Below are 270,323 nucleotides of genomic sequence, written 5' to 3' on the forward strand. Positions count from 1 at the left end.
ATCTAAGTGCAAAATGTTATTTCCCCAAATAAGGGTGAATGATTCCCCCTTTCCCCCTTTTCGGTTCTCGAGATACACGTCTGCAAGCATCGCCACGTATAGAGGCATTGACGTCACAATGGTACATGAATACGTTTACTTAGTAAACGCTTACACCAATGGACTATATGTTAATTAGGCGTATCTGTGTACAATCATGACGTCACGATTTCGCTGTTCCTGTTATTGTCAGTCTCCAGACAAAAATCATGCATTTGCTAAAAATTGGGAAAAAAGTCTGTGTGGCTGTTGACTTCAAGACAGTGAAAGTAGCGCGTGAGTCCTGCAAGGCCAGGCTGAGTAGTGTTCAACTCTCTCTGTTGTGTAAGCTCTGTCGATGGCGATGCCAGGAACAAACCCACTTGACGGGTGTCGGGTCTCGCTACGCTCGCGTGGCCGAGTGTACATCTGGGGCCATGAGCTGAGGGTCTGGCGCAATCCTTGTGACGTAAGACGACACCGGCATTGGCGTGGCCACAACGACTACATGCACAATGCATGAGTCTGGTTGCCCGTGGTTACGTAACAACAAGCGAGAAAGGGACTCTCAGACAGACAGAAGGACGGTGCAACATGCGATGAGTCGAAATGGATCGTGCCTGTGTCCTGGCTTGTTTATGACTTTCATGATGTATAAATAGATAAATAAATCTTAGTCCACTAGTATATCGAAATAGTTAAGTATAGGTAATGTCTTTATTGTGACAATCATGGTTGTGTAAAATATAATAATCTGAAGGCTTGTTGTGAAGTGCGCTCACGCAAAAGTCAAGCCTCAAGCTGGAGGTCGAAATGTCCCACGAAATGGAGGACAAAGGTTCGCGGTTATTGCTCTTGGCAAAGCCAATGAGTCATGGATGGAGGCCTTAAAAGTGCGCAAATAAAAGTGAGATCTCAGAGGAGATTGAAAGTGAATACACAGATTACTGTCAGAACGAAGAAAAAGCGGATGCACGAACACTCCCAGACAAAGATAAACAGCTGTAAACTTGTGAACCGTTGTAAAAACTTATAATTTGATGTAAGAAATGTAAGTACGTGAGCTGCTTGCAAACAGGCAGGTGAGAGCCGCAGATTGTGGTTTAACAAAGATAAAAATTGTGTTTCAGTGTTCATGTGGTGTACAATTTTGGAGTTGTACAATTTATTTGGTGTGAAAGCTGCAAACTGTTGGACATGTTGTCAACTGTTATAAAAGTTTTCCAAACTGTGAACGCACCTTTCTTGACAAAATCATAAAACAGCGAAAATAGATCAACTTTGTTTACACCCTGAGCACGTGATCAACTCTTGCAGCGAGCAACCCGAGGGCTGGATGACGCCATGACCACGGTGGTTGGACACATGGGACACTGCACGCGAATTGTCGATGGCTGGATGTCATGTGACGCGTGACACGTGATCTAGGCTGTACGCAGTGACCTGCCAGACGACGACCCCTCCCCCACCACCCACTTTCCCCTCCCACAATGACACGTCAGCATTCGCCCCCGCATGCGTGGTCACCCGGATGTAGCAGAGGGGATGGTCAGGGTAAAGGTTAGTCAAACTGTGGTCTGTAACACCTTGGCAAGGTGACGGGGGAGGGGACTAACAAAAGCAACAAAACTAGTAGATACGTAGGAAAGATTGCAGATAACAGCAACGACAAACGACGACAGCTTGCGAGTCTGTCACTCAAGTGGGGGAGGTCATTGCACGCACGAGCAAACACACTTCGTCCCAGTTTGGCTGACATGCATGACACGCACACTCTCTCTCACTCCCACACATCCTCTCACAATTTTTTATTCACATTTTAAAATCATTTAAAAAAAAAAAAGAGATCGGAAACACAAAAATGTTTTCCGGGAATGCTGAGGGGAATGAAGTTAGTGCAAGCAGTCGACAGTTGTTTTGAATAGTGTGACGTAGGAAGTCACCTGTCGTGGTAACTGCCGGCGCCAAGATGTTTCACACGAGTTAATGTATTTACCCTACCCTGGCAGTAAAGGGTGTACAATAATGGTCCAAGTGTACCAAACCCACTTATACCCTCTCAACCCCTGTTTCATAAGGTCGACACCACACCCTTGTGGTCACAATGGGAGATAACCCTTGTACGCATATTTTGCCGATTGCGTGTGTGAGATTACGAGGGTGGTCATGCAGGTCTACATTAGGTCTACCAATGGAAGGATTTGTAAGTAAGCTTTTATATCGAGATCACCTAAGATCACCATCGCCTGATGAACTCTGAGCATACTTATGTTTCGTGGTGTGGAGAAAAAAAAAAAACAACAGTAAAGGTACGGGTAGTCTACTGCAATACGGGTGCCCACAGGGGTGAGGTGGGGATGGATATTTCACACCGAGCGAGAAATATAAATATTAGACTGTATCACGGTGAGGCAGCAGCCTGCTAACAGATGTCACAAGCAGAGAAAGATGCACGGTTGTTAGGGAGGAGGGAGGAGAGGGAGAGAGAAAGATGAAAGAAATGTACTCCTGTCCTCCTTTGATCGTGTCAACCTGAAGTGTTATATACCACATCAATCTCGAAACCAGATTTATGTAATGGTGGGGTAGTCGTTGGCCACACGGGGTAGGTGGTACTGTAGGGGGAAGTACCACCATTCCCCTGTAGGACCGTTTCTTGGAAAAGTCGCCCTGCTCCACTCCCAGTAGCTTCATTCTACTTACTCTGCCCCCAAACTTTCATTGGCAGACCTACCCGGTGAGGTCGACGAGCAGCGACTGGTCTCTTATCAATAAACTTCTGGTTACAAGGCAGCCGACACCTGTCTCTCAGCACCTGTCGGCAGGTAGACAAGAAACACTTTATCTCCGGGCTGCCAGACCGTTGACATCGTGACCAGCCATATATACATGCACCTCCATATCTTATATACATACACCTCCATATCTTATCACACATTTACAGTCAAGCCAGCTGGGTGAGTGCTCCAGGGTAGACGATGGGGGTTGGGAGGAGAAGGGGAGGGTTGAAACAAAAATTTGTGGGGCACTGTACCTCCTGATGTCGGTCAAAAAAGTCATGAAAAAAAATGATGATGTCACGTGATGCTGTGTGCAGTCAGGCGGGGAAGATGCTCGGTGTCGAGGTTGGATGCGTTATGCAAACCGTCGATGTTATCTCTACTCCGGTTATCATGGAGGTTGTATCGCCGAAAGGAATGATCACACATTGTCGTCGTAAAAACAATAAAGCTGATCGTATGGGCGATAATAACAAAGGAGATGTAATTGATACTAGAAATAGATGTTAATATTACATGGAGAGCTATTATTAGCTATGGCCTTTGTTGTTGTTGTTGTTTATTTTTTCTTTGCTGCTTTTCGCTTTGCAATACTTGATTTATTTTAAGAACGGAGAGAGCGGCTCGTGGAGCTTAGAGTTTGTGGTCTCCATACGAGCTAAGAAGATTGAAGAAAAGAACAGACAAAGAGCTAAGAAGATTGAAGAAAAGAACAGACAAAAAAAACAAAAAAATGGAAAGGAAAGAACAAAACAAAATATTTAAAAAAAAACAACATAAAACAGAAACAGAAAAAGGGGGACACTTATCTCGCACTGAAACACATACAAATGTACACACACACATACGCATGAACTCAAACACATACAGATGTACACACACACACGCAGAGGCATACTCTCACATGCACACACACGTCCACTGACAGACAGAACGAATGCATGAGCGCGCGCACGTATTTATGGTGCAGGGAGGAAAGTTTGACACCTCCAGGGGGGTGTGCCCTCCATTACCCGGATTCTCTTTGTGTGTGAACAATAAAGCTGTGTCCTCGTCTCTCATCTGTGATTCAGGATGGTAACTGCAGGAGGGACTGGTTCGTCGGGTAAGTCACAAACATGAACGTGTTGTCCGTCCGTGTGTTGTGTATCTATTAACCCCCGCCTCCCCCTTCCCCCCCCACACACTTATAACCTCATCCCCCAACACAGAAACGAACACACACACTAACCAGACAGTTGCTGTGTCTGTATACATCATTGTCACTCTAGTCAGATTTTTTTCCCCCGAGACTGTCTTTTAGTCCTCCCGTGACCTTGTCCCACGTGACACCTCGACAAGGCCTTCACTTGACCTCACGACCCCCCTTTTCTCTGCCCCAGCTCACCCCCTGTACGTGTGAGAAACCATGGACTTGTCTAGGTTGGCGGTGAAACCGTTAGTCACGTTCCTCCCTGTTGTCCCGATGGACCACTCCAGTCTAGTTTGTCCCTCGGACCGTGTCTCGGTCACAGCCTTGTGCCAACCACCTGCTAAGGGATTCGAACTGTTTCACTGCGGGACTAAAAGAGTCTTTTCCCCCGTAACGGCCGGTGTCTAGCCTTGTAAGCGGCTCATCTTGTCTCTCCTTCCGCCGTCATACGAGTCATACGGACCGCCGCTAGACGGCGCTGTCGTCGTTTCGGACAGACTGACACTAAATTGTCTAAAGCCCTCCGTGTCAACACGTCCACTATATTTTTCTTTTGATCTCTCGTGTATATTTTTGTAAATGGAGAGTCTTTTGTTTTTGACATTTGCTTCGGTATTGTTTATGAAGATTCCAAGGAATTCTTTGAGTTGTATATCAGCCACACAATAGCCGTTGCTGTGGCGACAGTTTACAAGTTTGTGGTGATAAAGTTTTGCTGGCAGCAAAGAGACTACAGTCACTACACAAAGTTCATTTAGTCCTCCTCCACTCTCTTCACTGCCAGCAAAACCTCATCACCACAAGCTTGTAAATTGTTGTCCACAGCCAGTTCCTTGTGTGGCCCTTAAATTTACCTTTTTATTATGATACACGCAATACAAATTTATCTGGCTATGAAAAAAACTTCCATTATTTATTTAATTTCCAATTCCGACTTTCGATTTGTGTGAGCCTTTCCCCCATTTGTTATGTAAATCAATAAAAAACAAAAAAGGTGTGTTGGGTTGTTTCTAGCAGCAAACGTTTTAAAAATTGTAATAAAGTTTGGGGTTGTATTGGAACTTAACTGTAGTGTAATGATGTGTGTCCTTAAAGTGGGTGGGTAATAATAAAAAATAACAACACTCTTGTTTCTCTGAGACCTTGTCTCATTTGTATTGTCAGAGAAAGTTTACGGAGCGGTTGCGTGTATGAAGTGGACGGGCAATAATAATAATAATGGATAGAGCGCGTTTAACAGTGAGCTCAATGTTGTTATTAAAAGCAAATACAGTCATACGGCTGAAAACTACAAACTCAAAAGAGGTTGTGTGGAAGGGAGAGATGATGGAAAAAAGAATTAACTACTGAGGTATTCAGGAAACAGGAGGATCTGAAGGTGAGTCTTGCACAAAGGTAGTCATGGTGTGACACTATAGGACTACTTGACTACACAGTCTAGTGTGCGAGATTGTCTTTCTTATCACAGAGTTCTCACCTTTGTGGTGACATGACCTGCTCACCTGAGTAAAGAGTGAAATATGGCTGAGATAGTTTATTTACTCTCCTACAGTCATGATTAACACGGGGACTGCTTTTGTTTGGTGATGTCTGTTTGGCTGGTAGTCCTCCGTCCGTTAAGTTAGAACTAGACAAGTGTGAGGACACGTGGACTTCTACTACACTGCGTGTGCACACACATTGCCACTGTCTGATATAAGATTATAATTTAAATTACATAATTACAGTCAAAAATAAGTACATGTTTCTCATTTATATATTACAAAATATACAGAACTATAAATATATTTAATAAATTTTTGCTCATTCCAGTCACTTCGTAATTCTTACAACGCCTCTGTTACGCATGCGCCATCTTAATTACGAGAAAAAGCGAAAAGGCAGCATGAGAATTAAAAAAGCAACAAACAAACAAACAAACAAACAAACAAACAAACAAACAAACAAGGAAGGAAGGGTATAGAGTTGTACACTTTTCCTAACGTTCGCTGTGTATATTATGTTACTAAACAAACTGTAGACATTGTCAGTCGAGAGCTTGCTGGTACGCTGTTATATACTGGAAAAATACTGATTACAATTAATAATTAAAGCAAGGGCCTGGAAAGGTTGTGCGACTCGTGCTGGCCGTCTGCTGCCTGTAGGATGTACAGTCCCTGTCACAGTCCCTTGGTGTCGGACAGCTGAAGGACTGGTTTGACCGCCGCCTTCTGGAGCTGAATGTTGGGGAAACAGAGGACATGGAGTCTGTAGCAGAGAATGTGATGGAGGAGATGTCAGGGCTAATGCTAATGCAGTCGTGACATTAGCTAAGTGCCCTCTGGGATTGTAAGTACAAAACAATTGACATAACCTAGCAAAGTGTCCAAGCTGGCTGTAGTGTTCTCTGTGTATCAGTCTGCGGAACTTCTCTCGGCTTCAGGATGGAGGAGTGAAAGGGGAAGGTGGCAGGCGTCACCGTCCATCCTAGGGGTCTGCCCCCTACTCTAGGCTGACCCTAGGGGTCTACCCCCCTGCCCCCTACTCTCTGCCCCCTTGCACACCCCAGTTTGCACTTCCTCACTGGTTCGTTTGTCACTTCAAATGTCGCACCTTAAGACGTCTTCACGCCCCAGTAGATGGCGCTCTCCTGGAAGAAAGGTGTCATGCAAATGTCCTACTATGAAAATGGTATGTTCCCTAAAATCCCTCATCACTACTGAAAAAAGAACAAAACAAACTAACCAAAAAACAAAACAAAACAAAACAAAACAAAAGCAAAAAAAAAAACAAACAAAAAAAAAAAAAAAAAAAAAAAAAACAAACAACAACACCAAGACATCCTTGCTCCCCCTCCGTGATTGCGTCTTAGTGGATTGCCTGGCTCACCTAATGGCAGAACCTGCCCTGTATTTCACAAACTGGATCATGTGGGTAGGAGGAGTGGAAAAGCTCGATAAGCTGCCAGACGTTGTGAATTGTCGCCTCCTGTCGCCATTCTCAGATAACGGTCTTCCCATCCCGCCAGCCAATACCTGATTGTATGAACACACCAGTGGTCGCTACTCCTGTCCCTCCACAGTTTAGCTTTTACACACCATGTGAAACTCTGTCGCTACTTTCAGGTCTTATCTTACCTGCGATGTCGAGAGAAAACGATTGTCGAGCGACAGGAGGTGGAATGAGTCTGTGACGTGAAGAATGTGACGTAAAGTGACGACACAGCCTCCCACTCCGCGGCCATGACACTTTATGTGGTTGTGATTGATTTCCGTAACGTTTTACACGCGGTGTTCGAAATTTTAGCGTTCCATGCCCGCTGCCCATAAGATTTTATCGCCAGGATATTTTATCGACTGTATCGAGAGTGAGGGACCATGAACCCTGCTTGAGTGACTTCCATTGTCTGTGTCCAACGAACGAGTGGCACTGCGACCAAGCGACCGGTTCTACCATGAGGCGAACTAGGAAGTTGCCTAGCAGGATGTGGATCGCAGAGATAAACAATGTTTGTTTGTTGTTTGTTTTTGTTTTTTTGTTTTTGTACGCGACGGCTGATGCTATGATATTGTGTATATATGACTGCTCTGATGTTTAGGCTCGCCGAGACTAACGGAGAGCTTCACAAGAGGCTAAGCGTTGGTCTCGGCAGACAGACATCAGTCCATCTATACACATCCATGGCGAAGTTTACTGAGCGGTCTCGACACCGAGGTGTGATGGTCATGGAGTGTGTTAGGTATAATTTCTTCCGGTAGATGTTAAACAGGACTGGGGATGGAGGACAGGCCTGACTCATACCAACCGTCGAGAGAAAGAACTTACCCACGTGGTTAGGACAAGGTAAAGCAGTGAGAGAGAGAGGAGAGGGACATACAAAAAACTGGCCCCGAGAAAAATAAGTGTTCTCTAACACCTCTTCCCCAGAGATCTTCAAAGAAGTTAGGATAAGACCTTCACCTCTTACGTGACTGGTCGTTTATTCATGTAAATGACAGTTGTTTTAAAGTCAGATCTTGATTTTACACTTGTAAATGTAGTCATTCAATTACCAGACGGCCTTCTTTATGTCGGGAACATGTTGTGGCGTTCAAAGACTGGAGCGATCACCTGATGACTTTCTCCCTCTGTCTCTCTCATGTCTTTCCTTCCTTCGTCTTTTCTTGAGTTTCACAAGTGTTCAGAAGGACTGTGTTCAGAGAGGAAGGTACTATGAACGGTATGAGAGTCAGAGAAGTTCTTGTACAACTAATTGTCTCGAATAAGATCTCTATATCAATCATAGTTATCTACCTATTCATCAACAAATATTGAAGTAATGACAGCTGAACTATTTTTCTCAAATGATTATTTAAGTATTTTATGTAGGCTTAATCTAGGATTACCAGACGATAGAGACTGATTATTAATTCTATAGTTATAGTAGTTTGGTACTTTGGAGCTTGGAGGGGTGTGGTGGGTACGACGGGGCGCAGTAATCGTCGGGACTACACTAACTCCAGTATTGTGACAACTACTAGCAAAACACCACAACAAATATATAATTTAATATATAATATATAATACTGCTTGCTCCCGCTGTCTGCACGTTCTCACAGTTCTGAGCTAGGACCTTTAAAGGTTTCAACATTCTCCTTCCTCACGGTCTATTTGTTTGCTTGCGCAAGCGTGTTTTTACTGTTAGCCCACCCACCCCACCCACCCACTTACCCAGGAAGGCACTAAATCTGGTGACCCCACATAAACAGGAGGTCAGGCAAGGTGGGTGACACAAGGTGAGGAAGAAGTGCTGGGTTGGCGGATTCTTGAGGCAGCAGTCAGGCGTTTCCTGGTGACTGTCGCTTTAGCAGGTCACTTTACCGCCATCTCCTTCTCCCCTTTCGTGCTATTTCTTTCCTCAGCCCTTTTAAAAAAAAAAAAAAAAAAAAAAAGGAGAACCACCCCCCTCCAAAAAAAAAAAAAAAAAAAAAATATCGAGGACAAGTTTCGACATAGAGGAAGCAAGTTTTTTTTCTCTTCCAAAAGATTGAAGACATGTCCTGCTTGTCGAAGTCTTTCCGCGTCTCCAGTTCCTGTACACAGCAAAGGCGATGTGTAGCTGTCAGTCATCTGCATCCCAACCAGACAGGAAGCTGTGGACATAAGTAGTTAGCTCTTGGTCTTAGTACAGTGACTTCTCCGACAGACACATGCAGTAGGACTGGTCACGTGGGCAGTAGGTCTTTATCCCTACAGCACGTGCTCGCCGCCTCATTAGGAGTGTGAAGTGTGAAGTGAGAAGCCATCAACGAGCGATACTGGAATCAACGATCTACCCTGTACCAAAGTCATCAACGAACACCAGGAGACCCTCCATATCGTGAGAAACAATTGTGTACAAAGCTAAATGATGGATGAAAGCATGAAGGTGTGTAGTGTGCCGGGTGTGTTAGTTAAGGGTAGGAGCTGACTCGTTATTTGGATTAGCAGCAACGACATTTACAGGGAACTCGGAGAACTAGCCGAGGGGATTGTTTCAATGTTTAACCGCACCATGTAAATATTTGTAAACTCTCGACCACATTGTGTATTTTACACTAACCCTGCTCTAAGCTGCTTGTGGAGGACGTGCGCTGGAGGCTCGGAGTCAACGCGGCAACAGCTAGCTAACAATTTAGCTAACTTAAAGGTTATTGCGCATGCGCACTTCATTACAGTAAATCCTTTCGTGGATGACACTGAGCTTTCTTGGTCAGTGTCTAGTACCCAATAAGGTGTGTTGACGTTTTGATCGTCTTGAAAGTAATTATGGTTTGGGTTGCAGACATCCCCGTTACTTCAACCCTCGCCAAGACGGTGGAGGATCTGGTCTCTTTGGAGGACTTTCACTTGCGGTTTAGCTACTTGCAGTGAGAGAATTCACATCACATGGCCAGCCATCTCATTTTCGTGCGTGGTGTTCAGCTCAACACAATGGTTTGAGTTTAAATCAACCCTTGCCATGTATTTCGTTCAAGGTCTGAGTGAGAGGTCAGACGAGGGTATTGGCTCAGATGTAATGTATCGCATGCATCCATGCGCGTAGCACCATTGAGTGCCAGTCATGCATGCAAACGCCGGTACGCAATTATCTTGAAAAAGAAAATTTTGCTTTTCGTCTTGTTAACTCTAGTGTGCGAAAAACGGCAGGAGTAGTCACTCTTGCTGAACAATCTTTCCAACTACAACTTGTTTACGATTAAAAAAAAAGGATTTTCCCTATTAACTCTTTGCAGATAATAGTTTCTTGTTTATTAAAAAAATAATAGACGTAGATTTAATTTTTTTTAAGTATTAAGTAATTTCAACAAACAATTCCTATTCAAGAACAAGACCATACACATTGACGTGAGAGACACCTTCACGTGTGTATGTGATTTTTGTGAACTGTTTGTTCTTTGAAAGATAGTCTACCACCTAACATCAGTCCACTGTTATTACAATGCTGCTTTGTACAGACACATTCTCTGCAGCCTGATTCTCAAACATCCGGAGATGTGATGGCTGCCAGCGTGCATTGCGTCACCATGGCGACGCGCGTGGCAACTATAGAGGGAATCGATATTCCCTTTGACTTCAGACCTGGGTCAGCTCGTCCTCAGGTGAAAATTACTTACCTGTACGTGCTTGTTTACGTCGATCAGTTGAAACTATTTTCTAACCCGTGAATTAAATTGTTATATATGTATATGGTGTGTTTTGGACACGTCATCGAGAAACTACCCGCAAGATGACTTCATGGGTAGATGACAAATGCCAGCAAATGGTTTTGACCCGTATTGACGGATGTCGGACAAGTGTTTTGCCAAACAAATCTTTTGAGACATTAGGGTGGCAAATACAGACAGGGTAGCCCGTGAGCATGTCTGGGTGTGTGAAAGGGTTAAAGCAAAAAAAAAAAAAAAAAGAGTCTTGAGCACCAAAATAAAACGAGGTTACCAGGTTGCAAGGGTCGAGAAATGTAGTTTCGCGTACAACTATGTATGTCGGCAGGAAGATGATCCGCCAGCCATTACTTTGTGGTTTGTAGATGGGTATCTTTCACCTGTCGCTTTCTTTATGTTCTTATTCAACGGTCTTTATAGACCTCTTGCTGCTAGAGAGACATTTCCAGCGGTGTAGGAGGTTGATGTGTCTCCGGGTGAGTGACTTTGTGAAGACTAACAGCTTGGAGTCCCCCCCAAAAAATTGTTTTGGACTCGTAATGCAGTCAGGCGTATCTAGAACACATTTCTAGCATTCAGCAAGCTAAACCACGCTTTGATTTCATCTTTTGGCTTTGCTTGTGTTAATAAAAAAAAATAATAATAATAATAAGAAGAATGGCTTCTGCGTACGCAAAAAAGTGCGTACAGTACGCATTAAAAGTTCGGAGGACCCCTTCAATTTTTGTCAATGGGGTCCCATTCAAATTAGGGCGAAGAACAGGGACCCCTTAAAAATCTGAAGAAGGGGTCCCTGGGACCCCAAAGAATTTAGCCTTAGCAGAAGCCCTGAATGATGATGATGATGATGATGATAATGATAATAATAATAATAATAATTGGCGTGTGATGTATAAAGCTCACGATCAGTCTCATCAAGGAGCATGCTCTCGGACAAGGACAGAAGACAAAGAGCAGAAGGAGAAACAATCGTGCACTCAACCAATAAAAGACAGGGAGGCAAAAAGGAATCAAGGGACAAACAGTAAGGATTGAGAGTTGCAGAAATTTTCTGAGGAATACAAATAGGAGGACTAGTCAACAGGCGAAAGAAAGGGTAAAGGGGACGAGAGGTTCATGTGGATTGGTGTAAAGATGTGATGCTCATAAAATAAATGTTTAAAGGATCGCTGGTGGATGTGGAGGGGGAGAGAGTTGCACTGTTTGGCAGCGCAGTAAATAAAAATTCAGTAACCGTATGTGTTGTGATCGTGCCATGGATAGACAGACAGGGTCATCAGACGAAGAACGGCGTTGTCTGGATGGGGTGTTGGCGACAAAAATTTCAGAGAAGTCCTGTGCTACCCACTATCTAAAACTCTTACTTCGGCAAGAGCATGCAACTGCGAAAACGACTTTATCAGAACTTTATTTGGATTTAAACCGCTGTTTATTCATGTCAAGGAAGTTGAAGTCGTGTAACTCCTAGAAGAGGCTTTCAGTGTTAAGCCACGTATACACACTTGATCCCTCTATCTGGCACTAAGAAAACTGCTAAATGCTGATGTTGCTATAGGATACCGATCTACATGAAAGGCCCTAATAAACAACAACAACACTGACTTTCTCGACCTTTGCCTTTTGTTGTTGTTATTGTTGTTGTTTCGATTACAGGAATCAATCTAGAACAAGTTTGTGTTGCCTGCACTAGCGGAGCCCTTGCGAAACGAGTGCTGACTGACGGCGATAACCGTCAGTCATTAAATATTTCTTGATTGACATTTGACCCCAGCCGGCTACTGCAGGCTCCTGCTAAACAGGTTCGCGCGCTCACCATGACAACGATTGGGCCGCAGACCGTGCCATCCGGGGTGGAATCGATACGTCTTGCCTGGGCGGGTGCCAGGTACCCTCACGAGTCCGATGCTATGATCGTCTCCTTGACTCCTCCACCGCAGCCTAGGAATAAAGGAATAAAGGCTTTTGTTTGAGGCGCTTTCATCTACACCAGTCCTCCGTCTGCTGCTCTGTCTTTGTAACAGTTTCTCCTGGTGTTGTCACTACTTTCATTCCAGAGGACGTGGGTGGGGGAGACAGAAAAGGGTAGAAGATAGATTTGTCGGTGGGGGTACGTTTATACTTTGTCAAAAAAAACAAAACAACAAAACAAACAAAAAAAAAAAACAAAAACAAACAAACCAAACCAACCAAACAAAGCAAACAACCAACCAGCTAACCTACCAACCAAGCAACCAACAAACCAGCCAACAAGCCAACAAGCCAACCAACCAACCAAACAACCAACCAACCAACCAAACAACCAACCAACCAAACAAACAACCAACCAACCAAACAACCAACCAAACAAACAAACAACCAACCAACCAAACAAACAAAAGGTTACCAAGGATTCAAATTTCAGGTTCGATGTTATTTATCGATATGTGAAGTCTGTTTACACGGTCGACTGCTCCATCGCCACGGATGACGGCTCAGAGTTACAATTGTTGTCCTCACTATTTCCTCCCTCTCTCTCTCCCCTCTGTTTGTCTGTCTGTCATATCTTTATGTTCTTTAGCCCCATGGCTAAACAGTTTTACCTTCTCAAGTTATAAAACCTTACTTGTCATACCCTTATTTTTGTTACATTATTCTAGCCTTTAGGGCGACATTTTCATATCCTGCACACCTTGCACGCTTTACTTCCCATGAAAAAAAACCCTCGTGGCTCCTTTCAGTCTGTTCATCTCACTGTTCTTTATGTTTCCTGCGCCGTTTGATATTGCTTTTTTAATTTTATCTTTCCATCCGACTCTTATTTTTATGTGTGCCTCTTGCACCACAGGTGAGGCTGAGGCAATTTTTTAGGACAAGGTGTGCTCAGTCATGCGAACATCGCTAAATTATTTACGTTTCTATCTACCCGCACAATCTGTGTTGTTGGAGTTGGTTTCATGCAAATCTTACAACAGTTCCTTCTCTCTTTCCCCAAACCCTAGTAAACTTCTCTCGTAAAAATTTCCCTTTTCCTGTGGGATTTTTGAAGTCACTAGTCTCAGGTGATGTCGACTATTCAGCCCACCTTGCCAGACTACTACAACTACAACTGTTATTAGTGCACACTACCACAACAACAACCAGCCCCAAGTTTTTAATAAGCAAACTAATAACCTAATCTTTGTGATAATAACATTAAATATAAACACGAGGTGTCATAGTTTGTAAGGTTTTAAAAATTTGCCTTGTGGCCTATGTAGGTAAACATTTCTTGCATACCACCCGAGTTTCCCTTGCTTTTGTGAGTACTCCTTTACAAATAGGTAAGTGTCGTCACGTGACCTCATTCAGGTCGCTGGTGGTCGAGGTGTTGGAGACCTCACTTTCTTGTTGCCCCTGTCCTCTCCCTCACTGCCTAACATTTCCAAACTTGCTATGGAGTCAGATAATAATTCCCAACAACTGGGGTGGGGAAAGTTTGCTTTGTCAAACGGGAATCGAACCGGCATCTCTCGAATCGGAAGCCACTCTGCTGTCAGCTTCCCCTATGACCTTTCTTGTTGTTCAAACCCTTGCAGTTACTAAAACACTGTCGTACAGTGGAAGATGAGATCACATGCATAGCAGCTGAGCAAGTAGAAGCTTGAGACTAAATTCTTTTTACTCAGAAGGTATTTTTGATATTATTACATCCTCCAGTTTCCTGCAAAGTGCCGGTTGTCGGTACCCTAAGAAATAAAATAGAAATAAAGTACAAAAATTGTGACTTTAATGCGTGAATTTTTCAATGATTATTTCGTGGGACTTATGCATTTAGTTGGCATTGAATTGTTCCTAATGCCTGCTGGACACACGACTGACATTCGCTCTCAGGTAAGGTGAGCATAAAAATCATTTATTAAATTTATCAGAAACCATTTTTCATTTGAGCCGTTCAATTTAATTAACATAATCTCAACTGACCAATTATCCACATCACACGGATAATTAATCATGTCAGAGGAAGCTGTTTCCGACCAGCCGAAAAAGAGAGAATAAGGGGATGCAGTACTACTCATTAATTCTTAATTACAAACATTGATTAAATGTTGTCAAACGACTCCTATTTCCACAACTGCCGGACTGAACTCCGTTTTCGGTCACCGAACACATCCTCCACACACATTAACACACACCCTCAGATTATTTAAACTGTGAGACATGCATCCTCATCCCCGTGTCCCACACCACGAGAGGCTCTAAACACTTGTAAATGAAACCTCGGCGATGTTTGCTCACAGTCACGTGGTCGCCGTCATCTGTCAAGGACCCACGATAGTGTTTGCTCCAACAAACATGATCGTTGGCATCAGTTGGGTGTCGAGGACAGTGTTATCGGATACAAGGTGCCTCCCGATAAAACAGTTCGTGTTACCATGGTGACTCACAACACAGGCAATGTCAATGTCAACCTCTGTAACAAATACCTGACAACATGTAAACATACATGTGTTGGTATACGTGTATGAATTGGCATATATGTGTTTATGTAGTGGTTCTGTGGGTGGGGTGGGAGTCCGGGGTGTCGCTGTCTGATTCTCGTCAACATTTGTCTACATTCGATCATCATTGCTAGTTCACATCCAGTCTCAGCGAACTGATAAACAAAGTAACAGATGCATTTATTTTTTTCCCAATTGACATGACACAAGGCAATCAGTGAAACAACCCACACTTGAAAAAACCGGAATTAATTGCATACTACCCTCGTGAAATGTATTTGCATATGTAAATGACAAGAAAAATACAGAAGTAACGATGGTCATCAAACAACAATGAAACACCGGTGTGCTGCGAGTAAACAAAAATACAATGAGCCAAACATTTGTCTACTCGAGATGTGCAACTGTAAGTGCCTGTACCCCACCACCACCTACCCCTATTCACATTACTACAAGGAATCCCGCTTTGCTTTCGACATCAACTAGTACACAGTCACGTGATAGACTGAAGTCTTTTCCCCAAAAAATTAGAAAAAATATGTATTCAGCATTTTGGGGGTTTATTACCCACTGACTTATTTATTTATGAAAACACTACAACAGCAGCGTTAATATGGAGATGGTGGTGTTAAGAAACTAAAGAATGATGAAAAAGAATTATGCAATACCCATCATTGACAAAAACAGATTATTATAATTAAACCAAACGAAATGTGTAGAAAACGCCCACAATAACATGCATAGAAAATATTCAAGACAACACACGTCTCTAGTTCCCAGTCACAACAAAAAGAGTATCACATACAATTGCAAGATATACATCTATAAAAAAATATATATATATATTGCTTAGAATTCCTTTCAGCAGATTAAACCAACTATAGTATTACGAGGGATTGTTTGCCGAGGGTCAAATCAGTCAAATCAGATGTAGCACGTGGAGTGTAGATGTTGAGAAGATGAGGTCATTGCTAAGTTGTTTGTAACCTCATCTCGCTCCTTACACCTCGTAGAAAGTAAAATTCTCGTAAAACTGTTTATATTGACGACGTGGACGTGTGAGATATATTGGCATCAGGCTACACCTGGTCCTCGTGCCCATCATATAACTATCGACAGAGTAGTCAGCTCGCAGTAAAGCACACACCTCACACGTGTTGACGCCACAGCTGTGACGTGAAACTACAGGTACAGGTGAGACGGCAGTCACGTGAGGTCGCCCCTCCTTCCCCTTCACGACCCACGACGAATGTGAAGAAACTTTAGGTCTGGTGCTAGTTACCTTACAAACCTTCTGTGGACACATTGACAATACCACGAGGGTCATAGTGATCATTATTGGGGCTGCCTGTAGTCTTGAACCTAAGGGCCCGTTCTTGTCTACACGTCACGTGATGCGGCTTTCAAAGTTTCCCTCATTCAACCCTCGTGTCTGGACTTCTCTCTCTCTCTCACACACAATCACGCATCTCTGGTTAATCGTGAAAAAAAAAAGACTTCTCAGATGATCGAGAAACATGTTCTCCTGGACAGGTCGTCTGTCACACAGTTAAATTCCTAATCATATAGGTTCTTGTAAACCTGATAAACACGTGATTTATTTCGTGACGACAGTTATAACGGAATGCTTCACTGGCATCAAACGTGAGATATGTTATTTACAAAAAAGTGGAATGTTGCATCATGTACACTTTAAACAATATCCTAGGTGTGTGGGAACACCTACACCCTTTGTGCATTCAAAGCGCCATGTTGGAACTGGGTAACTATAGCAACCCCAGGCTCCATACACGGGCCCACAGTTACAACAATGTTACTATCAGCAGTTTGAAGGAAAATAGTTGAGAGGACGTTTGGCGTGAAAAGACACACGGAGTGAGAGAATGTCACAGGCACTCACTTTGTATATTTGGAAAACAAAAGTTAATTAGTAACGATCTTTAAAAAATAAAGTTCTGGACAGTGAGATCTGAAAACAAAGTTTGGAAGGAAGGAGAGAGAGAGTCTGCGCGTGCTGCCATCAAGCTGTTTACAAACGGTTGTTACCATCACACAAAGTCCTGTCACCTTATCAGCAGCCACTCAACGGGTGCTGGGAGGTAGAGGGTGGGGTGTGCCCTAGAAAACCGACTTGGGGTCAGGGGATCGGCGCATTATCTTGAGTCAAATCCACGCGAACCTCTCCCGACACCCACCATCCCCAAACGATCGTCGTAATCACACTCCTTCACGTGCTTGACCTCTTTCATTGGTTGACCTCTCCACGGGGTCATAACAAGCAGATCCGGTTTCTGCTCGCGGTCCTGGTCTGAGCTTTGTGGAGTGAGGGTGGCTTGCAAGGGAAGACGATGTCTCCAAGACTTTTGAGTTTCGTAATGACAACGTGTATCTTTGTCCACTCCGCCATCTTTCAGTCGTGGAGATGATGTCGAGTAATCACAGGCTCCGCGGCTACATGTAGATATGGTAAGAGTGTGTGAGCAATATACACTGATATGTGAGATTCTTGGCAGAATATCTTGCGCACAAGGACCGGGATCGTTTTCATTAATTCATTTCTCTTCATTTAACATGTTCCGTCGATTGGTTAAAGTTTAGAACATACAGACTCATACACACGATTTCACTCTCGTCCCCGGTGTTCAAAACAAACAAACAAACAAACAAACACACACACACACACGCGCCTGAATAACCACGTACACACAGACAAACGTTGTATGAGCTTTCTGTCGTCCTCTTTTTTTTCTATGCATTCACGCACCGACACCAACTACTGGATTTCAACGACAGCGACAGGATGATCGAATCCCTTTTACAACGGTATCCACCCAGGGTACATGTAGTCCTCTCGCTTGAGGTCGAACTGTCGTGCAACGTACGTGTTGGGTTTAATGTAGTCTTTCATGTACGCCACGATACCCTTATTGAGGTACCCCGCCCACCACGAGTAGGATCCAAAGGTTGTGATGATGTGATCCGTGGAGGCCAGGATCATCAAGTCGACAGGCGGCGAGTGCGGGTCCAGAAACACGATCTTCAGGTTCTTGGGGAAGTTGTCCTTGCACCACTGCATGTTCTCGCTGGACACGACGAAGACGCTGTCAGTGAAGAGGCGGAGGAAGTGGGTGGTGGAGGCGTTGATGAACTCCGGGGTGGCCATGGGATACCCAAGCCCGACGTTGCGGTTGCTCTCAAAGTCGCCGCGCCGGATGTGGACGCCGATGAGGGTGGCGTTGGCATGCTCCTTTCGGATGTTCTGTACCACGTTGTTGGCTTCCTTGGTGATGTCATCGTTGAAGATGAGCGCCCGTCGCACCTCCTCCTTGTGCCGCTCGAAGTAGCGCCACGACTGCAGGTAGATGCCCACCCAGTAGTCGTGGTTGGGGTCCAGCTTCATCAGACGATCGTCGAACTTGTTGGCGCTGGCTTCGTTCGCCGACTTGGCGCTCGAGCACCGCTTCCCCAGTTCTGCCTGCAGGCCAGGTTCGTACTTGGGTGACGTCTTGAGGATGCTCAACAGGCCGAAATTGCCAGGAAAGACTGGCTTCCGGTTCAGGTAGAAGGCGATGCCTAGCGTGCTGGCGAACTGGAACAGCTCGTTGCCCAGCCGGCCCGTGAAGCCATGGCAAGCAAGCTTCTGGGACTGATTCGTTGCCGCACCCTTTTCTGACGTAATCACCGTCCTCTGTGACGTCACGACCAGCGACAGAGGCACGCTGAAAGAAGAGTTGGATGATGGCGATGAAGAGGGCTTGCTGGAGACAGGGCTGGATGACGACAGAACCCGTATGAGAGTCTGGATGGATGTGAAGGCGTCAGACGTTTTTAGTGACGTCAGAAGCTGCGAGAGCGTCGTCTGCGAGATAGATGAACTTGACTGAGTGGACGATGACTTCAGCGATGGCTCCGTGACGTTGTCCACGTGAGCGAGGGTGGAAGCTGATTGGTTCTGGTTATCTACAGGCCGAAACGGCGACAATATGGCAAAGGAGCTTTGTGGGAACCAGAGAAACAACATGTAGAGGAAGACGAAGGAGACAGCACAATAAACCAAAAGCTCTGCAACAGAAGAATATAATAATAATAATAATAATAATAATAATAATAATAATAATAATACTTGATGATATATATGTATAGATAGCATAATTGCAATGGCAAGAGCGCAATATTATATCTCATTAGAGGGATCATAATGCCTGATGGTTAGTACTCTTGAATGTGAATCATTTCGAGACCTGCCAACCCACCAGCCACCTCACTGATTTACAAGGGGAGGTAAATGAAGTAAAATAATGATAAGTAACCGTCCTCTGTAGTGAATCGAAACCTCCGGGCGTATCTAAACGTATGGGTATAGTCTGCGCATGCGCATGAAGCGAAACTTCACTACCGCCTGGTAGTTTTACTTGAAATAAAAGTAAAGGATGAAACATTACAGGACATACAAAATAAAATGGCATTGCAAAAGCAAAATTATACAACTCTTAATATGCTTTGATCTGGTTTTTGATAAATAAACATCTGATGGATTAGTAAATATTTTCTTGGTTTATTTAATCAAAAACCAGCTCAAAGCATATTTGTGAGTTGCATAATTTTGCTTTTGCAATGCCATTTTATTTCGTAATGTTTTGTAATGCTTCATCCTTTACTTTTATTTCAAGTAAACTACCAGGCGGTAGTGAAGTTTCGCTTCGTGCGCATGCGCAGACTATACCCATACGTTTAGATACGCCCGGAGGTTTCGATTCGCTACACCTCCACTCACTCCGTCCTACAGAAGTCAATCAGTAACGTTCACTTCCCCTTATGGCAACCACTCTAAGCACCTCCTTACTTTTTCACTCTCCGCTTTCTCTCTTTCACACGCACTAGTCATACTAAAAAAAATTGGGTGTCGCAGCATACGTCACTCACTGTGACATTCATACGACGCCAGCAGAGAATCATTTTCTATTCATCACTCAAACTGACAAACAGCAAGAGCTCGAGGTCAGAGATAGAGAGAAAGTACTTCTACGATCAAAGAAAGACACGAAGGCAGGCGGCACCCCACCCCTACTCACTCTGGCTTCTGGACAGTACGGGTGGGCAGGCAAACGTGTTTATTAAGTGTTGACGTAGTTGTTCCAGTGACGTATAGCGGAGTGCGTGCCAGGTGATAAGATTACTACCTGGCACCTGATCAAGCCACGCCCTTCAGTACTTTAGCCAAGTCATCTACACCTCTATTTATTTTTTTATTTTGCTTTACTTGCGCTCCTTACAGTGGGCAATGATTTACAGATATATTTTGAAGATATACATTTCATATTTAATTAAACTTAACTTCTACATGCCCTTGATTGTTCCCATGGCACCTGCACCATGACAACGGGTGCCGGATGACAGTTCTCAGACAAGTTCTGGCAAGGAATGCACGAATGCCAGAGACTGATATCCACCCCACCTCTTCCGATCCCTCCTTCCACTCGTGTTATAAACGGTAACAACTGCTCTGTCACGTGTCGTTAAACTTGACGTGAACTGAGTCACGATGGCGATAAAATCGGTCTTTGGCTTAATGTCACCAGTTTCAAAATCCGTTTTTAACATATTAACAAAAGGAAGGTCTTAAAATTCACTTTCAAACTGATGGATGAAAAGCCGCCGCTGCTGTATATCTGCCACACCGGAACTATTTAAAGCGGATTTGTAACTTTGTATTACTACGCGCCTGTCTTCAGCTGTGTTTAATGTTTTCCCAATTCGATTTGGACAGGATTTTTCTACCACTAGATAATGTCCCCGAATGATTATTATATTTTGAACACGAGTAAATATTTGTCACCGTGTTTAGGTGCAGCGCAAACAGTTTCAGGAACGTGACTAACGCACTCCTCGTCCTCCTCGTCCTGCTCTTATCGCCCCCGCCTCACTACAATATCCTCCGCTCTCTTCACCAGCACACAGATGGATTGTAGGGGTAGCAATATATTAAATCCCCTTCACACCAATCCTCTTTTTTAGAAAAAGGTAATCACAAACCTATAGTTAAGAAAAACAATGATCCTAGACCTTTTCTCCCCCTGCCCGCACCTGCTCGAGTCTGAGTGAATATATTATTGTTATATGTCCATCAGCGTTTACTTCCTTGCTAAGGTAAGCGAGAGATATTTGTGTAAGCCGAGCATTTTTAATCGGCTATCAACAAACTCCAATTAAGGAAAAAAAAAGATATAAAAAATAATAAAAGTAAGCAGTCATTTTTTAAATATTTCGTAGTGCTCCGTAGAAGATGAATTATCAAGCTGACCAATCAACAAACAAACCAACGACAGAACTAGGACATGAACATAAAGAAATAAAAGTAATGGAAGTAGTATTCTAACAGCTTCATTACATTGTACTCTCGTGTTTTCTCGCGTGATCTGGAATTTACAGAAAAATGTTTCAGGCACCAACAGACCGCTGCTTGCGTCCTGCTAAATGTCTGTCGACAGTCCCTAGGTAGCCTTTGCCGAGGGTAAATTTTTTTGATGACACCCAGACTAAAAAAATGAACTGTTATGTGGACAGAGATGAAACATCTGCTAACATGAGGCTGGCAGGTTCCCATCCCATGTTGTTCCGTCCACGTGTTGCCCTGTGTGAGTGAACTGTTTACATCGCCGCGCGGCGCTGTGTCGCACTCCACCTCTGCAGCTGGAGTGTAATGAAAACAAAGACAGAGATGAACTCAAACAGGTCTGAGATAAATACAGACTGGCATTAAACATTTGTAACTGTCTCAACCCGCCAAAAGAGCTTTGGTCTTCTATACTGTCATCAGTCGTGACGATGGCGGCAAAGCTGTCTGATGCAAGATTCATATAAACAAAGTAGTCGGACATAATTATATTTAATACCGGATTGTTTCAAATATGTTTTGTACAGCCCTAGTTTGCGACAGGTAGCACACAGGTTTCTGACGCAGCTAGCTTTCATCATCCGACCAGCAGGTGGCGCTTCGTATGGATGTCAGGCACGCCCTCTTTTGCAAGTCTGTGTCATCGTGGGAGGGTGTTTGACCCCAAAAGGCCCTCGTTTGGTTGGTCAGTGCTAGAAGCTGAGCTTGCTAAACATTTTGTTGATGACTAGGTGTGGCATTCTCTGACACACACACACTTCACATCACTCTCCATACACATCCACAATTCCTCTTTCTCCATCTTTCATTTCTCTGTCTCACACGGTTCCTCTCACTCTCTCATACACACACTGTCACACATAATCAAACTCTCTCAAACACACACACTCTCACACACAGAGGAAGAATGTACACAACTTCCATGTCTCACAGCTTCTAAATATGCTTCCTAAGTATATTTTCAAATGTATCTTAGACACGTCTAAACATGAAATCATAGAAACTACCAAACACACTTCTTAAAAAAATTAAAAATTAAAACACTGAAATCCTTCTTAAAGTGTGCTCTTCTAATTCTTAAGTTAAAAAACAAACTTTAGTAAACTAGATGTTTGACCCGCTATGGTAATGGAGGGTCTTGAGAGCTTGTAAACCTCAGGGGATGGACAGAGTGTCGCAATGGAGTCGTTGCCCTCAGCCTTTACTCTCGATACCTCCGTCACCCGACATGGTCGTGCACTCAACACACTTACACTACACTGCTACCAAAGATAATACACTTTGCAGCATACGTTCACCAATACTCCACTCAAGCAATTTTAGTGTAACAAAGAACATTACTATTAAATCAAGAGCTTTGTACAACAAGTTACAGAAAAAATAATTTCTAGTTTTCTAGGACTCCCGTTTACAGTTCCTTCTGGCTGCTCCAAGTCACGTGAGTCACGGTCTAGTTACCTTAATTACCACGTACACCACTCGTCCCATTTACATGTTAACACACGAATGTGTCTGGCGACAAGGAGGGCCTCCCTGTTTCTAGGTGTATGGAGTCCGTTGGGATCCTTGTCGGTCGTTGCTGCCTTCACACGAAGACTGAGACACGAGACACTACTGTGTCACCATGTGTCTCTCCGTCACCTCTAGGGTGTAGCTACCGTCTAATGAGGGGGACCAACACTTATCCTCAGCCCCGAACCCTGCTGTTTGCGATCAAACAGTTACAGGTGCCATGAAGTGTCGAGCTCTCTATTACAGACCGCGCATGCGCACTTGTGACCAAGGCGGTGCTGGAGGAGTCACGATTGCAAGACTACCTCTCCGCTCAGTGTCTGTTATCAACCTTCCTCCATTGTGAGACAGCGATTTCTCGACCGTCATGATTTTAAATCCTCGTCCTCGGGGATCATCGGCTCTCACGATTGGCCAAGAATGTTACACACTCTCTTCCAACAATTCTGTTACCTAGCTACGAGATGGCAAGGCTCTGACAAATGAGGCTCAACATAGCTTGGTCCTGTTCTGTCCATTGCAAGTATCATATCTGCGCGATTACACATCTGATGTTGGGCCCCGGATGTCTTAGCAAGCAGGAAACGACCACTCCAAGTAGTAACGGACTTTGGCTTTATGCGCATGCGCAGACTACACTAAGGGGTTTAGGTACCAAGTACCAAGTACCAAGTGTCTTGTTCACAACTTGTGTCCGGCTTGGTGACACTCAACTCGAACGTTATTGTCCACGCTAAGTACATCCCAATCTTGAACTAACGGATACATTCAGACCCGCGGTCACTGTTGGTATATAATTCCTGAGAGATCATCCCCTGTAGAGATAACGGCAGCTCAACAGTCCGACACAATACGACGATCGCTTGTATTTAATACCTAACCTATCATGCGCACATCCGTTCAACCGCGCGTCCGCTCGACTGTGAGTGGAGCAGAAGTGAAGCCCCGACTCTATAGCCCTATCCCCAGGAATCTCATGACAGACATTACCTGTGTTGATTGAATTTGGATCAAGAACCTTTGTCAACGGCACGAACGTTTGTTTACAGACAGGTCTTAGTATGTACCTGTCATACTGAGGGGAGCACGGCGCCACCTGCTAACCTGTCAACGACAACTGGTCCGAGTTCACATTCCGTTTTCCTTACGTGCTTTGGAGAATTATTTTTTGCAATTATTTTTTTAGCAGTTTGAGAGAGTACGGGTGGTGTTTGCTTGAAATGCTGTCTTCTGTATACTGCTTTGTGGGGTGGGCGATGAAGGAGCACGTGACCACAGGTGAGTGCATAGCAAGACGTGGGTGGGGCGTCTACAGACTGGCGGAGACAGTACTTCCAAGAAATACAAAAATCCAGCCCAGCATGTCAAAAATTTAATTTCAATGTAGAAGCTCAGGGCATGCTGTATGCTAAATAAACACACGGACTCTCACACTAATATCAACGCTTCAACCAGGGAATGTGTTGATAATAGGTTTTGAAGAAGACAAACAGTCGATGAAAGCTTTGTGACAGATTTCACAACTAAAGTAAACAATATGAAGGGTTTGAGTAGTTGTAATCTCTTGTTATCATGAGAGCGGAAGTCACAGAGGACATTGCAGCACGCTCACCTGTTTCGACCTCACATTTTACAGAACATGTGAAGAAAATGACAAAGTGGACAAAAGTGACGACGAGGAGGAATTTGTGTTTTAAGTTGATCCAACAAGTAAGGATGTCTACTGGCAAAGCAGCAAGCTCTATAAACAGATGTTACATGCAAAGAAAAGAAAAAGAAGTATTTCCATGACGAGATCTGAACCCAGAACACCCAATCATCACTGCATTTGTGACAGGCGCGACCCTGCGCCACCAGACCAAAGTGAAAAGCGAATCACTGTGCAACGAAACGAAAGTTTTTGTTTGTCTCCTCGCGGCTAACCTATCCCATGATGTACGTTCACGTTTACAATTAAGCAGAAAAGGTGATGCAGCAGTTATGGTGTTGATGAAGATGAATACGACTGCTCTCTGAACCAAAAAATCCCAGAGCATCGCCGGGAAAATTCTAGAATAAATAAAAAGATGTGGACATTTTTAAAATAGATCACACAATGGAAGGAAAAATATGGAGATAAATAAACTCGAGTAAACAGCGTAGCAGACACAGCTAACAGATCCTGAGATACCAGGAATAACAACCCAACTTAGTATAGACATGTACACAGCTGCTTGGCATATCCACACTAAGCGAAGGTGTGAAACTTGTGTCAAACAACACCACCCACCTCTGATTAAACATCACACTTAGAGGTCACGTGACCTCCGGTTTAGTTTCTTTTTGTCCCTTCTCTTGATATTATAAACTTGCATGTAGACACATAACAAATATTAATACAAACTGATAAAATCTCTTTCCCCTAGAAGCTGCCATTTGTCATCAGTGCGAGCTGACAGAAGCGAAACCACGGTTTGAACTGTTTTATTTAACGATTTGTTACAAAAAAATAATTCGAAAATTGTGTTGTTCACTGAGCTGAGGATATAAAGTGGCTTTAACTAAGCTTTCTACCCGTTTTTTGGATGAGTGGTAAGTGAGCTGTGAAAAGTCACTTTTTGAGGGTTGAACGAGGGTTAAATATTTTTGTTTGTATTTGTTTAGAAATAAATGAATACAGACCTTATACAGTCCGAATAGTGGTGTTTCTCTGCGCGCATTTGACTGGCATGCACAGATAAATTAAGTTGTGTACAAGTGTTGTGACAGTGACTGGGTAAAGGAGGATGTTGAAACCGCGCTTACCTGGTTACGCAATCAACAAATCTCGTCCAGGTGTCAGGGCTCAGACTTGAAAATAAATTGTCATCATCAGGGGGGTGAATTAACTCCACTGCCTAAAGTCAAAAGAGCAGAGGCGTGTGTACTGGTAACCGTGATGGAAGGTATTCAGGTGACACAAAAAAAGCCAGTAAATCACATACTTAACGACATACATCACCCACTCAAAGAGTTTACTGATGATCTGCTCGTAGCGAGGATGAGATTCGGATGAACTAGATTTTACGGTTAACAGATGAAACTACAGAGAACATAGTTTACATTATCCCACTACCGGACGTATCAAGACTACGTTCACTTTGTCAGCATGCATTCGAAAATCCGGGAGTGGGGAAAGATTTTCTTTTAACCAGTTTACATGTGTGTGTCTGAACACGTGGGAGTAAGGAGTGAGTGCAAGGACCTTGCGAATATATACATATGTATTGTTCGTTTCAGTGAGTTTCTTCCTGTGAAATATTTATTTTTCTCGTGGGTGAGTGACATAACTTGCCTCAGTTTTAGCATTTACGCATAAACGCTGCTTAAGTAGCGAAGGGGGGTTCACCCCTCCTTGAATAATGAGGTAACTGCGTCTGTCCCCGTTCAAAACTAATTTGCAACGACACTGCCCCGAGGTGTCCAGACGCCGAGAATGTTGATTTACTCCAGTGCAATGTATCATAACAGCGGTTACATGGGGGTGGGGAGGATGAGGGGGAGAGGAACACGGTGACCTCTGTGTGTGTGTCGAGCGCGCGAGATTGCCCTGCGGCAGAGAGTAGACGGACGAGATAGAGACGCAGCAGCCGCGTCCTGTTGAGCATCATGTCGCCACCAAAGGGCTTGGCCTCGTCAGCCACCTGTTTCCTGTTTTCCAAACGTCAACAAAATTGTTATCTCCTGAAGCAATAATCAGTGTGTGTGAGAGAGAGATGAATGTCTGTATACAATATGGAATGTAGAGCACGCTGATGTTATGAACGGTGTCGTAATACACGTTCGTGGTCCTATCCTTGCAAACCTTGCTTCAAGGCCCCTTGTAAACGTCCTCAAAGCTCGCAAACCCCTTAGCAGTACAGTGCAAAGTGAAAATAGCCCCTCAGCCATGAGCAGTGGCGTGTTGCATAGCACGTAGCGAATCGAGCGAAGCTAGCCTAGCGAATCTAGGGGTTAGCGAAAGCTAGCGGTCCCTGTGCAACGCAGTGTAGCCGGAAGCCAGAGTTTCAAGATGGCCGACTTACGGCGAGGTTTGAGTGAAGTCTTTGTTTTACAAGCTACACCCCGCCATGCTGTGGCCAAACCGTCGCAAATAAATATCGAGCTTGCGGCCCACCTGTCCACTGAAAGTAAATCAGGACAATAATGAAAATTCCAATGCCCACATGATCGGTTTCGTCGAAGTCATCGTTCCAGGATACTCGACATACCAGTTCAAATCTCACTTCGAATGTTGCCGGACGCCTTTGATGTAAGTTAACGTAATAAAATAAAGTAAAATGTAATAAACTTAATGAAATATAAATAAAAATGCCAAAATCAATTTTAAGGAATGTGAACGTCCAAGATATATATATGCATAAATGTATCCACTACACATATCTATAATAATGCTCTCACACACAATAAACACAAACTTTCATAGAGATCTTTTGTGAAATTTTTCAGGCTCTCCAGGCTTGGATTGAGCCTCATCTGCCACAGCAACGTGGTTCAACAATAGAACAAAGCTGCTTGCCACTTGTGGTTACTGGCACAAAATCACCCTCCAGAATATATTCACCTATATTTGCCATACCACGTCTATAGCAAAGCATCCATCATCAGTGTCTGCTTTTCTCTTCCACCAACATTTATTATTTCATTATATAATTTGAATATTTTGCATAAATATTCTTGCATTTGTATCAACACCCATAATTTCTTTCCCCATGCAAATTGAGGTCTACATGTCTTTGTGTCACCATCATTAATAAGTTGTCCACCATGTGCATATATTATCTATGTGCATTTATATTTATGATTGGTGTGATTTTGCAGTTGTGCTTATATGTTGTCTACATACTGAAGTTGACACAGCAGCAGCAAAGTATTGTCATACACCATATGGCTGCATGTATTTTTTCATCACTGTGTACAGTTCTCTCCCAGCAACCTTTATTATTTCCATTGCATAATTTGAATTTTTTATACATATCTCTTGCATTTGCATCACCACTATGATTTGTTTTTATTCGTGTAAATTGAGGAGTGTGCGTGTGTTTAATTCCTGTCACCATCCTTAATAATTTGCTTTGTCACCAGATGCATGTCATGTTCTGTGCTTTTCAAATGAGTGTCACTTTTCGTGTTTAGCTTTGATGCAACACTTTTCCAGTTATAATTTCTCATTTGATTATCATGTAATGTGTTTATCATATAATAAATTTTCATTTGATTTTACTAATTCATGGTAGAAACAAGTGTGCTTCATTGTGTACATGATTATCAGGTAAATCAGGATTTTTTGGTTTTTAACAGTCACAGTGAAAAAAAAAAGCCATTTGTAAGGGCGTGTAAGTTTTTTTTATTTAGTACTAAAATCAAGACAGTGACAATATCCTTTATTCAGTAGGGTCGTACTAATAACCGATACTGGGAGAGGTGTGGAGTCTCCTGAGACATTCCTTGCTGTTCTTGCTTCTTTGTAGGGGTGGCACATTGCTGGGTATTGGAGATCTCGGAGAGAGTGTTTACTGAAAAATAAATATTAATGAATTATGACCAATATATGGGCATGGAAAACCCAAATATGTCTAGCCTGTATGCCCATGATAACTGCTCTTGCTGGAACAGTGCATGAATACAAAAAGTTCCTAACTGAGCTTTTTACATATCTAGACTCATCTCTTTGTGGCAGAACAGACTTTTGTCACTACCCTCCCCAAATACCTGTAGGAAAAGAAGCATTAAACAATTAATACTTGAACTGTCAAATGTTTTACTAAATATGGCTATACTAAAATTATGCTTTACTTGCTTATTTATATTATAAATGGTTCACTCACCTTTTACACTCCCCAGTGATGATGATGTCAGTGGTGGGATGAACAAAGGGTCTGCTTCCAAGATTTCAGCCATTCTGGAATAGAAATTCCATCGTGATCTTCCCTGGCCCGTTTTCTTGTTGAAATCTAATATAGCTTTGTACCTGTTGGGATACAAGTACCAAACATGCTTACATATCATTATGTATCCAGACTAATTTCACACAGCTACCAAAAAATCTCTACTAAAGCTTGGTTGATACTGGTGGGGTCTTGTTTACAGGTTAAATGAATGAATTGTGGTAACAAATAAATAAGAACTTGCACAACCTTAAAAACCTGCGATGTTTTGTTTCTCAGATCTATGGAAAAATGTTGCACTCTAAGACAGAAAGCCAATGATTTTGTAGGAACTCACCATATTTTCATATTGCTCCATTTTTTTCTCAAGTGCTGCTGGAGCAAAGTGGCATCCTGAGGCTGCCATTTCCGAAGCAATCCTCTTCCATACCTCTATTTTCAAGTTGGAATTGCAAATTGTTCCTTATGTTCGGCATAAGTGTCCATGAGGAAAAGTATGCCCCTTTGGTCCATTGATTTCCCACATTCATTTCTGTTAAAATATGAAATCAATTAATCAGGAATAAAAACAGGAAAATAAAAACCAGAATAACATAGTGATATGTTTAGTAAATGCAACAGTATCAGATTCAAACTTAAAGCTTTGATTCTAAACATCAAAGAATAGGGTAGTTGTACTATTTTATTCTGTTGGAAGGATAGTTCAATAATGTGCACAATATTTTCATAGCTGGGTTATTTGTGAAAAGCCGGTACACGCGGAGACTGCAGATTGGAGGATACTGTCGGGGCTACAAGTTGTTATAAAATTACTCTCGCTAAACATGTGAATATTTTGTCAACCTTGATAATAGGGTATTTTAAATAGCAATCGTTAAAAGACACCACTTTGTACACGGCCTTAATCGTAAAGCTCGTACTCGGCAAACGCCAATCCGACTACACATTGTCTAAAATTGCTCCCGCTACACAAATAAATATATGTTTCCACATAAATAATAGAGTATTTTTATTACTTATCATTAAAAGATACTTACCACTTTGTTTCCGGTCCAATACTCCTTTTTAACGGGAGCATCAAAGAAACTCTCATCTGCAAACTTGAAAGCGACAACAATGTCGGCCATTTTGAATAGCAAGCGTAGGACCTCCAAAGGCCGCTAGCTTTGCTACGCTAGGGGTCTAGGTTCGCTAGCTTGTAGGGGCGCGCTCTTTACACTTCCGGCTAGATTGGCTAGCTTCGCTCGATTCGCTACGCCTATGCAACACGTCTCAGGGCTTCTGCTTACGCAAAAAATTGCGTACAGTACCCATTTAAGGTCCTCCAATTTTCGTCAATGTGGTCCTCTTCAAATTTGGGCCAAGAACAGGGACCCCTTAAAAATCTGAAGAAGGGGTCCCTGGGACCCTAAAGAATTTAGCCTTAGCAGAAGCCCTGATGAGGGAATTTCAAAACGCGAGGGGCGTGACCGTGACGAGGCTGGTTATTAGTCCGCGTTACTTTAGTTTGGTGTGTGATGACTAAGACGGTACCTGTCAGGGATGTAGAGCATGTCCTTTGATATCGCTATACAAAATTCCCCGTAAATCTTCCCCGCGAACACTTGTCCCCCCTAACCCTTTCTCGCCATATTTACCTCCCACCCCTACACGTACTCTCTACGCATCCAGCCCCATCATGCATGCCTGCGACCTTGTTCCCCACCCTCTCACCCTCACACAGAGGTCAGGCGTGTATTAATTACAACACAGCCTGGCGCCGTCCCCCTACACACCCTCCTGACCTCTGACCTAGGGGCGACCTGTATTCACTGGCAAAGTGTTCGTCAACAATGTCGTCGTGAGAGGGGGGGGGGGCGGTCTGTGCTCAGGCCTCGTCTCGCCTCGTCGCCGCTGCACGCGTTCACATGACGAGAAGTGTCTTTACATTAATTGTTGTTATATCTCCTGGCTCTGGGCCCGGTACAGCAGTGGTTAGAACACTCGGTAGTCGCTACGTTCGAGTTTGGAGAGCATGCATGAGCAGCTCCCACTTTGAGGTATTTTACAATGAGTAGGTCCAACAACGATGTTCTGACATCAGTACACAATCCTGTTGTCTACAAGTAGATACATGTATCAAATAAAGTCTAATTTATTTACCATTACTAGGAAATGTACGATATTTCGCAGAATAATTCAGTTGTCCAAGGGGTAGGGTAAGCCCATACTTTGTCACCAGACTGTCACTTTGAGCGATCAGCGGCTACCTGTCCTTCATGTATGTTTGGTTGAATCAAGTGAGACAGTTCAATAGAGGATACCAGATAAAGATTTCTATTATAAAGATTTCTACACAGATCTCTAACCCTGGGTAGTTTGTGTTAATTATTCCATGGCATGGAGTATGACATTTTCCTTCTTCCGTCTTTTTCTATACATCATACCGGAGGTACCAGTCGTAATGCCAAGCCTTGTACCCAGGAGAACAAACCATGTACCCAAGTACCTGGGTCGACAAGGCTTGGGGCTTGAAAGCTTTGCAAGTCGACTTACTGGACAGAAACTCTAGACGGGTACCCTCCCGTGCTGTCTATTCATGTCGTTTTAATGCCGGGTGCACAACGACGTGGCTGTGACTGGTGTTCAGTGCTCACCTTCTCGCGGGGACACCAGCTACCCGCACTCCGCGCTTCTCATGTGCAGGGTGTTTACGGGTGTGTACAGTGTCGTTAAACTGAATGCAAGTTTCGGGTTGAAAGACGTTTTTGTCACAAACCTACTTTGGGTCCTAGAGTTGGGTAACTGCTCAGTGACGGACGTCTGCTGTCATGGGCACATAATTAAAAAAAAAAAAAGACAATGTGAAAGAAAAAGGGGACAAGGGAAACTGCCGGAAAATACTCAAACTGTTCTGTATTTTTTTATCTACATAAAATACATATTCCTGAATTTCGTTCACCCCTTCGTCGCGTGCGTGCGTATGTGCACGACCACTTAAAAATAAAAGGTTCTGTAAAAACTTTTAGAATTTTGCTTTCCTGGTTGCTTTTCACATATGTGATATCATAATCTTTTTACTTTCAAAGTTTTCAGAAACTTTCCTGTGCTCGTTGACGACTGGCGAGGCACATGACGATTAAGTGAATGATATCGGCGAAGTGAGTGACTACGTGACGACGGTGGAAGCATGAGTGTTACAACAAACCCCAGCTTTCAAATGCTTTTTTTTTTCCAGGAGCTGTAGTCAGAAGCAGTGGGCTGAAGGTGATCGTCTGTCACCCCCATGCTACATTCCTTCCATCCAAACATTCAGTTTTGTGGAAAGTGCGTCATAAAGCGGTAAAAACGAGTGAAAGGAAACCTCTCGTCTCTCTCACATCCTCCCTCGCTCCCCTACATTCGAGCCTTTGTCGTTGTGATCAACCCTAGCTTGAATAAGATAGTTTTCAATATAAAATAGTGTATATTATAAGGAGAAAAACCCGCTCTGCCACTAGTGTTCCTACATTACTAAGCCTCTGTGCTGAAAGGCTTGAACCATAAATGTAGACATCACAAACCTCACCATACTACCTCCGCGAGGGTTAGCTGGAGGGTAAAGGTAGAGTGTGGGACAAATTCACACTGCCTGTAAATAAATCCTTTTAACATTTTTATATACAGTCCTTCTAAGACAGGGTGGCGAACGTTCGGCTCAGCCAAGGCAACCGGAGTCAAGACTGGATGTACGGCAGTAAATATACAAGGTTTTTTTTCACAACAAGACGTTGATATCAAGTCGATAATAACAATAACGTAAATTTTAAGGTACAAAGACCACCCATGACAAGACAGACACCTATGTTTTTTTGTTGGTTGTTCGAGGCCTATGAACGATTCTGGAGATTTATGTTTGCACCCGACCTTCACCTGAAGTCGATGGTGGACCACATCCGGGTTGATCTGACTGTGGATACGTGTTGTGTTGTTGTGTTATTTGACCGTGTCGTGTCATACAATATTAAACTTCAGGTCCACAAATATCCAAGGTTATCCCTTCATGGATTTCCAAAGAATGAGAAAATAAAAATCTTTAGCTGATAAAAATTCGTTTGGGTTTATTTGCACCTGCGCTTGTTTATTTGTGTCTATCATGTATATTGACACTTTGCAAATGCCATGAACTCTCAGGAGGAAGAGGTATGTGTATAGCAGGCCTACAATAATGTTGTTAACGGACTCAGACCTTCCCCCTACCCAACACACATTGCGAAACACCACGACACCAAGAACAGTTGCTCTACTCAGCACCGACAAGTTTGTTACTGTACCTTCATCTCCTCCAATATTCCAGAGAATACCAACTTACTCGTCAGCATCCTCGAGAGCTGTTGTAGTAGAACACGCTCAATATGTGATTAAGTTTAGCAAGTGTTGACATTCATCTACACACAAACAAAGTGCCATTCGTACATATCTGACAATCTGGATCCGGTTAAGAGGGCCTATTACTCGAAACAGAGGTCGAAGGTCGTCTGTGTGAGAACAGTTTCAAGATATAGGGTTGATAAGTGTTTTGAGGGCTTATCACACTCGCCCGGCAGAAACCGGACATGCAACGAAAACGAGGAAGAATGAAGGATGTTTGGCGACAGGGAAAACAATGCGAAGACTTTCCCAGAAGAAAGCTGATAAAACGAGGATCGAAGCCTGGGGTGTCCTCGCTCGATTCCTGTTTTGTTTTAATTGCTGTCACATGTTACTGCCACAAATCTCTCATTCAACAGGAGTAAAAGGCAAACATCAGGCGCAAGTGCTCAAAACTCTTAGCACGTGCTGGGCGCGTGAGCGGATGTTGCTGTGCAGCCCGCCAGGTGGCGCCCGATAGAGGGAGGAGGAGAAGGAGGATTGAGCTTCACATCTCACTCTCACAAGCACACGTACACAGTCCTCTCATGCGCCGCCAGGTGGTACACCTTCTCTCCCTACCCATCCACCCGTACTCCTACTGTGCTACTGTGTGTCTTCGCGTTTATAACCTTTGACCCCGGACACAACTCCAGCAGGACACCACGTGACGTGTGACGCACGACCCTGTATCAAAGTGATTAAGAGGGGACGTGGGGTGCTACTGCGACTCGTGTTGTCTACATTCCGACTACATCTTCCCCCACCCCTGGGATTATAGCTAATAACAAAATGAAACTGGGGTCACTGACTTTAAGGGAGCGAGTTCGATTCCCGGTCTTTTAGTTTTATGATTACTCTTTTTGGGGGAAACGGTAGGGAAAGTATTAGTCCTTTTATAAATTTATAATTGTCAACAACAATAATAATACGATTTTGAGGACAACCTGTTGATCACCATGGTTTCCATACACAGTAATACATTTCTTGACTTTTGTCTGATCATACTGGACACATGGAAGATATTTGCCCGGGTGGGATCTGCTCACAGCATTCTCTCCCTTTGTGTCCACACCGTGTCGCTACTGTTACACTACCTTCACGCCACCACATGATGGGGTAGCTGCCAGGATGATGGATATCACCGTGCACACACACCCTGACACACACAGTTGCGGTCGTCTGCATACCAACGTGTCTCCGGCCCTTGTTGACACCTGTCTCAGACCTTCCCAGTTACTACACAGGGTGTCTGCCGAGCGAAAGTGTCACAGTGGAAAGTTTAAGAGGGGAAAAAATGAATAAATACATAAACAGTGATGATGACTAACAATGGTGTATAGTTGAATCCGTTAAAGGTTGGGGAAATTAAATATTACCTATACAAAGTGAAAGTTTGAAAATTGTAATGTGAGAAGAAAGTATAAAAATAAGCGAGTGGAAGTTGGAATTAAAAAAAAAATTGAAAGTGGGACTGGGGCATCGCTCAGGCTATTGTGATTCCCACTAAGCCTCCTGCCTCGGGAGTGTTGCATCAGTTTGCCGTGCATCACAAACAACACACCTGTTGCTCTGCTCATTCAGATACAAATCATTTCCCTGCCGCATTCACACCCAGCATCTGCTCACCTCTCTCCCACGTGGTGGGTATCAGATACCCCACATCTACACACCTCGTGTATCGGTGTCATGCCTGCTGTCGTGTCCTTCCCTCTCTACAGTCTACACCACAGTCAACTACAACAACAGGTGATCTACAGCCCGACATTACATTCTCCGTCTCTTTGACAGTGGTGGAAATACCCCGAAAACCCCGGCAATGCACAGGTGGGGTGACAATAAATATATTTTATTGCCTTTTCTGTCAAGCCGATCATTACATTCCAGGTACAGTCCAAGGATTTACATTTTAAAAATAAATTCGTACTTTACATCCCAACAATATATTTTGATATTGACCGGAAGTACCTGCTTAGTTCCTTGAAGTTTAAAATGAACAAATGTCTAAAATTAATTGGGGTAAAATTTACGGTTACGCTAGTAGGGAGGAAAAGAGAAGGGGAAAAGGGGAATGTGTGTGTGTGTGAGAGAGAGATACAGAGAGTATAACTGTTTTTATGTCGGAATGAGCGCACAGGAGGGTGTGTGAAACACAGAACATTATGTTACAACATGATGCGGGAAAATACTGTCAGAAAATACTGACAACGTGGAATAGTTCCCCAGGAAACGATTGTGTGTGTGTGTGTGTGTTGGGTATATATACCCCATTAGCAATCAAACTTTATATCAAAATGTGACTCATGCCGCAAGGGTTTGAAAAGAAAGAAAAATGCAATAAAACATGCGGTACCCTGGAGAGAACCCAACAAACACACTGAGCACATAGCTTTCATCAAAGATACACTCCCACCATTTTACTGTTTTGTTCTTTTTTCTGTTCGTACATAAACAGAAAGATCGATCAGAAAAAAAGAAAAACAAAACAACCTGTCACTTTCTCTCCAACGACTAAAACTGCGCACTTACGGGTACATTTCGACCTTTTCTATTCACTCAACTGTTACCCCAAGCACATTTTACATAACAATGTTCACACGACCTTTTTATTTTTCAAGGCAAGGGACTCCAGACTGCGTCTAGCCACCCGAGAACAGGCAGTGAAAGAACGGGTTCCTCTCCCACCTTTGTCAGGGTTGACAGGACTGACACGGTTGAAAGAACGGCGTACAAACGACAACACACTGACATGACAGCCGTCCATATTTCATCTTCACTGCCAGGAATGAGAGATAAACACTCTTCCCTCCTCAACGCCCTTACTCACCCCAACCCACAAAGCTGGAGTGGACAAGGGCGTTGTCTTGAGTTGAATAAATGAACAAGCCTATTAAACCACTTTTGTATGAAAAACACAGTTCTACTCACGCACAAAATGCAGTCTCTTTAGAAGCATCCTAATGCAAGGGGACGTTTGGGTTCCCACGTTGTCGTCTGCGTCTACAGCGATGAGAAGCTGCGCACTCGAAGCACCACCCCTGTATCCCTCCCGGTCACGGTGAGAGGACAGACTCCGTCATCAACTGCGTCCAGGTGTTCCCTGCTGCTAAGTCCACCAGGCACGACAAACATTCTGTCCACGAGATGACAGCCACAACCGCCCGGCTACATGAGGACCGTGGGACTGACCGGCAGTCGCGCACACACGCACCCAGGAACCAGTCGCACGCTTGTAGTTTTTTTTTGAGAGCAGTGTGTGTCGGAGTGCTGTCCCCTGGTGTGCGTGCGCTGCTGGCGGTGGTGTGGAGGTGGTGGCCGGTCATTAGACACTGTGAGCCAGCTCCAGCGCGCGCTCTGCTCTAATTTCCGTCACCAGACACCGAGGGCGAGATGGCAGAGATGTCCATCATCGTCATAAGGTTAGTCACTCGCGTGCTCGTGTGCTCCACAAGGCAGCAGCAGGAGGACTTGAAAATCTCTCCCACTTGTTTAATTATAAGATGTTTTTTTAAACATATTTATATATTGGAGCTACAGAAGTGTTTATATTTGATTGTCAATCGTTTTGAGCCAACCTTTGATGACGGGCAAAAGCGCTCTATAAATTATTATTAAAGTTTATTATACTGCAGACCAATTCCACCATATTCTAGTCTGTGAATACTCGAAGAATACAAAATCCTAAATTTTATTTTAATCATGCCGATGCAATGAAATTTCACGCATAGCACCCATTTCAGATGTCACATGAGGTCAGTCAAAAGTGCCCGTGTGGCCGTGTCTGACAAAAGCTCCACTCAAAACCTTAAGTTAAATCATCTTTAATAATAATATAAAAAAATTCTTTTAAACAGCATAAATGGTTTAAGGGAAATGTAGCACCATAAGAAGGGCAAATTTTAAAACTTGCGATCAGAGAGCGTGAGAATAAAATTTAAACGAAGTGATTGAAACTAATTTTCTCTTCTGGCAAGTTTTTAGTGTTCAGAGAGAGCGAGAAAGCGCCTTCTGAGAAGGGAGATAAGCCAAGTCGTCACATAATATAAAATTGTCAGATTATTTCCCCTTAAACGAGAAAAATGTAACTGTGTTGCATACAGCGCTGAGCAAATAAGATTTCTATTTAAAAGTGATTGATAACACGAGAAAGGTCCGGTTCGAGCTATGCTGCGTCTCCAGGCAAAAGACAATCTCTAAAATGTCAGGTAGTTACAACACACTGAACAATTAATTTCTATGCTCCTGTCATGAATTACAGCCCCAAACCTAACTTTTCTCGCATTTTGCAAGTTATGTTCAGTGAATATAAAGGCCAGCCTACCTGACGTTCCTTGTAAGTTGGTAGGAGAAGTTCAAAAAAAGAGGAATAAAGACAGGAGTTGTGATAGCTCCATTCTCACTAGTCTTGTGTTGTCAGTGTGTGTGTGATTATCTATATTTCCAAAAGCAAATTTAATAATATAGTAAAATAATATAGTCCGGTTTATCATGCAATCATTTATGCAAACAGAAAAGATAAATAGATTTTTAAACATTTTTAATACAGTTTATCAGAGCACACGTGCAGATGGGATTCAATCATGTGATAGACTTTTATGTCATGCTCAGCTGTCACTATTAAAGTTAATGATTATAGTTATGTTGGACTTATTGAACATTGCCAGTCGCCTTCAGACTAGGTTGGATTACTAATCACACATCAAGTTTCATGACATCTGTCTCATGTCAAGCCAGCATTACAACTATATTTTATAGTTGACACAAGACATTAACAACTGAGGGATAAAGAGAAGCTTAATGTGATGTGTTTTACAGGCTCCTGATTATCCGCTTTATCAGCATTTCAAAACTATTAGTTACCTGTAGTTTTCTCTGCCTTTTAGGCAAACAACTGACTTGTTTGACACAACAACCCAACTGGGAAGCCAGATGTGAAACTGGTCCAAACCACTCGAGAGGCTGTTTACACAGGCTGCTATGGAAAGGGATCAAAACTGTATTCAGAATAAAAAGACTGTGTGTCAATGTCTGAACACGACTATACTGAGCATGTTGACACATGAACACATGCTGACCAAACCATATGTTCACAGTTTGCAGATTCCCCAGCTGGTGCAGACACTCCAGCAAGTGTGGCACGTACTGGAGACTGCAGGTCAGTGGACTGGACTTACTGCTCGTTGTCGCGTGTAGCGACGAATCCAGCCGCTCCCAGCGCCGAACAAACCAACACGCACACGAAACGACGCTACAAATATATATTTAATGAAAACAAAAAAAAAAAAAAAATGAACCCCCCAAAAAAAAACCACAAACGCCTCCCAACCGGACGCCAACCGACCCCACCCACAACTCCAGACAGTTCCGTTCCCGCAACAGAAGCCCCGTGACACCAAGCTCAGGTTCCTCAGCGGCAACAGCCACCACCGTTCCTTCAACGGTGTCACTAACAAGTCTCCGTCTCTTCGACGGTAATCACACAGTCAAACTTTTCTCCACGGTACGATAATCATCACACAGTTTAAACTTCCTCCATGATGGTTCTCCTCCTCTCTCTGTCCTCTCCGATCAAAAAAAAAAAAAACAAAAAAAAAAAACGTCACCAAACAAATTACGTCAAACTTTATTGACGCAACAGGCTGAGCCAGCACGCGACACGTGACACTCGTGAAGACAGTTAAAGTCACTTTATTTGTGAAAGTTTGTAGTTGAGGGAAGAGCTGTCAACAAGACAAATAACACAAGGCAGTGAGCACAAGGTATATTTTCAGACTTTGCTAGAATCAGTTCAAATCCTGGCATGGATTTCGAACCGAGATGTTGCGTGTTCCCTTCATTGACGAAAATTTCCCTTGAGTATTTTTCTAAAGCGTTTATAGTGTTTGGAAATACGGTCTGTCATCGCTCGCGCCACTTAATTGTTGCCGTCTCCATCTTGGTTTATTTACCTCTTAGTAAGGAAGATAACTCTAGCAAACAGCGGAACCTTTCAAACGTCATCGATGACTCCAGTCACGTGATCCATCAGGTCCCAACTTGACTACAGGCTCCATGGTTTTTGTCTGTCCTCGCGAAGTGGTTGACTTGTCCAGCGTCCTGCGAAGTGTAGACTAATGTGACAGACGTCAGGAAGACCTTAATGAACATGAATGAACATCAATAAGTAAGTAAATAGAAAGACAAAAGTAAGGTCAGTGTCTGTTCTCTCGCGCAAAGTCGGTGACTAATTAAGGAGAAATTTAATGCTGGACGCTGATTGGTCCACACATCAGAAAGAGGTCAGGTGAAACTGGAGCCACTAGGGTATTGCGATGTAAATAAAACCGAGCATGAAACCGCTCACTCGGGTGTGTAAAGTTGAAAGCCCACAGAAGCACGTATAGACGAGAAAGACTGCTGCGTCTGTGTCGGGAACTCATCCAGACCTCCACACGCATGCATGACTAATCAGGTAAAGTATAGTCTCTTGGTGGCATTGTGTAGGAACAAGATTATTGTGTCTGTCAGTGGATTCAATGACGTGTCGACTCATACTCAGCCTACAACTGTCGGACATGAATAGCCTTTGTGTCTACTTAATACCACTGTGGCGAGGGCACTTGACAGACGACCACTTCACTCCACTCACTGAGAATCTAACGGCAGGAGTAAATAACATGATGGCAATGTTGAACAGCATTTGAACATTCTGTATGAGCATCATGTGCCTTTACACACACACACCAGCACAAACAAACAAACAAACAAACAAACAAACAAACAAAAAAACAAACAAATTTATTCAAAAACTTAGCCACAAGCACGAACAGAGGGATACACGCTTGCATACAAACCAAACTCTCTCACACACACCTGTAAACGTTTGTAACGTCTTCTCTCCCTCCCACTGCGCCATGTCTGAAGGCGGATCCTGTTTACTGTTAGGACCCCGCACAACACATTTCTAATGAGAAACACTTTAAGGACTGAGATCGACTCGACAACAAAGTTCTGTAGAAACACAGTTCACAGTCACACTTTACAGAGGTAAAGTTTCTAAGTAAGATAACTCTGTTTAAGCCAAACATACAAACAAACAAACATAGCAAAGAATTAAGTTTTGAGAAAAAAGTTTGTAAATTTACTTCTTTATAAGCATGTCCTGTAAGTGGCCCAAGGCTACAAGAGCGGCCTTGACTGTGGAAGATTGGGATATTGTCTTCCGTTGTACAAACCTCTACAAAACCGTTATCAGCTGAGGTACAGATAGAGGTGTGTGCGTGTGTGTGTTAGCAAGTTTTAGAAAAAAGAGAAAGAAAAAAAATATTTACATTTACTGGTTTGAATGTCGCATGCAGCCATGTGCTCTACATGTAAAAAATTAAAACAGCAGCTATCATTACACAAAAATCCTGTCCTTCATTGATTATCTCATCTGATATCTTATTAGCTGCTGTTCCAGGTCACTTCTCTCTCCAGAAAGCGGATCAGTCAGGGTTGTGCTCACTGAGGTGGAGACATCAATGCTGTACCTCGATCACGTGACACCGCGCGCGGGTGAGCATTAAAGAGAACAATGGTCAGCATCCTGTTTGGATCGTCACGATGGGCAACCGGATCGCAGCTGTCGGCAACTTACCCCCCGCCTCCCCCCACAGAATACCCGGGTGGTGACAATCAATTGGAAAAAACATACACGCAGTACACACACACACGTATTGTCTTTCATCCGCACGCACGCCCACCAGCAGACATAAGCACCGTGCGTCACTAGGCAGCCACCGAGCGATGGTAGACTCGAGGCTATCGTCAGCTACAATGACCCCAGTTGAGCCTACAATGACCCTAGGAGCCTCGAGTTTCATCGGCAGCGAGTGCTACCCTCGACTCTCTGTCTGAACATACGACACGATGTTTATGTCATCGCTCGTGGCACTGCATTTGTGACAATACCGTGGACAGCAGCAGAAGAAGATGTGATCGTCAACATCAACTCTAGGAAACATATGCGACACTAGTAGCGACACTAAACCGGAAGTGACTATCGGGAGCTCTCATCACGCTTTTATTTCCTGGAGTAAAGGAGGAAAAGTGGATGAAAAGAGGTCGAGGACTTGAGTGCAACCTATTTATTCTTCAAAATCTTGAATTTACCATACAATGATGACGTGGGACACTCGTTTGTTGAGTCTTGTTACTGTCCACAGGAAAACTCACGAGGCTCGACTACAGTCGAGTGAACGAGGCGACGAGACCGGTGGTGTGGAGACGTCGAGTGTTTAGGGAGGCGTGAAGCCGTCTCGCACCAAAGGCAGGAAATCACGTGGTCGTCGACAGTCACAACGGTTGCTACATGACCTAATTAATGTGCAGCGTTCCGATCAGGACTGTGTCGTGAAGCATGCCGACACCGTAGACCCTTCGACTCGGCGATGACGACTGTCACCAGATCTCGCAGCCGCCGGGCGCGCACGAGACTTGCAGGTCCTAAATGTCCGAGGAGACTCGTTGTGTGTAAGTGCGAACCTTTCTCCCAGCTTCATTGGTTATTCTTGTAAATAATGAATATTTCCAGAGGCTATTGATCCGGGTATGTTTGAAACTGTAAGAGAGTTCGAGGGTGAGTTAGTGCTATTTCGTGACTTCCAAGGTAGGTGTAGATTCACCTCCTGATCTTTAGTCGTTGGAGAGTACGGTGGGGTGTGAGAGACTATGCTTTCTTCGGGGCTAGTATTTTTTTTTTTTTTTTTGAGGGAGCGGGGTTGTTAGCGGATTCCCACACCTACAGAATCAGGTATTTGTTCACATCTGGATCGACTGTGCGGGAGAAGGGGGGGGGGAGGCTCACTGCGCCACGTAAGTGAGCAATGTTTACAGTTTCCTTCATCATCGGGGTCATAATCTTGCAGATGGATTATTTTCCCGCGTGTTTCTGAAATCAACTTCTTCTTCTACCTCAACTTCTACGCTTTCGTCACATGCAATAATTTTGTAGGAATACAAATTTTACACAAACGCATTTATCTCCTCTGACTTTCAGCAGGGCTGGCTGTCTACAGCACCTTCTCCCTGGCGGCGCTCTGGTACGTGGCCTTCACCGTGGACAGACCTACCTCGGACATTTCTCACCTGGACGAATCTCACCTGCCTGAAGGTACGATTGAGGACGCGCCGCCGGTGCCTCACATGTCCAGCCTGTCCCACCTTGCCTCAGACCAGCAAATATCGCAAGGATCAGGGACAACCGTGACATCATCCTTCGACAACTCATCCACGACCTCTGCTGGACCTGCACCTATCTGCACCGACCGCCTCATCTGCCATCACTTCGAGGAGCGTCTGGGCAACTGCCTCTTTCAGTACGCCAGTCTCCTGGGGGTGTCCTGGGCCCTCAACCGCACGGCAGTGTTTTCCGGCAAGCCAGAGATGGACCAGGTCCTGCAGACGCCGCCCATGCGCCTCGATGGCCACCCGGACCTCGAGAAAAGATGCTCCGCGGCCAAAACCGTCTTCGAGAAATCCTGCTACAAGTTCGACGCAGATCTGCTGAAGCTGGACCCGTGTGTCGACTACCGCCTGGGCAGCTACCTGCAGTCGTGGCGCTACTTCGACCAGTTTCAAACGAGGATCCGCGAAGCTTTGACGTTCAGCCAATCCGTTCGCGCGGAAGCTCAAGGCATCGTCGACGCGATCCGAGCTCAGTATAGTAACTCGACGCTGATTGGTCTGCACGTTAGAAGGGGCGACTTCGAGAAGCCAATACACATGCGCGTGGGGTATCCCATGGCAGGACCAGACTATTTAAACAGATCAGTGTCGTATTTCCAGACTCGCCATGCGGACAGTGTGTTCGTGGTGGCCAGTGAGAACGTCAACTGGTGCCAGGCCAACATGCCCGCCGGTGCTCGGGTTGTCTTTCTTGACGTGCACCAGCCGGAAGTTGACCTTTGCGTACTAAGTCTCACTGATCACGTCATCATAACTTTCGGCAGCTTTTCCTGGTGGGCAGGCTATCTTAATCCGGGTACTACAGTGTACATGAAAGATTTTATTAAGCCTGGTACTCAACTCGGTAAACTTTTCAATTTGAATGGTGAGGACTATGTGTACCCGGGATGGATTCCTTTATAGTGTGCGTTTTGGGAGCGAGATCTGATCACTGATCTGGCGTTTAAGGGACATTTCTTTCCTTTTTTTTTTTTTTTTTTTTGTTATTCTAAACCGCAATACGAAGAATGCAATATCATATCCTTTTCATAATGTTTCTCTAAAACAATTTATAAATGGTTTGTCTACTACATTTATAAACAATGATCATCAATGTTTACATTTAAAATATCAGTTTATCTATATCATATCTACCTGACGTTCGACATAAACATTTTCAACATCCTCATTTCACATTCTCTGTTTTATTGACGTGATACTCGCGTTGTCAACAAGATACTCAGGCAAGGATCCTACTTATGGCTGCTGTTCTTTGATATTTTATTCGGTCGTGGTTTTTTCAATCCGCTTATTCTCCTTGTGTTACACAAAATTATTTATAATATCTTTGTATAGAGATACGTTTGTTTCAATGTCCATATATATAATTATGCACTCTTGTGCGAATAAAAATCTTGTTTATTGAAAAAACCTCGGAGTTTTATCTTTAGTAATAGAAGAAAAGCAACGCAGTGAGCTGTGTTTGATGTCTCCTGTATGTCTCCTGTAGGAGACTGCCAGTCTGCCCAGTAATAACGACTTTCCCAAGTGGATATGACAGGAGAAAGGTGAGTCTGTGTCAGGTCAAGTGTCACTAAACACTCGGGACTTGTGTGTTTTTTGAATAACAGCAAAACGATTGGCTATTAGTGTGACGAGTGGAGGACTCTGGACAACACAACATCAAATGTTTTGACACACTCTTGTAATAACAGTCAACCAGCGTCTACCTTCAAAATGCACCTGGAATGTACACCAGACACACGGTGTGAACACTCCAGACAGAAGGATGAACACACGAAAATGAAACTCGAATCATAATAATTAAAAAACAAAACAAAAAATTTTGAAGCTTGGTTTTACTTAAATATTGTCCTCAATTGATGAAAATGAATAACACTTGTAAATAAACAGCATTCAACATTGTTTTGTTTTGTTTTTATCCCTTTGCATCCGCCTATGGTAGTCAAGGATTTCTGTTTTTAAAAGTGACATTAAAATGAAATAAAGGTTCATTCCTTACGAGTCTATTTTTTTCCTGTTGCTACCCGCTTTCTTCTTTTTCACTGATCAGATATTCTGTCATTCCTCATTTATTGAGTGATACTTAATTTTCTGACTTTTTTCAAAACAAAACATAGACATTCTCTCTCCTCTAACAACATACACATAGTCACAGACTTATTTAAGCGGAATCAAAAAAAAAAAAAATTAAATTAAAATTAAAAAAAATACAAACTGCAGCCTTGACAGTCGTCAATAATCGTGAGTCAGATGTTTGATTTTTAAAAGACAGGAACTGCTCGTGCATTGTTCACTAAGCTTACAAGGACTAATCCAGAACTCTTTAACTAAAATATTAAGTGAAATAAATATTTGTTTTTATATTGTTTTTTTTCGCAAAGAAATATTATTATTAAATTTGCAATTTAAGCTTAAAGTTGAAACATATTGTGATGGTTATTACCTGAATAGCCAAGTAAAACTGATGCTCTACAGGCAGTAGTCTTTGGATATAGACAGATATTCACGTGTACTACATTCATATTCTGTTGACAAATAAACATGTAAAAGTCCGGCCTAGAGAATCACAAACATATTCTCTGAGCTGTCAATACAGTGCTACTCACCAATAATCCTGTCAATATACTGCAAACATCTAGTAATCTGGTACACAAAGGTACAAAGGTAGAAGAAGGAGCAGGTCCATGCTGTCGACTGATTTGTTCTTAGAAACTTAGTCATGTGATAATAATACAAGTACAAACGGTGTGACAAAAGTCACAAAAGTAACCGGCGTCCCGCCATCCTTGCTTTGCAGAAAGACATAGCCGGTAGGTCAGCACGTGACATCATTACAGTATTTAGAGATAGAGAGAAGCAGGGCGGCTACGGATGTCCGGCTGATTATAATTATTCATTATTTTTGGATTTGGGAAGTTATTGTTTCTTCCGGCAACACAAGTAACAGAGGGAAGTAAATTACTTTCATCCAGACCTTACAACGTTGACTTGTTTGGTTGAACAATGATGATACCCATCATCAGTCGAAGACGAAGTGCAACAGTCACACGAGTATCCAGGCAACATCTTTGGCAATTCCTTTTGTTTTCCTTTATTCTGCTGTTCTGTCACTCCACACAGTGTCTGGTGCGTAGTGGACGTTCATCTTCTTCGCCGAACAAACTTACTCGGTGCCATGGCCGTTGACATTCAGTTTGTGACCACCTTCATTGCTGCCGACTTTTGCTGGAACTAAATCCTCCTCGTGACTGTAACCCGGGTAAGTCAGTTGTCTGTCACGTTTATGCTGGATGCTCAGTCGCTCAGCTGTCAGTTGTGTTACTTATATTGTTGTTATCAACATGTTGACAGGAAGTAACGTCCAGCTAATCCAGTGACTGTGCACCACGTCATAATTAATTGGTTCCTGCTTGTGGTCATCTGACTTTCTCTCTTTACTATCTACTCCGCGACATAATCTAGTCACGTTGTAGACGTAGTCGTAATCGGTCACGTGGTAAACGTAAAACCATGCTTCTGTCGTATGGTAAGTCCGAATATCTCACTGTACACAGACGTGGTCATGTTGAGGATGAGGACGTAATCCTGTCCCGCTGTAAACACAGTCACGTTGTGGGATGAGACGTAATATAGTCACGTTGTGTACGTCGCTGGAACGTAGTGATGCTCTGGGACCGTCATCACTGCTGTGTACGTGACATATGTACTCACCAAGCCCTTCAGTACTGCTTTGTGGCAGTGACATGACATGACCCTAACACACGGAGGTGCAGTGATGGACATGGATGTAGAGTAAAATGAAAACAACAGACTGACACCAGTCCACGTCAACACAACATTGACCTCTTGCTGACATGACACGTGACACAACTTCTGTCTTGAATGTCACTGAGATGGTTGAACGTCCTTACGCTTATGGATCGGAAGTGTTTATTTATCTAGAATTCCATCTTTGTGTAAGTTCGCGTGTTCTGGGTATGTTCACAAAGAAGATTACCCACAGACACAAGGCGCAGTGTCGTGAGACTGAGCGACATTTGAACGCAAACCGAAACGCAAACGGTCGTGATGCGGAAGGCACGAGCAATGTAAGGAAAAGAAAAGTATTTTTCTAGTGGACCCTGTGTGGCTTTTGCCGGTGGATTCCCCTGCAAGTGCCTGTCACAACTCACAGCTTCCGGTTTCGTGTCGCGGGAGTGGATGAAGGAGGCGATTAGTTCAGCATCAGAAGACACCCGGAGGTATTACCTGGCGATGACAATCTGTCCTGAGTAGCGGGCTTGCACTGGGCGGGGCTGAGGTGCCATTACATGTCTTCAATCTTTCTCCTTTTTAAAATTACTCACTTTGTCTATTTAAGTCCAGTTTTATTGTTTGTAATCGACTTTTCACCCACTTGCCATTGTCGTAGACGACAGAGGAAAACGTATTTTACTCATTTTTAGTACATTTCAATTAAGGGTGTTTACATTATTTTAATCTTTTCTCCCTTTTTTTTCTTGTTTTTTTCCATGTTTTCATAGATGCATGATTGTGATTTTTTTCCTTTTTTTTCTTGTACTAAATATTCTTGAAAGAATGACTAGAAGTACAAATCTTACTTTTGGTTTTTAGCATTAATATTATATTCCAGCCAAACTATGTCGCTGTCAGTGACAAATCTTTCTGGTCGATCCTTTGTACGTACATCTGCTGCCCATCTGTTTACAAATAGGAAAATAATGACAGCAATATTTTCTCAGATGAGTATTTAAATGATATAACTTAGCCTTGTATAATAATACCGTGGACTGTCGTGGTTTAAATTGACCGCACGCGCGCGCGCACAGAGAAGTGAAAGTTCCCAAATCAAAGAAAACGTTCTAATCCTCACTAAAAATGATTACATAAATTAATACATATATTACCTGTTGCATTTTTATTCAGAACTTTTTGGACCTTATCATTTCTGTAAAAAACATTGTTATTGAGCTCCAGGTACATATTTTTCTAACGAATGGCTAGCACGCACAGATGAAGGGAGTGTCAGGCAAAGGGAGGTCTCTACAGACCCCACGCTAACCCCAGAAGACCCCTCCTATCACTATCAGTCTTTAACAGCACTCCTACTCCCACCCCTATACAACACCCTGCGAGTTTTTCCTTTTTTTTTTCTCACGTGACCTTCACCACTCGAGCTCTTGCAGGTTAGTTTGTGATTGTATAGAAATAGTCTGATTGTCACGTGCACGTACACACACCTTGTTGTCGTTGCAGCATGTACAGTAGAAGTCAGTATAGTCCAGTAGTGTGTTGCTCTAAAAGTGTTTCTTCCTCAGGCCGTTACCTGCCACCCAAGGGGCACTTGGCTGACACCCGGGTACAATAAAGGAAAATGAGTCTACGACACAACATTTTCTGGCGTGAGTTGAACTTTACAACTTCTTTTGGTTGGAGATTCAGTTCCGTTGTTGAGAGCATCCTTCCATTTAACGTCAGGGCCACTAGACAAATAAAATTATTGCTACAACACAGCTGCCATCTTTTCTAACTTGTATGTTCATGCAGTCAGAAAGATGGCACATAAAATCATTTCAGACCAAATTTCAGCTGTTGCCCTCAGGCAGGTGCCACGTGAGCAAAAGATGCCTCCCAGAGGTCCTTCGTGCCAGTAGCCTTCACCATCCTAAATAAAAAACACAAGAAATAGTAGGGCTGTCACAGTACCTGACATCCTCCTTAGGAGGCTGACATGTATGTGTGAGAAGGTGTAGGTGTGTGTGTGTGTTGAGTGTCTTGGGATGTATGTCTTCCCATTATGTTGTATATATATATATGCTCATATTATGTTTGCATTTGTGGTTGAGTTTGGAGGAAAAAGAAAATTTTCTTCTTGGACTTCTCGCTCAGACAATAAAGTTTGATTTGATTTGAAGTCGCCTCCTCGTCTGCCAATTGCTAAGAAATTCACATAAACACTCACATACATAGATATACCGAACATACCCGCCCATCAATTGTACCACCGAAGCACATCCAAGCTTGAATCAGATCCCATGAACATGTATTATTTTCTTTTTTTTGGGTTTTCTTTATTTTTAATATTCTGACATTTTTTTTTCGATGTTGCAGGCTTTCTGGGATACAGGATCGTGTTATCTTTCGCTTTCCTTATAGTCGTTACGATGACCTGGAAATTTTCGTGGAAGGTGGAGAAAGTCGTCCTGCCGAAAGACTTTGGGGTCAAGCAACAGGGCCAGCAGGACTACAATGTTTCCCGGTCTTCGACTGTGGCATCGCCTCATTCTTCACGTCTGCTTTGCCACAGGTTGGAGGGCCGAATGGGAAACGAAATGTTTCAGGTGGCCAGCATCCTGGGTCTAGCGTGGGCGATGAACAGGACTCCGGTATTCGTTGGAGAGCTCCGGATGAGCAGGTTTCTAGAGCGCTCGTTCAAGTTGCCCAATCAGGCCGAGTTGGAGGACAGGTGTCACCGTGCGCATACCCTTAACGAACGCAACTGCTACACCTTCGAACCCGCCTTTGCCAGCTCGATCCCACTCAGGACTTCAATCTCAGAATCTACCTTCAGTCGTGGAAATATTTCGACAAGTTCGAGCGCAGGTCAAACAAGCGTTGGTCCTTCAACCAGAACGTGGTGAAGAAAGCGGCGAACCATCGTCGAGAAGATCAGGGACAGGCACAAGAAGGCCATACTCATCGGCGTTCACATCAGGAGAGGCGACTTTGAGGCGGAAGGACAAAAGAGACGCGGGTATCCGATGGCATCGCCGGGGTTTCTGAAAGCCTCCTTTACATATTTTCAAAGACTTTTTGCTAACTGCACTTTTGTGATTGCGAGCGAGAATACAAGATGGTGCCGAGAAAACACACCGCCGGGTGCTCAAGTGGAGTATCTGGATGTACACTCGCCGGCAGTGGACATGTCTGTGCTGGTCTCCATGGACCACGTGATAACAACGTTTGGCAGCTATTCGTGGTGGATAGGTTACCTGAACGAAGGGATTACCGTGTACATGAAGGACTTCATCGTGCCAGGCACGCACATCGGAAACATGTTCACAAACCCTGACGATTACATCTACCCTGGATGGGTCCCTGTGTAACTGTGTTTAGTCTTCGTGAGTCAAGACTTACCCCGATTGAAATTTTATTTCCCTCTTTCTCTCTCCAAAAACCTGTGAAAACACGCATGTTGATGTAGTCGTCCATGCCATACAATAGAATGTCCTCACAATTTCTTAACCTACATAATTATTTTTACCTCATGGACATAGAGTTTCCAATTTTAATGTTTGTGGAAATGACCAAGCACACTTATCAGTAAATTCAATGTCGGTTACAGTTGTTAACGCCGAGGAAATAAAAAGCAAGCAATAAGTACATATCAAAATATGAAGAGAAACAAATAAGTAAATGTAAGAAGGGATCAGTTAATAATAAACAGTTACTGGAGGTTAAGAACGAGGTAATAATTTATGTTGTTCAATGTGTCTGTACGTACCTCACTGTCCACTGGCTGTAATCTTTCATTTATCATTATTAGTCTGCACAGCTACAACCTTTAACTCTTTTCTTCGATGATACAAAGTTCGCTTAATGCAACAGTTTAAATTTTGTGACGTACATGGGAAACGGATGTATATTTCCAATTGAAGAAATAAGCATTTATATCTCATTTGGATTGATAATCTCTTTAATTATTATAAACTACTTAAGAGACAATACATTTACTTTATTATATTTAAGTATCACTTAAGTACGGTTTGCTATGGAGACACAGGAAGTTCAGAGTCTGTTACATTGCTGTGACAACCTGAGTGAAGCAGACGTGTCGTGGCTCATGATGTTCTGTCGTCAGCAACTGTTCAGCACTGGTCTTACTGTCGTCTTTGATGAGCCACCCCCACGCAGCAGTGTGTCGAGGACTCGCACTAGAAAGGAATTCACGGTCCAGGGAAGAGAACCCCAGGATAAAAGCCTTCAGCTAATCTGAGCAAGAGTTTCCTCCCATCTAGAAAACAACGATTATCCCCCTTTTTTTGGTTTTTTGTGTATGATAGGATCTCATGCTCTCCATTTCTCTCTTTCTTTTTTTTTTCTTGTCACACACGCACACGACCTCCCCCAAACAAACAAACAAACAAACAAACAAACAAACAAACAAACAAACAAACAAACAAACAAACAACACACACACACACACAGGGCTTATCGTGTTCACCAAGGGAGGCTGGTAAGTAACCTACACATTGCCGATGACAGCGATCTAATGGCGGGTAGAACAGCGAGTCACCAGCTTTAACCGAGCGAGCGGTTACGGGATAAAAATCAGTATGACGAGGGCAAGTTCATGTGGAAGACTACCGGACCCCGTGGAGATCAGTATAAATGGAGGAGGTTCAGAGATTTAAATATCTGAGTGCGATCATCCCCAAAGACAGTAGTTATGCGGCAGACATTTATCTCAGGATGGGTTGTCTCACAAAGATGTGACAAGCGAAGTATCAGCTTTAACACCAAAGTGAGGCTATACATGTCCCTCGTTGTCCTCAGCATGCTGTTTGACACGTGGACCTTCTTGCTTACACAGTCTTACCGACGGATCGAAACTTTTAAAGTGCTCAGGGGACTCTTCCGAATCTCCTACATCTCTACTGTTCTAAGAGATTTTATCTCTGATTAATATCTACTTAATCTGATTTAAGATATGCTGTGAGTCGGGTATGCCATCTAGTGCAGCAAGCTCTATTTTGCTTTCGAGTCTGTCCCAACTCTTTGCATTATTTTTATTGTGCTTTGCGGGAGGTAGACTCCATGGATTGTGATAGTATAGTGCTCAAAACAATGGAAATAAACAATTGTCAATCATCGTTCAGTTTAATAAAAACCACAGACAATAATGTTAAATCAAAGCATTTCTTTATTCATTCATTCACTACTACCCGAGTAGTTGATCTCGATCAGCTGTTCCAGTTTCTTTAGCACGAGAGCCAGGCAATTCCTCAAATGATTCCGAGAACATTGGTTCAGTGCAGGAGACAACGGTGCCTTCCTTCATTCAGGTGGACACACACGATACTGACTTTCTGCATCTGTGATACCACTTTCCTGAATTATGAAAACATGGGTTATGTCAGTTCGATTCTTGTTAAAATGTTTTGGTTCAATGAAATTGACTGTTTCATTGAATGCATAAAGAAATGCTTTGACAATACAGCTGGTCTTTTATTGTTTTGAGCAGTATACTGTCAAACTCCATGGACCCTTACTCCTGTTAAAACACAACAAAAATAATTACAAGAGTGCACGCTTGAGAAAGAGTAGAAATCAAAAACGAGCTTGTTGCAGCAGATGGCGGATAACTGATTCACAACACATCTTAAAATGAGAAGTCGATATTAATCGGAGAAAGAATCTACGATGACATTTTTATACTTCACAAAGATTACATACAGTTAGAAACAGAAATGATGCAACAACGATACCTTTACATAACACGACATACTCAGACCATCCAGACCAGTGGCTATTCAATACATTTACATTTACATTTTCTATTATTTTAAATAATCATCGCCAAATACTGTACTGTCCATAATTTCATTTTATAAGACAGTGAATGGCTGTTAAAATATTGATATAGGTTGATTTTTTAATGTTAGTATTTTTATTTTTAAATTTGTGGTAGTTAGTGGCTTGAGAACTTACTGGGATAAAATTGAAAATAGATAAAAGAGAATAGCTTAGACTTCAGTAAAACAAAAGACGATGTTGCTGTTTCCAGGGTAAACATGATAAATATGTTGAGATTGTTGACACACGTATCTAAGCAGTTGTTTTTATTGTCAGCTGAAATGGTAAACACTGAACATATTGTTAGATATGTCTTCGATATTATTCTCGTTCTTGTCCTTGTTATCGTCATTGCTGTTCTACATCTTTATCTTTTTTTCCCGTTTCTTCTTCGCCCTGTCACGCTCCTGTGTGTGCGGATTCACGACTTTTCTACATTCATCCACCCCTTCGTCAACTGACTGGATCTCTGTCTCTCACATGCACGCCCAGCTCTCAAACGTTTACGAAATTCCAACAAATTTCACATCATCAGGGCAAAGAACTCGATATAGTAAGCTGTTACAAACATCAGGAGTTACATGTTAGGGTAAGGTGACCAGACGTCCCGCTTTTGACCTCGTGTCCAGCCTGCTCATCGGGTGGGACGACCAATGTCCCACTTTCTGGCTTTCTGGCAAGTCCATCAAATGTCCCGGTTGTCTTTAAAAATCACTTTTTCGGCGTTCTTTGACGGTGACGACACCATCATCGTCGCGTGTCCCGCTTTCGCCCCAGAAACGTCTGGTACTTCTCTGACAGAAAACATAGGTGAGGCTAATTAGCAGGTGAGTAGTTACGAGATAGCATATATGATTGATATCGTTTAATGGAAGGGAAGATATAGTAGGATGGCTTTCTTACTGATAACAATCCTGTAATCTCTGTTTTTAAAGGTTGTAACAAATAGTTTAGAGTCTCCAACGCTTTGACAGGCCCGACATGCCAGAAACCATAAAGACACAACAACAAAATGAAAATCAAATAAAATCAAACTTTACTGTCTGTCCCAGGAAGGTCAAGACAGAAACAGGTTTTTCTGCTCACAAACCCAACGACATATACAAACATAAGTACATATTTATATGTACAACATAAAGGGCAAACTTTCAACACACATGCACATCTACACTTTTTACATGTAAACCTCCTAAGGAGGATGCGAGACATATAGAAAAAGCTTATATTACTTGTTCTGGTTATGTATGTTCAACAGTATGTTGTAAGGTTTATGTGGCATCACGCACAAACAAACATAAGTCCGACATCCATACAATACCGCCGAGAAAAGGAATCAGGTCCTATTAACATTATTTATTTTATTATTTTCATGTTTTTCAATGTTGCTGACTGTTTGAGCTACTGGATCGTACTTCGGTTTAGAATCTTTATATACAATCCTAAAGATTGCTTTTGTACAGACTGCTCCGTGGCCTGTGACCCGGGCAGCGATTGGCCAGTTGAGAGACATGGGAGCGTGTAGTGGAGGGCGTCAGATTGTACATCAGATAAAACATCTTTGTTTGTTGTGCCTCCGTTGGAATGATTAACCACATGGGGTAACTAAGAGTGATACCAGGTCCAAGTACACGTTTCCTTATCTTTCTTTGAATTCGCTTCTGTTAAATAATTTTCTTTGTATTGCCAACAAGTAGATGTCTTTTTGTCCACTGAGGATCTGAGGTTGTTGCTCCTCGCGGGGAACCGAGTGCCCGCTGAGTGTACTGAGTTCAGGTGTGCTTGAGAGAGTTTATCGGCGAGAGATCGACAGCAGCAGCACGTGACACAATAAAAATATGTGTAACGATTTTTTTTTTGGTAGTTTATTTCTTAAGAAAGTTTTTTTCATGGTTTTGTCCTCTTCACACCAAAGAGATGCCTCATTCTGCGAATGTCAAGGAAGGAGCTCGGTTATGCAAAGCGACATTTATATTCGTGAGTCTAAGCTTACAGCTTTTATTTGTTTACAAAAATTAACTTTCTGTATTTTGTCTATTTCTGTGTGTATCTGTAGCGCATTATATAATTGTGAGCAAAATATCTTTCTTTAATTGCATCCTAAGCACATGTTTAGAGCAATTAATTTCATTTCTTGAGTTTTGAACAATTAACAAAGTCAAAGATAATATTGGACTTGTTGAATAAAGGACAAGAAATATTAAAGTAAATAGTATCTACGAAATGGTTAAGTCTAGAAGTCTAAAGGTCTCAACACTTGAAGTTAGATATCTGAATAAAAATTTAAAGAAATGCAGAAAAAGACTGAATGGCGCAGAACTGCGAAAAAACCGTTTCACAATTTGAAACTTGTGGAAACAATAGATCAACTAGGTAGCACTCTGGTTTTTTTCCGATGGCTATCCCTTATGTTGTCTGCCACATAGTGTCGTCTGCCCATCACCTGTCTGAAAAGTGCGAGCATATTGGAGAATAACATCACGAACAGCGACATCACTTTCTTGCAAGCACTTATTTTTTTTAAAGATAATATTTAGTTACTTGAAAGTACAAATAAATGTGCAGATTCCCTTTGCCTTTCTCAAATTCCATTCTATAGATCAAGATTCTTTTTTCCTTAACATTTGTTCAAAGAAAACTAAGCTTGCGGGGGAGCATGCTGGAAGCAGCAGTGAGCCGGTTTGATGCTGGCTTAGTTCAAGTTTCTGAAAGTTTATTCCCTGTCTACCTGTCAGCGAGTGAGTGGATGATTTATTAAGGGAACGAAGAAGCTGTGAAAATAGATATTAAAGTTCTCCCTTTACGACACCGTGGCTTAAAAATGCCGAACCTACAGACACCAGCCCACGACATCTTGACCAGATGTTACCACAGTGGTAACAATCCTTCTGAGCCCTGGACACAGGGTTAACCCTCAGTTTTGTTCTCACATTAACTAGAATCGTAACACTTGTAAGGCACCTTTAACAAGTGTTTTAACTAAATTTTGAATAAGATTCAATTCTCGGTTAGATGGGATTCGTCAGCAGTCAGCCAATGTGCACGTGACTTCTGACGCGCCTGGATACACAGTCTTCCTTGTTTGCCATTGATGGACAGACCTACGAACTCCAGTAGAGTACACGTTGTTGACTGTGGTCATCAAAATGAAATATTGTTACCAATAATTGTTTTTCTATCAAGAGAAGACAGTTTCTTGACCAAGTTTGGAAATCATTACTCATTAGTTTGTTGACGACTGTTTCGCTCCAGTTGGGAGTGCAACCCTGTGGTCTAATCCAATGTCCCCTAAAGTCTGCATCTGAAGCACTACTGAGCTTCTTCGTGTCTAGATGTGTATTTTCTTTCTTTTGTTCGTCCCTTCCCCAATGCTAATCTTCGGGCCCCTGAATATTCATAGGATTTAATTTGTGCAAAGTTATAATGTGCATATTTTGTGCACATTTATTCTCGATAAAATCCACTCCTCTGGCTTGATGGATCGCCGTCATTAAAAAAAACTGTTGCTTTTCAAATATGCCTTTTGTATTGTAAGGGCAACGTATTCATGACCCCATGAATATTGCTGTTCTAAGTGAAAAGGACAGTTTACTTCCAAATGTTCATAGACTGTGATATGATGATTGATAAATAATGATAAATATAACTTTTTTTTTTAGTAGACTGATACTTTATATTCTTCCCTTGAGGGACACATACCAGCTCGTTAAAGGTGTGAATCACGTACTTCGATAGCGGATAATTAATTAACGGTTATGGAGGCTGAAATTTACAGGCCATTAACAAGTCTACTTACCGACACTGTAGGCCTCACCTACCAACACATGCTGACGTCTCACGTTATTCGCTCGTTGGAACGAGATTTCCAAGGACTTACTAACTACAGGTGCAAATTACAAACTTTGAAATAAACTTCGAGAATATCTTTACATTATCGCTACCAACCAGAATCTGTTTATAACTTGGATTGATTAGTTAGGTCATTAAGTTTATTACAACTCTTTCTGGCTATTGGAAGCATCGATTTAAATGTCAGTTTAGGTCAACTCATTAATTTAAATTATAATTTTAGAAAAAATTGAACATGAACAGTTGAACATAAAAAAAAATCACAACAAACAGCTATCGTGGGGAGTCCCTTTTTTTATTTGAAAAAGTCCTTCGCAAATAATTCCCAAGGCCTTTTAGGGTTATGGATGGAATAGTTTCTTAACCCAAGTCTTTAGAATTTGTTGTAAGTAGAGAAAAACAGGGTTAATAAGTAGTCAAGATTTCTTCACGCACATGAGCTCATGCAATCTCCCCCGTACACAATCTACATCCATGCATGCGCACACGCTCTTTTGCACTCCCTCACTCACACACATACACACACACACACGAACTTTGCATTGTCCTAACGCATCAATTTACTCGTTTTCTTTCGCTATCACTTCATTTTGTCCACTTTGCAGGATCTCTGGTTTATGGGGTCATGGTCTGCTTGGCCATCCTTATGATGGTTATGGTGGTCTGGAAAGATTCTTTTCAAATCAGTGCCGTATATCAACCGGCAGCCACGTCCAACCCGCAGATCCAGCCAGAACTCAACGTTTCCCTGACAATGTCCACCCCTACGCCGACCACCACTATGCCTCCACCTCCTTCTTCACGTCTGCTCTGCCACAGCTTCGATGGCCGACTGGGTAACCAAATGTTTCAGGTGGCCAGCATTCTGGGTCTAGCATGGACGATGAACAGGACTCCCGTATTCGTCGGCGACTTCCAGCTGGAAAGGCTTCTAGAACACTCCCTCAAGTGGTCCAATCAGGCTGAGTTGGAGAAAAGGTGTAGCAAAGCGCAAGTCATCCATGAAGACAACTGTTACAGGTTCAAATATTCCTTCGCCGAGCTGGATCCCAAAATAGACTTCTCCCTTGGAACCTACCTTCAGTCGTGGAAATATTTCGATAAGTTCCGAGCGCAGGTCAAACGAGCGTTGGTCTTCAACCAGAACGTGGTGAAGAAAGCGGCAACCATCGTCGAGAAGATCAGGGACAGGCACAAGAAGGACCATACTCATCGGCGTTCACATCAGGAGAAGCGACTTTGAGGCGGAAGGACAAAAGAGACGCGGGTATCCGATGGCATCGCCGGGGTTTCTGAACTCCTCCTTTACATATTTTCAAAGACTTTTTGCTAACTGCACTTTTGTGATTGCGAGCGAGAACACAAGATGGTGCCGAGAAAACACACCACCCGGTGCTCAAGTGGAGTATCTGGATGTACACTCGCCGGCAGTGGACATGTCTGTGCTGGTCTCCATGGACCACGTGATAACAACGTTTGGCAGCTATTCGTGGTGGATAGGTTACCTGAACGAAGGGATTACCGTGTACATGAAGGACTTCATCGTGCCAGGCACGCACATCGGAGGTCACTTCACAAACCCTGACGATTACGTCTACCCCGGATGGGTTCCTCTCTAGTTGCTCTCACAGCACCTTGTTTTTTTTTTCTTTTTTTGTTTATCTTTTCCTACCTAGAATAATGTTCTCGTCTCCATGGACTTGATGATATCCTCATATAATATTTTGCAAAACATAACCAGTAGAAAGGGTTAGCAAGTTAAAAAACGGGAAACGTGTGCATCCCTTCCTAATTTATGACTACCCTCGGGCCCAAAGGACATCAAACAGCAGCAGAGTATGTCTGTTGTGGTTATAGCCAGCTTCGATCAGCCAGCGAGCAAGTGTCCGTTGGCAGTGGCTGATGAGTGTCGTCACACATGTTGACGAGAGGTCTATAGATTCCGTCAGTCAGGCAGGTGGATGTGTGTGGGACCTCAGTGCATGGCGGATACAAACGCTCGGTTTTATTTCAAAGCACCTGTTGGCCAGGTGTGATGTTTGTCGAGGAAACGTTTTCACTCGTTTGTTATCTTGGTGGACGTAGCAAGTGTTTGCTGTACCAGTCCGGCGGGGTCTGGCCATTGCTTACTTAATCAGTTATGTTGTCTGTTATGTATCTTGGTAGCAGAAGGAGCAGAATTGTTAGTTTTTGTTGTTTTAATGTCAAATTTTATGATGGTTTACGTGACCGTCTGTATAATTTTGTTTTCAATTTCCCATTGTTTCATCAAAAACGTAGATGTTGGGTAGGCTTCATTCAGAGGGAGAGCTGAGAACTCATGTTTATGTATACAAAAGTACCCTCACAGTTTTGATCTCTTTTTGTTCATGGTTTCCTCAAATCTGGGAAAATAGCATTTTACTCCAAGCATGACCAAGTCATTAAACAAGAAATGCAATTACTAGCAGGCTGATTGTTGGAGTTGTCATTCTTTACGAATTTAAATAATTCAGTAACGTGTTTTTTATTGTTTGTTTGTTTGTTTGTTTGTTGTTTGTTTGTTTGTTTTTGCGTTCGCCATGACACCCCAAACATACTTCAGACTCTCTTGTCTGTTACTTTCCTCCTCCAGTTAAAGTTTTATTTTTCAATAAGTTTCCGAAGCTACCTTAGTCTGGATCTCTCATCTGATGACAAGTAACAAATGTTTTACTATGTCCACGCACCCGAGGAAGATTACTAAACAAAGCAGAATAGTAATAATTTATTGTTATTTACCAGTTATAGAAATTATCAAAGGAATCACAATGTGTACACAATATATTGAAACAAACTGAGTGAAGCTATCTGTAAAATTATTTACACAACTAATTGTAATAAGACCTCTGTGAAGGTTGTTGTGTGTAAAGTACGCGGTTAACTTTGACACATGAACTGTATTGTGTTGTTTCTCATATTGTTGTATTTTGTTGTTTTTTCTTTTCCATTAAGCAAGAACAGCATCACAATGAGAACGGGTTAAAAAGGGAGATAATTTGATGTGCCTAGAAAAAGGGGAGAGAACTGACTGGGACCCAATCACAAAACGATTTGTAGCAGTCTTTCTGTGAAATGAAGTGAGAGGTGTTGTAGTTGTCGTCACGGTGGTTGTACAGGACAGGGAGGATAACTCAGTAACCGTCTCTAGGTGCCGGAAGAGCTCTCGAGCTGTTAATTCTCAGAGAATAGTTTGAGGCCTTATTCCCATCCCCATGTGCCATCTTCAATGGAATCTCCTAGAACACAAACATAAACAGGGATGCATAGAAATAAAAATGAATATAAAACATATCAACAAACACGCACACACACACACACACACACGCATACATACACACACGTGCTTTCAAAGCTTGATATTAATATTTGTTGTAATGACTATGACATGTCGCTCTAAACTTTTGCATCAATGTGGGTGTTATAATTCTTTTTTGAATACTGCATTTGACATATATTCTATCAAATCATTATTGTCCAGCTTTCTCTTCCTCTATCACGTGTTCGCTTTCTCTCACCCACAACAGCAAGACAAGGGTGGGGCCACTGGAGGATGTGGCATCCCCCCCCCACTACCTTTTCTTATGCTATTACCATTGTTCCATGCAAAATCTTTATAGTTGCTATACGGTCTCCCGGACTTCTCAGTCCTGAAACTGAGAAAGAAGAAATAAACTCAACGTCGTAGTAACCTCTCGTCTGCTCGTCGATTACGGCTGACTTCATTAAAAAGGAAAGGGGGTTGCATATATATATATGCTGCTGCTACTAATGATGATGATGATGATGATGATGATGATGAGGATGAGGATGAGGAGGAGGAGGAGGAGAAATCTTTTCCAGAAATGATAGATCCAAATGTTATCTTACAAATCCTTTTCTGCCGGTCGAACCCTCGTCAGTGACTGTCGTTCCCTGAGAAATGTTTGAAAATCCAATGTTAGATATGGGCATGAAATAATTAAGCATAAAAATAATTTATAGTTTGATAGTCTGATTGATCTACGTGAGATGACGAGATTCACAACAGATTTCACTCGACCAGAACTAGAAGCAAGACCTTACTGGGGTAACAGCAGCCGTTAAAGCAGCCCCCACCACTCGCGCAGCCCCCACCGCTGCAGCAGCACAGATACGCCAGCAGCGCCGCAAGACCCAGCGCCAGCAGCAACATCAGGATCGCAAACACCGCCACGAAGCCGCCGTCGTCCCAGATGCTATGTGAAGACGATGCCGTCGTTGTTGTGGTTGGTGTGGTTGTGGTCGTGGTGGTCGTGGTGGTGGTGGTACTTGTTGTAGTGACGTAGGTGAGGGCGAACGTGGCTGTCGCCGAGAGAGCGGGGGAACCTTTGTCCACGCACCTGACCTGCAGGTAAAATGTTCGCCCGCTCTCCGACTCCGGAATCTGCTTGCTGTACTGCACCTGAGGGGACACAACACGTTTACAAGTTTTCTGAGAGTGTTTCAGTGATGCCTGTTTGATGGAGCAATCTCAGGTCATGATTAATAATTAATGATGCATTGAAACACCGCAAGAGGTACGAGGCTTCAACTCGCGCTCACAATGCAAGGGAGGGAATGTCATGTATTAAAGCTTCAGTCAGGCCATACAAGAGTTCTCTCCCATCTATCCGCTGCCTGTTTAAACTGGCAGTAATGCAGAAAAAAAGGAAACCCCTCTCCAAAAAACAAAAAAAAAAAAACAACAACAAACAACCAAAAAAAAAAAAAACAACAACAAACAAAGAAAAAACAACAAACAAATAAACAAAATAAAAACAAATTAAAAAAGTAAACAAAACAAAAGCAAGAGAAAAAGACAGCTGCACGCTAATGACCGTGTGAACATGCTATTGAATGACAACAGCTTGGCCTGAAATAGTCTTGTTAAGAAGCTTACCTGTCCATTAGAGAACAGATACAGGTATGAAGTATCACCGGACACAGTTTCAAACTTGATGTCGTTATTTGGTGACGTCAGATCGTCATCTGTAGCGTAAAACGTTCCCAGAGTTCCTGGGTAAGAGAAAAGGAACACAGCTGCTAATTACTGATTAGTGGGTTTTGCTGAGTAGTTGTCTATTTTTACCCTATCTCTCCTTTCTCAAATATGTGTGTGTGTGAGGTTAAAAGCAATTCGTCTATCCAGGTTCATTGATGCTTTCATGATCTACAGATGATAGAAAATAACAGGCAGAAGCACCAGTGTTAAATCCGTTATTGATACATCATTACATGGATTATATTAATACATCATGGAGACAGCAAATATTTGAAGCAATGAGCCACACGAGTCCCTAAATCCAGGGGACATGCTGCTAACATTTGAAGACATGACAAGCAACACCAGCCACCCGAAGCACACACACACACAGATATCACCTGATGTCACCTGGCTGAACAAGACAGGATACAAAGGTGACGTAATAAAGAGGTACACCAACCCTGCCCTGCCCCTGCCTCACCTAGAGATGAGCCCTGGTTGACGGAAGCTGTCTGCACGTTGTTGCCGAAGTTGCACGTGTTGTCGTTGGCGTCCTGCACGTTGATGGTGATCTGTGATGTTCCCGTCAACCCTTGCGCGTCCTTGGCCTGGATCGTGACGATGACCTTAGTTGGCATGGCGCTGTTGTCAACGTCATAGTTCACGGCAAAGGTCAACCTGTTCGTGGAGGTCAAGTAGGTAAACCTCTCGCTGTTGTTGCCAGGCAACAGGCTGTACGTCATGGCTTGATTTTCCGGATCTGTGGCGCTCAGCCCCAGACTGCATTGCGACACGCCAATCTACAGGTGAGAGGAATGTATTTTAATAGCATAATTCAAGAATTCCATTTGTCCTGGTTATATTTAGACACAGCGATAATTTGTTGACACGGTTACAAATTGTGCAATAATTTTAAAATTTAGCATTTATAGTTATTTATAACGAATCGTAAACTGACTTTGTGTAAAAGTCGTTGATAAATATTTGGTTGGATTTGATGTCAAGGCTTTAGTCCACTTGTAACTTGTAACTTTTGTCCCGAGTATCACAATGCCTTGCCTCGCATTAACCAAACTTTCCAATGGATTCCAAATACTTTAGAATATATCATACTTTTTCTGAATGTACGTAGGTAAGTGTGTAAGTATGTATGACTACGTGATTGTGTGTGTTCACACGTGTGCACCTGTGTGAAGACTTACATCGGACTCTGTCAAAGTGCAGTAGTACATCGGCTGGGAAAACACAGGAGGTTCGTTGACGTTTTCAACGTTGACGGTGAGAACATCACTCTGTTAGAGGGAATTGTAAAGGTTATTCTCGTTGACGTCACTAGAGTACACGAGGGTGTGCGCCACTTCGCTCTACGAGGGTTACATAACTTGAGTGTACAAGGGTGTACGAAAGTTCTGCTTTCCATTGTCGATTGTTCAACAGTCAATCAAATATCAGCCAATCGTGTGTGTACTGTATGTGTATGTGTATGTGTATGTGTATGTGTATGTGTATGTGTATGTGTACTTATATGTGTATGTGTATGTGTATGTGTATATGTATGTGTATGTGTACATGGATGTGTTCAGGTATATGTTGCATGAGAATGTATGTATATGCACATAATTGAAGATGCTGAATTAAAACACTTAATTACAAGGAGTGAATTAAAGAAACTAGCAAACAGGTGACCTCCGATGTGAGGTATCCATCACTGGCCACACACGTGATGAGGTATTGATGGGTACCCGAGTCGTAGTCCAGCAATGTCTCCCCAGTGGTTAGAGAGGCCAACTTAATTTGCTGGTCTAAAACAGAAGAATAAATATATACACACACATTGATAAGAGGCAAGTTAATATTCTGATATAAAAACAAAAGAATATAGATATATATATGTATACACACAGGTCGGTTAGAGAGGCCAGTTAATTTTCTCATTTATTTATAATCAAACCAAATTACTCTTCTTCGTGACTGAACCAACATTTTCATTCGATGAGTAATATTAGTAAGTATAATTATACAGAATGGGCCACAAACGTGGGCCACATGCTTAATGCGCTTGGACGAGGGCTACTTGAGTGGTCCACCCTGTGTGTGTGCGCATGCGCGCCATGTGAGGGCTTTACCGACAGGTGACTCTCAAGAAGAAAACCGTCATTATCTACTTACTGTTGGTGTTGTATACAAACTTGTAAGACTCGTCGGCCGGTTTGACACTGCAGGTCGTCGTGACAGTCTGACCATCGGGGTCAGTGATGGTCAACGTGCTCAGCACGTAGCCACCCGCCTTGTCCTCGTACACGGACACGGTGTCCGGCAGGTTTGTGATCAACGGCCGCTGGTTCAAATCTGCCACATAGACACGTCACCATGACAACATTCGCATTACAACGGCTGATGTCTGTTTTGTAGAACGAAAGTAAAATATAAACATCTTACTTAGGTCTTTGGTGGCATGAACCTGTTTATTCATGATATCTGATGTGAAAACAAGCTGCCAACTGTAATTTTTGATAGTTTAATCTGGTACTTACCTGTGATAGGAACATTTAAGATAAAGGTTCCGGTAGACTTTGTGATGTCAGAGGCAACGATAGACAACTTTACCGTCGTCGACGTCAGCGTCAGGAGCGATTTAGCCACAGTTATCTCCCCAGTTCCTGCAGAGATATATATATAATGCCTGTGTTATGGCAATATACTCCACACCATACATGTTACTGGTGCTATTTTCAATCATACTTATTTACACTTTTTATTTACAAAATAAAAACCCAAATTGTTTGCCCATAACGAAACAGCGTCTCATTGTATGCCAATAGTTTCAGTTCTCTCCCTGCAACTAGTAGCTAATGTATTAGAGCATAAATAATGGGCAATGACAGCAACAAAAGTAGAAAAAGATCCATAATTTTCAAAAAAAAGTGTCGACTATGTGTCAATCATTACAGGATAAGCAATTTAAACATCGCCACTTCTAACCCGCCACTAAGATAGTTTTAAGAAGGAGAGACATGGCGTGGCTTTACTGTAACAAATAACGGCACACGTGATTAGAGAAATGATTCTCACCGGAATTTATTTGAAAGTATCCGCTATTTGGATCCTGGGTCATAGAATAGGTGATGGAATTTTTTTCTGGGTCCGTTGCAGTCACCGTGTAGACTGTGTCCCCCACCTGGGCGGCAGTGGCGCTGATGGAGCTGGCGGTAGCTAGAAGACAATGTCACGAGTGTAAAAACAAAAAAAGTGATATTGAAAATTTGTAATGTTCACAGTGAAAATGTGATCTTTAAAGGCCCTGAGATCTACATTTCTAACTGACAATGTATCATAATGTCTACATTGCTACCTGACAACGTGTAATACTGTAAATTACATCCTGTCTACATTTCTACTGAGTTACTGTACCATACCGTCTACACCACACCTTGTACATATTTTTCACCTGAGTACTGCTCCATATTGTCTACATAAATCCTGTGTATATTTATACGCCTGATTTTAGCGCCATACTGTCTACATTACATTTTGTTTAATGTCTACCTGAGTTACTGTACCATACTGTCTACATCACACCTATCTTAGAGCATCACACCCTACCTGACGGCCAGACGGTGAAGACGGGTGACTGGTTCTCGATGATGTTCACTGTACCCTGTGTAGTCGCCTTGTTGGTGCCATCTGAACATGCTACATTGAACTGTGTAACTGCTGGCAGTCTTGTAGCTCAGTCCTGTACCGGTGTAGTAGATACGCTGGTCTGATGACAAGATGATAACGAGCACTGATGTAGAGATTTTACCTTTGGATTTCTTTTTTATTCATTAGTTTTTATAAAATTAATTATAAGTAATTTATTCCATTTTTTATATTTCCCCTTCTACTTTTTGCTTCGTTTTTTGCATTTGTTCGTCTTCCTATTCATCATCGTTGAGGTGCTACGCTGAAGAGGGTGGCAAGCTTCTGATACGTCGAACAAATCTGAACAAAGACTGATTACAAATAAGGAAAGAGAGAAAGTCACTTTGTCCACTTCCAGATTACAGTTATTAAGACTGAAATATTATAGTCATTATATTTATTTATTTTTTTATTTTTATTATTATTATATTTTTTTTTGCCACCGAGACTGTCTGACCACAACAACATAATAAATCACACCAATCAGAGAGTTAGGATGACGTCATACACGTGTCTCCGGTTTGCTGCTGCACGTTGAAAAGGACCGGAAGTAGGGCTTGTTGACGTCACTGTGCACGTGCATGTGGTGGTTGTTGCTGTGTTGTCGGTACAAACGAGGTCCATTAACCCAGTGGTTGCCACACTCCACTCTGAGATGCTCGCTGGGTTCTGGGTCGTGTCGGGGCAACGTCGAGGTTGGCCTGCGGGTGCGAGTCATGACTTTATATAAGAATGTCATTGAAATGCTTTTAATGTGCCTCCAACTCTTTTTCAACTCTCGAAACTTCAGTAATTACATATGACAGCGATGAAGATTGCTTAGAAGCAAGACATGCGGTATACTGTATGGGGGTCCGACATCTTGGGAAGTAAATAAATGTTAGTAGTCAAATATACAATTATACTGTCACGTAGATACGTTACTTTAGACACTAAATTATTTAAATTTTAAAACTGCATCACTGTTAACTTTGAGCAAAATCTATCAAAGAAGAGTAAATGAAATGTATTTCTGAATAACTAATTCTTCATTTGACACTTATAGGAACGGCGAAAATGGAATAATAATAATGAAGCCTTTAGTTGTCAGCTTCTTCAACCCAGTAATAATAATAATAATAATAATAATAAAAAAACTACAGTTTACTTAAACTGATAGATGTGAGACATCAATAATCCGTTAAACATGTGGAAAGCAATCAAATAAGATTAATAACCAATTTGAAGAAGCAAAGAATGATCGTATCACGACTACAGCTTTTTCGAGTTTAGAAGAATGACCAGAACGGAATAAATATTGTCATTTAAATAAAACATTCATCTGCTCGTATTATTTCTTGCGTGACTGCCCTACCTTGTGTAGCCACGTATAACAAAAACTTATGGAGTCTATGATGTCTTTTCGTACCCTGACTTACCGCCGACACCGGAGTGAGGGAGAGAAGAATAAGAACTTGAGACACTGAGGTCCAGACACCCGTGAAGCCTGAGGTCAGACTGGTGACAGGTCCTGGCTTTGATCTGTTCATTTTCTCAAGATTCACTGACCACCTACTCCAGGGACCTTCATCGGTCACAGGACCACGACCAGACACGGAGTCGACATTCTCTCGTTCGTCTCTACCCAAGCAGCGGCAAGTACCCTCTCCTACGACTCTCCCAACCAACCAGTCAACTGTCACGATGGAACATTAGATACCTAACATCCAAACATAGAGTATTGCTGTATTGCCCGCCCTCGACTTGTTGACTTAACGCGTAAACAACAAAAGAAAAGCGATGAGTGAGAAACTTGCACTTAATGGCGGCACTTGGCGAGTGTGCTGAGAACACTTACATCTTTATCTGAAAGTCAACACAACATTGACGAGGACAAAATCACTTACCTTTTCTCTCTTTGGACAAATTCAAACTCAAATATTGTAGAAGATCAAGGGGCAGATAATATGTAGTCGATAAGTGACAGGAGTAGATGTTTGAGTTGAGAGCTAATAGGAGAGTTTTTATCACAGTCAATATTTGGTTATATCGGGAAAGTGACCTGTACGTAAATAAGAAGTCTGTGTTTTGTGTGTGTGTGAGATATGTTCTCACACCGAGCGACTCATTGCTATAGTAGTACTCGTGACTCCAGCGGACCATTCAAGCCGAGTAGCCTAATTAGTATATAAATAATTAAAAACAACTTCGAAAACATATTTACAAACAAACATGGATGTAGATGTAGACAGAAAGGCAAATATAAGTGACTGAAAGAACATGAATTAAGCATCAGGTGGTAAACTTACCATTTATATTATAAGAAAATAATGATATTTACATGACTTCTAAATATTAGATTAATAAAATACTTGGCGAAATATTTAAAACTGTCATATCAGCATTAAATACATAGTTTTTTTCTTTATGTCAGCAGGAAAATTGGATTGATTATATCTTCATGATATGTGTTATATAAGTATGTGCACACAGATATTTATAAAATATTTAAAAAAAAAAAAAAATTGACAGTCTGAACTAAAAAGACAGAAGGGTCATGCATAAAGTATTTTTAATGGACAAGAGAGTAAATATATACACAAATATAAAATATTTCCAATATATATTGTATTTAATTCTATTATGTAACAATTTACAAAAAGCAAAGACTGCAGCCGATCCTATTAATTAATATAAATTATAAAGTGAAGATTAATATTCCTACTGTCACCATAAATATTGTGGGCCGTGTCGACACAATGACCAAACATATACATCAATCTCAATGTACAAGCTACATTGTCGATCAAGAATGTTGTTGTGATTAATGTACAGACATGTTTCTATGACGACTGTAGTAACACTGACGAACGTCTGTTGGTGTCTTCATTGTCATTTCTGCTTGTCTAGACAGGTGGGGTAGGTTCCGGCGATTTAGGGGTGGCTCCAGTTTCTTTCCAGTCGGCTGAAAAATATCAGATTTATTATTTCAGGTACTTCATTGTTTTCCATCTGGTACACGTAACCCATCATGCACGCACATGGAGAAGCAGCCACGTGGACAAAAGACAATATAGACAAGATGACAGACATGAGAACAGTAATGACACATGCTGCAAGTAGAGGACGCTGGGAAGTGGTCCAGTGTAACAAATGGTCAAAATAATCTCTTACTATCAATAAACTGTCACTTTAGTAAAGTAAATAACAAACACTATCAAGACAGTAAATCTTACATTCGGCCCAGGCGATGTTCTTGTAGTCTTTGTTTGTTGGTAATTCTTCTTGCTCAGGACTGTAAGAGTAAACACTCTGTTATTTTTAGACGTTGAGGATTTAGAATCAAATAAAATAAATAACTGTAAATTTTGAACAAGCTCAAATGCCGTTTATAAAACTCTGGTCTGTTAGATACTTGACTCGCACTTGCCTATGTCCTGTCACGCTTACCTACACGTGCTAAGCAACTACAAGGTTGAGAGAGAAAACAGTTTTCAGCCATGAATTTATCTATATTGATAAGGATCGATGGAAGGACTAACATAAAATTTCCAAATACCAACGGGAGCAAATTATTCAAACAATCACAAGCAAGACAATCTTGCTTGATTTTGGAACAACGAATAAAAGTCACAAAATCTTTCACGTGAGCTATTTTCGATTGAGCAAAGCTGCTATCTGTATGATAAATAAACGCGAATTATTTTGAAATAAATTACTTATATCGAGTAACGAATTTTGTTAAAAAAATGTAAAGAAATTCAATCATCCAATCAAACAACTACTTACATCTCCAAATCCTTTTCTTTTTTTGTTTCCGTTGTGTCAGGAGCCGCGTGGTTGGACACACTGTTAGATTTTTTGGAGCAGCACACCTGGCAGCAGGTGTTTTCGGGAGGGGCTCACCTGGCGCCTTGGACCTCAAACAACATTTATAGAACAGGAATAATAGGCACAGAGACACGATCGCCATCAGGACGGAGAACACCGCCAGGAAGACGGGGTTGTCCCACAGGGAGTCCGGGACAGGGAGGAAGTGGGCGGCGAACACGGCAGTGGAGGATCTCGGGAAGTGGCCTCCGTCCACACACCGCACCGTCAGGTAGAAGATCTGCTCCTCGTGGCTGGGGGACACGGCCTGACTGTACAGCACTCCTCCGTCCGGCATGATCCGCAAGTAGCTCGTGTCTCCTGCAGAGGTCTCGTACACCACGTCATTATTCGGTGACGTCAGATCTTTGTCGTCAGCGTGAAGAACGTCAATCACACCTGTGGAGGTCACGAGCTTGTATTACTGCACTGCTGGCAGACGATTGTTCCTGGCTAACTACTACAACGAGGCATGAGACTACAAAGCTTCCGGTTTATTCACATTTTAGATTAACTACTAAAACGAGGCATGAGACTACAAAGCTTCCGGTTTAGTCACATTCTTTGTACAGGCTCGCCGAGACTGGCAGCGGAGACGTTCACAAGAGGCTAAGCGTTGGTCTTGGCAGACAGACAGCAGTCCACCTATACATGTCCTTAGTGGAGATGATAAGCAAGTAAACAAGAGGATTGAGTTTAGTAACTCAAGTTTTAGTTAAATAAACAAACCTGAAAGCAGGGAATACAACATGGCGCTAGACTGTAATGAGAGAATTACAGAAAACTCGGCAAGCATTACTTATACCCACCTGAACAGAAAATTGTATTTGATCAGTTTTAATTAATTTTAACAAACTACTCTGATTTTATTTATTTATTACTTGTGTCCCTTTAAATATTTTTCTGTTGCAAGATCTACTGACCCAGCGGAGTGCTGCTATTGAACTGCGTTAGGAGAGAATTGTTCCGGAACTTGCAGGTGTTGTCGTTGACGTCACGAATGCTTATTTCTATCTTCGCTTCTGACGTCATGCCGATGTCATCGGTGGCGATAATCGTGAGGTTCGCCGCGACTGGTCTAACGCCTTCATCTACATCGTAGTCCGTGGCGAAGGTGACGTGACCTGTGGTGACGTTGAACCAGAAGAACGACTCTAGTCTGCTGGCCGAGCTTTTGAAGGCGTACGTCACGCCACGCCGGCTGTCCGGGGCGGTGACGTTTATGCCAGGGTCACAGTGGGACATCTTGGCCTGAAGAAGAATGTACTGAGCAACACTATCTACTTTTTCGAGTATTCTTTGTGAACTGCTTGAAAAAATATTTGTAAGTTTAGGAAATATGAAAGACTGCACGGGTATGAAAAGGTGTTTTACGAAAATATATATATATATTTTTGTTTGACGACATGATCGCAAAATAATCTTAGTAAATCTTTCATCGGTTAGATGATAATAGAGATGAAAGAAAGAGATGACAAAGGAGGAGTAGAAAAGGCGCTTTAAAGAGAGGATAAAATGTCGACACCTGTTGTCTGTTTACGACCAAGAATGTTTATTTACTCCAAACAACAAAAGTGAGTCTACTTAGTTGAAACATCTAACGCAGTCTAATGCGCATCTCATTAAATCAAAACAGTGACTGAACATCTTAACGGCCGCAGCCACGTGACGTAATGTTTTACGTACCCAAGACTCGTCTAGAGTGCAGTAGTACACGTCATGGCTAAAAATAGGCGGTTCGTGCACGTTTTCTATGTCTATTATTACCACACCCTGGGAAAAAAGGAGACAGCGCACAAACATGTCAAAGTTCTACTAAACCACAGTATTATTTAAAGTAAAATGTGTATTTTGTTAAGTTGCTAACCAAGTGCTCAATAATAAAGACTAAATTGATAATGTCATTTATAAAAAAATCGTCAACAAATGGTGATTAACGTTTCCAAATAATGTCACTAAGTATTTTTACATTTTCCTTAGTACAGGCTTCCACCTTACAAGATGGTAGTAAACGTTAAAAGCAATATCATAAAAATAAGTTGATTCACTACAATTTGTAAAATACCGAATAAAACAAATGTTTTTCTTAAAATTTTTTTTTTTTTAATCTGCTAAGAGAATTCCTTTTTCACAGCCTGCTTCCTCTGAGATAACACACCAACACGACTAACGCTCACCATTTTATGGCAACCCACACGTACCACAGCTGACGTCAGATATCCGTCACTGGCAACACAATGGATGACGTATTGCCTGACGCCATCGTCAAAGTCAAACAGACTCTGGGCTCGCGGCAGTTGCGACACTTTTATTTCGCGAGCTGAGTAAACAACAGAGTAGTGACCTACCTTGGTGTTATTTTATCTATTTCTTTACCTGTAGACAATTACTCTATTCTATACATTTTGTAATTTTATTATATTTTGTATCAGAATAAGTTACATGTGTTGCTGTGAATATAAAACACTAAATATACCTACTTATATGGATTTTTGTAAATGTAGGAATGTGTTTAGCTATATATAGACGAGAAGAGAAATCAAACTGAAAGTTAAGAAAAACTGTTCATTGAGGAAAAACACTTTTTTCAAACCAAAAATGTTCTCTGCAGTAATATACTACGTGACGTGTATTGGTCAGTGACGTCCTGCTTACATCTGATGTCGAAGTAAAACTTGTAGTTTTCTGCTGCAGGATAAACCACGTGGCAGTCAGTCGTGACGGGGTCATTATCCGGGTCAATGACGTCAAGGGCGGTAAGCAGGAACCCACCTGTGGTGTTCTCGAAAATACTGACGTTCTTGGGCAGGTTGTTGATGATCGGCTGATGGTTCCTGTCTGTCAGATAAAGTCTCAAATTAAAATGGTTGACAGCTCTCTCTCTCTCCCTCTCTCTCCCTCTCTCTCTCTCTCTGACACACAACAAAAAGCCCCGACGACCAAGTTACGAAAATGGACAAATCCAGAGGTGACCCAGAGACGTTTAGTTCTCATTGCAGTGGTGACAAGTGCCACCCTCCCTACCCAGTGTCGTAAAGACAGGACTGACGCTAACATTTATAGCTCTGTGATCATTGGGTATAAATACTGGCTGTTGAATGTTATCTCCACCTTGCCCCTGTCTATCTGTTGTGTGGTGTGTACCTCAAACAATTATCTTTTCATTTACTCTTAAACCTCTTTGTTACAGTCATCAGTTGTAGTTCATTGACTCAACATTCATGAACTGGTTCTGAAGAGTTCAAATCATCCTATTTATTAAATGAAATCCATGAAATGTTGCTTGTCAGGGTAAGTTTCCATCAAAAACGAGGATTGCAAAAACACTCACTTGAAAAGTCAACAAAGACGGTAAGAGAAACAGTGTTGGACACGTCCGACACGTCCACCTTGCAGACGACACGGTCAACAGCCACAGAGGACGAGTGTACAGCCAACTCGATGCCACCAGAGGCTGAAAAAGATGCAATCACACCAGACACCAGAAAATCATCACTGATAGAGAAACTCATGCAACCTCATGTCAGTTGAAGACATTGTTTCATATAAATCATTAATTATTAAATCAAGAAACAGTTATCTGGTGTTGGCAGTGGGGAGAAGCAGACATACAGATCACGTGACTCAATGACTAAGATTTAGGGAAGTCTCGGAAATACACGAGGTTATAACACAACGGTTATTACTTGCAGTTATAATACAAGGGTTATTACTTACAGGTGATGCGTAAATAGTTGTCAGGAGGAAATTGCGTCATGGAGTAGGTCAGAGGCTCGTTTTCTACATCTGTGGCGACCACCGAGTAGACCAAGGTTCCAGTAGGTTGTCCTCGTCCAACGACAGCCACATCTATGAGTTGTTAACAAAAAGAATGATTCAACTGCTGTAAATGTAATTATAAGCATTAAAATATTTGTAATTAGACATTAGATAGATCTTGTGACACGTGACACCTCTTGTCACAAGTGCAACGATTGGAGAGAACAATGAAGTCGTCGTAGTGACCAAAGTGACTCCCCTGATGGCCAGTTGGTGACAACGGGATGATGGTTCGGCCAAACGTCCACTTCTAGAAACACGGGGCTGGAGTCCACGTTGTTTTCACTGCAGACGACCTCCAGTCGGTAGGTGCTGGCTACGGTGTAGTTCACGAAGTAATGGCCTCGTTGTCCAACGTAGTGAACTTCGAACTCTGTCTCTGACAGACCAGGAATGTAGACAAGATGAAAAAACAGTCTTCTCGAAAAATCTTTACTTTGTTCTCTTTTGTGGATTTCCAAAGACAAGAATTATTGTCGTTGTAAAAAAAAATAAAATAAAACAATGGCGCATAACAATAATAATAATAATGGCGTGGCGAGGACAAAGGTCACAATGATGAGGACAGAGACCAAACTAACTCACGGGTCCCGGTCTTTGATCTCCAAACATCAAAGGGAGAGAATGGTGGCGCAGAAGAGATTATGTTGCAGATGCAAGATGTGGTGGCGCCACTTGGCAGACATTTTACTGACGTCAGTAGTGTTTCCATCACCGCACCATCGCTGATAGTGACGTAAGTGTCCGCGAGGTCGGCGTGCGGAGTTTGCTGGAGAAAACGTCACGAGAACTAAGAAAAAGATGGACGCTATCACGTGAACCGAACATTCACTTTAAATCTCACCCAGCCAATGACACGCCCTGCGGTTAGATGATGACGTCACACAATAATAATAATCATGCTCGTTAAATAACTCATCTTTGATCCCTCACACAACTCTTTCTTTGTTTTCTTTTCTTTCTATCGATAGTTAGTAAACATGATAAGCAATGTCCGCTCTCTATGCATTGTTGGAAGATGAAAAGCACACACACACTATAAGAAAACCAAAATAAAAATTCTGAGTTTGAAGAAACAAGAAGATCCATTATAGATATTTTTAGTACAAAAGTGAGACACTTACTTGGAACGAGAAACCAAAGAAAAAAGGAAGCAGGCAAAGTAGCAAGTTAATTGTCATAATGAAAACGTGTCTTGATCTTCACAAAGTTCATCACAGATAATTACCAGTCTTTACAGTTTCGTTTGGCTAACTGCTAAAAGCTAAACCTCTCAGTACAAGCAAGCTAGCTTTTCTGTTTTCTTGCCACAACTGCCTGTTGCCGAGGGCAAACATTGCCTGTAATAAGAACGAATTGTTGTGTCAACCAGACTTTGCTAAGACGATTAGGACCGAGGCCACGGAGCTGAAGACAGAGGAATGAAATATTGTCCTGTGGTTTATTGCTGATTGAAAGTTCTCCCAGGTATCTCAAATACCTAACAAGATTTTTTTCTGTCCCTGTTGTGTGAGATAGCAAACTTACTTAAAGCAATGGAACCCTTTTTGTAGGATGTATTTTCCTATTATATCTAATTTATATATAAAAGAATTGCAGCATTTCGATTAAAGTTCCTCTTGGCAAAACAAATAAGCAAAAAACAAAAATAGCAAAATAAACCAAAGAAACCTATTTTTCTTCTAAGCTTATACAGTTCGTAATCTGTAGTACACATCATCTTGTTATCTACATTCTTCAATACATACAAACCTTTGCCACTTTAGTCTTCTCTCATAGCTGGTGTCGCTCTAGCAAATATCAGAAACTGTATGTTTCACTAGTATATCTTTATAAGTTAATAAACTAACAAGAGGAGAGACGCTGGTGGCAATATTGGTGTTTTAATTAAATAATAATAATTATCATCATCCTCGTCGTCATCACCATCCTCCTCCTCCTCAGCAGCAGCAGCAGCGACAGCACTAAAAGCTATGACAAAAATTTGCTCATTTTTAGTCTAAACATAACTAAACATCATTATCTTAGTGTACTCTTCCTATAATCAAAAGTATATATATACACACTCACAATACTAGTCTGTGAGTGTAAGGACATGCATGTACAGCTCCATGACTACACATACAACACTAAACACTCGACAGAAGCCAGTCCTCGTGCTCTGGTCGTCAAGGAAAAAGACGAGGAGGGACTGTTGACTGTTGTACTCACCCAGTAGTTGTGTACAGTAGTAGTGTTGCTGTGATCACCTGTCCACCCTGCTACCGTTGGAGCCAGTGTTTGTCGTGCAGGTGATTTCTAACCACAATTGTTTCTGCCGGGTGTACGCTGGTCGTGGCGTGTAGCAGGAGAGCAAGGTAAACACACCGGCACGAGGTAGTCTTAAATAGCGGGTGGGTCACCTGTCACCTGCAGGTTAGCGTTGGCTGGCTGCATGAATAATTCTCTTCCACACACGTGTGCGTGTGTGTGAATGAATAATGTTCAAATAATTAATAGATTTGGATAAATATTACGGAGCAAATATCACTAATCTGTTACAAAACATTCTGTCAATGGCGTTAGAGGAGACAACCACGTGACAGCTGGTGCTGAGAATAAAATACAGTGACAGAAGGGTAAAGAGAGCAAAAACGAATAAAAATACAGAAAATATCTACAGCAGCAGTAATAACAATAGGTGGCTTACTGGAAATCTAATAAAAATTATCTTCCAAGTGTTTGTTAAGAAGGATGTTTACAGGAAACAACACTAAAAATAAAGTAAACCATTGTCAAGAATCTAGAATTTTTTTTTATTTAACCATGACATATTACCTAGCAGTTATCACAGCTTATGCATAACATTGCAAGAACATGAAAATGATTGGCTTTAAAAAGTAATAAAACTTTACTAAAAACAAGATATGCCAAATTGAATCAGGTCGGAAACATCATCAGTTGTACTTTAGCCATCATTTGTCTTGTCAGTTTGTGTGAGTAAATCAGAGGTACGCACCATGCGTGTAACGAGGTAATAATAGATAACAAGTAAATAATAATTTAAAGTATTAAAACACAGGAAAGTAGTACAATGATTCTTCTGCAGTTCAATGGGTGGAAAATGCTGTAATTAAGATTAAATTAATTTATCTAATAAAGGAAATAAACGAATGGGATGACAAGTGGAGGAAGGAAAGTGACTAAAGTGTGAATGAGGTAGATGAAAGAAGTGGAAGCCTTTATGTCATTAAAAACCTTACAGGTAAAAGTTCAATTTGTCTAAAAATAAGAATTTAATAACAAAACAAGAAAATAATTTATGACATTTCTGTCACACTGTGACTGCAAAAGAGAAGTTCAAATGTCCTCCAGGAACAAGACTGGAAGGTGAGTTCTGTCCTCTGTGAGGACAGACTCACTGAGTCATCAGTAGCCATGTGAGGACAGACTCACTGAGTCATCAGTAGCCATGTGAGGACAGACTCACTGAGTCATCAGTAGGCAACCCTGGGGGCAGGCAGAGCCCGCCTGGCGCTGTTGCGAGTGAAGAAGATGCCAGACGCCGGGCGGCCGTTGTATCCGATTCCGTCCTCGAAGTTGTCATCTGTTAGAGGACAGAATGAAAATTTACGAAGCACAGTATTTCGGATAGGACAGGGAGGTTTAAGACGGAGATAATTCTCCTGGTTGCTAGGGTCGAGATTGGACTTTTTTTGTGACAGCAACATATTTGAAAGAAGAGGTCACAATGCCAGCTGGCAACTGTGATGATGGCTGTGTAATCCTAACATTGTAACAGGCGGGTAGGACCTGGGTCAAGGCAGTCAGATTTCTGTGGATACCTGCATAATGTCACTCATCTCCCTTTGGAAGGCAGGATCAAGCTTAGCGATGGGGTGGCATGTGGAAGAGAGAGAGAGGAGTTAGGACTGTGTGATGTCGTATCAAAGTTTGTTATGTGTTGTTTGTTACTTGTCCATAAAAAAATATTTATAAAAGACGCAGTAGTTGTTGTTATTCAAAAAGCGAGAAATGCCTTGCTTGTTATAGTTGTTTAACTTTGTGTAACAGTACAGCAGCACAAAGTAATGACATGATGACACATTTCAGAGCAAATATTGCAGTGCACACAACATCCACATGTACATCAATGTCATCCTCACCTAAACCCCAGGCTATTTCACGGTAATTTGGAGATACTCGCGGTGCCTCTTGTCTTATGCTGAAATGAAAAAATCATCATAATCATCATCATCGTCATCATCATGATCATCATCAGCAGCAGCAGCAGCAGCATTATCAGGATCATTCACTAGCCTAAGACTGTAAAGACTGTACAAAGCTATTAAGTTATACAAAGTTATAGAGATCCTCTAAAATGATCAGAATGCCAAAGAGAAACATCAAGATTGGTCCTTCTGAAACAGTTCGTACACACTGTAGCCTAATTAATAATAATAAAAGATAAATAACTAATGAAACAACATCAGGTGAAGTTTATTTTAGCGAATTAAGTCAACAACAACACAAAAAAATTCCTGCTGTAAATGTTAGAAACCGATGATTAAACAGATAATTTATAAATTGACTTTATTTAATACTATTCAGTGAAGAAGAAATGAAAAGAATCACAAAGAAAGTTTACCACTAATTTTTAGTTACACTGGATATGACTCAGACGTTAACATGTGACTAGAGACAAGAACTCACACAACCTTCAGTTTTCACTTATAAAGCTCCCCATCCTTAATGCTGATGATAAATGATGTACATATCGTTCGAAATAATTCATAATATTCTTAGGAAAAATAAATAAATAAATAAACAAAGTGAAAGCACTGCTAGAGTTCCTAGAGACCAGACGTCTGTCCAGACAGCGATGACACTCACAGGTTGTCTCTGCTGCCCATGTCCTCGCATTCTTCTACAGGACGAACTCGTATCGGCGGCTTTTCACTGAGAAAGAATATCATCAATGTCTACAGAGATGTTAGAAGAGATGTCTTATTTTAAACTTTAAGCCAACAGATATGTCTTATTCTTAACTTGACGGATTACGCTTCCTACTGGACGATTTCGGAAGCTCATCAAACAACAAATATAATAAAACTACAAAAAGAAGAATACAAGGACTTCAGCTCACGGGCCGCAGATGTTGCTGAAGCTGCTGCCAGACCGTGTACACAGATACCAGATGCCCGCCACCAGCAGCAGCCCAGCAACGACATCAAGATGGCGAACACGCCAGAAGCCTGGGGTGCTCCAGATGCTGGTGCTGGTGGCCCTGCGTCGTGGTGGCGGCTGTGGTGGTTGTTGTTGAGGTGGTGGAGGTCGGGTGGTGGTGAAGTTGTGGTGGTGAGGTAGCCTGACGAGGACGGTGGCGGTGGCGGACAGGGAGGGTGTCCGTCCTTACATCGCACGATGAGAAGAAGCTCTTGCCGTGTTCAGTCTCCGGATGAGCACGTAGCGCACCTCCCGTTACGAACACTGTCAGGTAGTTGTACGACGACGTGGGCAGCGCTGACGCACTGCAGCAACAGGTGTGAAAGATCAAACCTTAGGTGGGAGCTACAAAAAGTTTAGGTGCTAAAACCAGCTGCTAGAAACAAAAATCAAGAATCAAACGCTTAAGGAGCCTAGAGAGTTACCGGCAAGAAAGGGAAGGACTCCACACTCGAACGTAACCACGTTGTAGGTGACGTCAGGTGGCGTCCGGGGACGAAGGTGCTATAGTCTTGAGGCTAGAACCTGGTCGAGGTCGGACTTCAACCACCCCACGTTGCCAAAGGTGCAGGTGTTGTTGAATCGTTGGCGTCCTGTATGGTGACCTGGATGGTGGCGCTGCCAGTTGCCCATCGCATCCACCGCCAGCAGCGTCAGCACAGCCGACGTGGGGTTGTTGAATGCTGTTTCGACGTCGTAGTCGATGTTGAAGCGTGAGGATGGTGGTGGAACGGATGTACGAAAGAGAGGTCGTTGTTGCCGCCGCTTGTAAGGCCACGCTGGTGATGGTGTTCTGCCTCTGGGTCGGTAGTCAGACCAGGTGACAGGAGCTGACGCCTGACTGCTACAAAAAAAAAACTAGTTGAGGTGTGGAATATTAAGTGAACAAGTCAGCAATTAACCTTTATTAAAAATACCTGAAGATAAGAAGATATGCCTATAGTCGAGCTGATCATGAAACAAACACAGACTCACTTTGGACTCCGCATGGTGCAGTAGTATGTTGCTGGAGTGAACAACGCGGCTCGTTGACACGTTAGTGATGTAGGTCAGCAGTCATGTGGAGTAAAGGTGTATTCAAAAACACCGAGCAGGTGATGGTGTACTTGGTTGTCGCCTGTAGTCCAGCAACTTCTGGGCGCTCGTGAGGGGCTTGCGGTCAGTTGGGATAATCTGCAGACGAGAATCAAAGTAGGGTTTATCTAGGAAGGGTTGGAAAGAAGTTAGGGTATTGGAGATGATAATCACCAGAGAAAAAGGTCGATGTACTAGGTGTGTGTAAAGGTGAGAACGCAAGTCCTGGCGCGTGATTGAACTGTGATTGTGACGTCGAGGTATTAAAAGGAACAGACCGAGGTGAGATATAGTTCAGGGGTGTAGGGTTGTCGTGTATTCTAGTAACTGAACATAACCAATAAACCCAAAGTTTAGAGGGAAGGTTGCTTTTAATAATTTATCTTAAGTCAGTTAAATTCTAGCTCTTAAGTTATTTGGTACATAGTAGATTGAATTGTATAGCTGTAGGTCTAAGGGCGGATTGGGTTGGGTGAGTATAGGTGATGAGCATTTGGGTAGACGAGGAATGAGCTTGTTATGAGAGATTGAGTCATTGGTTAAAGATTACATAATAGGCAGACTGTCATCGCAAATTCATGAGTGGTGCAAGGTTGGTGAAGAGATCGACATCAGTCAGATGTATACATGAATAAATTATCTCTGTGTCGTGATCGGACTTGATAGTGTTTTGTGTTTCAGCATGGGCTCAAGGAAAAGCAGAGATGGAGAGAGGTGGCTGTGAGGGTAGCATTGAGGGGTCTGATCTCTCGAAGGGGGTGTAAACAACTGTGGGGGGACTGAAGAGGGAGGCTTGTCGGTACGCTTCGTTTATTACGTTGACTTGTGTGGCTGGGAGTCGTTTTTGGTGATGGGATAGGAGGTGCGATGTAAGGATTTAAGGGGGAACGTCGTTGTGACAAAATCAGATCGTGGTGATCGCACGGAGTGTTATCGTCCGAATGTGTAGATCTGTGTATTGATGGAGGGTTAAAAGATTGGGTAGTGCAGCACAAATAGCCAATTACACACCGGATACGACTCACCTCAATAAATCACAGGACCAAATCGTCAGGCCACAGAGCTGAAGATCATTAGCTAGAAATCATTCTCGGTAGGGACCGCCAGGCAATATAAGGTTTCGGAGAGAGTGAAAGAGCATTTATTTGCCAATCTTTGCATGTAACAGGGTGCGCCTGGAACAGTTTTGATGGTTGTGTGAGATGACATGATGGCTCGTTGTGCTACGCGTTGTTGGTTGGCTGGGCATTTGGTAACTGTGTACCGGTCTGGCGAGCTTCGGACTGCGTGTTTGGTTTTGTGTTTTTATTTTGGTGACGTGGGCTGTTGAGGACTAGTTTGCAATAGAATATTTTTGTTAAATTTAATAGAATTTTAGAATTGTGAATGATGGATATTCTTTTAGTGAAGCGCGTAGATTCTCTGTAGAAAGATGCGAGGAATAGGCGGGACATGTGAGTGTTGGTGTGCGTTGGTTAGGAATAGCATTGTCAGGTATACAGAACGTGCTGATGATTGGTGTGTTATACATCTTTATTTATATTTCATTCGTAAGGTGTTCATGTCAATAATTATGTGATGGATGATGTATTGTCATAATGACTTTTACTAATCAATGCTTAATTTTTGATTGAATTTAAAGGAAGGAAGCCTATTGATAAAAAGATATGAAAAAATGTGACTCTGAGTTTGTTATGAAGTGATGTTTCGTGTATTGGTTTGTTCGATTAGTTAAGTTTGTGAGGTATATACAGAATATAGTGTCTAGGAAAAACTCTTAAGAATGGTTTTTATGAAAATTCTGTTGTAGTATAGTATTGATTTTTAAGTTAATTTATATATGATTACAAAGCAGAGATGTGCTGGTCTGTGGACGTATAAGTTTAGTTTCATCGTTGGGTTATGTTACAAACTTTCCGACAGATAGGCAGTTAAGATACGCATTATTTATTTTGGTACGAGAACTTCTTGTCCTTTGGGCTAGTTGATTGACAGAGGGTAGGTTGTCTGTCTGCTCTTGTCTGTCTGTTTCTGCTTTGTTGTTGTCTTCTGTTGTATTTTTGTTGTCTGTTGTTAACAAAGATTATCTCAATATGACTTCTGCTTCCGTTGACTGGTTTTTTTGGAATTTATAATTTTAGGAGATTTACATTTTGTTATTAAAGTTGTAGTTTAAGTTGGGGATTTGATGTGGTGTGTGGCTAGAATATTATGAAGAGATTTGTGTTTTTTTTTAGAGACGGGTTTGTAATTGGTTTAGTGGGAATGATGTATGTGTTGTGTGTGATTTATGTGTATATTTTGGTAGTAATTGTTTCAAAGTAAAATATAAGAGGATTTTGTTTGATAATTGGTTTATATTTTTTATGGGTAATATTGGAATAAAAGTTATTTTTTTATTTGTTAGCTTGATTGTAAAGGAGATGAAGTATTAATAGGTTAGAATTGATGTTGCGGTCGCGTTAAATGTTGGTTAATAAGTGATGATTGTGATTTTTAATATGTTGTGTAAAAAGTATTAGCTAGAAAGGAGAAATTATTGTTTATAATTGTTATAAATGAATGGGAAGTAGCGATTGTTCATGTGGGTTTTTTTGGGTTCATGGAGTAGCGGATCGGTATCCGTTTATCAGCGGTCAGTGGATAGGATAAGTTGTGTAGATTTGAGGAAAGAGCCGGTAATGGATGAACTGGATGGGGGCGTGGCCGTGTTATTTTCTTCTTGGTGTCATTGTAAGACACAGGCAAGCATGTAGGCATCGATAGTCCGAGGGTATCTCGATAGAGTTTTAGGTTATTAGTGGACTGATGAGATGAGATGATATTTTATTATGTATAATATTATTATTCTTATTATTATTACTTGTATAGTTATTATTATTTATCTTATGTATTTATGCTTGAATATTATTTATTATATTATTGTATATTACGGGAGAATTTATTGGTTTGGAGTATTATTGTTTTTATTTGGTGTGGTTGTTGTAGGTTGAAGAATGATAATTTTTTGGTTTTGTTATTAATTTTATGTTTTTTTGTTAGATTCTAAAATATGGGAGTATTTTTTACTGTTTCTGTAGTGTGTGTAGATATGAGACTAAGAATGTAAAGGTGGTGACTCTGTTAGAAATTAGTGCATAGATTGTATTCAGGTTGTGTTTAGTTGTGTATTATAGATGAGCTTTTATGTGTTTATCAATATGCAATTAGGTATTTATAACGGGTAGTCAGAGGACGTTTGGTGCTGAGATTGAGTGCCGATGAAGTAACTTGTACTGCGCAAACAAACACAAAGTGTACTATGACCATTGTTTTTTCTTAATGTGACTGTAGCCTTGTAGAGTAGAGTTATGACCTGACTTGCGTGGGGAGTAATGGTTTCTATATGGAAGAATGAGGGAAAGTTGATCATTTAGAAGGATTGCCAAAATAATGAGATACGAAGTAGAAAAAAGTAGCATAATTCCTGGATTCTTGTTGCATTTGATTAATTGTCAAACAATCGAGATTTAATTTTATATGCTAAAAATAAATTTTTGTAAGATAGGTTTTTTCTCCCTATAATTAAGAGAGCAAATTTTGATGTTTTTCTTGGTTTCAAAATTTTTTTATTTGGAACATAGATATGGGCGAGTTGGGTTGTTGTTTTTTTGGGTTTTTGTTTTCTTTTGTTATGTTTTTGTTTTGGTAAATAGTGGGTTTCTTAGGGGTAATGTGAGCAAAAGTAGTTAAATGTACTAATTTTACGTTTTTGTTTTATTTTTGTGATTTGTGTTTGTAAGTGGGAGTGGATTGAGAGGTTGCGCGCTACAAACCTCAGAACACGCTGATTTTGTGCAAATCTTTATCACAGTGAAAATTAAAAAAATACAGACGCTACAAATGTTACGAGTTCAAAGCAAATAACTGTGTCTCGGCCGTGAGATACCTGGAGATTTGTAATTCCAACATTCAAAAGGAAGCGTTCACTGGCGATGGTGGGCGGATTATGTTGCAGACACAAGCAGTGGAGCTGTTCAGCAGGCAGACACGGAGCAGTTCTTGTCTTTGGTGTTCACAGGCAGCAACACGTTCGCCGATTTCACCTACAGTGAACACCAGAGAGTGAAACACATGGGTCACGGCGGGGTCATTGGTAGACTGAACAGCAGAGAGAGTAGCATCCACAGCTTGTACGTCACTTAAAGTTCATACGTCACAGCTGCAGGTCAGTGTGCGTAGCAGCTGCACCGTGACAGTTTGTAAATGTCTAGTAGTGGCGAATTCTCTTTAGCCATGGCTTTAAAATAAATCCTTAATAATTTTTGCAAATAAAATGTTTAACACGTGGGGTGTAAAATATGAGCCTCACTATTATATTTTGGCTTTTACTGTAAAGTGTAAACCATAGTCTGGTCCAGCCTTATCTCCTTCAACACCATTTACCCGTCATCCACCTTGTAAGGACAGGTAACAAAAAAAAAAAAGTCTTAATATATATATATAAAAGAATCACTAAAGTATTACTCGTAGAAACAAAACTTACTCGTGTAAAAAAACAAGGTTTTCTTTCTTGAAAAATAATGTTTTCTCGCACATTTTCTGAAAAACAGAGTTTTCTTCTTTAAGCTCAAAAAATAAGTTTTAAAGGTATAGTCAAGGCTGTGACGTGCTGTGTGACGTCAGCGAGGGACAGGAAGTGCCGGTCATTGTTAGGATTGGAACTCAAGTGATCGGTGGTGTGTCGTCAGTTTGATTAATGATAGATATTAGTGATAACAATCAAGATTGCTGTGAGCGATGTCCAACCATATCATGGCATCAGTTCACCCTGAGATCGAGCTGACGTCATCGGAGGACAAAAGAGTTCCGTGTAATTTCTGTTATTAACACACATCTTAAAAACATTTTAGTTTTTCCCAATAACAGACACGATAACGAGACGAGATTCAAGCTGACCCTATCTTTACGAGATCTTAAAAGCAGTTTATTTTAGTCTGTCGTACTGTTGTAACACACACAGCAATACAATGTTTACTCACACGTGTAGGTGTCAACATGCCGGCGATCATCAGGATGGCGGAGACAGGATGATGACAAATGTAGTTCGGTCCATCTGGGACTCGAACACACATCCAAATACTCTGACTGCTTCTTCACAGTAGGATGTGATTCACAGCTTACTCGTTGATTTCTGTGAACTGTTGGTGAGGCGCTGTGGTGAGGCCAGACAACAAAGAGAGAGGTTTGAGTTTGTGGTGAGAGTAAACGGTTTATTATGATTCTGGTGAAAACGGATGGTACATAAATATGCTCGGTGGTAAGAAGCCAATGATTTAGTCCATCCGGCAATAACTGTCGATGTAAATCATCCAAATTAATCAATGAGTGATGTCTGTCGTCAAACGGGCTGAATGGGGAGTTATCTCTGTCTTCTCTGTTTTTTCTTTTTGTCTACATTGTTCTTGTCTTATTGTCATCAGCTGTAGATTTCATCTTCGTGTTATGCTTTTTTCTAACTTTTTCTTATAGAATGGTAAATTCGAAGGGATTTTGTATTGTTTCTTGGTTTTCATTGGGTTTTTTTTTTCTTTTTTTACTCACGGTCTCCGTATCTTGCCACTTCCTTCTTGGTCTGTGATTTGTACCATTCACTTCTACCATTGTCATGCATGCTTTGTAAACACTTGTTTTCACGGTATAATGGTTTAGTTATATCATTAAACCTGAGGGCAGCCTCGAAGTCGTCAACCCGCATAGAGAACTATATTTTATTTGTGTGTGTGATGTTACCGTTGCTGTTTGCGACCAGACAAATGTTTCAGGAGAGGAGACTATTTCATTAAATGTTCCAATCACTTATCCCGTTTGACATTTATTCAAGTCATTGTCGGTTCCGCCTTCCCTCCATCCACCCTACTCCCATCCCTCTCCAACTGTAATACTTTCTCTCCATTACTCTTCTATTTTCTGGACTTGATGCCCAGTCTGTCAGGGTTCAAACACGACACACACTGTATTCGCCAGGTGCAAAACTTCACAGGCCCCGTATGTGTCAGTAGGTGAGTTTAACTATCAAACTGAGTGGGGAAGGCGATTCTATCTTCTGATCGACAGATATCTCTTGTGAATTGGATGCAATAGCGTTGAAAACTATTTCAAAACTATCTATGTCAGTAGCTACATGAAGACAAATATTTTCACGGTATTATTTTCTACTGATGCAATCTTTTAGGAAACTTTTACTATCATGTATGATTTGAACTGTAACATTTTTATGTGTATGAGTTGTGTTCACTTCCAAACACCACAAACATGTGTCAGACTGTCTTATCTGTTGCACATAGCCCACAGCTACAGTTTTATTTCCCAATAAGTTTCCGAAGCTACTTCAGATGTCGTGATAATCTTATCAGGTATGTCTCGTGTTAAAAGACATATCGCGAGGTTAAGTTCCAAACTGAAGTATGAACCTTGATCCTTTGTAATCTTATAGGTCTTGTCAGTCTTCTTTTTCTGCCATAAAGTCAGGCACTGCATTTTATTTCTAGATGTTTTTGATTTTCTTAACACCGCTCCTGGCTAAAATTTCTAATTCTTACTTACCAGTATTCAGCATTCATAAAGAGTGGTTAAATTGTTGTCCCGGGGTTAAACTGGAAACAAGTGTTGTTGTGTGCTTGTGGTGAGGTTGTGATCGTACAATTAAAATCGACAGCAATAAGCAAACTTTTCCTCTTAAACGTATAAAACAATTTAACTTCAACATCTACTTTTAAAAATCTTTAAAATCTTGTAAAAAAAAAATATCTTCCAGTTACAAGCGTTAGTCAAGGAAGACATTTACACAGCACAACTCATCAACTAATGAAGCCAACACTGTCAATCATACAGAAAATAACTTTATTTATTCATGACATATTGTCTAGTAGTTATCACAGTTTACACATAACATTGCAAGAACATGAAAATGATTGGTTGCAGCTTCGTCTGATTTCAAAGAATAAAAACGTTCTTAAAAAAATGTCAGGTCGGAAATAAAACATCAGTTGTACTTCAGCCATCATTTTATCGTCAGTTTGTATGTAAGTAAATAAGATGCACGCAAAATGCATGTAACGAGGTAGATAAAAGATAACAAGTAATAATAATTTAAGGTGTTATATATATAGCACGGGAAATTAGTATAATGATTCTCATGCAGTTCAAAGAGTTTAAAGGGTGAATAATGCTATAATTAAGATTAAATTAACTTATCTAAATAATGAAAATAATAATCAGAATGGGATGGGAAGCGGATGGAGTAAGGGGACTAATTGTGGATGAGGACAAAGTTAAGGAATGAAAATTTTGTTCAAGTTAAAAGTATAAGTAATAATATATGAATATACATAATAATATAATAATAATTAATAATAATTATAATAATATAATATAATATAATAATAATAATCTGGAAAGCAAACAAATAATTTACGACAGTTTAAGCTGTCACACTGTGACTGCAAATGAGAAGTTCAAATGTGCTCCAAGAACAAGACTGGAAGTGAGTTTCTGTCCTTTGTGAAGACGGCTCAACGCGGTGCGTGAGTTATCATGAAGAACCTATTGAGGACAGACTCATGAGTCATAACAGTAGCCCTTGTGGAAGACAGACTCAGTACCTTAGAACTGTTGATCGCTGCCAGTACTCTGTTTTCAGGGTGAGGCAGGGCCCCCATTCGCTTGCCGCGCTGGTGGCGTCAGGTGATGTTAGTCGCAGTCTGAGAAAGATGTTCCGTTAGACCGGCGCGGCCTCTAATTCCGATGCCCGTCCTGTATGTGGGGTCCCCTGCTAGAGGAAGAGGACGACTATTAATTGTCTGGACAGGCTTATGACAATCTGTAATGTTGTAATTACAGGTCTTGAAGAAGATACTGAACACGAATAGTACTCGTTCATGTCTGTTCACACTTACAACAAATATGTTTCTAATTAACGACAGACAACATCAAACTACAATCACGACAATCCTACTGAACGCCAGGCTAGTTCACGGTAATTCGGAGATAGTACGCGGTTCCTTTGTCTTATGCTGAGAATAAATAATAATTATCATTATCAGCAAAAAAATTCACAGAATCACTCATTCCCCTACAACTATAAAATGATAGAAAGTTATAAGAAGTTATAAAAATATAAAATAATCACAGTCCGAACAAAAACATAAATATTAACTCTTCTGAAACAGCTTCTGCAGTCTTTGATAGTAATTTTTTTTAATGAAAAAGCATCAAGCGAAGTTAAGTGAATAAAGAAATAATTTCATAGATGCCAAATGTTTGTCTAGAGAGCAGTAGAAGCAGTGAGCTGCACTCACAGGTTGTCTCTGCTGTGGACCTCCTCGTATTCCCGGACAGGACGAACTCGTGTCGGCGGCTTTTCACTGAGAAACAACATCATCAACGTCTACAGAAATGCTAGACGAGATGTCTAATTTTAAACTTATTATCAGCAGATATTTTTATTTTTACTTGATGCTACAGAGAGTCTTATTCTTGACCTGAATGAAGTAAAAGAGTGTTTGATTGTTTGTTTAGCAGAGACAATATATCTATATGTGTGTGTGCACATGGTCAACAATGGCCTGAATTGAAACACCAACCCGTACACAATATAGATACAAATAATGAGCAATACGCAAAGGTAGGGACAGACGAGGACACACATACATATAATTATAGACACACATGAATATTATTAATCTTTTATGGATTCTAAACCAGAAAGTCGTTAGTAGGGTTTGAAAGAAGCTGAAGTATGTCTCCTACTGGACATTTCAAAAGCGCTACAAACCACGAAAAAATTTTTTTAAAACAAATACAAAGAAGGAGTTCAGCTCACTAGCGAGGACCGAACATGTTGCCGAAGCTGCTGCCAGACCGTGTACACAGATACCAGATGCCGGCAATCAGCAGCAGCCCCAACAACGACATCAGGATAGCAAACACCGCCACGAAGCCTGGGTCGCTCCAGATGCTGGTGCTGGTGGCTTGTGTCGTGGTGGCGGCTGTGGTGGTTGTTGTTGAGGTGGTGGAGGTGGTGGGTGGTGGTGGAAGTGGGTGGTGGTGAGGTAGTGACGGCGGTGGCGGTGGCGGACAGGGAGGGTGTCCGCGTCTTACTATCGCACGATGAGAGAGAAACTTTGCCGTGTTCAGTCTCCGGGATGAGCCAGTAGCGTCAGCCTGCCGCTTAGAACTGTCAGGTAGTTTCCCAGACCGACGTGGGCAGCCGCTGACGCCATGCCCAGCAACAGTGTGAAAGATCAAGCTCAGTGGGAGCTACAAAACATTTACTTCAGGTGAAAAATCTCAGGCATTTTTTCAAAACACAAACTCAGGCGTCTAGACGTTTAAGTTAAAATCAGAGAGTTTGCCACTTGCACCTCGAACGTACACAGTTGTTAGGTGACGTCAGTCGCCGTCCGGCAACGAAGGTGCCTAGAGTCTGGAGGTTGGAGCCCTGGTTGAGGTTGAAACTGGCCACCCGCCGTTGCCAAAATGCAGGTGTTGTCGTTGGCGTCCTGTATGGTGACCTGGATGTGCGGCTTGTTCAGTAGCCCAAACGAATGCCAGCAGCGTCAGCAAGCCGAACGTGGGGGTTGTTGGTGTTGTCGACGTCGTAGTCGATGTTGAAGGTGAGGATGGTGGTTGGAGATGTACCGAAAGAGGTCGTTGTTGCCGCCGCTTTGTAAGGCCACGCTGGTGATGGCGTTCTGCTCAGGGTCGGTCACCGTCAGACCCAGGTGACAGGAGCTGACCCCTGACTGCTCAAAAAAAAAGCTGAGTTCAGGTGTCGGAGAAAGTGAACAAGTCAGCCATTACACTTTTATCACAAAATACCTGAAGATAAGAGATATGCTAATAGGTCGAGCTGATGGTAACAACACAGACTCACTTGACTGGCATGGTGCAGTAAGTAGGTTGCTGGAGTCCGACACCGGCCTCGTTGATGTTGGGACACGAACACGGTCAGCACGTCAACTGTGGAGTACAGGTAGCATCGAACACCGAGCAGGTGATGGTGTACTCTGTTGGTCGTCTGCGTAGTCAGCAACTTCTGGCCGCTCGTGAGGCTGACCAGCTTCAGGCGACGAGCTGATGGACAAAGAGTCAGTGAGAGTATCTGAAGGGAGATAACTTAGGTGGAGAGCTGAGAGTGAAAATGCCAATGAGATTTTTTCAACCGAGACAAGTCAGGCACTTGAGGTGACAGACAAACATGTCTGTGATATTATCATAAATGCGATGAATCAGGCGGCAGACTGAGAGACAAGGAGTTGATATTATCTGGTCAGACGTCAGGCGGCATGGCAAAGAACAAAGAAATAATGACATTTTTGTCAAAGGAGAAAATATTACTGTCAGTTCTGGAGGTGAAAGGATCAGGGACATTATCTGATATGAAATAATCAAGGCTCCTATCTGAGAGGCGAAGAGTCGGTGCTTAGACAGCATGGTGAAGTAAAAGAGAAGATTTCTACTTGTTTTGCAGAGCGACACTTTTTTCATCACATTTGTATGACAATCTGTTGAATGTAAAATATATAGCTATTCACAATAAAAGAAGGGCGTTAATAAAAAAATAAAATTCATATTAGTTATATCTATTTAATATTACACATTTTATTGGCGACAAGAAAAGGTTTTCTGCAAAATGAGATAAGGAATTTATTTACAATTAAAATGGTGTTTACGTACAGCAAAAAAGTGTAATTAAAAATACATAATTTGTTTGTTATGCTGACAACAACAGATGCTGAGAAATATTATATAATCGAACTATTTAAGACATGTATAGTGATAGCGTTCGTACAGATAGAATATTGTAGTGTTTATATACTAATTACATTACAGACATGAATATACGTGCTACTTCACGATACCATATATGTTTACAGAAATGTATTCTAAACACAAAATATTCGAGGGACTAATATATTGAAACGGGGAAAATTTTTTGTTTTCTCATTAAAAAAAACCCAACTCCTATTCCACCGCAGACAAGAGTGAAGTAAATGTAATGGTGAGCAGTATAGAGGGAAAGGATAAACATCACCAGGCAAAATGCAAATCAAAAACTTATCGCTGTGCAACATCAAATTAATAAATGAAGAACATACTGTTAGTTTCATATGTAAACTTGTAGCTCTCGTCTGCTGGCTCCACAGAGCACTCAGGCACGAGAGTCTGGGTAGTATCCGGGTCAGTAAAGGTCAAGGTAGTCAGCGTGTACCGCCGCTGTGTTTCTGTCAGTTGACCGTTGCGGGTAGGTTGGTGATGGAAGGACGAGTGTTTAGGTCTGTTAACATAGAAGTTGCAAGTGATACCGGGTCGGTAAAAAATATTACATTCTGTGTATTATGAATTGCAAAAACAACAGGGAAAAGCGCGCACGCACGCACACACACACACTAAGGCTACTCACTGGACAGTTTGATGGTGACGATGAAATTTTTCACGGTGTTGATCCCGTCAGATACAGACACCGTGCAGATGACCGTATCTTCCGGCACAGTTTTCATGTCCACTGCTGTCCTGATGATCCCATCGCCTGAACAGCAGGAAGAGAAAATATAAACTGTCTACTTCAAAGACAAACAAACAAACAAACAAACAAACAAACAAACAAACAAACAAACAAACAAACAAACAAACAAAAACCTAAAGCAAGAAGAAAAAATTCACTCGTTATAGTTAAGTCTCTTAACCAATAACGATTGTCACTGGAATCCAATGGAAAGCGATGCACAGCTGTGACGTATAGCAGCTGTTCTGTCTACCAGGATCTTATTAACGGCACCAGCTGTCTACTGGTCTTGTGTTAAAGGACGTCACCCCGAGGACTGCACCTCGCTGTCTGTAACCTCCACTAGATCATTCTTCAGCGAGCAGTATACTTCGCTGACCCCTCGCGACCTTTCAGTTTACACTCCATTGACGTCTTCAGAACGGAAAATTGGACTGTTCTCTTGAAAACATTGTTAGGTTGAAACCAAAGGTGTTAATAACTGTAATTCTGCCAGTGAGACTTTTTAATAACTATATATATATGTAGTTTATGAGTATCCGTGTCATTTTTACACACACACACAAGATGACTCACTAGGTCCGATGGTGAAGTAGCCACTGTCAGGTTTCTGGGTCATGGAGTAGGAGAGAGCATCCTGCTCATTATCAGTAACGGTCAGTGTGTAGACTGTAGTTCCAGACGCCGTGTTCTTGGCGTCTATAGTACTGGTAGTCACTGTCACAGAACCAAAAAAACCGTTAAACTTAACACTGCTCTCGATAGTACTGGTAGCCGCAGTCAGATAACATCAAAACACTACGATAAATTCTGGTCGGCCCGAAATATATAATAATAATAATAATAATAATAATAATATAATAATAATATAATACATAATAATAATAATAATAAAATATAATAATAGTTGTTGTTGTTGTTGTTGTTGTTTCTTCTATCTCTTGTCTTTTTGCCTCGTGTCACTTTTGTTTCGATTTTTTTAGAATTTGTAAAAACTGATTTTGTCTTTTTTCTCGGTTGTTTCTTTTGTTGTTGTTTTACTTATTTATTTTCTATTTCGTTTCTTTTGCCTCCTTGTCTGCTCAATCACCTGCTGGGTAACCAGTTATGATGGGCTGTTGGTTAGGCAAAATGTCCACTTCCAGATAGTTCGGTAATATAGTGTCACCAGTCCAATCTGTACACTTAATCTGTAGATAATACGGCGTGACATCAGAGGACAGTTTGGTGCTGCCAGCTTGAGTACCGATGAAGTACACCTTGTAATCTGCAAAAAAACAACAAAAATACAGTTTCAAACTTCCCTGCTTCTTCTTCTTGATTTACAATGTTGGGAACTGTACAGTGGTACTTATGTTCTGAGAGGAAGTAAGAGATTAGTTGCTCTAGAAAATTGCAGATTGAAACTGAGCACTAGGAAGCGTCAAAATTAACAGAATCACTTTTGTTAAATCGGTCATTCTGAAAACAGATTATTTAAACGTGCTTTTATTTATTTAAATTTTCAACCACATATTAAGCAGAGAGCGGTTGAGTTTCTGTTTCATAATTCAAAACAAGCAATAGTGGGATGAGAGAGAATGTGGGCAACTGTACATCCTAAGATCCTGGTGTTGGTTTGTATGAATCATCCTTTCAGTGAAAATTCAAATTACAGAATATTATAGAAACGTAGAGGAGTTCAAGCACAATAATAGATTCTCGGGGCCAGATCATACTTTCGTTTGTAGTCAGTCTCCAGCAATCGAAAGGAGCGTTGACTGGTATGGTTGGTGGGTTGATGTTACAGGTGCAAGAATATGGCGACGGAGTAGTCGTAGTTGTCGAAGAGGACGAAGGTGAACAGTAGACTTCAGTGATTAGTGTTCTAGGTTTTGTGTCCACAGGCAAGACGGCGTTCCCCGTTTGCAAACTCACAGTGGGACCCTGGTTGATTGAACAGCAGAGTAACACTAAAAACCTATGTGTCACAGTTGCAGGTCTTCTACACTTTGACTATCACATTGCTGACACTCAGGTTTGTTGCTGGTTTGGTGATAGCGAGTGATCCCGTTATGCGGTGAAAAGTTGGTTTTTGACAAACACTGGACACTGTGTGCTCGCATCATGGTATATGGTTTATCTATGTTGCTCTAATTAGGTCTGGATGATAGTCACAATGGTCAGAGGTAGACAATGAATCATGTCATTTTTGGCGAAATCAATCCTTGAATATTTCTTTTACTGTGGTAATGATTAATGCAAAATTACCAACTGTCTGCCATTCCCATACATACCCAAAGCCTTGGCTACATAGTAAAATTCTAACCTGAGAGGCCCAGGTAGACCTGCCTGCCTTATCTTGTAAACATAACATACTGTAATATTGTATTAATTCTTATAAACATGTCAGATACAAGAGGAAAATTCCCCATTCACCCAAGGCTATATCATTTTAACATCCCTGCCTATTTGTAAAAATAATTTACAGAGTTTTATTTGAACTTTCTCTATATCATTGTATTGTTTCCATCCCCAAATCTCAGATCCATACAGAAGAATAGGTTTATTTTTGTATCAAATATTTTAAAGATTATGTCTGTTGTAAGGTTCTTTAGTCTAAAATACATTTTATTGATTCCTGCAAAGGCTTTTATGAATTTCCAGATAAATTATCAGTACATTTGACCCACTTTAGTGTAGATGGGAATGTAACGCCTAAATAGTTACAACTAGGTTCTTCAGTGATCTTATTTGCAGCATATTATTTTTTCACAATCGTTAATAAAGCCACCATTTAAAAAATATTTTTGTTTTATCCATATTAATTGTAAGTCTTCATTTGTTTCAAAATGTTTCTAGAGACATTTTACGCTGATGGTCAACAGGGGAATCAGCAACAATGACAATGTCATCAGCATACATCAAAAGTAAGATTCCAAGTGGATTAATCTCGTTTTTTTCTGACGAATAAGGTACATTCCCATATTTTCTGAAAAATGAGATTTTACTCACATGTTCCGAAACTGAAATACACATACAGAAACAAGGTTTACTCACAGCGTCAACATGCACGGTGAGCATCAGGATGGCGGAGACAGTGATGATGACAACTGTAGTTTGGTCCATCTGGGACTCGAACACACGTCCAAATACTTGGACTCTCCTCACAGCAGGACAGGATTCACAGTCACTCGTGTGACTCCTTGGTGAGGCGCTGGCCCTGTGTGAGGCCACACAGAACACGACAACCCACGAGTTTAGTTTTCGTGGTAACAGTAAACCCGGTTTATTATCAGGGACCACGGTTGTACATAAAAAAAAACCCGATCTGTTAAGAAGGCAATGATCGAGAGCCCACTCCGGCAATAACTGTCAACGGTAATGAAAAAAATTAAAGCAATGATGGATCTGGTCACGTGTGTTTAGCAAGCTTTACCAAACACCTCGCCACACGAGCTCAAAGCTTGTCTTGTCCAACTCCCGTTGTGACGCATAAACCACACAAACACACAAACGGGTATTTGGACACGGGTGGCTGCCTCCCTTGTCTGTCATTGTCTGATGAGCCTTCGGTCCCTTGAAAGCTTTCACATGCACCGGGGTGCTGTCAGTTGGGTTCTGGCTGGGTGGGTATGAGAATGGGTGGAAAGGTGAATGTGTGGGGGTGGGGTGGGGAAGGAAGGAATAAAGGGAGAAATGAGGATAGGTGTCTTTAGAAAACCGTTTTATAACGTTTAAGCGTTTTACGGGGCTGTCGTCTCGCTTTCATCGTTGTTCCGTGGCGAGAAAAGGGCAAAGTGTGGATGTGTGGAGGTCTGGGAGTGGCCGACTAGTCTTCACGTGGAGAAAGTCTGTCTCGCGCTGAAAGGCGGCGCCTGGGGACGGACAGGAACAGCCACTTTTATGGTAATAAACTCACGGTGGTGTAAACACGTCAATGAGACTTATTTTCGACAAGAATGGTGTTTACACATGGACTTAGTGCACGCTGGGAAACCATCAAAACAGCTTAGAAAGGTTGTTGCGTACTAAATGTCAGGTAATAGGAACAGAAAATATCTCACACACACACACACATACACACTTGTGGGTTACCCGTAGCTGTATTGAAGGAAAATGTACAATCTTTATGTTTTATTTTTAATTATTTTTCTGCTTTTTATTTACTTATTTGTTTTTTTTTTTCCTTTCTTTTACGTTTCTTTCGTTAATTTATATATTTAGAGTAAGAAATTAAGTGTATAAATACACTTAAGCAATAAAATATGACGTAAGAGAAATAGCGTTCATAAATAATGATAAAAAAATTTTTTTTAATCAAGAAAAGTATTTTAATCATATTATACTGTAAACAGCTCTGTTTTTTGGTCAGTTGGAATACTGCCTTTAAATCAAAGTAACTAATGTGGTATGAAAAAGAGTTCCACTGTCTGGATCACAGGTTGTCCATATGTGACTGTCTTCAAAGGAGGGATGGACAGAATGAGAGAGTCAGATGAGGAGCAAAGGTTCGAGCAGGAGTCTGGACAGACAAAAGATCAGAAAACCAGAGAGTGGGAGAAGTCAATAAACAATTCATTGCAGAGAGTTCAAAGTTTAGCCCATTTCTGCTTTAACTGGAAGCTGGTGAAAAGTGTACAAAAGTAGTGTCACGTGATCAGACCTGGGAGTGTGGAGAACGAGGGCAGAAACCGACTTCTGGACTTGTTAAAGCTTGTCAATGAAGTCCTGTGGACATCCAGCAAGAAGATAGTTGAAGTAGACTAACGGGGATAGAGAATCAAACGATATATAAGAATATTAGGGATTGACAGATTGTGGTGAATAAAGCTGATCATGCGAGGTTAGAGACCTCAGTGTCAAGACATGTCTGAGGTCATCAAACCTGAGTTCGTGTTGAGGGCAACATCGGAGTTGCCAACCCAAACACAGAAAGGCAAATCAGGACGAGCTCTAGAACTCCTCTTAAAAGAAATTCTGTTTTATCTTCTTTTAGTTTTGTTTACTTTGTTCATCCGTACTTGAACATAAAAAAATAGTATAGAATGTTTTGGATCGCAAATTTTTAACAAAAGAAAACATTAGTTTCCACTATTGCTCAACAGCTTTGAAATTTAAAGAAAGGACAAACGAGTTTTTTTCAACCTCTGAAAGAATAAAAAATATACCACTGTAGGCTTTGTGATGAATGATATGCAAAAACTTGAGTAATACAAGATATATATTGCATTCCAGATAAGTGAATAGAGTTCACTTGAACCTTTGACATCACACAGGTTAACCCCAATGTGTGAGAAAACCGAGTTGAACCGAGGGTTTAGCAAAGCAGAAGTAAACTAAAGCATGCACCTGTGTGTGTGTGTGTTGGTGTTGTTGTTACCGTTGCTGTTTACGAACAAACAAATATTTAACGAGAGGAGAATACTTCATTAAACGAGTCCGTCACTCCTCCTGCTTGACGTTCATCAAAGTCATTGTCGGTTCCGGCTTTCCTCCGTCCACCCTACTCCACCCAGCCATCCACCCTACTCCACCCGGCCATCCACCCGGCCATCCACCTTACTCCCACCCTGCCACCCACCCTGCCACCCACCCTGCCACCCACCCTGCCACCGCAATACTTTCTCTCCATTACTTTTTATTTTGCGGGTTTGATGCACAGCATGTCGGGACCCGAAGCTCATTATATCGCCACATGTCCCCCTGTATCGCCAGGTGCAAACCTGCAGGTGCGCCGTTAGATGTCCCGCAGGTCGCAAGGTGTCAGGCTGAATGGCAGGTGAACTTTTGCTCCTCTGATCGACAGATAACACTTGTGGAATAGGATCGCAATAGAGCTTAAGATATGTGGTTACATCAAGGTGCACCTGTGTAAAGAAGCTTGTCTCCTACTCTCTTCCCGTCCTCCAGATAGCAAGAGCTTGTAGTAACCACGAATATGTATAAAGAAAACAATAAATAAATAAATTAATAAATTAATTATTAATTAACAAACAGCAAGCTTGTAGACAGGTATACGCATGCCTTCCAGACGAGTTCAGAAAAATACGGAATCGTTGTGTGTGGCAACCATTGTTGTACTAACCTGACTCTCTTGAATCCTCGGGAGACTTGGTTTGGTTGCGTGAGTATACCTGACGTGTACATTGAAGAACCAATATAGTTCGTTCATTTTGTTGTTAATATTGAAAGCTAAATTATTTATGTAAATAAGATATTGTTGCTGGTGCGAACGACACGTGACTCTTCGAAATCCGTCTGACATTGTCCTTCGATTTTCGTACCGCCTTTGTTTGCGAACAGGACATTATTTAAGAAAAAATATTTTGAAGCACAGCCATTGAAAAGAAAAATTTAAACAGTATTGTCACTACAAAATGAAAGTTGTCTCCCATGACGGCAAAAAAATCTTTCATTCCAGTTAGCGATTTAATAATGACTGGTTCCTTTAAACCGTTCTGTGTTTGCTTTTTTTAAATTCGCAGATCATAAATTTGCAGTTTACATTTTAAACTAAGTGGCTGACACATTGATCATTGAACAAATCAACTCACTCACTCACTCACTCACTCACTCACTCACTCACTCACTCACTCACTCACTCACTCACTCACTCACTCACTCACTCACTCACTCACTCAGCTCATTTAGCAAAGGTTAACATACTCACCTACTCGATGTGAATTAAAATAACCCCATATCGGTGAATATGATGATTAATCTGCTCGTGCGTCACTCAGAAAGGATCAACACAAGCCACAAAGCGCCAGATGGGTGTCTGTCTACCTGCACACCCGTGACTCCAATGCCAGTGTCGTGGACCTGTCTAACCGAGTCCTTTGTCAACGGCAGTCAACCGTTTTGAAGAAGCCAGGCAGAAGAATAAAGGAAGGAGAGATGATACTCTCACTTTCCAATGGCGAGACCGTGGACTCCGCACGAGTGACAGTCAGAGGGGTGGAGACCACTTCCCTCACCTTGGCACCCACCCTGTCAGATTAGACTTTTTTTTGCTCTTCCTGACACATCTGTAACTGTCATAACCGTGTTCGTGAAAAGAACAGGTTTGAGACCCGAGGTTTTGAATTGGATTGAGCTGTAAGCTTTCGTCTGTTGACGACAGTGTCAATGTTGTGGCAGGCAACACCATTTAAGGTGAATCAGGCGGACTGAGTTGTTTATGGCCGCCACAGACAAGACCTGCGAAAGGTGAGTTGAAGGCGGGGTTATCTGTTATTGTAATTCTGTTTACAGACAAATAGGTTGGACCCATCCAAACATATCACTCAACGTGAACTTCATTCTCTCTTGGCCTGAGTGTTCGCTCTCGGCAGTGTTCGAACCTGCTTGTGGCCATCTTAACCCACATGCTCTAAAATTTGAAAGTATCTGACATCTGTTTATCTTTTTAATTAGAAAAAAAAATCCCTTGAAGTTTGCAGCAGAATATGGGCAAGCAACCGATTGTTACTGGCATCAGACAATGAAGGACATCTTCCATCTCCTCTTTGGCTGCCTCCTGCTGGCTGGATCTCTGGATGGCGTGTCCTCAGTAAGTTGTTATTCTGTTCACTACTAGGTGTTATGTATATAATTGATGTGTTGGTAATATTACAGAGTATTTCTCTTGAGATGTTGTTGTGTCCGATGGGATTAACACACTGAAATGCTTTTGAATGCTAAGAGGAGTTGTTGACTTCAGTTCCATTTCAAGCCAGGCCAGTAAGATATTTATTCCTGCATTTGTGTGTTAAATGACACTTATATTCAGTCGCCTGCATCAAGACATGAACATCCTACGTTGGTTACACAAAATCTGCATTTATTTAATTTGGTAGGTATCGTATGCACGCACGCACGCACACACACACGCACACCTGTACATGAGCACACACACAAACACTCTCTCGGGTTCATTGCCCTGTGGACAAGTACACAGAGACCACTGGGGTGTGGTGGTGTTCCAGGCTGCCCCGACCTTTAGCTCAGTACCACAGCCAGTGGTGGCGCTGAAGGAAACAGAAACTCAGATACAGGATCTGCTGACAGTGACCTGTACTGGCGATATACCTCTCGTCGTGTCGCTGGACTCAACGGTGCCGTCATCGCCATGCGGCACGTGCTTTCAGGTCTACCCCAGGTGTGGTGGAGGTAAGAGGAGACAGGGAGAGATGCTACATGAACGCCATTGCCTTGAAAACGGCCATTTGTAGAACAGATTTCTCAGCAGAAAAATTCTTAATAACGGATGTAAAATTTGATTTGAATGCAGATCAATTTTTAGCTGCTTTCCACTAATTGTATTTATATACATGTATTTCTATATACTCTTGTCAGTATGTCTTTGTCGTCAGGATTTTTTTTCATTCGTTGATGGTCTGATACACTGTGTTTAGCTTCAGTCATTATTACCCACCGCATTGTAATTATTATTGTCTTGTTCGATGTATGATCTCACCTGTCTCGTCACTGTTGTAGGTACCGGGTACTGTCTGAGATACTTGCCTGGTCAGGGCACCCTGAAATTCTCTCAGGTCAGCAACTACGTCATCACACTTTCCTGTAAAGACATCAACAGCTTGAGTGCTACCACCACAGTGAACGTTAGGATTGAACCCAACACCCCTCCATACCCGCTTCAAGCGACAAAGAGTGAGTGGTTGAGTATTTTTGTCGAGCGACAAACCCACATGAGAAGCGATCAGAAAATGTCGTGAAAGCTGTATTCTACAAAATTTTCTTAACGAGATACATATTTTGATGCACACAACTGATTGCTAAATATATTTTCCCTGTGACCATCAAATAAAAATTGTCCGTTGAATAACATCACACCATATTGTATCTTCTTATGAAGTCGAAACCTCGCCTACCCGCCTCGCTCCATCTTTCTCAGATTTGAAGCTCATTGGCTCACTGATGTAATATGTATGTTTGATGCTGCACAATGTAGGGTGTTTTAGTCTGTTTAAATCCCTGTGACAACCAGGTTACACACTGGCTAACGCAAAGAACGCGGCCATCGGAACCTCCGTCACCAGCGCCTCCTGCAACGACGACGACACCGACGCGCTGTCCTACTCCATGACATCCAGTCCATCCACATCAGTCTTTACGGTCGGATCAGGTGTGTATGCTTCGACAGTATGGACTGCATGTGAAATGTTTGTGTGTGTGTGTGTGTGTGTGTGTGTGTGTGTGTGTGTGTGTTTTCATGAGATAGACACACAAACTTATGTGTGTGAGTGTGTTCGCTCACATGAACAACTTCTCACCTTTTCTCACCTGAGCTCACCTTTGCTCTGCAGCCGACGGGATCATTCGCACGTCTGGTAATCTTGCCGCAGAGTGTCGCTCCCAGTTTGATTTGACCGTTATCTGCACAGACAACATTAACAGCGTCGTTGGAACTTCGAGAGTTTGGGTGACGTTGAGCGGTAAAGTACTTCCGGTCTATTCCCCCCCCCCATACAACCATACAATTATTATCAATATTGTAGATCTTATTTATAGTAATAAGTATTGTTCAAGATGTGTATTACATTTAAGTATTGCAAATGAATATGGTGACGACGACGATGATGACGATGATGATGATGATAGAAGAGGAAGACGAACAACAAGAGGGAAGCTTGTCCCGTTGGTCTTTTTACTGGAGTAAGAGTTTCGAGAAAAATTTAGCGAGGGCGTTCAAAGTAGTTGGAAGTCTGTGGTGTTGACGTTTATGATCTGACGTCCGTGCAGGCGGCAACGACAGACCTGCCATCAGCGGCATCAACTACTCGCTGAACGTCAGGGAGGACAAGGCCGTGGGGAGCTCATTGGCCTCCTTCACCGTCACCGACAGCGACCAGACCTCCTGCACATTGGCGGCAAACCCAACTACCTCCCTCCAGTACTTCACCCTCAGCAGTGAGTGGTACAGTGTGTGTGTGTGTGCGCGTGTGCGTGCATGCGTGTGTGTGTTCAAGAACACCGATGACTTGATTCTAAGTGGTTAACCCCGGGTTGTACAGCGGGTGGATACTTCTGGCTTGTCATCGCGCTTCACTTCAAGTTTTGTTTCCCTCTCTTCATTCAGCGTCCAACGTCATCACCGTTGGGTCAGCGCTGGACTACGAGCAGAGCTTGACCCGCAACACTAACCTCACGGTGACCTGCAGTGATGGCTACTGCACGTCATACGCCGGTTACCTCTACGTCATCGTCACGGACGTTAACGAACCCATCACGTTGTACCCGCGAGACTTCACGCTCAGTACATACGAAGGAAAGGTAAACAAAAAAAATAAAAAGAAACGTAGACATCTTGAAAGCATGCAAACAACATCGGGTTGTCGATGTCACTTTGACCCCTGTGGATCGAACCTTGACACGTCTCCTTTTGTCTGGCTCAGATTTCTCTGGATCCCGGCTGGACGCCAATCGACCCTGACGAAAACGACTACCCTACCTACACCATTGTCGGCGGCAACAGCAAGAGCCGCTTTGCCATCAACCCAACGACCGGTCTGATCACCTCAACACTGGACTACGACATCGACCAGGGCGCCATGCCGTCAACCGACACCATCATCGTGCAGGTACTGATGGCCTCATCGCCGGCGTTGTGATGCCGCGAACAGCTTCTACACCAGAAAAAAAAAGAAACTCAAATTACAAGCAAAAAAGAAAAAGAAGGGAAAAAGAGAAACTTATCACCTGGACTACCTTGATCTTGTTTCAGGTGAAGGATGTGGCAGGTCACACGAGCACCACCACAGTGACATTGACCATCCTCGATCTCAACGACAACGCCCCAATCTTCAATCAGCAGACACAGGAAATCACCATCACGGACTGCACTACATCTCTCGGCGTCATCGGCACCGTCACCGCCACCGACAAAGACTCCAGTTTTCAGGGTCAGGACTTGCAATCGTTCTCTCTGTCTTCCATTTAAAGGCACAAAGGATACGAGACGGAGGGAGGGAGACAGAGATAATATGTGTATGTGTGTGTGTGTGTTGGTGTGGGTAGGCTCCCTCTTTGTCCTTATCGTGTTCTAGACACAGTGGACCGCTTTCACTGCTCCCTGTGGTGTGTTGGTCTTTACAGTTTTGTCTGCAGAATTAAAGAACATTTGAGTGAGTGATTGCAATTATGTTTGGCTGGCTGGCTGTCCGGCTGCCTTACTTGGTAGTAAGGAACATCTGTCCCTGTTCAGGCAACAACATCATCACCTACAGCGGCACCAACGGGCCCATCACCATCGGCTCCAGCGGCAGCATCATCGCCAACACGGGTATAGTGGGCGGTCACTCCTACACCGTGTCCGCGGTCGCCAAAGACGCTGGCCTGGTCCCCGGCCCCCTGTCCTCCACATCCGCCGCCATCACCGTTATCGTCACGGTAACCTGCACTTCGCTGTACATGAGTCCTAGCCTTATAGTTGGTGTGCGAATATTTTGCATGTAAAAATCAGCTGCACATGATACATACGTGAATACATACTTAATACACAATACATACAAACGGTCACGAAAACCAACTAACCATTACTCTCCCTCACCAACAGCCTTGCCCCACTACCACAACGTCAACAACAACAACGACTACCAAGGCGCCCACTACAACGACTTCAACAACAACAACGACCGCGACCATCTCGTTGACCAACAGCAAGACGTCGGTGACGGACAACCTCGGGTGGATCATCATGGCGGCCCTGTTGGGGACTGTCCTGCTGGCTCTGGCGGCCTTCATGGTGTGGCGCTACTGCGGCCACCTCGCCGCCTCCTCCTCCTCCTCCGGCGCCACGAGGGCTGTCTGGAGCGACTGTGCAAGCGCCGCGAGCCGTGAGTGGTTTACTGTTCCAAGCAATCAACTGTCCTGTCCACGCATACAACTGACCTTAGTTGCACTTGCAATGGATTTTCTACAGGATGTCCCCGCCACAACAACTTACACTCGCTTTATGACTCTGGTTTCTGGGTGCACTTGACTGAGACATAGTTCTGATCACCTTTGACACATAGAGACATGGTTCTGATCACGTGTTTGACACCAACACCAAACTACCGACAACAAATAAATCGACTTTTTTTTTTGCTCTATTCTTGTCTGTTCCTATTTGTGTGTCTTTATCCGATTTTGTACGACTGATTCGATGGTTGACAGACTGATGATGGCTTTTCTGCTGTTTTCAGTTTTTTTATTTGTATGTGACCCGAGTTTCTCTTAAGAACTTTTTCTATTCAAAAAAAAAAATTTTTTTTGCTTTGTGTGATTGCAGGCCACCCAAAATTCGAGAAGTCCAGCCTGTGAGGGGGTGAGTGCTTTAAGGAATTATTATTTAATGTGATGATGATGGTGGTGATAATAAATAAATGCTAGGCAAATTATTCACTTATTCCAAGTGTCATTTAACTTCAACAATAGATTGACTGGATATGCTTGAAAGTATTTATTTTATTTCCAAGGCAACCACCACTCAGTGGCAACCAAGGCTTTTGGCAGGAACGTAAGTGTGATTTTGTTGTTTTCTTTAATCGTTTGACTACAGTGTGAATACAGTGTGAATATAGTGTGAATACAGTCGCTGTTGAATGCCTCTTGTAGTCGAGGAACACCAACACTTGTTTACTTTGTCGTCTTTTAGAATCGCTGTTGTGTAAACAAAGCTTTATCACTATGTAAGTTCACTCGCATCAGAAAATTTCGAAGTTTTGTAACTCCCAGAAAAGAAACCTATTCGAAGCTGTTTGCTTTTCGTTTTAAAGGTCTTCTTTTAACTCTTCTGTGTTCCCATTGGTTTGCAGGTTACCCAGACGACGACTACGTAGACCAGCCAATCCGTGACAGGACTCCAACTCCTGCACCAATCGAAGGCGATGGACCTCTAGCCTTGACCCAGCAGCCATGGAGGTCACGTCCGTTGTTCTGAACTCATGGCTGATTCATGTTTTAAACTGCAATAAGCTTCTAGGGGCACATGCTGCTGAAGACGAACAGTGACAATGCTGTAGATGACAGATGGTTGATGTCAGACTTTTATCTCAGCAAATATTTATTACCCAGACACGCTTGAGCAAGTATCTTCTTTTCGATGGATCTACTTCGTTTGGCTGTATATAGTCTCCAATCAAGTATTTATTTTTTCGGACAAGTATCTGCTTCATAAAGAAAGTCTCGGTATCTGTTGAGTAAACATTTACTTCAAAGTGAGGCTTCGAGGGCTGAGTGTATGGCCACAGAGAGGACTGTGAGGAGGATTCTCGAGCTGCTACTGAGCGTCCATTCTTCAACGTCTGATGAGACTTTTGTTCTAGCCATGAACTGGTCAGCAGTTGATCCATCTTTAGTTTTTATAAAGAATTGTCTAACCAAATAATGGGTAATGGATTTTTCTGTGATTCCGTAATTTACATTAATTATTGTAATGTAAAACTATCTCTTTCGTTTCCTCTTTGCAGTCATAGCTTTTGAAGCATGATGAAGAAATATTTATAAATATTTGACACGTGAAGCATAATGATACATTGGAGAGAGAGAGAATGTGAGAGAACGATTTAGTAACAGACACAGACTAGAATGTAGAGAGAACGAGAATGAGTGGATGAGGACAAAGAAATGTAGAATGATGAAGGATGTGAGACAGGGGTGGAGAGACTTACCTGTCCTCGTGTGTATGAAACTGTTTTCGGGTCTGTACTTCGCGTGTTTGAATTCTACACATGAACTTGACCTGACCCGGAATTCAGTCGTATATATCCCTCACTCGCTGGTAGATTGTGTTGGTGTTTACTGATATAAGTATTGCGCTATCTTTTCATAATAAGTATACGGGGAACAAAATAAAGAAATAAATGAGACAAAAGGAATATTGTGTGTGCCTGTCGTCCATGAATATTTGAATTTAAGTTCCATGCTTCCACTCTCCAGATATATACAACATACATCAACCTCATTTTCTCAGTTGAAGACACTTCATTTAACACATTATCATATTTCCTTTTAGTTTAACTCAGTGAGAATAAATTTTCGATCTCTTGCATACATTACATTCGTCATAAAATCCTCCACCCGCAGTCACACCCGTCACCCGCTGACATTTCCTTCCCAACGCCGTAAATATTTGTCTTCTGCTTCTTCACCCGGAGTGTGCTGGTGTAACATACCCGTCTACACAGGTTTCGGTAGACATGACAGGACAGGGACTGGGGTAGAGAAATCCTGTCTGAAGACGTTGGACACCGCGCCTCTACGTCTCTGCGTCACGAGGTCGGCAACAGCTACGTCATTTCCGTCGCCTGGCTCCGCCTCTCGCTGCCGCACCCTTCAGAGAATGTACATTGACGATGAAATCGTGGGTCTGATATCTCATCTTGATACAATCTTCACTCTTATATTTCCTCCATAAACTTGTAACTGTCCCTTTCTCCGGGTGGTTTATCTTCACCTGACGTCACCCTTTCCCCCCAAGAACCGCGCCTACACAGCTACCCCGATGTTTACACGAGGACCTTAAAGAATAGTTTCGTATATTTGCAGCTACAAAAAGTTGATTTATGGACGATCTGCGCCAAGTAGATAATAGCAAGTGCTGTCAAAGACTAAGTATCTTTCCAATAAAATATTTTCACCGTCAATAGCTGCCTGGTTTATGTCTGTTGGCGACGGAATGCGCTCTGGGTTCGTTCTCAGTTAATCATACTCTCATCACCATTGCGTTTTAAGAGCTAACAGGAACTTGAAGAAGACAACCCACTTTAGAGAAATTAGTTTTTTTTATTTATTTCTAGTCACAAGTAGCCACAGGTGTCTTGATCGCGCAAATACATAATGCAGACAGAAAATGGAGCAAAGATGGAGAGAGAGAGAGAGAGAAAAGAGAAAGGAAACGAGCGAAGTATTAAAAAAACAAGAAACAGATAGAAACAAATATACGAGAACGCGAAACTCCAAGTATAAAACACAAACAAAATGACAAAATGAGTGGAAATCTGTTCATTCACGAGCCTTTGACCTAGGCATCAGGCTGTCCTGACGGTTGGACACGTAGACGTCAGATTTACCGACGCCAACTGACGTTGATGCCCTCGGTGGAACAGGAGCCTGATGTCATGGGTGAGTGAGCAGGGAGGAAACACGACTCCTCCTGGTGAGGCAGTGGATTGAGTCGAGCTCAAAGGGCTTTCCTGCCTCATTTGTCTGTTGACAGGAGTCTAAACACAGGTGAGCAAACACCTGGCTAACGGCGCATGAGGCTTTGGGACTGGATAAAGAGAGAAAAAAACTGAGTTCGGGTATCGTGAGCTGGGGGAAACAGGCCGGGAATATTTTAAATAAAAAGTTAATGCCAGTATGCAGAATTTGTTCTACACTCATGATATACTATAATAAGAGAAGGTAACTGCTACCCAATTAGGGAAGACAGGTGTGAGTATTACACTTGACATACCCTGAAGTGTGTGTTACATAAAAAGCAAAACTGAATTGTATTAGTTTAAATTTATCAAAGGGGCATAACCAAGTATATTTTACATCAGGCCATACAGAAGTGTGTAGCACATACGGATATAAAGACATGTCTACTGCAAGTGTGTTACTCCCAGTGACAAAGACAACTAAATGTCAAACACAATGACAAACAAACTAAAGCATAAGCTATACACAGGTACAAACAGAAAAGTATCTTGCACCCAGTGTCTAAGTATGAAGAAACAAAGAAATGGGTTTATTCAGAAGAATGAAGTAAACTTAATAATAACAAACAAAAATACTCACGGGCAAATTAAATATACTATCACACAAACAGAGGCAACAGAAGGGCACTGCACCCAAGACCAAAACTAAAATATCGAATAAAGTATCCTCACCCAGACAGTTGACACCAGCTTGACAAACGTCTGTCAACAGATCGACTGGAATCTTCAATTTGGACAGATACTGCAATTATATCACTATCCTCGCTCGACCTTTATCTTTGTTTGTTTGTTTGTTTGTTTGTTTGTTTGTTTGTTTGTTTGTTCTCTCACGTAGTGTGTATGTATGGATAGCTTTTCCTTCGACTTAAACTGACAGAATCCCGGACCTACCAAGAGATGTAAAAAGTTCGTAGTCGCAAGCCATGGTCCTGTCTGACAATGATGAGGTTTCCGTATTCACGGCATTTAAGTCCAGGTGTTCAAAAAGTGCTGAACAATAAGTTCTCCTCTTCTCACAGGCACTGATAGTGATCCTTTCAGTCTCAATGAAACGTGATCCTTGCTGACAGACAAAGCCCCAGGGATCTGGGTGGATGACAATAATAAACCAAACCTTTGACTGCTGGGAGGTCAAAGTCCGGACACGGGACAGCAATTCAAAGCATTGACAATACTCTCAGAAAAAAAGGAAATCAAAAGAAGAAATAAATTGAAATCTTTTCATGATGTGTGAACCTTCCTCACAAGAGGTCATGGCAAGAAACCAGTGACACTTTCAGATGATGACAGGGTTGTCCACGTCCTCGCTTCATCCTCCAGTTTACCTATATCAGGTGACCTTTTAAATTGCTTTGGTTGGTGTAGTTCTCCAAAATCAGAACATCGAATAAAGTATCCTGTCACAAACAGTGAAGGCAATATTAGTTTGGTCTGGGAGAGGGGTACTTACCCGAGAGTTTTACTGTTTACGAGTCATTGAGTCCGCCAGTGGCACTCAGCGCCATCTACAGGTGTCATACGATCTCCATATCCACTGCCTTCTCTTTCATCTTCTTGTCCCTCCCTTACTCCTCCTCCGTCATTACCAACTTAGAGCATTTACAGACATAACGGGATGCCCCACCCCTCTCAATCCCCATCGCCAATCAACCGCAAGTAAAAATTAAAAAAAAAAAGATTTCCACCCGTGATTAGAAGACTGAAGCTGACGGAGGACTAAAACACTCGGGGCTTCAATTTAATGGAAGCGAGTTTTAACACTCCCTTTCTCCGCTGTTTAGCTCTTAATGTTTGCATAGCTGGCGATAACTCTCAGGCTGTTTGAAGTGCTGGTACCCGAGTGCCACTCCATGTCGAGTCGGACAAAGTGCAGAGCGATTTCTCATTGTAGTCCAGATAACACTTGTCAAGGTTCGTGACGAACTCCATGAACTCGCCATGAGCTTCGATGTCTCTTGTTTGCTTATCGCTCCTCCACCAATGGTCGTCGCTTGGAATGTCGACGGTCTGTCCATCGCCGACATCGCTCCCACGTCAAAGGATTTTTTTTACGATGAGCAATTAGAAACCAGGATCCACCCTGGGTAATTTTTACCTCTATCGGCTGATCAAAGCACCAGTTTGCGTGTTTCACCTGTCTGAACACCCGAATAGCCTCTGTGAGAGTAGTTTTGAGAAGGAAAGTAGAGAGTTGGTGAGAGTAGTTGTGAAGACGTTGCTGGTGTCATCACATAACGGTCGTTAATACCAGAAACTTCACGTGCGGGGTTCACTCAACGATGTGTTTTTCTACTTTGTCGAGTAACTTGTTAGAAAGACAGTGTCCGTTGAACTGGTATGTTAACATCTGTGTTGTATTTCTTTTTTAATTTTCATTTTTGCTCTTTCTTTGTTTCTTTCCTTTTTTAAAATTTTCTTTCTTTATTTATTTATGTATTCATTTTTCTGTCTTTTGCTTGCTGTAAGTATGTATTTATATTTATCTGTGACATCGATAATCCTCATTTCCGTGCTTTACTAACACTTTATACAGACAATTTATAATTTGCAAGTTTTTATAAAGAAATATTTTAACATGTAGATTTTTAAAAAAATATATTGTCTCTTTTATTATTTGAAAAATATCAATTGTTTAATGAGTCAATTAGTCAGTCAATCGTTCTCAGTATTTCTTTAAACTCTTTACCTGTATTAATCACTATAGTGTGTCCGTGAGTTCTCTATGCTTATTCTATCGTGTCTCTGTGCGATTGACACTCCGTCACTCTGTCTTTTTTCTTTGTGTATCTCGTGTTGTCTACGACCAGTGTCCATGTGATATTTGTGACTTGTTTGCATGTGCATCTGATATAGTTTATTTCTTATTGCAATGTGTGGAGGCTGTGTGTCTCTGTGTCCGCGTGTTCGCATGATTATTTGGTGACTGTGTCTGTTTGTGTGCCTGCCTGTGTCGGCGTGCGTATATAAAAAATATATATGAGTGTTATTGCCATCATGGGAAGAGGTTATGTTCTCAGAGGTCCTGATGACATACTCGTTGACCTTTGCAGTAGTCAATGGCAGTCGTTCTCGACCTCCTGATCCTGACTCTGGCACTACAGACACTTCAGTCACCTGCCACTGCCATGGTAAGACATGTTCTGTAAAGTACTCGAACCCCGACCTACACCCTCTACAACCTTAACACCTGTATTTAAAATATTTTACTTCTCTTTTATCTCGTGTGCTGACCGCAAAACTGACATTTTCTACCAACTATCAGCTGTTTAAGTCCGTTTCTGTTTGAAACGTCACGTGATGTTTGTTGTTTACTGCAGCCAGAGTTCGACGCCAGCAAACCGTCGGTGGTGACGCTGTACGAAAAGGAAACGACGGTGACTACACTGTCCACCGAGAACTGTACAGACCCCGGCAACTCGCCCACGGTCAGTCTCACCAGCGTCACACCTACAACACCGTGTGGACAGATCTGCTTTCAGGTCTTGCCGTGTGGGACAGGTGAGAGGGCAAAGTGGAGACAAAGACAAGAAGAGGACGGGTAGTTGCTTGATTCTTGGTGTTTAATGCCAAGTAAGGTATGTCACTGCAGGGGGAAGAGAAAAGAAGTCTACTTCTATAGACATCGCAAAGAGAGAGAAGCAAAACGTGTTTAAACTGACCGTTTGTGATCCTCGTTGTCCAAGCAGCAAGAGCAATACCGCTGAGTCACCAGGCTACCCAAAATAAAGAAAAAAGCAGATGATGACGAGTATTCAAGTTCCTATATTGGTTGTTAATTTTAAATGTTCTTAATTCATCATGGGCAGCATTACATTGCTATCAATTCAATGGAATTTTCCAGCAATTTCTTGCTAATTCATGTCATTTTATGTTCAGTTCAAAATAAAAATGTTTTGCATTCAGCTATGTCTGTCTTTACACATCCCCAACCTACTGCTGTGTATGCTGCATTTCACTATACACTGCATTTTCCACACAGAATGGTGTGTGTACTTCTTCCCCTCAATGGGGACACTGGACTACCGCAAGGCGTCTGCCTACTACGTCACGGTCACGTGCACGGCCAACGGCAGCTCCGTCAACAAAACCATCAACGTCAGGCTCACCCCCAACACGCCGCCGATATTTAACCCGGATGTATCCTTCCGTAAGTTTTAACCACTATGTATCCTGTACATTTTTAAGGTGTGAAGAAAATCATAAACATGCGTGTTGTAGGTAACTTGTGTACTTACTGCCACACTTACAAGTAAGTGATACTTTGTGATGCATACACTTGAGACACAGATACTTGCTAACATTTTTTCCAAGCTGTTGAAAGTAGTTTTTTGTTATTCTGCATTAATCTCTCTCTCTCTCACTCACACACACACAAATATATTGTTAGATTTCGTGTGTGCGTGCATAATATATATATATGTGTTGTGTGTGCGTGTGCATGTGTGTGCTTGTCTGTGTCTGCTGCTCACTGACAGAAACCACGACCCTAACCAACACCAAGAATGTCAAGGCTGGAACTAAGATCTTCACCGTCGGCGCTGTTGACGACAACAACGACACCATCATCTACACCATGACGTCAGAGCCTCAATCCAGCAATTTCCAGATCGGCAGTGGTACGTTCTGGCATCAGTCGCATGTCTGACTAATTCTTCTAGGTGTAGTTGGTAGATTGTGCATGTTGATAAGTAACGATTTTGTTCCCTAGACTTCTAGACTTCTTTCGCCATCGTCTCTGTCTTTCACACCTTCACATCCGGTTGCTACAGACCGTTTAATTGTCCACAGGCACTGGGGTCATCACGGCTGTCCATGACCTCAGCTCGCAGTGCAGCAACAGCATCACCTTGCATGTCTACATCAGTGATGGCGTCAACCCTAGAGTCGGTCCCCAGGACATCGTTGTTACTTTGAGCGGTAAGACATCGGTTTCCCTGTGATAATTCAAGTGCCACCGAAATAATAGGCAGTTATTGTTATTGTTGCGTTATTTACGTCTTCAGGTAAACACAGGAGACAGAGAGTGTAGGCCATTCAGCCAATCTGGTATTTTTTCGCCCATCTACGAACTAATGTTACAGATCCGAACGCCTCCCCGGACATAACCAACCTCGACAGATCCGTGCAGGTCCTGGAGAGCAAGGCGGTTGGGGACAGCATCATGACGTTCACACCAACGGATGAGGCAACGAAACAGCTGACGTATACTCTAAGTGCTGACCCACCCTCCAATCTGGCCTTCTTTGATACATCAGGTAGGTCTAGTATATATCTGTGTCTTGGCATACCTTTCACACCGTAACTACAGTCATGACGAAATGGAAGCAGAGAATCCCGTTGCTAGGTGACGTATCTCCACACTCAACTACATTATGTACCTCCCTTCCGTCGTCTTCGATTCCAACTGCCCAATCCTCATCTCCTGCTGTTCCAGGACAAGACATTGTGGTGAAGTCCACGCTGAACTACGAGACTGTAGCGACACGAACCACCAACCTGACGGTTGTGGCGCAAGATGCCAGCGGCTGTACGTCACAACCCCACTACCTGTACGTCACAGTCACTGACGTCAACGAGATGCCTCAGCTGTACCCGAAGAACGCGGTGTACACCACCTACGAGGGCTCGGTGAGTCAGAGCGTGAGGTCAGCACCCAGCAGACAGGTCACGGAGACAGTTCGCGAGGATTTGTACTGTGACGTGCTGAGGGCAGATAATAAAGAGGAGATACATTGAGTGACGTACCCTGTGACGCACTAATCATGTGTTGGTTCTTTTTAATCCTTCGTGCACAGCGTAGGGACCTTCCTCTACAAGGGATATTATTGTTTGGTCTTTAAGATCTGATATTTTTAATTTCGTATGTTTGGCTTTGCGTACGTGTGTGTATGTGTGTGTGTGTGTTTGTGTGTGTGTGTGTGTGTGTGTGTGTGTGTGTGTGTGTGTGTGTGGCTGTGTGGCTGTGTGGCAAAGTGTGATGTAACACAGTGTCCAGTGTGTGTGTGTGCCTATGGCAAAGTGTGATGTAACACAGTGTCCAGTGTGTGTGTGCTCGTTTTCTGTGACAGTCGTAGTGAAATGTGACATAAATAACTTGTATGTATGGTTCAGATCACTGTTCAGCCCTCCTGGACGGTGAAGGATGAGGATTTTGTTGATACGAGGACATACAGCATCATCTGGGGGCAACAGCCTCAACAGATTCAGGTAACCACACCATCCATCATGTCCCTCGACTAATTCGTCACTCTAGTGCCACATCTGTATCTGTCAGTCAGTGCTTTGTCCTTCCATTCTTTTTCGTGATCCTTGTTTCACTTTGTTCCTCTATGTAAATAGCGTATAAGCACTCGTTTTTGTATTTTCTGAGTTCATTTCGTCCAACATTGCTTGTTACATCTGACCTTTGACCTCAGTTCGTGTGATCTGGCGTGTCTCAGGATCGATCCCAACACCGGCGACATCTCCTCCAACGTCGACTACGACGTTGACGGTGGCGCCATGCCCACCACCGTGACCCTGACGGTAAAGGTCACGGACAAAGGCGGCCTGTCAGACAACACCACCGTCACCCTCAACATCCTGGACAGCAACGACAACCGCCCTGTCGTCATCAACGGCCCCTACGACTACACCGTGCAGCCGTGCAACGTCAGGGCCGGGAGGACGCTGGGCACCATGGTGTGTCAGGACAAGGACTCCAGCTTCCAGGGCAACAACGACACCTACTTCTCGTGAGGAACAATTAATGAAGGAATGAACGGATCAGTGAAGAAATGAATAAATAAATAAAAGGTTTTATTGTGTTTTTCTTTGATATATCCTTTCACTTACATTCTCCAGGAGTTCGGGAGGTACAGGTCTGACCATCCTGGCGAGCGGGGCCATCATCTTGAAGGACGTGCCACCCGAGGGTACCACCTACACCGTCACCGTCTACTGCTACGACAGAGGCCAGTACCCCAACCCCCTGCAGAGCCTCGCCCCGACAATCGTCTCCGTCACAGGCATTGTGAGCTATGATGATCAGGAGGATGATGTAGATGACGACGATGATGACAGTGGCTAGTAACGACTATTTGTGCCATCGTTATGACAGACATCACAGCAGACATTGAATTGTTACATTACCGATGTTGATAGTAACCAAGAAGTAACAAACAAAAAATTACATCGACAGCGGTAACCATGCAATCATTACATTTATTTTACGTTTAGTGATTTTCATTGACTATCGTGATTTATATTTACATTTGTAATGCTGTAAAAACTATTTCAGGAATGCCAAACAACGACCGCGGCACCACCAGTCACAGCAGCGCCCAAAACTGCGGCCCCCACGACAACGACTACTTCTACAACAACGACGACACCAGCTCCATCCACTGCCAACACCAAGAGCTGGGTGGACCAGAACCTGCCGTGGATCATGATAGCGGCGCTGCTGACGACGGGTCTGCTCGGTCTGCTGGCTTACCTGTTGGCCAGGTACTGCTGGCCGGCCTGCCTCAGGTGTTGTCGCGGGAGATGGTGCCAGAGGTGGGTTGTCGTCCTTCTCGTTGTCTTGTAAACTCTGAAGAAATTTTTAATCATACGTGTTCACTGACTGCTGGAGGTTTTTTTTTAACTACACAACCTTTTCTGTTCCTCTCTCTTTACTTCTTTCTATCGCGCGCTCTCTATCTTTTTTTGTGCCTCCCTTCTTCTCTCGCTCTCTCTTTACTGTGTTCTCTAAGCAGATCTCAGTGACCAACACTTACTTGTTTATGGTATCATTCACCACCACCGCCACCACCGTCGTCGTCGTCGTCGTCATCTAACTATAACTACAATTATTTCTGTTCCAGTCGTCCTCCCAGACCGCGAGTTCGCCGCAATGTGACCCCGGCGCCACTTCCTCCCTCCGACTCCGCCACCTCCCGTGTGAGTATTGAGTGTGAAAGGGAGAATACTCTCATGCAGTATGATTATCGCGTCCATCTGTCTATCTTCTGCATCTGAAAGGAAGAATACTCGGTTTCCGGTGTTAATATGACGTTTGGAAGGGAGAGAACTCTGTGTCCGTGTGCAATGAGTTGCAAGGAAGTCTTTTTTTTTTAAAATGTCGCTTCTTTAATCTTAAAAAATACAAAATTAAATAGAAATAAAATAGAAAATGCAGAAATACCAAAATCTAGTCACTGTAATTACTAAAACGTTGTTAGTCTGACGGGTAGGGTTAGCTTAGTTTAGACCTTAACTGTTGGATATCTTCATGTCCCTCAATAATCTCCACCTCACAGCTTTAATACACATGTCTATAGACTGAATCTTAATGCGCGTGAACAGGTCTACACATGGCTGTAATATAGATATAAATATATATATAGCTATTTATAGCTCTAGTCACCTCTCTACATTTTACGCCGCGTGGATCATCACCACGTATCTCCACAAGGTCCAGGCCTTACCTGGCTGCCGCAAATAAATTCATTCCTACACATTGTGAATTTTTCGAGAACATTATTTGTAAAATCATATTTTTAATAGATTTTTATGTGATTGTTTTGAGATTTTTGTTTTTTGACACGTTCTTCGTGGCAGCATTGGAAGCCCCGACGCCTACCTGTATGACTTCTGGAAGGAGCGGTACCCGGATGACGATTACGGAAAACAACCCAACAGACAGGCCCCACCACTTCCGGTTGACTCCGTTCCTCAGGAAGACGGTGGTAAAAGCGTTGGTCAGCCGCTGACATCATCCAAGAAGTCACGAACGTGCAACATTCTGTAGACGTGACACGGACAGTCATGATAATTAGAGGGAAGATTAATTAAGACCTCGTCTTTGGTTATACAGTCAGGAGATTGATTGATTGATTGATTATTGATTGATTGACTGATTGATTGATTGATTGACTGATTGATTGATTGATTGATTCTCAAAATGAACATAGCTGAACACTGAAACTCGATGAAACCAATTTATGAACATTTTTGTCTCAGGGATTACATGAGCTTTGTCCTCATCTTGAAACACGTTTGATGTGACAAGGGACAGAGACATGTGACCATGGTTTGCTAACCATCAAATATCTAAAACTAATCTACTGAACCGTTAGTAGAATATTCTGATATTACAAACATGAACGTGAACATATCACAAATAATATATTTTATATATGATATAGCTATGTGTGTATATATCCTATGTAAGAGAGGGTGTGTGTGTGTTTGTGGGTTATTACAACTTATGAACGCGTGTAACCCCAAGACAGACATCAAAGACTGATTAATCAACCACAGGTTGGAAGTGGAAGTGGTTGAATGCTCTTACTCTCACCACCTGGACACAGGTAACACTGTGACTTTCCTGAACCAGCTTCTGCTGAGACCCTCGCTAAACCCAAACATATTCACTTACCGACAGCTTTCCCTTACTCGGGTGTGCAAAGTGACAGGTACTTTTATTCTTGAAGTTTGAGGGTGGCATTGGCCAACCGACGACACAGAATATTCACACACTGTCCAACAAACACAGTCAATACCTGTCAGGGTACACAAAGACACCCACAGTTACTCAGATATGACATATTCTTCACTGAGGTCACCTGAGGTTAGCTGTACGAAAACATGTCAAATATAAGCAATGTACCCGACACCCACTCATTGTCCACCCACGGAGCGCAAAACGACTTGCTCTGCATTTGACCCCATAAGCCGCACGCACCAACTTTGTTTATTTATTTATTTATTTTTGTCTCTTACCTGTTCTGTGCGTCATGTAGGTTTTTTTGAAAATCAGATTAATGTCATCTGGATGTGCGATTTATTTTTGTTGGCGACGTTGACAAAGAGGAAACTTTAAAGTCTTGATTGAATTACAACAATGTCAGTAAATGTTTTCTCCTCCTGCTTCTTTCCTTCTCTTCTTTTTTGTTTTTTCTCGCTTCCTTACATTTTGTTTACATATTTTAAACATACATGCAGAGAATGTAACGTAGGATCTATGAACATGTGTTACAATTACCACACACAAACAAACAAACAAACAAACAAACAAACACACAAACAAACACATGTGCACATTATGAAATAAAAGACAGTAAAAAGAGATTCATTTCATACATGTTTACCTCTTCGGATCTGAAACGTCACTGTATGAATGTAAACCCGTTTCTAAGAGCTAAAAATTTCTCTCCAAAAAATGACCACCCAGCCCCCATCAAAAAAAAAAGGAGGAAGACCTGAGCCGTGACCCTCAGCGCCTCGCTGTCGGGTGGCTTTGAAGACTTTGTCTCTCTATGTGCTGTGTACCCCGCTGAACTTTTACAATCTGTTCTTTTGGATCAACATACGAAGCGGGTGAACAGAAATTTTCTGCTAACCGCCCACCCCACCTTCACTCCTGCAAACAAGGCTTTCACTCTTTCCTAACGGTCTTGTGTGCGGGTAGGAAGGCTTTCAGTCCGGGTGCACAGATCTTTGTCAACGACGCGCGAGCGCAAGCTGTTATCTGTCGGTCGTCCACCCCGGGTATGTATTGCCGCCTAAACGGCTTGATCCACCCTCGACACAGTCACAACGTGTTGTAGGCAGAAAGACTTGTTTTCAATCATCCAGACGAACTCCTTCAAAAGGAAAGGATCAGACAAATATTTGAAAACCCAGTGGAGGCGTTTTGTAGAACTTGTGGACATTTGGAGACTGTATCTGTGACAACCGCTGATAATTGGGAGAGTTTGGTTAATTTATCTGTGGTGACAGCTGATGTGAGGATAATATGACGAGCACACTGACACATTACTAAGCTTCGGAGTTTTCTATAATTTTAAAACCTGGAATATCCAGTGTACGAGCATTGGACTTAAGGAAACATGGCTTCCAGCTCCTTTCTCTGTGTCTTGATCCTTATTTTCATTCAGGACACAGGCTCTAGGCGCACCTGTGAGTATTTTTGAAACAGTCTTGACTGTGATTAATTTATTCAGTACCAGTGTTGTCCAGATGTTTATTGGTTGTTTGTCGCAAGGGTTTGTAAGCCAAGAGTACGTATTGTTTATTTGTCTTAAATTGAATTGAAACATTCTTTGATATTTTCGTGTGTGTTATTTATTTATTCATACTTCATTCACTTTGTTTATGTTTGCTTTATATTTGTTTTGGTTCGTGATTAAAAAAACTAAATTTATTGAGGGTAGGATGGATAGAGTTATTTGCTGTAGGTATTTTAAACATATTGACTATTAATGTCTCATTGCTTATGCTATGCACTATCCTTTTGAGTGAGAACGTGAGTATGAGAGAGTGTGTGTGCATTGGTGTATGTGTGGTTGGTTATACAGTAACTGAAGGACTGTTGAGGACGAGCTCGGTTTCTGAGGGCGACAGTGTTTACAGCGCGCAACGAAAGCTCCGACCCTCCCTAGAAATACCCTTTACAATGCGGGCTATCAGGAGTGCAATAATCTCCCAAACTCCAAAATCTTCTTACGAGTTTATAACCCCCCCCCCCACCCATCCTTGCTACACATGCCAACTCACAACTAGGTGAATACGTTTGTATGTAAAATAAAAGCAGAACAGTCAAAATAGGCATTTTCTCAGAGAGAGAGATTATATAAACCATTCGTGAATCCGTAACAAAACTGCCGAAACAAATATCTCTATCTAAATTTTCAAGTTCAAAACTGTCGCCCAGGCAGCCCGGAAACACGTCACGTAGGTTGTAGACTAACGTCTGCAGGTGTCTGTAGCCTCATAAGCATCTTGTCAGGCGGTTCTGTTGTTGCTGCAGCCCACCATCACAGTAAACCCCAAAGGTGGCGAGGCTGAGTGAGTTCCAGACAGATCCGTCACTCTGTTTAATACCATGACCTGCACTGACCTAACGGAAAGACCTGCAGCATCCAGGTCAGCAGCATCTCTCCCAGCAGCCCTTGCGGCACCTGCTTTACGGTACTTCCATGTACTCCGAGTAAGTGACCTCCACACCTGTCTGTTGTCCACAGCATAAAGACTTCCCATGCAAACTTCTTTTTCAGGGTTATTCCACCTAAATTTCTACCTGATTTTCTTTCTTTCTTTCCTTTTACACTCGTCTTTGTTTGTCTTTTAACTTATCTGTGCTGGGTGATCAAATCCTGTTCCTGGGAAAATTGTATACACTACGCCAGCTTCTTCTCTCGTAAGTAAAGTATCTCCTACCTATGTATATTCTATTGTATCCTTACCAATCTCCTGTACATCTTATTGAATCTTTTACACTTTAGATATCCTATTGTATCCTTACCTGCCTCCTGTAATTCCATGATATCCTTTTCAGCAAGTGTAAATGACATCGTTTTGTGATAGCATGTATACATAATATGTTTTTCACTAGGTGTGATGCGAGTTTTTCCCTTGTATATTCTTCCATACACTTTTTTACAATTTTGCCTTCTGAGTCAGATGTGTAGCAGTTAACACATCCATGTTTGAAATATTCGGCTTCTACCATTGTACATCATATCCATAAACACTTTCAATATGTATATATTTATATTATATCAAACTGTATCGCCACTTGCAATCATACTCCTACGCACTACATTCAGCTTTGTCTAACGATCCAGGTTTCTGTCTATCACCGTGACAGACTCTTTTCTTGTTGACATGAGTGGTTCACTGGGTCAACACACGTCACGCAGTTTGTCTTGTGTCCTGCAGGCTACTGCCTAAGGTATCTGTCCGGCCAGGGGTCGCTTAGTCCCTCCACTAGACCCTCCTACACGATCGTCGTCACAGCCACCAACCACGACGGGATGACCTCCACAAGGTCGTCGACGTTCGAGTCACCACAAACGCACCCCCTTACTTCAACTACACGCAAATGAGCGGTCTGTTGCTTTATTTATTTATTTATTTATTTTAAATTGTGTGTGATTAGAGGTCGGTGGGGAGAATATACACTGAAAACGATTCTGCGTGGATCTCTATTTCTATCGTTGTAAAAATACTTATTTTCTCCGGGACACTTGCTTTACTCGTTCATTACATTAACCTACTCCAGATGACTGTTCAAGTAATAAAATTTATTTGTATGCCGTTCCTCAGATGTAACTTATTTATGGGAACCTTTTCTAATTTCAAAACGGAGTTAATAAAATTGATGTTTATCTTTTGCCTGTTAGTTTGGATGTTTGCCTGTGAGGATGTTTGCATGGATGTTTGCTTGATTATCTGCTGCATTTCGTGAATGAGAGAAAGATCTACTCGAGTGTAATGTTCTCCTCAATAACTGTGTTATGTTTATTTCGAGAATATAATTCCCGCAATCAAATGTCTTCTGTGGGGGAAAATCGCTCTTTAGTATTTCAGACATTGGCTTCTGTTGGTAGGTCTTTAAATCGTCAAATTTTCTTTGACAGCAACGCCGGTGTCCAACGCTGAGTCTGTGGCGGCGGGATTTACCCTGGCCACTATCATGGCTGCCGATAACGAAAGTGATGCTCTCACCTTTTCCATGAGGACCGAACCCCCCACCAGCAACATCGACATCGACCCTGGTGAGTCTGGTGTTGTAGATGAGACTCATCCTTTCGTGTGACTTTCACGCTTGAAAAGTTGTGATAGAATTTGTCCTAGATTTACTGACTCATCTCATTAAAAAGTAATAATAAACATGTAATAAATAACCTTTATAAGGTAATACTTGCTTCGTTAAGACTCAGTTGTCAGTTGATGTCTATGTACCACCACTGCTTTACTTACGCTTCCATTGTCAAATGCTGTCTACCATCACCCTTTAAATTTACTACACTGATAAATCTCATACATACAAGTCATGGTGCTGGTATTGACATTAGATAAGTAGCGTTGTCATCGCAATTTTTAAGATACAAGATTTTTTTGCAATTTTTCTGGCAGGACGGGAAGGATATTTGCTGTCAACAACCTGGCTTACGAGTGTCACAGCGAGATCACCGCACCTCGTCACGGTTCAAGATCCCTACAATGACCCCGTCGGCACCTTCGTCGAAAGCATCTTGCTCAACAGTAAGTACGTCATCTCCATGTACACCACAGTCATCGTTAAATATCTAGCGGCATGGAACTATTTTTTTTTCTCATTACTATGCAAAACTCTGTGTAAAAGACCACGTTTTCATACTCTGGATGAAGGCATTATATACATTATATACATTATGTACACTATATACAGTGTGTACATTATATACATTATATGCATTATATACAGTATATACATTATGTACATTATATACACTATATACAGTGTGTACATTATGTACATGTGTATATGTGCGCCATCTTGGGCAGATGCTAACTACGCTCCGTTCATCACCAACCTCAACTCCGAGTGAGGGTTCGCGAGGACGAGGGATTACGGGCAAGACAGTCTTAAAGTTCGCGGGGTACGACGACGACACCACCGCCCAGTACAACACCATCACCTACCAGACCTCCATCGCGCCCTCTACAGCCGCCGACATGTTTGACGTCACACGTAAGCAGTCAAGATCAACGGTGCTGCAGTTTGCAAGTTTGCGCATGCGTGCAAGAATAGTCGAGTGTGTGGCTGTTTGGATGAAAAACAAGACATACACGTGAGCCGGAGAGGACACGATGCCAAATCACTCTGCTGATGTTGACTTTTTCTGTTCCCTCCAGCAGCCAAGGGCGAGGTGGTGGTGAAGTCGGCGCTGGACTACGAGACGCAGCCCAAGGTCATCACCATGTACGTCACAGCCACGGACGGCTACTGCTTCGTCCGAGACGTACCAGCTGACCATCCGACTGGTGGACATCAACGAACCCCCGATCCTCCTCCCGATTGACCAGACGATCCAGTCGTGCGAAGGACGGGTAAGGCAACTTCCCATCTGCCGATGAGAATGGAGAGGAAATTTAAGTACATTCTAGAGTTTCATACGTTACCTGAGAGTTTTAGATGAACAGAAATGCAGCGAGAGTACGCATGACACGGAAACTGTTCCCGTCTCATCCTCTAGCGCATTAGCATCCCCCGCCCGAGTACAGTCGAATAGCTGGTATGCGTTTGTAGCAGACTAAATACGAACATTTATCAGGAATTTTGTGACTCTCAATGACTCAGCATCCAGGTAGTCTTTGTATACTCGGTATTCGGGTGCGAACCTGTAGGTCTATTTCACAAGTGGTCACAGAGAGTTATCTTTCCTAGAGCCAAAGTAGCTCTCAACTTTTACGCCATCTACCTGAGGTATTCGACAGTCGCGCATGACAGTATCGAAATGAAAGTCGATGCTACTAGTGGTTGTTATAGTTTCGACTTAAAGCGAGAAGGAGTGGCTTTGCTGTGTGTTGCTACAGGTGACCATCACACCCGACTGGCAGGTGTCGGAACCAGATGCTGGCGACATCGTCAAGTTCACTGACATCCAGGTCAACGACAAAGGCTACTTTCAGATCGACGAAGACACAGGTAATGTTTGTGTGCTCCCGACACCTGGGAGCCAGACGTTAAGTAATCGCGTAGAAATGGCGAGAGCCTTTTCAGACGTGAGAGCAGCAGGGTCACTAGTTGTGGTAGGTCACCGCATTGTAAAACTCTGGGTTCAGAACTCTCGTATATGACACCTGTTTGCAATTGTGTAAGCTGTGCCGTCTTCGGTTTCCTGTTTCTTTACAGTACACCTTTAGGTGGAATTACATTCTCATCAAACCAACTACCAACACTGTGTCAAATTATAGAAACAGCACGTCACAATCTGTTACAGGTCAGACTCAATTACCGAAAAGAACAGCACTTGTACAGGTTATCAAAGTGTTATGATCAGCAAGTGTTGTCAATGTGTCACAGCACGGTCACAATTTTACAGGTCAGGTGTCCACAACCATTGACTACGACCTGGACGCGCCGGTGATAAGATGTCGCCGACAGTGGTCAAGACGGTGACAGTCACTGACCGCCAGGGTCTCACAGCCACCTCTACCTGACGATACGCTTCGCCGACTGCAATGACAACGCCCCCGTCTTTGTGGTATGGCAACAAACACAATCATAACAACAACACCAGTGTTCATGGGATGACGACAATTTTTATTTATTTATTGGTATGACGACATGCGTTCGATGAATAACGTCATATGACGGGTCAGTGGTATGACGTCACAGTCAACTGTAGGAATTTAAACTTTTTTTGAATTTTTTAAAAATTATTATTATTATTATTTTCCAAAAGTACGTACAAGTTCAGGAACCGTTATTTATTTATTTCAGAAAAGCGCGTACGAGTTCTTGAACCGCGACTGCTGGACGGCAGGGACCGTGCTGGGCACCGTCTCCGCCACCGACCAAGACTCGTCCTACGAGCAGAACAACATCTTCTCCTTCTCCGGATCAGGGGCAGGGGTCGAAGTTCAACCATCCGGCCCTGTCGTCCTCACCGCGACCTCAGCGCCGGGACAGTCGTGACCTTTCCTGTCTACGCCACAGACCAGGGCAAAACGCCAGGCCCCCTCACCAGCGTCTCCCCCACCTGGGTGTCTATATACACCATGGTCAGTCGCCTCCTCTTGTACTTCGGGTGCTCTGATGACATCTGCTTTAATAACTGTCATCTGTCCATTATTCATTATATTATCTTTTTTTCGCGTTAACCAATCATCCATACGCTAAACTGTCAAATGTCTCTTGCCTCCCCTCCGCAGCCGTGCATCACCCCGTCTCCTGTCCCGAAGGTAACGGATCCCCCAGTCGCCAACACCACCAACGCCACCGTCAGCTACTTCAACATCTCCTCGCCCATGGGCACCAACCTGCCGTGGATCATCTTGGCGGCCATCCTAGCGGCGCTGCTGACGGCGTTGCTGCTGTACATGTGCATCCGCTACTGCTGGCCTTGTCTGCGGAGATGCTGCACGCGGTGCACTCGGTGCACCAGGTGAGTCAGATACAAGAGGTGAAAGAAGCCTGTAAGGTCCAACGGCGTTTTGTTTTTCTTGGTTTCGTCATCTTTTTATTGAAGTAAAGTTACATGACACACGGCAAATATCCATGGTCCTTTCTCTGGGCTTGTACTTTGGTGGCTCCATCTTCCTCTCCATGTAGAGATAGGTTGGCCTGGTCACGAACATACGGGCACTGGGCCCTGGCTGGTACCGTCATTGCTTGAAGCCTTCTCTAGCTGATGCTATATTCAAAAGTTCTCTGAAAACAGATTTGTTCACTAAGTACTATTCCCTTAATTACTGTCTTTAACTCCTGTTGCAATACTGTCTGCTAACCACCATTTAACGACCGCATCTTACACTGTTTACAGTATCTACCTCCCTTCATACCTTCATCCATTACAGCCATTCACATCCAACACAGAAAGTCATACAGACGCATATTAATGGCAATCTGAACAAAAGTACGGGAATTTAAGTAATCAGTTTGAGCTTTTAAAAAAAGACATAAACCCATTTTTGAACAGGAAACCAAAAGCAAGACTAAACAGACCGATCACGCCAACAAGACGACCTACTCCAGTTGCTCAACCGTTAGTATTTTTTATGTTTGAGTTATTTTTTAAAAGGTACTTCTAAACACTTTTTATTTTTAGTGTGTATTTGGTTTTATTTAGTTAGTTTTTTGTTTGTTTGTTTTGTTTTGTTTATTTTATTTTATTTATTTTTTTTTTATTTATTTATTTGCTATTTTGCTGAATAACGACTGTATCCCTTTCTCTTTAATCGTCTGAATCGTTAAAAAAAAGTTGTTATGTTCCCCAACTCTCTCTGTACATTCTTTTAGATAATATTCTAAAGGTACTTTTTCGGAACACATGTCTTTTAATCACCTTTACTCATAAAGTATCTGGAATAATCCTTGGTATTGGAGTTAAATGGTTACAAACATCCAGGCGGAGTTAAGATAAGGGGAGACTAGCCTCTGACTAATCATTTGTGTATTTTGAGGTTCCTTCCCTTGCATCATAGAGCGCTATTCCGTAATTGTCTAACATCGCCCCTGACTGTTGTTTGACAGGGAGAAACCACACCCTGGCTTTATCTTCGGCTGGTGGAAGGAAAGTGAGTATCCATCTCTGTACCGTCTCAAACTGGTCCTTTCATCCTTTCTTCTCATTTCCACATCATGATGTAAAATAGCAATTATTTACTTACTATTAATATTCCTCAGTTTATTAATTTTATAGTTGTGCTAGTACTTGCTATATTTGCTGTAAACATCAGCAATGTATCATTTTAAACCCATCTTCTCCACCCACTACCAACACCTTTTCGGTTGCTTGTTTCTAACCTACTGGCATCACAGTGTGATAATGTTGAAAAAAGTCTGTCACCAAGATTAGTTTCAAAATTATAGGTAGCCTCTCTCTCTCTTTTACTCACTTCCTCCCTGTATGTCTCAATTTCTCTCACTCTCTCTGTCTCTTTATGTCTCTCATTCTCTGTATTTCATAAAATTAATTTTCTCGTGTTGAAGGTGCATATCTGTGGCGTCCTGCTATCGTTGTGTTGTTAGTTTATGTTTCCTTCCATTCCCTCAGACTCTCTCTTCCTCTCTTTTCTTGGAAACATTGTGTTAAGCTCTACAAGTTTGTGCGACTGCATGCTTCATTCCACTCCACTGATTCCCATGTTGCAGCTTATGCAAACGACGACTACAAGACGACTCCTGATAGGACGAACATTCCGGAACCTTCCAAAGGCCCTGAGATACCAGAGACCAACACTTACGATGTTGACCCTGTGTTAACCCCTCCACCTCCTGACCCACCACAAGAAAAGACGTGCATTATTTTGTAGACTATCAATAAGGGGGACAACGGTCAGGCTGGTGTTGTCATGGTGTCACCTTGTTTTTGGATGTCAAACAACGTTTACAAAGATCACAAAATTCAGTCTTATTACTGTTGTGATTTGTTGATCATTTTACAATCAAAAATAAAGTGAGGCGCAGTTTCGTGGACATTTCATTAATACTTATAGTCTAGATCAGACTGTTATCTGTTCTTGTGCGAAACGGAAATGGAGGACAATACAAGGAGACAGATGTCGTCGCTGACTGATGACCTACAGGATTCAGCTGTCCTGATGTTTTACTATATTGTAACTGGTCGGCCAACTTGTCTCCGACCTAAGAACACTTGTGGCTGGTAACAAGAGTCTGTGATGCAGCCAGCAGCTCCATCTCAAGCCCTCGACATCCCGCAGACCTGTGGCGACATATTGGCCTCCGTCGTTCACGACAGACATTTCCTGACAAACAGAACAATAGTCTCCTGAGTGCTGACAATTTATGACTTGGTGAATTGTCTCCCCAACACAGATATGATTGTGGAATCAATATGGAGACAATATATTATAGCCACAGTCGTGTGGACGTTTGTATTACACAGAGGTTATTACCGTCTCGTTTCTGGGGAAAGAAGGGGAATGGGGGAAGGGTAGGTGACATCCATTCTACCACCATCCCTACATGATCTTCTTTAAGTTCAAACCTTAAACCAAACCCTAACCTTTAACACTAACTTACTAGTAACCCTCATGTATGCCTTTTGAGCTAATGAGGTTAAAATAATCATAATAGACATCAAGAACAAACAAAAATAACACGCACGTACACGCACACATATTATGACTACGATAATGTCGAATCCAAGACAGCACAGTGTTTTTTTTTTTAAACATAACATTTAAACTACCTAACTGTATTCAGCATATCGACATATTGGGAGGTAAAGATAGAGTTGTGGGCGAGTGGGCGTGGTCTTACTAACGCCATCAACGTATCAACTCATATGATGATCATAATGAATGTAATAATATTTATGACTTATAGTGATGCTTACAATGACTGCAATAACTTATCATGATGCTTCTAATGCTTAGTACACTTCAACAGATGTGACGGTACATAATTATTGTTCTTAAATCATCAACTTGTTGTTCTCATTGTTTCATTGTTGTTTACTGCAAGCTTCTGTGATAATGTTTATTTATTTATTGCTGAATGATAAGTATAATGAATAAAGAAATAAAGATGGAGAAATCGATGTTTTATACAAGTGTCAAGTGTTATTGAGAGTCAGGTAACGTCTGGCAAAACTAAGGAACGTAACGTCGTGACGACGTACTACGTGGACAGATAATTTCTAGAGCTTTTGTCTTTACAGTGACGTTTGTGCGTGACGTGACCAGACAGTATATACTCTCTGAATATGATTTAAAAGTTTACAACATACACTGGCTAAAATGCATTTAAATGTCTCTTCCTCAATCTCTTATTCGTCGAGAGCTTGAGTTCTAAATGGAAAGATTGAAATGTTGTTTGTGAAAGGAACCCGGAATCTTTGTCTAAGAAAATAGTCCGGACTGACTGTCAGCATCCGCCTGCCTTTGTCAGCGAGTGTTCGCTGAAATGACTGTGTTGTTGAGGAATCTGGAATGTAGACTGTTCTCAAGTTTTTTCCAACCAGGAAAATCAGGTCTGGCTTCCCCGATGCACTACAGTCGAGACAACGTGCACGCACAACGTTGGACGTACAACGTGTTACGTTCTGTCTACGTCTGTGTTACTAGCTTTGGTGTGTTGATGTCTCTCGTGCTATTTGCTGCCTTGTAGACGTGAGTCTCGTGTTTGAATACATTCAGTATTCAACACTGAAGTAAGTTCTCGCAGAAAGTATTCATCAGTATAGTACGCGCTCACACACACATGAGTACATGCAACATGTCTACAGAGTTCATCTACACATCTACACAATTCATTTTAATTTCTGTATAACTACTGTGTATAACTACCCAATAGACAGTGTCGACCCGACTGTGAGGTTTTTTCCCTGGTCACAGATTTTTTTCCTGCAGACGACAGTCATGTGCATGTAGACGTGTCGATGCCGACATAAATCAACGGGCACGAGGAAGTTGAAAGGCTGTCAAGACTGTCGGTGATGGCTGCCTCCCCCCTTGTGACGTAACAGCAAGAGATCAGTGGCACATTGTAGAGACGAGTGGTGGGCGATAACACAACCTGTTTATTTTATTTATCAAACATAAGCGAGGTAAACTGATCTGAGTGTGGTCATCCATCCGTGTCATCAAGTGTCGTTATATATTCCCAAGTGTCACGTGGCAGTATTTTGCATCCAGTGTAAGAAGATTCCAAAACATAAATTATAGAAGTCTTTAATAGTGAGGGAAGGGGGTACCAACAGCTCATAAAATAAAAATACACAGTCCTATGGTTTACATTTTTTCGTGATTTTTATCCCTGGTGTCAAGAAACTGTTTTTAATTTGAGTGACAATTGTATCTATGTACAACTGTGTCACTGACATTTAATAACATGCAATGTTTGTGGACATTACACAGTGTTATCCTCAATGAGGCCTCCAGACTTAACGGCTTTACATTTTAAGACCTCGGTGAAAAATGTTCGTTGGTAAGTTAGTTCTCTCTTACGTCATTACGTGATCTACGTGACGGAAAGTGTTGTTCACCAAGTATCCAGCATCGTAAGTATTTACCATTGTCATATGATGTCACATATATTCATCAGGTGTCATTGTCACCGATTGTGTAAAGAAGTCACAGAGTATGACGAAATGTCATCACGTGTCAACGACTGTCAAAAGGTGAGCCTCTTGTCACAAAGTGTGGCAGTCACGGAGGTTCACAAGGCGTCATTGCATGTCAAAACGAGTTCTTTGTGTCCTCGGTGCCAGCCCAGTGTCGTCAACAGTCATCAAGTGTCAAAAAGTGGGAAAAAATGTCTCCAAGTTATCACTGAGTGCGTAAAGGTGTTACCAAAGTCACTGTCATCTGGACGGCGCAGTTTTCCACTGTCCACCCGGTTTGACCACAGTTACCTGAGCCAGCTACAGACCTACCCTCCCTCTCTTCCCTCCTTTCTCTCTGTCTCTCTCTTATCCTTGCTGCTCGAATGCCAGGCTTCATATCTGACCATTCCAGAAGAAGACGAGGGTTAATGGTATCGCCCATCACCAAACACTAATGAACTATTTCTCTCGTCGCCTGGCATGTAGTGAAGGATCTTCCCCACCTCCACGCTTGCAAACAAATAAATAATAAAATTAGGCCGCATGTATGAATCTCGGATGTTTACCTGCAGTCGTCTCAAGGCCCCTCTCAGTGTCTCCAGGTACGCACCACGCAAGCGCGCTCCGTTCAGCCACTGTAACCTCTGACCCCTGGCGCTGACGAGGGCCGCCGCAAGTAGAGAGTTGACGGCGCAAGGTTTCTACTTCCTGCTTGGTGAGTCTAGGATCGCCGTGACTAGAGGATGTGCTCACACGTAGTGGGGATTTCCGTCAAGACACCAGTAGTCTGTGTGTGAGATGGTAGGTCCACCAGTCACCAACAGAACTACCGTACAGAGGTCGGCAGGCGCGGCACTCCATTGCTCCTGTCTCGTCTACATGTCAGTAATTATGTAATGACTGCTGACAGTCAGCGTGGGAGAGACAAATGCTGTGCACAGATGTGAAATACGGATAACTAGGAGTCAAATTTGTGAGGTTCTGGGGAGAAGAGAGAGAAAAGGAGAAGAAAAGATCATGTGGAAGTACTGTGACATTCTTGTGAGGATGGGACCGAGAGTTCTTACCTGAGGATTTTCATCTTGATTATCTACATTGGACAGGTAAGTGTGCAAGTTCATAGGATTATGTGTGTGTGTTTATGTATCTGTGTGAATGTATCTGTATGTATGTCTGTGTGTGAGTGTGTATCAGTTGGTGTATGTGCGCGCACATTAGTATGATTGTATGTCTTTCATTGTGTGTTTGTTGTGTGTCAGTGTGTTGATGTATGCATTGTGTGTCAGTGTATTTGCAAGTGTGTGTGTAAGAGAAAGAGAGTGTGTGTGTCCTGCCTTGGCCTCGTTTCCTACAGAGATGCTGCTGATTGTGTGACTGGGCAGTGTGGGGGTGGACTGTGTGACATGAGGGGGTCGAGTCAAGACTAAACACGCTCTGACACTCGTCCCTGCCTTCCACCATTCCGTTCTCTCTCGTCAACAGTGTGCGGGGGGCTATGGAGTGGAAAGTGCTTTGAGGGGTGGAGGGTAGAATCGGTAAATCCAATATTACTCACTGGGCCGCCCCCTTGGTAATTTGAATGAGCCGCCTGCCTTTCGTGACTGTAGTACTTCTCTCTCTCCTTCGCTCACTCTCTCTCTCTTGTGTTTCTCCCACCTTCTATTCTGTTCTATGGTGCTCTGTCATTTTACTCTTTGTCCACCGCTGTCTCATTCTCTGTCTCTGTCGGTCAGTCTGTCTCCACCCTTAAGACGTTTTCATTCTCCTTCATCTCTAACCTTTGTCTTTTTCTTTCTCTCCTGGCTGTGTCTGTCACTCTCAATTGCACTTTCTCGTTATCTTTCCCTTATACTCACTTTCTTATTCATTCTTTCTCTCTTACTAACACACACCTCCACACACACACTATTAGTCCATGTCAGGATCTCTGTCATTCTGTCTGCCCCAGTCTGTCTTTCTGCTAGTCTCATGCTCTGACTCACCTGACGTCTTAGTCACGCTTTTCTGTTCTCGTCAGGCCTCGCGATTAGAGTTTACAATGACATCCACTCTCTGTCTTGTCTTACTCCTACTTCAGTCGTCTACGTACTTGTCCCTCCCGACCAGTAATTTGGGTTTTTTATTTTTGTTTTTGTTGTTTGTGACACTTCCCAGTAAAGGAGCAATTTTGAAACCTTCGAAAGAGTGACCTCAGCGACCCTGATACTCGGCGCTTACGCTTTCAATCATTTCATTAGAACTATGAAGCCTTGGTACAACGCTGTGCCAAACCACAGGTAAAAATTAATAAGTGCATACATTTAATCATGTAATGGTGCCAGGTGAACTTGCCGCAGATCCAAAACAATGGAGACAACACCGGAGACTGGTAAAATATAAGTAACTTCTGATCAGTTAGTACGAGGGACTGTCAACAGTCGAACGGCATCATATGGTCATGTGACCAGACACGACACCATATCTAAGACTGTCCTCAAGGTATCTTGGATGCTGGTGGACACCGCGGTGGCCAGAGGAAGAACTGGTTACAAATGTAAAAAAATTATCATAGGAATTTAAAGCTTTGATTTTTACAATGCAGCGTTTTACCACAGCCCTCGCATTCTTTTCGTTCATCTTCAGGAAAAAGAAAACAACCCACAACCCCCTCTTCCCCTTCACCCCGAAAAAATTCAAACACTGCTTTTCTCATACAAACTGCTGGAGGTAAGCTCCGTGCTATGCGGTCCCTGACGCCCAGACTGACCTCAGCTCACCTTCTTCACATAGTTTATGGCCCCTCGAGTGTTGTCTCGGTTGTTAGAGGCCTCAGGTGATGTTGCCTGCCAGCTCTACACCGTTAAATGTATGCACTTCTTCCTACACCTTACCTGTTGCTCAGTGCAGCGGCATACCGGACTTTCATAGTTCTGTTTGTCGAGGGAAAGATTGAAAGTAAAGTTCCGGTTTGTGTGGAATGTTAAGGTCGCTCATGTCACGCTTCCGAATGCTTCCTTCATTGGGATTGTTATGGAGGGAGAAAAAAAAAGCTTCCCGGATACACACCCACCTAGACGCACATATACACTGCTTGCTCGCACCTGTAGCCACAGCCCATGCGCGGTAGAAAGTAGTTCAGGTCCGTCCATCTCCTCCTCTTCGGCTTGGAAAACGCATGTCGACCCCCTGATGCCGCCCCCTCCACAAAATGTCGAAAGTTCTCGAATGATAGTCTTGTTCATCTTCCTCTTCCCTCCCTCCCAAAGGTTCATAAGAAAGGTATTACAGGTGCAAAATAGTTTTAAAGATACCGGCGCGCTTCACTGAGTGTCAGCGGTGAATGGAAAAAGGGAGGGAGAAAGAAGCAAGAGATGTAAAGGTGAGCAAACACTGAACCAGGTGAAAGGAGTTGGGTGGGGATGCGACAGAAGTGGAGGGGGTAGTAGTGAATAAAAAACATCCACTGCATCATCCCCCGAATATTGTCAACAGCATCGTGGCTCACACAGTCTTCACTCGCTGTCCTGTGTAAATACGTGAAGCAGGCACCAAGAATAGCATGCACGCGCTTGGTTGAATACACACACCCACACGCATGGGTGGCACAGAGATTGAAGAGGAAGGACAGGAGAGAGGGAGGAGAGACTGACAGTGAAAAGACGAGAGGAGGGGGGGAGACAGTGATGGGTTTGATTAGTTCCCTCCCCTGAAGACAATAATTATGATTGACTACGGCGGGGGCAGTGAGCGTGAGCTGCAGTCAGAAGCCATCTTGTCATCAGTGGCGACAAGGACTGGGTGATTCACGACGACTCGGACTACAAGTCACTTCAACTTGGCCAAGGCCTGCATGTTAAAGTGTCCTGTGGCGCCACCTGTCGCGATGTCTGATGATCACATCCATGATTCAGTTTCCAGCTATGAATTGTTTCCCGATCTTTTGCGAGGGAGAAAGAAAACTCTCATTTATCTCCTACTTACCCCCGATCTCACTGAAGCCTGGCACCGTCCGGTGAAAGTAGAACAAAACGGTTAACTCAAAAATGCTGAGTAAACAGAATAGTCAGCTTTTGATGAAAGAGAACAAACTTGAAGAATATTTAAATGCGCACAGACAGCTGCCGACATTTCACTCAGACGACATGTTCATGAACATCTATATGTGATGGTCTTGAATTCCATTTGTAGATATTCATTCGGAAAGATCGTCTTATTACTAGCTAGCTATTGAAGCAAGTATTATTTATTTGCCACGTGATCTAGGAACAGGAAATATCTGTAAAGTGATATTCGTGCGAACGGTCCGTTAACTTCCTGGTTTATGAGCAAATAAACTTGTCTTTATTGGTGACGAGGTACAGAGCGACGAGCGTGATAGAAATGTTCCGTGAGGAAGCGACGTAGTGGTGTGTGACGTTACGTGTGTGCGTGTGTGACCTACCTGGCGAGCAACCTACCTTCGTCACAGGTAGTTTTTTTTTTTTCCTTCTCTAACTTGGCTCCACCTACCTAAGCAAACACTGCGCAATGTCGGTCAGCTTCAAAGCCCAACACACCGCCGTAGCTGCTGTATGGCGACTTATTACATGTCCATCCCTCCCTGTCACCTGCGTGCTGATGCTCGGCGTCGCCTCCACGTGCAAGTGGCCCACGTGATGCTACGGTTGCCGTCATGTCATGCCAGGTCTTGTGTCACACGTTGAACACTAATCCCATGTCTGTCGTTCCAGTTTGTTGATTACGACCACCTGCATGTGCAGCGTGCGCGCGAGAAACTTCGGCGTCGCTCCGTTGCACTTCTTTGGAAAGTCTCACCTGTCTACTAGCGCTGTGACTACATTGCAAGAGTGAATATCTCCATTACTTGGCGGTCTCGTTCTTCTCTCCCTCTCTTTCCCTTTCTTGCCTTACATACACATACCATACGGTTATCGTGCCACCCGGGAAACTTTGTGGTATTAAAAGTGAAGTTTAATGAAAAGTATTTGAATAATACAAAGTCGTTAGCTATTGGTGGATGTCATTACCAATAAAATACAGTTACGTGAGGAAAAAGTGTTTGGCACTCGACCAGCCTTCCAGAACGGACTATAGGGGAGGTGCCAGCTTAGAAGCACAGTATGTCAGACATACACGGGTACCCTGGTGAAAGACATGAGTCTCATACATTTTCTATGAGCCACATGTTATAATTTTTTCTGCATTGTATGCTGCGATGTTACTTTTTAAAAAAATTTTTTTTATTGATTTGTAGAAGATTTTTAATGAGAAGCAGAAACGATGTCCTGCAGCTCAGTAAGATTTTAACCGCAGTTATCTTCGTAGTCTGAAACCGTATCCATGATGTTTGATGTTTCTGCACAAAATAAATATTTATTTATTTCGGTCGGACAAAGCCCTCATCTGGCCTTGAAGTGATGTTTCTTGTTTATCAGTGCATGTCTGCCGTATGTTTACGAAAGGAGAATCTGAGGTAAAGCGGAGACCGTGACACTAGCGGCACGCGGGGCGGTGATGCGTGACCCGTTACACGACACGGTCATCAGTAGGCGGGGCAGTTGCGACATGTTGAACAACCTTTGTGACTGGTGATGAATGGGTTAATGAATCAGTTAACACTAAGCACTGAACACATCACGTGCTAAAAGCTGTTGGCTGTTCACAGCAGCCCACTGAACGAACAGGACGGCTTTGCTTTGATATGATTAAGAGACTACTCGAAGAAGTATTTTGATGTCCACCCTGGTCAGATCCTCTGCTTCTTTCAGGAGCTAATTTGGGTATGATCTCTAAGATTGATTCCATCAAAGAATATTTTTACATTGTTTATATAGACACGGAGCCAAACATTAAATTGACTATTTTAGACAAAAATAATACATGACAAATCTTTATTTACGAGGTAAGGAAAAGTCATGGTTGTTAACATCTAGCCCTCGATCTCAGGGACAAGAAACTGAAGCACTAGATGCACCTTTGCGCGCTGCACGAGAGAAGATTTATTGGCTGTTACTATCGCCAGCACATTTTTCCCGATCGAATGAGTTGAACCTGAACAGAAAGGGTGGAGCGGTTGGAGAGAATAGAGCCGTTGTCACACATTTCAATTTGAATCTGATTAAACTCGGCTCATTTATTACAACACAACAGTGATCTTTTCCACCAATCTCTTTACATTCTTGTGTCTCGCTAAAATTCAACTAAGAGGCTAACAAGCTGACCCCATTTCCGTTTTAACCACCGACGTGTGTGCATTGCGCATGTGCTGAATAGCTTACAAAATACACTCATTACTTAGAACAGGCGATACGTCACCAGGGATTGGCAATGTCCTCGTGACGCCCACGTGCTGGTGCTCTGTTCTCAACAACCACGTGGAGGACGTCCTAGCGAGGGTGACAATGATCTATGGCCTCTGCCCACACGGTCCTATACACAGGCTGTGGGGGTCAAGGGGCATCGAGTAGTAGTTAGGGTACAGAATACAGAGAAGACGATGATGATGGCGAATAATTAAATTTTAAAAAAAAAAAGTAAAGTTGTGACCTTTGTTCCTCCTGGTTTGAAACGGTTTGAACAAACAAGTGGCGCTAACGCTTTGCTGTAATCAGTCAGGAGCAGCTTTCACAACGAGTCAGCATGCTCTCGAGGACAGTCGATTTGTCTTCTTGTATTTTCCTGTCTCCCTCCGTGTAGTTCTCTTGCCTCCAGCTTTCTCGATGTAGCTGTTGGCTTCTCTTGGTTTTCTATCGCCCACCCACCTCCACTACCCCTTGCTGTGTTTGAGTGTCGAGCAACGTGTCCAACATCCGTTAGTTTAACTGTTGACTAATTTCCTTCCTTCTCTGACGTGTTTTCTTGCTAACTTGACTTTATTTATTTTGCTCAGTCGACTTTTCTTTGCTACGGCTGAATTTTTGCTAAGTCAAGCTGACCTTTTTTTTTTTCGAGGGGAAGTCGCATTATCTTTCTCGACGTTGACATTACTTGTTAATCTAACATCTTCTCTTGCTAAGTGGTTTCTTTTTATACTAAGTCGACATCTTACCCTGCTGACAAGTTTTCTTGCGTTTTCGTTTAACTGTTTACCTGCTGATCTCACCTCCTCATTGTAGGCGATATCTCTACATTCCAAAAGATGACAGTGAGGAAATCATACCTGTGCAAGATGAGGTCACGTGACCCGCAACTAGCCACTAAGGGGTGAAGCAGAGTAACAAGATGTTAAAACAGTTGAATAGGTTGATGATGATGTAGAAGCTGTCATCGCTCGGTCCTGAGGTCGATTTGACACGGGTGGCATTGCGGTGAGGTGTGACCCGTGGCCCACGCTCTACTGCGTTATCTATGATAACGGTGAAGTCATCTAATACGTTGAACAGGAAGCTGTACTTGTGTTACGGCTCCAGTGCAAAGGTCGTGATCCTTGCCGCGAGCTGACATAGAACCTTCATTCAAGAAACTAAATGCGAGATCCCACTCCCCTGCTTGAAGCTGCTTTGTTGTTTCCATTCGTCAAAATTAGTTCCTGGGGTGTCCCCCGCATTCTGAGTTGGCTTCTAGAAGTTGTTAACTGCTAAACTTAGTTCCAGATGTTCTCCCATGCCTTACTTTTGCTTATGATTCAATTCCTGTTGTGATTCACTCCTGGGTTTGGATTGACTGCCTGATTAGCTTGGATAATTATAGTTGTAGTGTATCGCCAGTACTGCTGTACCTAGCTTCCTCCAGAGGACTACACAAACCTCAAATTTTAACTGTCGTTGTTGTAGAAGAGAATGACGAGACAAAGGGCGATGGTAGAACCGTTGACATAACGAGATCAGGGTTTAGCGAGAATCAGGAGACAGGAAGTACCGTTGTGTCTTTCAAAAGTCACAGCAAAGTGACGAAATTCAAGATGGTCTGAGGTGTATTCACTCGCCTTTCAGACACCCTGGCGATTCTTACAAATAAGCGGCTGGGACGGTGAAAAGCTCAGAGCATGGTGCTCGGGCACTTTACTCACTGGGACCGTAGTTAGGAAGTTTCCAGTGTAAAATCAGGAACTCAAGGAAAAATGTTGTCGTGGTTACAGACTCCAAACTACTTCATTTCTTCCTTTACCCAATCCTCCATCCCCTCACCTCGGCATCATGGCCACCGCCTTGTAACTACGGCTCCGTAAAACAACAGCTGCGGAGCCTGGACACAGCTTTGTTGACTTTGAAACAAGATGGTAGCCCCTGAGTGTCCATGTTGCCCGGGGTGGGCATGCGGGCGGCGGTGGGGAGAACGTGACGAGGAGGTAGACACCACGTGACCTCGACACCAGCGTCAGCGGGAAGAAAGGGGGATTCCCCGCGCAGCTGCCGCAACGCTCGTCCATTGGACCTGCCGCTGGCTGCTGCACATAGGTAGGTGAATAGGTGCGTAGGTATGTATCCAGGTAGGATGCCTTTACATTCATGAGACAAATCGCAAAAGCAGGTGAGAGTATTTGCATTTGCTGTCACCTGTCGCAGTGCAGCTGCTGCCCACACACACAGCTGTGCGACAAAAAAATAACACGCTGAACCACTCAATAAACAGGTTTCTCATCCTTATTGCAAATAATGTCATCGCTCAAAAGAGCCAGCAATTGTCACTATGGACGATAGGCAAATTTTAAATAATTAGCAAGCACAAGATGGTTGTTGTTAAGAAGGGAGGAAGAGGGAGGGTACAGGAGGGAACTCTTCCTTTACAGTCACACATCAGAAGTCACCGAACAACGAAGTTTTTTTTTTTTTTAATTTCCTCGATCAAAGTGCCCTACCTATCTTTCTCAGCCCAATCTCCCTTCCTCGTGTAAATAAGAGTCGTCTTATCCTTCGAGCCTCTACTTCCTCGTTAGTTGCTCTATTTTTTAATTTTTGAAACTAAACGACATTGTCTATCACCGGTCACCTCACGCCACTCTTGTCACCTGGGTATCTCCCTCTTATCGTCGGCTCCTGACCTTTGTCCCATCTCCGCACAAACTACAGCTTTACATAAAATAGAGACTGTATGTAAATTCCCCACACAAGCGGTCCACAAACTTTGTAGCCCTTGACAAAGTCCTCCACGGTGTTGAGAAGGTAGGAATGCGGAGACGGGGTCTGGCTAGTCACAGCGACGATAATTGAGGACCGGTTGGTGGGTGTCGTTGATAGGAAAGCGTGCAGATGTGAAGTTAATAAGGGGCCTGAGTAGAATAAGGGGGAAAAACAATGAACACCAGTCCAAAGTCCGCCAGCCCTGTGAACTACATGTCACGTTCATAGAAAATCTTTTGTCTTGAGGTGAGATCTGAACCCAGTGATGACAACCTGAACCTTAAGGCTAAATTTAATTTAATTTAAATTTAACCACTGCTCAGTTGGGTATGTGAGTGGAGGAAGGCGGTGGGTGCGTAGGTGTGTTGTGGGTTTTTGAAAAACTGTAAGATACTGTTATTTATAGGCTTGATGGTTGTCGATGGCAGGACTGGGGCAGGAGTGTGAGCTCTGGGCGCGGAGGAGCATTTGTAAGGCACGTACACAACACCAAGGGGGAGGCCCGGAAGTAAGAGGATTAACTGTGGTGTTGCGTGGTCTACTAATAGAAACCACGTCACTACAGAGTAGACTTGAGCTGTACCCTGAGATATCCTGACCAACCTGTCAACGGTCCCTTATCTCTTATTTTGTCTGTCTAGTCGTCGTCATCGTCATGCAATCACAAATTGTTGTTCCTCGTATATTTCTGGTTTATGTCCCTCTGTTTATATGTATATTTGCATCTCTCTCTCTCTCGTTATTCCTCTGTCTCTTTCTCTATTTCTGTCTTTCGCTCTTTTCTTCTTCGTTTTTCTGTCTGTCGGGTGGTGTTGGGAGTGGTTCATCGGTACAAGACTAAGTTATAAAGAACAGAAAAGGGGTTGGGTCAGCTTCTTAACCCAATACAGCCAATCGTTTTCAAGTGTTTCACGGACTTTTTATTCCTCTGGGGAGGGAAAGATACGAAACACTACAAGAATGGGGTTGAGGAAGTGTGTGCGTGTGTTGGTGGGGTAGAGGGTGTCAGGGTGAACAAGAGAGATTTAGGACATGCTATCGACTGTGATAAAAGCTTTTAGTCGGGCCGTGCGGCATTACATTCGAGATGACGACAATCGCGATAACACAGGTGACAACTTTGCAACCTGTTCTTTCATCTGTTTGTCCTCTCTTAACGCACTTCGCTTGCAATATATTATTATGCTGGAAATCACACGTGTGCGCCACTTTATAGTCCTTGATAATACCGCAGGCTTACTGCCAAGTGGCCGTGCCTGCCTCCACCCACTAGTGTATGCTAGTAGGTAAATCAAAACAGGTTTGTCTGTCTACTTCCTTGTTGCAGGGACACCACAACGTTTCATTCGATTGGTAGGTCGTGCAGCTATTTTTATATTTTTATTTTGTTTGTAAGTCAGGTAGGGCAGTAAACATGGCTGTAATGGCGCACTAAGAAATTATTTGCAAGCGAGTAAAGCAGTGACAACACACTGAATGTCTGCTACAACTTGTAAACTTGAGAACTCAATAACCAAGAGGAAGACATTTGTGGTCGGCTTCATTGCAAGGACGCTGTGTCTACTGGAGAAAGACAACACTGACCCTATATACCCCTAAATAGAAAACAAAACAAAAGCTTGTACATTAACGGCCTGTGCACGTTAGAAGGTGGAAACACGACCCAAGACTGACATTGCACACACTGAGTGTTGTTGCGACACGCCACAGGTAACCACAGGTAGCGTGTGTGAGTGCGTGTGTGCGTGTAGAGTGGCTGTTGGCGATAAGAGGGAGACACGGCGCCAGTGAAGGCAGTGGAAACGGCCGACACCTACTGTACGGGTCGTCGCCATTTACCCGCGCAATGCCTGCTGGGCCCTAGTGCGCATGCGCTAATGTGCTAAAAATAGCATTTGTCGTCTGGCTTCTTCGTAGACAATCGCAAATTGAAATCTTAAACTTTAGCGCACTCTTAGAAGAAAGCCAACATGTAACATTCTCTCAAAGATTTCCATGAAAGTGGTAAAAGTTTATCTCCAACCACAGCGAACCTCAGTGCAGTAAAGTACTCAAACCTCAACTCTTCACCACCCTGAACCTGTGTCCTGTCCAAACCGAAATAAACCCAATAGGAAAATAAACACAATTAAAATCTAGCTAAGTAAGAATGCAAAGTTGTCTTAATGGTTACCTTTGCATGAACTCTTATTTTAATCCTGATTTCTCAAAACATGGTCTTTCACTTTAAATCACGAAATCGTCTTTTTCGTTACTTGTATCATTGAGCATTGATCAGCTAAAAAAAGTTATTATTGTCAGAAGAGCTTTTCATAAATATTCATTTTCAACATTTGGCGAAAAATTGTAATCTTGACATTGACACTGTCTTTCTTCAACCATTTACTTCTTCTGCTCTCACACGTAGCGACCTGTGACACCCTCATTGCTCCTTCAACTTGCACAGACCACTTTCTGTGTCCTCTCTGACAGATTATTTACTGTCTTATTGCCGTGTACTCATTCAAAGCCTGGCTCGAAACAGTCTCACTGCAAACCGACTCTTGCCAGTTAGGAACTGCATTCCCACCCCATTCAGTGTCGGGAGGAGGTGGGCAAGGAGGCAGCCACCCCCTCAAAAAAGATAGCGAGGAGGCAAGAATGTGAACGCCGTTCACTGTCAGCAAAGACTTTGCCCCACCTTAAAGCCAAGCATGTTCCTGCACCACTGACTTCATTCACATGAAGGCTATTCATTCCTTTGCTAACTTCAGATCCAATTACAACCTCTGCATCTGACAGTATTCAAATTTCCACTGAGTAACACTCACCATCACAGCTTCCCGTGGTTTTGATGAGAAATGAATATTTCTCCAATATATTCCTTAACAATTTCTGTTTTGGTTGTCCAGAATGTCTTCCTAGGTTGTACAGAAATAAATCCAAATATAAATAATGTATACTCAGCTACCTCGTTCAATAACCCAGTAGAAACGTTCCGGTGCATATGGTAAACTTGTTTATTAAAGCAGATTAATTTAATTCAAAAGTTCTGAGCGGTCGTAAACTTTAAATCAAACAACAATAACAATGTAACAAAGACTTAAAGTAAAATAAATTTATTTAGTATCTATGGGAGGTTCTAATGTTACAATAAATACATCAATAAAATAATCTAATAGCCAGAGCTGGCAAGCTTTCCTCCGGTAGCAGCTGATAATCACCGCCCTTTGCACCTTTACCTTTGCCACCTGCGTGACGTCACTCACATCGTTTATTTCACCTGGTTAAATCGGTTTCTTATCAGCGGCATTTTTTTTTTCTTTATAGAAGTTTAGTCGAGTTTACCGCCATCTTATGCCTAACGATTTTTTTTCTTCTAGCTTAATCTCATCTGTTAGTCCGAAAAAGTTTACATTGCCACATACAACTTTACTCTTAAAGTAGATTTTCTCTCATTTACTTTCTTTTTTCTTGCTTATTTGTTCGTTCACTCGCTCGATTTCTTCCTGTTCTTTATTCTCTTCCTTTCATTCGTTTTCTTGTTTCTTCGTTTATGTTATTTACCACATGGCGTTTAACAACACCTGCAACGCATGCGAAGACCACGCTGTTCGAGGCATGTTAACACCCGCACGAGGGACTGTTTGTCATTTCGTGTTCCTCGCGACTTTTGTGGCATGTTTGTCACACTTCTATCATTTGCTGTGTGTTGTGTTATGCTGTGTTTGTATTATTTGCCGTGCTTTGTTGTCATAGTTTCTATCATTTTCTGTGTGTTGGGTGATATTGTGTTTTTATCATGTTTTGTGTTGTTTTGTGGAGTCCACCGCGTCCCACGCACTTTTCTTGTCTCACGTTCCGGATGCTTGTCTCGTTCGACAGGTGGCGCCATGTCTAACCGAAGTCAGCCAGAGCGATATCTGCATGGTCTGTAACAACCAATGTCCTAACGACTTTTATCCAGACGCTAGTGTGCAGCAGTGCCCCACGACGACGGCAGCAACAACGACATTGACAACGGAATCGACACAAACGACCTCGACACTAGCGCCATCGAATCCAGTCAGCAATGAAACGGGTAGGTTACAGAGTTGCCGGGTGCAGGCTCGTTTACCTGTCCGCACTATCGTGGAAGGATTGCTGTAATGTCTTGGGGTTAGTGGGGTCCAGTGTTGTCTGGGTGGACGGTTGATAGCTTACCGTGGACTCAACAAGTCGTCAACACTTTCTTTCCATGTATCGTTCTTGTGTGTGAGAAATCGAGAGAGAGAGAGAGGAATAAAATTCTTCAAAAAAATAAATTCTTTGGCGCCTTACTTAGGTCCAGCAAGAAGACTATATCATTGCCAGTCCTGACAATACTCGCTATTTTTGAAAAAAAGAACAGCTTTCCTGACAAGAGATTCGAACTCAGACTGCCTTTGAGACAATTGGTTAGCCGTTGCGCCATTTGAAGGAAAAAAAGTAGGAACAAAACGAGAAAGAAGGAAGAAAAACATCAGAGGATGAAAAATTTTAAATATACACATAATCAGAAGGGCTGTGTTTCTTTCATCGAATTTGCTACATTCTCGATTTTATTTTCGCTTGATTATTTTGTGTAATTTGTCACCTGTTCTTTGCCTGCAGACGGGGTGCCAGACACAACGACGGGTGCATCACGGGTGCAGGTCTTCAACGCAACTGTTAACGAGACGTTGATCTGCCGGCGGTGCAACAAAGAAAGTCCCTCAGCACTTTGTCCGACTCCGGAAAACCCTGACACTGGCAACCAGGTGGCTATCATCGCCGGTTCTGTCGCTGGTGGAGTTGTCCTTGTCGCCATCGTGGTGCTTCTCGTCGTTTTTTGGTGGTGTAGACGAAAAAGGTCAAAAGGTGCAGCTGAAATGGTAGAAGAACCACCGCCAGAGATATCGGGTGGCCTGGTGAGTTGTCATTCTTGTCTGTACTGTGTGATGAGACTAAAATGTAATATATTTCTGTCTTAGCATACTTAAACACAATGGGACCTAAATCCCATTAATTATTTTTATTGCGCCAAAAACTTCTGAGCGATATTAGTAAGTTAGTACAATTTTTCATAAACAAAGAATAAAAGAAACACACAACAGAATATTTCAGTTTTTAAAAAAACCCGACATCGTACACCTGGTTCTCATTTATTAAAGTCCTTTATTTCCTTACCTGGAACTACACTTTCAACTTTTTTTCAGTTGACAGCACATTCTCTCTCTCTCACACACAAACACACGCGAACTATTTTTATATACTGCACCTCCTGGTGTGTTTCTACATCAGCCAAAAGGCATAAATTTGTGGAGAGAGACCAATTAAAGGCGAGTGTACCAATAGGATGCTTTAAACTAAATAAGTCACAGACTACTGATTCATATACTAGCTCCGAAAAAGACATTGGACAACGGTGAACGAAATCTCTCGAAGAGGTTTACAGAAATAAAATAAATTTCTCGACATTAGCTCGTCCCAGCATGCACGTGAAGGAGGTGGGATTCCCGCAGATGTCTTATACACATGTTCACTACATTTCTGCATTGGTGCTTGTGTTCAGAGACACGACAGCTCTGCGGACCTGGTGACCCAGCGCGACAAGTCGCAGGGCGATCCCACCTACGAAAACTTCCATCAGAAGAGACCCACCAACTCCTCCATCCAAATTGGTCACGACAATGTCACGCGCTACACACGTGATCCCACCCTGAAAGTAAGAACTCTCGGCAATAATCGAAGGAGTGACACTTCCTAGAAACGATTTTTCTTTTCTAAGTTTGGGGACAAATGCGCAGACCGTCTTCTCCGTGTGTACATGTTGTGGTTAGCCTCAAACCCAAACGGTAACCCTAACTTTAACTAACCCTAACTTTAACTAACCCTAACTTCAATACCGGGAAGTTAAAGAGGCAAGTAGATTGAATGAGAATTTTTTTAGCAAAACTGAAATGAAATGTTAAGACAGACATTCTAAGACAATCAGATTATAATTTTAGAACTGACCAAATTATTTTAACTCTTTGCTTCAGAGAGAACTATTGAATCGTTCCAACCCGGAGGACAAAGAGCTGGAGGAACTGGGAGAGGCCCCACTTCCTCCAGGGCACAGGAGGCATACGAGGATACCGAAAGCCGCTCCGACCAGTCGGTCTCACGTCGGGGTCGTGACCCTCTCCCACCTGTACCAGGTGAACATCGTCCTCCCTTCAGCAGCCAGCGCAACCGCCCAGTTACCGGCCAGGCGAAAAGGGGTGTAAAAGCTGAAGTCGCCAAGAAACAAGTGAAGGTGGAGGAAGATGACCCAGATGAAGACTACATAAATGTTGAAAAACCAGCTACAGGAAAAAATACGCCCTCTACGGTTAAGGGGACACTACCTCCCGTGCCCACTGCGCATAAGGGTGGCGACATCGACAAAGTGGACGACGACGACTCGTCTCCAGACGAGAGTTACGAAAACGTTGGCGCCAAGAAAAAGTTGACCAAGAAGAAACGCAATGAGGGCAATGCTCGTAGCGGCCGGGTCAACCCTGTTGTTGTAGACGATGACGAGGAACCGGAGGAGATGTACGGCAACCAAGATGTTGTGGAGGAACAGAGGCGGCAGAGTCGTCCGCACAAGCCGGCCCGCAACAACACCACCACCACCGCCACCACCACCACCACGAAGGGCGGCAACGACATCTACATAGCAATGGACCTCTTGCGAGCCCCGAAGGACGAAGACGATGAAGTGCAGCCAGTGTACGGAAACGATGCGAACGAGAACCCTTACGTCAACCTACCCCTCGGCTCAAAGGGGGGATACTCATAAAACCTGTGCTAAGCCTTTCGGTTAGAAGGGTTTGTTTGAGAAAAGGTGAGAGAAAGAACCGAAGTCCTCGCATCACGTGACTTTGTGGACACGCAACGCTCCTGTTTCGAGAGACGTGCACGTGCCTCTCAAACCACAGGGTTAAGGTAACAACCCGGACAGAAAGGTTAACTGATCGGTGCTGTCAGATTCAGATAAGACAATCTCTCTCTTTGACTTAGCGGAGATGTGGTGACGAGTGTCTATACATACAGTTCTCGTCTTCTCACGAAACTTTTGAGAGAGCGCATAGGGCATCGACCCTGACCATGTGATAAGTGTTTCAGACACGCCGTTCTATTTGTTGGAGGAGCAATAGGCTGTTGGCTGGTCATTTCTGGGCATCACGTGGGACTGTTTGCCCACTTCACTGTTAATTAATGACCTCAACAATTTGTTTGTTTGTTTTTGTGAGGTCTTGACTACGCCAGCCACTCGTGATATCAATGCAATAACAAAATGACAGTTACCATGCGTTGGAATTCTGTGCACCCATGGATGATCCCACTGTTACCCTGAAGTCAGGTGTTTTTGAATATTGCGAAGTATTACTGACATTTTGACAGAGTGAAAGAAGTATCAGGACTTGTGGTATATCTCTCAACGATCTTTCGCCTTAGTATTGCAAGACTACAGTTCTTTCCACGCCATTATTCACAGTTCTGTGTTGACGAGTGAGATCGTGGGTGTGCAAGTTCTTTCGGTATGGACGTTTCTTCTAAAGGGTACCAACTGAAATCTTGATAAGGAAAGCTGTAAAAACAAAACAGAAACGATCGTGAACGGTCATTGTTTGATCATTGGTGTAAATCTGAACTGCTGCTTGCTTTCCCCATTTCCCCGAGACCAACTCTTAGTCTGTGGCGAAGTTGTAGGTTTCAGCCAAAGATTCGCCAGTTTAATACCCGGAACCGTGATAAAATTCTTAAAGTCAGCCATAACCTTGCACTAAGCTTATTACTTAAATACTTTTTCTTTCCTCTACCTCCATTTCCCATAACTCAGATTCAATAAACTGAAGACGCAACTGACCATAAAGCATATATCCATATACGTCCGTGGTTTGATGATATGACACATCTTCATAAGCAGGCAAACCGATGGTCACTGACATGTAAGCATGAACGCACATGCAAACAGACGCATGCACTCACTCACCATCCTACACAGAGACAACACACATACACACAGACAGCACAAACATACAAAGAAAGCATATTCCCCTCTTTCTCTCTCAACCTGTCGAGAGTTAAACAAACCTGCACTTGAATATTTGCACGTTGGTAGGTTACTCGTATAAGCTACAGTCCTGTAATCGCGAAAACCTTATATGTTCATTCTAAATTATTACCCAACTTATTAAAAATACACAATGGTAATTGCAAAATTTCTGTAAGTTATAGTTTTCGTGCAGAAGTAGTTCAAGAAATGCATTGTCTGTACTAAAGTGAATGGAAAACGTAAGAAAGTTATACTGTGATCATGTGTAAGTGTGTGAACACAGGTATACAATTATACAATGTTCACACTTCAGTGAATAAAAGAATGTATAAGTTATATCCACGCAAAAGCAATTGAAAATGTGTAATATTGTGCACCTGCAGCTTTGATTTACAAGCGACTTGTCAACGATGACAAATTATTCCTGGGCAATAAATGAAATAGTTAAAGGCATATAATACTTGCTTCATCTACAAGGTAAGAGCCATGCTAACATCATCAGACTAAGGTTTATTGTGTTTTTATGCATAACCTCCCACTGTGAATTTTTATGGTGATTGGAGGAGGTTGCTATAAGTTCTTTCCATCACTCTCTCTTTACATATATATATATGCTTAAACATAACCGAAAGATTTTAAAACGTATGTTTAAGTGAACTGGTGACCAAGTCTCGACCTACCTGTAACAGTTCTAAACGAGCAGACAAGGAAAAATCATCGTTGTAAACTATCAAATAAATGCAGCCATTTTTTTCCTGTCCTACTTTGTTGGCTGCTTCTCTGTTGAACCCTTTGGCCCATAAGCAGGTGTCTACCTTGTGAGAAATATGAGAGTATAACTACAGCTTCGTTAGAGAGAGAGAAAGACAAAATGAAAGAGATGAACGATAAAGGCAATGAATTCTTCTCTCCCCCCTTATCAAACGTTCACCGTTTTCTTATCTATACTTTGCCGCACCCACATTTAAAAAAATTAGGCTTTGAGATTATTCTTAATGTCCTTTAACTCCTGCGCACGGGCTTTAAAAAAAGTGTGACAGACTGCTCCACAATTTGACCATCGCAAGGTCCAAGGTGATAATGGCGGAGACAGATGCACAGTGGTCTCCTTGTCTTTTGCGGAATGCACTTGAAAATCGTGAGAAGTGGATGGGGATTGTGCCATTCAGTGGCGGACTCACCAACTTCTCATGACCTGGCGAGACCTAGCATAGCCACATTCTCAAGAATTGCTGAAGGCAGCAGAAGTGTGGCCATGGGTAACCAAAGAGGCCAGAGAACAATATGGCCAGCCATTACATTAAATAAATTATCCAGACTGTGGCCAACAATAACCACACTGAAGGTAGCGAGACTTTCAAGGCAGTCAGATAAAGTAGTTTGCAACAAAGTGATTAGAAGGCTCTGGTTGTGACTTAGAGTAACTTCAGGAAGCAGAAACTACACAAGTGAAGCTGTTATTATCTGATTGATACACCTTGAGTGGTCAGCTATTTGACAGTATGCCTTGTTTGAGTTGACCATTACCTGATGATATCTGAACTATGTCCCAAATATGTTTAAGCCATATCTTTTCGTCATCTTATTTCATATGCATCCAATCAGCAAATCCTTCCTGGCTTCAGCTGGAGTGCATAATTATCATTTATCAGCAAACTAAAGGGCAGTCTTTTGGATTGGTTTTGTTATTGACTTCCTTAACCTCCATTCATGAAATCTGTATGTTTCCTTGGGAATGTTAAATTTGTTCCTGTTAAAATTCCTTCCCCTATAAGCCATTCTAGAATATTTTGACATTTCTTGTAAATGCATACATAATCCCTATGGAAAGCTGTGCCTCTCAACCGCAGAACTAGTCATTACTCAGTGTTTAACCCTACTTGAGTTACCTCTCTCAGAGAAAATCTTGCTAGTGCTGTCTTTCATAAAACAAACATTGATTGTCATGCTATGTTTTGATGTTACACACAAGATCGTAAGGATGTTGCTTTTGCCTGTATTTAAAATGTATATATATAATGTATACATTATCAATACTGATAATTTTGATTGTCCTTAACCTTGACACTGCTGGCCTTAGCTGAGGACCTCTATGTGCTACTGGTGTTTGTCAAAAGATTGGGTACTGCTGTAGGCTCTTGTGCACATATCATAAACAGACCAGCTCACGCCTGACAATACATCTCTTGTGGAGATTAATGTCCAGTTGTTAATCAGGGCAGTTAATCTACATCTAAACTGCAAAGGATTATGATAGACACTCCTGTAGGGATTGAATGAAATTTTAGCATTTAATGTTCATATTAGTTTTTCTATAAGTTATATTTGAGCCATTTAGGTTACATTCCAGGAAAATGTAAGCTCCATTGTGTTACTATATTAGTACTTATTTGTGTATCATCATGTTCACCATTTCTGACAGTATGAATTTGTTCCAAAAAAGTAGAGGTTGACTCCTTTCCGTCCTGCATAACAAACAATGAAAATTTATAAGATTAACTCACTTCTATCTACAGCACCTATTTTTGTCCATCTTGTCCACTGCTTCTATTTAATGGCTAACTCAGTGTTGAGCTTACATTCAATATTACTTTGGGACACTAACCTGAATATGAACTAGATCATCTCACGAACTTGTCCTTAACAAATTCACAATGACATTGATCATTAAACTGTATTTTCATATTTCAATAAAGAATGTGCCAGTTGTACAAACACTTGTAGCTGATTTATCTGCAAGAAAAAATGTCGAAATGATTCACCTGTATTTTTTGTTTAAAGTGTGATTACTGTATATGGCTCAAACACTGACATTATTCTCTGATTCACTTCTTTTAGGATACTTTCTCTGCATTTATCTCTCAGTCCATCTCCTCTCCATCTGCATTTATTTGTCCTCTACCTCCACATCTTCTTTATTTTGTCCACAAGAAGTAGTGGTCAATGGTCAATTCTTTCAATTCAAATTCTCTCTTTCTCATTCCACACTCACCCCATCATTTGTTATCTTGTGAGGATATTAAGGATATGTATAAACAAGCACACACACATACATGACCTGGCACATCTTTGCCTGGAACCCACTCCTTAATAATGCCGCACTGATTTTATTGGCACAAAATCTCTGCTGCAGTGTCACATATGGCACAACATTTGTATAAAGCTGAAGTGTGTAGTTGGACTGCGTTTCTGTTTGCAATACAGTCCTCCCTCAACACACCATCAATGTAATTTATCCCAAATCTAAATGTACTCTAGGACTGCTGTGTACACCTAAAAAAATGTAATTATTCTTCTGAGAGCGGCATAGCTCTCCTGAAAATAGACCACACATTTTTCCTGCAGCATTTTACACAAGTCTTTTTTAAACTTAACATGTTCCCAACAATAATATTTTTTAGAAAATACTTCTTGTTAAACTTATATGTTCTGTTTGAGAACATAAAGGAAATACAAAGAGGAATCAAAAAGTAAATGAAAATCTTAAATTACATAATAACCAGAACAAAGAGATTCTAGCGAAATACAACATACATAAATTGTATACCGATACTCTCATTCCTTGTTACTTGGTTCCTCTTTGCATTTTCTGTATGTCTTTTCTTTATCATCAGTACTGTTGTTTATCCTTCTGTCATTCATATGTTATTTGTTTTTCTGTCCTTTGTATGTTGTCCATGTCTCGTTCTTGTTCTTAAGTGCTATGATCATGATCCTTACAAGTGTTAATTTGTGCTATACAAATCTTGCATTTATAATTATTATAATACATTGCCTGTTCAAGACTTGGACCACGCACAGTGCCTCACTGAGCCTTTAGTTGATAGGTGGCCACAAGGGCAGATAAACAGACACTCCATTGCAAAATTAAACCATCAAAGAACATGCTGTAGTGCACGTTCTTTGGGCAGAGGAAGCGAACCCTTTGGAATTTCACTGTTGGATGTTGGCTCAGTATGGACGTAGCACCATGAACCAATGAAAGGTTTATGAGTGGTAAGAAAGGTTTAAAGAGGGAAGAACTGATGTAGCTGACAAAGGCCATTCTGGTTGCCTTTCAACTTCATGCACACAACAGCCCATCAACAGGTCTGCTTGAGTAAAGAAGACATGGATAATGATGTCCCAATTGGCTGCACATCTGGAAATCAGTGATGAATCCATATTTGCCACAGAACATGATTATCACATCTTCAGTTCCTGAAAGTGGCACTGCACTGTTGCAGATTCACCTCTGATGAAGAAGTAAAGAAAGTGGCGCTCACCTGCCTTCCAGAGCAGCCCAACAACTTCTCTGCAGGAATACAGAAGCTAGTTGAAGGATACAACATGCGCATCGTCTTGCTTGGGTACTATGTGAAAAAATGATGTGTTCACTTGCTCACAGTTACTTATATTAAAGCTGTTAAGCGTATTTTGCCTTTACTTTTTTGATTCTCCCTCATAATTAGTCCACATTACAACTTTTCTATGAGCTGCTTGAGCAGCATATTGCGTTCTGCAACCACATCAGTAAGTCGGTCGATAGCTTGTGAAGTCTTTTCCAGAAACTCTTTTAACCATGTTGGTGGCTCCTCTCTTTTTCTTTTCTTGCCTTTGCGGGGTGGTGTTTCTGCATATCCTGAAAGGACACAAGGTGATGTTCGAGGTTGATCAGGACTAGCAGTTTCCTGAAATGACCATCCAGCAGTGGGAACAGCTGAACCATTTTCCTCGTCACTTTCTCCAGCTTTGCTTCTAGCATAAACTGCAATACAGTACAAACAAAAGAAAAAAAACTATCAATAGCAACTCACCAGACTGAAAAAATATGCAGATTTAAGTCTGCTCCTCATTTCTGACACTGATCTGAGAGCAAATATCAATCCTGCTTAAAGCCACATATTTTGAACAAAAATGAAGCATTAAAATGGTAACATGATATCATTTAACAACAAATTAAAACACAACAGTAATATTTTAGTATATTAAAAAAAAAAACTGTAATGTCTTAAAGAATTAAGCACGAAAAATGGCATCTACTTAACTGTTTATCTGCCATGGAAAGACTTTGGTATCAGCCCGACCTTAGGGAAAAGCAGTCTATGATGGAAATAGAATGGACACAGAGAAGTTGATATATATTAACAGATGCTCACCTTTTATTCCATTTAGTGAACTGTTTATGACAGGTGCAGTCATGGAAGTATCTTCCTGAAGAATGTCAGTCATAACTCCCAAGTATGCCCACCTTGTTCCCCCAATACCAGTTGCTTTGTGCCTTTCTGTTATTATTTTATACCTAGAAATCAAAACACACTAGAGGTTTGAATGTGTATGCTGTTCCCCTTATACAGAAATGGGATACATAACAAGCACAAAAGATACTCGATCAATGTAGAAATTGATAACAATTCTGGATGATCATACTCCAGAATCTCAATGTCTGACACACCTGTCAAAATGCATACTTTTATACTTGGAGATCCATAACAAACTCTGTTAGGCAAAGTAAATTTGTCAGCATGTTAAACGTGTCTGGATTGGATTCCCAAACACAGACAGGCCTATACTGCAGTGAATCAACGTGTTGAACAGTACATCTATCAGGCCAAAGTGAAATGCCATCCCCCAGACAACATTGCATTTGTTCCAAGATACTGTTCAACACATGTAGTCGTATGACTAGATTTAGCAAGGTGACAACTCCTCCCTGCCTGTCCTTCTTCACAGCTAGTGTCAATTTTTAGCGAATACACCACCTACAAGATATCAGATATTTGATCATATCTTGATTTAATAATGGTGGCAGACAAATCTCTAATGATGTTTCTCCAGGATATTCTCTCACTGAATTCCAAATCATCTATGAGGCCTGTTTAAAGATATTCTCAGGACATCCAAGAACCTGCCCGTCAGACATGTTGCTCATCCACCTACTTCTTAAATGTCTGGATATTCTTTCTCTTTTTTTTACAAACATATAAATGTCTGTTTATTAACAGGCTTCTTGCCTATGTAGCCTTAATGCATGCTTGACATCGATGCATCATAACAACTACCACGCAGTCTCCTTTTTTTTTTCTTCTCTAGTCTATGATAATGTGAAAAAATAGCTTTGAAACATTTTCACTTTAAAAGTGCACTATCTCATATCAGATGACATATGGATCTAGCCACAGTACCAAAACTATTCTCATTAAAGTAGCCACTGACATTCAGTCTGCTCTTGACAGATGGTGGTCCTATATGCATCTGCTCCACTTTTGTACAGGGTTCCCAAGCTAAGTCTTAGGCACACTGTCACTTCTCTCCTTTTTTTCTCTGAAATGACTATCCATTTTTGTTTGCATTAAGCACACGCTGTGTTATGCTTTAATTCTTTTTAAGGCTCATGTCCTGCATATTTCTTTGAGTCAATCTTCTCCTTTTTTCCTGTGGACTGGCTACCCAATATGCTCTTGCATGTGTTCTACAAGCTGTGTTCTACTTAATTTTCATTTTAACAGGCTCATCTGTATATTTTCCCAAACTTCTCATCCTATACATCCCTGCTAGAAAATTCCACTCTCCATCTGATGAATGCATGCTAACTATTCCTGTCAACAAAACAAAAACATAGTCACCAACTTTTTCAGTACTATGCAACAAAACAGTAGAATTATCTCCCCTTCAACATCAGCCACTTAACAACTTACTTAGTTCTCAATTACCCTGTTACACTATTGTCTCTAGATCTTTACTGTTTCTCTTCAGGAACTTTCTCAAAACTGTTGCCATCCTTTATTCCTTCCTTTACTGACCATGTCTTGTTTTTGTCTCAAACTATGTGCTTACTCTGTGAGCATTGGTGAATACGCATCAATGTCTGTGCCTGGAGGAAACTGTGGGTTATGTTTATGCATTTGCAAAATTCAGATTCTCACAAAGATTAAGTTAAAGGTCAATATAATGAAACTAAAGACTATCAATAAAAAGAAAAATTAATGCATGAAACATGACGGTGTCCATAAATATACAAATGGAATGGCATCTAACATATGTGCACCATGTTAATGGAATGTTCAATAAACACCTTACCAAGAATATAAGGTAAGTCAGAAGAGCAAAATAATGCACTAGATTTCACCACTTACCGATTTTTTAAATTGTCCCACTTTTTGAAGCAAGCCTGTGCTGAGAAGCCCCAGCCCTCCTTATTTATCTCCTTGGCTATTAACTGCCAGACATCCATCTTCTTGACAGTAGGAATTTTTAAGAGATGTCTTTTATTTCTGAATTTTTCGAGTAAGAAGTAGCACAGCTTCATGTGGCCATACTGACAGGTCAGTCAAATTTCCTGCTGAATAATATTTCCTAGATTAATTGTTTTTGTTGTTGTATATGTGAATTACAAGGTATGATAGTTTATGTCTCCTTTAGGTCAGTTGTAATAATAGTTGTATTTTTAAAATAATTGTATTACACTGAATTGCTTATTGATTCTGAAGTCCCTAAAGAACTACAAGAGTTACTGTTTTAGGCATAAGTTTATTACAAATATAAAACATCTTATCTCCTAAATAAAAGAGAGCAAGCTATTCACTCAGATTCTGGGAATCATTATCTTCTATTAAACTATTTTTTTTTAAAACCTGAGTGTGTCTTAAATACAGATAAATAAAAATAAAAAAAGACATACTTTATGTGATGGACTCACCCATGGCGGTTGGGCAAAATATTAAACAAGTCTCTGAAACTGTCACTTACCGGATAAGCATAGCTGTGCTGTAAAACACACACACACACACAAAATGAACTGGTAAGTCAAATAAAATTTTCAATAAATTGATATAAAAGCTACAATATCAACATAAAACTTTAGTACAAGTGTTGTTTCTAAGGGAAGATGCATCCTATAGAGATCAGATTGTCCTAAAATTTAAGATAAAACAGTATTTGAAAATAGCCGCTGATATGACTGCTTACGTGTAGCACTAGTAAATAACGTTTATCTTTAATTTTAGTACCAAACCTTCATCCCCTCCCCTCAAACCCCTCACTACTTTCAACGTGCTGATGCCGATTATTTTCAAATCTTTCATTAAATCTCTGATACATATCCAAATTATATGTCTAATACATAATCAAAGTCTGACGTTTAACGCTTTCTTACATTCATCTAGGCTTTTTCTCTCTTCATTATTTACGGCCATCTGCAACACTGAATCGGACCAAGTGTAGTTATTTATGTTATTTATGTTTTGGTCGTGAAGATGGCGCATCGGAAGTTTCCGCCGAAGAAGGACATGGCTAGCTTAAAGCAGCTAAAGCAAGCCTTCCATTTCCAAGACAGTTAGTCAAGAGAGACTATTCATAAAGAAGTCTTACAGCAGTAACTTCCCTTTAGCATTTTGTTTCACACATAATATAATTATGTCTCATTATGGCCTTAGGGTCAGGTCGGTACATTTACTCATAGTTCTACACAACCAACGAGTTTCAGGAAAGGAAACTCTTACTTTGGTTTTATTGTCTCCAATCGCTTTCAGACAACCCTTTTTCATTTCTGCCGATCCACCAACCGTGCGTTTGAAAGGATCCATTTGCTGAAAGATATTCGCTTTTCGCATTTGTGCAAATAAATTCTTTAGAATCTATTATTTGAAGGTATTTGAAATGGCAGCTAGCAAGTATATTATTAGGCACACTTGTAAGCCACGGACCTTCATACGTATGAAGGTCCGTATTCGCAGATGTCGATGTCGATGACATAAACCTAGACCCCTAAACGAACGAGACTGTATGTTAAGGTTTGGGTCAGGCTAGGTGAGGGGGAACGAATGTTCAATTGGGTCGATATATCAAAAAGCCGTAAAGCCGATAGAAGTCAAGAAAAGTTAGGTTTGATGAACTATTGAGGTGACTACAAAGATAAACCGCTTCTGTAAAGTGACGAAGCTGTGATGGCATATGGACCCAAAGCTTATTTAGCCGCGAGAAAGGCTACGACCCCGATTTGCATGTCACGTGATACAAAGTTCTACTTTTAACTTTCTTTGATATTTTATACGTTTACAAGCAATTAGTAATTTAACTTTTTTAACATACGCCTGGCCATGATCCTCTATTTTCCCCTAAACTCAGACTCTGTATCATCAAATACATTGGCTATTTGCAAAAAGAGATACGCATGTGATTGATTCAGCCAATGGGAGTCGATTGGGGTCGATGTAGCTGTGTTTGTTATTTTGCCGTGTAGTGATGCCTGTGTGCGAGTTCTTTCTCAAGGGACGTTGTCTTTATGGAGAAAAATGTTTTAACGAACATCCGCGAGGTGCGTAATGAATGGTAGCACAGAATCAACAATATATATTTTTTCTCCCTACGATTTATCTTTTGCTTAGTACATGTGCTAAGAATACATGCGCCTTGTTTTTTACTTGTCACACTAACTCTTGAATTACAAAATTTAATATGTAAGAAAAGGAAACAAACAAGTACCTGCTGTTGTATATAATGAAAGTCTCACCAGCACAAGCAGAACATGTAACAGCCTAAGAAAAATAATAAGAAAAATACCTTACATTGCTTCAGTTCTACCTCAAAATGTGGTTTGTATTTTGCTTTTATGAGTGTGTGTGTGAGAGAGAGAGGGAGAATGTTAGTACACACATTGTTTTGTGTGATGTTTTCTTTCATGCTTTTTAAGGACACGGCGGTGGAGGAGACAGAGGAAGTGGAAGTAGACATGTCGCTTTCCGTGATAGCTTTGGTAGCGGTTATCAACAGGGTAATAACCCATACAAGTGGGCATCCAGCAGTCCACAGGCAGGCAGTTCTCAGACCACAGCCTCTGCAGATGATATTGTGTATGTTGCAAGAACAGTTGTACATTTATTGCATATCATGCTATATAAGTGGCATCAGAGTTTGGAACAGAAGTTTACTGACTCAAGGGTTTCTTATGCTTGCCCACTTAGCAATTGGTACTTGATATCAAGTAAAAGGTGGGTGAAAGAAAAGACTGGGTTTTCCTTCTTTCATCTGGACCCTAGACACAGACACCTTAAGTTAACTGCTCTTACAGCAATTAGGCATTGGGATCTTTCCTATGTCTGTTATCTTTTTCTTCTTTTTTAAGTTTTCTAAATCATGTTAATCATCATTATCATCAATTATTTAACTCTTCATCAGTGAGAGGGTTGGAAAAATGAAGCAGTTGCCAGTTATTTTTCTATTCTTAGTGTTATAGGCAAAATTCTTCTATTATTTCTTATATTGTCATAGACCCTGTATGCTTTGTTCATGTAGTTCTTTAGAGATGCTACAAAGAACAATTTTGAACATCTTGTTTGTAAGGTTGTTAATGGTCTTTCCATGTATTTGCTGGATGGATTCTTGAAAAACTGAATGTTTTCTTTATAGTGGCAAAATGTCAAAATGTGTATGTGCATGAATGTGCTTGTTCATTTTTGTTATGGGGAGTAGGGTGCATGTGCAAAAGTAATGAGAGACTGAATCATACGCATGATATGAAATTTGGTTGCTGCTTACCGTCATGTGTTGGGGTATATGTGAGACATAGGAATTTCCTACAATTGAATAAGCTATCATTCATTTCATCCTATTATGGGCACAGCAGTAGCAGTCACAGGAGCTCTGATGGAGTGCAGCAGAGGTGAACTCAGGTCGCCAGGTCCAGTCATGTATGAGAAGGTTCCTTAGTGCACAGCCAGTCCACTCTTTCATATTAGTCAACCAGCTTTTCTTCTGTTTGCCACATCATTGACTGCCTTCAATGTAACTTGGAGGACTGTCTTCGGCAAAGCATCATGCCAGGCAGCCTGACTGAACCAAATAAGCATTAATGTCAGGGGGAACTTCTGTGCTAGCTAAACATTGTTTCTGGTGCTTAGATGTGAATTACTGCCTGGGTGGAGAAGGCCAAAGGGCATTTGGCCATGAGGGATAGTTGGGGACTGTTAGTCTTGAGAAGGTTTTTATGGACAGTTGTCAGGAATGGAGGCAAAGATGTTTCCTGTCATCCTTGGTAATGCCTGACTAGTGATGGCCAGTGTGGTTGATTGGCAGATTTTATGCTGGCTGCTCTAGCTAGTTTGGCTGAAAGGCTACATGAGGTTGTGAATGACCAATGGCGTTCTTCCTTAGTTTTGGGTATGTGCAGTTGCGGAGTGGATTGATTTAATCTTGTGCCACCCAATGCTAGATGCCTCCTTTTTGATCTAGAGGCAGGTCTCCTTGAAGGCAAGTATCTTGGAAGTAATAGTAAAGGCCAGAAGCTGTGTCACTAACTCAAACCAGTGACATTGAACTGTTGGAACTACCTTGTTGTCATTGCAAAGTTGGCAGTGACCACACTGTGGTTCAGGACTTAGGCTACCTTGAGAGGTGTGGAGCTTCAAAACTAAGTCTTGCTTATTCTTCTAGGAAATAGCATTCTTTATGATTTCCACTCTTACTGGATAAAAGAGATCAGACCTGCCAGACTGGTGTTTATTCATCAACTGTACAGAGCTTTGCTCCCTTTGACCTATATCACTTGGTGCTGTACCAACAATGTAGTCAGGTTTCCTGCCTGTTAGTAAGGAAATCATGAGATGTCCCAAGACTGGGATGGCACTTGCTCATTCAAAATGCTGGGGAATAGTCATTGCTCCTTGTACCTGGTCGGGGAATTGAGTATGGAGGTGACAGACAAGACTGGATTGGGCATTGCTGGCTTTAAGCTCACTAATGTATAGACTGTCCACGGACTGTAAATTCGTTATTTGTCTCTCTGAGGACTCGGGGCTCATTGGTACTGTGAAACGTGATGTCGGTAAACAAGGGGAGGGTTGCTAGATGTGTGTGAGCTGTATCTTGCACTGAGCTTAATACAATCATTAAAACAAAATTTTGCACCACATTAGTCCTTTAAAGTTTTATTAAAAGAGTGTTCTGCCAGGTGTTACTACCATCATTCTCATGCAACAACTATGCAGAGATATCATTCACTGAGAACAATTATTACTTTAGTGTTATTAGTGGATTCATATATAACAGATGGATACATAGGAGGGGAAGTTAAAGCATTTTTGGAAACAAAACTTGAGCTTCTTTTTTGATTCTTTAACAGGAAAAACATTCCGAAGGAAATAGAAATATGGCAGACATCAAAGACATGGCCATTTTCTTGTATCGGTTTTGAAGCCAACTTGCCATCATTTCCAGGTATTGATCACATTTTAGAAAATGTGGACTGACATTGTCTTTAATATTGTTTTTATGCATTATGTAATAAACAGCTTTGGAAAAAATAAGGGCTATTTATCATAACTTATTAATGATTGTTTTTAATATGTTACATATGATCTACAAAGTGAAAAGTTCGAAGGAGATCTGGTTTAGCAGTGTTTGAAATAATTTTTGTGACCTTGTATGTGGCATCTAAATAGCTAGTAGTAGCAGTAGAATCACATTTAGTAAAATACAATATGTGTGTAAAAAAACACTGGCGAATGGTGCTTATCCTGTTTTCTACTTGTCTGTTTTCAGACATCCCTGACCTTAGTCCAGAAGAACTGAGACTGGAAGCATATATGGCCATTCAACAGAACACTCTCGATCAATATGTGAGTTTGTTTTCATCTGTTTTTTAGTTTCTTCTGATTGTGGAAAGTAGGGAAAGTAGATTTCTTGCTGTAGATTTTAACACATTTTTATGGGCTTTATGTATCAAACTTCTTTTGTGATCACTTTTATTTTTGTAGCATGCACATTTTTGACTTTTATTCTATAAATTAAGAATATATTTTAAAGAAATGCACATTGATCTAATTTGCTACATTCAAGAATCAGAAAACTAAAAACTTACATGACATCTTTTGTATCTTACTTCTAAAATGGATTAACTTTGTGCCAACTTTTTTACATTTAAAGACAGTAGAATGTGAAAACAATACTATGGCATGCAGTTTATGATTCAATTAAGCTTAGAGCTATATAAATGGTATTGAAGGTGTTAATAAATTCAGAAAAAGTGTTGTGGCTCATAAACTTTAAAAAAATTGCTATTGTTAAATTCCAGCTGTATTTTTGTGTTTCAACTAACTAAACTCAATAGTTACGTTTGTGCATGTATGTGTATGAGGCCAGGGGTGATGGTTGAATAGGTGCATTCATATGAATGAGTGAGTGTGTGTGTGTGTATATATATATGCCAGTCCATCTTTATCTATATTTTGTAGCTAAAAGCATGCTCGCGCACACATTTCAATCGAGAAGAGCATTGAATGTGTTTGTGCTTGTGGGGATGATTGAAGTTGCTTTACATTTACACTGCTTTTTCTATTCTCACCAGTTTTGGCAGTAAGGGATGTAGTCATAGGGCTTGTTGACATTTTGTGCAATAATGTATGCTTATTTTTAGGGTTTATTCTCCCTGTTGTAAGAAATCGCTGGTACCTCCCAGTATAACATTACTATGCAGAAGACATTTTGACATGTCTGCTATACAGTGCAAGTGTTAATAACATATTTTGAATAAATATTCTATGAGAGCAAAAGAGAAAGGGAAGGAGGAAGAGAGGGGAAGCATTTGAGAAAGCAAATGAGTAATCACAGAGATAAAGGAGGGATGGGGAATTGAGTGAGCAAGTGTGCAATAAAATCGGAGAACAAGAAGAGGAAGGGCAAAAGAGGTGAACGGCCATTTTTATTTCCCCTTTCTCTTGAATATGCCACCTTTGCGAAACATGAGCTGATGACCTGTCATTTTAGGGAAGAGTCATCAAAGTACAGATATTTCACTTCACAGATACTCAGAATAAATAAGCTTAACCCAAATAAAGTGATAGATTGACAATAAAATTTACAGTTTTAACAGTTAGTGGCAGAAATCAACCTGAATAAAATCAGTTACACTGCATTTTCCTTCTGTGCAGAAACTGAAAGTATCACAACTTGCAGAGCAATATCGACAGTGGCAGGAACAGCTTAAAGTGAACTCTACAGACCCATCACTTCGACACAGACTGGTATGCCATGCTGTCATTACCTTGAAAGCTAGGATTTTTTTCCTCCTTCTTTTGCTTCTAATGCCCTGAAAAAATGATTGCCAGCTATGTCTGTAGGTACTTGTTTGAGGAAGATAGATGACTATATAAAGCAGTGGGTAGTAAATATGTTTGAAAAGTCTTCCAACCTTTCAAATGGAGTCATCTCTGAATGTAGGTAAGAGCAATAAAGAATAGCTGTGGTCAACAAAAGGTGTTTCGGCAGTCATCTGAAAGTTTGGCTTTTTATAGCTTAGGTAGAGGTTGTACATTTGATGACTGGCTTTTCTAAGTACAAAATACCATATGCTTGAATCTATGCAAATAACAAATAATAGTAAATTGTTTTTACAAATGACGTTATGATTCATGTATGTTTTGTTTATTGTACTGTTTTCTGCATCTAGGTGGAGCTCATAGAAGAGAGCAGACGAAAAAAAAATAGCGGGTGTGTAACTTTTGTAATAACAGTGATATGTTCTGACCACTTATTTGAGCTTCATTTGATGTTAAACTTTAGTAAGCCTTTGATGAGGTTGTATGTAGGCTATACATTTTCTCCTTTGAATAATGTGAAATTAATCTTTTTGGTGCTTTTTTGGGGTTTACTTGAGCTTGAACTTGAATGTTAGATAATTTAGCTCTAGGTGCAGCATTACAGCTAAGCAGCAAAACTCCCTTTCCTTTTGTATTCAACACTTACCACCATTAATTCTCTTAAACGTGTATCTTTTCCATGAGCACTGCTCCTAAGCACAGTCCTCTTAATACTATTGATCTGTCCTTTCTCCTCCCCTACCTACTGTTTCCCATTTTATATCTCTTGATTAGTTTGTCCTGTTGACCTTTGATGGTTACTTTTTAACTTGCTCTTTGCAGTTGCTGTAACCTCTTTGTCTTTACTGTATTGTATATATCTCATTGTTACCTATCTTTCTGCTCCTTCAAGTACTACACATGACCTAAATTTTGTGTCGAGAGATGCGCACATCCAACTATATGAACATGATTCTGTGCAATATAAATTGCAATTTATTATTAATATTATTTTTAACGTAAAGATATTTTTTGTGCTGATGACAATCAAATGCTAATTCACTAATTCAAAAGAATCATTTTATCATTGCAGGTCTTTGATCAGACCATCTCTGTTCGGTGAGTATGTAGGCACACATATCCCCTTGGCCCCCAACACAAATGCATAAAGGTGCAATCAGAAACAAATTTACTGTTGAACACAGGCGTAGCTTAAGGTGTTGTGTTTTTGAGAGTTTTAAGAATATTTTCAGTCCATTTATTAGTGGCCCTATGCTCCTCAAGGAGTAACAAGGAATAAACTAAAACTAAACAGTCCATTTCCCATTTTCTGTGGATTTGGATTTACATGTTTGTGGATATTAACATACATATGCTTGTTCTTTTTTGTACCATTGTTCTTAATTTTTGAAGTTTTATTCTTACAGTATTTGAATGTATATATGTTCTTCATTCATAAAATGTTATTTGACTTTCAATGTAAATGTTTTTTTTATTACTTAAATGCTAAAATTGTGTATAATATCAGGATTTAAGACTCTGAACTTCAAGTTTATTTTTTCACAGGGGGTCAGACAGCCAGTACAGCCAGTAGTGGGTTTGGAACTGGTGCTTCCCACTCATCCGTCTTTGGTGGTTCTTCTGCCTCATTTGCTCAGAATGTCAGTTTCTCAGGTTTTGGGCAGGGGTCCTCACCTTCTGCCTCTTCTACTTCAGTCTTTGGAGGTAACCAAAATAGTGGAGGAGGAACATTTGGACAGGCTGGGGCAAATACAGGTGGCAGTTTTTTTGGAACCAGTACTAGTGCAGTTTTGAACCAGAGTGGTGGAAACTCAGGCTCTTCTACTTCCTTTGGCTTTTTTGGACAAACATCATCAGGAGGAGGACTTTTTGGGCAGTCACCAGCATCCAGCTCATCACCAGCACATGGTTTTGGAGCTCAAGCAACAACCAGTCCAAGAACTGGTGGACTTTTTAGTGCACTTCCCAACCAGTCACCTTCAGCACAAGGAAGTGTGTTTGGTGGAGCTTCTCAGACAAAGGGAGCCATGTTTGGACAGTCAGGTGGTTTCACTAATGTGTTTCAGAATAGCTCTAGTGGTAGCAGCTTGGCAGCTTTTCCTGGCTCTGGCATGCCCACTTCAAATCAGGGTATGTTGTCTCCTGGCAATGTTTCATTTGGAGCCACACACCCAGGCCATGACTCACTGTACACAGCAGTGGATAAGTTAACTGAGGAAGAAAAAGAGCAGTTTGAAGCAAAAACATTCTCATTTGGAAAAATTCCTTTGCGACCTCCTCCAAAAGAAATGATCAATATTTAAGTTTTTACAGAAAGGTGTATTTGATCCTGTGTCCCCTTAAGGTTTTATATAGTTCTGCTTTCCTTGATGTGTGTCTGTAAAGTTACTCCAGTGGAGAAAGTGAATGTGATTTTTTTTTTTTTTCAGTGTGTCCCTGAACATTGATGGAAGACCATTTGTATCTGATCTCCTTAATTATGCAAACATTTCTTTTTTATGACATCTATTGAAAGTGATGATAATGTTCAAGCTAGTGAGACGATGTGACAGAGCTACATGCCTCAAGCATGTGTTAAATTTTATTAACATTTCCATAAGCATCCGTTACAATGCAGATTTTAGTTTATTTACAGAAACACACCTTACATTTGTTTGTTAAATGGGACAGACAAACACACATTGATTGTTTTGGGGATTTTTTTTTTCATTTCTAATATAGATTATGGTTTTCCATATCCTTGTTGGGATAAAATCAAAGAAAATTAGGTCTTGCTTTCCTGATTGACTGCTAAAATTAGCCACAAAAGCAAATTCAATCATTCACTTTCGTTCCCATATGCATGTATAAAAATGACTTGTTGGCTGCAATTCTGTTTTAGTCAGCATGTTCCAGATGTCGTTCAAATTCTTGGGAGGAAGATGCTAGCACTCTTTGACAATGAATTTATATGCAACTGATTTGTCTTCAAAAAATAATAAATCCTTAAAGCAATCTTTTGTTCTCATGTAATGGTAATATGTGTACTTGGGAATGTTCTCTCTGATTGCTAAGTTTTGTGTGTGTGTGTGCTTAATATCTTCAAACAAACCCCATGTTCTCCCCTCACATTTGCAATCATTTCTCACATTTAATTACTAAAATAATGTTATTTATTTTAAGGTAAAAAAATACTTAAAAACACTAAAGTGCAGTGATCAAATATGCAATTATTCTTCCTCCATGTTTGACAAAGGGTGTGTTCCTAAAATCCTGTCCTCTGAAGGCTGCACACTCTGCTGCCCAGCATACATTAGTGGCTGTTTCCCAAGAGCTTGTCATCTCAAGAGGTGTTAAAATTTGTCTTCTCTCTTAATTGTTGGTAGTGCTGACTACTACAGCAACTGATGGACATATGCTCAGGTGTTGATGCTGTTCCTCTTGAAATGGCTGTTGAGATTGAAGTGTTCAGTCTTCAGGCAAGAGATACCATCTACTTCAGGATGAAGGACATCAGTGTGAGGACTGCATGTACTATTTTTGTTGCAGAAGTAATTTTTTTCTGCAAGTTGTTCCTTGACAACAAATTTGAGAAGGGTTGTTATTTGCTGCTTCCCTCCTTTACCATTTAATCTGTTTTTACACCTGCAATTCCTGTGTGTGCTGGAATCCATAGATAAGCAGCTGTGGTGTGTGGTATAAGATGAGTGTAACTTGAGAATTGGCACCCAGCTCGTCGTGATTCAACTTTTATGCTTTTCCCACAAATAAAGATATGCAGAAAAAGGGATTTAGAGGTGCAAATCATTTTTCAAGAGCTGTATTTGCTGAAAGAACAATTTACTAAAACAAACTTAACCTGAAGCTAGGATCGTCCTTATTTATATTTTAGGATTAATACCCTATTGGTGAAAATAAATTGCTAGGGCAATATAGTAGCACCAATGTCATATTTTATCTATAAGGACATCAGATACATGTCAGCATGTGCTTTGCTAATAGTTGTACCTAACTATTCCCCTGGCTATGTCCAGACATGCCTGCTAACGCCTTATTGTTTGATACAGGGTATGGACGTGCACATTCTGAAAACTTTTATTATGAAAGCAGTTCCAATTAAGGCTACAGGATTTGCATAAAAGCAAATTTTTTTTAAAAGAGTGATAAATCAGAAAGATTAAAGAATTAGTGTTAAAAAGGTATGTTCCGCGCGTGTGCTTCACATTCGATGAGCTAAACGTGCAGCAACATGCTTTTTCAGAAACCTTGGATTTCTTTTATCGTCTGCTACGGCAGTTGGGATGCGGACTCGACACTATCAGGTTAATGAAGATAAAAAAAAACTGCTGCGTAAAATTCAATATATCAAAAAAATCCTACAAATAAACGTGCTACGGATGAGAAGATAAAAGATTTTATGGAAATATATTTTCAAGCCTTGCAGAAGGTGCGACTTGCTAGCGACTCGACCTGAGTAAAGGAGGAATGACGTCAATTTCCATGTCACGTGAATACACGCGGGATCGAGGCACATGCGTAGTCGCCGCCATTGTTCTAACCCGGAGAAGGAAAGACTGTGTTGTTTGTGAACGTTTTTACTGCAGTCTTTGTGATTTCTGATCACCCCAAATTGCTGTCTGATACAACTTTTGTGCACAAAGATTGTGTAAAGACTGTGATTGGACACTTGTGTTATTTTTTAAGGTGTAGGAACTGATCTGTGATGTCGGCAAGTTTGGATCAGGTACGCAGCCATGCTCTTTATGATTCGAATTCGAGGATAGGCCTACTTTTTGTCATGTGTTAACAGTCTATCGTTGCGTAGGCGTAGTAAATTATTTCTCGTATCAATCATATCAAACGAGTAAATGAATTCCACTCAATTTTTTTTTTATATGTAGAACGTGGACATTTTGTGAAGTGAAGGGTTGTGGTTGTCAGGCGAGATTGTGTGGCGTGTACTCGAGTGTATCCCGAGTGTAGCAGGCTATCGCACTGCCGCAACCTCATACCGAGTGTTGCGTACTAAAACGAGAACAGTCGAGCTTTTTTTTGTAAATGTGTTTACATTTCCCCCGTTTTTATGTGCAAATACCACTGATTCTAAACTTATTTTCTAACGCTTTTTTTCATGTTTGCCTTGGCGTGTTCAGAGGGCGAAAGGACAACCTAACCAAGGTAAGAATTCAATCCTTTTTATCTGCCGCCATTTAATCGCAGTTATGGGGTCGTGTCTCAGAAAACGTGACGTAGACAGACATTTATGACGAGAGTGACAAGTTCGAGACTAAGTCGAAGTTCTAAGAGGCTAAATCATCTTAAAAATTATTCTGTTGTACAGATTCGTGCTTTTCCACAAGTTATCGCTTCGCTGTTACTGATTATGCTGATTAAGCGTTCGGCTTTATAATTTCGTTTTCGGTTCATGCTTTATGTTGCACAAAAGTATTAAATATTTCAACTGTTGGGTACAGCAAGTCCTACATACACAGAGTATGGATTTTTAAAACTTTAGAAGCAAACGTTTTAAGTTGTTCTTTTTAAGCAGGTTGAAATATTGTCATATTGTCATTCACCTAAGTTCCTTTCAACTGTCAGTTTTAACTTTCATTTGACTACAGACATAATTTTACTATTAAGTGCTGTCAGCTATCAATGCTGTCAATGCACTTAAATAATGAAAAGGGAACAATAAAGATAAAATTGTAAAATTAAAAGATTAAATAATTAAAAGCTGTGTTCTGTGGGCTTTGTTTTGTTTGGTTATTTCCATAATGTCCAAAAGATTTGGTTAATACAACTGAACACCTGCATATTTCTGAACCTGCTGCAAATTGGGTCATTTATCAGAAATATCATCTGTCCTTACATATACCATGTCACTGAATGTAGTGCATTAATTTACCAATTTATGCAGTAGTGAGATGAAACAATGCCAAATTAAAACCATGCTTTTTACCTTGTTCTTGAAATAATATGCAATTTGTATGATTATGTATACATTTTCTTTCAGTGTAGAAAGTTTTATGTTAATGATTTTGGTAATGGAAACTAGATAAAAGGGAACTGTTTTAAAGCTATATGAAATGTGTAATCTTTATTTTGTCTGCCATTGACATATGAAAGTTAAGTGAAACAGTACTCAAAACATTTTTTGAGTTAATGAGTCATTTTCATCTGTGTTTTGTTGGAGAGTAAAGAATCTCTAATACATACATATTCACTTTTCCTCACACTTGCATGTTTGGTGATCTGGTAGTAACTGCACCCAGTAAATATTTGAAAAACTAGATGGCAAAAAAAAAAAAATAAATAAATGTCAGAATGGTGATGAGTTCTTAAAAGTGCTGCACCTATTTGCTGATTTCCTAATAAACTGAGGTAGGCTGTCCTGGGTTCAGCTCTTGTCTCAGCTATGTTCTTTCTCTACATGTGGCAACTGTTTACAGGGCTGGCTGCCTTGTAACATAACCTTAGTTGCTGGCTTGTGATATAACCCTAGTTGCTGGCTCAGTGTAAAAAAAAAAAAGCCCTCCTTCCTAATAAACTGCTGTGGGATTTGTAGTATACCATTCTTAGGTTTCTTCCATAACAGACTAAGCATTTTTGCTTGGTGTTGGTACTGTCCAGAGGAAACTTAAATCAGTTGTCAGTGAACTCAGTAGCTTTGTATGCATTGGCAACATCTCATGTTTTCACAGCTACTTATTATTTAGGTCTTCCTGCCTCCACAAAAAGATGCACTACTTGAGTTTAAGTAACAAGAAAAAATAGCCAGTAGATTTAAGTTTAAAGAATGGAAGTTTATTGGGCATAAAAAAGGGAACTAAAGTATTTCTGGTTTAAATGTCTACTACAGACAATTCAAAAGGTAGCTGTTAAAATGAATTTGATATTGTTTTAGACAGATGTTCTGATAATATCTGGTGTATAGCAGGTGGAAAGTATTAAGCCAGACAACACCAGTTTACTGTAAATATGTTTAGGTTGCTTGCTTCCAATTTCTACAAATTTATCTGCCTTTTCTTACCTTTATGCACTGTCGGTGCATTTTTACCCTTTTTAATTTCGTCTGATGCTAGATCTTTTAAAGTAACGATCAGGCAAAACCAAATTTGTAAAAGAATCATTTTCACATTATTTCTGTGGTGTATGGATGTTTCAGATCCATGCTTGCACTTTTACTTTGAGTGAGGCTTTTTTAGCAAGTGCTTCCTGATAAAATTTGTACTGCAAGTGTCAGGAGTACTCTGCACAGAAGGAATAATTCTGTGTTCAGCAAATGTGTTCTTTTTAACTATAACATATTTGCCATAGCGTTGAAGAACCAAATTATGTTTCATCTTATAACACTTTCTTATAACCAGAGAGATGAATTAATTTAGTGATATTGGAAGCAATGAAATTACAACAATATTGATATTTTTAATGTTATACTTATAGTTAGGAAGAACCATCTTTAGCTGTTTCTTGAAGATTTAGAATTTTAGCACTTTGCATGTAAGCCTAGCTGACTTCTAGATATGTGCCAAATTTCCCCTTTAAAATATCTAAGGTTTTTTAACATCTTAGGAAGTGGATAATCTGGAATTTTAAGTTTAACTTATGGATTTGGTGTTTTGTATTTCACTTTGACAAAATAACTGCTTAAAATCTGTATGGTTCAGGGATTTTGATTGTTGAATGATAGATGTGTGGGGAGCTGTGGATCACTTAACATTTGTTATGTTCTGCAAGTCATGCAGATGGTTTCTTTCTACATACTGTTTGTGGCATTCATTCTCTTTTTACTCTGATGAAACCATAGCATATGGAAAGCACCTAATTAATTTCAGCAGAAAATCTTTTGGAAAAAAGTACCATGCATATGTATACAGAGTAGCTATTAATACTGGAAAATATGAACTTAAAATATTATAAGGTTAATGCCCAGAACTGGAACAGCAAACAATTCAGGGTTAACTTGCATAGATGTAAAACACAAACAGTAGGCCACTATTTTTTGTAGGTTTCTTCATGTGTCCTGCTTTCGGCCACAGTGCTTACATTTAAATTCATTATATTAAGGGTTATTACATGCCATACCTAAGTAGAACTCGTACTTGCCACCAAGTGGAATGTGTGACTTTGTGTGCTGCTAGAAAGCACCATTAATAATTCACTTACGGTCCTTGATTTGTAGACATAAATATCACACTTCATACAGTTAATTAAAGTTTGAAAATAGCAGAAGCAGTTTTTACACACATCATCTCACTTTCCTGTCTGAGTCTTCTTTAATTCATTCAACTTGGACAAATCCATACAATTGAGGTGCAGCTATGAAGATATTCACATATATGTGGGTCTAAGCAGTATAGGAAGACTTAAAACACAATATTCAGTTGGTTTTAAATAGGTTGCAACTAGAAGGAAAATGGAGGAACCTTTAACTGATATTCATGTAACAGAAGATACAAGAGTGTGGTAGTTATTTTTTATTGTGATTGCCGCACTCAGAAATAGTGTTCTTGTTTTCTATCAGTTCTTGTTTTTCTATCACACAACAGTGCAATCTGTTGTAGTGCGTGATGCAGTAAAATTGTTACTTGCTTACATCATCCTTAGGTAAATTCAACTTTTGTGTAAATTGTACTTTTTATGTATGGTAATGCAATAAACCACTTAATAAATTGTAGTTTAAATGTATTGCAAAACAAAAACTGTGTTCAGTGTCCGCAGGACCAGGTAAAGACGGAATGAAGGAGGAGGAGGCTTACATGCCCCAGCCACATCAGGTAATACCTTATTTCCTAGTAATTGATGGTTATCTGTGGTTATATCAAGATTTAGTTTTGCTGGTGATTTGAAAATACCAGTTTCAGTATCTCTCTCTTTTGTATGAACTGTATAATTGTATTGATCCATGCACTTTAGAAATAGCTTTGGCTATCAAGTTTGAATAGCTCAGCTATATGCACTTTCACTTTAGAGAACATGTTTTGCAGAATGACATAATTAAAAGTGCCTTTTCTCAAGCGATTATTGCTTTTTGTAAATTTTTTAATAATAATAAATGTGTTATTTGTATAGCACACATACTCTTGTAAGGAGCATGCTCTAAGCACTTGAGACAAGTCCAGTGTGCCTACTTCTACGTCTTCCCTTTACTCACAGCTGTTGTCTATACAGTTTGAATAAAGTTTTTAATTGGTTCCAAAATCCATTCACACTCAGTTGATGCTCTTTATAAGTTTTTAAAACTCGTAATCATTAAAAAAAGAACTGCAGTTTTCCCCATTTCAGACCTGTTTTCCTGTACAGGTTAGCCACACTCAGTACAGGAAATCCTCACAATTACAGAAAATACCAGTAAGGCAAAAAAGAATAGCTTTTTTTTTTTAATTTTTCTCGTCTTGATATCATTATTTCTTGTCTTTAAGTTGATGTAATGAAAAAAGATTCAGTTTTTTTTTTTATTATTTAATTGAGGTCTATTGGCTGTTGTGACAATGTTTAATTAAAAATGACCACATTAAGTAGCTTCAGTTACTGAATTTTACTAGACAGGAAGAAAGCATATTTCTAGCTCTTTTGATTCAGCAAAAGATCTGCAAAAATAAAAAAAGGAAAGACAAAATCATGGGGTTCAAGTTCAGAAATTTTGAAGCAAATACCCCAACATTTCAGGGATAAAAGGATGTTTGCAGATGTGATTTAAAAATTGCTCACAGTGGTAGTTACACAGACATACATATCATAAATGAATTATTGAATACATTATGAATAAAACATTAAAATCAGTGAACATAAAGAAATGTGTTTACAATGTGTATCTTTGTGTTATTGTATTAGGCTGCTTTGAATGCTCCCATTTTGAAAGGGCCTACCGACATCATTAAAATTGACTGGTCAAGATCTTTCTTTAAAGAAGTAATTTTTTTTATGTCAGAATCGTCCCCAAAACCTCAAATTTATTTGAATTTAACAGTAAAGAAAATGTCATAGGACTGGTGGTTATTATAAAAAAGGAAGAAGTCCTTGTGAGAGAGGATGATTGAATAAACATTCACTGTCATGAAAAAGAGATCAAGCTGCAGCCAAGATGTTTAGGAAGTCCCCACCAACGTATGTTCCTCTCAGGTTGTTTATTAGATGTGTAGTGAAATGAATCGACAGCTGATTTACTAAGGCTGTAATGCCTAAATCCCAGACATACAGCAAAGGAAGAGAAAAAGTCACCTTTTATAGGTAAGTAGTTCTCCCAACATCTCAGGAAAAGCTAAAGTGCCTGTTTCTGGACAGAAAGCAGTCTGTTGAATCGGTTTTAAGCTCTACGTTACTGTCCAATTGTTTATAAGACAAGAACAAATGCTTAATTCTAAATTGTTAAATGCAAGGGGAAGTTTGACTAAAGAAGAGCAACTGGAACAATCAGATGTAACATTAAATGCACATAAAATGTGCTGATTTTTGTGATCTAAATATTTTAGCTTGGATTCATAATTATCAGAAGCTTTTATGGGTAGACTTGCTTTCACTTGTGTGGGGAAGTAGTAGATTACATTTTACCTGCCACAGAATGTGAAGTTATTTTACTAGCATAGGAATTTTCTAAAAGATGGAGCAAGTGCACATTATTTGGTCAAAGGTGAAGAGGGAAGCTCACAGCTAAAGAAACATTCTTTTAATTGTGACAAAATAAGATGATGCATTAAGTTCATTTTGACCCAATGGTGTTTTTCAGAACTGTTAGACAAACATTTTTATTTTTTGAAAAACCTAAAGAGGGCAGTGTGGAATGTGCTGCTACTCTGAGATTACAAATTTTATAAAAACAATATGTACAATATGTTTTTTACTATTTGTTGTGTCTAAAAACATTACTTATTGCTCCTTTACTAGATTTTTACTTTTTCCACCATATTTTTCTAACACAAAAGTAACCCAGAGGCTATCAGAAGGAGTTTCTTTTAGTAAATTACTGTTGAAAATGATTCAGGTAGGCCTACCTAGAAGGGCATGGAAACAGCTATCTGCAAGTAGCAGATTTAGCCATCCTGAGTAATGGTATAAAATACTTCATTAAGCTTTCTTAAATAAACTTTGGTTAATCACTAAAAGTTTGTCAAAATGTGTGACTTTTAAACATTAGCGTAGGGAAAAGATTAAAATTCAAAATTGTTAAAGCTTTCTTTCACTCCTGATAATGTTTGGTTAGCATGTTTAACCCTCCTAGCCGGATGGGCCAAAAACATGGCTCTGTTCATGTGACCCAACAGTAGTAAACTGTGAATTTTCTGGATTATTGCTGTCACAAGGAAGAAAGTGGGCAATTTTCATTACTTTTATTGCAAAGTTCGAGTTTTCTACTTAACAAAAATTTATAGGTTTCGTGGTCTACTGTTTACCTAAAAGCAGCAAAGTATATAAACAAGTATCACCCACTGACATCTTGGAAGTCTTGGAACTTGTTTAAAATTATTAATTTCTACTTGGTGAAATACTCTGTGGTCTCCAGTCTTTTGTGGACATCAAACTTTTAATTCTTGCTTGTTGTGACAAGAGCTGTTAATTTGGTAAAAAAAAAAAGAAAAAAAACAAAAAAAACACCAGAAAACCTATAATTGTTTAACACGGTGTAGACGAGCCTTTCAAGTATGAGATTAAAATGTGAAGGGAGTGATTCTGTCCAAACATTAAACAAAGTCAAGCAGAGCTACTGAAACAAGTTTTTTTTTTAGACAGTTTCGTAGCTGTGCGTGCAACAGCCTTGCATCTCTTTGGAATACCACACCAAACAAAAATTCTATGAAATCAGTTTGTGTGGGACTCAAGAATTACCATCTTGTAGATAGGAAGTGGGAACCATGTGGAATGGCTCCAAAAGCAGATCAGGCTTGATGCCAGTAGGAAGAGGTAATGCCAGAATGCCAAAGATCTGTGAATTGTGGTCTTGGCTGGCATGCTAAACAATAATGGGAAAAGCAGACGAAGATGATTCCAGAAAAGAAAAATTAATGTACTATCTCAGTATGAAATTTTTTTTTTTTTACTGTAATTGTATGTGTATAGATGTGTGGTGTATCTTTCTCATTTCTCTTGTATATACACTAACATAGCAGTGAGATGTGAAACTGGAATTATTCATGATCACTTTTATTATTAACATGTATTATTTATTGTATTTTGGTTCATGCACTTAGCTTGTTTAAGGATAGTGTTTCCCTTTTTCCAAACACACATAGAAGATAGAGTTGCATCAAATGCATTTTAATATGATATATATAAAAATAAACATTCATGGACTGATGATTGATAAGTTCAAGGTGTGAGTATAGATTACCATGGTAATGGTGTCATTATCATACCCAACAAGTCACTCCATCTGTCACATTGATTTTCATATTTTATTCATATTCATAACATTAGCTGGCTCTCCCCCCCCCTTTCCTTTTCCCACTCAGGAAGAGGGGAAAGAAAATTCAGCAGTATAAGCTAATATTTGACATGGTATTTAATACCAGAAGTAAAATTTTATCAGAAAAGCAAAATGTGCTATAGGAAAGCAGATACCTCAGTATATGTTGGAATTTTTTTTTTTAAAAGGAAAGAAGATGGGCATTTATTTCAAAAATCCTTAGCATTTAAAGAATTTACTATCAAATTTCCATTTTATCCAGATTCTTTACACTAGGCCTTAATTGTTTGCAGAGTGCTTACACCAATCCAGGCCAGATGCCAAGTCCAGGTGGAACCGAGTCTTTTTTCCAAAGCTACTATACCCCAAACATGTCCTACCCTTTCATGGGCCAGGGATTGGGCACGACTGATGGCCCCTGGTCTAATGGCGGTGACACCCCGATGTTCGGTATGGGCTATGACTACAGCAGCATGTACAGTGGATTTGGGTTCCCTTTCAGTAGCTGGGAATATCCAAGTGACTACTGGGGGAATGCAGCAACACAGCCAACAGCCCGGAAGGATCCTCGGCCTTACCAGGAAACGGACTATTATGGAGAACCACCTATGATGCCTCCAGACTATGGGGTGATGAATGGGGCAGGGCCTGACCGCGGTGATCCCATGGCTAGCGTGGAACAGGGACTTCGTGGCATGACCCTTCATGGCGGCATCGACAAGAAGATGGAGGCAGCAGCCATGGCTTCTGAAGTTATGGCGGGCATGCCCAGTCAGGAAATGGTGGCACCCCCACCTCCCCAGTCCATCTCTGCTGCAATGCCTGGCATGGGAGGTCAAGGGATGGGCGTTAGCCTAGGAACTGGGAATGTTGGAGGAGGTGGCTCTGTGCCTAAGAAAACATCATGGGCAGCCATTGCATCTCAGCCAGCTAGGCCCCAGTCCCAGATGCGACCCAGGACCATCCCACGTGCTCCTGTTAATCCTAACAAGCCTCATAGCATGGACATTGGCACGTGGGAGAGCAGGGGAAGCGCAAGTGTTGGTGGCGGGACTGGCTCAGTAACCAAACCACAGTCCCAGCGCCAAGCTTGGAGTGCTCCTCGCCAGCGCCAGATGGGTAGTGGCAGCAGCGGCAATGGTGGGAGTGGAGGACATGCAGGTACTAATAGTAACAGCAACAACAGCAGCAGTGGAAGTAGCAGTGGCAGTGGAGGGCATCAGCAGAACCACCATGGGGGCAGTTCAGGCAACTCTGGCTCTTTCAGTGGTCAAGGAACCAGCAGTTCTGGTGGCGGTTCAGCTAGTGGCAATGCTACATCGCATCCTGTGCTAGAGAAGCTCAAGCAGGAAAACCAGTACAACCCACGCGAGTTTAACCTTTCTCCCAAGGGGGCTCGTTTTTTTATTATTAAAAGCTACTCGGAGGATGATATCCACCGCTCCATCAAGTACAACATTTGGTGCAGCACCGAGCATGGAAACAAGCGCCTTGACCAGGCGTTCAGAGAACGTGAGGGGAAAGGTCCAGTCTACCTCATCTACTCTGTCAATGGAAGTGGCCATTTCTGTGGCATTGCCCAGATGGTGTCACCTGTGGACTACAACAAGAACTCTGGAGTCTGGGCACAGGACAAGTGGAAGGGTCAGTTCGAAGTCAAGTGGGTGTATGTCAAGGATGTTCCCAACTCGCAGCTGCGTCACATCCGCTTGGAGAACAACGAGAATAAGCCTGTGACAAATTCCCGTGACACCCAGGAGGTGCCTCCTGAGAAGGGCAAGCAGGTACTGAAGATTCTTCACAACTATAAGCATACAACATCCATCTTTGACGACTTTGTGCACTATGAGAAGCGCCAGGAAGAAGATCAGCAGACCACAACCCCAGGAGGCAGTACCGGAAGCGGACTTCCACATGGTCATGCCCATGATCGAGGCGATAGGGGCAGTGGGAGCAGTCAGCGTGGTGGTGGTAGTGGTGGCGGCGGCGGTGGCCGGGTAATTGTCTTTTTTCTTCTTTTTTTTATTATTAATTTTTGCATTATGTCACTTAAGGATAAATTGGTATTTGTTTCCCTTACTTTCACCCCCTTGTCTCATGTTTGCTACCTTTTGTCTGATTTTCTTTTCCTGCATCTTTATCTGGAAGTTTTATTTCCAGTAGGTTAAGACAGCCTTAGTAACTTGGAGACAACTATTTTTTTATGTTTTCTCATTTATGTATGAACAGAAATGCAAGTAAGTGTCTAAAACTGTTAATCTTAGCTTAAAACAGTTTTTTATGCAGATACAAGCTTTATTTTTTAAAGAATGTTGTCATTGCTAAACATTTCCTAGCATTTATGGGTAAGATGACAGTAAAGCTGTCTTGCTTGTTAAGGTTGTCTCTTGTTCATGTTATGCCCCTCCTACTTCCACCTACTGCTGACCAAATATGTATGGTTACATTTTTTATATTATTTTGTAAAGTATGAAGAGAAAGGTAAAGCTGGGAAGATCAATCAGTCTTAAGCATTTTTTTTTTATGAGGCATTAGCTCAGAAATTTGTAAATTGTTTGAAGAACCTTGTATCAAAATACAGTGTATCATCTTTAATAATGTTGATTTTTACACATTAAAGGCTACAAAAGACTCAGTTTTGTTAAAAGAAGTTGATCTAAAGATGTTGCAAGCAACTTACCCAATTAGGAAAATGACTGAAGTTTTTGTAAGGCTCATTTATGTAAACAAAGTATTGAAATTAACACCAGTGATTACACAAGATAATGAAAAAGTTATCTTTGTATTAGTAAAATAAGATATAGTAACCAGGTTTGTTTGCACAGGGTGGTCTCTTGGAGAAAAGAAACATAAATGTACCATTTCTTACATAAAATATCACAGTTCATTTTGTCAGCCTTGACATACGTACAAGACCTACAGATTATGACTTTATTTCATGTTTGGTTTAAGGATATTATAGCTAATGATAGCCACAGTATGCTGACTATGATATTTTTTTTTTTCCCAGGACTCTCGCCGTGGAGGCCGCCACAACTAAGCCTTCATGGTTAAGCCAGTGGTGCATGCTGGGAAAGGATGTAACCCCTACTGTGAAGTCCTGTGGCACACTGAATTGCTCGTGCACAAAAAACCATCTATGCTGACTTGCTCGATGATGGGGGAAATCGCTCTGGGTTATGGATGATGCACCTTTTAATCAACTTGAAGAATTGTAGTCATAGCAGACTCTCGCCCTAGGCTTGATGACTTTGATTTTCTTCTGCCCACCCCCTCTTCCCTTAATCTGCTTCTTTTTCTGCCCTTTTTGCCCTTGTTACTATTCCCCCTTTTCTCTTGTTCCATCTTCTCTCTGAATTCTTAACAGTTTTCTGCTTGGTGTTGATGTGGCTGAATTACAACCAAAAAAAAAAAGGTTTCTACTGGAGGATGATTGCAGAACTTCATAGGACACAGCCGGGATGTTAGCCTTTTACTGGCTGTTTTACCAGCAATTGTTGAGTGGATTTCATACGTGTATGTAGCTTACAACTTTTATTCTTTTCCTCCCACCCAACTTTTATGATATCCTATTTCATATGGAACCCCAAATGGGCTTGGTCTCTTTTGCTAGAGTCAAACATGCACCAGTGGATTTGATGCTGAGACAACTGTTGACTTCTGTGCTCTGTTTATATGACCAGTGGAGGGTTTTAACAATTTGTGTTTTCACTCAACTGGATGCTTGGCAACCACGCCTCTGAGCTGTGCTGTGTAGGTGTTTCGGGCTCAGCCATGTGATGCACTGTACAAACAGTTATATTCAAGCTGTGTAGAACTGACACATTTGAACCTACTATTGGTATGGACAAAAAAGAAAATTAAGCAGAATAAACAAGAAGAAAATAGACCTTTATAAAGACATCTTGAGTGCACTTGTGATGAAGCCTCAATATTTTCCCAAGGCTTTGTGCTACAAAGACTGGATTTATCCACAAATAGACTACACTGTTGACAGAAAAAAGAACTTTTCACCTATAAGAAACAGATACATGAATACTGTTGGAAAGCTTGTTTTGTTTTTGTTTTTTTTTTAAACTGGATAAAGGTAATGTGCAAACTTCCTGCCTGTTGCTCATTGTGATGCCCTGACTGAGTGCTGCTACGAAGCAGAAACAGCGGAGGATGCAGCTGACACTGCAGCAAGCTCTGGCCCATGGGGATTGGTAGAACACTGGTTCCATTATTCCCAATAAAATGTGTACCTGATCTGTCCGTGTTTTTCATTTGTTTGCTGCCACACACATTTATTGCCTGGTTGCAGGCATCATATCTTGCACAGAGGCAACCTGAAACAAAATTTTGATAAAGATGCTTGAAAAAAAGTAACACCTATTTAAGACTACAAAAATGAATGTACAAACCAATTTGTAAGTGAATACTAATGCATTCTTTTAAGGAAAACTGAAAGATACAGTGGTGAATTACACTACAAAGCAGGTTCTTTTAAACAAATTTTCCAAATTAAATGCTTTGATCTTCCTAAATGGAACTTCAAATTGACGTGTAATGGTCAGCATTTGGTAACTTTGGGTAAAGTTGTCGGATGCAGGTTTGGGTTATCTGATTTTTGCTTGACTGGTATGCAAGTGTATCCTTTGAAGTAAAACATAAATGCTTAGAAGCACCATGAAAATGCATGTTGGATTTGAGTTTCTTCACTTGGTTCTGTTGTCAGATAGCTTCAACCTTGGTGCTTCACAGGAGAATGGGGAATACAAGTTCTCTTTAAATCAGTGAACTGGTTCCTGCTGAAAATACTTTTCAGGTTACAGCAACAAAAATATACATTTCCTAGGTGTAAATACTCTGCCTTGGTCCAGGATAAATAGGTCTGCAAATGCCCACAAGATTTGATGCTGTTTAAAGTGAGAATTCCATTGACTTTAAATTTCTAGGGATTGAAGAATTTAGTGCGATGTGTAACTGAACTTGTCTTTGTTCCTTGTCCAAAACCACTCTCTACACTGTTGCCCTAAAGCAGGGCAACATTTGAAGAAATATCAAACTGAAGGTCTTCAACATCACATACCGCAACACAGGAAAGAGATAAATAACCACTAGAGTTGTAAAGATCTGCATGCCTCAAGTTTCCACTTACCTATCCTACACTGGGTATTTTGATGAAGAAATGTTTATTCTTGTGGCAAGAAATAGATTGGCTTAAGAATGAACCCCCAAAGCTGTGTAGATAATTTTTTTTTCAACTTTGAAAGCTGTTTGCTATTTGAAATTGGAGAAAGAATGTGAATTCACTGTTACTACATGCCCTGTGTCAGCCCTGATGCCTTCACAGGGTAATTAAACTTGCAGAAAGCTGGAAACTCAAATTACAGAGAGTGCATGTAGTTATGCAAAAATATCAGCTAATGGGATTGAAAGCTGATAAGACCATCAAACGACAGTTATTGTGCTGAATCAGGAAGTAAAATTTAAAGTGAAATGTATGTCCAACTTGCTTGATCTTTAAGAAAAACTGTTTTCATGTGTAAAAATGCACAGAAAATGTTGCATTACCATAGGAAAAAAAAAACAGATGCAAGACCTAAATTTGGGCAACAAACAGAAGGAACTTAAGTCTAAAAAGTAAATTTTGATTAAAAAAAAAAGATTTAATTAGAAGATAATGTGAACATTTCATGGATACAGTGTTAGCCTTTAGGTTTAGCTTGAATGTTACTCCATATAATAAGATCATCACAATTTAGTTTCGTCTTTTCAGTATTATAGGAATATATATACACAGTACCTAAAACGGCGATTGGTAATGTAATTCTTAGAAATGAATATCCTACTGGTGGTTATATTTAAAAACTTTTAACGCCATGTGACCTGTAGCAGTACGTCTAGTGTGTGTCAACTGATGACTTAGGCCCCACGTTTCAAGGACACTCCCTGCTGCTGTAGTGGTTTTGCTGCCGCTAAATGAAAAACTCTAGAGTGGAGAAAAGGGACAGCCGAGAATTAATGCATGCAGTAATCAGGTAATACAGCACATAATCTAGGGTTTTTTCTAAATTCACTAATGTACAGGAATTTTGTGGTAAAGGTAATCCCCAAATCTTTTCAGGTCCTTGTGGGCTGTGTTAGAGACATTACTTTTTTCAGGGCCAGATGGTGGTTCCCATCTATCCCTTGCTACCTTACTTTCCCCACCCCTCTATGGAGTCAGGTACCCATTCTCGCCAGCTGGGTTGACTGGGAGAAGTTTGCTGCGCTAATCGGGCATTGAACCAGCGTGCTCTCAATTCAGATGCCAGCCAGTGCTACAACCACTATCCAGTTCCTTTAGTATTCAAGTATGTGGATTTCTGCTGAATCTTATTTTGCAGATATTCCATCCATTGAAGGAACTAGTGGTTCTGTCAACTTTGCAGTGATAACGAAAATAATTGGAGGGTAGCACGTGCTTTTGTTGTGGCTCAAGAATGATATCTGAAATTTGAATATTGTGAATACTCTAAAAATTGGTAATGTTGACTTTACTCCACACTTCCTTCAACATTTTTTTCTTTCTCATGAATCTGTAACATTTATGTTTCCTGTTTTTCTAGAGTAATCTGTTGCTTGTATTTTGGCGCTCTGTGCTGTTTCAAGTCTAAGTGATGCTTGTGAAGTATTTGGGACTAGTGTAGCCCAGGTCGATCTTTGTTGCAGGAATGTTCAGTTTGCACACATCAGTTAGATGCCATATAATAATAAAAATTGATTTGTAAAGTGCTTATTACCACCACTAACGGTGGGCTAAAAGCGCTATACTAAGAAGAAAAACAAAAGAATAATGGATGCTGGACTCAAAAACAATAAGTTTCAGTGTTCTTATCATTATTACATATGATGCTGCATCTGGTGTAAGGATACCATTAGTGGAAATACAGTGGACATAGATGGACACTCATTGCAACAGAATTGCTCACCAAAACATAATCTGTATAAACCCAGCAAGGTGCACACTTTGGGGGACACAACCGTAACCTAATTGTGAAAGTGGAGTTATCTCCCTTATACCAATAATTAAAGATTAGGGCGGTCTAACTTTGAATATTTCTTTTAAGAATTAGAGGATCGAAGAAAGCTTTCGCCAATTTTAGTACAGTTTAGTTAATAATTAAACATAAGTTTTACAGATCACAAAATAGAACTACAAACATGTTTCTCCTAATAAAATCTTATGCTGCAGTCGATGTCATGTGACCCTAATCTGTCGTCGGTGTATTAAAACAACACTATTTGATGAAGAAATACGGTAAGGAGTGATTTTCGTGTAAAAGTTCGTATAGACTGTGTGGTGAATTAGGATAGCAAGCTGTGGATGTGAAGGACAGATGGACGGCAACACCTCCATTACGAGTCCATAGGGATCAATTTGTTCGTGTGGAAACATACACCAGAGCTTTATTGACATAGCAACATCAAGCTTTGAGGACTAGTATCAATGGTTTGATTGTAAAATCCTTAACAACCAATGACTATACAAGGAGAACTGGTGTTAACATCCTTTCAAATTATGGAACTAAGAACATATAATGCGTATTCGGTCCTACCCTTTTGGTTGTTTTGTGTTTTGCTCGGATTTTTATTTATTTATTTTTTGGTTTGGTTTGGTTTTGTTTTGTTGTTGTTGTTGTTTTGGACAGTGCAACCTATAGTGATCACTGTGCATTGCTTTGGCATTAAAGCTGAAACAATCTAGTAACATCAGCGTGAGAGAGCTTTTCACTATATCTTACAAATTTTATGCTCGAAATGATTACTGTTTTAAACAACAGCAGCTTAGTGGATTTACAGAATAATCGACTTCAATCTACAGGATACGTCTAAAAAATAATGTGTTCCGACTTGGTGGTTTATTGCTTGACAGCAAATAAAATGCTAGTGACTAACTTTTCTTACTTTGTTGTTGTTATTATTATCGCAGACGTTTCTCGACTTCTGTCTCCATCGATAATTTGTCCTAATGCTTTTGCCTCTCCTTTTCTATGTGTCTTTTGGATAAAAATCGATTACAAAATTCTATCAAACACACAGAGTGAGTGAAATAAAAATGTGTAATGATAAAAATACTATCCGGGGATTTTGTTGTGATTGAGGCCACACACACACACAGACGGCCAAAACTTTGAAGTGTTATAAGAATTGCGAAGATGGTTTATTTAACCGATTAATACATTAATGTCAACGATTATAGTATTTGTCTCGTACTTCGAATAGGCAAGAAACAGCAATACCCTACCCCGGGTCACGCTAAGGAAGGAAAGAAATCCACGTGCGCCATTCGGTGGCCGGACCATTGCATAATTATGTAATGCCCTTGCTGTAAACATCTACTTGACAAACCGTACAATGGAACAGGGGAACTATTCTCATCTCTTGCTGCAGAGACTTGCTAGTTATGACTCTCGCTGACAGATGCCGGAAAGCGATTCTCGATCCAGGCTCTTGACCTGCCTAAGAGGGTCTAACCCTAGGCACAACTGTCCACTGTGTATATCTGTGAGTGCATGCATGTTTGGAAGCCTCGGGGCTGGACGTATAAAGAGAGCATGAGCTCGCCCCACACGTGAGTCAACTCCAGGCGTGCAAGCAGGAATGACTTTAATCGCACTTGCCGTCGCCCTCAAGTCTCGGTGAGTACGGTAGGACACAAATATCTGTAATTGTACGATCTCTTAGTTTAATATAGAAGACAGATAATACAAATAATTAGTCAGAGCCAATTACGTATTTCTTTTAGCAAAAGCCATACCTCTTTAGCCTAAAAATGCCACCTTATGTCGCTCCATCAACACAAAAGCTCGCATCGTCCTCTGATCCTCTTCATGTGAATAGTGACAGCAGAAGTTCTTTTACAAAGGCCTTGCTTGAGAAATAAGGCGAAGTATGTGTGTCAACAGTTATTTGTGTATACAGCTCTTAGTAAAATCAAGAGAATGTGAGTATATATGCTTAGCTTAATAATTAAGTTTAATTAATTAGTTTAATAGACTGCAAGTTGCTATTGGTAATTTGGGTAGGAAAGTTATTATTCTTTAGGTACACAAGTAAACGATCTTGAGATATCCATTGGTCTATAGGGGTCCATGTCTTCGCATATGGAGTGGATATGTTGGGCGTCCAGTGAGGTGACACCAGAAAATACTGTGGGTGTAGCCACGAGATGTAAAGGAGACAACCTGGTGTTGCGGGAGCCAAGTTTGGCCAGCACGTCTTTGTGTTTCGCAATGGCGAATCCGTAGCAAGCACATCCGTGCCGGCCACAGGGAGCTGAAGGTTAAACGTTTGTTTTTGTCTGGATGACTGGCTGGAATGAATGTCCCGACTGACATATAAATGATTTTTTTCGCTTTAAAGCTAAAATAACTTTCAGAAATAATTTATGATTCACGTATGGATACCCAAGTCTTTTTTTTCTATTTATTTATTTATTTATTTTTTTGGACACAAAGCAATAAAGTTGTTTTATTCTTTATTCTAAACTTGATGCTAATGTACCATAACATCGTTTCTTTGAAGTAAGTTACATGTTAATTGGAAAAAAAAATCCCCAAACGTATAATACATGCGCGTGTAGACGCACATACAAAATAAATTTACATCATCAAGATTTAACAGCAGACACCATAGGATTGTTATACCATGGGAAAACGTGAAGACAGAGATAATACAAAAATGAAAAAAGATGCAGAGACAAAAATGAGAAAGATATGTATGCTCAGTTTAACAAACAAAATAGTGTAAACACATTTCATATGTGCAGGATCGTCTGCTTGTGACCGCTGACTCAGGTGTGATTCTGACCAACCTCTCTTCCAGCGATCATGGCTTATACCGTGTTGATGTGAAAATATCTGATAACGAGACAAGAACACACAACATCAGACTAGTGATAGGAGGTAAGACAGCGAACTAGAAGAAATGTGTAAAGACGGAGGAACTGCTTTAATTAACTGACTTTTAAGCAAAAATATATTTGAAAAAACTTTATTAATACGTATATATCTTCTAATCTCTGTCATTTTTGTGAAAGATTTTAAAAAGCTCCGTTATTGAAAGGGGTTAGCTAATTACCTGTTGCTAAATGCAAGCAAGTAAACAGTATTGATATATTTACCTGTCAGTATAAATTGAATATTTAAATTTACTAATATGCAAATATTAGTCTTTAAACTATTACAACAATAAATTAAACATACTTACTTGGTAAAATAGCAAAAATATTAATAGTTTCATCATTGTTTTTTCTAGTTTGCTGAACAGTAGGTAGATAAAACAAGTTTGTCCACAGAGCTACCAGAGACCGTTGACGGGAAGCTGATGATCATGGCTAACTCCTATAATGACACAGTCATCCGTCTGATGTGTGGGACTTTCACATCACTGGGCTATCCTCCTGTTTCAGCCATCTGGAAGGTCAGTTATGGATGAACTAATGGTATGTTGCCCTAAGTTAAAATACACAAAGATAGAAGCACAGTATGAAAAATGGAAAGAGAGAAGGAAAGGAAGGAAAGGAGAAATTTACAACAACAACAACAACAACAACAACAACAACAACAATGCACAAACCAAAGACATACCACACATCACATTCTCTCGCACACACACACACAATCGCAAGTAAGACCAAAGTGTATTAACAACTAACAATATAATTGTAACTATTACAAAATCGATTCTACCTGTAAAACATAACTATACTTATTGAAATGTTTAGGATCCAACGAGTCAGCTGTTGGCCAGTACAGGATTCACAGAACAGTACTTTACACTTGACTTACCTGTGGAAGTTGCCAAATCTGGTCGCTACTGTTGTCAGCTTGACTGTCGTGGTCCCACCGAATGTTGTCTTGACGACCAGTCACCTCTCAGACAATGTGCAGCAGTCGACCTGCCGAGTGGCAGCAAGGACAGAGTCACGACTGATGAATCAGTGAAGAATTTCATTAATGTTGTTCAAGAGTTAGACAAGACACACCGACGTGACAACTTGCAAGAGGCGTGACCGCCATATACTACAGAGTTGAAGAAGCACCACGTGCCCAGCGAGATGTTTGCACTGACAAAGCAGCTAACTTTTCAGGAGAAAGTAATAATGTCCACAAAACAGAAGAAGATATCAAATATCTGTACAATCTGAACAAGACGATGGACGAATTTGGTTCCAAAATTCAAGACAGCATCGAAACCTTTAATAAATCGGTCAGTACTCATTGTCTCAAGATTGACAGACAAACAGATAAACTAGAGGTCCTGACGGAAGCAATGAATGAACAACAACGCAAGACAGAAGCCTGGATGTCCTTGATGTCGAACGAACTAAAACAGATAAAAAGCAGTTTAACGGAGACGTGGACGTCCAAGACAGCAGACCAGCTGAACGATCTCAAGAGCAACTTCTCGACAATTGCAAAGATCTTGGTTGCCCTCGAAACAAAAACAGACACTTGGGTATCGGAGATCAGGAATAAAGTAATAGCCATTGAAAATATCTTGCAGGTGCTCGATGGGAAAACAGTGGAGCTTAATCAGACTGCACAACTGACTCTTTCGTCGCTTATGAGAGGTTTGAGGTTTCTATACTAGCCCAGTTACTATATAAGTACTCAGTCGGAAATAGATAACAAATTTGTAATTCCCTTTTCTCTTTCCGTTTACTTGCATTGCACTTGAATTCCATTGTTTATCACTTTAAAATACTGCAAATTAGTTGTTTCAAGCCACTGTTCTATTTATTATAAGACATTCTGTGTCATAATGTGTTTATACTGTAGGTGAAAGTTTTGTTTGGCCTTTGTCTTCTGAGAAACATCTACTATGTTTAATCCAATAATGTAAACTGAACGAAAAAAAGATCTTTCTATATCAGTCATATTGGCATATTACTGTCATCAATATAATATATACAGATGTATATACAAATACACTCTTTTCCTTCATGTGAAATTGCTACAAAATTTCAAGCTTTCGGCATTGACTGCTTAGTCTTGTGCTGTGTGTTGAGCCCGTAACTTTTGTAAACTCTCCTTTTTCCTGTTTATTTTAATCTTTCGTATTCGAATTGTTTGACAGCAATTTTTTTAAAAAGAGTTCAAAACAAGTTTTTTTTCTAAAAAAAAAATAGTAATGGTGTTTTATGACACTTACCAAGTCCTAATATCAACTTGCAGCTCGTTGCCAGGATAAGGGGTATACCCTGTATGAAGGACGGTGTTGGAAGTTCTATCCTCTCAAGTATCACTATGCTCAGGCAGAGAGAGTCTGTAGAGAAGACAAGGGTCATCTGGTGCATCTGAAGTCACGTGCACAGGACGTCCAGCCCTTTCTTGATTTCCTGGCCAAGCAGGGTAGGTCACGGGGTCAGTGTTGCTATAGCAACTTAACGAAACGTGCATCGCCCTATTTTAGTACTGGGTTTATTTGTCTTAGTGGTTTATTTAATTTTTGCGTTTATTTCTTTGTTTACAGCATTTTATCATTTTTATTTTTTTCATTATTAGTTCCACTGTCTTATGTAGTGATTCTGGAATCGCAAAATATAATTGTTTATAACCTAAAATGGATGTTGGTAGAAAAAAATTAAGAAAATAATTTGCCTGTACATGTATTTATATCTAGGAAGAGTTCATGAAAAAGGTCTACACAGATTCATTCCAAACTTGTTACAGGGAAACACCTGGACAGCCAGTGGGCAAACTGTGTGTGGATGGGCGCTGACGACATTAAACGGAGGGTACCTTCGTCTGGACTGATGGACACTCCTACCTACAGACTCAGACCTCTGGATGAATGCTCAACCAGACGATTATAAAGAGAGAGAGGATTGTGTTCATGCTTGCTACTTTGACTCTCTGGTTTTTAATGACTATATTTGTTCAGGGTTTTGGACTTCGTTTGTGAAATTGATCTGTAGACAGCAGTATGCACAACTGTATGTGCTATAAAATTCTGCACATGCTTCCTTAAACTTGCATAATTACTTACCATACAGATAAAGTATAAATAAATCACAAATAAGGGAGTATTGTAAGTAGTGAATTTTCACTACAAAAATAACACAAGAAACATGAAAATAAGTGAGGTTAGCTTCAAGGCGCTAGTTGAGCTGATGGTGTGAACCATAAAAATGTAATAAACCTTGGAGTAGAGAATATATGCATGCGAGCACACACACACACTTCGATGAGGACGGGAACGGACAGAGTGTGCGTATATGAGAAAGAGAAAGAACAAACTTTGCTGATAAAACCAATGATACATTTAAAGGATGGGTAAGGAAGGATACAAGAAATCCAGTCCCTAAACCTTTTATTAGAATATTTGTTTAAAACATCAATCAAAGTACTTTGTAGATACAGAACCACCAACTCTTGTCCTATGATATTAATCACAATGCCAGTTACTTGTCCCAACAAACTTGCCAGTCAGCAGTCACTATGATAACGTTGCTGAACAAAAAAAAAGTTAACTTCTCACAACAATAAAATAAATTGTATATAAACAGGACATGAATAACTTCTTAATTTTGTTAACTTTTGTATTTGAAGATTGAATTACAACATTGCACGAAAATCTCGCTCACAACTCCATAGTCTTTACTGCTGACCGACCTTAGTATGGGCACGAACTTGTATTTCTGGACTGCTAACAGACGATTTCTAAAACGAGGCATGAGACTACAAAGCTTCCGGCTTAGTCACATTTTTTGTTTAGGCTCGTCGAGACTAACAGCGGAGAAGATGGCAAGAGACTAGCGTTAGTCTTGGCAGACAGACAGCATCCACCTCCACACCTCCATGTAGGTGACCAGACGTTTCGGGGGCGAAAGGGACACTGCCGTCACCGTCAAAGAACGCCGAAAAAAGTGATGATGGACTTGCCAGAACTGAGCACGGTCAAATTAACAGTACAAAATTCAATATTCTACCTTTAAAGCTGATTTTGGTTGGTCTGATTACTCAAGATCGCCATTGTAATTGTCACTAAAACACTTTAAAAATGATTTCAGAGAGTTTAGAATAGCTCCAAACTGTTTTAAATTTAGAGGAGAAAATCGTTCTTAAAATAATAATAAATGCTAAATTTATAAAGCGCATACTCACACTCCTAAGGAGCATGCTGTTAGAGCTTAAGAACAAGAACGAGACATGGACAGCATACGAGGGACAGGAAAACAAACAAATAAACAGGATATAAACTATAAAAGAATAAAAACTATACTAAAATCAAATACAGAAAACGCAAAGAACTAAATAACAAAACCAAGAGCTGAGAGTAACATGATATTGCAAAAGGAAGACGAGAAGAGAAGGGTATGAAAAAGGACTTGCATTTATGGAAAGGGTGTTAGGAGTAATGTTCACCGAAGAGGTGTGTTTTCAGGATTCAATAGTGGGTAGGTGGCGGATATGGAAAAAGGGAGAGTTCCATTGTTTCGCTGCAAAACAACTTAAAAAGTCATGTTGCCATATGTTGTTATTCTGGTGACAGGAATAGTTAGGATACGGTCATCAGACGAGGAGCGGTGTTGTCTAGCTGGAATGAAGTGGAAGAAAAGTTCAGAGAAATAGTCAGGGCAGGAACCAGCAAAGAAATAAAAACACAGCACGGACAGTTTGTTTGGAGAAGAACAGTGGAAAGGGAGATGAAAGGAAAGGGCTGGACATGGGTATGTTTCAGATCGACATCGGTGGCGGACTCTGGTTGAGGCCTTATGTGCAACCTGATGCACAAAGAGGAATAGATAGACGGACAGTTTGTACTGGATGAGAGAAATGAATCTAAACCGTTTGTGCAAAACTTTGAAACAACTTAAAAACATTTGCTTCTAAAACACAGTTTTAATATTTTGAAATATGTTGTGCAAATCAGCCCGGGAGTAACAACTAACGAAAGTTGATGAGTGTTTATCCCAGGTGGTGTGGTTGGTGTCGTATGCTGGGTGGAGCACAAAAATCTTATTTCTAAAGACTTTTTCCAGAAAAAAGTGATCTCCACAAGCGACTTCTGTGCTTTTAAAATAGGCAACACGAGAAAAAAAAAATCTATGTAATAGCAATTTTGATGAACGACCCCATTCTAACATGTTTACTCTCACTTTTAGATGTTACGTGGTAAACACGTACTTTCCTTTCAGTGTCTGTACCGAGAAACACTAACATTGAGAGGAACATAATAGTGTTTTGACTGATGTGAGGCAAGGTGAAGGCTAGGGTAGAGCTGGGCCCAGGTGCACACAACTTCGCTAGGTGCTAGCTGCAAGTCTTAACACGATTCAAAGTATTGCAAGAGGACTTTAGCTACAGCTTCACCTTAGCCTTCCAACTTAGTGACATGCTATGCAGCTGGTCCCAGGTTCCTTTCAGTGTTGATAATCCTTGTGAGCGCGACAGTGTGCGAGTTGTCCTTTAATGTGACAGACGCTGTGGGACATCGCTCCATGAAAACGTGAGTTAAAGACATTTCTATTTATAAATTATTTAAAGGCATTTTTTTATTAAATGCATTAATTTATGCATTTAAAATCTGTGATAGTCAGTCTTCTTTGTCTGTTTATTTTGCTCTGTTTGAAAATTGTATGTGTGCATAAGTGCGTGCGCGTGCATGTGTGTGTGTCGGTTTAAATGATAATAAGGTGCATTTAATTGATGCGTGTGCTCGTGCACTTTTGAGTGTGTGTGCGTGCGTGTTAGTGCGCCTTGGTTGAGAAAAGTGGCTTTAGGTAAAACATTAATGAATAAATCATGTTGCCAAATAGCTAGTAATGTCTGGTGATGTGTCTTTCAAGTAGCGACCTACGCTTTTAAAATCCGATCTATTTCTGTTGTTAAATAACTATATCTTGAAAGTTTCTTTTGTTAATTTTGCGTTCTGTAGTGATGGAAGTCGTGCACATTTTTTTTTTCAAATATCGGCAAGAGATCAGGTCGACCTTGTACCCCTTACAGGCTGGTTAACCTTTAACCTTTGACGTTCCTACCGCAGCGCGTGCACCAGTCGTGAAGGCGATGTCCCCATGAAGACAGGGATGTCGAGAGAAGTTTTTACTGTTGATCTAAAACTGCTGGACAGAACTTGCGCGCTCTGCAATAAGAGTTCCTACAGTTATTATGCATCCATCTTATACTCAAATTGTCATATATACCAGCAAAAAAAATGAGCAGATGTATAACATTTATCTTTTGAAATAGCTTAAAAAAAACTACAGCAATTCAAGAAAACAAAACGATTCGATATTCACATTATGAGAAACAAAAATATAAAATATATATATATATATATTCCAATGATATGGAATTACCCAGATAACCTCACGAGTACCAATATGGCGGGAAGTCAGCTGCATGTAGAGCTATCTGGGTTTATTTGTCAGTTTTAGATCAACGGAGTTGACATTATTATGTAAAACTTCGTAATAATACATGCAGGCAGACAAACAGACAGACAGCATGATACTACTTTGTGTTGGTAACCTTGTGTGTCTGTGTGTAATGTCATTTTAGCGCACGGACATCGGTAACTCATCCCACGGCAGGAATGGGTGTGGTCTACATGTTATTATCCTGTATCTCGGGTGAGTTTCTGTAGCTGCACATGCACAATGTAGTATTATTCTGATTTGTACAATGGCGTTCTTGTTCAACAGAAGGCAATCTTTCATTCTCTCAAGGCATCCTACAAACTCAACTTGGTCTTGATATGCAAAAAAAAAATTTTCTCCACTGGTCTGGCTTCCTCTTCAAAAAACAACAAACTGGCAGACATAAGCACATTGGAATTTAAGCGATTGCCACAGTCAGATAAATATTTTATTGATTTAAAAGCTCTGAATCGTATTTTTCTTATACATTAATTGAATGACAGACGTTTGATCGTAATAATATATTAACATAGGTTAGAAAGAACAAAACCACTTTTGACAAAAAAGAAGAGCTTTTCAAAAAAAGCTTTTTCTATTTTTAATTTTTAGAATAATTTTCATTTATTTTGTTTTAAATTTTTCCTTATGGATTCCTAACAAAACAAGTTATTAGATTGTTTTATCTACTAAACTACAGAATGAAGTATCATTACACTGTAAATGTTCCAGGAGTCTCTCTACTACCCAGTTGTACGGACATGTACCTGAAGCAGAGGTAGGAGAAGCCAGTGTCCTCATGCGGTGCAAGGGAAGCAATCTGACACTAAACGAGCCAGACCTCGGAGTTACCGTTCTTCACGTTTTTGTCTCTCGCGGGGGAGAGTCGCTGGCAAGTTCGTCGGTACCGGCCACTGGGCAGTTCCAGGTAAGTTAATTGATTGATTAATTTATTGATTGATGGATGGATTAATTGACTGACTGATTGATGGATGGATTGAGTGAGGGAGGGAAGGAATTAATGTAAAACAATCACCGGCAAATGTGTGTCCAGGACCGACTGATCGTGGAAGATGATGGAAGAGTCACTCTCAGCAGTCTGACTCCAGACGACCTCGGGAAATATCGCGTGGAGATCCAACAGCCCGAAGACAGACATATCCAGCGCAGCCTGAGATTAGTGATCAGCGGTATTGTATGATAAGAAGTCTCATGAAAATCAACTAAAGAAAAGTGTCAAGCAAATTAGGGGTAGACGGAGAAAGTAACGCAACCTTAAATTCTTTTTAAAGTCAATTAAAATAGAAGAAGACTGTATAAAGAAAATTTAAAGGAATGAAATGTAATAAAAATGTTTATCCCTGAAAATGCATAGGTAAAACAGTAAGAAAAATCATTTATTGATTGTTTGACAATAGCTTTGACAGAAAACCTTGCAATGTTTTGAGAATACATAGCGAAGACAATATGAAAACCATACGACATTTTTACGTGTGGAAATATTTTTCCTAGTTTTATTTTTGTTTTTGCAGAGCCTCCCGAGACTATTGACGGAACCCTAGCCGTTAACAAACTTTTGTCACCAACAAACAACTCTGTACGTCTGACATGCGGCAACTTTACATCTCTGGGATTTCCCCGGGTCTCTGTTCTATGGAAGGTAGGGTGGTGGTACTGATATGAAAAATGTTTGCTGAACCCGTCTGGTAGTAAATACTTGGAAGTTTAAATTCTATAAAACTTAAACTTGTACCTTGTTTATTGTCCTTTCTTCCTTCACATGAGCAACACTTGCTGTGTGACAGAAGATCAGTACTTAGTTTTATAGACCTTTAACTAATATACCTATCTTTGATTAATACATAGAATGTTTAAATATGCATGTTACTATCTTTGAAAGCAAAGTAGAATTCTGTATTTGTTTGTTGTAAAGGCTTGTAAATTTTTCCTAATGCTAGAACGATTTCCTTACTTGTGCTTAAAGTATATGCCCAACCCAAAAGTTTAACTTTCCTTTCCAAAAGATTTGATAGGAGATGCAGTCTGTTTTCCATATATGTATATACACAGGATACACGTGGTAACATATTACCCAGTGACGGATTCGAAGACAGATCTTCTACCTGGATTTACCTTTGAGTAGTGCGGTATTCCGGCGACTACTGTTGTCACTGGACTGTCGCGCCCCCGACTTTTGCTGTCTGGACCGCAGTCGCCACTCAGACAGTGCGCGCCGGTGACGTGCAGACGACACGGTAGAGGAGGTCAGGAAGGTGGACTGTCCTCTCTAGATCAGCTTCGCTCACCTTCAGCAACAAGTCCTGGACATGCGGCGCGCGCGAGCTGCAAGAGTCTGAGAGTCAGAGCGGGGTGGCCACGATAGCGCAGCTGGTGCAGCGACAAGCCAAGTGCGACCAGCTCGACGCTTTACATGAGCAGAGTTGAGGACCTGGAGGACAAGTTGAAGAAAGACTTAAGCGATGTTAGAAACGACAGCGCTGATATCGGACTTCAGCTGGAGACGAAGCTGATGGAGTCGTTTGAGGAGTTTCGGCTACAGGTCACCGATGACTTGTCCAGGCTGGCGGACGTTGTGGACAGACTGGAGACCAACGCTAACAACTCTCAGGAGGCGGTCCAGACGCGATTGGAAGAAATCTCCCAGGCGGCAGACGATTACCAGTCAGCGAACTAGCAAACAATTGCTGACCTGGATAAGGAGAGTCGAAGAAAAAAATTAATGAGCTTCGAACAACAATGGGCGATAAATTATCGACGATAGAGAGAAATGTCAGTCTACAACTGTCGGATTTGACTACCATCATGCCTGAAAACTTGTCAGATTATTATCTGGCACTGGCCAGCCTCGACCTGAAAACTACCGCTCAGATCTCGGCGCTTGAACAAAACGTGTCGGACATTAAAGACGCCTTGACCAGTCACGTGACCAACAGTACCCAGTCCATTGCCGATGTGTGGTCAGACGTGGAAGGCTTGTTCAAAACGACAGAGTCACTCAGAGAGAGTAAGTCACAATTTAAATGTTTACATAAGCAGTTACATGAATGTAATTACATTTGTCTGTCACTGCTTGATGGTTTCATTATTATGTAAACATAAATACATTAATGTCGTATTATCAAACCCATTTTCTGAACACTATCATGGTTTTGGTTTGTTTGTGACTCGCACCTTACTCCAACATTTGTTCTAATTATTGAACAGAGATTGGAAAGTCTGAATTAGCATTTCATTATTTTTTATTCCATTATTTTATGTTTCAAAGAAAAGCAACAGAATATTTTGTAATTGGATACACTATCCTCCTGGAAGGCCGAGACTATGAGTTTTGAGTTTTGTTATTACTGTGGAGTTATTTATCTCCTTGGCCAATGGGACGAGCTTCGGTATCGTTTAGATTATTTACAGGACATTGTGAGTAGATTCTTGAAATTCAATGTCTGACCTTTAGGCTTGTTGTGCAGGCCTGTGTGTATTTAAAACGGGTCACTCACTAACAAGTGGACGCTGCATGAACGTCAGCGGGGTGGAGGCGGACTACCAGACTGCCCAGGCCAACTGTGCGGCTAGCGGGGGTCACCTGCTGATCCTCAAGTCACGTGACGTCGACGCGCCGGTACTTCGCGATGTTTTGACAGCAGCAGGTAAGCACTTTTCAAACATAGCGAGGTGTCGTGGTAGTGGTGATGGTGGTGGTGGTAGTGGCGTATGTTGGTTGTTATCCTCGTGTTTTTAGCAGCATTTAAACCGAAACATACTGTCAGTTGTCGGCTGTGACATGGAGACCTGGCTTCTTCGGAGATGGAGAAGAAGGTAAGACAGCCAAGGACATGAGATGAGCACCGTCCTCATAAAACTATCCTCCCGAGAAAAATGAGGGCTTTTGATAAAGGTAATGTTGAAGGTAATGAATGCCTTTTAACTTTTGTAAGTCTCTTGCTGTGACAATGTTGTGACACCAGCAGGTAGCTGCTGTGTGTCAGGGTCCATTTTTCCTTTTTGACAGCAGCAACCAGGTACAGTACTGTTATTTAGATATTTAACTACGAGGCAGTAATAATTGTCAATAAAGGTTCTTCCCTCCACAGGAATAACTGTGCCTTCCTTTTATAACACGCTAAACTACTGGGTGGGAGCCACTGACATCTCAACTGAGGGAACTTTCACCTGGAACGATGGAACTCCTTTGCCTACTTCCTCGGAACTTTGGAATCAGCTGGAGCCAAATGATGCGAATAATAACGAAGATTGTGTGGAAATGTACATCAATATGCAACTATCTAAGACCTGAACGACAACAATTGCTTGGCACCGCGCCCGCATATTTGTGAATACTTTTAAATAAATCAACGTTATAGAGCCACACTGCTGAACCTTTGAGGTGTGAAACATTCCGAATGCCTACTCCTGCAAATAAACTCAGATGATGAAATTGCTGAAAATTAATATGTTTTACAAACTTGTTTAATGGATCATAGCTGGAAAGGAGTTTCACACTTTTTTAATAAATCAGATTGCGAATATTGTCTATAAAGGATGTATAAAACTCCCCACCCAAGTTTTACCAGCCACAGTTTTACAGAAAAGACAGATTTAGAAGACCTTCATGTGGTCACAGATTATAGAACCTAACAGAAACTAGTTTTAGTGCAAACTACCATCACACTAAAAACATCGTTTCATTCAGCCAGAAGTATTGTAATAAAAATTATAGCTTACATTCCTGTTCACTATTTTTTCATATTGTGTTTGCCCCAATGAGATGTAGCTATATGCTGTAAATAAAAAAGGGCCAACAACTTTTGTCAGTCTTCTCAACTATGTCTCATTCATTATGCAAATGTGCACATAGACCAAGTGTGCAAGCACTGCTTCAACCACATGTATAGGTGGTCTGCTTTTTAAAAGGTTACATCATGTGAATACACCATATTGTCACCATGAACTAGAAAACTTTCTATTTAAATCTCATTTATAGCTGGATCGTTACACCAAACACACACACACACAATTCTATATTAACGCAGTATTTTTATTCATTGACTGTAGTAGCTATATGCTGAGTCTAGAGATTGTAAAGGACTTAGTTTCTTAGTTTTACAGATGTTTAAAAATAGCGACATATATATATATACCTACAAATAATGTTCTTACCGTGTCAATCGAGCAATAAATGTTACAATACAGCTTATACTTTTCTATCTAATTTTTGAAGTTCTGTGACTGAGAATGCATGGATGAGTGCTTGTGTGTGTGTGTGTGAAGGAAATCTCAGTTAGTCTTAAGCAATGTGATCCTCCTCACCTCCTATGTGTGTGTGTGAACATTTTATGTGTTGAGGTAAGAAAGCAATGAACACTCCTCATGCAAGTTGTTGCTGTGTGGAGGGTCAGTACCAGCCAAGTGGACCTAAGGTCGGTGAATGTACCAACATTACCGGGATGCTATTGATGACACACAGCACAAGGATGTAGGGGCCAGCTACTAACTCAGTGGGTGAATGGGAGTAGAAGTCAATCAGACAGGAAGTCATGAAGGTAGAACAACATGTCTCACCTGTAGAAAATACAAGCTGTGGATAACCGTATATAATTACCTCCAGTCGTTAGCGATGGACCGATACAACATCCACAAAGACTGTAAAAGCACCACGTGGACTATCTCACTTGTCAAACATGTGCTGTCCTCAATCCCTGGTAAACAAAGTACCCTACATGAATTGAGTGGGTGGAGGTTTCCTTTGTTCTGTCAGGCGGCTGTCAGACACACCTGAGTTGTGTTGCTGGTAGGTGAGGATTATTTTAGGCTTTTCTGTTTTGAGAATCTGCGTGTTGGCTTGATCCCAGCTTGTCCAGATTCTGTTTTGCTTCCTGTTTAAATGTGTTTTCTTACTTCACGCTGCAGTGGGTGTGTAAAAATAGTGGATTAGCAATAGAGACAGTGCCGCAACAGTCTGTACATACATTATTTTTATTTAGTTTGATCTATTTAATAAAAAAATATGTATGTAAACAGCTTAGGAGCCTCATCTGCATCATCAGCTTTCATCTATAGGTTACAAGCAACACAAAGATTTGACAGGCTCACTCTGTTTTGACACTAAACACTGTAACAAATATTGGCCTAATATCTTATTAAATATTTGATACTATACATTGTAACAATTGGTGACTAAATACCTTATTTAGTATTTGCAGCATCGTCCTGGCTGCATGAAGTCTTTATAAATGTAGTAACATCAAAACGGTTGGATACTGTACCAGTTACAGGTGTGGCTTTCTACACATCATCTAAAACAAAAATAAAAGCACTTGTCGAAAGAGAAGGGAATAGGTAATGCCATTAGTTGAACCTATGATGCAACACTTGCAGACAAATTTTTTCTCGTATTCTTGTGAAAAAAACAGGTCGAATATACAGTAAGATTTCATGGTTCGGTTCCCTTGTGTGTGTGTGTTGTTTTTTTTTTTGTGTTTTGTTTTTTTCGCTGTGAGTCATCTGACTGGATCATCCCGACTTCCCATCTTTGGGGTTGCACCACTGTTATCTGTTGTATAACCTCATGGTGGCTGTCTCTTTAGTTTGCTTCTTGTTTAAAAATACCTTTCAATACAGGATGAAATGCTTGTAAAAACAATCCTGCGAAGGAACTGAGCCGATGTGGAATTAGTCTTCACAGAGGGAATGGAACCGTGGAAAGCCACGTAAGCTTGCCAGTGTCTAGTGACTAGAAGAAAAATAAATATACAGAGTGATTCAGGGCTTCCGCTAAAACCTTATTTTTCGTTTGTCGCTTTTTCCTATAAGTAACATGATCCAACAAATCAGTACAGATTGATGTCTGTGGGCGGGTGGGTGAGTCTGTGTGTGTGTGTGTGAGTGTGAATGTCGCGTGCGTAAGTGTGAGTAAAAGGGAATAAAAAGATGTTCAACCACAGGTAGGCATGATACAGGGGTTTGAGACGACGAGGATCACATTCTCAAGAAACAGCCCTGACTGCACGTGAGTAATATTAGCTTGGTGTGTGAATAGACTGCTAACTATTAAGTAGGGGATAAAATTAATATAAAAAAACCAATAAATTTGAACAGAATTCAAATTATTTTACGCCATACATAAATGAAATATAAATATATTCCATAAACTTTTAACACCTGAGCCACAACCGTTTATTGTAAATCTAATCAGCGATTTGCACCTGTAGTCAGGGTTAGGGTTAACTCCTGTAAGACTTCGCTCCCGCGCGCTCATAACGTGCTGTCATCCTATGATACAACAACCCACCTAAGCTCATCCACAATTCCCATTGAGTGTGTCCAACAGCAGAAGGGTCCAACAGGGTCACTCATACAGCGATGACGAGAGTCAGCCTCTTCATTCTTCTCCTCTCGGGTGAGTTCCTTCTTCAGAGTACGTGTAGCACAATGTTCCACTTGATACAACCGATGGCACTCTAAATTCTACCTTTGGGTTATGTGTGTGTGAGAGAAAGAGAGACAATGTGTTCTGTACAAGTTGACGATATGGGGAAACGTATCACGTGACAGAGAAAATCAGTATCACATTCGCACACAATGTCAAAGACACACACACACATGTGATGAAGTGATTACATGTGAGCTGTGTTTTGTTGCAACTGGTTTTTTTTCTTATTTTGCCTACTCCGATTATTATCTCCCAATACTATTCTCCTTCTTTAGCTTTATGACTTCACTTTATAATAATAATACGCATTTTGAATATAAGATTTTCCAAATGTTTACAGGAGTCACCCTACTGCCTAGCTATTGCAGACAGACTCAGGAAGAGGGAGCAACAAAAGCAGACTCAAGGACTGTCCTGGGGTGTAAGGGAGACAATCTGACCCTGCACAAACCCGACATCGGAGTTACTGTTCTTTTTACTTCTGTATTTCGAGGGGAAAACTCCCTGGCAAATTCGTTTATAGCGGCATCTGGAGAGTTTCATGTAAGTTGATTGATTGATTGATTGATTGATTGATTGATTGATTGATTGATTGATTGATTGATTGATTGATTGATTGATTGACATCCTGCACATCATTCTTTAGGACCGATTGGCCGTGGAAATGGACGGAAGAGTGATCCTCAGCAATCTGATTCCCGACGACTTTGGGAAATACCGTGTGGAGGTCCAACTGTCCAAAAGCAGACAGATCCAGCACAGCTTGAGATTAGTGATCAGCGGTACGGTAACGGACACATAAGTGATATTTAAAAATTCAAATGTACTTTTTGCAAATTGAAGTTCCATTCATATACAAAGGAAATGTTGCATAATCTGTATTGCTACAGCGGATATTGTGCCCCTGACCATTACATGTCTGAAAAGTCTCAAATTGTATGTGTGCGTGTGTTATTTGTGAATAATTTAAAAGATACTTTAATACACAGCCAAAAAATGTTAAGAAGAATTCTTCAAGAAAGTAATGAGACCGAATAAAGCTTAAAAGCAAATGAAAGGGGAAAAAACAGAAAGAAAGAAGGACAAGCAAAAGGAAGAACTTTAACAAGAGAGAAAATGTTGAGACCAAAATAATCAAACAGTACCAAACCTTACGGATTTTTTTAACATATAGAAATTTACTTTCCACAAACTCATCTTTTGTCTATTTTTCTTTAGAACCACCAGAAACTAAATACGGGACGTTACTCGTGACCAATATTCCAACATCGGGGAACAACTCTGTACGTCTGACATGTGGCAACTTCACGTCTCTGGGTTTTCCCCCTGTGTCTGTTATATGGAAGGTAAGGTGTGGATAATATTTTTTATATAGAAGATAACCCAGCTGGTGTTGGCTTTGTTGTCGAATCTCACCTCGGGCAGAAGTCCTCCAAGCTCCCAGAAAGCATCAGTCTTACATCGTGTCTACATTATTAGCATCCATACCCCTCCGCTGAGATCGCAAGCTAGATGTGCTGGACAAGAATTGTCCTCATCAGACATCTTCAATCACCAAACCCTTAATTTTTATGGAAAGTTATCGGCTTCTGGTGGACAAAAAAAACCATGACATGTTTTATTGCTGAGATTTAAAAAAATATTTAGTAGATTAACTCTTCGTGGAACCACATTCATGTCGATGCTGTGTTAATATATGGAATATTTTTATAAATGTGTTGTCTTGTAAAACGGAAGCTTATGTTTCATCTAGGAGTAAACACAGGGAAAATTATAAATGTTTGGAGTTTAATTTTCATATTCTGTATAGTGTAACAGAGTGAGCGATGATGGTCTGAAAATAGGTGTTTTCCTTTTTGACTTGGCAGGATCCACGCGGTGACATGTTACCCAATGATGGATTTGAAGACCAAGCCTTCTACCTGGATTTACCTTTGAGTAGTGCGGTGTCCGGCGACTACTGTTGTCAGCTGGACTGTCGCGCCCCCGACTATTGCTGTCTGGACCCGCAGTCGCCACTCAGACAGTGCGCGCCGGTGCACGTGCAGACGGACACGGTAGAGGAGGTCAAGAAGGTGGACTGTCCCTCTCTAGACAGCTTCTCTCGTCTTCAGCAGCAAGTCCTGGACCTGGTGATGGCACAGCGCGAGCTGCAAGAGTCTGAGAGTCAGAGCGGGGTGGCCACGATAGCGCAACTGGTGCAGCGACAAGCCAAGTGTGACCAGCTCGACGTTTACATGACCAGAGTTGAGGACCTGGAGGACAAGCTAAAAATAGGCCTAGATGCTGCTATGAACAAAGCACTGATTTCGGACGAGAGGTGGAGACAGGGCTGATAAATCTGCAGGAGATATTTCGTAACCAGGTTACGGATGATGTGGACAGACTAGAGTCCAACATCAACAGTTCTCGGGAGACACTTGAGACACGACTGGAGGAAATGTCCAGGGCGATGAACGACCATCAGTCTCGAGTAGGCAAACACATTGCCGACCTCGAAAACGAGACTAAAACAAACTTTTTAGACCTACGAACAGATATGGATAATTATTTGTCGATGATAGAGGGAAATCTCAGGCTTCAACTCACAGAAATAGTTACAAATGCGGCTAAACTCTCAGATCGCTTGGCTAGACTAGAGACCAGCATGAACAGTTCTCAGCAGACTTTCCAGACACGATTGGAGGAAATGTCCAGGGAGATGAACGACCATCAGAATCGAACTGACAAACACTATGCCGACCTTGAAAAGGAATCAAAGGAAACACTTGCTGATCTGCAAACAGAAATGGATAATAAGTTGGCGAGGGTAGAGGGAAGACTTACCCTGAAGATTTCAGAACTGGCTACCACCACTGCTGAAAACTTGACCCGCTCTGCCCAGGATTTAGCCAGTCTCGAAGTAAGATCTGCCAGTCAGATGTCGGAACTAAAAAACAAATTATCTAACATTCAGGACACCTTAACAAGTCATGTGACCAACACTAGCCAGTCGCACGAGAGTCTTCCTTCAGATGTTCCTCAGTCACTCAAAATTGGTACGTAACTGCTTTACATTAACAATTTAAACATTTCATATTTACTAAAGTATAACATGCAAGTGTTTCAAGCAGGTAATTACTGAGTATTGCTTGAATGTATTTTATCATTGTTCATTATCGATAATAATTGCTAATAATTTTATAACATATCACCCCAATTAAGGCTCTTTGGGTAGCATCAAACGAATGCCTCTTTCATTCACAAACAAACAACCTCAGTGAGCATCGACAACAACTAAGCACATTAGAGTAAGACAAGTGATGAGGATTGGTCTACAAGGAGGTTACCAGGGTTGTTGCCCAACAGATGTCACTGTTCTTTCTGTCCCAAAAGTTTCATGAGACAGACCTACAGCTCGTACAGTCTAGTCTCTCCTCTTTGATGAAAGCAGAGAATACAGGTGAATACTCAAGACAGTCTTCTCCGGAGATATCATCGTCGGTGTTTTTATGGTCACCCGGCGGAGAGAAGAGATGTAAACACACGTTACTGTCGATGGGAATGTTGACATAGTGTTTAAATAATAAAAGGCCACAGGCAAGAAAACACAATTTCCAGCAAACTGACTTATAGACACGTGGGTTAGACAGTGGGTACTAAACAGATCAACACACAATACAGGTAGATGGAGAGCTTCTTACCTACTCTCAAGGTAGTAAACAATGCGACACTACTCTCAGGGGCACATGTATGTGGCATGTCATAGTTCTATCTTGTAAGACGTATTTACAAAGTTACAGCAGATATTAACTGGTTAGTATAGTTAATGTTTGAGATACATAAGTTGTAGATAATGTGTAAGCGTGTCACCTGCTCAGTAGACATAAGACACAACTGCAGTCACCTCCCGACCTTACTTCCGTCACTAATCCTCCTTACCCGGTCTTCTGTGGTCTGAAGTAGTATGAACGTTGTGCAGGTGTTTGTTCTTCGAAAAGTGGATACAGATCGTTTAACAAACGCTGCATAAAGATCAGCAATGACTCTGTCGACTACCAGACTGCCAAAGCTAACTGTTTGTCGGAGAAGGCTCACCTGGTCATCATCAAGTCTCGTGACGTCGACGGGCCAGTACTTCGTGGTGTTATGACAGCTACAAGTAAGTGTAATGTGTGACAGGGACACAGCTACAGGTAAGTGTAATGTGTGACAGGGACACAGCTACAGGTAAGTGTAATGTGTGACAGGGACACAGCTACAGGTAAGTGTAATGTGTGACAGGGACACAGCTACAGGTAACTAAGTGTAATGTGTGACAGGGACACAGCTACAGGTAAGTGTAATGTGTGACAGGGAACAGCTACAGGTAAGCTGTAATGTGTGACAGGGACACAGCTAAGGTAAGTGTAATGTTGTGACAGGGACACAGTTACAGGTAAGTGTAATGTGTGACAGGGGACACAGCTACAGGTAAGTGTAATGTGTGACAGGGACACAGCTACAGGTAAGTGTAATGTGTGACAGGGACACAGCTAACAGGTAAGTGTAAGTGTGTAAACTGTGTGACGGGCACAGCTACAGGTAAGTAAGTGTAATGTGTGACAGGGACACAGCTACAGGTAAGTAAGTGTAATGTGTGACAGGGACACAGCTACAGGTAAGTAAGTGTAATGTGTGACAGGGACACAGCTACAGGTAAGTGTAATGTGTGACAGGGACACAGCTACAGGTAAGTGTAATGTGTGACAGGGACACAGCTACAGGTAAGTGTAATGTGTGACAGGGACACAGCTACAGGTAAGTGTAATGTGTGACAGGGACACAGCTACAGGTAAGTAAGTGTAATGTGTGACAGGGACACAGCTACAGGTAAGTGTAAAGTACCACAGGGACACAGCTTTCATATCAGTAGCTTCATACTGAGGGACGACCTTTACTAACGTCCCGAGAAAATAGTTCCTATATCAGTTATCCAGCAGAATTCGAGGAGTGAGTTCTTTATGAGTTTTAGCAAGAGTAGGGCGAGAAGAAATAGTCAAAATAAGCGAGAAAAGTAAGAAGAAAAGGAAGAAAATCTGTAAATCAAAGACCAGTCAAGATAAAAAGAAAACAGTACAACTTTGGTTTGAGCGTAAACAAATTAAACCTAAACAAAGGAGTAATTATCTGCATTGATATTTCCAGAAATAACTTTGGTGTCCCATTCCACCTTCCTCTTCTGGGTGGGCGCTGACGACATGTCTACTAAAGGCAGCTTTGTTTGGAATGACGGGAGTCCTTTGCTCACCTCCTCGTCACTTTGGTATACAGGCGAGCCCAACAATATCGGGGGTAACGAGGACTGTGTGCAAATGTACATCAACAGCGATGTTCTGGCCCTGAACGACAACAACTGTGGGAAGACGTTTAGATATATTTGTGAATATGAACCGTAGAGCGATGTCAACCCTAAAGTGGCATCACAACTTAAGTCAACTTAATTAAACATGTGAGCAGTAACTACTTGTATAAATAAACAACTCGTTTCAAACAAACTCCGACAGTATAATTTGTAACCGCTTCATGTGCAGCTGAGTATTTCTTCGCTACAAAAGGTCTCTGAAACGTTTAGAATGGTCGTAGCTTACATGTTCTTGGAGGAAACTAGTTAAAGATGATTGCCGAGAGCTTATGAAGTACGTTTGTTTTTCATTAACGTGAAAATAAAACGGATGAAATACTACGCATGCTAAAATTGTCTGTGTCCCAAAGTGTCAATTGTTATTAATTAGTAAATACAGGGTCAAGTCACAGCTAAAACTGTATGTTTTAAAAACATTTATTCTAAATCCATTATAGAAAGGTATGACAATATCTCTCAAAACCTGTTAATTTGTTCTTGAAATAGTCAACCTAAAAACGAGACGTACAGCTAGTGCTTGATATTATTATTATTAGCTTATTATGTATTTTCTTTTTAACAAAAAAAAAAAAACAAACAAAAACAACCCAACAGCTTAGGAGTGTCTTCTACATCTTCAGCTTTCGTCTACAGGTCACAAGCAACAATAAGATTTGACAGGCTCACTCTGTTTTTACACTGAACATTGTAACAAATGCACAGTTTAATAGCAATTCTTAGCCGAATTTAGCAATGATACACAGAGTAGTCCCTGTGTCTGGTGAGTCCGTTCTCCCACCAAACAGGTTTCTGAGTACCAAGGTGCGCATTTCATCTGCCACATCGAACTTCGTGGTATAATCGTCAAGACAATTATCCGAAAAGCAGTCAAGTAAAATTGCTCCCAAACATGGAGATGTAGTTAGTATAGTTAGTCCTCCACTTACGAAAGTTCGAGTAACGGACTTCGGTTCATTCAAACAAACTTGTCCCCAAGCTCTAACGTAGTTTGTAAGGATTGTCTTCAAGTTTAAACTATTATAAACTTTATTTCATATACTTCAAGGTTTTTCAAACTAAATTAAAAACAAACAATAACTATTGTTTATGTTGGTAGGTCTAAAAGTAGAGCTGGTTGTGCAGATACCATACTGTAATCACAACACACTTACTAGTTCCAGCTTCTATACAAACGAACATACGAACGGAACGGAACCTGTTCCTAAGTGGAGGACATATGTATATACAATGCACGTCTACAACAAATCTCTTCATCAATAGAACAAAGTGTGAAGAATCGTTGGCATGTGTGTTGGTGTGTGGGTGTTGCCTTGCTTCTTGATAAAACATATCTTTTAATACAGAATGAAATATCTTTCAAAGTAATTCTGAGTAGAAAGTGCTCCAGTGGAATTAATCTTCACAGAGGGAAGAGAACCGAAGTAGGCCAAATAGAATCACAACCAGAAGAAGAACAAATACACAGACTGGGGAAGGGCTTGAACTCAAATCTCGTTCTTGTTTGTAGCACGTGATGAGAAAACAAATGTAGCCGATACTTTTTCTGATAGGTAAGATAATACGGTAAATCAGTAAATATTCATGACCAGTCTCTTTACAAAAGAGGTTGTGTGTGTGTGTGTGTGTGTTTTACGCCATAAAAAAGATGTCCAACCACAATGCTTTTTCCTTGGTGGACAGCAAGATTCAACTTCTTTTCTGGCTGTTGTTTTATCTGATTAGTTACAGAAGTCGTAGTTCTCACAATTTTTATAGAAGCCTATTAAAGACATCCAGAACTTTAGAAGTGCTCAAGGTTTACTTCATATCCGCTCTTCAAAACCAGTTTCACTCACAACTCAGATGATTATATGATCTAAAACATTGCTTCACTCAACCAGAAGGACCGAAGTACAACTTTTTTTTGCGCTAATTTCAATTCTGTATAGTTTCTTTCTTAGTTTTGCTCTGTAAATTTAAAGTAATGTTATTTCGTGTAAAGGTGACTAAAAATTTAATGACTTCAAAGTTTCATTATTCTTTATTGTCTGCCTACCAGCCCCACACATATAGTTGTGTGAAGTGACTGTCTGTAGTCGTACCGGGCATTGAGTCCAGAGACTGAAAAGCTTGGATAAACTTGCGACATATATAAAGACCTTATAAATATATCGGAAAATAAATAGTTTGCACATCAACTGGCTCATATTCTTATTTGTGAACTTCGTCCGTGTATGTGTATGTGTATGTGTATGTGTATGTGTGTGTGTAATACCTTTCAACAAGACCTGACACTATGAAATATATTTAGATTGCTTACAATATCTTTTTTTTTCTTATTTGAACCTATCAATGGATAAATAAAGGTTTCAGGAGAGACATATGATGATACTGGCCTTCTAAGTGTTATTGTTGTTGTTGTTTACATGTTTTGTGTCTCAATGCGTCATTTGCGTCATCGTCAAAAGAAATGACGGTGGAGGTTGCGTCACGTGTGACGTCAATTCTATTGACACTACGACGTTTCAAACATTCAGGCTGCGCTGAGACTCTTCACATCACAAAGTTCTACAATGTCTACACAAAGTGTTTGTCAACATGTAACTGTAAAAAGTTAATTCTATCTGAATTCATAGTGACCGACGTCGTGGTACTTTGTCCCGAAATCACGAAAATTTTATCAACCAGATGATAGCTTTTATCTTTCTGTCCTGAATCTTTTAATCTCATCCCCCTGTGTGTTTGTTTGTGTCCGTGCGTGCTAGTGTATGTTTACCTGACATGTCCAAATGTGGGATTTTGCAAAATCTGAGCAGCTGAACTCAGAACTGTGTGAAACTTGATTTTAGCTTTTTTCTTCTGATTTTCGTTTTAGTAAAGTGCACAATACAGACACTTAGGATTTTCTTCACAGCTTTAACTCAGTGCTGTTGAATGTCAGAAGAGCTATTGTTTATTATTGCCTTTTAAAACTATTTTTCACTCATCTCAAATGTGGAAATTCACATTTCCCTCAGCTAGTGATATACTGCGCTGCGAACCGTGCATTGTCCGGTCTCTCACGGATAAAATAATCGTTCTTTTTCGATGGAAAGTGGTTACCTTCATTGTTAATAAAATCATGTCTTGCTGTTACATTATATTTGTTTTGTTTATGTATAGCTGGTATTTTCTTCCTGCTTTGTGTGGTACTTCAGCAACTTTAGATACACCATTCAAATCAGGTTTTCACAACTAGGTTACACTTCCCGCTTGCCCCAGGGGCTTGAGAGCTGTGATGAGTCTGGAAAGGAAGAACACATGGATGAGGTTGTGTAACGGCAGAACACCATAACGAGTCTCACAAGACTGTGTGAGGGACAAAAGAGCATCGTCGTCTCTCACTACCTCAGCTACTCCACTTCTGTATTGTAAGAACAAGTTCATGCTCGTGCCTCAAAGACTGAGTGTGGAGTGAGTGAACTACAGGGTACCCGACATTTTCCAGGTAGGTTTTGTTTGTTTACTTGTTGTCCCGAGTGTTGTTAGAGTTAACTGTTAACTGATAACCCGGTATCTTTTCTCCTGCTCTCTGTCCTTCGTTCACTTTAAAGGCTTTTCTCGAATTTGGGTTTTGTAGTGTCCTTTTTACAAACAGTAAAGAAAGTCGTTGTTTTTTATGAACTTGGTGCAGGGAGAAATAAGACGATGTATAAACCTGAGTTTAGTACGTATATGTATGTGATGTTAATACGAATATATTATATAAGCACGCATATATATATATATTAATATTGGGAGTCGTTGTGTTTGTTTGTGTGAAGGAGGGTCAGGTGACCAGTTTATTTGGTGTCTAAAGCATCATGTCTGTGTATTTGTTTGTTCAAGGACTCATACAGCGGTGACTCATATACAGCACCAATGGCACTTGTCTATGTTCTCTTTACTCTTATCTTGGGTGAGTTTCCTTTTTTACACACACACACCTCATCGTGACCCTCACTCATTCACTCACTACTGTCGGACTCATTGACATTGGTTTTATTTGGTTCATTTATGCTGCTCGTGTTGAACAATCAGTAAAATCACAAACCCTGCATCGTTTGACACTTGTCTTGTCCATCGGTACTACGCCACTAAACTCCGATCTGTTAGGTCGACCCAACCACTCAGATAGCTATCTCATTTCGATGCTAAATGTGTCTGATTATTTTCCAGGAGCTCATCGACTCCCGAGGTTAAGTGCGCAGGTTTTGGAATCGAGAGGAGGTGAGGCTGGTCCGAGTGTCGTCATGCAATGCGAGGGTAGCGATGTGATGCTGAATAAAGCTACCCTCGGGGTTAACATTCATCATGTGTTTGTGTCTCGGGGGGACGAGTCTCTGGCAAGTTCGTCCGTAGCCGCCACTGGGCAGTTTCAGGTCAGTTGATTTGATTGATTTGTTCCTTGATTGATGAACGGATCAACAGACGTGTTGAAGGATTGATGGATCGGAAACATGTTTAAATTGTCTTTACTTGACTGTTCAGGACCGACTGACCGTGGACAGTAACGGAAGAGTGACCCTGGCTAATCTCACAGTGGATGATCTTGGGAAGTACCGGGTGGAGGTCAAACTGTCGGAAGACGAAAGATCCACAGCAACATCAGATTAGTGATCAGCGGTATGGTAATAATTAAAGCATTCTTGTGAACAGTGTCATGGATGATTGAAAGTTTCATCATATCACATGCATGTACAGAACAGTGTAGATAAATTAATATATTAGAGATTTCTCTCTCTCTCTCTTCTCTCTCTCTCTCTCTCTCTCTCTCTCTCTCTCTCTCTCTCTCTTCATAAACCAGTTTCAGATGTCCAAAGAAGTCGCTGCATGGAAGAGACTCCAAAACCACGACACAATGTAGCTGTAACACTAGGGTTTATAATCTTGCTATCAATATCAAACTCGTAACAATAGGTGGATATATGTATGTCCTCATTGTGTGTGAGTATGTCTGTGTGTACGTCGGTGAGTGTGTGCATAAACCTGTGTGTGCGTTCATAATCATATCTCTGTGTGTGTGTGATTTCTGCAGAACCCCCGGCAACTACCGACAGGAAGTTACTCGTTAACAAGATGTTATCAACAGGAAGTGACGCAGTGCGGCTGACGTGTGGACACTTCACGTCTCTGGGTTTCCCCGCTGTCTCTGCTGTTTGGAAGGTAAAGGGTGTAGTGGCTTTATTTTATTTGGATTTAAAGTGCAAGTAATGCTTCTAACTTCTCTGTTGACTTTAACACTGAGTTTTAACACATGAAATGCCTAGTCTTTATGTAATATCAGTAATGATTGTATTTTCACAGCTAAGGTACACAGTGAAGATATACTGACTTCTGTCTGATTGTGACATGCTGTGTTTTTTAGTCATATTGACTATTTTAACACAAAAACTATGAATTTGTTTTTTCAAAGTGTTTTCAATAACTATTAATTTAAAACTGAAGGACTATTTTGTAGAAAATGGGAAATTTTTACATAGGGCCTGACAAAAGAGCAAAGTTAGCTTAATTGTTTATTTGTTTTTTCGCTTTTGTTTTGCTTTGATTTTTTTCTTTTTTGTTCTCAAGGATCCCCAAGGCAAAATAATACCCAGCGAAGGATTCAAAGAGCAGGTCTTCTACCTGGATTTACCTTTGAGTAGTGCGGTGTCCGGCAACTACTGTTGTCACCTGGACTGTCGCGCCCACGATTTTGCTGTCTGGACCGAGTCGCCACTCAGACAGTGGCGCGCCCGGTGCACGTGCCAGACGGACACTGTAGAGGAGGTCAGGAAGGTGGACTGTCCCTCTCTAGACAGCTTCTCTCACCTCCAGCAGCAAGTTCTGGACATGGCGGCGTCACTGCGCGAGCTGCAAGAGTCTGAGAGTCAGAGCGGGGTGGCCACGATAGCGCAACTGGTGCAGCGACAAGCCAAGTGTGACCAGCTCGACGTTTACATGAGCAGAGTTGAGGACGTGGAGGACAAGCTAAGGAAAGGCCTAGATGCTGCTATGAACCACAGCACTGATTTCGGACGTGAACTGGAGACAAGGCTGATGAATCTGCAGGAGATATTTCGTAACCAGGTTACTGATGATGTGGACAGACTAGAGTCCACCGCCAACAGTTCTCGGGAAGCACTTGAGACACGACTGGAGCAAATGTCCAGGGCGATGAACGACCATCAGAATCGAACTGACAAACACTATGCCGACTTTGAAAAGGAATCAAAGGAAACACTTGCTGATCTGCAAACACAAATGGATAATAAGTTGGCGAGGGTAGAGGGAAAACTTACCCTGAAGGTATCAGAACTGGCTACCACCACTGCTGAAAACTTGACCCGCTCTGCCCAGGATTTATCCAGCCTCGAAGTAAGATCTGCCAGTGAGATGTCGGAACTGAAAAGCAATTTATCTACCATTCAGGACACCTTAACAAGTCATGTGACCAGCACTAGCCAGTTGCACGACAGTCTTCGTTCAGATGTTGCCAAGTTGATTCGGACGACGCAGTCACTCAAAAGTGGTATGTAACTTCTTTACATTAACAATTTAAACATTTCCTATTTACGAAAGTGTAACATGCAAGTGTTTCAAGCAGGTAATTACTGAGTATTGCTTGAATGTATTTTATCATTGTCATTATTGATAATAATTGCTAATAATTTTATAGCAAATCATCACAAGGCTCTATGTGCTTTTAGCATCAAACGAATGCCTCTTTCATTTACAAACAACACAGTGAGCCTCGACAACATGTCATAGTTCTATCTTGTAAGACATATTTACAAAGTTACAACACATATTAACTGGTTAGTATAAATTCAATGTTTGAGATACATAAGTTGTAGATAATGTGTAAACGTGTCACCTGCTCAGTAGACTTAAGACACAACTGCAGTCACCTCCCGACCTTACTTCTGTCTGTAATCCTCCTTACCCGGTCTTCTGTGGTCTTAAGTAGTATGAACGTTGTGCAGGTGTTTGTTCTTCGAAAAGTGGATACAGATCGTTTAACGAACGCTGCATAAAGGTCAGCAATGACTCTGTCGACTACCAGACTGCCAAAGCTAACTGTTTGTATGAGGAGGCTCACCTGGTCATCCTCACGTCACGTGACGTCGACGGGCCGGTACTTCGTGGTGTCTTGACAGCTTCAGGTAAGTGTAATGTGTGACAGGGACACAGCTACAGGTAAGTGTAATGTGTGACAGGGACACAGCTAGTATCAGGTAAGTGTAATGTGTGACAGGGACACAGCTACAGGTAAGTGTAATGTGTGACAGGGGACCAGCTACAGTCAGGGTAAGGTAGTGTGTGACAGAGACACAGCTATATGGTAAGTGTAATGTGTGACAGGGACACAGGTACAGGTAAGTGTAATGTGTGACAGGGACACAGCTACAGGTAAGATGTAATGTGTGACAGGGGACCACAGCTACAGGTAAGTGTAATGTGTGACAGACACAGCTACAGGTAAGTGTAATGTGTGACAGACACAGCTACAGGTAAGTGTAATGTGTGACAGACACAGCTACAGGTAAGTGTAATGTGTGACAGGGACACAGCTACAGGTAAGTGTAATGTGTGACAGACACAGCTACAGGTAAGTGTAATGTGTGACAGACACAGCTACAGGTAAGTGTAATGTGTGACAGACACAGCTACAGGTAAGTGTAATGTGTGGCAGGGACACAGCTTTCTCATCAGTAGCTACACACTGAGGGACGACACTTACTAACGTCCCGAGAAAATAGTTGCTATATCAGTTATCCCGCAGAATTTGAGGTGTTCGTCGTGGGTTTTAGCAAGAATAGGGCGAGAAGAAATGGTCAAAATGAGCGAGAAAAGTAAGAAGAAAAGGAAGAAAATCTTTAAATCAAAGAGCAGTCGGAATGAAAATAAAAGACAGTACAAGTTTGGCTTGAGCGTAAACAAATTAAACCTAAACAAAGGAGTAAACATCAGCATTATTTTTCCAGGAATAACTTTGCCGTCCCCTCCCGCCTACCTCTTCTTCTGGGTGGGCGCAGACGACATGTCTACTGAAGGCAGCTTTGTTTGGAATGACGGGAGTCCTTTGCTCACCTCCTCGTCACTTTGGTATACAGACGAACCCAATAATTCCGGGGATAACGAGGACTGTGTGCAAATGTACATCAGCAACGATGTTCTGGCCCTAAACGACAATGTCTGTGGGAATACGTTTAGATATATTTGTGAATATAAACCCTAGAGCTAGTCAACCCTAAAACTGGCATCACAGCCTTAAGTCAAACCTTAATTAAACATGTGAGCCAGTAAACTCCTTGTATAAATAAACAACTCGTTTCAAACAAACTCTGACAGTATAATTTGTACACGCTTCATGTTGCACTGAGTATTTCTTCGCTACAAATGTCTCTGAAATCGTTTAGATGTTCGTAGCTTACATGTTCTTAGGAAAACTAGTTAAAGACGATTGCCGAGAGCTTTATGTAACGTTTTGCTTTTTCTTAACGTGAACACAAAAACGGAGGAAATACTGCAAAATGTTTGTCTGTGTCCTCAAGTGTTTCATTGTTAATTAATTAGTAAATCCAGCAAGTCACAACTGAACTTGAATGCTTCAAGAACAATTATTCTCAATCCATTATAGAAAGGTACCTGACAATACCTTCAAAACTGGTTAATTTGTCTAAAAGTCAACCTAAAACAGAAGTACAGCTAGTACTTATTATTATTATTAGCTTATTATTACAGTTTTACTTTTTGTGACTTCTTGTGAATGAACAAGACTATTGAGTGCTTTTGTATAAAGTAAAATAAATAAATTGTATTAGCACAGAAGGTGAATGGTTTTCCGTGTACTTTATGAAGGTTGTGGTGTTACGACTGCACACTTCATGTTTAGCAAGACGAGGCTGAGCATCACAGACGATAGAGGACACACCTGACAAACGTCCACAGGTGTCTCCGGTACCCGTATAATGAACAGCACTGCGCTCCTGTATCACACCTAAAACACCTTAATAACTTGGATCTCACCCTTTTGTAAAATTGTTACTAATACACACCTGTGAATATTCCTTTTTTGTTGAAATTCAGCGTACAGGGAAAAGAAAATAAAGAAGTCTGTTAATTCTAAAAATAAAAAAGAAGTTACACACAAAAACACTGGCAGCGAGTAAAACACGTCAAGGGAAAAAACAACTTTTGGAAGAAAGGAATAATTTTTAGTGTTTAAAATAGTATTTATTTGTAATGTAGAAATTCCCAGTTCTGCCCCCAGCAATTCAAAATAAAGCTTAAAGTAAATGAAGATTTTTCTTCTTAAGATTTACATAAGCATCTTAAAGACAAAATTCATACATTTTCATCAAATATTTTTTTCAAAATCAAATTAGTATCAGAAAACTTGATCTGCCTATCGGACTGAGTTGGAGAAAACACAAAACAAAAGCAAAGCTTATCACACGTGGATGTGACGCAGTTGTTTGTGTCGTGCCGCCATATCATCGTCGGTGCTCATGGGAAATATTTTGTAACACACGTGACACGAGTGATAGCATGTCGAAACACGGGAAAACCGGTGTTTTCGGTTAATTGACTAGAAGAAAAAAAATGCTGTTTTTACCTCTAATATTCCTGTGCTTGCTGTGGCCTGAAGTAAAAGGAGACAAGTAAGTTGACATCATAAATGTCTACCGCGGGGTCATCATTGCAGGTCATAACCTACGGGAATGATACAGCGTGTAGATGATTGTCTGCTGTTGTTGTTGTTGTTTCTTTTTCTGATATTCCATCTGTCTGCTTTGTTTGAAAAAAAGAATCTTAAAAGTTTGAAAGAAATTTTTTTTAAGTCTTGACCAATTATTTCCTTCTCTCCTCTCACCACAAATAACACATCAAAAAAACATATTTTGTTTGCCGTTATTATTGTATTTGTATTTATCATCTTTATAAATTCTTTCATCGTTGCGGCTCTAGGAACTCACAAGGGACTGTGGAACGTACGTGCAGCCGAAAAAATAGTTTGCAGGAGCCCAGCAGGATTCCTAAGTACAACATTTCATTATTTTGCACTATTGCGGTAGAAGAATTATTTGTTTGCTCCGTTCGTGTCTTGTTTATCGAATTATTCTTTGTGCGGATGTACTTCTATTTGTAGGCGTATGTGTATGTGCATGTGTATGTGTGTGTGTTATCCTGAAACCTAAAACCTCATTATCCTACTAGCACCTGAGGACAAAAATTGTACTACTCCACATGGAAATGTTCAGAGCTGTTTAAGGGATATAATATTGCTGCCATTACTATAAGCGTTTTGCTTGGCTAATCGTACAATTTGATGTATTCAGCAACACCAAAGATCGACTAGTTTACCCAGTCATGGCTGAATGGGTCTCTGACCAGTCTTTCGACAACATCGTTTTGTACCCGAACGAAAAGGTGGAGCTACCGCCGACGAGTAAGGTCGTGTGGTCATTAGCCGACGAGGACATGACCTCTGGGCAGTGCGCCGAAGAATGCATGAAGAGGGAATGGTGTTCCTCCTTTTTTTATCGACTTCAGTAAAAACCTGTGCCTTCTGCACGAGGTCGTCTTCTTCACTCCTGATACAGGAGGTCGTAAGGTATCTGCCCCTGGTGCCAGGTACTTCAGACAAGTTGACAGTAAGCATTACTTTGCTTTGATGTATATCTGTGTTATAGATGATAACTATTCTCTTCTACTTTATTTTGGCAGTGAAAATAGATCGTGATTTTTTTCGTTTGTTTAGATTGATTCTTCCCATTGTCAGTAAATTGCAGTAAGTTAGCTACTTTCTGTGTGAAAAAATTAAGGTAAGAAAATACTGTGTGTGCGTCCAGCCTCTTAATTTCAGCTAGGTTGTTTTACATTGTTACTTGTAATCTTTAAGGAAAGGAGAAATTTACAAAAAATATGCACAAACCAAAGACATACCACACATCACATTTCTTTCTTTCTCTCTCTCACACACACACAATCGCAAGCACGACCAAAGTGTAGTAAGAACTAACAATATAATTGTAACTATTACAGAATCGATTCGACCTGTAACACCTAATTACACTTATTGAAATGTTTAGGATCCAACGAGTCAGCTGTTGGCCAGTACAGGATTCATAGAACACTTTACACTTGACTTACCTGTGGAAGTTGTCAAATCAAATGTTCACCGAAGAGGTGTTTTCAGTGCACGTTGAAAGGATTCAATAGTGGGTAGGTGGAGGATATGGAAAGGGAGAGAGTTCCATTGTTTCACTGCAAAATAACTAAAAAATCATGTTGCCATATGTTGTTATTCTGGTGACAGGAACAGTTAGGATACGGTCATCAGACGAGGAGCGGAGTTGTCGAGCTGGGATGTAAGGGAAGAGCAGTTCAGAGAAATAATCAGGGCAGGTGCCAACAAAGAAATTAAAACACAGCATGGACAGTTTGTACTGGATGAGAGAAATGAATGTAAAGCGTTTGTGCAAAACTTTGAAACAACTTAAAAACATTTGCTTCTAAAACACAGTTTTAATATTTTGAAATATGTTGTGCAAATCAGCCCGGGAGTAACAACGAACGAAAGTTGATGAGTGTTTATCCCAGGTGGTGTGGTTGGTGTCGTATGCTGGGTGGGGCACAAAAAGTCGAAGCAATCTTATTTCTAAAGACTTTTTCCAGAAAAAAGTGATCTCTACAAGCGACTTCTTTGCTTTTAAAATAAACAACACGAGAAAAAAAATCTATTTAACAGCAATTTTGATGAACGACCCCATTCTAACATGTTTACTCCCACTTTTAGATGTTATGTGGTAAACACGTACTTTCATTTCAGTGTCTGTACCGAGAAACACTAACATTGAGAGGAACATAATAGTGTTGTGACTGATGTGAGGCAAGGTGAAGGCTAGGGTAGAGCTGGGCCCAGGTGCACACAACTTCGCTAGGTGCTAGCTGCAGGTCTAACGTGAATTCAAAGTATTGCAAGAGGACTCTAGCTACAGCTTCACCTTAGCCTTCCAACTTAGTGACATGCTATGCAGCTGGTCCCAGGTTCCTTTCAGTGTTGATAATCCTTGTTTGTGTCTTTTGTAGCTGAGTGAGCGCGACAGTGTGCGAGTTGTCGTTTAATCTGACAGACGCTTTGGGAGACCGCTCCATGAAAATGTGAGTTAGAGAAATTTCTATTTATGCATTGTTTAAATGCAATTTTATTTAAATACATTAATTTATGCATTTAAATTCTGTGGTAATCAGTCTTCTTTGTCTCTTTATTTTGCTCTGGTTGAAAATTGCATGTGTGCATAAGTGCGTGCGTGCGCGTGCATGTGTTTGTGTCGGTTTAACTGATAATAAGGAGAATTTAACTAATGCTTAAGCCTTAAGGCGTGTGCTCGTGCACATTTGAGTGTGTGTGCGTGCGTGTTAGTGCGCCTTGGTTGGGAAAAGGGGCTTTAGGTAAAACATTAATGAATAAATCATGTTGCCAAATAGCTAGTAATATGTCTGGTGATGTAAGTCTTTCAAGTAGCGACCTAAGCTTTTAAAAGGCGATCTATTTCTGTTGTTAAATAGATATACCATGAAAGTTTCTTTTGTTAATTTTGCGTTCTGTAGTGATGGAAATCGTAAACACATTTTTTCACATATCGCCAAGAGATCAGGTCGACCTTGTACCCCCTTACAGGCTGGTTAACCTTTAACCTTTGACATTCGTACCTCAGCGCGTGCACCAGTCGTGAAGGCGATAGTCCCCATGGAGAAGAGAAGTGGAGACAAGTTTCTACTGTTGATCTAAACTGCTGGACAGAGCCTGCGCGCGCTGCAATAGAGTTTCCTACAGTTATTATGCATCCATCTTACCACTCGAATTGTCATATATACCAGCAAAGAAAATGAGCAGATTAACATTTATCTTTTTAAATAGCTATAAAAAAACTACAGAAATTCAAGAAAACAAAAAAGATTCGATATTCACATTATGAGAAATAATAATAAAAAAATTTCAATGATATGGAATTACCTAGATAACCTCACGAGTACCAATATGGCGGGAAGTCAGGTGCATGCAGAGCTATCTGGGTTTATTTGTCGGTTTTAGATCAACGGAGTTGACATTATTATGTAAAACGTCGTAATAATGCATACAGACAGACAAACAGACAGACAGTATATGATACTACTTTGTGCTGGTAACCTTGTTTGTCTGTGTGTAATGTCATTTTAGCGCACGGACATCGGTAACTCATCCTACGGCAGGAATGGGTGTGGTCTACATGTTATTATCCTGTATCTCGGGTGAGTACCTGTAGCTACACATGCACAATGTAGTATTATTCTGATTTGTACAATGGCATTCTTGTTCAACAGAAGGCAATCTTTCATTTTCTCAAGGCCTAATCCTAATATGTGAAAAAATGGTCATTTTGGTGACAAAAGGAGATTGGAATTTAAGCGATTGCCACAGTCAGATAAATATTTTATTGATTTAAAAGCTCTAAATCGTATTTTTCTTTTACCATAATTGAATGACAGACGTTTGATTGTAATAATTTATTAACATAGGTTATATAATAATTTTCTTTTTCTTTTGTTATTTTTCAATGTTGAAAATTTTCATATGGATTCATAACAAAACAAGTTATTAGATTGTTTTATCTACTAAACTACAGAATGAAGTATCATTTACATTGTAAATGTTCCAGGAGTCTCTCTACTACCCAGTTTGTACGGACATGTACCTGAAGCAGAGGTAGGAGAAGCCGGTGTCCTCATGCGGTGCAAGGGAAGCAATCTGACACTAAACGAGCCAGACCTCGGAGTTACCGTTCTTCACGTTTTTGTCTCTCGCGGGGGAGAGTCGCTGGCAAGTTCGTCGGTACCGGCCACTGGGCAGTTCCAAGTAAGTTAATTGATTTATTAATTGATTGATTGATTGGTTGATTGATTGACTGAGTGATTGATTGATTGAGTGAATGAAGGAAGTAATGTAAAACAATCACCGGCAAATGTGTGTCCAGGACCGACTGATCGTGGAAGATGATGGAAGAGTCACTCTCAGCAGTCTGACTCCAGACGACCTCGGGAAATATCGTGTGGAGATCCAACAGCCCGAAGACAGACATATCCAGCGCAGCCTGAGACTAGTGATCAGCGGTATTGTATGATAAGAAGTCTCATGAAAATCAACTAAAGAAAAGTGTCAAGCAAATTCGGGGTAGACGGAGAAAGTAACGCAACCGTAAATTCTTTTTAAAGTCAATCTGATATTATTTTGACAATAAACAGCTTTGACAGAAAACCCTGCAATGTTTTGATAATACATAGCGAAGACAATATGAAAACTATGCGATATTTGTACGTGTTGAAATATTTTTCCTAGTTTTATTTTTATTTTTGCAGAGCCTCCCGAAGCTACTGACGGGACCCTGGACGTTAACAAACTTTTGTCACCAACAAACAACTCTGTACGTCTGACATGCGGCAACTTTACATCTCTGGGATTTCCCCGCGTGTCTGTTCTATGGAAGGTAGGGTGGTGGTACTAATGTGAAAAATGTTTGCTGAACCCGTCTGGTAGTAAATACTTGGAAGTTTAAATTCTATAAAACTTAAGCTTGTACCTTGTTTGTTGTCCTTTTTCCTTCACATGAGCAACACTTGCTGTTGCTGTGGCAGTATTTTTCTGGACTGGTGACCAGACGATATGGCACAAAGGAACAGAAGATCAGTTCTTAGTTAAATAAACTTTTAACTAATATACCTATCTTTGATTAATACATAGAATGTTTAAATATCCATGTTACCATCTTTGAAAGCAAAGTAGAATTCTGTATTTGTTTGTTGTAAAAGCTTGTAAATTTTTCTTAATACTAGAACGATTTCCTTACTTGCGCGTAAAGTATATGCCCAACCCAAAAGTTTAACTTTCCGTTTCAAAAGATTTGATACGAGATGCAGTCTGTTTTCCATATATATATATGTACACAGGATACACGTGGTAACATATTACCCAGTGACGGATTCGAAGAGCAGGTCTTCTACCTGGATTTACCTTTGAGTAGTGCGGTGTCCGGCGACTACTGTTGTCACCTGGACTGTCGCGCCCCCGACTTTTGCTGTCTGGACCCGCAGTCGCCACTCAGACAGTGCGCGCCGGTGCACGTGCAGACGGACACGGTAGAGGAGGTCAGGAAGGTGGACTGTCCCTCTCTAGACAGCTTCTCTCGCCTCCAGCAGCAAGTCCTTGACCTGGCGGCGTCACTGCGCGAGCTGCAAGAGTCTGAGAGTCAGAGCGGGGTGGCCACGATAGCGCAACTGGTGCAGCGACAAGCCAAGTGCGACCAGCTCGACGTTTACATGACCAGAGTTGAGGACCTGGAAAAGGAGACAAAGAAAAAAATTGATGAGCTTGAAACAACAATGGGCGATAAATTATCGACGATAGAGAGAAATGTCAGTCTACAACTTCTGGATTTGACTACCATCATGCCTGAAGACTTGACAGATTATTATCAGGCGCTGGCCAGCCTCGACCTGAAAACTACCGCTCAGATCACGGCGCTTGAACAAAACGTGTCGGACATTAAAGACGCCTTGACCAGTCACGTGACCAACAGTACCCAGTCTATTGCCGATGCTTGGTCAGACGTGGTAGCCTTGTTCAAAACGACAGAGTCACTCAAAGACAGTAAGTCAGAATTTAATTAAATGTTTACATAAGCAGTTACATGAATGTAATTACATTTATCTGTCACTGCTTGATGGTTTCATTATTATGTACAACATAAATACATTTATGTCGTATTATCAAACGCTTATTTCTGACCGCTATCATGGTTTTGGTTTGTTTATAGCCTGGCACCTTACTTGAACACTTGTTTTGATTATTTAACAGAGACTGAAAAGTTGGAATTAGCATTCCATTATTTATTTATTCATTATTTTATGTTTTAAAAAATGAACAGAATATTTTGTAATTGGATACTCTATCCTCCTGGAAGGCTGAGACTATGGGTTTTTGTAATTATTGTAGAGTTATTCATCTCTTGGCCAATGAGACTATTCTGAGCATGGTTTAGATTATTTGCATGACATTATGAGTAGATTATTGAAAGTTTTTAAAGATTTAACGTACCCAAGGTACATATTACATTTTTTTTTATATTTCACCCTCTTCTTTCTGTCTCTTGGTTTCTTGTCCCTCTCCTACTTTTATGTTTTCTCTTTCTCACACTCTCTCCGACCATTCATGTTAGTGTAGCAAATAAAAATAATCTTTAAGTTGTAATCAGCTATAGGATTACTGGCTGAAAGGTAAATAACTAAACGGTCTGAAATGCCCGAATAACATTCTTTATATTTGTCTCTATGGTGTTCAGAAATCAGGTGACATGTTAGGGACATCGCCGTTCGATCCCTGCTGTGCTTTTGGAGTTTGTGAGGGCAATGTCTGACCTTTAGGCTTGTTGTGCAGGCCTGTGTGTATTTAAAACGGGTCACTCACTAACAAGTGGACGCTGCATGAACGTCAGCGGGGTGGAGACAGACTACCAGACTGCCCAGGCCAACTGTGCGGCTGACGGGGGTCTCCTGCTGATCCTCAAGTCACGTGACGTCGACGCGCCGGTACTTCGCGATGTTTTGACAGCAGCAGGTAAGCACTTTTCAAACCACAGCTACAGGTAAGTGTAATGTGTGACAGGGACACAGCTACAGGTAAATATAATGTGGGAAAGGGACACAGCTTTCACATCAGTAGCTACATACTGAGGTACGACCCTTACTAACGTCCCGAGAAAATAGTTCCTATATCAGTTATTCAGCAGAGTTTGAGTTCTTCATGGGTTTTAGCAAGAGTAGAGCGACAAGAAATAGTCAAAATGAGCGAGAAAAGTAAGAAGAAAAGGAAGAAAATCTTTAAATCAAAGACCAGTCCAGATGAAAAAAAAAAGATATTACAACTTTGGCTTGAGCGTAAACAAAGGAGTACTCATCTGCATTAATTTTTCCAGGGATATTTCTTCGGTTCTCTATCTTCTCGGTCTGGGTGGGCGCAGACGACATCTCTACTGAAGGCAGCTTTGTTTGGAATGACGGGAGTCCTTTGCTCACCTCCTCGTCACTTTGGAATACAGGCGAGCCCAACAATGTCGGGGGTAACGAGGACTGTGTGCAAATGCACATCAGCAGAGATCTTCTGATCCTCAACGACAACAACTGTGGGAAGAAGTTTAGATATATTTGTGAATATTAATCCTAGAGCTAGTCAACCCTGAAACTGGCATCACAACCTTAAGTCAAACCTTAATTAAACATGTGAGCCAGTAAACTCCTTGTATAAAGAAACAACTCGTTTCAAACAAACTCCGACAGTATAATTTGCACACACTTCATGCTGCACTGAGTATTTCTTCGCTTCAAAGGTCTCTGAAATCGTTTAGATGTTCGTAGCTTTCATGTTCTTAGGAAAACTAGTTAAAGATAATTGCCGAGAGCTTTATGTAACGTTTTGTTTTTCTTAACATGAACATAAAAACGGAGGAAATACTGCAAAATGTTTGTCTGTGTCCTCAAGTGTTCCATTGTTAATTAATTAGTAAATCCAGCAAGTCAAAACGGAACTTGATTGATTTAAGAACATTCATTCTAAAAAAGATACCTGACAATATCTTGAAAACTGGTTAATTTGTCTAAAAGTCAACCTAAAACAGAAGTACAGCTAGTACTTATTATTATTATTAGCTTATTATTACAGTTTTACTTTTTGTGACTTCTTATGAATGAACAAGACTATTGAGTGCTTTTGTATAAAGTAAAATAAATAAATTGTATTAGCACAGAAGGTGAATGGTTTCCGTGTACTTTATGAAGGTTGTGGTGTTACGACTGCACACTTCATGTTTTGCAAGACGAGGCTGAGCATCACAGACGATAGAGGACACACCTGACAAACGTCCACAGGTGTCTCCGGTACCCGTATAATGAACAGCACTGCGCTCCTGTATCACACCTAAAACACCTTAATAACTTGGATCTCGCCCTTTTGTAAAATTGTTACTAATACACACCTGTGAATATTCCTTTTTTTTTTTTTTTGGTTGTTGTAGAAATTCAGCATACAGGGAAAAGAAAATAAAGAAGTCTGTTACTTCTAAAAAGAAAAAAAGATGTTACACACAAAAACACTGGCAGCGAGTAAAACACGTCAAGAAAAAAAAAGACTTTTGGAAATGAAATAATTTGTAGTGTTTAAAATAGTATTTATTTGTAATGTAGAAATTCCCAGTTCTGCCCCAGCAATTCAAAATAAAACTTAAAGTAAATGAAGATTTTTTTCTCAAGATTTACATAAGCATCTTAAAGACAAAATTCATACATTTTTATCAAATATTTTTTTCAAAATCAAATTAGTATCAGAAAACTTGATCTGCCTGTCGGACTGAGTTGGAGGAAACACAAAACAAAAGCAAAGCTTATCACACGTGGATGTGACGCAGTTGTTTGTGTCGTGCCGCCATATCATCGTCGGTGCTCATGGGAAATATTTCGTAACACACTTGACACGAGTGATAGCATGTCGAAACACGGGAAAACCGGTGTTTTCGGTTAATTGACTAGAAGAAAAAAAATGCTGTTTTTACCTCTAATATTCCTGTGCTTGATGTGGCCTGAAGTAAAAGGAGACAAGTAAGTTGACATCAGAAATGTCTACCGCGGGGTCATCATTGCAGGTCATAACCTACGGGAATGATACAGCGTGTAGATGATTGTCTGCTGTTGTTGTTGTTTCTTTTTCTGATATTCCATCTGTCTGCTTTGTTTGAAAAAAAGAATCTTAAAAGTTTGAAAGAAATTTTTTTTAAGTCTTGACCAATTATTTCCTTCTCTCCTCTCACCACAAATAACACATCAAAAAAGATATTTTGTTTGCCGTTATTATTGTATTTGTATTTATCATCTTTATAAATGCTTTTATCGTTGCGGCTCTAGGAACTCACACGGGACTGTGGAACGTACGTGCAGCCGAAAAAATAGTTTGCAGGAGCCCAGCAGGATTCTTAAGTACAATGTTTCATTATTTTGCACTATTGCGGCAGAAGAATTATTTGTTTGCTCCGTTCGTGTCTTGTTTATCGAATTATTCTTTGTGCAAGTGTACTTCTATTTGTATGTGTATGTGTGTGTGTGTGCGTTATCCTGATACCTAAAACATCATTATCCTACTAGCACCTCAGACGACAAAAATTGTACTACTGCACATGTTGATGTAGGCAGCTGTTTACGGGATATAATATTGCTGCCATTACTATACACGATTTGATTGCCTAATCGTACAATTTGATGTACTCAGCAACACCAAAGATCGACTAGTTTACCCAGTCATGGCTGAATGGGTCTCTGACCAGTCTTTCGACAACATCGTTTTGTACCCGAACGAAATGGTGGAGCTACCGCCGACGAGTAAGGTCGTGTGGTCATTAGCCGACGAGGACATGACCTCTGGGCAGTGCGCCGAAGAATGCATGAAGGAGGAATGGTGTTCCTCCTTTTTTGTCGACTTCAGTAAAAACCTGTGCCTTCTGCACGAGGTCGTCTTCTTCACTCCTGATACAGGAGGTCGTAAGGTATCTGCCCCTGGTGCCAGGTACTTCAGACTAGTTGACAGTAAGCATTACTTTGCTTTGATGTATATCTGTGTTATAGATGATAACTATTCTCTTCTACTTTATTTTGGCAGTGAAAAGAGATCGTGAATTTTTTTCGTTTGTTTAGATTGATTCTTCGCTTTGCCAGTAAATTGCAGTAAGTTTGCTCATTCATTATTTTATAATATTTATACAGATCAGGTAACTCTGATGCTGCTCCTGCTGTAATTTGTTTTCCAGGTGGGAAGGAGATGGCAAAAAGAAAGTTATTTGGTTGTTATTTTTCGAGTTGTGGAGTCTTTTTTTCTGTGCTGTAGATAAATCACTGAAAACATAAATGTTTATCTATTTAATTATTATTCTCCAGGTCGCTGCAACTTAAGCAAAGGGCTGTACCGCTGGCGGGAAGAGGATCTGTGCTTCAAGCTGCTCCCCCCAGGCACGATAAAACAAGGGCCTTCCGAAGATGCCGATGCCTATTGTCGGGATAAGCTTGGAGGCAGCTTGATAAAGCTATCAACAATCCGCAGGACTGAATGGATTAGAAAAATCTTGCTTCAATGGCACTCTTCTTCAAGTAAATACTGGAGTAGTTTTGAAATAACAGTAATGACAACTCACCACCAAGTAATCTCCCCTACTACCTATCTGAGCTCTGCATTGTTGCCCCTGATGACTTGCATGTGAACAGAAACACACAGTTCATAGCTGCTCAGTCACCATTGTGACAAGTCTGTGTGTGTTTTGTGTGTGTGTGTGTGCGTGCGAGAACTTCCAGCCTCATTGTTTCTTGTTCTATCTCCCTCTTCGTGTATTTCCTTCATTTCTGTCTGTCTTCGTCAAGGCAAGAGCACACAAATACTTCTAGCGTGACTTTAGTAGAGAATGTCATCACTGATAACTTAGAACTCATCAATCCACCGTTTGTTTTCACTCAGGTTCTCGGTCTGTTGCCATCGACTTTGTCAAGGGTAAAATACCTGCGCAAATCTGGTGTCCTGCCAAACTTTCTGTCGTTATTGCGCCCCGTAGTATCCCAGTGCTACACGAAGAATGCGATTTTAAACTAGAATATAAAGGCTATGAAAAGGGGTTCTACTTTCTGTGTGAAATATTTTAGATAATAAATACTGTGAGTGTACATCCTCTTAATTTCAGCTAGGTTGTTTTATATTGTTACTTGTAATCTTCACAATGTTTGTGATCAACCAAACTGTAATAATAATTAGTATAGTTACACGCTAACAGTTTGGTGACGGCAATAAACGATTTAGAAGAGACTTCACTCCGTGTTTCCATGTCTGGGTCTTTTCAACCTGTCATCCACCTTTCTCTCTCTCTACACTTTATACTGCAGTCACGCTATATACAAAATGCGCTCATGATAATGTACACATGTACAATCACAGCTCGTTACCTTGCCAACCCCACCTCTTGCCATATTGTATGACAGAACAGATTCCTCCAACTCTTAATTAAACTACAGGATAAAACCTGCTCCAGGTATAATGAAATTGCCGAAGTCACCACACAGACAGCTTGCTAACTAACATGACAACGTGAATAGACTGTAACCTGCCTTCTCAGATTTGACATGAAGAAACTAAAGCAGTTGGACGAAATAATGAATTCAACGTTAATGAAGGATACACAACACACTGACATGGCATTAATCTCGTAATGTTCTTTTCCAATTATAAACTAATAATAATCGCAGAGTACTTATAAGGCGCATGACCTATGGAATGTTGACTCCCATAGTGCAATCGCTGGCACCGTTACTTGTGACGTGGCAGACAGGTCCACTGTCACTGCCACTGGGGACTGTGAGATGATGCCGATGTCACTCTGTGTTGTACAGTAGCAGTATGTAACAATTATGCAAACATAATTACATTTTCGTGGGAAAATGCTGTCATCATGTTCAGGGTTTCTACTTTCATCCTGAGCTATGATACAGCTCCGAAATGAAGAGCGTCATTCATCCACGTTTCCATGGCATCAGCATTTCCGAAACTGTTTACTTCATTCCCAGACAGCAAAATAACAAGTTCGACTCTAATACAAGTAAAAACAAGTTAATGGCACGATATGAAATGTTTCGCCTTGGAAAGAAATTTCTGGATCACGTGATGAAAATCGTTACGTACTGAAGGTAGTGAGGCAGCGCCCCCTAACGAATATAGTGTGATGACTAAAAACTGATGTTGTACATGACGTCGACGTATCTGTTAATCTGGCGTTAGTGATAATTAGTGTCTAGAAACATCAGAACTAGAACACATCTTTATTATAGACACTAACAATGTTTCTCAACACCTGGTGTGGGTCGCTGAGGATACAGCTGACATTTTGCATCTTTCTTTCTATGTTTTCGCTTGAAATGGGGAAGGAATGGTAAGTATTACTTCTTAATATTTTTTATAAAACTGTGTTGTTAAAATTGAAATTATTTTTCATCGGTTTAGAAAATTTTGTAACGTTATTTGAAAGGTTTATACAGCATTATGCAATTTTTTGTCTTTTATCCCTAGCAACGACACGTATAGTTCAGTCATCGACTGGGTCAGCGATCCTTCTTTCAACGACATCATCGTAAAACTCAGCGATAATGTCATTCAAAAACCCTGGTCTGCCACTGTGAAAGCAGGCAACTTGACTACGTGCGCCGAAAAGTGTATTCAGGTACCTGAGTGCTCCTCCTTCTTTGTGGACATCCAGGGCAAAGAATGTATTCTACATGAAATCATTTTCCTCTCGAGTGATGCCGGAAATCAAACGGTGGTTGCCGACGGTGCCAGGTACTTCAAGCGATCTGAAGGTAAATAATTGTAACCTGTGTGGGAGCTTGGTCCGACTCAAAAATTACCTGCACGTCAGGGTCTAATCTCACAACGGGTAGCTTGCATGTCCGTGTATTCATAAGGATGCCACCCTGAAAAAAAAAGATGTGCTCACGCTTTGAGACCAGCTGATACTAGAGAAGGGCGCTATTGAAATGTTCTAAATATTATTATTAAACCTATAAAAGAAATGACAGCAGTCTGTCTAACAAAAATATTTGCCTGTTTCTTTGCAGAATATAGCATTATAATATAAATGTTCTGTTTAATTTAGCTTACCTAACGTTTTATTCCTAGCTGGAGAATACAGAAATATGTGTTCAGATTTTAATCGACAACGAAGAATAAGTTTTGACCAACACATAGCTTGGGGTTCGGTTAAACGGTATTGTTGATCTGACTCTCTCATAATCAACCAAGCAGAACGAGAACTGTAAACATAAACATGCTTTGCTCTGATGGTGTGTCCAGATTCGTGTCCTGCCAGTGAAGGATTCTTCCGCTGGCGAAGTGATGGACTGTGCTTCAAGGCTTTTCTAAACGTTTCCCTGCCAACCTTCCAGTGATTTAGGGAGTCGTATTGCAAGGAGAAAGTCAAGGGCGACCTGCTGCGATTGAATTTCAAAACAAATTTCATCTGGTTTTTGAAAGTTCTAATGCAACTTCCACCTAAATGTAAATACCATTTCTGTTGCAGTCCAGAGAGTTGCGTTAACGATGTTTTACTTAATGAGAAATAACTAATTTGTGTTAATAGTGTGTTAACCCTTTCCTTTCGTCCACGTCCTGTGTGTCGATGTATTGTATGTCTTACCAGGACTAAATATTTCCATGATCGCATTCTACAAGCCTCCTTTGCCAAGGAACTATTTTCTCTTATGAATAGCTAGTCTTCATCTTTTTGTTCCTTCTTTCCAATATTCCTGACCCTTTCCATGTATCTATTCTCTTCAAGAAACTGTTTTGCTGCTGTTGTTGTTAATGTTGTTTTCTCTGATGCATATCCACTATAAGACATTAAGTATTGATGTCATCGTCAAGTTTTTGTCTCTGTTCTTTTCTTCGTTTCCTTTACTGGCTGCCACTCCACCAGGCTCTTTCTTTTACTTGCTTCAGACGACTACTAACACTTGGCCAGTCAAATGCCTCTGAAGCTCTCCCCTTAGTCTTCAACTGTTTTCATAGAATCAGTGAGCATTATAAAAAAGTATTTCAAAATATAAAGAAACTATGTTCAAATTAGTTTTTCATATTGATTACCTCTGACCTATAACTGCCATTAGATAAAATTAGAAAAGTAAATGACTTTACTTTGTATGACCCAGAAAGTGGTCACACCTTTTGTTGGAGGTGGGTGTTGAGAGATGCAGTTTGTAATTTTCTCTTGTATTTGTGCAGATTATAACTACGCTCGATTTAGGGACCAGACCCTCAGACCACACATGTGTCGAATCCCAGTACAAAACGACATACAGGTTGGCTCGGAACTGGACTGTTTATACCTAAAAGACGACAGTCTACTCAGACAAGAGGAAAATTATAACATCTTCTGTGAAGTGTTTTGATTCCATGATTTAATGAAATTATTGATAAAACGTCGCATTTGGTTGGAATGAAAATGTTCTGAACAGTTACGAATTAACTTTACATATATTACAATCTATGTCAACTGATCTATAGTATATATATATATTCAAAAAAAAAAAAAAAGAACATGGTGCTCTAAATTGTAAAAAACTGTTGGTATGTCACTCGTAATGCTAGCAAATTTTTCTTAATTCTTCTTCTGTACATGTTATAAAACCCAGTTTTATACTCAGTCTTGAAATAAATACAGTTATGTCCACTTTGCGAATTATGTTGGTCTATGACCCTTTTGTGAATGTGACAGCTCCCATGCTGACTGAAATCTTCAGGCAAGTTTGGGAATCAAGGCAGCTCCCTGGTGCGTGTAGGACAGGGCTCATCTTCAAGTTACCCAAGAAAGGAGATCTTGGAGACTGCAATAATTGGAGGGGCATAACACTTCTTTACCTCACCAGCAAGATTGTTTTGTCAAGACTGACGGCAACTCTTGAGAAAGACCTCCGACCACAGCAAGCAGGATTTCGCCAAGAATTTAGTATGTTCGTCTGAAAGTACCTATAGCAATTTCGAGCACATTTTGTTTATCAAATGTCAGAAAGCAACGGTTTCATCTAATGTTAGAGGCACTGAACTGTGGGTAGTCTTGGTATGGGTAAAATTCTAACTCTTGATTCTCCTCTCTGTGATAATACGGGTACGTGTCTGATTCCGTACTGTTTTGGTATGACACAAGGAATGGTTGAGAGACTTCCTCCTCTTCGATCTCCCCAGGGTAGATTCCGCTTTCTGGAAAATCCAAACATGGATACAAAATGTTCCTTCCTGTACCTGGTACATCGCTAGAAGGGTAATTTGAAAAACCTGGGTATCCGTTATCAGGGTAGCCACACAGCTGTGAAATTGGAGAAACTGGGTAGCCACTGGGTGGGTACAAACTGCCAGAGAAAGGCTTTCCTAACGGAAAACCTGAAGCTGGGTAGTAGCTGACGGTCCTTGTTGAAACGCCAGACGTCGCCGAAATGGTTGACAGATGGGACTGTCTGGTGCCAGTGCGAACCTGTGACACCCCGGCATTGCTGGTAACATTTGAAACTTGCGACTGGCTGCCTGAAAGGCGAGGGACCTCCAAAAGTGTCTCTGACTTGTTTCCGTGCTTCGAATGGGGCTTCTGGACCGTCGACTCGCCTCTAGTGCTCGTGTCAAGCTTGTTGCGGGAGTCCATATCCGCGGATCTGAAACAGTTAAGGAAGTCTTCGGTCACGAAATCCTTTCTCTATTCATGCTGCTTGATTTTCATTTCATGGAGGTTTTTCAACAACAATTTTTCAATACGACTTTGAAATCTGTGTGTGTGTGTGTGGAAGGAGGAGTGGGCAGGGAGGAGAGAGAGCCAAGTGGTTAGAGAAGCCACGTCCAAACCGAAGACACACGCCAGCGTGACTAGACGGCTCGATACCCGTGCGTCACATGTACTTCCCTCTGCTGACCCAATGAATGGATACCTGATGTCTTGGAGGATTGGGAAATGTAAGGCAGTGAAAGAGAAGGGATGGATACTGCCCGTACATACAAACTCACTCTCCTACCACCATCAAACCACGGGACTATTATTTTACCTCTTTCCCTTTTACTTAACCGGTCTCAATGTAGTATTTTGTGACAAAGCAAACTGTACATTCCATGCTACGAGCTCTTATTTCTCATTTTAGGATTACACGGCGTTATATATCTGCAAGATAAACATTGTTATGAACACCTGCAGTATATGTATTCTTATCTTTACCAGCAAAGTGTACACTCAGTTCACCTGTTTGTGATGGTGGTTTTGTGATCACTCCAGCTGTGAATCAGATACATCACAGCAATGGTGCACGGCTTAATTAATGAGTGTAATGAAAGCAGCAATTAACACACTAAGCCCTCGCTTAGTCTTGAGTCTCAAGTCACGGCGTTCACGGGAGTGATGAAAGCTATGCAGGGTGTAGTTAACAGAGGAAAGTTCAAAGAGAGTTCAGAGGTAGTCAAAAGACAGCAGTGAGTAGACTGCCTTCAAATGCCTGTTGTGTACACACCCACTTGGAAACCTGTCACGGCTAAAGGCAATAATAACAGGGAATTAAAAGTGAAAGTGCCATCTGGTCTGAACGGGTATTTAATATACAAAGCCATAAATAATTTTAACTGTTTTATTTACGCGCAAACAATACCTGCAGTCTACATATGTAGATATCAAATGATATGCACTCATATAATCTTTTTATAATCCAATATGGTATCCACTGACATACATGGAGATTAGGCCAGTGAAAAGACACAGCATAGTGGACTTCTGGGCATGTCGCTCGATTTTATTTTCATTTCCCAACTGCATCCCTCCTCCATGTCTTAACTGACAAAACACCTAAATGATAATTTTAATATATAGTACTTACTGCGGTGAAAGGAGAACTTCAGTTTGTCAGAAATGACAGGCGAGTGCCTGTGTTATTTGCTCCACTACAGGTACATTCACTCAGTCTCTCTGCCCAGTCAATGGCTTGGCTGCCACACCTCGATGTTATCAAGCCACCAGCCGTGTCGTGCTGGCAATGTCGCACACGTACACACAGGCCACAATGCTCCTGTCGCAGATCGAAGATCTTTGGCGCCGCCAGGTATCCTGGCACAGTGCCAGATGTGCTCTGGGTAATCACAGATCTGTCACGAGCTACCCCACGTGATCCGTGTTCTGTGCTGTGAATGAATGCACAACACGCAATCTGTGTTCTTTTATTCTGCGTGTAGCAAGAGTGCGCCAAGAAATGTTATGTGCGAAGTAAGAAAAGCACTAGCATTTTTTAAAACTATGTACCAGAAGTAATAGATAGTATTTTCATAATAAATAACAATACCGGTTGAAATAGTTCCTGAAAATTGACGCAATCTTATTATATCATAGAAACATAATGCCTATTTGTCCAAATCCCATCACAGGCTCAAAAAATGTCTGTCTTAATAAGTTCCCAGACAGAACACATAAAGTTGGTCTTGCTTTATTGCACACATAGTTATCACAGAATGAACAGAGTGAGTGTCAAAAAATTTTATTTGGATGCTTATTGAATCAAAAAACGTTTGGTATTTAAGACTGTAAAAGATTTTGATTCCAAATCTTTTAGTCTGTGATAAAGATAATATCAGACGTTTTGATTTGGAACATTATTACCTGCTTTGCTTGCACATTTGTCAGCACAAACCATACACCCACAAATGCAGTTGCATGCAGCTATGCACGAGTCCAGCATGCATGTGCATGATTAGGTACACACAACTACACACATGCATACACACAATGTATTAATATCGTAAGTTCAACTGTCAGATGCCAGTACATTTCTTTTGTTCAAGAACTTGTCAAATCATACAGCACACTTGCACACTTGCAAAGTACATATGCATTAGCTATCCTCATGAAAAACATTTTTTTTTCAAATTTGGGGGTGGCGGTGGGGAAAAGTCTTAACTTGCACTTCTTCGTCAATGTGATTCAGACACTCTCAGTACAGCCCATGGCTGTATCCAAATCACTCCATCTGCCTTCAGCTCAGACAACATTCAGTTCAAGCATTGTGCTTTCTGCTGCTGTCTTTTCTCATCTGTGTATCAAAAGCAGATCAGCTGACTTATCAGCAGTTCTCACATTACACTGCCAATAATATTTCTCAGCAGAAGGCTATCGAGTTGCAATCTCAGCCCATGGAAAACCAGTTTTCTTCCTGTGTATCCAGGTGTCAATGAGATTATTTCACAAGTCCTGTAAACAAGTCAACTGATGTACCAAGGGTGAGAACCCAGAAAGGAATCATTACAAAGTACATGGACATGTACTGCATGTACTGGAGCTTCAGGCATAACAGCACCTGCAACAATTTCAAATTCTTAGATTATTATATTTTAGAGGTTATTATAAACATTTAAAATTAATAATCCTTCCAATCAACTAAAGCAAAAAAGTTGAGCGGAAAACTTGTTGATTTTGGGAGGGAAAAGTGCTTTCACCGAAAAGCAATTTTTCAATGTGTAGAGATGGGTCTTTGAGGAAAGTAGGGAGTGGAGGATGGGAGAAGGACCCTGCTCTGTGATGCCATAGATGTTTTTACTGTTGCTGGTGTTGTTTACAGGTGCTGTTTACTGTTGCTCCCTTTTGCCCTTGTTGTCACTTACTCCAGGCCTGCTGAATCCAGTGATGGTGTACTGTACTGGTTGCCAGACCCCTTATATTGTCCTATTCTAGACTTTAATTTAGTTTTAGGTACTTTATTAGTTTCTACTATTTAAGGACCTTCAGTTTTAGTGTTAATGTTGTTTCCTTTTTTTAAACCCTGGTATTTGTATAGTTTACTACCTTCTTTACTATTTGTGTATAGTATTTTTCAATTATTTAGTCTACTTTCTGTTAGGTTATAGTTCTGGTATGGATGGGAGAAGGAACCCTATATTTCCCATGGTTTAGTTTGTTTTAAAGATATTTTATTACATCATTATGCTAAGTTAGTAGGCTCATTAAATTATAGCAAGGTTTAAGGATTTTGATTTGGTTTTTATTGCTTTAAAAGAGCAAATGTTTTTGGAATTTTATTTAGTTTGTACTTTGCTTTTTTATATAAATCTTGAATTGTCAACACTAATAACAGTATAGTATGCCATAGCTCTTTGGGTGCTAAGGCAGCTGCCTATGTTTACTTAAGACCTGTCTTGAGTTGTTCTCTTTTTTGCTTGTTTTTATTACACTCCAACAGCACATGTGAGGTGCTAAGTCTGTCACCACATGTGCAATAGGAAGTCTTGAAATCTAGCTAGATATTCTCTGTAAAACCTCATTCTAATTTGGGTTGGTGAGACCTATTTGATTTAAAGGAAAGCAAAGTACTACTAGTTTTTCATCTAATTCAATCAATCAATCTTCCTAATTCTCTTGCCTTCATTTCTGTATTTTTCTTCCCACCTTATTTTAACTACTGGCTTTATGGTTATTCTTTTCTCTGCTGGTGAGATAACAATGTTTAGATTAGTGACTTTAGGTTTAATAGGTTTTACTGCCAGTCGACCTAGTTTATCAGCCTCTTCATTCCCTTTTTTTTGTATTTATATTCTATATTGGACGGCACCATGAGCAATCTTATGTCTCTTTTTTTTTTTAAAATTTTATTTATGAAACAGTATCTCATAACTTATTACAATTTTGTTGTTTTCGAAGCACCTGGAGTGCTGTCAGTGTGTCTGATTTTACGAGGTATTGTTGGAAAAACTCCTGAGACTATTATTGCTATTACTTAAGTGCTTAGGGTGGATTTAAAATTTAATTTTCCGATCACGATTAACGCATGGCTTTTGTTCTATAAAATAAAGAAACCTTAACTTACGACACAGAAGAAAATAATACGGCATCATTTACCGGACTCTTTAATATTATCGAAGATTTTGGTACTTAACATTACCTGAAACAGCATCTTCAGAAACGCACAAGCCAGAAACCAGCTTTTTCGTCGAAGTGACAAATCCGAGTGATTGCGATCATAGCCATTTTTACAATGAATTATCATGTTCACTGACAAATAAACCATCACAACTGCATCAAATACCCACAATGGAATGAAAATAAGAAACCAATTCCAACTTATTTTTTGATCTAACTTTAACACCAGAAAAATTAAAAAGTCCAATGTAGTGAACCAGGTAAACAAAGCTCGGTGAATGACGGCCATTGTTGTTATTTACAGGAACGGAGAGTGGTGTCCCTTGACAAATCTTCTCGTTTCTCTTTTTGTTTGTCGACGATGAACGCCAGCTCGGTATTATTTAAAGCTTCTTTTATACACTATTATACTTATTTATAAATAAATTAGATAGTTAAATATTATATTATTCATTCATATGAATTTATAGTTGCCAGCCTGCACAGGACGTCAAATAAAATGCATGAGTGATCGACGGTACGCATGCCTGTCAGAAAGAACCCGAGTTAAAAAAAATTCTACTTCAACTCTTCAACACTGTTAGGAACTGCCGGTGTAGCAGGAGGTTGAACATTAATCCCGTCAACTCCTTTTAAAAGTGTGGAAAGCTTGCCAAGAAAAGAACACTGGGAATTCAAGTGTTTTACCGATTCCCAAGCCCCATTCCTCCCTTCCTGCCGATTGAGAAGGGGAATTCAGTAAGCAAAGGATGCCTTGGATTTATATTCGATACAGTTATTTCTTTGGTGCCAATTATTTGATGATCAACTGTTTTGCCGAGAATATAAGACATCTTTTATGGGAGAGGTTAGGGGTATAAATAAAATTATAGAGCGGCCAAATTTCTTTGACATTTTTTTTTAATTGAAAATTTTGTTTCCAAAGACTAACAGCACAGCTCATATAACCTATGTTGCGTTCGGACAAAAACGCACAACAAAACTTGAAATGGCTCTAGTTAAATGGATTTAGTGAAAATGTAAGGGTGCATGTGTTTTGAAAAAATATCCTACAACTGTTTAAATTTAATGTTTGACACAAATGAACAAAAATATGCAGAATACACAGTAATCACAGATTTGCATACTTTATTAGCGAATAGATTTAATCCAAAAATATCCGGAAATGTGTGCTTACTCATATCAAAAAGCCATATTTTATGTACATGATTTTTTTTATTTCAGATCCACTGAAAAGTGGGCATCACACATTGCACAACCTAATATATACATTTTTGCCATGCCGTGAGAATTTACACTAATTACAAACTGTTTTGCTTCACTGGGCAGATCACCGTAAATTATGACAAGTATGAATGACATCCAGAAATTAAGCAGGAAACAAACAAAATTTAAGTTGAAAATCATGCTTTGATAGAAGCACATTTTAAAACAACAGAAATAGTTCCATTTCTTTCAGTCCTCTTAAAATAAAGTTGTTTAAGAAACAGTTAATCATGCTAAAATTTGATACTTTGATGCTCCTTTGTGGTATATCCTGTGTTGAAAACAGCATACTTCTCACATTTTTTTTTCTTTGTTTTTTTTTTTTAAATTACATGAGTATTTGTGCTACCTAGGCCATTCTTCATTTTTGCTTTTAGCTTGTGCTTCATCCTGGTTGACTCCACTGTGGTCATTACTGCAATCCCTGAATGCAAAGTTAGGACGTTCTTGCATCATGTGCGCCTTCAAAGTTTCAGCGACATTGTCTTTTTTGAAACGCACTGCATCATCCAGGGCTGTAAAACCCCACCTGTATTCAAAGCATCAAAACTCAAAACATTAGTACATGTTTTTGTACACGATGACATTTATAACTATATCACAATCTCACCTGATCAGAAAAAAAATTGTAAAACCATTTTCTCAGCATTAGAGATTTTCTCTTGTTTCTGAATTTTCCCTTACTAAAACACCACAGATATTTATGACCATATCTGCTAAATACAGTATTTTAATTGAATGTTTAGACATCCTTCTGGTGTGAGTGCAAGGAGATGAGTTACATGGCTATGAAACTATCTTTGAAAATATTACCTGTCTACTAAAAAGGGAGAGCATTTGCACTTGTGGAGCAAAAATTCCACCACTTGAATGTGACCCTCAGCTGCAGCAACATGTAGGGCTGTCCGACCATCATAATCTGCTTGATTCATATCCATCCCACTTAAGGCACACCTAGAACATATTTCCATCCATAATTTATGACATGCTGATTCATAGACTGGCTATGCCACATTGACAGACTTTGCAGTTTAGTCCAATAAATTAGGAGTGCCTTGTCAACATACACAAATGCATAAAACTCTCATATGGATAGCTATATTATGGGCTGGCTGGTGGGTGGGAATGTAAAATCTTACATTTTTTATATCCTTAACTTTTTATTACCATAAATAAGTGGCTGTTATATTTTCTGTCTGTAAAGACAGCAAATTGCATGCATGTGTTGTCTGAACAGCATGCACATCAAAACTTTTCCTGACATACCTTCGGATGGCTGTGACATCGCCATTGTAAGCCGAAAACAGTAAATCAACCACAACGTTAGCCTGAGTCTCCACCATACGCATGCAGGGGTCCATTTTGCGAGTGGTGAAACGAATGTTGTCAAAGTTGTGGAAGTTGAATGTTTCAACTAGATCCTGTGGAAGAAACAGAATAAAAAGACATGCTGAAAAACCTTTAGGAAGCAGATTTTGAAGACTATGTATTGTGATGGTGGTGCAGCATGCTCTCATCAGCTACATCTATCATGATAATCAGGACTTGCAGAATCCTGAACATATTTTTTATCACTGTCTAAATTATTTTTGCTTTCCTCGCTGTGAATGCCAGCTCCAGGAAGTGAAAGAAAAACCTTTTCAATTGCTTTAATGGCAAAAGCACTAAGATTATAACATTTATTTTGGTTATTTCTTCTTGATGATTGTTAAATGACTGAACACTAGCGCCTTGTTGACTTTGAAGTCTGTAATGACCATAAGGTTTAAACAGACCTGTCTAACTAGCAGTGTGATGTCTGTGTATTTTTAAATTGAGCAACAAACTTTTTTTTTTCAAATAAAGCACTGTGAAAATATGTAAGCTGAGCTTAAGATAGTACAGGTGACAGGTATCAATGTATCTGCTATCTGAAAGAGTTCCAGTAAAAGAGAAATACTGGGTCTGTACATATTAAATTGTTTGGAACTGCTTTACATATGCATGTCTGGATAATAACCAGCAAGTGAAGACCCATCTTAACAGTATCACAACATGGAAAGATCTGGGAAGGACCATGAATATGAAAGGCATGGACATGAGTAGAAAAATACCTGTCAAAATTGCTGTATGAATACTCTAAATTCTAGGTTAGCATAAAGACATCACTACTGACCTTGCAGAATTTTAGTCCACGCACACTATTTCCACATTCATCTAGAAGAGGTGACCACATGATGATCCCCATGACGTTGGGTACCACAAGCATGATCACACCAGACACTCCTGATTTGGCTGGCAGTCCCACCTTATGCAGAAAAACAGTGAGTACTTTGTTATTCAATAAAATTTCTACTTTCAGCATGGGGTAAAATAAAACTGCAGGGAATACAATTGCTTTAAAAAGGCAAAGCTAGTAATATACTGTCTTTTTCTTATTCTTAACTATAAACTTTAAAAATGCTGAATTACGCATTATGAGCTTAGGTGGAAATTATGCCTCAGTACAGAAAATTATCAACTCAAGCTTCATATATCTATACTCTTAAGCAAGAAAGAATGACTTCAATTATCCACATCACTGCATCAGCCAAGGACAATAATCAAGCATGTGTGCCGAACAAGGGAAACAAACCTTGAAGGCAAACTGTCCCGAATAGTCATACATTCCACATGAAAGCATAAGTGAAAGTGTGTCCCGGATGCAGAAGGGCTCCAGCACCTTGTCATCCGTGATTGGACACACACCACCATTTGCCAGCGTTGCTGCTATCACAGCGCAGAATCACATGTTACTTCCACTGAACACATCTACAACAAATATCAATACAATATATTTTTAGTAGTATAATGTCAATCTTTAAGTTCCTACTACATGAGACAATTATATAATATCGCAATCACATTATTACTGTATGATCTCATTTGGATAGACCTTGATCATTGACCAACAAGCACACAAAGTCAACCGTTCAGCCTTGTCTTTCTTTTTTCTGCTTGACCAGTGAGTTCACCTTTCCAGTTTTTCACTGGATATTGAAGGAGAGCCAGAGCAGAGAGCATCTATGTATCATGTCCTATGATAAGTACTTTTAAGACAGAAATGTTACTACTACTATGGTATTTCTTTTTCATATTATGGAAGATAACATGACTACATGAAGAATAACAGGTGGAGGAAGTAACATTGTTCTTTAGCAAAAAAACTGAAATATGAGCTCACTGGTCAAGCAATTAAGGCAGGATGCAGAGTAAGTTGGTTGAATTTGTGGGGTCTGGCAAATATGTCAACAATAATTAACAGTCTGATCACCTGGTTGTTCTACAGAAATAATCTACGGGCGGTGACAATGAAATAAGTTTAACAGTTTTGTAAGATAAGATTGACCATGTGATACAATCCCTACAGATCAACAGTCCATGCAACTTCAAAAGATGAATGCATGCAATTTTACTGACCTGGAAGTAGAAATCCATAATTTCCATCATATTGGTCCCTTTAGGAAAACACTGTAAAACACATCAGCAGAGCTTTCTTTGAATCTTGCAAAGACAACAATTAATCCACCACTTCACCTCCTAATTGTCTTCTTGTGTCACACTGCCCATTTCATGTGTTCATCAAATCAAAACATAGTTTACAACCTTCGAAACCAATTGGGATTTACTCAGCTGCGTCAAATTACTAGCATGAAGTTCAAATAAATAAGAAGCTAAAAGAACCAAGGACCAATTAAAGAAGTAAATTACCTGATTTTCTTTCAGATAATAAGCGATTGCAAAGTTTCTGTCTGCAGTTTCCCTCTCAGAAAGAAACCTACCACAACCCCAAAAAGAAGAAATTAAGAGATTAAACAACAGATTGCAAACATTAGAACTTGGCAAGTTTTGTAAAATTTCTAGCCCTCTCAAAAAGAAAATATTTCTTTAAATAAGACAAAGATGCAAACACTTAAACTGCAAATCTATTTTCTATTGGATTTAGTTTCTATTTATATGAGGCTATAGCTATTTATAGTTATTTTGATAATGCATTTTCTTTTACATTTATACATGAAGATATAAATAACCTCAGAAAACAAAGAAATGCTCTTTTCATCCCAATGTCTTTGAGAAAGACAATAACTAATGTACCATTTGACATGTAGTATTTCCAGCTATAAATGTTCAAAGTACTTCTTCATATGCCACAAAGATCCTTTGCACTCATGTACTTACACGGAGTTGTTGAAACTAACAAACTCCTCTCCAGCAAGTCGTTTGAACATTTTGAGAGTCTGTAAATGACATACTGTGCTTCAAATACTGATTTTCAAATTATCATCATCTTTATGTCATCCACACATATAGTAAGTTTTAATTTACCTATTATGACTATACTTATGTTGACAGCACACATCACACAGAATAACACAATTAACATCTCACTATGCTCACCTCCAAGTCATGCATGTATATAGCGATAGCCATCAATGCTTATGAATGCTTAAGTTTCTTAAGTGTTGCTGGAAGGTCTTACACTACAATAGCACTTACATAGTCAAACCTGTCTGCTGAGTTTAGTTCAGGGCGTAGAAGGGAGCTGGTCACTATGGCTCCAGGATTGATCAACGGATTGTGGGGTTTGTCTGAAATTGTGGAAGAAAAGAGAAGACATTTTTAAGAAGTATAACTATGTCTCCTGTTAATGCCTATCACTCTCTCTTCATCTAGTCTTCCTTGAATGCTAGCTAGCTTAAGGTAGTGTCATGACCTTTCTGTTCTAGTGGTGGTGATCGAGGTGTTACAGCCTTCACTTAATATCATGGGGCCAGCTTTTGTGATGGCCATGCCCATCTCCCTATCTTCACTACACCTTTTCCCCAACCCTCTTTGAGTCAAACTGGGTTGGCATGAAAGGGAAGTGAGGGAAGGGGGAAGGGAAGTTCAAGACCTTGCATGTGTATTAAACTGACTATTGTGCACATTTTAAAGCTCTAACCAAAGATAAAGTCTCCCCCAAAAGCGCAAAGAAACTCAGCTAACTACACAAAATGAACTTTAGCCAACTTTTCAGAACACATAACAATAGAGAGATATGAAAAGGAATGTTCATTGTTTTTTTAACACATGCATGGAAATTACCAAATTTCACTTTCAATTAATATGTTATAAAAATAGACTTCTTTAAAAAAAATGACAGGACTTCTCAAGTTAGTAATAATATAAATTAATACTTATACATCCTTTAAGGCTTTTTATTCATTTGCTATTATTAACCTAACAATGTTTAGTAATTTTATTTTATTTTACATATAGATTTTGCCACTGTGCATAGGCATGTATGTATGCACACACACACTAATACAATAAAAGACAAATGTCAGACCTACTCTGAGAGTTAAGGCCAATGACATTGAATCGTTGACCACTGGGTTCCTGCCCTACATACTGGTGAACTACATGTGGATCAGCTTCATTCAGCACAAGAGCATAGGTCAAGGGCTTGCTAGCTGACTGCAGGCAAAACGGTGTTGTGGCATCACCCAGGGCGTACCTGCAAGAAAGATATCTTTACCTGCTACTGTTTTCTCCAAGCTAAGTACTTAACCAAACTGTCATGCTTTTTCTTGTCTCCCATTACTCTTGCTGTCATTTGGACTTCCTTTTCTAGCAGCAAGAAACAAAACCTCGTGCCGAAAACAGATGCATAAAGATAACCAGAAAAACCTATGAAATGAACACAAATATGTCTCGTAAGAAAGAGTTAGCAAATATGATTATTGTGAAAGTAACAAGTATTGTAAACATCATCAATAGATGGATGTATCACTAAAGGTGTGTCTAGCTCACCTCTGACCATCCACTGTACATACAGCCAGTCCCCATTGGTCAGGATTCACACGAGCCAGCTGTGGGATGTAACTGGCTACCTGTATCAAATGAAAAATCTTTCTGTAGTACAGTCTTAACTATAGTAAATAAATTAGCTTTTCAAATATTCAAAAAAGTTCTTTTTGCCTTCTGATAATTTATACTTAATTTTTTATTCCAATGCTTTTAAAAAATGTTACTTAAAAATGGATTGCATCATGACAAGTGTGTTTATAAAGGTCCAGGGAAAATTTTAGAAGTTTAGTATGACTCAAATCTTTTTAAGTGTTATAGTTCTGTCTGCTACAACTCAATGAAAGAATGCACAAAAAAATAATCGTAATAAATGAACTTGTTGAGTGCATTTCTCCATGTGGAGCTGAACTCTGTGATGTACACGAAAGACTATAAATGCCCTGAGGCAATAAGGCAAGAATTAACAGTCCCACCTTCCAGGTACCCTTCAACACAGTACTTTGACTGGTCTCAGTCTGAATCTAGTGCTCTCTCTCTCTCATTGTCTCTCTCTCTCTAGATCTCTCTCTTTATCCTTCCTTCCTATTCTTTCATGTGCATGCAAACACTCTCACAAACAACAGTTCTCTGTACACATGGAAATGCAATGATGCACAAGTATATTTATCCACAGGTCAGAAGTAAGTCAGACCTGTCCAGTAGTATGTGGTTTTGCACGCCAGTACAGCTCATCAATATTCTGACAAAATCTCTGAAACTCAGGGATTATAAATTGCCTGCGAAAGGCTTTGGCGATGAGAACAATATTTTCTGCCACCGATCTGAAAACAAATGCACAGAATTCAAGAACAACCCTCTTACCCACCAACCAATGCAAATCACACAACATCACATTGACCCACCCACACACACACACACAGAGACATCAAGTGAACTATTAAGGTGCATAAGTGCATTAGAAAAACTAAGTTTTCTCACAAAGATGCAACCCTAAATTGTTATTTAAAAAATGAAAACTCTCATAGCAAAACAAAAATGATAAAGAAATGTAATCAACATGACAATAAAAATATTAAATTACTAAAAAGAAAAACAAGTCTGAACAATGTTTTTTTTTTCAGATACCTGACAGACACTTTTTTTTGGGGGTGGGTGGGGGGTGGGGATAAACATTGAGTGTCATTGTGCAACACTGACTTATACACAACAATAATGACAAATAAAAGACTGTCCTATCCAAAATGAAATGTGAAAAACACTTAAAATTCAACTCAGATAAAACTAACTGCAATTTATATACAAACAGAACATGAAAATAAAAATACAGAACATAACATCACTATCTGCCATCTCTCAATACAGTCTTACGCTTTGAATGTCTGTTTATCCAGGTAAATGTTGTGGCCGCCTTCAAATTCAGACAGGTTGTTGCCCAAGTTGCGCATTGTCTCAGACAGGCGAGGATCCGTAACACGCAGTCCTGTTGCCTTGAGGTCCTGAAAGTGAAATATTGTTCATGTCTCCTTTGAAATAATTTTTATTACACTGAAAAGTTAAGAATGTTAAGAATGATCCTAAGTTTCAAAAATCCATTAATTTCATTAAAAAATAAGTGCTTGACAAGAGTGCAATGAATAGCTGACCTGTATTCTCACCTTTTTAACTCACCATGTAGCCAGTACTTCAAGAAACATAATCAACTTCTTATATCTATATACACCATAAAATATGTCACCAACCTGTTCTGTTAAAATTTGTGTCATGTAACAAACATTTCAAAAGTAAAACAACTACTATACCCACTGTAAGGAACTGTCCAAGAGAGAGCTTGCCATCCTCACGGCAAAGGAAATCAAACAATGTTCCTTCAATATCCTGGAAGTCCCGCTTCACCTCACTGCAACATCCAACATTTCCCCTGGTAAACATTACCCACATCAACATTTAAAAAAAAAGAAGAAAGAGATTCAAAGCAAAGTTAAGAAAATGGAAACAAATGCTGAAATTTTCAATATGGATGCAGCACTAAAAATAACATTTTAATGAAAAGGATGGAGAATTTATTTGGCAGTTGATGGTATTGAGATAGAACAGCCATTTACAAGTATTTCTAATTTTGAAAAGTTAAAATCTCTTGCTTCATCGTTCTCTCTCCCCTTCTCTCTCTCTTACACACACAAACTCTTCCTACGTCTATCCATGACTGTGTGTTTGTGTGTGTGTGTGTGTGTGGGGGGGGAATGGTGTTTTACACCGAGCCAGCAACTAAGGCTATATCACGGCAAGGCAGCCAGCTTTGTAAACAGATATCACATGCAGAGAAAGAACAGCATGCCCACGACGAGAGCTGAACCCAGGACAGCCAATCCTCACTGTATTGGTGACGAGCACGTACCGTTGCTCCAACGGACCGCTCTCTCTATGCATGAGGGTACAAACAGATTCATTAGTTGGCTTATTATATATTATATAGTTGGGCCTGCGAACAGGTGTCACATGAAGAGAGTGTCCCAAGACATGAACCTAATCTCACTTCAGTAATGACAAATAAGCGAGTGTCCCTACAGATGCATATGTCTATATATGTACTCTTCAAAATAGGTGAATTGCCAGATGGTTTGCTTCTTTTTTCTCAATGTATTTAATGAGTCGTCTAGGTTTACTACAAGGATGTGTAACTTGAAATGACACCGGTCTCTTTTTTTTTTTTTAATTCAAACAAAAAGCGGATATTTTTAAGCAAATTTCGGTCAACTTTTTAGCGCTAGCGTGAGTGTTGTCTTCTTCTTTTCCAAGGAACTTTCCACTGGCAACTAAAGGGTGTCTCGTACTTTACAGCCAGGAAAGAAACTAAAATCTATGTAGGCCATGTCACCTTAATGGGGTTTTACAATGTCAAAGCTACAGATGAAAGGTGAGCTGTAACACCAGCTCTTGTATCTAGACAATAGTATTCCTATTGCATAACACACACATGCACTCACACACACACACACACGGACGATAAGATTAGATAAGATAAATCCTATCAAAGACATCTTACAAAGCAATGTCGATAGATGAATATCATTAGCCTCACCACAAGGTATGTTTAATCCAGACAATTAGGGTAAGTGGATGTGAGAGAGAGCATGAATGTGTGATTACTGATGGAATGTTAGAAGGGTAAGCATACTTTATTGTACTTTAAGTCTGTGTGTGTGTGTGTTGATGGATGATGATGATGATGTCCAACCGCCACCACAAATGAAAGAAAAATGATGGAGAGATGGACATGACATTTGAGGGCGGGGGAGGGGGATCTTTAGCTGCCGTTCTGTGTCGGAATCGTGTACCAGGTGAGTTCAGTCTGACAAGCATGCTTCACGAGAACAGGTGAACTGAAGCGCCCTACACGTAGGTCACATTAACTGCCAGATTGTGCAGTAGAGGGCGTACATGTTCGCGTGTTTTGTTTCTAAACGTAAAATGAACTCACCTGTCAGCCAGGTCGTACGTGTTCCTCGATCCCTGCGACACATGACCCCAACGGTCTACCCAAGTGGATGAATACCGGAGATGCTTGACCACCGGCGTGCGCTCATCAGCTTGAGCGGCATTGGTCAGCAGCGGATGTGGGCGCCATGCATGCGTAGCAGATGATAGAATGGACCGCACTCCTGTACCCGGTCTAACGGTTCCCTTCTCAAAGAATCTCGACCAGTGTCTTCCAAGAACACCTGCAGGCATCCCCGTTTCGGGGGCTTTGGTTGTCAATCTCTTTTATGCTCCTTTTTTGTGAAAATCTTCTAAGAAACAAAACGTTGTTGACTGAGAGATCAGAAAAACACAGTTGGCTTTAATACTTCTTGTACGCACGCATGTTGAAAAAATTGTTTCTCGATGAATGAAAAGTAAACGCAAGTCTTTTTTTTTTAATTTGCAATTGCAAAAAAGAATCTGTCTAAATTCTTTTTGTTTAATAAACTTTCATATAACGCTCCAAGGAGTTCGTAGATGAATAAAAAGTCTCGCTCGATCAGTGCACCCTCGTGCTTACGTGCGCTACGCTCACCTTTACGTCGCCCGTGACGGTGAACCATGTGACCTGCGCTCAAATCCGATTGGTGGATCTGAGTGCACACCTCCGACTGTGGGACAAGACACATGAGAAGCTGTTGCCCTTAGTAAAGTCACACAAAAAATACATAAAAGTGTCACCAATACGTGTATCCTTCCAGTTAAGAGTTCACTCCTCCCGTAAACACATTAACTGTCGTGACGCAGTCGAAATATGACTGCAATCGGTCTAGAACCAGTGCAAACTGAGAAATTATATACAGCCTTATAAATATCGGTCAAGGAAAGAGGATGATAATTAATATATACTATGGACGTAAGATAATACCTGTCATATGTGTATAGTGCAGGGAACCAAGCCCCCCCTCCCAGTTTATGGACCAGTGAGCTAATCTGTCATCAGTCTTGCAAAAGAATGTGTGTATACATGCAACTGCATGATTGCTGGGTTACATCCTTTAGCTTCGAAGTTACCATCTTACATCAGAGATGACAATAAATTCAATAGAGTGAACCACCTCATGCTGCCACATTTATGTTGAGTAAAAACATGCCAGTGTTGGCTAAGCCCTTGAAATCTTCCTTGTGTGTGAACAAGTGGCTCATCTTCTCTAGGACCCGGCGTTTGGAAAGAAGAGCCCAACATTGTTTTCACATGGCTGTCCATTTGCCCCTGCGTTGATAATTTATTAGTCGCTGGTTCGAGGTAGTGTATTAATCTCCCAACTGCACCTTTCTACTATCTCCGTGAAATGTGACCAAGCGACGTATCGTATTTATGCAAGTGTCATTTATTTTAATAACGAAGAGGGCTCCTATTCATGAATCACCATTTCCTAGCCTGTTACCCTATCCGAGCTGGGTAAATTGTCTACCAGTATATAGTAGCCTCTATTTGTGCCTATCTAAATCATTTTACCACCCGATAAAAATACCCCCCCACCTCCACCCATGAATGTAATTAACAATGGCGAGATGGTGATCGAGTTCAGCAAAACGAGCATATGGTTTGTCTAGACATTACAAATACACTGGACATATATAATGCCCCAGAACTGTTTTGTAGATACCATGCACCGAGTTCAAAATATAAGTAACAGATGTCATAAATAACGAATGTACCCTTCCATTTGTCCCCTCTGGTTGTTTCCGAATGAAAAATTTATACTTCTATCGTTTAATACTTGTTTGAAAAACCATCATTTGATAAGATTAAATAATTAAACTTTCCACAGATTTCCGATTTTCTCGTTTTACGTTCTTCGCCTCATCTTCTCATCAAATAATGCATTGCAGTATCGCCTGTCCACTCTTTGATGTTAGTAGTTCATGATATCTCAGGATGCTAGATGGGAGATCGACTCAGATGTGTTCACACATCGGCCCCGATGGCGGCCTTCTAGACTACTGCGTCTCACCCCTAACCCCGGTTGACTAGCTCTCGTGGGCTATTCAGTTAATTAGATTTTACAGCGAAGCACAAGTTAAAGTGTCAATCATTAATTGCTCCCCAGGGTGTTGCTACCTGTACACGTCGTCAAAAAAAGCTTTGGTTTAATGGGGTTTTTTTTTTTTTAAGAGTTCCTTAAATATTCGATTATTATAGCATGCAACTTCTGTAATAAGTCACGTTTCTGTCTTCTGATATTTTTAGAACTATGTCCCTTAAAATCTCTACACCATCCACCACTAAAAGGGTCTATCGAATTCATAATCAAATATACCAAGAATTAACTTGACTGACGAGAATGAAATACTCAGGTATGCAACAGTCCTCCTTCACACCTCCAGCAAATGAAATCGACTCCTACATCTATATCAAAACCTTGTCGCTTGCACAGGTCTCTCATCCAACGTTAACACCCGTTACTAACAATGCAAATAAAAATGAACACGTATTGCATTATTAATTAGTTAAAAATCCTTTAAAATATTACCTTCCCCCCACTCCCACGTCTTTGTACATAAAATTTTCCCTCGCTTTATTGTAGTGCATTTGTTTTTTAGTATTTGTTTTTCCTGAGATCGAGGGCTAGATGTTAAAACCTTCGCTTGTTCTGTTACCCTCGTAAAGACATGTTACTTCTCTGCACGCAGCCCTTCTGCTCACAAATGGTACAGTAACTACATTTCATGGTCGACATTACAATAGTCATTTTGCACTTTACTCTGTTGATTAGTCGTGGACGAGTGGAGATGACCTCTTTACCCTTCGAGACTGTCACGTGATACATTATGTATCGCCCAAGACGTCTATACTCGTCGAGGTCGTCACGCGATATATTTGGCTTGTGCACCTGAACGTCTCTCACCTTGAAGCTGCACAAGTGTTCCAGATCAAAGACAAGCCTCACCGACATTGCCGAAAAAGATCGACTTGCAAGAAGTCAGCGACAAACATCATGCAACGATAAACTTGAAATGTTGAACAGCTGGGGCCATATCCACGAAGCGAAGGCAAACCGTCCGTCATCCGAGATAAATTAAGGGCAAGCGTCTGTCTTTAATGTTATAAACCGTTGTTTCTCAAAGTATTTCGGACCGCGGACCACTTTACTTAAGGAAAAAATATGGCGGACCACCAAGGCCCAAAAATCCCTCTGTACTATGAATTTCAAATTTAAATTGCCGCATTTGCTTCATTACAATTTAAAACTAAATGTCCTTTAGTTACAGTAGTATAGAAATAAGTTGACATAAAACTACGTACCTCGTTATTTGTAATTAAAATGTTAATGCGAGGAATGCATCACTTTAAACATCACTTTGCCGACATGACAACTGTCAGCCGCGGACCACCTGACTTATATCCGCGGACCACACTTTGAGAACCACTTTTATAAACGGACATCCCGACTCTGCGGATGATTTACCCTTGGAACCGTTGCTAGAAATCAAACCCTTTACTCCGGGGTAAAGAAACAGCAGTGTGTCATTAACTATGGGGACGTCTTTCCTCGACTTCCTCGTTTTGCCTCGTGGGTAACGACTTACCCTCGCTTCATTAATACGGCCATATCAGTGGAGAGGGGAAAATGTACATAAAAAATATTCTTCGCGGTGGGTAGCATTGAGTAGTTAAAAAGTGCACCCCCACTGCCACATACATACTCGTGCACACGGACTGACGAACTGAGAAAGACCATGATGACGACGTTAGCGATGGTTCAGATATTGCCCGAAGTGTGAAGTGTATTTATGATAGCATTTATCCTAAGGTGACCAGACGTTTCGGGGGCGAAAGCGGGACACGTGCCGATGATGGTGTCGTCACCGTCAAAAAACGCCGAAAAAAGTGATTTTTAAAGACAACCGGGACATTTGATGGACTTGCCAGAAAGCCAGAAAGCGGGACATTGGGCATCCCGCCCGATATTCAGGCGGGACACGAGGTCAAAAGCGGGACTGTCCCGCCAAATGCGGGACGTCTGGTCACCTTAATTTATCCAAACATAGGCTTCATTGGCTTCATGTGTGGTGTCAACTACTCTGAGGGGGAAAAAAAACCACGTATTCACAATAGAAGATGGTTTCGTTGTCGCTATTAAATGACAAAAAGGTTAACGATGGAAACGTGGCGGCCTGTTTCAAAGGAACAATAACTCTGGATGGTACAAAGAGGTTGAATCTCTTTGGTAGAAGGCAAACCGTAGCTATCTGGATAGAGCTGCTGTTAATCTGGAACATGTCTCTGTCCACGATAAGAGGTGCCAAACACATTTGATGTCACCCATCACCTCCCTGGCCTTAGTGATAACGGTAGGAGCGGAAGAATGAGGAAAGTTAAAAAGGGAAGGGTGGAGGGAGATTGAAGCTATGCTGGCACTCATAGTAGATGATACCGTTCTTTAAAAGGCGTAAATAAAGATTGGGTAGAGGTTTGGTGGAAAGGAAAAGGAAGGAGACAAGAGAAGTGATGGGAGATTCAGGCCTTGTGGACTATTTAACGTCTCTGCCGCTACGTAGAATAGATGACTATGTCGTCGAATCGTCCGCTGCTCAAGTAATGTGCCGGAAATTTGAGAGTGACTTCCCTTACTATAGCGTAACGACTGTTGTTGATAGCAGTGGTCTGTGTGTGCACGAACGTTTGTAGGAGATAGAAGTTTGTGGTGTAAGTCTGTACTGTGGTTGACAGCAGTGGTTTATTTACGTTTGTGCTGTGGTTGATAGCAGTGGTCTATGTAAGTCTGTGCTGTGGTTTGAATCTGCGGCACGTCGCTCCTGTCAAAGGTTATGGTCTTTCATGCAGACGACCAAAGGGATATAACTGCTGGCGAAAGCGCTGTCTGAAAAGTTCAACAGTGGTAATTAAATAGAAGTGTATTAACTCTTCGCAACAAGTTGTAAGACCGCTTCAGTTTGTTGAAAGTCAGTAAGCATTGATTCGATCAGCCTCTCATCAAAGCATTGGGATGAATTCAAACTGGAGAACCGTAGAGGTAATCATTCTTTCAACAGCTTATACAATGATGTTTTGTATTATTGTAGTATCATAAGGTGACCAGACGTCCCGCTTTAGGCGGGACAGTCCCGCTTTCGACCTCTTGTCCCGCCTGCTCATCGGGCGGGACGCCCAATGTCCCGCTTTCTACCAAGTCCATCAAATGTCCCGGTTTTCTTTAAAAATCACTTTTTTCGGCGTTCTTTGACGGTGACGACACCATCATCGGCACGTGTCCCGCTTTCGCCCCCGAAACGTCTGGTCACCTTAAGTATCATGAATTTCATTTCTTGGCTATTATTTAACACTAGTCAAGTGTAGATTTTACCAGGTGTTATTTTATTGATCAAGTAATTAAAGTTGTTCCATATGTTCTATTGTCTGTGCTAACCGCTTACGTTCTGTGCGCCAAAAGGTGCAGGCTTCGTTGGATACACCCCATCAGTAAACTGAGTTTTTGTCGCATCTGGGAAGAAAATGCAAGAGAGTTTAAATGGGGATTAATTAAGAATATACCAATTGATAGTGACTGCAGTTGATTATATTTGGTCCACAGGCCTGGAGGGATATGAATGTCTGCCTGACCACACCTAGTAATGAGGCATGTAAAATGTTTGATGCTACCCTCACACAGGTAACGGCGTGTTTATTATGCTAACTCAAGAATAATAGTAAAAATGAAAAAATAAAATGCTGCAGGACAAATTTGATTTGGTGATCCTTCTTAATGCACATTGCATGTGCACATACATTTGTATGTGATATATATATATATCAAGAGGGAAAGAGAGATGAAAATTTTGTCTAGTCAGATTCCTTTCTTTTAGTCTAAATACTTGCCAGTCAAGAATTATGACTTGTCTCTATAAATAAAATATAGTTTTATTTTACATGTGCAGTTTCCTGTTGTTAAGATCATTTCAGTTTAAAGCAGTATGTCATCGTGATCGTGATTTGCCAAGGAAACCATTGTCATGGATCAGATTTAGTAAATGGATTTGTTCTGCTACCATAGGAAAGTGCTGTTGAACTGAACACATTTTGATTTATGTAATTATACTGATAAGGGCACATAGAAAAAAACTTTCTTTTCACTTGTATTTACAGTATGTCACCTGGCAAGAACTTGACAGTGTTGGTGGCATCGAAGGCTCACTAGATAAAATGCTACGAGCCGATTCAGACTTTGGTAACTTTTAAGTATTAAAACTTTTCTTGTTTCTTTGGCTGAATATTTTATTACTCATTCTTTTCTGTGGGTTCTATTGTTTTTCGTGAAAAACAGGCTTAAAAAGAGTTAGGTATATATATATACATAGGACATGTCAACAAGCCTATAAAAACATTTGCATGGAGAGGTTGTGAATGCTGGAAGGAACTGAGGGAATTGAGGTTTTCTTTTTCAAAACACACAGCTGAACAGGTGTACTTGTTTAATACAGGCATATGCAGCTTTGAGACCCTAGTAAAGTGGGTCAAGTGAGTGGTGTATCTGTTATTCACAGGTGCAGCTTGAGTGTGCGTATTTGAAAACGTCTTTCATTCAAAAACCAGTATCCTTCCCCCAAAAAATTGGAGAGTGAAGAAGCAAATTCTCTGTGTATGTTCAAGTGTGTGGGTGAATCTGTGCAGCCAGCATGTACACAGGTGTGCCTGCTTGAGACTAGATAGATTTAATTTTCCTTCCAGGTTTGTGATGCGAAGAGTCGTTCACCATTCTTTACCAGTCTGTGACCCACATTACTGTCTCTGTTATTCACTTATTTAGGGTTTGTCATGCTGATGATTATGCATGTTTGATATCGTTTAGGTGAGCAAAGACATGTTAGTCATGCAATGAACAGCGATCAACCACATGCTGACGATATAGCAGGCATATATTACTGTTTCACTAAGCATGCATTGTTCTCTGTATGGACAGTGATGGGTCATGTGATGAAAAATGGTCTGGACTTGATTGGCACTGGTCGCACGACGAGACTGGACCCTGAATTCAAGGCTGACTTTGACAGAATGGTTGAGCTGTCTGATAAACAGACTGGACTCTCTGCCAGTGAAAAGAATCATGTCAAAGCTCTCCAGCTGTTTGCTGATGGGTCAGTTATGTTAGATAACTCTCATGTGGTCTTGGTTTGTTTGTTTTGAGCAGGCATGTTTATTCCTTCTTATTATATACTAATCCCAGTTTTTGTCATCATTCTGGCCCTTCATTACAGCTCTATTACTGCTTAAAATTTTCACATTGCATTTTTTTTAATCAGCTTATTTATTTTATTTATTGAACTGCTATGAACCTTATACTTTATTAAGTGTTTGACATGGGTAGACATTGAAGCTGTTTCTTAGCTTCATTTTTTTCCTGTAGTCTTTTATTGTATTGTCTTTTCAACATCACATCTCTTACCAGCCTCCATGTTCAAATCTGATTTACCTTGTCTCATTTTGAGCCTTTTACCAGGTCTTAAAGGAAGTTGTTATTTATATTTCTTTCAAGTCACATGGCACTGGCAGCCAATATATGGGAAGACATTCTCATCGACCACCCACTAGACATGCTGGCACTGAAATTTGCTCATGATTCCTACTTTTACCTTGGTCAGTCCAACCAGATCCGGGACAGCATTGCTCGAGTTTTAAAGCATTACCAGCCCTCAAATCCATTTTATGGGTTAGTATGCAATATATGGTGTGTGTGTTTATGTGCATAGTTCCATCAAGTGAGTGCTGGTATGTGTTTATAAGGTGAAGGTACAGGTAGTCTGTGACCTTTCAGCCATTGAGGAGTGAGGGATAGCTTTTATATTGATGGCAGTGTAAATATTCTCTGTTACTTGCTTTGCTCTCCAACTGTTTGTAAGCTGTCAGATACCCGTTCAACAACTCTTGTCAACAAAGGAAAGTATGCTTCGCCACATAAGTATCCTACAGGCTATAGTGCTCTAACTGCTCAGCTGTGATTATCAAAGCAGGTAGAATGCCTGAAAACAATCCAATTTTCAAACAGATATAAATTATCTTTGCTGAGATTACGAAAGTAGAATGAATGAGAAAAATCCATTCAGGAACCAATGAAACAATCTATAAATAATACCATAAAATATCAAATTCATTTTTTGAGCCTCATTTACAGCAGTAGCTACAGAGTCTGGCTTTCCAAGCTTATGCCTACTTCTGTCTTAGACAATTTCTGGCTGTTGTCCCCAGCTGATTATAAAGAAATTAAATGAATGCTAGGTAAGATAATATTTTTATAATAATAATTATAGACATATTCTGTGTATGTCAACATATGTTCTATAGATGATTTCTGTTTGTCTGCAGATATCATTTTGGGATGTATTCATTTGGTCTAGAGGAGACAAATCTGTATGACCAGGCAGAGAAAATGGCCAGAAAGGTCTGTGAGTATATGAGCTGTTTTGTGTTTCTGTCTTACTTTTGTGATGTGACAGCACGAAGTGTTGTGTTTTGTTTCTCCATCTGCCATGCTGTAACAGTATAATGCATATTCCAAACCAACACAAAACATGTTACCACAAAACTTCACCCTTATGATCCATAATCCTGGTTTGCCGGGGAAGCACGGGGAAGGCAATTTTCATTACTTTTAATACAAAGTATAAGCTTTCTCCTTTCCAAAAAAGTATAGGTTTCTTGCTCTAATGTAAGGTAGACCTGGGAGCAGCAATAATAAAAACACAAACTTCACCCACAGTTATCTTCACAGTCTTCAGTTATTAGTCTGTCTTTGTAATGCTTATACTTTTATGTAATCTTTTTAACTGCTTTTTAATTTTACTTTTGAGTATTAAGTGCCAAGAAAGTAGCTGACTATGCAGTGTTTGTGAAATGCTTTTCTGACTTGTAAAATTAATCATCTAAATGTTGACAGTCCCAAAATATTTTTCAACAAATCACAAACTTATTTGTATGGCAGTACATAAAGGAACAAGAGGAATGACTTTGGTCATGTGATTCAGTCCCCATTTTTGTAGAAGATAGCTGGCCAGTTAACAGACAGTTACACAGGCACAATAGATGATTCACCAAATGTCATTCTAAATTATTCCTGCAAATGACACTTTCTTTCAACAGATATTTTCTGTCTATCCATGGAAAAAAGAAGTTTTATCTCTGTGATGTGATTAACATTAATTACAACTGCATACAGCACAAACTGCTCTGGCCTTTTTTTTGCACCAAACACTTGACCTTCATGGGACTTCTGAAGAGGACAGTAGAGCAGTTTGTTATCATCTCATAACCCTGAGAGCATGTTTTCTAGCCATATATCATTTCATTGCTGTTCATAGAGAAACAACGTTTATCATAATCCACTAAGATCTAAGGATAAATATGCTTAGGGATGATACTGTATTCTTATCAAACATATAATGTGTCCATTTCAATAATCAAAACAATCACAGTTTTATCTCCTTAGTAATTGATACTACACCCAAGTTGCTGCATCTTGCAACCGTTACATCAATAGGTGCTGATGAAAGTTGCATGACGTTTATTGTCAATGGCCAAACCCACTTAGCATGAGGTACAGGACTGATTGGTTGTTGGACAAACTACATGGCTGTGATGATGAGTAAAATCTTTGTATAGGGGCTTGAGATCAACCCAGGTGATGCATGGTCCACTCACACCATTTGTCACGTGATGGAGATGATGGGTCGCCAGGATGAGGGCATCAGTTTTCTAGATAAAACTGTGAAAGACTGGGAGGTACAAAGCTTTACTTTTTTCCTGCAAAATATGAAAGCAGTGTTCCAAATTATCTTCATCCATACAACAACCATCAGTAATACAGCCACCATCAATGCCATATCCATTATAACCATCATCATCATAGACTTCAACATTCATTTCGTATTTAGCCTATAGGATCATCACCATACTTGAAAATTGCACTGATGTACATTTGATTTTCTGTCCTGCACATTAGCCCAGAGGCTTACTGGCATGCCATAACTTTTGGCACTGGGCTCTTTATTACATTGAAAAGGTTGGTGAGGCTTTGACATTCAGTTAGCTTATGTACTTTGTTTGCTTCTGTTTCCAAAAAATTGTTGTGATGATGAGTTCTGAGCCTTTCGGTGCTAAATATATCGTGAAATAATGTAGTTGTCCAGAAGGTTTACTTTGCAGGACATATTTGAGTAATATTAAACAAGGCAGCATTGTGGAGTGTGAAAATGTAGATAATTGTATGTAAACTTTCTTGAAGCCATAATGTCATAAAATGTCAGAGTTAATCTGGTCTTTCTGGTTAAGGTAAAGTCTGACTAAAGCAGTGACAGACTGATTAAGTAATTTGAATATATTTATTTATGATAAAAGATAGCTCATTACATGGATGCTTTATGCATAGCTCCCGAAAGGCAGTATTATCATTACTGGTCAGCGCAGAGAGTGCACCCTATCTTGATGCTGTGCGATATAAGTACTCGTTATGATTACTATTAGGGTGTAAATGCTTTATTAATGTTAAGCTGTATAATATCTCAGGGTGAATACCAAGCAGCACTGGATATTCTTGATACTCAGGTGAGTCAGATTTTTCCCTTCCCACCAGCACTAGACTTTTTGGAAAACAAGGATCAGTATAGAGAATGATCAGTGCACACTTTCATACACATAATGTGTAGAGGGGTACTATGCCTAACAGTTCCTGACATGATTTCACACAATGTAGCTTCATATTCTGATACCATCACTTTCCATATGTGGCTGTATATTCTAAAGTCATATCAGTTTCTGACATTATATCACACCTGCTTTCATGATGCTGTTTTACATTATTTTTCCATACAAGGCTGGATATTAAACAGCATTGTTCTTTGGGTCTGCATGTTGTCACATATGTGTGATATAGTACTAATTGTGTAATGTGTTATATTGCTTTTATGAAAATATCTGGACACTTGATTTATCATACTGTGCAATATACATTGAGCATTTGTTTAGCCATAATTGATTTGTTTTTTGAAACTTACAGGTAAAAGTTCGAGCTTCCAAGTCTGGTGCATTGCTTGATATTGTTGATAGCAGCTCTTTGTTATTTAGGCTTCAAATGGAGGGTTAAGTTGTTTTTTCTTCTTTTTTTTTTTTTTTTGACAAAATATGTCATCTAATTATCATATATCCACTTTAAAACAAAGGTTTTACTGTGCATATACTCTTTTACTGTTCCCCATACCTCTTTCATATATTTCTAATAAAATCAGTATGAGTGACTAATTATATGTATAATCTCTATTAACAATACCTGCTACATAGTTTTAATGCTTAGAGTAATACTCTTTTTAAGGGGCACACTTTGGTGTGTCAGATGGCATAGCCTTGTTTAGGTCAATTCACAACCCTATAGCTTCATTTTATTAACTCTATCTGCTTTTCTTCTGATTTTGCAGGTGTGAACATTGGAGATCGATGGGAAGATGTGTTTGAGCTGTGTAGGCCCCATCTGGATGATCACATTCTGGTATTTAATGACATCCATTTTCTGCTTGGATGTCTAGGGGCAGGGAAAGCGGATGCTACAAAGTATTTCATCAACTCTTTCGAAGAGTTTGTCAGGTGAACTTTTTCATATTCATAATTACTTCTTGCCCTTTTTTGCTGTGCTTCCATGTAGTTTACCATTCAACACTTTTGAGACAAAATGTGTTAAATGGGTTAATTACTGGGACTACACATAATGTGTTGTGCCACTGCCAGAAAACTGATATAAATATATAAACAAGGCAACACCCCATTTTCTCTTGCTGAAGTCCAAGAACAAAATTTATGATGCCTGGTTGATACAACAGGAATTTTCTGTGACACCACATATTTGCAGAGTGTAATATAGAGAGTGTAATGCTGTAGAATGGTCATATCACTGCATCATCACGCCCCTGCTTACCTATAATAATGTATTTGCCTGCATAGGAATGTGTCTGTGCATTTATATGGGGGTGTGGTTGGTGGGTGGAGTATATACATTGCTGGAATGTATGTAAGCAAATCTGCATGTGAAGGAGCCAAATGATTAGAGATTTTGTGCTTTTATCATGAGTGTGTTTCTTCTGTCCTCTGCAGAGATGGTGCAGGCTGCCAGCATGATGTGGCTGGTGGTGTGGGTCAGACCCTGTGCCAGGCCTTTGTTTCCTACTCTGCTGGTGACTTTGCCTCAGTGGTGGACTTACTTTATCCAATCCGTTACCAAATCATTTCGATTGGTGGCAGCCATGCTCAGGTGAGGTAGATCTTTTGTTAAGTTCTCTTTGCCTTTATCATATTGCTGATGTTCAGATTTTAAGCTAAACTTCATCGCCTTTAACTAGGAGAAAACATATTGCTTGAAACAAAATTGTAGTTGTTCACGTTTCTGAGAATACTAGTAGTTTCTCATCTGTGCTTGTTCCTTTTTGACAGAGAGAACCTGTTTAACTTGTTGCTGATTCAGGCAGCAATTAAGTCTTCTAGACCACGTCACCACTGCCTTGCCAGGTATGTTGCTGCTGGCAATCATTAACTACTTTCAACCGAGCTAGCTATCTCAGAAGACATCTAAGCAGGGGTCTCAAACTCATATTAGCATGTGGGCCGCAGTGGGTCAGTCAGAAAAGGAAATGGAACACTACTGGCAGTTAATGGTGTCGGGTGTGAAAATACCATTAATTTATGTACCATAAATTTTGGACTATAAGCTGCAACTTTTTCCCCAGCTTTAAACCCTGTGGTTTAAACAACAATGTGGCTTGTTTGCAGATTTTTCTGATTCTGATTAATTTTTTTGAGCTCCATGTTAAGTGTTCATTGTTTACGTTGTTACAGTGTTAACTGTTCACATTTTTAAATCTAAGATGCATACAATTGAAGCTTTCAGATCATTTGTTCAAGCATGCACCCTCATAATACCGAAAATGAGACAAAATGCCTACGATGCAGCTTTCAAGTTGAAGGCAATCAACCTAGCCGTTTAAAAAAAAGTATATGTATTTGTGAATAGAGATTTAAAAAAATTTAGTGAATGTGGTTTATATTCAGGTGGGCTCATTAGAACAAAATTTACAGTATATTTGAACTTTGTTTACAGCATCATTACCATTTACCATCACAGAGGATTTTGGAACATTAATGTCGCTGATTTTATTATTTGGACAGAACCCTTCTGGCAGAGCGTAAAGCACTGAAGGAAAATGCACCAATGACAGATCGCCTTATTGCACATGCCATGGCTGTGCATGCCGACTAAACCATTCATAGCTTCTGATGCACTTTGTCAGCACAACGGACCAGCATAAAAAGAACTACTAGATGGTGGAACAAGGATAGCTGCATCAGAAGTATTACTGCACATGGAGCTGAACATGTGTGTACAGAGGTACCAAAATAAAAAAGACACACATGTGCGCATATATGCACACACACAGAGGTGCTAAACCAAAGAGAATTACCTACCATGTGCAGATATGCGAAAATGTCTAAAACATATCACTCGTTGATATTTACTTTTATTTCATTATTCACGTTCACCAACCAGTGATTATCAAGTTTGAGGTGATTGTATGGACTCCTCTCCCATCTGACCTTGATGTGCCTGAAGGTGTTTCTGAGACAAAACTGCAGAACCGCCTCTAAGTATTTCTTTGTATTTCTCGTTTTTGGGAGTATTGGTGCTACATGAGCAAGTAGTTTAGTACATGTACCTGAGTTGCTTTTGAATGATCCAAACTATTTTCCAAGGAGAAAAACCAATGGCAGCACAGAGACATTTTGCAAATTATTTACAGTTTGGTCCAGTGTGTGTGTTTACCATAGACCAACAGCTTGCGAATGCCAGCTACTGCAGGAGGGTTAACTGCTGCTCATGTCTTTAACTTCTTGTCAGTTCATAGCCATTTTGGCAATGTGAAATTCTATGTCTCATATAGTTATTCAACAGAGTTATTAACCTTCACACACAATTCCACGATAGATGTCATTAGTATACTTTCTAGTAATGCCAGGTTTATTATATATCTTTTTGTTCTTTGGACTTTGTGACTGCATGTCACATTAAAACAGAATGATAAAGCACGTAAGTTTCCCAGTTTGCAAATGTATACAAAATTCACCAGTTTAATATTATTGCCTTGAATAACTTCAGCAGAGGTGCCATTATTTACAAAATGTTCTCTCTTAAAGTATTATGTTCATACTATACTTGACAACACATTGTAATCAGTGACTTCACAGATGTGCACGCCTAGTTATCTTTTGAGAAGGTAATAAATTTACAATTGTTACTGCAGTAATCTAAAGTACTGACATACTTCTCTTGCATCTGTTTATCAGCATATCCTGTGACAGTCTACAGGTGCATGATGAAGCAGAACATACAAGATATACAAGAACAACATTGCTTTTAAACGCAGGAATGGGGGTGGGGAATGAGGTCTTTCATTTAACCTGCTTTCCCTTTTTAAAAATCATAAGTTGTTCAAGATTCATCACAGAATAAAAATGTTAAATTTTAGTTATAAACTAAAAGAGGGAAACAAAATCAAATCATTCATATGACTGAACACTAGCTGAAGTGCTTTATGGGGATGACATGATGTAATTCTAAACACCTTTATAACGGTCAAACAGACTGCAGCACAACACTCGTTCATCATACCCATAGCGAAGAATGAGTGTTTGTTCACAACAGATTGCTCAAAAAATTTATTGTATCAAAAACACAAATCCTCCTAACACAACTTACGTATGGTTCCTTCATCACTCACCCCTGCACCAAACACATATCATCATTTGTGAGGATTTCCATTGCTGAAAGCCATACTTTAGCCATTATCAAAACAGGCAAAAAAAAAGTTGAAATGGTTCATATCTTGCAGTCCCTGATAGCAGAAGAAACTGACCAACTAGCTTGTCTATTTTCCTACACCAAAGAACTAACAGATCCCTCTTGAGTCGGACCAGTTCTTGGGCAACAATTTCCTTTCTCATTAGCATCAAAGAGATGGAAGTCAAAATACGCAGAATAAAATATGGAAACAAACTGCAGCTTGCAGTTACCTCCTTACATTTTCACAGCAGTTGTAGCTAATTATTTAATCTCAAACTCGGCGTAATTGTCAGTTTTTAAAATGACAACCAGTGCTAAGCATAAAAATATATGCTGGGTTTCGTCAATACGAGTAGGTCAGATATGGCTTGCAACTTGAACATTCAGGAAGCCCTTTGCACATGAACATCGTGAAGTGGATGGTATTTACAGGGAATTCAAATCCCTGTATAAACAGGAAACTGCCAAAAAAATCAGGCACTGCTTCCAATTCTACAAACATTTGTGGAAGTTTTACAACAATCATTTTTTTTAATGATCAATTTGTCACAATTTAGTGATACGCAAAAGCAGCTCATGAAAAAGACGCTAAATTTATTCTACCTTCTAAGCCAGTCATTAAAAATAAATCACATGATGTTTTTGACAATCTTCAGAATTTGGGGCAAAAAAGTTTCATTATGGTGAACAAACTAGGGATTTCAAGACATGCAAAATTCTTGCTGAAATAAATAATAAGTTAACAGCATGTGCTGAAAGCTGTGACTCTTAAAAATACTTCAGTTTGCCTTTTCCCATAACAAGAACTCTGAAGACAGAATAGATTTCACATCAGGTAGAGAACATTTTCACCCAACACAAAACAGTCTGCAATGCAAAGGAAATGAAAATTTGTATGTAACTGAGCATACTACACAATGCCCAATAATTTATTATTTTCTAGTAAGCTCATGGCTGCCTCTGCAATAAAATGAAAACATTTATAACAAGATTTGTTATAATACTGTTCAAATTTTGCATCTCAATCTCAATGTAACTGGTTACTTAGTGTGTGCAAATATTGATCAATGAAATTATGCCACACTTTTAAATCACTTCTGCCTGGCCCTGGTTGCAGAAAAATACCAGAAAGGTTTAAAAAACTGATGTAACTTTAGAAATCCATAAACCCACACGATGTTAAAACTGGAACTGGTGCTCTAGTTTAACCATCATTTTCAACAAAAAATATGCACACCAATTTTAATAAAATATGTTGCAACATAGAATTTTTGTTTTTTAGCATCTTTCAATAGTCTCAAGTCTCTTTCCTCACCAGATTCTGGGAGAGACTTCTAAGGAGTTCTCTGTGACTTGTGAATAGTAAAGGCAGATTAATAGTAACTGTAGAAGTTTACTTGCAGATTTTACATCATGAGATAACGTACACCTGTTGGTCCACAAATGGCTAATGGTCATGTCCAGAACTTTATCCATTTCTGAAGAAATAACGAATACATTTTTAATCTCATATTAAACAATCAAAATTTTTCGTGTATCACCCCAAAAATTTTGAAAGCCATGATAGAAAATTATATTGTTTTTGCTTTAAAACAGATTTACAAGCAATAATGAAAAATAATTGTTCAATGAAGTATATATTTTTTACAAAGAATGTTGTCTCGTTCCATCCATGTTGTAATATGTTATAACCAAGGAATATTTACTTCTCTTCTTTGATTAAATAAAGAATTGGATGAAAGCTGTCAGCAATGATGAGGACCATGACAGACATATATCCAGTCATGGAAATTATGTGAAAAATTTAAACAAAGTGTATTTCCATATTCTTCATGTGGAAAAATCATATGGTGATTAGCACAGCAAGTCAACAAGTCAGTTCTAGATCACTATATACAATAAAAACCTGTGATGTTTATGTAATGACAATGTTTTTAGTTTTTCCCAGTTTTAATGTATGTTGAATTTTATTAACTTACATACTACACGTACTTTATGAACTGAGTCCAACTAGAAAACTATCTCACCAGCTTTTTTTAAAAAATGAAACATCTTGGGTTTAAATCATGCTGAAACTTAGCTACAGATTATAAAGTTGCAGCACTTGTCATGGAACACGCATCAAAAATATCACTTGTGAAATGTACACAGAAAATGACTTAGTTACATATTTAAGAAAGCTCAAAAGAATCACAGTCTACCAAACATTAAGAATATCTTAATTCATTGAAAACACATTGTACTTTGTTTTAAAAATATGCAAATAGAATTTATAGAAGCACTTTGGTAATGCTGATTGTGAGAACGGGAGGTTATAAGAAACATTACTCAATACGGGTAGACAGTGAACACAGACCCAATTTCATGCCAATATGGAACCGATTGCTAACCAGGCACATAATCAACAATATCAATACACCTGTTTTACATAGAACCAAACTACTAATAACTGATGAAGGAATATTTAAACTGGAAGTTGAAACAAATGATATGTGATAAAGCAATGCATGTAACTTGCATATGTTTAAACAAGGAACACTTCAACATTTCACAGGTAACAATGACAATGACAAACTTTGTCTCCGTGGGAATTTGAACATGGGAAGTCTCTTCATATATTAAAAGCCTTTGGTTATATTCTCCGACTCACACAACAGTCACGACAAAGTTGAAGTGCATTATATCACATAGTAACTGCTATCAAAATCTCTATCCAGTCACCTCTTGTTGAACGTCATGGTTCCCAAGGACACAAACATTTGCTTTCATTTTTATCTTATATACTGAATACAGATAAATAATTTGTTTTCCATGTCAAAAAATGATTTAATTATATAAATTCATATTTTTTTAAAAATTGTATGCCAGCATCTCCAATATATTCATTTTCTAATGTCTTGATGACAAACTCATCTCTTACTAAAACAATCATCTTTTATTTGTGACATAACTTTCAATTAAAAGTTATTTTTGCATACCAGTCTTTAACAGCAAAGAATAAAAATGTATTTTACTAAAGCTTGAGTAAAATGATTTCATTTTATGCAAAAGATGTTAATCCCATGTATAAATATACTTGTACTATATTACCTTTTGATAAAGTGACTTCATACATCTGATTTGCCTAAGCAGTTCTCTAATATGCAGAAAAGTTTCAAGACTATTGAGGCTTTTCCACATACAAAACATGAAGGCATAATATTATTTGCATGTCTCTCCTATCACATCTAAAACCCCTAAATCATTTATTTTTCCTTCTTCTCACCTGTCAATGTCATCTGAAACAGCTTGATGTATTGTCTTTGGTGTGGATATCAGACGAAGTTCCACTTTAACAAAATCAGGAATACATACAAAAACTTGCGGGCTGAAAAAAGTGAGCAACAACTTATGATCCTAAACTCCATTAGACTGGTTCTAACCAGAATGTCCTTATATGATAAACGGTACACATGGTCAAGACAGCAAAATACTGCAAAGTCAATCATCATCTATATTACTACAAGAAATGCCTTGACAAAATATTTCCGAGAGGATATGGATTTCTTAAAGGAACCCTTCAGTCAACTAACAAATTGAGCCTAAATGATGAAAAACAGTAAGTTGAATTTCTTACATTCAAACTTTTGAGCACTATGCTTTCTCAAAGGCAAGATGCAACCACAGAAAAATCTGTTTAATCCTTCTCATAAGCTATGCCTTTCTGCAGCTGTACAGGGTCAGTCTGGCCAGTCAGCAAAACTGCTAACAGTCTCCAAGCATCATTTGGCACATTTTTCAGTCAAATGGGTAGACTATGCCAGGAACTCAGGTCAGTTTGATTTCATTCATGAAAGAGTATGGAAAATAGCAGCTAACAACAGATGTCAAGGAGCTGTGTTTTAGAAACTGTTTTAAGTAAACATTTCTTTTGCAACCTGAAATTGTAACTAAAAATACTTGTAAAAGGCAAGCTCTATCAATTAAGCTCAGACTTCAAGCTCCCTTAAACTGTCTGTAAAGAATACTAAGATGCAGCATCAGCCTCCATCCTACATTCTTATCTTACATATCAGTACAAGTATTTTCAATTAAACACTGCAGCCTTTGCTCTCCCTCACAATACAAAACAAATATTGTAGCATTTTTTTCTCATTGAAGACGTGCTTATATTGGTCCCACAAAAAAAACCACACAAAATAATATATACATTTACACATCCAAGCACCAAAAAATGTGCACTCGCATGTAACAAAAAGAATTGTCCTGAATTCTCCTGAAGAAAATATTCTATTTTTAAAATTTCCTTTACAGTTTTACATGAATACATGCAAATTTTGTTTGAAATAAACAAAAGCCATTTTAGTGAACATAAATTCATTGAGATCATGATGCACATGCTTGCACACATGTATGCACCTCCTTACCCCCACACCCAAATACATATATACATATGCATGCAAGCATAAATAAAAAGAATCTTAAGGACAAAAATTTACAATCTTATTTTCTTAAAATCATAACACCTTCAATTGGGCCAAATAATTTTACTGGCACTCAGAAGAACATGACTCGTGAATTAACTGACTACTCTGATGTGTGCAGGTGAAACTATTTGTTCTATATCGCCATCTAGTTCATGGGACACCTCAAATAAAACATGCAGGTTAATGTCTTGTAATCCAAACGAAAAGGAAAACTATTTACAGCTAGCTAAATCTCCACTCAAGAGTGGTCAATGTCTATATGTGCATTTATAAAACCTAATCTACATGGGTACAAACGCTGGTTTTCCAAAAAACCACAGCAAGCACAATTTGCTTTGTCTCTAAACATCTACTCTTCTCAGGGGTCATCAGAATTACTGCAACGATGAGGCTGATGCACCTTTTAACTTCTTCAAGGCATTGTTGACACGCACACTCAGACGGTTCTCAAAGTCATAATCTTTGTAATTGTTCTGTGGCAAAAAAGCATGTGTGAGGTGATAACAAAAGTGAAAGCTTGCCCGTAAATGCATGCATATATGAAACAAATAATGAGTACCATGCATCTAACTATAATGCCAGGCATGACAACTAGATCCTTTTAGCCTTGGACACAGCTTAAAAGTTGGCAGGAAAAAGGACTGCCCTACTATCAACCATTTTTTTCTGTGCTTTAGTGCTTGCATAATTCTTTAGTGTTCTAAACACAATTTGGAATCACAAGAAGGCAAAATAGATTCATCTACCAGTTGCATATAGGGTTAATACTTGATTTCTGTAGCCACCTTGTCTCGTACTAGTCATGACGTACTGCTGGTACCTTGCTCAGCTAAGGAATACAATCTATGGCTTACACAGTGAAACTATCCATATAAAAACCTTTACACAATACGACATCAAGTGATATGACATACTAGTGATGGTAATAAACTTCAAATAAGGGTGTGGCATACAATGTCATTTACACACGAACAGTGAGCAATGAAAGCAGACGAGCTGAGGTGAAATATGGTGCTTACCTTAATCAAATGCAGCTCTTCCTTTGCTAAAGACAGCGTCTATTGGGGGTAAAAAATAAAACAAAAAGCTAGACAGATTGAGTACTTCACACTGAGTGACAGACTCACATTCACACAGCACTTAACTGAAACAAAATCAATCATTAACAATCTTTTGAAAGGTGACCACTTCCTTAGCTATCATGACTTTCTGGGGAAGTTGCTAACCAACTCATTAAAGCACCAGTGCAAACAATAGTCTGTTTGATATGTGTGGTACAGCATGTTTCCCACAACAGACTATGCTGTTGAATGGGTACCCGATTCTCTAGAAGATAGGAAAGAAAAGGCAGCGAGGGAGAGAACACCATGGGCACAACGTTCACATACACACAAAAACTTGTCCAAGACTTTAATCCCCAGAGATCAAAAGGGCTATCTTTACATGACTGTATACTCTTCTGAACATTCTGTGTCTGTAGATTCCAACCCGTCATTATATTCTACATGATTTTAAGCCTGTTCTAGAGTTACAATCCCAAGTTCATAAATTTACCCATGCTAAAAGAACTATATTTGTGTTGACAATTACTCACCTCTGGCTTAGTCATGTATATGGAGGCCAGTTCGAATAAGGCAAAGGCTGCAACATGTCCATCATCCTTCCGTCCTTGGTGACGAGCCAAAGCTTCTCTCAGACACTGGAGACAAACATTCATGCACCATACATTATAAGTAGTTTCTTTGAACACATCATACTTTACAAGTGACATGGCAGCTTCTTTCAGACACTGGAGACAAACCTCAACGCATCCTACTTTGCAAGTGACATGGTAGCTTTTGCCACATGTTTAGACACACTCTGTCAAGCACAAAATAACCTTCTATCAACAAACTTGAAACAAAGGGAAATGCACTTTGGTACAGTCTGCAGCAGATGTAGAAAATATAACTTTGCAGCAGAATACAGGTAGGGAGAAACATAGATTAAAACAGTCACCTGAATGGCCATGTCTTCATCTCCAAGTTCTTTATAGAGAGTCCCTTCCAGCAAACACTTTAGATGGAATACACTCGGATCTGTCTGCATCTCACACACTGTAATAAGCACATGCAAACAAGACTTGAGTGCAAAACATGTTTATATGTGCATGCACCTATCCAGAAAAAAAAGAAACTAAACTGAAAAGGAGAAAGACAATTTGCAGTAAAATTATGTGCAGTCAATGCCATTCTTCCAATGAGCACCTTTTGGGGTAAGAAAAGACTCTTCGCACAATGTTAATAAACAAGCTTTTTAGCAGACGGTGATGCAACTTAGACGTAGCTGACCTAGATTCCCCTTCCCTTCCTTATTCATGAACTGTTACTACTACAAATAGATTCTGCATTTAAAAGCTGAATTTCTGTAAACGTTACTTCCTTTGGCTTAAATTAAACTGCAGGATATCAAGCCTTTTATGAATGTAATTACTCTGTGGTGAAGTGAGAAAAATATGTCCATCATTTTACATGTTTTCTGATAGCTTGGTGAAGCAATCAAAACAACTATGTTTCTTGAGATTCTCATGTAATAATCTTCATTCACTTTAGGACATTTTCAGTTTACTCAAGTGGATTAACGCTTTAAATTTTCCGCATATATACCAAGCATTCACCGTGGCCCTATTTCAGAAAGACATTTCAGACAACCAGTTTTAAGCAAGTTGATATGTATGGATTTTCTGAGAGAACATATTGACTAGAAGTCAGAACAGTTAATTTCTATTAACTTTCATAATAAAACTAATTTTAAATTGTGACAGATTTTTGTTTCAAATAGAATGTGGTGACATACACAGATATAGTCCTGAAAGGGAGGTAGCTGCAATGAGTTAAGCGAGGCATTTGAGCCAATGGCCCACATTCCTTGTATCTGTTCAGATGTTCTAGCTTAGACATATTTAACATGTTGCTGAATTTCGCTGTGAATCTGAGATCTTACCTTCTAGCAAAGGTTTGAGGTCATCCTTGGAGCAGGTAGGCAGTGCATGCCACAAGAAAATCAACTCCAGTGTCAGCAGACGACAGTGCTCTTTTGTTGGTTCCACCTTGATGTACCTCTCTGCCTGATGATATGATGCAGTGGTATGTAAAATAAAAGTTTTTGTGAGCATGTAATTTGATGCTGTGTTGGCAGATGATAGAGCAAACAAAGACTTTGTCATCTGAATTCATCTAGTTTTGATACCGTCAGACTAGATACCCTTAAATTAATTAACCACACTCTAAGACTTGCTCTTTCTAAATGCAGTAAATGTTTCTTTAGCCACAAGTATTGTACAAAAGTACAAATATCAGAAAGGCCAAAATAAAGAGGAGCTCACCCTGCGAGCAGAAAATATTTCTATCTGATTATTTTTACGCTTGACCAGCCCTGGCACTTCTTGGAAAGTCTCATGAGCTTCCTTGATTTTTCCTTGGGAGCCCAGACACACTGCCATAAACAAACAACTTTCACTAATCAATGGCAATAATATCAGTATCAGCTCTCTTTCTCATAATGGAATTACTAAAGGCAATGGCAAGAAATTTAAAAAATGACATCTCTCACTAAGAGTGTAAGAAACAGAAGATTTTACAATAACATGATGTCAGTTTGAGGACTGGCAATGTTTCTAAAAAAACACCCAAACAAACACTTTCCCCCCAACCCCCAAATCATGCACAATTTTACTATTACCATGGACCAAAAAAAAATCTGCAGAAGAAATCCTATGCCAAAATGCTTACTGTTCTATGCAACCTTTGTATTACTGCTATTAATAATGCTAATATTAAAAAGATAAGCTCACCTGCCACTAAGTAAGTGTAGTAACACTTGGACCACTTGGATTCTTTTCGCAACCTTAACAAAATAATTTAACTGATAACCAAAACTACTAGAACCTGACTGTAATCCTGTATTTTTCAATGCAAATAGATATACATAAAGCGACTAAACCAGTCTACAAGTCTATGATGTCAGAAAAAGAAATAAGCCTAAGAGTTTTTCAAATGATTTACAATAAAATATGTCTTGCAACGCTTATAGCTGCATTACATAACCAAAATCTATTTGTAATTGTATGGCATTTATACATAATAATGCATTTTAATGAAAAACAGTATATACATCAGTTACAACCCAGTACAATTCCATGTCTACATTAAAATAAACCATACCTACCGGATAAAGCCCTCCAGCGATCTCTCCCAATTTAGCTTCATTAGACTGTACCAGCCTGAAAAAGTGATCAGAAATCAAAACCTTCCAAGAAAATGATACACAAGGAAGAAATATGCTGCACAGTATGTTTCTAAACAACAAATATTTCTGTCTACTTATGCTTAAGATTTTCACCTCATGGTGATCTTGCCTTCATTTAACTTCCACTCACATGCCTCTGTATGTTTCATACCATGACAAGTGCATTCCCTCTCTGGTCACTATGGCATGAGTGCACACAGGTGAACAACAAGAGTTTGAAACACAAACATCCTAACCACATTTCCATGAACTACAGGACCAAAGTAAGAATGCACAATATCCAACAGACAGGGTTCCTGAATCTGGTGTTTAACACCAAAGTCAGGATTCAAATAGCATCCCATTCATCCTGTCATCACTAGAACAACTGTTTGCAAGGAAATATGCCTTCTGCAACGGCAAAAGTAGATGATGATGATAGCTTGCATGAAAACATTAAATACAAAGCTGATCATCAACGAAACATCTCGTTTCCATGACAACTGTTAAAAAAGAGAAAAAGAAAGACATAAACACTCACTTATTTCATAAAGGCACATTAGTTCAATCTCCCGCTGACCTTTAGCCTCCTCCATTGCTCGTGTATATATTTCATAGGCCTTGTCATTCTCTTTCTGAAATCATCAGATTACCCATCTAATTCAGCTTTCAGGTTGTTGCACACTAAAACTGATTTATCAGGACTTGCTTGAGGCCTGGATAAATTGTCAAATGATTTTGCACTTTAACTTCATTCACACAATGAAGAAATATGAACCTTAACGTCTCGCATGAGAATTACACAATTCACATAATATTTAACAGCCAAATTTCTGATTTTTTTTAAGCTTGAGCAATTTAAAACTGGCATTTCAAATGAAGGCGAAAAGCCACATCAAACTAATCATGTAAATAAGTAAAGAAATACTTCTATTTAAAATAAATTAAAGAAATAAATAAAAGAAAAAAAATTAAGTGAAACATTTACCCTTAATCTGTGTATTCGTCCTCTAAAAAACAAGAACAACGAAGAATTGGGGAATGCAGATTCTTTGTCTCTGATGATTGCTTCTGCTTCTTGTGTTCCTGGAAAAATATACAAATATACAAAGCCATTGTAGAAATAAAACATATGTCTGCTGATAAGCTAGCTTTCAATGGATGATTATAAAGCATCAGTAACCTGCATTGAAGTGATTGGCCCCGTCCAGTGCAAAAAAGGGTCGCAACACTGTATGGTACCACAGAAGTGAAAGTGTGGCTAAAGGTGCCTTCATGTCTCGTGATCGGCTTGTGTAGTCAAGGCAGGTAAGACCCACTTCTCGGTCCCCTTCAAAACCCAAAAACTCAATGAGCTTTAAAATCTTTGGAGGCACCATAGACATGCTCAACTGAAAGGTCCCATAACCAAAGTTCACAGATCCAAGTAGTCTGGCCAATGCATCTTCTGACAGGTCACCATTCAATCTATCAGTAGGCTGAATCTGGAGTTCACTGGATTCAGTATGCTGCAGTGCAGATACAACTGTGTGGTTGGAGTCTGCGTACAACTGAGGATTGGCTGTTGCAGGAGGAGTCACACCCTTGCTGATGTCAACAGATGTTCCTACAAAGCCACCAATTTTTTTCAAAGATGCTTTCTCTCGCAAACCTGTCACCTCTTTGTGGAGTTTTTCATAGATTTTCCATGCACGGCGGAGGAACCAACCTCCCTTGATGTAACTAGGAATATCCTGGTTGGTGAACGTCAGAATTGCCTGGTACAGCAAGGAGTCTGCCACAATCACCTGACGCTGAATCTTTTCTTCTGTACTCATGCCATTTTCCTGCGCAGCAGAGCAAGCAGTGATGGTTACAACACCTGCTGAAAGTGACAAAGATTACAAAGCTTTTTATAATTTCAAATGATTAGTAATGATAATCGGCATTATCACTGGGAAAAGCACATTTTCTCACAAATTGGTCTGGACTCTTTTTATTTTGACAATACAAATGTCTGCTTAACAAAATTAAACTAAAGTGATGAATTAAATGATGAAGTCAAAATCTTTCCCTAATATTTTTCTGTTTCTATGCTACTTGGAACTGTTGTGAGGAGGTGGGGACTGGAGGAGAGGATTCAGACAGGAAATACTGTTTATCAACATGATGAACAATGTTCACTTAGATATGTTGGTTATTCAATGTTCGAAAACATTTTTGAACAATTTCTGCACATATCTAAAATGCTTTGGTACGTTGCTATATCTTATGCACTTTTAAAGGAACTGATCAATTCACATATGTAGTTTTATCAAACTGCTTAATATTAATGGTCATGAGATATTTATATTCTGTATTTATTTACATTTGCCAGGCTTTTTTTTTTAAACAAAGTCTTAAAACATAGTACAGTTTTGTTTGGATTAGCTATACCTGTTCAGTTATGCTCAACACGTCTCTAAGAACATGCATAAGAAATACATTATGAACAAGAAGGCAAAAAAAGGTTACATATTTTGAGACATATCCTATAAAATTATAAATAACGCTATACAGAAAAAAGCACACATTGCAAGGGTAGACCACTGTGATAATCCTTACTGCTTTCTTTTTCTTTGAAAACTTGCGCTTGAAAGATTTAACAAATCCATCAGATATATCACAAAATTTTTCTGTTTCTTGTAGAACTTTCTGTGCTGTAGCAAGTTTGTCCTCCTCAAATGACATCAGAGCTTGCTGAAAAGACATGAGATTTATGAACAAAGATTCCTTTTTTCTTAATCATAAAATTAGTTCTTATAAAACAGTGAAAATAGCTCTTTCCATACAGGTGCATGCACAATGTGACTAAACATTGAATGTTAAGCAGTCACTTCCCCATCAACTCACCATTGCTGTTATCAGCGACACAGAAGTGATTAAATATTGAAAAACTTTATTCTCACATTTTAAAAATTTCAAATGAAGTTCAGCTTACTATGTACTTTGTAGTTAAAGTATTCAAAGAAACCTTTGCACATATAAAGTGTTCATCATATGCATTTTTCTGGCATTAGAATGTCTTGCATGTTTTGTGCATTACCTCAAAATATAGCAATAATAGCAGCTTCTGTTTTAAACATTCTTTATGTTATATCAGTTTTCAAGCCTAAACTGTATTTATATATATATATGTATTATATATAACAGTATTTTATATATATAGCTTTAACAAAAATCCAGGCAGACTACAGCTACTAGCACCATACATGATAACATACAGACATTCATTAAACAAGTGGAAGCAAAGGAAAATTCTTACCATGAAAAACACAAAACTATAGCCAGCCTGCATCAACGGACTCTCTTCTCTGCAACAGAAAATAAACACACAGTACCTAACAAAGTATGAAAATGATGTATAAAATTAGTACCTGTCTGGTGAAAGTCCTTAAGCTAACCAGGTAGTAGAGAAAATAACATAGTCACATGAAAGTAACAAATATCCCCAAAATTCATGTACCTTATAAAAAAAAAAGTGTTGCAATGAGTGTATTTCTGTTTTTATGATAGGTTGACGAATAATAAAACCCACAGTTTATTTGCAACTAATCTTGGCTCAAATAGATGCAATAGATTAAAGATTGGCAATTGAAAAAAATATCAAAGGTATATGAGTCAGAATAGAAATCAATACAGGCCAATGTAGCCTGGCTAGTAATTGATATAATAATAAATGTGCACTCATGCTCATATAGAAGCACCTGATATTGAAATCTTTTTATTCGATGATATCAATAAAACATTTGCTTTTACTTTTATTTACAAGATAATTTTTACAAAAACGTACAAGTGAAGCCCACCTGCTTCACATTATATCTAGAAACAAACTCTTGAATAACTTGCTTAATACAAGGGGACAAAAATCTGTTGGATAATTAGCCATTGCTTGCTCACTGGATTTTTTTTCTGCTTATTGATCAGTCCCATATTGAGCTCAGCTAGTAATCACAGCATTATTTGGGATAAAGAAATGATCAATTAATTGTGTGGTGGTGTATGATAGGTACAATTATGACCAGTGGAGCATAAAAAAGTAACTAAAGTATGAGCTTATCCCAGGCTAGAAGATAGACCCAGACTGCTTCAAACTTTAGCAGTGTATTGTGCATGGAAGGAAGTGTGTGTGTGTATGCATTCATATATAATCATCTTTATAAATGTACATAAATGTAGACATCATTATGTATATAATAAAATACACTTTAACACTTGTATCTATTTTAAGTACAACACAAGTGATGTACACATATGAACTAATCTGTTACCATAATTTGAAATTAACACTTGCAAATTTTAACAGTTAGTAAAAGGGTATAAAAAATAAACTAAAAGATGTTTAATTTCAAAGAAAATTTAATTTTAGCCTGAGTGAAACGTGGCAATCAAAATGCATTGAACAATTTTGTTTTGTTAATGTTGCTAAGAATTAAACCGGAGGTTACATGGTGGTAACAAAACACAGCAGGAACCAATCAAAACGCACTATACATTTCTTAATAAAGTCATGTAGCAGTGAAACTGGATATAAGTATATAGAAGGAAATGCAAAAATACATGCTTAGCCAACTATTTCTACAGAACATTGAAAGCAAAAATATTATGACGACTACGTCAGTTTCTAAAATCTTTTACGTTTAATATCATGTTTACGCACAAATACTGAATTCATTGAAAAGTTTCAGAATATGAAAAGCAGCTGGTGTCCTTTTCCTTGTAGATTAATATCATGCAAAGAAAAAGAAATCAGTAACTGTATATATATATATTAGTGGCTTTATAAAATATGTCGCTATTTAGAACAAGCAAGTAAACTTCGAATACAATTTCAGTCGTGGACAGAAAAAAAAAATGCACAACTAATATACCTGTACTTGTCAAACAATGCCGACGCCTCATCGAATCCATTATTCAACATCATGTTGATACCCGTCAAAGCCATTTCCACCTCGTCGAAGCTGCCTTCTCCATTATCTACCGAGTTCAAGTCTTCCATTCCACTACCCTGCGCCATCATTTGAAATATATTTTAATTTTTTAACAATCCCAATGGCCTGCCTTCACGCCCCAGTTATCATTTCTTACGTGACACACAATTAAGTCATAACCTAGGCACCCGCCATGTCATTTAATGAACGATTACCATTGGCTGGACCTAGAGCGCAGGGAAGCAACTGGCCCAATGGCAGTGGCTCGACGTCTCTAATTTTCTGTAAAGATAAGCGAGGTCCGAATTGAGATTCGTTGTTTAGCTACACAGATCTCTGGTGCGCTCAACATCGAAACATAGTTGGTCCAAATTATTTGAAGTAAATGGTAAGTCTTTTTCACTGTATGCGATGTATACTTTTAGTGAAATCGAATGTTTCAGTGTACAGTCGCGGAAAGGTTTATATTTTGCGTTTACACTTAATTCTTACTTGAGTGGCTTGACGACTCTTCATGTGTTTGTTCTTTATTACACACACACACGCGCGTGTACATACAACACCGATGAATTTAAAATATATATATATTAAACAGATTATTAAATACACATTTTTATTATGGCCGTTTATAGTTTTCTTGAAACAAGGTTATTATATTTGTTTAGACCATATTAGGGAAAGCAACATTATTTCATGTTTTACTCAGCTCGTACATTGTAAAGTTTAAATCGTTCTTCAATATACCAGCAAAGCGAAGTTCTTGTTGCCCTCACATCTGAGTATTGCTTTACATTGTGATCAATGTAAAAACAGTTAATGTAACCCCCAACCTCTTTCCTGACAGTGTCAGCTGACAAAGTTGCTGTTTTTACAGTTTGAGCAGTTTCATGTTTAACTTTCACTTTTTACTTGAAACGTAGACAGCTGATTCAGTGAAAATACTTGTTTTCTATAACTCATAAGAGCAGTATAATAATTGTGAGTTTTTGTGAGGTAAAGTGCTTACACTGTTAACCTTAAGGTATTTTTCAGTTTAACATACATGATCTGTATGTCTCTCAGGAATCTTCTTCCAATGAGTTCAAGCAAGAACAGAGGACATTTCTTCGAGAAAGATTTTTGAGAATGTTGGGAGTGCTGACTGGAATGCCTGCTTGCATCAAGATGCATGAAAAGACAAAAGTATCTTGTCTTTTAGGCCCGTCAGATGTGGAGTTCCAGCAGTTGCAAGTCACCGATCTTTCTACTCCAATGGGAGTTATTCCACATGCCATGCTTCGAACAAGTGATATTATATCCATCAAAATCCCAGAAATACCAACCAAGCAAACCTGAGACTATATTAAACTAAACCATAACTGTTCTTTGCAGAACTTGTGACGTGCAGTGCATTTTCTCAGATCAAATATATATCTCTCAACAGAAGACCAAAGAGAGAGGAAAAGAAATACTTGAAAACATGTTGTCACAGTGGCATATGTTTGCACCTGTGAATGTTGGCTTTAATGTCCTAAAACTTCAGTGGACCTTGCTGTCCTAAACTGTCATGTTTCATGACATGATCAGCACTGTATATAAAATGTTGCTGTTCATTACATTTATGAATTTGTGATGAACAGGTTATCAGTACATTCGATACGTTTTCCTAATCGTTGAGATGTATGCAAGGTTTTATGAAGTTTTCTCTCCTCAGCTGAAACCTAGAGCAGCAAAAATTGAGCAAGAGAGCATGATTTTATATCTATGTAATTTATAAATTGCCAAAAAAACAAATCAGGGGAAAATAAAGTATTTAAACTATGTTACCATGCATTTAAACTGTGTATTCCATATTTTTTATCACCATGCATACATGTTTATACCAAAGCAGACTTGGAAAAGAACAGTAGAGTGCGAGGCAAAGGACATCGGAACCACATGGGCCCAGCTGAAGGGGGAGGGGTGCTGCCCAAAACCAGATCCGCTGGCGAGGTGTTGTTGCGGCCCTATGCTCCTCAAAGGAGCAACAATGAATAAACTATACATGTTTACACTTAAACCACAAGCCATGTACACAAAAAAGAGTTTAGTGGAAATAAGAAGGCATCACAACAGTAAACAGAAACAAACTATGGAAAAGAAATGTAGAACAGATAAATGGAAAG

The 270,323-nt window shown here is 40.5% G+C and overlaps 23 protein-coding genes and 4 long non-coding RNA genes across 48 annotated transcripts; 17 read left to right on the forward strand and 10 right to left on the reverse strand.

The window, feature by feature from the left end:
• Positions 1-15,272: 15,272 nt before the first annotated feature.
• Positions 15,273-36,608, reverse strand: LOC112561425 (galactoside 2-alpha-L-fucosyltransferase 2-like). Of its 3 annotated transcripts, none has more exons than XM_025233911.1 (3): positions 36,218-36,608; positions 21,693-21,799; positions 15,273-19,171 (listed from the first exon to the last, which is right to left on the reverse strand). In XM_025233911.1, exon 3 carries the CDS (start codon positions 19,128-19,130, stop codon positions 17,925-17,927), a length of 1,206 nt encoding a protein of 401 aa, XP_025089696.1. In that variant the 5' UTR covers positions 19,131-19,171; positions 21,693-21,799; positions 36,218-36,608; the 3' UTR covers positions 15,273-17,924. The 3 variants fall into 3 exon arrangements, with proteins under 3 accessions (XP_025089696.1, XP_025089697.1, XP_025089695.1); XM_025233912.1 differs by lacking the exon at positions 21,693-21,799 and adding an exon at positions 25,800-25,891; XM_025233910.1 differs by lacking the exon at positions 21,693-21,799 and having other exon boundaries at positions 36,218-36,602.
• Positions 36,609-38,859: 2,251 nt separating this feature from the next.
• On the forward strand, positions 38,860-43,910 carry LOC112561426 (galactoside 2-alpha-L-fucosyltransferase 1-like). Of its 8 annotated transcripts, none has more exons than XM_025233918.1 (4): positions 38,876-39,452; positions 40,719-41,373; positions 41,476-41,782; positions 42,309-43,909. In XM_025233918.1, the coding sequence occupies exons 3-4, from the start codon at positions 41,701-41,703 to the stop codon at positions 43,397-43,399; spliced, it is 1,173 nt and encodes a 390-aa protein (XP_025089703.1). In that variant the 5' UTR covers positions 38,876-39,452; positions 40,719-41,373; positions 41,476-41,700; the 3' UTR covers positions 43,400-43,909. The 8 variants fall into 8 exon arrangements, with proteins under 8 accessions (XP_025089707.1, XP_025089703.1, XP_025089704.1 ...); XM_025233919.1 differs by having other exon boundaries at positions 40,719-40,825; XM_025233920.1 differs by having other exon boundaries at positions 40,731-40,825.
• A 1,395-nt stretch (positions 43,911-45,305) lies between these two features.
• LOC112563218 lies at positions 45,306-50,224 on the forward strand. The gene is made up of 3 exons (XR_003098985.1): positions 45,306-45,758; positions 47,818-47,901; positions 48,611-50,224. It is a non-coding gene; the product is annotated as an uncharacterized LOC112563218 (long non-coding RNA).
• A 3,515-nt stretch (positions 50,225-53,739) lies between these two features.
• Positions 53,740-57,554, forward strand: LOC112562654. The gene is made up of 2 exons (XM_025236034.1): positions 53,740-54,049; positions 56,527-57,554. Exons 1-2 carry the CDS (start codon positions 53,911-53,913, stop codon positions 57,162-57,164), a joined length of 777 nt encoding a protein of 258 aa, XP_025091819.1. The 5' UTR covers positions 53,740-53,910; the 3' UTR covers positions 57,165-57,554.
• A 1,004-nt stretch (positions 57,555-58,558) lies between these two features.
• On the reverse strand, positions 58,559-66,333 carry LOC112562401 (cadherin-1-like). 2 transcript variants are annotated; one of them, XR_003098856.1, is made up of 13 exons: positions 66,026-66,333; positions 65,116-65,308; positions 64,527-64,686; positions 63,996-64,136; positions 63,458-63,583; positions 63,093-63,272; positions 62,610-62,725; positions 62,126-62,215; positions 61,405-61,723; positions 60,840-60,955; positions 59,810-60,362; positions 59,534-59,595; positions 58,559-59,178 (listed from the first exon to the last, which is right to left on the reverse strand). XR_003098856.1 is itself a non-coding variant. In XM_025235652.1 (11 exons), the coding sequence occupies exons 4-11, from the start codon at positions 64,036-64,038 to the stop codon at positions 59,973-59,975; spliced, it is 1,380 nt and encodes a 459-aa protein (XP_025091437.1). In that variant the 5' UTR covers positions 64,039-64,136; positions 64,527-64,686; positions 65,116-65,308; positions 66,026-66,333; the 3' UTR covers positions 59,718-59,972. The 2 variants fall into 2 exon arrangements, 1 of the variants encoding a protein (XP_025091437.1); XM_025235652.1 differs by lacking the exons at positions 58,559-59,178; positions 59,534-59,595 and having other exon boundaries at positions 59,718-60,362.
• A 791-nt stretch (positions 66,334-67,124) lies between these two features.
• LOC112562340 (protocadherin-9-like) lies at positions 67,125-73,873 on the reverse strand. Of its 2 annotated transcripts, none has more exons than XM_025235558.1 (12): positions 73,400-73,873; positions 72,861-73,044; positions 72,475-72,654; positions 72,174-72,305; positions 71,788-71,910; positions 71,112-71,294; positions 70,634-70,776; positions 70,143-70,229; positions 69,380-69,707; positions 68,376-68,855; positions 67,823-67,881; positions 67,125-67,551 (listed from the first exon to the last, which is right to left on the reverse strand). In XM_025235558.1, the coding sequence occupies exons 1-12, from the start codon at positions 73,454-73,456 to the stop codon at positions 67,411-67,413; spliced, it is 2,097 nt and encodes a 698-aa protein (XP_025091343.1). In that variant the 5' UTR covers positions 73,457-73,873; the 3' UTR covers positions 67,125-67,410. The 2 variants fall into 2 exon arrangements, with proteins under 2 accessions (XP_025091343.1, XP_025091344.1); XM_025235559.1 differs by having other exon boundaries at positions 70,658-70,776; positions 73,400-73,872.
• A 1,108-nt stretch (positions 73,874-74,981) lies between these two features.
• LOC112561507 lies at positions 74,982-78,469 on the reverse strand. The gene is made up of 6 exons (XM_025234054.1): positions 78,456-78,469; positions 78,086-78,324; positions 77,401-77,665; positions 77,148-77,213; positions 76,421-76,479; positions 74,982-75,861 (listed from the first exon to the last, which is right to left on the reverse strand). Exons 1-6 carry the CDS (start codon positions 78,467-78,469, stop codon positions 75,752-75,754), a joined length of 753 nt encoding a protein of 250 aa, XP_025089839.1. The 3' UTR covers positions 74,982-75,751.
• Positions 78,470-86,545: 8,076 nt separating this feature from the next.
• Positions 86,546-87,680, reverse strand: LOC112562760. Its single transcript, XR_003098922.1, has 3 exons — positions 87,418-87,680; positions 86,894-86,959; positions 86,546-86,608 (listed from the first exon to the last, which is right to left on the reverse strand). It is a non-coding gene; the product is annotated as an uncharacterized LOC112562760 (long non-coding RNA).
• Positions 87,681-88,519: 839 nt separating this feature from the next.
• Positions 88,520-96,885, reverse strand: LOC112562950. 3 transcript variants are annotated; one of them, XM_025236581.1, is made up of 9 exons: positions 96,755-96,881; positions 96,170-96,218; positions 93,142-93,304; positions 91,821-92,028; positions 91,193-91,369; positions 90,679-90,819; positions 90,001-90,126; positions 89,696-89,874; positions 88,520-88,670 (listed from the first exon to the last, which is right to left on the reverse strand). In XM_025236581.1, the coding sequence occupies exons 3-8, from the start codon at positions 93,208-93,210 to the stop codon at positions 89,825-89,827; spliced, it is 771 nt and encodes a 256-aa protein (XP_025092366.1). In that variant the 5' UTR covers positions 93,211-93,304; positions 96,170-96,218; positions 96,755-96,881; the 3' UTR covers positions 88,520-88,670; positions 89,696-89,824. The 3 variants fall into 3 exon arrangements, with proteins under 3 accessions (XP_025092366.1, XP_025092367.1, XP_025092365.1); XM_025236582.1 differs by lacking the exon at positions 96,170-96,218 and having other exon boundaries at positions 96,755-96,885; XM_025236580.1 differs by lacking the exon at positions 96,755-96,881 and having other exon boundaries at positions 96,170-96,733.
• A 297-nt stretch (positions 96,886-97,182) lies between these two features.
• LOC112562949 (serine-rich adhesin for platelets-like) lies at positions 97,183-102,984 on the forward strand. Of its 2 annotated transcripts, none has more exons than XM_025236579.1 (15): positions 97,183-97,293; positions 97,520-97,636; positions 98,052-98,235; positions 98,563-98,736; positions 99,074-99,211; positions 99,393-99,521; positions 99,829-99,996; positions 100,166-100,359; positions 100,482-100,667; positions 100,811-100,988; positions 101,291-101,475; positions 101,642-101,921; positions 102,359-102,394; positions 102,546-102,586; positions 102,885-102,984. In XM_025236579.1, the coding sequence occupies exons 2-13, from the start codon at positions 97,568-97,570 to the stop codon at positions 102,388-102,390; spliced, it is 1,917 nt and encodes a 638-aa protein (XP_025092364.1). In that variant the 5' UTR covers positions 97,183-97,293; positions 97,520-97,567; the 3' UTR covers positions 102,391-102,394; positions 102,546-102,586; positions 102,885-102,984. The 2 variants fall into 2 exon arrangements, with proteins under 2 accessions (XP_025092364.1, XP_025092363.1); XM_025236578.1 differs by having other exon boundaries at positions 97,187-97,293; positions 97,501-97,636.
• Positions 102,985-106,584: 3,600 nt separating this feature from the next.
• LOC112563254 (protocadherin Fat 4-like) lies at positions 106,585-111,903 on the forward strand. Its single transcript, XM_025237089.1, has 10 exons — positions 106,585-107,607; positions 108,323-108,400; positions 108,590-108,770; positions 109,252-109,419; positions 109,748-109,888; positions 110,061-110,189; positions 110,354-110,527; positions 110,707-110,900; positions 111,384-111,479; positions 111,713-111,903. Exons 2-10 carry the CDS (start codon positions 108,329-108,331, stop codon positions 111,761-111,763), a joined length of 1,206 nt encoding a protein of 401 aa, XP_025092874.1. The 5' UTR covers positions 106,585-107,607; positions 108,323-108,328; the 3' UTR covers positions 111,764-111,903.
• A 6,759-nt stretch (positions 111,904-118,662) lies between these two features.
• On the forward strand, positions 118,663-125,308 carry LOC112563245. 2 transcript variants are annotated; one of them, XR_003098996.1, is made up of 11 exons: positions 118,663-118,798; positions 119,160-119,288; positions 119,571-119,757; positions 119,925-120,116; positions 120,603-120,714; positions 121,112-121,273; positions 121,513-121,793; positions 121,944-122,176; positions 122,711-122,776; positions 123,265-123,308; positions 123,886-125,308. XR_003098996.1 is itself a non-coding variant. In XM_025237074.1 (8 exons), the coding sequence occupies exons 4-8, from the start codon at positions 121,791-121,793 to the stop codon at positions 124,044-124,046; spliced, it is 507 nt and encodes a 168-aa protein (XP_025092859.1). In that variant the 5' UTR covers positions 119,921-120,116; positions 120,603-120,714; positions 121,112-121,273; positions 121,513-121,790; the 3' UTR covers positions 124,047-125,308. The 2 variants fall into 2 exon arrangements, 1 of the variants encoding a protein (XP_025092859.1); XM_025237074.1 differs by lacking the exons at positions 118,663-118,798; positions 119,160-119,288; positions 119,571-119,757 and having other exon boundaries at positions 119,921-120,116.
• A 2,045-nt stretch (positions 125,309-127,353) lies between these two features.
• LOC112561737 lies at positions 127,354-146,620 on the forward strand. The gene is made up of 5 exons (XM_025234394.1): positions 127,354-127,905; positions 139,705-139,900; positions 140,452-140,747; positions 141,392-141,544; positions 141,861-146,620. Exons 2-5 carry the CDS (start codon positions 139,747-139,749, stop codon positions 142,086-142,088), a joined length of 831 nt encoding a protein of 276 aa, XP_025090179.1. The 5' UTR covers positions 127,354-127,905; positions 139,705-139,746; the 3' UTR covers positions 142,089-146,620.
• Positions 146,621-146,992: 372 nt separating this feature from the next.
• On the reverse strand, positions 146,993-152,561 carry LOC112561738. Of its 5 annotated transcripts, none has more exons than XM_025234398.1 (5): positions 152,386-152,561; positions 151,634-151,651; positions 151,021-151,226; positions 149,044-149,186; positions 146,993-148,652 (listed from the first exon to the last, which is right to left on the reverse strand). In XM_025234398.1, the coding sequence occupies exons 3-5, from the start codon at positions 151,191-151,193 to the stop codon at positions 148,363-148,365; spliced, it is 606 nt and encodes a 201-aa protein (XP_025090183.1). In that variant the 5' UTR covers positions 151,194-151,226; positions 151,634-151,651; positions 152,386-152,561; the 3' UTR covers positions 146,993-148,362. The 5 variants fall into 5 exon arrangements, with proteins under 5 accessions (XP_025090183.1, XP_025090181.1, XP_025090180.1 ...); XM_025234396.1 differs by lacking the exon at positions 152,386-152,561 and adding an exon at positions 152,040-152,234 and having other exon boundaries at positions 151,021-151,223; XM_025234395.1 differs by lacking the exon at positions 152,386-152,561 and adding an exon at positions 152,040-152,234.
• Positions 152,562-152,696: 135 nt separating this feature from the next.
• Positions 152,697-160,973, forward strand: LOC112561736 (nucleoporin-like protein 2). Its single transcript, XM_025234392.1, has 8 exons — positions 152,697-153,200; positions 153,576-153,735; positions 156,003-156,097; positions 156,422-156,498; positions 157,810-157,902; positions 158,328-158,368; positions 159,050-159,075; positions 159,523-160,973. The coding sequence occupies exons 1-8, from the start codon at positions 153,128-153,130 to the stop codon at positions 160,278-160,280; spliced, it is 1,323 nt and encodes a 440-aa protein (XP_025090177.1). The 5' UTR covers positions 152,697-153,127; the 3' UTR covers positions 160,281-160,973.
• Positions 160,974-162,470: 1,497 nt separating this feature from the next.
• LOC112561914 (YTH domain-containing family protein 1-like) lies at positions 162,471-174,606 on the forward strand. Its single transcript, XM_025234767.1, has 5 exons — positions 162,471-162,700; positions 163,110-163,134; positions 166,669-166,733; positions 170,650-172,353; positions 173,367-174,606. Exons 1-5 carry the CDS (start codon positions 162,680-162,682, stop codon positions 173,394-173,396), a joined length of 1,845 nt encoding a protein of 614 aa, XP_025090552.1. The 5' UTR covers positions 162,471-162,679; the 3' UTR covers positions 173,397-174,606.
• Positions 174,607-179,445: 4,839 nt separating this feature from the next.
• Positions 179,446-183,410, forward strand: LOC112562969. The gene is made up of 6 exons (XM_025236613.1): positions 179,446-179,665; positions 180,153-180,288; positions 180,681-180,805; positions 181,110-181,958; positions 182,563-182,739; positions 183,061-183,410. The coding sequence occupies exons 4-6, from the start codon at positions 181,541-181,543 to the stop codon at positions 183,201-183,203; spliced, it is 738 nt and encodes a 245-aa protein (XP_025092398.1). The 5' UTR covers positions 179,446-179,665; positions 180,153-180,288; positions 180,681-180,805; positions 181,110-181,540; the 3' UTR covers positions 183,204-183,410.
• A 2,401-nt stretch (positions 183,411-185,811) lies between these two features.
• LOC112561621 lies at positions 185,812-188,925 on the forward strand. Its single transcript, XM_025234203.1, has 6 exons — positions 185,812-185,839; positions 186,895-186,965; positions 187,482-187,677; positions 187,804-187,939; positions 188,282-188,409; positions 188,820-188,925. Exons 3-6 carry the CDS (start codon positions 187,549-187,551, stop codon positions 188,886-188,888), a joined length of 462 nt encoding a protein of 153 aa, XP_025089988.1. The 5' UTR covers positions 185,812-185,839; positions 186,895-186,965; positions 187,482-187,548; the 3' UTR covers positions 188,889-188,925.
• A 161-nt stretch (positions 188,926-189,086) lies between these two features.
• LOC112561620 (C-type lectin domain family 4 member K-like) lies at positions 189,087-191,952 on the forward strand. The gene is made up of 3 exons (XM_025234202.1): positions 189,087-189,774; positions 190,235-190,414; positions 190,859-191,952. Exons 1-3 carry the CDS (start codon positions 189,507-189,509, stop codon positions 191,059-191,061), a joined length of 651 nt encoding a protein of 216 aa, XP_025089987.1. The 5' UTR covers positions 189,087-189,506; the 3' UTR covers positions 191,062-191,952.
• A 1,657-nt stretch (positions 191,953-193,609) lies between these two features.
• On the forward strand, positions 193,610-196,550 carry LOC112561619. The gene is made up of 6 exons (XM_025234201.1): positions 193,610-193,773; positions 193,980-194,163; positions 194,537-194,739; positions 194,843-194,978; positions 195,415-195,542; positions 196,065-196,550. Exons 2-6 carry the CDS (start codon positions 194,127-194,129, stop codon positions 196,530-196,532), a joined length of 972 nt encoding a protein of 323 aa, XP_025089986.1. The 5' UTR covers positions 193,610-193,773; positions 193,980-194,126; the 3' UTR covers positions 196,533-196,550.
• Positions 196,551-198,132: 1,582 nt separating this feature from the next.
• On the forward strand, positions 198,133-217,409 carry LOC112561508. Its single transcript, XM_025234055.1, has 17 exons — positions 198,133-198,337; positions 199,363-199,610; positions 202,721-202,867; positions 203,426-203,495; positions 203,756-203,806; positions 204,615-204,742; positions 205,148-206,087; positions 206,542-206,721; positions 207,544-207,792; positions 211,660-211,726; positions 212,787-212,857; positions 213,265-213,461; positions 213,580-213,715; positions 213,962-214,089; positions 214,550-215,249; positions 216,036-216,215; positions 216,574-217,409. The coding sequence occupies exons 1-17, from the start codon at positions 198,325-198,327 to the stop codon at positions 216,813-216,815; spliced, it is 3,747 nt and encodes a 1,248-aa protein (XP_025089840.1). The 5' UTR covers positions 198,133-198,324; the 3' UTR covers positions 216,816-217,409.
• On the forward strand, positions 202,810-205,294 carry LOC112561623. The gene is made up of 6 exons (XR_003098692.1): positions 202,810-203,045; positions 203,426-203,495; positions 203,756-203,958; positions 204,068-204,202; positions 204,615-204,742; positions 205,148-205,294. It is a non-coding gene; the product is annotated as an uncharacterized LOC112561623 (long non-coding RNA).
• Positions 217,410-218,637: 1,228 nt separating the features above from the next.
• On the forward strand, positions 218,638-223,739 carry LOC112561624. Its single transcript, XR_003098693.1, has 6 exons — positions 218,638-219,226; positions 219,575-219,784; positions 220,146-221,604; positions 221,742-222,028; positions 222,522-222,725; positions 223,449-223,739. It is a non-coding gene; the product is annotated as an uncharacterized LOC112561624 (long non-coding RNA).
• A 3,661-nt stretch (positions 223,740-227,400) lies between these two features.
• On the reverse strand, positions 227,401-229,411 carry LOC112561622 (transmembrane protein 60-like). Its single transcript, XM_025234204.1, has 2 exons — positions 229,115-229,411; positions 227,401-227,536 (listed from the first exon to the last, which is right to left on the reverse strand). The coding sequence occupies exons 1-2, from the start codon at positions 229,379-229,381 to the stop codon at positions 227,417-227,419; spliced, it is 387 nt and encodes a 128-aa protein (XP_025089989.1). The 5' UTR covers positions 229,382-229,411; the 3' UTR covers positions 227,401-227,416.
• A 1,260-nt stretch (positions 229,412-230,671) lies between these two features.
• On the reverse strand, positions 230,672-240,238 carry LOC112561625 (glutaminase liver isoform, mitochondrial-like). The gene is given in 16 exon segments (XM_025234206.1): positions 230,672-230,887; positions 231,172-231,312; positions 231,625-231,779; positions 232,514-232,645; positions 232,973-233,118; positions 233,121-233,148; positions 233,797-233,847; positions 234,088-234,154; positions 234,556-234,614; positions 234,874-234,965; positions 235,710-235,873; positions 236,170-236,249; positions 236,858-236,987; positions 237,535-237,662; positions 237,970-238,063; positions 239,645-240,238. Coding segments are annotated over 16 exon segments (1,902 nt in total). The 5' UTR covers positions 239,896-240,238; the 3' UTR covers positions 230,672-230,703.
• Positions 240,239-243,710: 3,472 nt separating this feature from the next.
• Positions 243,711-253,968, forward strand: LOC112561438 (tetratricopeptide repeat protein 38-like). 2 transcript variants are annotated; one of them, XM_025233941.1, is made up of 14 exons: positions 243,711-244,667; positions 245,226-245,303; positions 245,777-245,858; positions 246,591-246,765; positions 247,164-247,337; positions 247,991-248,066; positions 249,284-249,403; positions 249,624-249,683; positions 250,187-250,225; positions 250,677-250,758; positions 251,092-251,257; positions 251,762-251,918; positions 252,102-252,172; positions 252,830-253,968. In XM_025233941.1, the coding sequence occupies exons 1-14, from the start codon at positions 244,641-244,643 to the stop codon at positions 252,918-252,920; spliced, it is 1,398 nt and encodes a 465-aa protein (XP_025089726.1). In that variant the 5' UTR covers positions 243,711-244,640; the 3' UTR covers positions 252,921-253,968. The 2 variants fall into 2 exon arrangements, 1 of the variants encoding a protein (XP_025089726.1); XR_003098683.1 differs by having other exon boundaries at positions 243,716-244,667; positions 252,098-252,172.
• A 391-nt stretch (positions 253,969-254,359) lies between these two features.
• LOC112561437 (tetratricopeptide repeat protein 39C-like) lies at positions 254,360-268,383 on the reverse strand. Of its 2 annotated transcripts, none has more exons than XM_025233939.1 (14): positions 268,120-268,383; positions 266,514-266,562; positions 265,814-265,948; positions 264,939-265,056; positions 264,219-264,316; positions 263,772-263,865; positions 263,171-263,225; positions 262,797-262,849; positions 262,329-262,438; positions 261,947-262,070; positions 260,963-261,060; positions 260,559-260,663; positions 259,984-260,022; positions 254,360-259,437 (listed from the first exon to the last, which is right to left on the reverse strand). In XM_025233939.1, the coding sequence occupies exons 1-14, from the start codon at positions 268,266-268,268 to the stop codon at positions 259,339-259,341; spliced, it is 1,326 nt and encodes a 441-aa protein (XP_025089724.1). In that variant the 5' UTR covers positions 268,269-268,383; the 3' UTR covers positions 254,360-259,338. The 2 variants fall into 2 exon arrangements, with proteins under 2 accessions (XP_025089724.1, XP_025089723.1); XM_025233938.1 differs by having other exon boundaries at positions 264,414-265,056.
• Between the last annotated feature and the right edge of the window lie 1,940 nt (positions 268,384-270,323).

This window comes from Pomacea canaliculata, linkage group LG4 (assembly GCF_003073045.1).
Source record: "Pomacea canaliculata isolate SZHN2017 linkage group LG4, ASM307304v1, whole genome shotgun sequence".
Lineage (NCBI taxonomy): Eukaryota > Metazoa > Mollusca > Gastropoda > Architaenioglossa > Ampullariidae > Pomacea > Pomacea canaliculata.

Coding starts and splice junctions, on each gene's coding strand:
- LOC112561425 (XM_025233910.1), bottom strand. CDS start 36,245: ATGCTTCTAAAGAGACTGCATTTTGTGC. Junction 19,172..36,217: donor AAAGAGACTGCATTTTGTGC/GTGAGTAGAACT, acceptor CTTCTGTTGCAG/AGCTTTTGGTTTATTGTGCT.
- LOC112561426 (XM_025233918.1), top strand. CDS start 41,701: ATGACGACTGTCACCAGATCTCGCAGCCGCCGGGCGCGCACGAGACTT. Junction 41,783..42,308: donor TCCGAGGAGACTCGTTGTGT/GTAAGTGCGAAC, acceptor TCTGACTTTCAG/CAGGGCTGGCTGTCTACAGC.
- LOC112562654 (XM_025236034.1), top strand. CDS start 53,911: ATGTGTAACGATTTTTTTTTTGGTAGTTTATTTCTTAAGAAAGTTTTT. Junction 54,050..56,526: donor GCAAAGCGACATTTATATTC/GTGAGTCTAAGC, acceptor TCCACTTTGCAG/GATCTCTGGTTTATGGGGTC.
- LOC112562401 (XM_025235652.1), bottom strand. CDS start 64,038: ATGACCCAGGATCCAAATAGCGGATACTTTCAAATAAATTCCG. Junction 62,726..63,092: donor GTTTGTATACAACACCAACA/GTAAGTAGATAA, acceptor CTTCTGTTTTAG/ACCAGCAAATTAAGTTGGCC. Junction 60,363..60,839: donor ATCTGTTCTCTAATGGACAG/GTAAGCTTCTTA, acceptor GTGTCCCCTCAG/GTGCAGTACAGCAAGCAGAT.
- LOC112562340 (XM_025235558.1), bottom strand. CDS start 73,456: ATGACAATTAACTTGCTACTTTGCCTGCTTCCTTTTTTCTTTGGTTTC. Junction 68,856..69,379: donor CAATAGCAGCACTCCGCTGG/GTCAGTAGATCT, acceptor TGACCTCCACAG/GTGTGATTGACGTTCTTCAC. Junction 67,882..68,375: donor AAAGAAAAGGATTTGGAGAT/GTAAGTAGTTGT, acceptor TTACTCTTACAG/TCCTGAGCAAGAAGAATTAC.
- LOC112561507 (XM_025234054.1), bottom strand. Junction 77,666..78,085: donor CTGGCAGCGCCACCATCCAG/GTCACCATACAG, acceptor GTGCGATGTAAG/GACGGACACCCTCCCTGTCC. Junction 75,862..76,420: donor TGAAATAGCCTGGGGTTTAG/GTGAGGATGACA, acceptor GTCCTCTAACAG/ATGACAACTTCGAGGACGGA.
- LOC112562950 (XM_025236580.1), bottom strand. CDS start 96,231: ATGTACACGTCAGGTATACTCACGCAACCAAACCAAGTCTCCCGAGGA. Junction 93,305..96,169: donor CGAGGATTCAAGAGAGTCAG/GTTAGTACAACA, acceptor GGCCTCACACAG/GGCCAGCGCCTCACCAAGGA. Junction 90,127..90,678: donor CTACTTCACCATCGGACCTA/GTGAGTCATCTT, acceptor CCTGCTGTTCAG/GCGATGGGATCATCAGGACA.
- LOC112562949 (XM_025236578.1), top strand. CDS start 97,265: ATGGCCGCCACAGACAAGACCTGCGAAAG. Junction 97,637..98,051: donor CTCTGGATGGCGTGTCCTCA/GTAAGTTGTTAT, acceptor GTGGTGTTCCAG/GCTGCCCCGACCTTTAGCTC. Junction 99,997..100,165: donor CCAGTACTTCACCCTCAGCA/GTGAGTGGTACA, acceptor CTCTTCATTCAG/CGTCCAACGTCATCACCGTT.
- LOC112563254 (XM_025237089.1), top strand. CDS start 108,329: ATGGCAGTCGTTCTCGACCTCCTGATCCTGACTCTGGCACTACAGACA. Junction 108,401..108,589: donor AGTCACCTGCCACTGCCATG/GTAAGACATGTT, acceptor TGTTTACTGCAG/CCAGAGTTCGACGCCAGCAA. Junction 109,889..110,060: donor CAATTTCCAGATCGGCAGTG/GTACGTTCTGGC, acceptor AATTGTCCACAG/GCACTGGGGTCATCACGGCT.
- LOC112563245 (XM_025237074.1), top strand. Junction 122,177..122,710: donor CGGTGCACTCGGTGCACCAG/GTGAGTCAGATA, acceptor ATTTTTGAACAG/GAAACCAAAAGCAAGACTAA. Junction 122,777..123,264: donor CCTACTCCAGTTGCTCAACC/GTTAGTATTTTT, acceptor GTTGTTTGACAG/GGAGAAACCACACCCTGGCT.
- LOC112561737 (XM_025234394.1), top strand. CDS start 139,747: ATGGTCTGTAACAACCAATGTCCTAACGACTTTTATCCAGACGCTAGT. Junction 139,901..140,451: donor TCCAGTCAGCAATGAAACGG/GTAGGTTACAGA, acceptor CTTTGCCTGCAG/ACGGGGTGCCAGACACAACG. Junction 140,748..141,391: donor CAGAGATATCGGGTGGCCTG/GTGAGTTGTCAT, acceptor GCTTGTGTTCAG/AGACACGACAGCTCTGCGGA.
- LOC112561738 (XM_025234398.1), bottom strand. CDS start 151,193: ATGAAGCTGTGCTACTTCTTACTCGAAAAATTCAGAAATAAAAGACAT. Junction 149,187..151,020: donor TGGGACAATTTAAAAAATCG/GTAAGTGGTGAA, acceptor TTTGATTTCTAG/GTATAAAATAATAACAGAAA. Junction 148,653..149,043: donor TTCACTAAATGGAATAAAAG/GTGAGCATCTGT, acceptor ACTGTATTGCAG/TTTATGCTAGAAGCAAAGCT.
- LOC112561736 (XM_025234392.1), top strand. CDS start 153,128: ATGCCTGTGTGCGAGTTCTTTCTCAAGGGACGTTGTCTTTATGGAGAA. Junction 153,201..153,575: donor TTTTAACGAACATCCGCGAG/GTGCGTAATGAA, acceptor ATGCTTTTTAAG/GACACGGCGGTGGAGGAGAC. Junction 158,369..159,049: donor AGACGAAAAAAAAATAGCGG/GTGTGTAACTTT, acceptor TTATCATTGCAG/GTCTTTGATCAGACCATCTC.
- LOC112561914 (XM_025234767.1), top strand. CDS start 162,680: ATGTCGGCAAGTTTGGATCAG. Junction 163,135..166,668: donor GAAAGGACAACCTAACCAAG/GTAAGAATTCAA, acceptor AACTGTGTTCAG/TGTCCGCAGGACCAGGTAAA. Junction 166,734..170,649: donor ACATGCCCCAGCCACATCAG/GTAATACCTTAT, acceptor AATTGTTTGCAG/AGTGCTTACACCAATCCAGG.
- LOC112562969 (XM_025236613.1), top strand. CDS start 181,541: ATGGACGAATTTGGTTCCAAAATTCAAGACAGCATCGAAACCTTTAAT. Junction 181,959..182,562: donor TCTTTCGTCGCTTATGAGAG/GTTTGAGGTTTC, acceptor ATCAACTTGCAG/CTCGTTGCCAGGATAAGGGG. Junction 182,740..183,060: donor TGATTTCCTGGCCAAGCAGG/GTAGGTCACGGG, acceptor AACTTGTTACAG/GGAAACACCTGGACAGCCAG.
- LOC112561621 (XM_025234203.1), top strand. CDS start 187,549: ATGCGGTGCAAGGGAAGCAATCTGACACTAAACGAGCCAGACCTCGGA. Junction 187,678..187,803: donor CGGCCACTGGGCAGTTCCAG/GTAAGTTAATTG, acceptor ATGTGTGTCCAG/GACCGACTGATCGTGGAAGA. Junction 188,410..188,819: donor GGGTCTCTGTTCTATGGAAG/GTAGGGTGGTGG, acceptor GTATATACACAG/GATACACGTGGTAACATATT.
- LOC112561620 (XM_025234202.1), top strand. CDS start 189,507: ATGGGCGATAAATTATCGACGATAGAGAGAAATGTCAGTCTACAACTG. Junction 189,775..190,234: donor GACAGAGTCACTCAGAGAGA/GTAAGTCACAAT, acceptor CTTGTTGTGCAG/GCCTGTGTGTATTTAAAACG. Junction 190,415..190,858: donor CGATGTTTTGACAGCAGCAG/GTAAGCACTTTT, acceptor TTCCCTCCACAG/GAATAACTGTGCCTTCCTTT.
- LOC112561619 (XM_025234201.1), top strand. CDS start 194,127: ATGACGAGAGTCAGCCTCTTCATTCTTCTCCTCTCGG. Junction 194,164..194,536: donor CTTCATTCTTCTCCTCTCGG/GTGAGTTCCTTC, acceptor AAATGTTTACAG/GAGTCACCCTACTGCCTAGC. Junction 195,543..196,064: donor CTGTGTCTGTTATATGGAAG/GTAAGGTGTGGA, acceptor TTGACTTGGCAG/GATCCACGCGGTGACATGTT.
- LOC112561508 (XM_025234055.1), top strand. Junction 207,793..211,659: donor ATATATTTGTGAATATAAAC/CCTAGAGCTAGT, acceptor TTTGTAGCTGAG/TGAGCGCGACAGTGTGCGAG. Junction 212,858..213,264: donor GTTATTATCCTGTATCTCGG/GTGAGTACCTGT, acceptor TAAATGTTCCAG/GAGTCTCTCTACTACCCAGT.
- LOC112561622 (XM_025234204.1), bottom strand. CDS start 229,381: ATGGCCGTCATTCACCGAGCTTTGTTTACCTGGTTCACTACATTGGAC. Junction 227,537..229,114: donor TTCTGAAGATGCTGTTTCAG/GTAATGTTAAGT, acceptor AAATTGTTGCAG/GTGCTGTTATGCCTGAAGCT.
- LOC112561438 (XM_025233941.1), top strand. CDS start 244,641: ATGAATTCAAACTGGAGAACCGTAGAG. Junction 246,766..247,163: donor CTCCAGCTGTTTGCTGATGG/GTCAGTTATGTT, acceptor ATTTCTTTCAAG/TCACATGGCACTGGCAGCCA. Junction 250,226..250,676: donor TGGATATTCTTGATACTCAG/GTGAGTCAGATT, acceptor TGAAACTTACAG/GTAAAAGTTCGAGCTTCCAA.
- LOC112561437 (XM_025233938.1), bottom strand. CDS start 268,268: ATGATGGCGCAGGGTAGTGGAATGGAAGACTTGAACTCGGTAGATAAT. Junction 262,439..262,796: donor CTACACTTACTTAGTGGCAG/GTGAGCTTATCT, acceptor TGTTTATGGCAG/TGTGTCTGGGCTCCCAAGGA. Junction 261,061..261,946: donor CCTCAAACCTTTGCTAGAAG/GTAAGATCTCAG, acceptor TGCTTATTACAG/TGTGTGAGATGCAGACAGAT.